The following is a 288,358-nucleotide window of genomic DNA, read 5'->3' on the forward strand; positions in this document are numbered from 1 at the left end:
GAATTTCATTTTATTTTTGTTTGTTTGTTTCTATGAAAAAAAACCCTATGCATCAGAGACTTGGATGGTATTGAAAGTTTAGAAGAAATATTTGTTAATCTCAGCTAGGTCACTTGGATTTTGTTGAGTCTAATCCTGCCACCATCCAGTGTGTTTTTAAAACCCTTAAGTTACTTTTCACCCTTTCCTTACATTTAGCTATGAACGATATAATAATGAATGTATTGAGGCAATTAACATATTGGCATACATTTGCAGATGAGCGAGTCTACTATGTTTCTTGTAAACCATAGGGACCATCAGTAGTACAGAACTTGTAGGATTTAAAGCACAGCTAAAGCTAATGGCTGCAAACTTTAATCTAATCTAACCCTTTCTTGGTCATAGATTCCCTCTCCTTTTTTTCTTTAAAACTTTGCTGTTGCGTCATAGATATACCATACCCTTTTGCTTTGTTACATATCCCTTTTTTATTTAGAGTTTTTCTTCCTACCCTTTAAACATATCTTCATTAGGGTTACTTTTACTTTTCAGCAATGTATATTCACTATTATAGGCTCGAGGTTCCTTTGTTTTCTCCCCAAAGAGGTAAAACCCTGGGGGATTTAAGTATCTACTTGATAGGCTCACACAATCTTAATCAGCCTATAATGGAGCTAATGGCTGTTTGTCATCCTTGGAGATATAAATTTCCTGGTGATGTCTACTGCAGTCAGTGCATGAAGTGTGCTCTGACTGCCAGCAAGGTCTAATAACCAGGAGAAGGGCAGCCAGCCTCATTAGAGAGAGGGAGACCGCACCGGCTGCTTTTCTGGGGAACTGTGCTCCTGAAAACTGAGGGGGGAAAATGGATAATGCTGGTAAGTGAAATGAAACAGATCTTCGTTCTTAGTGGAGCTACAGGGTTCGTTTGTATCCTGTCTCACTTGCTGCAGGAGACGTGTTTCTTTAGCCTTTGTGCCTTCTTCTGTTTAAATATCCTTTATTGAATCAAACGGCAATGTCTAAAATGTGGAACACTTAAGTTTTTAACCCTTTAATAGTCAGCTTTTTTCATTTTAAGTTTGTGTTTCCTGGAAATGTGAACCTAAACTGTAGTGTAAGGTCTGGCTTTTTAATGTTTTCAGTGTTGTTTCAGAATCTATACGCAGGAAATGTGGAAGGAAGGGAAAATGCATACACTTCAGTAGGCAAATATCTTTCACAGATTGCAATAGGTGTGCATAGGTAACTAATAAAGCTTACCAAAAGTGGAGAATACATATTTCATATCTTTATTGTTTTTAGATGTTTTTATTTTATATATATATAAAAAATACTTTGCTCTCTTATGTTTAGAATACATAATATTGAATAAGTTTGCACTTTTGATCGTTCCCTTTGCTCTTCCAACTTTAAATCATGCATTTTCCTGCCAAATAATGCACTTCATGGTTTCTAAGGATATGCACACAATACCAACATTGCATATTTGATTAAATGGATTGTTTGCCTTTCCCTGTTGGGTTACCTTATATCACTGATTAAAGCAAAATCAGAGCTCTTTGTGGTGGATATTTTGCATGTTGCTTTGACTGCTGTAAAACTTGAGCATGGCAATGTCCCACTGGTTAATTGGTACCAGTACAATACACAGTGGGATACAGAACTTGCAGTGGATTCAGTGCCTTTTGAAACCTGCTCAGATCATCACGTTTGTCTAATTTTGAACTTAAAACTGATGTTCACCTCTGCAGTGTGTGAAAAAACTATCCTACAGTACATTTCAAAGATGATAGTATGAGTGTAGAAGGGGTTGTTTTTTTTTTTTTTGTGGAGTTTTGGTTTGGGGCTTTTTTTAGTAATAGCAAAACTCTTGTTCATGTCTGCTAAGCTGTCCAGGTCAATCTCATCTCAAGTGTATTGCTGCTGACTTCTGTGAAGAACTGATTAAAGGGTCTTGCTGCTCTTATTTCTATAAAGTCCATGATGGAAAAAAAAAAGTTTCCCCAGAAATTAAAATGTTGGTATCATGGAGGATTATACTGGCAGTACGTGTAAGCTTAAAAGTTGCCAGGGGCCGAGTATACTGTCCATTTCTGTGAAATATAAGATCAGAAATATTCTTTGCATTTGGTACTTTGGCTAGCTTTTCAGTAGACTTAACATAAGAAATGATAGTGACACATGTTCGCTATCCCATGACTAGGCAGAATTTTCCAGGCAGAGTCAAGGTTTCCTTTTTTCCAGTACAGACTGCCTGTAGGCAAGAGATACCATGACAGGCAGAACTGCTAATTCCTCCAGGTTTTAAACTCGCCAGCGTCAACAATTAATACTATTGAAGCCTTGACAGAGCTATCACTTTAATCCAGCTACAAGAATCTGTTCTGGAATGAGTCACATTTATTTTAAAGGCCGGTTTGGGGTGGGGGGGAAGAGGGGGAAGCTAGTATCTGAAAACCATAGAAACAGATTTTCCTGTATATATTTATTTTTTGCCTTAGGAAGGTTCTAGTTTCCTCACTACCCGAAAAATTTGGGAGTTAAAATAAGTAAGGCTTTGCTGCCTGCGCAACTTCACCAACTACTTTCAAAGCGTCTTATAACACCAATTCATTGAATAACTCTAGAGGGTTCTTTTTTTTTTTTTTCATGTAGAAACAGTGATTAGTACTTTGCATTTTATTAAAAAACTATTTGTATTAAAAAACTATTTTTATACTGTTAAAATTAGTTAAAATAATCCCTTTGGGAGGAGAATTAAAAATGTGTTAACCCCCAACGACAACTAATTGAATGAAACATTAGCAAAACGCCACCATAAAGGGCAAGGCCATACTCTGGCAGCCGCTGGGGCTCCTAGCAAGCTTGTGCCGGCCGCTGTCAGGCTGACCCGAACCCCAGCGAGCTTCAGCCACGTGTGACATGGACACGGTCCTTTCTCTGGGGGGCTTTTCCGAGACTCTAGCTACTACCCCGTTTTGAACATTATGGAGAATATATCCATTTCCAAAGAGCCTGCAGGGAGCAAGGTAACGAGGGCCAGATCCGCAGAGGTATTTTTAGGCACCTCTCTTCTATTAAGGTACTTGATCCTTAACTGAAATCCAGTGGAGCTGGATACCTTTGCGGATGTGGCCTGTGCCCTCGGATTTTTATGGGGATTTGAGTGCATCTTTGAAAACCTGCGTGGTGCGATCTGGGCACCTCTGACAGTCAGTGATAGAATAGAAAGGGCCAGGATATTTGCAACAATAAAACTGACTGCCTAATTAATTTATTCTTTGGTAGTTCGTCAATTGAAATGTAAACATGCTAATTTATACCAACTGGATACCTGCCTAAATTCTTCCTAAAGAGATGCTATTTCTGGCAGTAGAGAACTGCAGAGTCTTAGCACAGCTGCTAGTTTTAACCACTGAGTGTTAGAAATAACAATTTGGTTATCAGTGTCAGTGAATCAGGCCTTTGTTATTAAATCCTTCATTCTGCCAGGGAGACTTTCACAGTCAGACCGTGGATAGTTGTTGGGCAAAACTCCATCCTCTGCTCTGCATAACACAAATATGTCTCTGTAATTCATCAGTCATATTTTGTGTCATCATTAAAATAATTTTCTGGCCCAAACTGTTTTTTTTTTTAAAATGAGTGCTGCTAATAGGTCAGCTGTATGCACCCTTTAGCTGTTTTGGTCCATGCTATTTTGTGCTTTTGAGAAACAATGTTTTTGTTTTTTTTTTTAAAAATCCTTGCATTTAAATATTAGATTGCTTATATTTTTAATCTGTGCCATTAAGACAGCTCCACATAACTGTTGTCTCGTGTGTTCTTTTAAAAGCCTTTCCTGGAATAACAATAAAATATTCATCAAACTGTGTATGGTGTGTCAGGGACAGTTCTACTAGCATTTGTTACCTATTTTGGCATCAGTTGATTCTACTAGAAAGGCTGCAGGTATTCACCAGTGAGAGCGTCTGAAACGACCAGCAGGCAAGCACACACAGCAGTCCCCGTCCTGCCTCTGCCAGCAAATCCTAGGCTCTGGCTTTGCTACACACATCTGCTTCCGTCCAGTCTGAAGGCGGCACCGGTGAAAGAAAACACAGCTTCAAAACCAAAGAAGGGCTGGGAATAACTCGTGAGAAGGAAAGAGAGCATCAAAGTAGCGAGAAACTGGTGGTGGCAGGAAGGGAGAAGCTACGGAAACAGATTTGCTCCCAAGTGGGTTTTTTGTTGTTTTTTTTTCTGAATTTCCTGTATGGAGGAGCGAGATCAGCCTCATCCCTTCCCTCTGAGCCCTCGGCCAGCTGTGCCAGCCCTGGCAGGCGTTCACTCACCTTAAGGTGGACGAGTCTCACCCAGGCCCTCACCAGGCTTTGCCGAGGTGCCAAGAGCTGGGGGACAGGGTTCGCTTGGGGGGAACGGCACTACAGCGTGACGCCCTGTGTCTGGTGCATTCAATATTTTTATTAAACAAAACTGGGAGGCCTTGTTTCATGTTTCTTGGGGATTTATGTGACTTCTTTGCACTTGGAATATTATTTTAGCACTAATGAGGTAGCTGTGGTTAATTGTTACCCTACATTATGTCAGTTCTATAGCTGTGGCTGCAGGCTATGCCTGCCAGTAAATAAACTGTTGTAAAGGGACTTAAAGTCTTGCATATTGGATATCCTATCTTTGAGGAATCTCTACTAGCACATCTGACTTCATACTTGACCAGCAGTGGAACTAAAATTTATCCATAGAAGAGAGACTATTTAATCTGAGATCTGAAATGGTGTGGGATGGGCGAATGCCAGGTGTCAATCTAGTCTTTCTCTGCATGCTATCCCTTGTGTCACAGGAAGATTAAGAGACACAGGAAGTGTTTGCTGACTGTAATTCCCTTGCTTTTGAAGTAGCTGGTCATTTTCATTTTCAATAAGTCAATATGACTTATTTAGCAACCTTGAAGGCTGCTGGGACTGAATGCTGGTTAAAGATTTCACCTTACAGACATCTTGTTATTTGCTACCTGAATCTGAGGCAAGCAGTGCACATCTTGTTAAAATGTAAGAAAGAAACACTTTCAGGTAGTTATAGCAGCAAGCTGGCAGCAACCTGGTTTTCTCCTCAGCTCCCTGGGTTCATAAACTTTTAATGTGGCCCAGCTTATCCAGTGCAGAATTAGCCTAATTGACAACCTCACAGTGTGTTGTGAGGTTCACCTGTTGTCCGTGAAGGGCTCTGAAATCCTTTGGCCATCTAAGGCTTGAGCATGGCTGAATTGTTCCTTTCTGTTCCTGTTGATTTGGAATCCTATTGAAACAAAATCACTTGCAATGGAGACAGTGGCAGTCAGGTTTACCAGCCCTTGAGACACTACGACAACTCCAAACTCCAGCAGCAAAGTCACTCATGTGTCCTGCTAGCAGCTTCTGTTTTGATCTGCAGTAGTACCTTGCCCAAATCACTTGTGCTTGCATGCCTGTTTTTTTTTTTTTCTCACATCCCTTTTTTTCCCCCCGACAGAGTAAAGACGTTTTCAAGAAGCTCAACAACATCTCCTTTCTCTCCATCCCACTCTTGTATACAAGTTCACTCACTGTCCTTACAAAATGTGGTTGTCAATGATGCCATGTTGATCGTTATTGGGATCATAGGCAGTTTTTTATGGACAATGAAACAGATGGCACCTGGACAATAAAATGCAAAGCAATGATCAACTCTTTCATATTACACTGGCTGTATATTTTTATTTGTCTCATGCTATTTCCACTCATGGCCTCAGTTGAAGCAGATGCCATAGTGTGTCACAGGTCACTGCCCGCTAGGAAATTGTATTTCTTCCTGTTGTAATTTTAGAATAATACTCATGGCTTCTGCCCCTTTACCCAGAAGCTGGAACAGGGTGTTTTTGAAGCCATGATCTTGGAAAATGTTTCTGTGAGGATTAAACGTCCTTGTGATGCTGCTGCTTCCAGTGATCTTTCCAAGTGTGTAGACATGTAACCTGGAATAACTGTACAGTAACTTGCACTAGAAGTAAACAAATGCTACGGAGGACCGAAATGATGGTGCATCTTCTAATGTAGTGGTGGTCTACCCTCCCTGCTTAAAATGGTTCTTGGCTAACTTTGTAGCTAGAAATGCTGTGGTTGCACAGCGCCGACACAAGCTCATCACACTTTAAACAACTCTTCCAGTCTCCGCAGTGCTTTTTATAAAGAAGCTCCATCAACTCTGGCTGGTGTGGGGAGATGGTATAATACAGACTTGGTTTTCCAGTCAGTTCTGACTCTATTTTCCAACCAAAACAAACAAGCATCATGCCATCAGGTGCTGCGTCTGTACCTTTTATTTTCATCTGTTGGCTGTGTGTTTTTCAGCAAAACGTCCTTAGACTACTGCTCTGAGCTCTGAATCATTACTGCCACCTGTTGTGAAGAATTAAGTGTTGTGTATGGAAGCAGAAATCCCAACCTGACATGTCTTGTTTCCTCATATATTTCTAGCAACCGCCAGCCCTTTGTTGTAGGAGGCAACCATTTTAGCAGCACAAGAATGCTATCAGAAGGAAGAGAGCTGATATTACCAGTGTCATTGGCTCGAAGCCTCCTGGGAAAAGCAGACTGCACTCCAGGGGCTTCTAAGACCTAAAATTGAGGGGGTTGGAAGTTATCCGCAAGGGGAAAAGCAAAATCATATGACCAAAGAGCAGGTGGCTGATAATAAGGAGCCAATCTGTAGCTGTTTAATCATCATTCATTGTCTCTAGCTGTGAATCTTTCAGGAAATTTGATGCTTAATTATGGAGTGACTTGCAGGGACATTGCTTTGGGCTCTAAAAGTAGACTGGATGGAATTTTACCAAAAAGTCTTTTTTTTGCTCTCTCACTATTTAACTATTTTTATATTTTCACATAAAAATTTTACGTGACTTCTTCCTAGACTATAATTGGAAACATGCAAGTAGCTTTGGACTATCTAGCAACCTTCTCCCTGTGGAGAGAGGTAAATCTTGAGTAAAGCAGCTGAGTTGCTTTCTAATAACTTCTTCTGGCAGGACTGGCTTGACAACGTCCTGTCAATGCCTTGCTTAGAGACTGCATGTAGGACAAAAGGGTAACCTGGCTTTGCTGTTCCAAAGCTGAGGCGCAGCGTATGCTTGCGTACAGCTCAGCATTATAAGGGATATCCCATTTGCTGTTGGAGATGTGGGAATAAAGAAGTAACCAGAAATGTTTGAACAGAACTGCAGCCTTTCTTCTCCCTGCTGCAATGGGCTACCTGAGGCCCTCTGCAGATACTGGGAGATAGAAGCTACTGTGGGTTGAAACCAGTATATAAGTATTATCTTTAAGGTCCTTGTGCGGTCGGTCCATGGTAGCAATAGTAAGATTTCTCATAAGGAAGGGAGTAGAAGAACGAAAGCCAGCATGAATGATGTTTACTGTCAGCTGCTTTCGTCCCAGAGGAGACAAACGTGACCCACACTTGTCAGCAATGGGTTATTTGAGTTGCTGGGAATACATGACTCAAATGACAGACTTGCGTGCAGAACTAGGTCCCTGATCACATCTGATTTTTAAGTAAGGCAAAGGAGAAGCTAAACTGGCTGAGGACAAATATTTGCTCATTCTTAGTTTGCTTAGCACTAACACCACTACCAAAAATTACTGCATTTGCTTATTTTCTGATTTCTTATATACTAAAATACCTCTAAACGTATTTCTGGATAGTAACGGGGGATATTTCATAATCACAGAGGATGACAGGAGACAATTGCAGAAATACTCTCTTCCTCTAAGACTTGACCTATGCTAAGAGCGGGCTTACATAATGCGATTCAAACACAGATATGACAGCAGCTGGTATTTCCACAGGAAACAAAAGTTGTAATTGATTCATCCTAGCTCCAGCTCCTGCTGACTCACAAGCCCCTTCTGTCTTTCTCACTGGCACTTGAGTCGCTCCAAAAAGCAATGGGTATTTGGTTATGGAGGCTTGTATGGAAACCACACGGAGAGATGAAAGGAAAATACAGCTATCTCAAGCCAGCAGAAAGTGCATGTTGCTGGAAGGTCAGCTTATGGTCATTTAGACCACAGCCCAACAACGCTTTGCTTTGCTGAGCCGTGGCCTTACTGTCGAGAGAAATTGCTTGCTCACATTGAAAGCCTACAAGATTTCTTCTGTGTGTGTATTGCAAAAATATGTTTTAGATATCTAGCATGTAGAGTTTAGTTATTTTGTTTGTAGCTGCGGTTGCTCTGTAAGTCTCCTTTTTCTTCTCTTTTCTCTGTTTCTGTTTTTGTTAGTTAATATTATTAAAATAACTGACATGACGCATTAGTCTTTTAATTTCAAGTGAAATTTGGCAACTACTAGCGGTGGGATAAGGTTTAATTGCTTTTGGCATTTTAAAAAGAAATGCAAATGACAAAGATATTAAACTGACAAATTATGACAGCTCACAAAATAATTTTTCAATGGATTTTTTCCATGCATTTTTAATGTCCAGAATAGTCAGCCTTAATACTACCATATTTACAATAAATCATTATTCTAATGGAGTCGTTCTGCTTTGTCAGGCAATACACAATCAGCAGTTTTGAATAACGAATCTGGAAACTGTTTAACATTAATCCTGTGATGCAAACTTATAAATGCTAGACAATTTAAAATTGGGGCCAATATGCTGCCCTTAAACTGGAATATTAAGAAATAATTAGAGCACAGTAAGGGCAGGCTGCCAAATGTAACTTTTACATTCCCTAGTTTGTATCACTTAGCTCCACATTCTGTAATATCCTACACAACAGTGCAAGGGTTTGAATGGTGCCTGCTAGAGGTAAAAATAGCTGTTTATTTTGGGATGTATGCCTTTAAGAGGCATAAAGCAGCACAGAATTTACGAGGAAGGATGATTCGTGGGTTAAAAAATGGAACAGGGAATCAGTGGAGAAGTCCACCTTTCCTACTTTTGTTACAGACCTCAGCTATGTTTTTTTTTCCTTCAGCAGGCCACTAAGGCGGTGTCTGCACTTTGTAATCATTGCCATGTCAAAAGGCCCTAAGCTAGCTCTAAGCAAGTTGGCACGTTTATACAAATAGTGCTCCCTGCGTGGCATACAGTAATCCGAACCTGTAAACAGTGTAGCCACATCAGCACAGTGCTGCACCCAGACTAGTCAGCCATGCTGGGTTAGATGCGATGCAGTGTCTTGCTGACACATCTATATTGCTTTCAGCTCAGGACATCGTTCTTCCAGTTCTAGCTTGGTTATCTTTGCACGCTGTTATGTTAATCAACATAGACAACCCTTCATAGCCCAGTGCTGCAAGGCTCTGGAGGTGCCATCCAAGATGATGCATTACCTGTCTCTTATTTAGAAAGTGCTGAAGGTTGCACAGTGCCTCATGAGGGTAATTTGGTAATTTACATGGTTAAGTAGTCTGGTTAAGCAGTCTCTTATTTATACCATAGGGATAATACTTTCTTACCTACATGTGGGAGATTCTGAGGCCAAATTAATTTTGAAGAAGTCTTCCAGTGCAGATTTTGAGGTGCATCAAGGTCAACCGCTTACTTTGCAACATCAGCAACATCTGAACATGATGCACATTATATTATTTTAATGACCTCTCATTCAAAATAATGTGGCATGTTGTAAAGTTCATTGTTTTAGCTCTATATGTTGTTTCTTCAACATGAATATTACAGGAGACGAAGTAGTTGTACGCATAGCTCTTCCTCTTCACACAAATATCTGTGACCTTTGCAAAATTTTAAAATTCTGTACGTGTCATGCACATTCTTTAATACTGTAGTTCAGGAAACTCGCCTGCAAAGTAGAGTGGGCAGGCATAATATTAGCAAAATAAACATGCTGCACAGCACCGTTTAGAGTCTAATTTTATAACACTCAAGGCAAAAGAATAGCCAGTGTTCTTTTTCCATCTTATCACCTAAAAATATTCATTTCCCCAAGGGAACAAAAAGAAAGAGGGTGGTGGAGTCCTCTTCCTATCTCTCAGGTGGTAGCCTGCGTCTGTCCGCCTTGTGCGGCAGAGGTGAAAACGCTAATGATATGCCCCCTTGAGTGAGGGGGCAGTGTGTAAGGCAACCGTTTAAAAGCAGTTTTCCAAAAGTAGTGTTTTTCTGTCACATTAGTAATGCTGTGCGTACATTAGTAAAGTCTGCTTCTCTCTGCAGTCCTGTTACCTGTTGTGAGTGAGAAATACGCAGTTAACCGTTGACCGCCTGGCATAATGGCTTGCTAATTCAGTGAAATGAAAAGCCTGACTGAGGTAAAGGTTTCCCTAAGATTAAGTTTCCTCATCACTGCTTGGAGTCACAACTAGATTGATTGATTGATTTCTTTTTTTTAATCTAAATGTAGAAGCTTGGCAAATTAAGCTTTTCTCCTCTATTAGTGCAGCGGGATCCCAAGTGGTGAAGCTCATGCACCTCCTCTGGGCGCAAATGGGTTGTGCAGCCATTTCAGAGCAGTACCCTAGGGGTGAAGGCAGAAGTCAGCTTCATTCCTATGATCAGTGTTTATCCCCGTTTTGGTGGCATCTCTGCTTCTTGTCCAGGATGTCCTTTTCCTTTGCTTTGCCTTTAAGCTTTTTCCCAGCCCAATAACTGGTGCCTCAAGTAGTAGATGAGAATGCTAACAAGAGAAGGTTGTCACTGCAGTAAAAGGCCACCGATATGTGCTTACCTGAAAGAGCAACAAAATAAACTTCTCAGCACAGTGTGGAGAGACCTGTGTGAGCTCAGTCTCTCTCGTTCTCACCCTGTGGCAGAACATGTTTGCCTTTTGCTCTTTGCCTTTTTATAGCTTATCAGGAAGAATGTAAGAGCCCAGAGGATGCAAAAAGGATGTTCAGAAGAATCCACACAGCAAAACATCTGTTACCTGTTGCTGTGTTGGACTGGCTCCACCTCCTGTGGTCCTGTCTACTTTCATGTTCCCATAGTGATCTGCAAGCTCAGTGTGAACCTGCATCACTGGGGGCTTCTTACTTTTTTTTTTTTTTTTCTCCTTACCCTTCCCCTCTGCCTGTTTTCACAGTCATAGTCCGCTATGGGCAGAACACAACAGGTAACCAAGTATTTTGAAAATATTAGTAGTTTAGAAATTGTGAAGCTTTTCCATGGCTTTGCAAAGGAATTTGGTGTGCTTTTCTTCTGTCCTTTCACTGATTTTCCTATGCAGCATGCACTAAGGCTCCGGTTGGGCAGGTGATGCCATGAAAGTAAGTTGCAGTGCTCAAATCCCGTGTTTACCTGTGCACTGTCCTCTGAGTTCGGTTTTAGCACTGGTAAAACTGTGCATGTGTTGGTGGTTTAGGCTCCTTCCATTATGGGTCACCCATTGGCCTCCTGACACTGCTTGGAAGGTGTTACCTTAAACACTATCTTAACACCAGATTGGTTAGTAGCAACACAGAATAAACACAATTGGTAAAAGAATACTTTGCTATTTCAAACTGGGTTTCTTTTCAGCTGAGAGAAAAAGTGAAGAAAGTTTTCATATGCTTCATGACTTCCCCCTTACAGTAAATTACCGCTTCATCAATCGAACACTTTCTTTCCTATACCAAACTCTTGAACAGTATTGTATTCTAGTCAGTAGGTAGTTGCACTTCTCTAGTATGTAAGATATTAGAACAAAGGCAGGTCAGAAAACAAGTTTTCCCCTCATCAAAAGTTTCATAGCTCTAACTTTTGATTTTTGTCCTGGAAAAGAAAGAAACTGAGCATTTCCAAAATTGTTTGGAAGAAGAAGGGATCTGTGAGGGAAGAAGGGAGACTTGAACTGGGGACTGCATTCCTCAGGCGAGAAGCCTGACCTCCTGGAATGGATATGTTTGTGCCTGACTTTCTGATTTCTGAAGTATCATAATCGAGGAGCTGAGAGAGCTCTCACCTGCACTTTCATTTGGGACTGATAAGCTTAAATGAAAATTTTAAGTTTCAATGAGCCTGGAAATTGCCACTAGTGAAAACTAGTCAAATTTGCTCATGAGTGTTGATCCCTAATTTTTTAATTTAAAAGCTTTAAAGGAATTAAAGAATTAGAAGAGACCTGTCTGACAGTTATCTCAGTTCTGCTACTGCAGACCTCCATGTCAGTAAACCATTTCACAAGCACTTTGATCTGCATCTTCAAGGTGACCACCTTGCCTGCTCTGACTAGCCTACCAAAAGGCTGTTCAGGCATTTGCTGCTCTGATGGCTAGAAACTTAATTTAAGACTACACAGTGGTATTTTCAGGAACAGCTCTTTCTTCTATCTGGTAATAAACTTCTCCTCTCTCCAAATGTACAGCAATTATATCCCTTCTCATCCATTTAGTCAGTAAGGTGAAACAAATCAGCTTCTTTTCAATCTTAGAAAAATGTAAACTCTCTGACCACATTGGCTAGGCCCTAGTGCTCGGAAACTGAAGATTCTTTACAACGCATCTGTTGACTGATATAAAAAGGACTTCCCATAACTGAGAAATGGCCCCTAAATTATCTTAGATTTTGCCGTGTCAAAGATGACTAGTCCAAGATTTTACCACCTTTAGAAAGCATATCAGCGCTTCTACTTCGCTCACAATTGTTTCCTCCCACTTCAGCGAGCACTACATTAAATCAAATTTTGTAACGTGTGCGTTCATAGAACAAGCTGCTTCTTCATAACAGTCGTATGTGGATGCGTCACATTCTGTATGCAGTTCTGGAGCTGCTGCGAACACACGGGGGCAAAAATGTTTCCCGGTCAAAACAGTGCACCACCCTTCAGCTCATGGTCGTGGGTGATACTCGGCCGCAGCACAGAGCCTGTAGGAAGTGAGGGCGCATGCTCTGCTTACGGCCGCTGCTCGAGACGGGGAAGGCGGCCGCGCAGACCTTTCCTGCATGTGGAGGAGGAACGCAAGTAGGGCGGAGAGGTCGCAGCTTGTTACGAGATATTTGAGTATGTGGAGGACCTGGTCTCGAGTTTTGTCCTGGATCTAGGAAGACTGCGGTGGCTTGTTTTAATGAAGTGGTAGGCAGTGTGGGTTTTCAGGGGAGGGCTCGGAGGGATCGTGCAAGGAGAGACTTTGAGTCCTCTGAATTTTTCGCAGTGGCCAGGGGAGAGCTCTGAACAAGCGGTAGGCAGTCAGCCACGTGAGAGCGCAGAGCTGCCGTTCGCTCGCTAGCCCAGAGACAGGGCTGGCAGGGCTCTGGGGCCTTCTGTTTGCAGGCTGGCAGGGTAAGGAGCTACCTGTGCTCAGGATCGTTTTCTTTTACGAGGCTAACCGCACAATGCAAACCTGTGCTCTCCTTTGTGAGAGAGTTGCGTGCTTCTAAAGAAATGATTATGAGTCTGTTTTATAACAGTCTTTAAAAGGAGTAAATGAGGTACGCTGGTAATCATTAGCTGGTGAGTCTGACAGCAGTCCCAAGCAAAAATATGGAACAGATGATACAGGGAGTGAGCCAGAAAGAACGAAGGGATTGAATACCAGTAATTCCAATTAACATGTGTTTGAGGAAAACAGGTCTGAGGAAATGGTTTCATATATCTTTCTTGCTGCAATAGAAGGTGTTTGGCTTGGTTCTGCTGTGCAGACCGTAGAATGATTCAAAATATGTACTGAATGGGTTATCAGATACCTGAATGCTGCACTTCAAAATATAAATGTCTGTTGGGAATCATTGCTCTCCATCTGGTGTTGATTCAGGGGGCAGCCCACAAGATTTGGTTCTTTGTTCCAGGCTGTATAGTGCTAGTAGTGACTAGAAACAATATATAAAACTCTTTTTGGGTGAGAACCCAATGCATTCCATATGAACAAATGAAGGGGCATAAAATCAGAGGGGAAATTAATTAGGTCATAATTACAGAATCGGAAGCTCTGTATTGAGAAGCAGCAATTTTGAAAGACACTTGCATAATAATAGCATTATGCTGGGAGCTCATGTTCAGCTGATTAGCTACAGCCTGAGCCAATGCATTCCATAAACGTATCTGCAGTATTGAAAGATATTATGTTACTCTGCTTTGAGCACTAGAGTGGCTGCTCCCGGATGGCACCTCATCTCTGGTGTCCCACATCTTTTTTGAAAACCACAAGACAATCATGAAAATCTAGAGGGTTCAGGAAAGAGCCTTGTAACAAAGGAACTTGAGTAACTGTAGAAAACTGACCAAAGCTGATCTCTTATTATTCTGAACCTCCGCTGCACCTCACCCTAAAATCTCTGTGCACCTCTCTACCTATAAGGATCCTGTGAAGAAAACTGGCTTAATAATATTTCTTAACAGAAAATATCAGTCTGGACCTACTCATTTATGACTAAATATCACTAAGATCTATCTGCAGGTGCACCTTGTTGGGAACTGTTATATATATATATCATGCAAATACTGCGAATGGGATGATTCTGACTATATTTCAAATTAGAAAAAGCAAGATAACTATTGAATACCATCAGGGAAAAGCAATATCGCACAAGTTAAAGCAGGGAGACTGCTAAAAATGCTGGAAGTCAGAGATCACAAGTGTTAGGAGGCCTCTAGCAGGATGTTTCGAAATCAAAGCTCACAATTCTTTCTTCCAGTTACAATAAAGCCTCTATTTACAGCGGAGCTAGCTGAATCTGCCTTAATTACTGCCTGTCGGACACTGCAGTGTGGTAACACTCATACATACAAGTCTTGGCTACCTCCTCAGCATGAGAGAAGCTTGTTGAAATAATGCCCATTATACTGTTTTGCAGTGCACATGTAGTTCAATGAAAGATGCTCAGTTCTTTTTCGGCATCATGGAGTCAGCCTCATCCGGGGTTCAAGCGCGATACGTTGTCTCATGTTTCTTTCACGTGATGAGTACTAACAACAAGCCCCACTTGGCTGATGGGGGTAAGCCAGAACCGGTTGAATCATTTATCTCCACTCGCTCCGACAGAGGGCAGATTCTGGCGTTATTTCAGTGTCTCTGAAATCAGGCAACATCCTCATTTCTCAATTTAGCTGTCAGCCTGACATAGTAGTTGCAATTCAAACTGGGCAGTAGTTAAAAATCACTTTGGTGGTTTGCCTATTAAGCAGTGTTCACTGGCTGCATCTGGCTGTTTAAGAGGCAAATTACTGGTGCTGCTCTCCATACAGCAAGGTACTATTTTAAAACCTCTGCACTCTGGCTACAGCTACTTTTCTTAAATCTTATTTCTCCAAAGAACATCAAGAGGAACTGGATTTAAGTCCTGTCCTTCGTCAAGTTTACGATGTCTTTCTTTTGGTGGCACCCACAAATCCCAAGCCCTTGGGCACCTAGTGCCAGGAGAGGTGTCCTCTGACAGAAAAGTGCTGGAGGCAGCAGAACAGCTTACAGCGATGGGGAAGGCTGTTGCCAGAGCATTCATCTGAGTTCTCTGCATTGCCCAAAATAATGAGCTATTCATTAGGCCCTAAACAGACTGTGTATAATAATGCACCCTACTGGTTAGGGCACTTACCTGTTCCACTCCAACACCTCCTCAAAATGCTGAAGCATTTTTTTTGGAAGGAAGACTGGACACAAGAACTCTGCCCGTGCCAGTGGGCTATACAGAATGGTGCTTAGACTGCTTTATTTTCTGTCCTAAAGAGTCCCCAGTGTCCCCCTAGCCCCAGCCAGAAGGAAGGAGCCTCCACCCTTGGTGCTTGCACTGTTGTTGGTTTGGCCATGGGGAGGTAGGGAAAGTGGGAATTAATCCCTTTGCACAGAAAAGGGAATTGAGTTGAGACTCCCCAAACTGTCCCGCATCCTGTCAAAGCTCCTGTGTGGATGGATAAAAAGGATTCCCCCCCAACTTAATACATGTCTTGTATGGGATTTGGGCTGGTCAGGGAGCCATGCGGATGTGGCAGTGGACAGAGGTGGTGAAACAGTTCAACTTCAGTTCAACTTACAGATGGCATCTCTAACAGGAAGGGTAATGGCAGGGCATCTCGCACCATGTCGTCTAGGCTCTTCTCTTGGGAACGGAGAGCTCTATGAAGGAGGATAAGTCGCATTATCCAAAGGCTTTTTTTTCCTGAACATGCATTCTTTTGATAGCCTGATACCATGTGAACACACGCATGCGGTTCAAAAAGCAGTGTCTTCAAGCTGCAACTTTTGCCCCTCTTTTAAAGGAATTGGGCACCTTTTATCCAACAGGGTATTAACTGTTAACAGAGCGTTACTGTGGCTCAGAGAGTTGTGGAGGTACCCATAAGCGGAAGTTTAGATACCAAGGATGTAAACTTCAATGCGCAAGGAATGCTGGTGCTTCTGTGTTTAGGTAGCAATGAAGGAAGGGGTTGAGGACAGTGGAACCGAGCTTTTGTGGATCTCACTGTATTTCTGTAAAAGGGAAATAATTTCTCTCACGTGGCTATCTTGGTATCCCCTGGGTCGTTCCTGTAGGAGATCTCTTTGCTGGGTACTCTGAGGTACTCAAACGTTGCCAGGATGGGGAGCCCCAGATTTGCTTTATGCTTGTTGTTAGTGAGCTCCCTTAGTTCACTTTGTTGCAGTTACGTTATGTATTCAGAATAAACGTGGCTCCTACACCTTGTTCTCTTCTGGCCTAACACAAATGGCACAGACTTTGAACATAATGGAATTAGCCTGACAGTTACTACATACAGCATGTGCTTTGCTCGTACCAAAGGGGATAGGAGTCAAGAAGGCAGGTCTAAGTGCAGACTGTTGTTCTGACCTCTTTCTTGCATTCGGAAACAATGCCCTATTGTTATGTTGCTTCCTGCAGATTATACGAATAACCAGTGAGTGGTGAAGCATGAAAATGTGTTCAGGTTTCTTAGATTGAATTCTAACGTAATAAAATGTGTCAGCTCTTTTAGGGCCAATGAAAAATGCAAGAGAAGGCAAACTGGATAAAATAGAGCCTGTATAAGTTTGCTGTAACTCTCAAAGCTTGAAAACTTCCTGGAAGAAATAGATTTTACACCTAACAACCCATGATACTTTATTTTCTTTCTTGTATTTCACTATTTGACAATTATATACATGAAATTCTTCTCTAAAAGGACATAGTCTAACACTGGTAGTAGAGCTTTCACAAAGGCTCGGTTGTAATTATAAGTGAGGGATGGGATTTTTTGTGTATAATGTGCTGCATCTGTACAGGGTATATGTATTTTCTCAACAGCATGTAGGAACTGTGTTTAGGAACATAATATTTAAAAAATCTAAAAATTATAGCCACAGGACACTTGAGCCTGTCTTTCTATATGGGGAAGATTTGGCAGAACGTTCCTGATAGTAGTATGTCTATCTGGAAAATGTCCTGCACGGTGGAATCCAGTTGGCTATTTTTGGCTGACAGGAACAGTTGGAGCTGCAAGGAAAGAAAGATGTGAGCGTTCGAGGTTGGTGCTGTAACCCAGAGCAGGCGTGTGCCACCTGCAGTTCGCCAAGGACACCTGAGAGCTGGGGATCTCCCTAGAGGCATACATTGGGGTGTGAACTACTGTAAATGCTGATGAAATGTCTCACCAGGGAAAATAGTGAGACCTAGAGCTTGTACATGGCTACATCACTGCTCACGTGCTGAAGTATTAGAGTTATTTACTGCACCAGTACGTTTGTAATATATTAGGTATAAAACTGACACTGCTGAAATACCTCAATGTGACTTACATGGAAGAGCACCAAAGACCAATTTAGCCTGCTTCAGCTATATTTTTAATGGCTGTCAGCATCCCAGAAAAATAAGATCTTAGAATCAAAAATATCTTGGATTAGGCATGATGTGTGCCTCCACTGGCAGTATACCAAAGTTCAGCTTTCATTTTTGTAATTCTGTAAGAGGCAATTAGTAGTAGAATAATGAGATACGCGTTTAAATGTTCTGTCCACAGAGAGGGTCACGTACAATCCTCATGCTGTGGGTTTCCTTTGTCCTGTAGACTTGTACGCTTTTAGTAAGCATTAACCTGGGAGGTACCAAATATCATGGCACTTTGAAGGGTTTGCAGTCAGAAAAGCCCCTGCAGCCAGACAAATGATGTTCAGAGTTAAAGTGACAAGCCTAAAATAACTCCATAAAGGGTATGGATTTTTCTTAATAAGGTGTTACAGTCCATTAGTTAACCAGTGTTACTAGAGAACGTATACAAACAGGAAGTCCCTTATATGAATTCTGGATCCAGATGCCTTACATTAGTTTAGTCAACTTGTTGGAGACAATTTTTTATAAAATCACACAGTATTTACTATATGCTAAGCAAATGCCAGATTCATATAAGCTGCCTGCTTCACAATTTTTTCACCTAATAGTTTAATAGCATACCTTAATAGTATAGTTTAATAATATACCTTAATAATAGTTTAATAGAATACCTTAAAAATTGGATATTTAATTTTCTATTAGACTGGTAAATGGATTTCTCTGATATGTTTTGCTTTCTATACCTTTTTCATTGCACAGATTTGACCTTCACCAAGTCTGTCTGCTGGAACTCCTGTAAAGCTCAGACTTCTAAAAACTCTATAGGATTAATAGTATGTTTTAACAGGACCATCCGTGCACCCAGAACTTTTTTGGCCACACTGGCTGTGCTAAAGGCTTGGACCTCTTTACGTAAGTCAATATTCAACTGGCTTGTATCAGTTTAGCATACCTGGATGTACACAAGCCTGCTTAAAAACGATTGTACCTAACTCATCCAGCCCTTCTGTATAGACAGGACCTACCTCGCAAGGCAAGAATTAGTAAAGTGCTGAGCAAAGGTTAAGTCTCTGTACCTGACAGAGCTGTGGAGATATGACTCCAGACAATGTAATGCAATTATAAACATGATTTGGCTTGAATTGAATGGAAATCTGCCTAGATCCAGATGTAATATTCCATATTGGGACATTTGGCTTTTGTGGAATTCAGTTCCATGAAATGAAGGTGGCCAAGTATCATTGTAAGGGCTGAATGTGGCCCTCTTTTGTCACTTAACGAAAAGGATGTCTTTCTAAAGGGCTGCTTTAGAAAGGGGCAAGTGTTTACTCTCTACCCATTTAAAAAAAAAACCTCTCCGTGCTTTCCTTAAATGCTAATGCTGCATACTGCACTCTCAATTTATTTTCAGCATGTCAGGGTAATGGGGATGGAAAACACAGTACATACTTCTCAGCCACATAAGTAAGTTGTAAAACATTCTGAAACATTTTGGCATGTCTCCAGCAATGGATCATTAAATAAGAGGAATAAACAAAGAAGGGACCGTCAACCTGACCTTCGCATAATGTACTTAATGACTGTCAGCTACATTCATAAATTTACAGGCGCTGGGTTTTATCACCATGTGTGAATCAAGGTCAAGTTCCATATTTACTGTGTAGTTCATGAGAAAATGAAGACTCTGACATCTTGCATTGTATTTTAGGAGTTTAAGTGAGTGAGTGCTTGAGAGTGCTTGGGAACTCCCCTGCCTGGTGCATCATATGATCTGTAGTCAGACTTTGTTATATAGACTCTTACATGCTATTGTGGTATAGAACAACTGTTTACTGTGGTACATAGCTAACAAACGCAAGGAACTCTCCCTGCTTTTCTGGAAAGAGTAACTGTTTTAAAAGGGAAATGGAGTGGGTCTTTGTGTTTTATTTAGGGTTTTGGGGTTTTAATTTTAATGCCATAAAGACCTATAAAATACGAAGGCCAGCATCTTAGTATCCCAGTGAAAGGAAAGCCCTATACCCTACAGCACAGTTCTCTACATTACCTTACAGAAAAGAGTGGGGCACAGTGCCAGACTGGATTTTGTTGATCCCAGCCCACAAGAGAAGGGATCTGTGTTGCAGCCAGGGAGTCCAGCGAATTGTGGCCCCGCGCGGCACAGGGCTGCTCCTCGCGTCTACGTGGGATTATGGAGGGGCTTCGGCATCCAGCCTGGGTCTTGATGATGCCAGGGATTGAGGAGGATGCAGTGAAGGCTCCCGAGCAGGTCATGTTTTTGGGAATGTTTATTTTCTTTTCTTCCTTTGGGAATGGGTTATTTTTTTTCCATACCCAAATATTTACAGTAAACATGGTAAAATTAAGTCACTTCTCTCCCAGTAAATAACATAACAGTAAAGATCTTATTACTGGGTCTCCCACATCAGCTTGGCAGCTTCTGTACAGGAATGTAATTCAGAGAGCCACAGAACCATGAAAACATCTGAAGTACTATTTTTTGACAATAGATTTCCATACCTACAAGTTATTTCTCTGGGCATTTTTTGAAGGCTTTGTCAGTCCTACTTAATTGGATTGTAGCTGAGAACAACAATATTACATTTACATTAGCTCTAAAAGTCTCTGTGTTTTCCCCTTGCAACGCATCTGATTCTAATGCACCTGCAGTTTAACATAATGAAACTTGCTCATTTTTACTAATTAAATGGGGTGTCATCTGCTATATTAAATAGGCAGTTAGAAAAACATGTAATACTGATGTTTAGTCTTGGTAAAGGTGCTTTTCACAACAAGAACTATACAGCATTCCTTCATTAGTTCATATTATTTTTGTAGCTTCCTTATGTGCGGGTTTTGTAACTGAAAGAACCTGAGATAAATATGGTCTAGTCCAGCACAAAAGGCCCCTGGACAAGCGTGATTAAAGCATGCTTGTTTCCCTAGCCAACAGCACACAAATGAATGACACACAACAATTTAAAAAGGCAAAATCAGACCCTCAAATTTTACACTTGATTTAAACAATTACCAGGTACAGACCAAATGTCAGGTGTGTGGGAAGAGCTCTTGGCAAATCTGGCCAGACGTTCTGACTCATTGAAAAGCCCTTCTCAAGGGACACATTAGCAGGTTTCTAGATCAGAATTCCCCTGCATCACATGTGAAAGGGTACAAGACCCGAACCTGTATCCCCTCCCAATCCACATTAATTCAGAGATTCAGTAATATGAACGTTAAATAGGAATGATAGATTTCCCAGCAGGAGGAATGGCTTTAGATAAGGATGGCAGAGTAAACTTAATAGAGGGAAAAATATGTCCAATTAGGAGAACCGTTGCTGTCAAAAATCCAGAAAGACAGTGGCTGATTTTGAAGACGAAGGGATTCAGAATAAAACCCCCAAACAATTGTTAGGCAGGGATTGAGCTAATTGGCGTGTATATAAGAATGGAATTTGATCTACTTATATCCATAAACCAGTTACACCTTTTCAACATTTACATCTAAAGCAGAGGGCCTGATAACCAAAGTCAATGATGTCCACTGAATGCACTTGTGACTGTGAAGGTTTTAACCTCTTGCTTTGTTTTTCTTCCCTGGCAGAGCTTTGTCCCTGCTTGCTTTGTCAGCCCTGTTTGTTTGCCCATCACCGCTACTTACTTGGCTTTCAGACTCCACAATCAATTTGAACCATTGGTCCTTGCAAACAGCCACAGCTTGGTTAAGTGCTGCAGAGGTATACAGCAAGGTTGGACCCTGCCATACTGCATCTGCAGCAGCCCCCAGGAATAAATCCTTGGCAGAGTGCGTATGAACTCTGCCAGGAGTGAATTTTGTCAGAAGCAGGGGCAAGAACTTTATTTCCACACGTACATTTTTGAGGAGAAAGCTCGTTGACCCGTTGCAAAGAGACCTAAGTCCTGAATTTTTCTCTTGTGTTTCCACCCTCCTCGTGGCAGTTGTTGTCCTTCCGCCCCAGTGCTGCAATCAGTGCTGTCGTTCCTGGCTGCGCCCCACATAGAGCACTACAAATCCTCCTTGGTCCGAGGAGTCGCAGACCCAGATCTGCAACCACATAATTTAGATGCAACCGCTCTTGTTGGAGAAACCATCTGTGTGAAGTGTGAGCTGTGCGAGCCTGAACGCAGAACCTTCTGCGTAAATAATGAGCCCAGCCAGCAGCGGAGATGGGTAAACACGCGTGGTCGTGACATTCCCACTGTGAGGGCCCGCGTGCAGGACGCAGCTCTGCCCTAAGCAGCCCAGGTCCTTGTCAGGCCCAGCAGGTCCAGCCCCATGCACCTACTTGGAAGACATCAGCTCTAGGTTTTAGCCTGTTTTCCCTAGGGAAACCTGTTTGAAAGATACCGCTCTGTGTGCGCGTGCCGGCCTCTAATAACGAATCTTGGGCGCTGTGGTGAATTTTCGGCAAATCTGGCAGAGGACAACTAGTCTGAATTAGTTCTCTGGAAGCGTTCCTGGAAATCTGCAGCCAGATAGAGGAGAAAGACCCTGACAGAGCCAGCAGGGAGGAGAAGTCACTTCCCTGTTAAGCCTCCAGAGAACTTAGATGGCAGCAAGCACCAGTTCTGGGGAAATTTTCTTTTCAGTGTTTGTAATTTATTGCTCAGGAATTGAGTAACAGAGACAAATCCACAGAAAAATCAGGCTGCGGGAAAGCAGAAGATTCATTTTACATCTGCATTTTGAACACTTCTACTGGTTGCGGGTCTTTCTAATAAATCAGCAAAGATGTAAGCCAAGTACCACAGCTGTAATTGTATAGGGAGCTGCACAAAGAGTATTTTCCATGATAGCCACAGGAGAGAACTGCCCAGGGCCAGGCCAACTGTCTTGAAACAGCTGGAATAAGAAAATAGCAGAAATAATCTGCCAAAAAGGAGCGTGCAGCCGAGCACCATGCCCTCACTTCTTTTGTAGCCAGCCAGACACCCCTGAGAAGTGTCAGGGATTTAGGTTTTTTTTTTCCCAGGATATTTTCTGGGTGGCCTGGCCTTGGTTGGTAGAGCAGATCTATCCCTTCGGGATATATATAAGCTAGCAGCAGTTTCCTCCTTCCCCACCCGCCCTTGTCCCTAAACACTCCGGATGAAGTGTGGAAATTTTACCGTGGGGATAATACTACTTCTCTAGGACCAGTGAGGGGTGCTCAAACACTGTAATAAAATATGCTATATAAGTGCTGCAGATGGAAAATGGATATTGGTTCAATATTTGTAAAAAGTGAATAGTAAGTCAAGACTAGCAGAAAGACCATTCAGGTAGCGTGTAGTGCAGGAAAGAACGAAACCCAAGGAAAGGAAAGCACCTCAATCACTGGCCTGTTAATTCTGCTACTATGCAGACACTAATGAATCAAGTGTATAGTGTCATACTGTGCAGAGTAAGTGGAGCAGACATAGGGAGATGTCTAGTTCTCATCTCTGACATATATTTTGAGGTGTATTTAATATTGTAGTGCTTCCGGATTCCACTAACATGCTAGGGATTTTGGCATCAAGTCAGTGTTTGCATCAGTACCATGTGTCTCTGGGACAGCAGAGTGCTTACTTTAGTGCTCGTTAGGAAAATAGTTTCCATTATAACTGCTTGTTTTCACATGCTTCTTACAATTTTTTTTTTGAAAATCCTCTCTTGAGCTGAAAATTTCCGTTCTATATCTTTGCCAAAAGGTGAACTTTTCTCTCATTATCTTGAACTTGGAGGTAGGATCTTTAAGACATTTTTGAGCCAAGGGGAGTGGGAAAAATGCATTTTCCGAGTAGGAAAAAAAAAAAAGAAAATTCTCATTTTAATGACAGTAAAAACAAGGGGGGGAAATGAAGCTGAAGGCTGAAATTTGTATTTTGGTCTAGGAATTCCTGTAGTAAAATGGCATCATAGAGAATGGCTCTGATTTAGCAAAGGCTGAGATGATTCTGATTTTTGGCATTTATTCAGGCCCAAGTCCAGGTTTCAGACTTAGCCAGCTTTCAGGATATTGTGTAAGGTAGCGCCTTTATAGGTGCTACTTTTAAAGAGGAAAGCGCTGGTCCTCTGTGATCTTCAGAGCTAATTATACTCCAGCAATACATTTAAATTCATGCTAAAATTTCATGGAATGGAGAGGAACTAGAGGAACAGTTCAGCCAACACTTTGTCTTCGTTATCAGTAAAGTCACCATGAGCAAATGGATGTGTTGAAATCATGAACAGGCTCAAACACTTCGAATCAAGACCAAAGTACGTGTCAAGGCATGTACACGTGACTGGCTCAAGCAACTGAGAAACTTCATTCAGTAGGTCTGCCAGCTTTTTGGTGGTGTCTTTTTCCCCCTTTACATACTCTAGGAAACATCTGTGCAAAAATCTATGCTATGTATAGTTACATCGAAAGGGTTAATAAACAGAAGAGGAGAGACAAGTGTAAGCATCTGACAGTCATGTCTAGTAGTGGTGTTGCACTCTTATACTGCTTTCTATTAATGTTTTTCCCAATAACAACTGTAGCTGATACAGTGTTGGTAAGTCCCTTAACATGTTCCATAAAAAAGACAAGACGTGCACAACGATTGGGCTAATGGTACTGTTGTGACCTTCAGATTTGCATTTTCTGGCTATTTTGCAAGTTTTAAATAAGCAGCATTAGCATTTCATTAAACGTTTTGCTTTTTATCATTCAAAACCTGCTCTAAGTGTATGTATGTTTGGCACAGACACCCAAAATGTGTTTATTTTGCTTTGGTGCCAAAAAGCAGTGATTCATTAAGAAGCTTGGAGCCATAGAGGGAAAGCTGCAGCCAGCAACCACCACATATGCCCTGAAGAACAGAAAGCTATGTTTTCTTAAGGAAAATGGTTAGTGCAGCTGGACGAGTGTCACGGCTGATTTCTCCGAAGCGAGAGATCCACTGCCAGACAGGCTAGAGAGTGCAGAAGTTCTCCAGGATCATTATGCTAAGCTGTAGCAGCCCGCAGCCAGCAGGTATAATGAAGATGCTCTTAAGCAGACGGGAGAGAGGAAAAAATGTTAAAGGGAAATCTATGCAACTGGTAGCAGGCACGAATTAGGGTGCCCCATTACTGTGAGCGCTTGTATGGTGAATGTGATGAAAAGCGTAACAGGCCTTGAGAGAAGACATGGGGGAAAAGTGCTTGTTTTGTTATTTCTTATAGAAAGTGGTGTGGAGTGGTGTCCCATAGGAAGAATAGACCTCCTGCCACTATAAGCTGCATTACTTCATTTTCCCAGCTGGGGATATGCCAATTTATATCAGCAGAGGGGCCTGTCTACTCTATTTACTGTAACTACTGATACGGAGTTGCAGTGGCTAAAGCCTCTGAAAACCTGGCAGAAACACGACTCTTGAGGAATTCTACAATCCACTATGTCATTTTTTCACCATCACTTTCTTCTTCCCCAGTGGCTTGAACTAGGACAGGCAGAATGCTATTTATAATTTTTAATGTAGTCCTTTTTGTCTTTCATCATAAATCTGGAACCATGGACAAAACTGATATCTGGTGATAGAAACACACTTGATTGATTGAAATATTTCTGTCATTTTCTGTTTGGAAAGAAAACGCTGTCTTATACTGTCATAGCGCTATCGCTGCACTGTGAAACTCAATGCAACAGGCAATTATTTGGCTCAAAGAGTTAGTAAAATGCACAAAGAAACTGAACATATGAATATGAATATTAACATATGAATAATAGGAATATCCAGAGTTCTTCTTATTAAAAATGTTAAAAAGTTTTTGAAATTTTAAAATTAAAATCCAAACTGTAGCATTTAAATTATTAAATGCTACAATGATACCTAATAGACTTTGGATAACATATCGTACCATATTCTGTGGGATTCTCCTTTGTTCAGGATTATCTGGTATAACGTTAGGGATACAATCTGATCCAGTATGTCAGGTCTCCTTTGTGCTTTAAACAAAGACAGAAGGTAGCTTATTTTCAGCATTAACTGCACAGTGCTTAGCACTCGTTAAAGGACGAAAAACAAGAACCACATTTCCCCTGGTATATTGCTTTGCAGTAAACTCAGAACCTGCTGAGAAAACCCTGCTGTTACTGTTGGAAGGGTCTGGTTAACCAGGGTCTGAATCTTTCATTTGCTCACCTTTCATAATCTTGAACAATCATGCAAAGAAATTCTCCAAAACCTGGATTACCCACTGCCGCTACTTAATGTCATAAGACTTGGGGCAGCCATTAATTCTTAACATAGCAGATATAAAAGTAATAATACCCCAAATAACTATTTAAATACTCTGGGTCTGTGAGTGAAGCACGGTTCCTCTGTAGGCTGGGTTTGCTGAAGCAAAACAGAGCAACTGGCTCCAGATACTTGCAAGAAAAATAAACAAACATTAGCAACAAATGTGGAATGGAAAAATGTCAAAGAGCTCAGAGGGATATAAAGTTTTAGAATTTGCCTTTAAGGAACTTTATGGAATGAAAACACTTTTAAAAGATATTGTGGAGTGCAAGTGGAGCAGAGAAAAAACATGCAGAAATTGAAATATTAGAAGAAAGCACAGTGGGAGAGTAGAGCAGTTTCTGAAGCTGAGGAGTACTGCATGTGCAGGAGATGGGTAGAACTGCTCTCCACGACTCCAGAAATGTTTGTGTTGGGACCATTCTTTTTCTATTTTCTGGCATTCAAGTACACACGTTATGTAACTTACTTTAAAAGCTCAGTGGGTACAGTACCAAAAGAAACTGCAAACTGTTATTAAAATAAAAATAGGGATTTTTCAGCAGGCTTGCAATGTGTGAATTCTGTAGAAGTCTTCCCTGGAACAACTTGTGAAGTAAAGATTTACTTAATACAGACAAGAGTTAAGGGTAAGTTAAAGGGTACAACAAAAGTTATCTATGAGGTGTTACAATCACGTGGATAGATCGACAAGCATATATCAACAACCACTTAAATCATATAGAGGCAGCTGTTGTGCAAGTTCCCTTTAGGTACTGGTAGCACCATCCAGTCAGAGAGCATAAACAGAGCCACATAGCAGAGGGCACCTTTCACACAGCCTGGAGAATAAATTATTGAGCTGCTGTTGCAATGAATTGTTTATGTGCTTTCCAGCATTTGAAATTTGCTTACAAACTGTTTGGTGAATAATTTAGAATAGCAAACAAATTTGTAAATGCATAGCCCTGTTTGCAGGTAATTTGTAAGCAGAAAGATGGACGCAGTGTGCCAATTTACCATGAGTGAATTTGCCTGGCTTTACTTGTTTCCTGCATATTATGGCTTAGAAGTAGTAAGGACTAAATAAGAATACACTGAAACAGGAGTCAAGACCTTGCTTCTAAGTTGCTCTCAGCCCCTCAGACCTTTCTCATAGGTAAGGGGAAAACTACTTGTATCCCAGTACAGTCTTACTTCTGAATAAGCAAGTCTCATCCAAGGAATATCTGCTATTTGTTTTAATCAAAATAGCTCTCGTTTGCATATTAATTGCTCTGGTTTAAGGATCTGAACGCCTAGCTTCCAAATTTAAAGACCAAATTACAGAAGTTCCTCTCAGGTAGTTATTCTCTATAGATGCCTGTCATTCTACAATATAGAAAGCGTGCATGGTGCTTTTTGTGGGGAGGGTGCAGCAGATTTGTGATGATCATGCACAGAGACTGTAGTCTCTTTTTTAACAGAGATTTCAAATGCTCTTTTGTGCTATACTTGTGCATAGGAAATGGGAGATGACAGTGACAAGATTGAATGAAATTTCTAAGCCAATTAAAACGAAAGTAAAAGGACACACATAACAAAAATATTTCAACATATTTCCAAATGAGAGAATTAAAGAAACAATCTGGGGTTATTACAAGAGCCCCCAGTTATTAGAAGGAAATGGCTCAAATTCCCAATACAGCTCCAGTGTAATTAATTAATATGCCCTGTGATTTTATTTTGACAGTGCCTGTTTAAGAGCTACATTCATTTTTCCAGAAAATAGAATTAGCTCTTTGCACAGCAGCAACCACTGTTCTAGTCTTGAACAAACAAACTGATTTTTTTGGTGCCTTCTCCATACTCTTCCCCTTTGTAACTGCAGGTTCTCTACAAGTAGGTACAAATTCAATGCCATTGCTATAATGCTTAGACTGAAGCATGACTAAAAAATTACTTAACCTCTTGCTCATGTCTGCTCATGTCATAACCTTTGCTTTGTTCATTTAATTGTACAGCTCTGAAGCCTGTATGACACAGTGACAGTGTGTCTACTAGCATCTCTACAAATTGACACAAGTTCTGCATGAGGTGTGGAAGGGTGGGAAGAGCACATAAGAAATTACCCATCTGGATAATTTCCATTCTGGACTCCGGGCTGTCGTCTTGGTTTATCTTGATAAGTTCCTAGGTATTTTTTTTTTCCCCTGTTATAAGGTTGAACACATTTGCCACTCCTGCATTATGAATACTGGGATTAAGCACGATGCTGCTCCTTATAATTTCTGTTATATTTAGTGCCATAAATTGACCTTGGAGATTGAAGGAAGAGTAATAAAATTTTACTTTCTGTGATCCTACAGAACTCGGAAGGCTGAGCAACAGCATCCTACATACTGTAGTTCATGTATTGCCATGAGTTGTCCCAGTATAGTAAGCACACTGAAACACAGCTGTCTCTGAAATTTTATTGATTGGATGGAATTTGCTCTTTGATGTGTGAGAAGGATTAAAAGCTGTGTATTACTTCATTCTGCCTTGGGAACAATTTTGAAACTGTGCATCATCTTCAGTGAAAAGATCTCATGCTAGCCATTTATGCAAGTGCAATATTCTCATTTTACAAACGCTTCTGTTCTTCCTCTTTTAGTGGAAGATTTCATCTCTTGAGAGAGAATAGAGTATCTGTTTAACAGTATTTCTCTGCAGTACCCAACACAATAACTTGTGACAAGAAGGGAAGAACTGTGCATGTAGCATGAGTCAATCAGATAGATAACCACAGTATCGCTACTGACACTGAAATCTAACTAGGGCACTGGGTCCAGTAAGCCTACTCATGCTAATGTGTCCGAATAATCTGGCACGACTTCCTGGCACCTGCTCTACCCATCAGCTGAACCTCTGCTTCCCCACCTAACTGGAATACATACGAAAGTTTTAACATCTTGTTACAGCATTTCCTTCAGAACAAGACTAGCCCTGGCTAAAATTATCATGGAAATTTTAAACCCGAAGTTCTCACTTTTACCTTCCCAGGCCCCTTTATCTTTGCTTGTATTTCTGGATTTCAAGAAACTCCAGAAGACTATAATATCTACAAATTGCTAGACAGTCCATTTGTGTCTCATCCTACTTGTTGTTTAAAGGCAAAGCAGAAAATACAGCAAAACAACTCTTAGAAAAGCCAGCTAAATCCTAAAAAAACCCCCTGTATCCTACAAAAATGTATTTTACCTATATAACTGCAGCTTCAAATCTGTGCTAGAACGAGTTAAAATAATCAATTTTTACCAAACATTATCATATTTTTAAACTTTTAATTGTCCTAAAAGCCAAGTACTAAAATGGCAAGAAATCTTAAATGTTCAGATTAAAATGTCTCTAACATATTGCAGAATAAAATTCCCCAGGCAATTGAATGCTAAATTTATGTATTTTGTGTGGCTGTTCATATGGGAATATCTGTAGGATGCTAGAATCTTTTGTGTGTGGAGGCAATTACACAAATATGGCTGTACATATGTGAGATGTAATATATCTTTAGCTTCAACAATGTAGTTACTCTCATGTGTCATATGATTGGTACAAGTATTTTCTTTTAATGTTGAGGATTCAGGGTTCATTCCATCTCATTGGTGTGTCATAATCTGAATCCTTTTTTTAAACCTAATGGCTAAAAAATCAGGGCCTAAGCATAAGAGGGCTAGTTTTGTCTAATTTGATGACTACTAATGACTGTGACTGGAGTAGCATGAGATGTACATATCGCCCCTTTACAGCGTTAGTAGGAGACGAAGCAGAGAAAGTCTGTGTAAGGTTTCCAAAAGAAATTCTACAATGACACAGAGAGAAACATCATTGTTCGATAGATGAGCACTATTTTATGTATTCAACTAAAATTCCTTGTTCGGGATTAAGAGAAAGCTACTGTTTACTATTGCCTGTTTTACAAAAGGCAAATAAAGAATCTATGGTGATAGTACTGGCCGATCCTTTATCTTGTCCATCATGAATGAAAATCTCCTTAAAAAGACCTTTAAAATGTTTAATGTAAATTATTTTGTGTTTAAATGTCGCTCTTCTGGGCAAACTTTTATAATCAAAAGCTTCATATTTCTATTCTATGTAATACAATGCCCACAAACCATTAGTGTAATAAATTAATATTTATCTTTCCTAAACTAAGACTGACATCTCATAATATCTAAAGCAGTAACCTTACCTGGCTAGTTCTGTAACATACTGCGAAGTATCACTAAGGTATGGAGACAGGATATAAAAGTGGCATAAAAGAAAGTCATCACCATCAGAAATTTATTTCTGAGAGAAATTAATTGCTAATTAATTCACCTGCACTGGAGGATGTGACAACTATGCCAATTTTATGATCTTATGAGTAGTCTTTTAGGAGGTTATCACTTTCACAGGAATCATTTCAGACAGATGATACATACTTTTGCATTGTAAACCAGGCTTTTAAATAGAGCGGAACACAAATTCCCTTGATAAAGTTAATTAGATTCACCAGCGGCAGACAGCAACACTTTTATGTTCCTGTTTACAAGTAACTCCAAAGAAGTAATTCAAGTTTGTCAAAATAAATCCTTTAAAAATTATTTTTTCAAGGTAAGAAAAATAAATATGGCAAATGATTGCAAACAACTCTTGTGCGAAGTAAGAGATACGAGTTGACTGCTTAAGAAGCCACCCTTCCAAAGGTGTCCCCTGAGTGTAAGACAGGATCATTAGACCTAGATCTAGTCTAACGTTTTTATGTAACTCAAGCTGCTTAATGCCAGCCAGCTTGCCCGTCCCAGGCCCAGTCACCAGTCTCCAGCTCAGTGCTTTGTACAGGTCTAGATCTCAAGGCACGAAGAAAAGAATCTCCCCCTTCCCGTGACTGTTTGAATTTTCAAGAGTGCTTTAATACTCGCTTCTCTCTCCTTGCAAAGGAACTTCTTTTGCATTAAAGTGGAATGCCTGTGTCACTCCTTCCCGTAGGGGATCCATGCAAATCTTTTTCAGGTCTTTGCTGGAGAGCACTTTCTCCACTTTTCATGTCAGTTTGTGGATCTCTTTTGAACTCTCTCCAATCTTTCAGCATGTTTTAAACAGGTGGACAATAACTCTGGACATGCTATAGCACTTTGTGTCTGATGATAAAGTGCACAATGATATAATTGTGATTTTACTTGCTGTTTTCCATATGCACATCCCTATGAGAATATTAACCTTCTTCTGTATCATCATGTTGAAGTACTTGACTGCTTTGAGCCCTACACGCAGCAGCTTTCTAAGATATGTTTCTTGATCCTGTAGGTTGTGTTGCTCGTCCTGCAAGTGTGGCTTTTTTTCTCCTTTGGCCCTATTAAAACTTCTGTTTTGAATAAACTGAGTTTATTAAACAATCCAGATAACTGTTACTGCCTTGTCCTCATTACCACTCTAATATTTACTCCATCTAAAGATGTTGCCAGGAGTGATTTATTCATTCTTTCGAAGCTGTTTGAAATACTTCTCTAGATTGCTGATGAAAACACTGAAGAGTATTCCTGTAGCTCCCCAACAGAAACATCCTCTTTAAATTATAGTGCTCCACAGATAATTACTCTTCATTTTGCTAGTTCTTACCTGTTTATGCTTTACGAATTTTGTGTTGTCCTCACTCTTATTTCTCCCTAAATCAAACACCTAACAGAGGTCTATTACATTTGGGCCAGTACTCTTGCCAATTTAATTTGCAGTCACATCAAACAACGAAGTAAAAGATTATTTTACCGAGACCTAGTTTCTGTAAAAATGTGATGGCTATTAGTTGTATTCTTGTCTACTCATCACGTATTAGTTGTCTGCGCTACCTCTTCCGCCTAGAACTGATGTGACGCTAACCGAACTGCAGTAACCTGCGTTACGCCATTTGCTTCCTGAATGCTGGCCCCACGCTAACATACTTTTACATCTCCTGAAATTTCATCACAACGCCAACACATATTAATAGCAGCAGGCCGGAAATCTCCTTAGCCAACCTTTCTAGGGTTTCCAGGTCACTCGTGAACTTGCTCATTTTACAATATGTCTCACTAGTGAATGTTCTTGAACGTGCCATGGGCTGGAAGAGCTTTGAGTATCCTCCTGTGACACATCTCCCTGCTTCTTTTGAGATACTGAACAGCAATAATTATTAGGCATTTGAGCATTTTGTTGCCTCATTGTGAACAGTTATCTGTTTAGGCTAGTACAGAGTCTACACCACTGCTTAGATTACCATTATACATTACATACAAAACGGCTTTTTTCCCTTTTGCCGTTGTGCCAGGCAGGATCTCTCCCCCTCCCCATTTAGTTATTATCCAGTGGATAAAAATTATGTCCTTTTTGGTCACTTTTTACAGTGAAGTGTTTTCTGGTTGCTAGCTGCTGTCTTAGACTATGAACCAGGAGTTCTTCTTCCTTTTGAAATCCAAAATGATTCAATTTCTTGATTACGCACTTGTGAGAGAGAGGCAAGGGTCAGGTACTTTTCCAGACCTCTGTCACAGTGAAACAAGTGACTGACTGATCACGATGCCCTGAGCTGGTCAGTCCCCGCATTCGCTTTCCACCTGTGCGGGTAGCAAAGTCTTGAAAACGGGTCCCGGCCATAAACCTCCTCTAAGCAGGGCAGCAGGGGCGACAGCATCAGCCCCTGCAGCTGTTATATGTTTTCCCTTGTAGGAAAAGGGGCAGGATCTAAGCATGGATTTGGGGTTTCAGAAGCCTGAGAGGGCCTCCTAATTAAGCGCTTTCCCAAAGCCCGCATAATTAAGTTAAAAGAGAGAGAGAGAGAGAGAAAAGACTTTTACGAGCCTCCCCATGACCCTGCCCGCCTGTAGCGAGAGGGCCGGCACAGACAGGAGCCCCGGGGCAGCAGCGGGGCGAGGGCTCTGCGGTGCAGGAGCCGCCCGGGCTGGGGCAGGCGGCGGGAGGGGGGTGGGTGCTGCGAGCACTGGCCCCGCCGCGGCCAGACGCCGGGCAGCCCGCGGCCGGGGTGGGCCGGGCCGGGCCGGGCCGGGCCGGGCCGGGCGCGGCGCTGCCGCCGCGGGCCCCGCGCCCACCTCTGCCCGCCCGCGGCGTGGCGGCATGACAGGCAGCCGCCGGGCCGTGGCCGCAGCCGCCGCGGCCGCAGCCGCCGCCCGCCCGCCGGCGGGAGGCGCGGCGGGGATCGCGGCCCCGGTGAAAAGTGACATGGCCCCCCGGAAACAGCCGCGGCGGAGACTGCGTGCCCGGAGGGCCGAGCGGGCTGTGTGATCGCGGGCCGCCTCTCGGCGAGGCAATGGGCCAGACGTCGGTCTCCACGCTGCCCGAGCCGGCCGGCGGTGAGTAGGGGGAGCGGCGGCGGCTCTGTCGGCGGGGCGGGGGGCTGCGGCGGCGGGGCCGAGCCCCGGCGAGGGGCAGTTAGCCGGGTCGCCGAGCAGCCGTCGCCGTTGCGCTCCCCAGCCCGGGCAGCGAGGGGGCAGCGCGGCGGCTCTTCTTGCCCGCGGGCGAGGGGCGCCGGCCGTTAGCGCCGCTCCCTAACGGCCGGCGGGCTGGGGGCGGGGGGGAGGTGAGCCCCCGTGTGATGGCGGCGCGGCGCCCTTCGCGCCCGCCGCCCTGCTCGTCGTCCCCCCCCCCCCCCAAACCCCGCGGGCCCTCGGGCTCTTCCCCCCCCCCCCCCAAGAAATACTGAAGAGTGGGGGGGAAAAGGGGGGAAGGAAAGAAACTCTGGCACCTCGCCCCGCAGCGCGGCTACTAACCCGCCCATCTGGTCGCTTTTGGCTCCGGCACGTCTTTATGTGTAAGCAGACTCTTGAAAATAAATAAATAGCATGTGAGTGCAACTTACAAGTATATATGTATATAGAGGGAGAGAGAGAGCAGTTCTAGTTGTTTGCGAATTAACTTTTTGAAGGTGGTATGAAGTACTTGGTGTTTTGGCTTGGAGGCATTTGGGGATAACTCAGTGGGTTTTAGTTACTGAAGAACGGACTGGGTCTCTTCTCACAATAACGGGATGTAGGATCTAAATTAATTCCAGCAAGGTTTGCAGTTTGCTAGAAAAATGCCACTGCACTCATGGTTTTTTTTCTCTCAAATTTCTCTTCTTTTAAAAAAAAAGGCCCTGTTGTAGACTTGAACTCTTTATATGCTGAACTTTATTCTTAATTTGCTTATTGCTGCTATTGTGGGACTATTTTGCCAAATGGGAGACAGTACAACAGACTTTTTTGCCCTTCATGGGGCAAATTCATGGGCACGTGGAATAATAGTTTTCATAATAACACCTCTGCTTTCAGAAAAGCTCTGTTATGTTGCAAAATGATACGACTTTCCAGAATCACACCAGTAAAAATATAACGTTGGGCAGGAGAAGAAATCATCCAATGTGAAAGAAATTTCCAATAAACTTTGCTATTGCGTTGAAGGTCTTGCCCAGCAGCCAGCACATTAGAATTGAATCAAGGTAGCTGTTAGGAAACGGATGTAAGGAAACAGATGTACCAGTTCAAAGTTTTTGTTAAACTTCCTGTACAAAAGTGTCCAAAATGTTAAGTGCGAAAGTGTATTTTGAGTGTGTTTTGGTTGGGAGGGGACCCACATCTTGAAAAAGGATAGCTGTGGTGCCTGTGTTTTCTTCACGGAGTGCTGACGGATGATAATTAGGCTGGATTTACAGTTTTAACTAAAAGGGGGGGGGAAGTCACCCTTGTTCGTTCTTATTTGAAAATACTTTCATTAAGGAGCAATAAGAGACAGCTGTCTGAAGATATAAGTTATGGTCATGCTACCTCAATGTTGCAGACAAATTGTGGTTGTCACTGTTTAGCTGATAAGCACAACAATTCCTGGTTATCCTCAGGACAATGGGTTTATCATGAGACACTGATACAGCCTTCAGGTTTCATAAAACGGCAGTCCCGCTGCAGTTTCAGCCCTACTGAAAATGTTGAGAGTGTATCCTCAAAGAGAAACCACTGGGGCATGTACTTCTATGGGTGGTACAGATTCATTTATTTTCTCTAGTTTGCTTTGCAGATCGTTTGGGAGGCCCAGTCTAGTGGTGATTAGGGCAGTGGGATAACTTTCATTGGTTTCAATGTGGACTGATTGCCCCTTAAGCAAGTAGTCCTAATACCTTCATTGATTTTGGTGTGCCAGCCAAATACAAGCCGTTTAAGTCTTTGACAGCTGCTAGAGATTAGTGTTGAAGGAGATCCCTGTCTTCTACATGCAGGGGCTACAAATCTGTTTTAGTGCTAAGGAATCAATAGTGCATTCAGGTCCCTTGCCAGCCAAACAAAAGCAGCTGTGAAAAGTTGCTTTCCTGTTGCCTCCGTCTTTTTCCTAAATATGCTAGCATTTAAGGGTCCTGATCCTGCCCTCTCATTCTCTAATGCGAGCCCTTGTGCCTGTGGAGAGTTCAGAGAGTCTATCTAATGGTTACAGAAGAGGGCAGTAATAGTAAATCACAGTGGGGCCTTTGGACTAATAAGGTGAAATTTTTATTTTGGTTTTCTACATCAGAACAGATTTTCCCTGAAAGTCAGAGTGTTAAAATAAATACTGAGTATTACATTACATAGTATATTGTATGGATGCAGTCCAATGTCCTGCCTTTTTTTTTTTTTTTTTTTAAGATTTACTTTAAATGAAAGATTTTACTCTTGGAAAGGGAAATATGTCCTGAAGTATTTAAGCAGACCAACGTCCTGATGCACTTTCCCCTTGGGTTAGCTGCTAAGAGGCCTAAACGTAAAATTAAAGCCCTTCTCAGCCGGGGAAAACTGGGCTGCATCCCAGCCAGTTCCTACACAGAGAGGAAGAATCCAATTTTCATGCCTATCTGTCTTCTAAAACCTCATCTTCCAAGAGTCCCCCATTTTTTTTTTTAACAAGCCTCTCTCACTGTAGTTTGGCATCGGACTTGGGTGGGAGGATCCTTAAATATTCTTGGACACCAAACTTAATACAAAGAATGCCTTAACTTCTTATGTGCCTATGATAGCAAAGCGCTATTGAGTGAACTGCTTGCATTTGGGTCCTTTTGACTTGGAAGCGCTTGCTAGGGGCGTGTTGTTCTTACTTTATCCTGATTCTAGAGAACTGGCTGGATTGCAGCCAGCCTTGCAGCTTACCTTTTTCTCGTTCACTGTATTTTGTTTCTGTCGTCTTGCTCTTGTACCTTTCCAGTGTCTGTCTTCCCTTCAGTCAGTTAATCTCTGCTTTGTTTCTGTTCTTACTTAATTTGATTCTTATACTCTGTTTCTTACCCAGGACTTGTTCAGAGTTGCAGTAGTTTCAGAGTGAAGGCTTTAACCCTGACTACCCATAATGATGATCCACTGGTGGACAGCAAAGCAGGTCTTGGCTGTCCGTATATGAACGCCCAGCAGGCAATATTTTGCAGCCTTCCTCAGTTCCTGTTTTTCAGTCGCATTTGGGTGCATTTTCCAAAGCTTGTTTGATATTTGTCGTGCTCTGCAAATGTGAACAAACCGGAGGATTGGGCAGTTATATATATAGTCAGTATAGGTATGTGGAAAATGACAAGTGCATACTGTTCTTCCGAATCTTCCTCCTTCTTGTATGATCTTCCCAGGCCTGGCAGGACTTGATGAAAGTGCTCTCTCTCCATTCTGTGGCTGAGGTTAAGCACTTTTCAGGGTTATCAGCTATCATGTGCAAAGATACCACTTCTGCTTTCTGATCAATAGCTTATCAAAAGATAAGAGTTGTGCACTGAAAAGAGACTTCCCCTCCCCCCCCCCCTCCTTTTGCATTTGTTCTTAGATGGTTCACTACCAGCCACAGTACAGGGAAACAAGGTAGTCCTCAAGTGGAAGCATGATCATCGTGTTGGGAAGGTAACACTTAAAGGCAGACCTAGTTAGGTGATGGAGGGTTTTTTTTGTTTCTGAATAGTGATGGTTTGTTGAAAATAAAACCCTTGGTAAAAATGCACTTACTAGTGTTACTAGGAAGAGGTCAATTAGTTCAGTGTGGAGTCAGTGGAGCATAGCAGGGACCATGTAGAGGGCAAGGAGCAAGCTGTAAAGGGAAGATCTAGAGAACTTCTTGCCTTGATGGTCCGGGTACTCAGCTGGGCCAACCTTGGACTGAAGTCAGATTCCTATTCTGATGTGCAAAGAACTGAGTATGTAATCCCAGAACCTGTTTACTCTGGGATGGGTGAGTTTCTTTAATCTTAAATACTTTCAGAAACAGAACACAAAGTGTCAGATGTGGGTTTCATCTTACTATAGACCAGAAGGAGTGTGTGTGTGTGTGTGTGTGTGTGTGTGTGTGTGTGTTGGTGGTGGTTTTTTTTCGTTGTTTTTTTTTTTTCCTCTCCCCCAAGGACATGAAAATGTGCATAAGCAGCACAGAAAAACCATTTCCCAGTCAGCTCAGCCCATGAGATGAAAGCAATACTGGTAGGATCCTGTTTAGGATCTCGTTGTTTGTTGACCTTGGCACTCAGTGAAATGATTATCATAGGTCAAAAGTTAACGTTTTTCTCAGACTGCTTTTTTTTTTTTTTTAAATCTCTTGGCATTATGGGACTTCCTGTTAATTGACAAGCAAACAGCATCTTCTCCTGTGTCTGTGTGAAGGAATTGTAACTGCCTTAACTGAGCAACCTTATTTTGATATTTGGAATGAAATGGAAAGCTGATGTTTGTTTCAGCTGTGCTAGGTGTCAGGAAGCAAACTAATAACTGGTTATTAGTATAGCATTTTCAGAACTTCTCTATGAGGAGAGGTTATTCCAGTAGAGCTCTTCAGTGATCGCTCTTTCTGAGCCATTCTGACAGTGCTATACTGAACAAGAACAAGGTCCTGTGGAATATGCCTTGGAGATACTCAGCAGTAGCCTTTAATTCGTATCCTGACTCAGTCTGTGGTGAATCTGAAAGTGCAGACAAGTCCTTACAGTGATAATTCTTACTGAGGAAAAAAATAAGGCTGCTTCTTTTCCTCCAGCTTCTATTCCTTTCAAAAGTGGAAGAACTCTGACGTTACTGCGCTTTGCAGCAAGACATCTCAGAGCATTTACAGCTGCGCTGAGCTACTCACAACACTTCCGTTATCACTCCAGTTATCTGTGCATCTTAAAGAGGGGGAAGCTGAGATAACTGAGCTGAAATGTCAAATGCCATTTAATGTCTAGCCCTAATGACTTGCCCACAGTTGCAAAGGAAGTCCTCGGCAGAGTTGGGAAAAGCTTTCAAGCGTGCTGACTCCCAGGTCTGCACCCATTGTGCTAGTCTTGAAGAACTGATTTTCCAGTCTTAGTGGTTTCTCTCAAATCCTAACACAGAGGTTCTTGACATAATTCAAATTGCGTTTCTTTTTTGGGACGTAGTGTCCCCAAAAGAAATGTGCCAGAATCCCTCCCTAACAGTGGCTATATTGAATTGGATCATACTGAAGGTCAGCTTAGGCCAGTATCTTGTCTCTGACAATGGCCAGCAAAGGGTGCCTTGGGCAGGATATAACACGGTAGGCGTGTTGTGGCATTCCCCTAGACTATCCTCCCAGCATCCAGATTTGCACTTCAGAGGCTTCACCAGCCTGGAGTTCTTTCCTGTTAACTCCGCACCATACCTTTTAAAGAAGGAGCAAGCGATAGAGAAAGAAAACCAAACAGACTAAACAAGACTTCTGGTAAGAACTGTCAATCCATAAATTCGGGCTTTAGTGAGCCCACAGGGAAAAGAAAATTTAGAGCTGGAGACCTCTCATTGAAAGTACCTTATTGCAAGGCAGAAGATTTCAGCTCAAGCATTTTGTTCAACTGCTACCTTTTTACCTGCAAATGGAGAGGTTAAGTTTCTGGGATAAATGAAACATAATCCAGTAGACTTCAGATGTTGAAATGAGCATCCATAAACAAATGGGATATACATATAGATCAGTGTGTATCAGATAATGCAGTGTGCTTTTCAGAGAGGCAGGAGAACCTTTTGCATGTGATGGTCATACATGGTATCGTGACATGCCACATGCTTCAAATTTGCACCTACGCCCCTGATCCCCAGCTCAGGATTTTATAATATTAGCAGCTACAGTCTTAAATGTTTTTTCTGGTAAGGGGAGAGAAAGTTTTGCAATGCTGTTTTGTAGCGTGTGGTTGTGTGGCTTTTTTGTGGTTGTTATGTGTATGTGTTGGTGTGTGTGTGTGGTTTTTTTTTTTTTTTTCTGTCCCCCCCTCTTCTCGAAAAACACAATTTATAGTATAGAAGCCTGGAGCTTGAGATAAGGTATCTGCACTGGCTTTTGAAATTACAATGACTACAACACAAGGGTTGTTTTTTTTTTTTTAATCATCAATTCTGATAATGTACCCTGATATACATATTCTGCTAAATGGATGGCAGATATCCAGACCTGTAATTCCAGATGTGGACTTTGCTGATTTGTTTTAAACGCTGACTAGTCATGTGAGCATGGTGGCATGTCTTGGTTAACACAGCAGTATGTCTCTCTTGTCTGGAAGAGATGGAGCTTGTAGCCTCAAAGCCTTAGGGGACGTGTAGCATGTTTGAAGGTTTCTAGAGGCTGCGGTGAAACAAGTATGTTCTGGAGTCACTGGGAGCCTGTGGGACAGAGGTGAGGTTCTAATTCTTGAGAAGAAATCTGAGGTCTGTGGAGGGCTTTGATGGTGCAGAAAGGTATAATTCTGAATGGAGGGGGAACAATGTAGAGGGAACTCTGTTTCCACTTTCTGCTAAATTTACACCCAGCCCTTTTTCACTTTGTCGATCTTGAGCACTGGTAAGATGATGAGCTCATCATCTTACCAGTGTTGTCAGATGGGGCTACAATTCTGACAGCCCAAAATTTGGTCTAAGTAAGTGCGTTTCTTGGATACCCACTTAAAGGCACAGAAAGCCCGTGTTTTCAGACAGAATGGGTAGCCGCAAATTCACCTGCTACTAGTAGGAGCTGAAAGCGCTCGAACCCTTTGAAGTGATGGTCTTTGTGTGTCTCAAGCTGAAATTCCAGAAGTAATAGCAACTACTGAAAAGGTAGGTCTCCGTACCCAGAACTATTCTTACTTGTGCTCTCAGTGGAGATCCAAGTATGAGCCTGTAAAGTGAACAGACTATAGAAAAACATTTGTATATATTTTTAAATATAAAATGTTTGTAAGTTATAAGACGTATTTGTTGCTCATGGGTGCTGCCGTACTCCGTGATCTTGCAGAGCTAAGCATTGCACCAGATGCCCTAACAGTTAGTGTCAGTTGATGTAGACCAAACTCCTCAGCCACAGGAACAAATCACTGCAAAGGAGGTTGCAGAGTGAGCCTTCACTATGGTGCGTGGTGGAGAGGAGAGATCCCATAAGGAAATGGAGGACCAGCCACGCCAAAGGAACTATATATGAACCACAGGAACACGAGTATGAGAAATGAAGGGCTAGGGTTCGTTAGATCCCAGGTCAATGTCATGTTTCTTCTTGCTCTGAGGCTGCTTCAAGGATGACCCTGAATATTCCTCGTTTTGTTGCTTATTTACTCCTGGCAGTGTATATGACCTTTGATTTCAGGCATGTTGACTGAGATGCCTTTGTACCCTTTATTTGGTAGTCACTGACTGCCTGCTTGCAGTGTTAATCATCAGCGTCCTCATCTGCTACAATTGGAATGAGACCTGGCCTTTAGGAAATCAGTCCTGGCAGGGCTGCAAAGCTCAGTGTGCTGCTTGGTTGGTGTAGAGTTGTGTTATCAGATGACCTCCCTGATACTTCACTCAGATGAAAAGGTCACAGGAGTTCTCATTTCCTCCTGAGCCCCGTTTGCTGAGCCTCACTGACAACCAAGTCTACTCCTGACCTGCGCTCAGTGGCCCGGCCACCCCTTGGATCACTTGTCCTTCCTTCCTAGGCCCTCTTCCTCAACTTTTTTATTGCTCTTGGATAATAATACCTTGTTCTTACATCATGGTTTTCATTATAGATTTCCAAACACTTTGCACATCTTATTATAATATCCTGTTATTTAAATGGGAAAACTGAGCACGAGGAGGCAGAAAACTTAACTTGTGGTTTCTCAGTGGGTCTAAGATGCAGTAAGGAGTAAAACGTAAGTCTCCCGAGTCCTCATCAGTGTTTGAGCCATATCACGGTGCTGCCTACTAGAAGTGGAGAAGACTTGGGCGTTGATATGTTTCTTTATGTTTTCCCCTGCTTAAAGTTTTCCTTTATTCATTTTGGACCCTTATGCTTTTCTGTATTTAAAAAATGAAGAAACGCTAATGTATTCTGGAAAATATTTCTGAATCAGTGTTGGTTTGGGATTTATTTTTCAGTTTGTCCTTTAGGATATGTTGATGATTTTTTTAAAAAGCGCACTTTATGATTTGCATGTTGCTGTGTTGTATTTAACTCATAACACAGTGCCTAGAGAAATATTTCTGATCCATAGAAATGCCCGAACCAGCTGACATTCTGGCCCACATAGAGAAGCAAGTTCTGAACTTTCTGTTAGCTGCCTTCTCTGATTGTTGTGAATGGGATTCCCGGCCCTGTTCTCTCTTTGATCAGAGTCATGACCATGTATGTGGCAGGGGAATTCCCATTCAAGTAGGTATGGGCAGGGCTAGTGCTAAGCATAGACAAAACCAGAGCTGGTAGTTGGCCAGTGACACTAAAATGGCTCTAGTAACAGGCAGTGATAGCTCTTTGGTCTGCTTTGCCTGTGTCAGATGCCTAGAGCGGGGTCAGCTGAAAGCTGAGGATGCAGAGAGCAGCCAGGGAGCAGATATGCGCAGGGGAAAGAAGCAGTTCGGTTTTTGTCTTTGCTCATGAGTTGACAGAATCCAGTTTTGTCAGTGCTGCTAAGAAGCCTTCCGTCAGATATGATTTCAAGCCACTGAAGGACGTTGGTGTTAAAAAATGTGAACAAAACTGAAGAGAGAGAAAATATGATTACAAACCATTAGAAAGGAAGGCAGGCAGACAGTGAGGGTATTTGATTCCCGACAAACAGTATTGGAACAAAAGAACCAGATCAGGTCATTTACATCCCTTCTTAGATGAAGTCTACAACCCTTAGGCTAGAGATTATCCAATGTATTTTTGGGTAAATCTAGAACTACGGCTGGGCTCTGGATTATGTAACTTCCTATAAGGTTGTTCTGTAGGAATGCTTCAGTAGGAACTAGATAGGAGGGTCACTGTGAATGTCAGATTGATACAGGATGTGAACGTGGCCTGTTCTGTCTTCTCACTCTCTCTGACCAGAATCACGTGGAGAATAGGGTCCTGTTTGGAGTTTTTGTTTGTTTTGGGCTAGGTTTTTCATATTAGGACATCTTAATCTATTTAATCTTACCTAGTTGCAATTGACACAGTTTTTTGAACTAACAGTCTGTGCAGACAGTGCAATTATCTCGGTCCATCGTGTGGAGGCTCATCATTAGGAAATTTGATTTGAGTTGCTCATAGGCATTATACAAGATCACTGCATAGGAATGAATTTTGCTTCTGTCCCTGGCTTGGTTTTGGGGCACTTGAAAATAAAGTCTCTGTCAAAAATGAGTCCTCTTTGCCTTTGTGTTTCCTCTCTGCTTAGAACAGCCATGATGATCAGTGTTAAGTGGAAAAAATGCTGTGGAGAGATGGGGATCTAGGTTGTTCCGTCATTGTATGGTAGGGGATATGCTGTCAGGTTGCGCATGAATAATATTTTTTTGTTGATAAAGCATTGACTAATTGTATACTGGACAGTACTCTTCTATATCATATAAAATTGTGATAACACTTTGTTACTTGACAGAGCTGAGTATTAAGACAAAATCCTGTGTCAATGATATCAAACTTAATCATTTTCACAAAGATATGAAAAATATGTAAACAGCAAAGGTTGTGTTGCCTTTTTCTTCTGTAATTCCTGCTTTGGTTACACATGAATTCAAGTGATGTTTTGCTGAGCAGAATTAGATTGTGACACAGCTGTCCTAGCATTTGAAACTCTGTTAGGAAAACCAGTTCTATTCCCAAAGATCAATTTTCATTCCCCACCCCGAGAATGTGAATTTTATTAGTGCTGAGAGATGTCTTCACCCTGACCAACTGTCCAAATGCTATCAGCCAATCCTAATCAATTAGTGGGATTATCCTTGTTTCAGTATTTAATACCTTTTTTTTCCCTAGATCTGAATGTTTTAGTGCATTGCTCAGTGAAGGTCCAAGAGTGCTGCAGAGGCCTTATATCTAGGTAAAAGACTTGGGCGCTTTACTGCTCTGCGCAAGTGAATCACGTAGTTCATAGTTTTTAAATATTCATTAAAGATAAGTGCAGTCTTTATTGCTTATTGTTTCTTAGCTGAATAATTTGCACAATTAGAATGTGTGACAGACCATGAAACTTGATGTTTTCACTGTGATCATATCGTTTACGCTTTCAGCTTAAAACATTCCTTAAAAAGCCTACGAGAGGCACACGGAGTCATTTTCAGGCTTAAGATTTTTTTTTTAAAATTAATGGTCATATCTTTAGCTCAGAAAAAGACCTCCTGCCCAGGATTTATTATCACTGGTAGTATTTCTGCGGTTTGCAACCCAAAACTTTGTTGTTGCATGACAAAATTCATTGTCATTTTGCTTGATCTGTTCTGCTGAAGAAAGGGCTCTTCTCTTTCCCTTCTGCCCTGTGTGGCTGTAGAGCAAGGTCTGGCAATAGAAAGCAATTTGGATCTGAACTTCTGTTTGGTAGCCAGCTGAGCTAAGTGGAAAAAAGCACTTTAAGAGTGCAACTGGGTCTGAATGCACAGGAAACCTCACAGGAGGGCAGCCTGTCACAAGAGGGCACCTAGAGTGGGTAGCAAGTTAAAAAATGAAAAAAGAAACCACAGAGGTTGGAAACAGGCTTTCCACTCCAGCTCAGCTCAGAGCAGCCCACTTCCCATCTGTTGCACCAGGTATCGCTCTCATTAAATGAGGAGCGGGGAACCAGCTCTGTGTGCCAGTGGCCTTGTTTGCATCTTCAACAAACTATTGCCTACATTGGTGCATATGAGGATCTGAGATTCATCAATATATGTTGTTGCATAGATGCTAAAAGGCAGAGCAGCTCATGGAACAGTTGCAGTGCTGTAGGCCTAAGTTATGCCTGTCTGTGCTCCAAGTCAGATTTTAAAGATGCTGTAGGGAGTGAGAGGCTGCAGGTAGCTCTCGGATACTTATTCCTGACCAACGCTTATCCAGGAGACTCCAGTTAACTTTCATGTGGCTTGTAGATCTCCAGCTTCTAAATATCTAATAGCTGCATAGAGACTTCTAATGTTTAGGAACCAAACAAGAGGAATTAACTAGTAGCTAACTGGAGGAGTAGTTAGCTCCAGTAGCATCTGGAGATGGTTTTTTTTTGCCAGGGATCGTGGGCAGCCTGTGTGCCACATTAAAAAATTTAGTTCGTGGTATGATTGTGAATAGTAAGGGACTGTGTCTGTTTTGTTACTTTGTCTCCTAGTTGCTTTCCTTGCTTAACCCCCAGAGATCAACTTACCTGAAGCATTCAAGTCATAATAAGTAATAGAGTAAAATCCAGGCTGAGAGCTAATTTTCTGTGAGCTTTTTTGCTTTTTATTTTTTTCCCCAAATCCTGGGTGAATCGACCAAAAAATGACACTTTTTGGTTTTCGTGAAACACACGAATTCAGTGGGATCTAATCAATACTTTGACCCCCGTAACCAATTAAGTTGTTAAAAGCTGATGAGGAAATGTAAACACTGCTGGTATCTAGAAATCAAGTAAAAAAGCCCTCAAAAACAAAGCAGTTCATTGCCAAGAAACTGGGCATATTTAAATTATACGTATATAATGTGTTATAATTTATTTCATTGGTAATCATTCAAAACGCTGTGCATTTCCTTTCCTGTAAATGCATTCAATGCGTCTGAAGATTACTGGTTTGTTTCTTGGAGTTTTACAGATTTATTACGTTTCTGAGTGGAAGAAAGTGTTGGTTTTGGCACAGGTACTAAGAATATCCTTGTTCTGAAAATGTGAAATAGTGTTCTAGCACACTACTAATTTGGCCTCTTTTATGTTGATACGAAGAGGGGTGTAGTGGTTTTTCTGCCCCATGCATTATACCACTAGGCATGGTTCTCCTTTTCGGATGAATTGTTCAAATGATTCATAAAAAGAACGAAAATATTAGTATTAAAAACCCATACTTGATTTAAATCAACTTCACTAATTGCAGCATAGTTCCTGTGCAGCACTTTAAAACTTTCTACTTCAAGTATTTTTTCGGAAGGCTGGTCAGACTCTCCAAAGAACACATCAGACTCAGGTTCTTGGGAAGAAGAAGCTATTGTTGTTTCTGACCTGAATATTGCCACTGTCGACACATGGAAATAGGAGATGGAAGACTATATCTGAGGCCTTGAACGTGAAAGGCTCTGTGTCTGTGCAAGAGAGCGAACAGTAAAATGGGCAACTTGAAGATTGCAGATAAAGCCAAGTTGTCAAGAGCTGGCCAAGTACCAAGCAGAAATGAAAAATGGCCTATACTTTACTTGGAAGAGAAAGTAATAGAGAGTAACAGAGCATGAGCCAGCAGGAAAAGAGGGAGATGCCAACTACAAGGCATTGCAGAAACCACGTGACCATGATGCTTGCCTTTAAAGCACGTTCAGCCCTTTTGTTTGACCGTACCATCGTGTTACTCTGTTACGTTGCAGAATGAATGTGATTCTGAAGGGAGGAAGAGAGGTGGTACTAGAAAAGTTCAGGGGAATTCAGAGATTTGAAACTGAAAAAGGAAATATCTTGGACACTTAGAGGGGAGTTTGGAGAGCTGTTGCTCTGGCACTGTTTCTCCTGCTTTTGTAGTTTCCCCCTCACTACTAGTATTTCTCAGGGGGGAGGGAGAAGGAGAGGTGGAGAGAATATTTTAATCGGACCCAGTAAGACATGACAAACAGTTTACTACTGACACATTTAATTGTACCTGGAAACTCTGTAGTTTAGTTTAGAATACATAATTTCATTAACAAATTCTGTGGAAGGGAAAAGAGCCTTCAACATGAAAAAGTGAATATCTATTTTAAGTTTAATAATACACTTCTACTGTCAGTATTTAATGTCAGTACTGGGTCTCTGGGTGTTTTTTTTTTCTCTTTGAAGAAGAAGAAGAAAAAAGAATACACTTTTCAAACTGTCTTTCCTGAAAGAAAAGGAGCTTGAAAATACAGAGCTAGGCCACTAGAAAACATCAAAAAGCAAAGCATTATTTTCAAACCCTTTTAACCCATTAACCTGGGGTTTAGGGTTTTGCATGTTTCACCAGTTAGCAAGAGAAGCTGGACGTAAAATTCAACTGTTGCATTACACCCTGTATTTAATGAATAGACTGAGTATTAGGTTGGACACAGCTGCAGTGGCTGAAGCTGTTAATAGCTTCCCCCCATTGTTGCTCGCCTTCCCTCAGACCGAAGTTACTTCCTCTCCACTCTGCCCCACTAACGTGCAAGCATTTCCTCATCTACTTCAGTGCAAAATAAGCAGGGCTAATTAAACCGTGGCTTAAGGTGATTTAAGCCTTTTCCGGTCATTTTGACCTGAAGTAGGTTAGGGAGCGTTCGCGTAAACTGTGGCCTTTATTCTTACATGTTAAAAGTTTATCATTTTAGGATGATCTATATGGGTTCATGTCTCTGCACCTTTAAAGGTCACACAGCTCTTCATAGTCTTCTGTGAGCATTATTCAGGCCTGAAAATAGTCTTGCGTGATAGTTAATTATTGTCATCCCCTCGCCCCTCTGCAAATGAAACATGCAAGACCTGACTAAATGAAAGCCACAGACCAAGTAAATGAGCAGAAATCATCAATGTCAGGCCATGGATTTTTGTCCATACCTTTCAACCAGCTGTCTTTAACTTACCCTTATTTTGCAGAGAAAATCTCTCTCAGTTGCTCGGTCTACAGAGCATTCAGGGTTTGTGTGACCACATCAGGAAAACTTTGTGAGAAACACAGATGAGATAAACCGCAATAAAAAAATAAAATCCGTCCTTAAGGGAGTTTATCATGGTGAAAGAATACAGCTGAAGATAGCCAGCAAGTTCATGCCGCGCTGTAGCTAACTAGTCCTTTAATTTTTAGATGGGAACAACCTCCTCAGCCCTGACTGCCTGTGGTTTAGCAGATAACATAATTATACTGTGACAATCCCTGGCTAGGAATGCTAATGTTTAGCATAATTGGCAACTTGTTTTTCCCCTAAGGACTGTTTTCAGGGGATAAAAGCCAGCAGGGCAGGACAGAGCCTCCAGTGTCTTTTTTGTCACCACAGAGGTGTCCGGTGGCACAGATCAGGTTTTTTAATTTCTGAGAACTGTTGCATTCTCTGTATAAATGGAGTTAGAGGTGTCCCTACTTCCTTCCTTTTTTTTTTCTTTTTCTTTTTTTTTTACTTTTTAATGCAGTAAACTCCACACAAGACTGAAGGGAGAGTAGAAGAAAAAACAAGGAGAGAGCTAATTAAATTTGCAGTTTCTTAAAAGCAAATAAATACCAGGCAGACATGGTTTAATCTCTTTAAAAAAAAAAAATAGTAGTTCACTTTTATTGGTTAAATAGTTGCATGCATGCACAGATGTCAATGAGGGGAAAATTTGCAAATCCAGAGAGGTTTCTTTTGTCTTACTCTGTTTATTTCTTTATAATTCAATCTTTGCTCCTACTTTTTTTAAATTGGCTAGCAGTGAGAGTCCCTCATGTTTTGAGACAAACCTAGAAAAGTCATTCTTGGAGGGGGGGGTGATTGAGGAGGGTGAGAGAGGTGGGAGAGAAGGAGGGGGAAGTTTGGATAATTTGCTGCAGACAGTGCACCAAGTGACCCTTCAAGAAGACAGGAGCAAAGTGGAAAATCTCTTGCAAAGACTTCCAGTAGCCTCTTTAGTCCAGCAGCTTGCTGTGAAGTTACGTGAGAAAGCCAATTGTAAATATGTCTCAACACAACTATTGTTGGAATAGTATTAATATGTTTTTTTTCTAACATATTGACAGGAACTTTCTAACCCAAGCAAGAGTTGTGGCTGTAATCCCACAGAGATATACACATGGGTGTACAGTTGTGTGTATTTGCAAAAGTTTCTAGCATCGGAGAACTCACCTTTAGGTGAGATCCTCTTTTTCCTACAATCTTTCTGTAAATTTCTGTGGCACAGTTTTCAAGCAAATTGTGATATTTTTCAAAATATATCCTGTCCATATCAGTTAAAATAGAGAAGCCAGAGCTCCAGTAGCAATAACAGGTTTTAAACACCAAGATCTGTTTGCAGTTCAAGAACAGATAAGTGAAGTCAGTGGACATTAGAGAGGATGACAGACTGAACAGCGTTCCCCAGAATAACCTTTGTAGTAGAATGGTTTAGGGTTGGACTAGCTTAAGAGCCTCCTAAAGAGCAGGGATTTGCTCGGGGTCTTCCTGATTCTGGGTAGGTGTCATAAGCTGTGGCATAAAAGCTAAATGGGTTCCTTCAGTTTTGTGGATAGAGCTCTCAATTTCCTCTGTTGTTTCTGTAATTGTCTGAAAGGGAAACCAGCCATATTAAAATGAATGTTAAATTTGATCTGAAATAAGTTGATGAGAATTTTCCATGCCCCAGAAAGTACAGCGATTTTTGTCCTTCCAGCATTTTCAGATTACTCACTTGTTCCTACTAGCAAGTAGTTTTGTGCTTATAAAAATAATGTCTAAATACACCCTCAGAAAGTACTTTGACTTCATACACCAGCTTGAATGAAGCACATAAAAGACATTCAGCCACTGTATATTTAGCTCTTTAGATTTAAGTTCTGTTCTCATGTTTTAACCAGGTGGGTTTGTGAAAATATTCCTTGGAGGTAAGTGTCCTTCCCAAAAGCCAGCACATAGGGCCGTGAACAGCGTAATGACAGTAACTAGAAGCATTCATCTGTGCTTATAGCAAGACCCAACTTGTATTTTATATTTCTGTTGCTCTGTGCTCCCCTGCCTCCGCAGCAAGCTGGCAGGCCTTTCGTGGTGCTGCCGCCGCAGATGGGGAAAGGAAGCTGCGCGGTTGTTCCTGTCACCTGTGAGCAGCAGACTCGGATTTGTTCTGTGGGCCTTCGTGGAGTGATGCATGGCTATTGACACGTGTCATTCCTCCTGCCCTTACATCAGCATTGATCTGCTTTAAAATGTGGAATATTAGTAATAAGTTGCAGTATTGCTAATACACGAGTAAATTAAGACATAATCCTTTATCTTGCCCTGAGCATTAAGAAAATAATTTTGTACGTGCTGTAGTAATATATTATTTTTTTTTTGTAATTTGTCTTGATGGTAAACTTTCCAAAAAGCGCAAGTGTACCTTAGAAGTTTGTATTAGAATGAAAGATAATTAAAACTTCATTCAAAGTTTTGATTTTTGAAGTCAGAAAAGACAGAAGTTTAAAATTAGCACATGTGTTGATTAGAGCAGGAAGCCAGTGTTCGTCATGGAGGCGACTAGGAAGGAAGCTGTTTGGACTGGGAGCTTCAGTGCGATAGGGTTGAGTTTCTAGTTTTTTTCCTCCCCGTTAAAGCTACTGTTGCTACAGAGAGAGTAAGAGAAACTCAGCCTATGAATTTCACTAAAGTCAGAGAAGCATAACGCTGGATCAGAAAAAGGGAATGGCAAGGGGGTGGGTGGGTGGGTGTGGTTTGTTTTTTTTGTTTTTTTTTTTTAAATCTGCATTTCCTCTGTTATTCTTCAGATCTGCCTTAAGTACAGGTTTTAAATGAAGTCTCCTGTTGATCAAAAAGGGAAGCAAAAATTCCCCTGAACTTGCTGGAATATTTTCCTTTCATTTTTGAAATTTGACTAGCTGCATACCAGGTAGTTGAAGGCTCAGTTTGGTTCTGAGGTGAATACCGACATTGCTTACTTTACGTGTCTACTTTGGATGCCTGAAATAGGATCCCGTTTTCCCTGGGATCCCTATGCAATCAGCGGAGCCTACTCTTGAGCAGGCTTTTGTACAGGGCAATTCAGGCACCTTGTTTTGGCCTCTGTGCTAATTCCCAACACGGAGGGACTTCTGGGCTGCCTGGGAGCCCAGGCATGGACTGTGCACCTGCAGTTAGATGATGGTTTGAAAGTGTCTTGTGCTGGCAGCAGCTTAAGGGGTTACACCTAAATGTTCCGGTGTAATTAGTAAGTGATTTTAGCCGATTAAGCATTGTGTTTAGTGCTGCTTGGAGTCTATAAGGGAAAAGTGGTTTCTCTTCGGAAAAGCTCGCCATGTAATGCTCTTCCAGCATACACTGCTCAGACCAGAGGATCTCTGTGGACCCACAAAGTGAGCAGCCACGTGATGGGGCAGGTGTCTGCTGCCAGAGACGCGCTTTTGGTTGTGGCAGACTTGTGCTGCAGAGAGGTACTGATGGAGGCTGGGTGTTGGGCCAGGCTTGCTTTCCTAATGCCTGGCCTGTGATTCAGTCAAAGATCACACAATTAATGAAGATTTGTCTTAGGCCAGGAGATCTGTGTTGCTGGAGCCTGGTCTCTGCTGACGTCCACGATCCCGTATGGAGATGCTTTAAGGATCTTTTGAGGCCCAGGGCACCTGTAGGCACGTGCTCAAGGGTCTCTCCAACATACGGAGCATAGAGTGCTCTATACTTGGGCGCGTTATCTACATGGTACGTGACCGTGAAGTCCAGTTTGTTTGATGCTGGAACACCAGTGTACTGGCAGCTATTAGTGCTCTTCAATCCTTACGGGTCAGCCTTTAAGATACCATGGTGACATACGGCCCTGTTAATATGGTCACTGCTAGTTGCTATGAGTTGTGGCATGGTAGTGTCCCCACACTACTGCCTACGCTATGCATTCAAAAGTTGTGGATCAAGCTACTTAGGCTATGGTACTTCAAAAATAATGATGCCTGCAGATCTTTTTTTTTTTTTCTGCTTTTTAAACACTTAGGGGTTGGTTTTTCCATCTGTCTTTCACAAACATGCAACTGAAAAGTTGGTTTATTTTTAAATGGAAGTGAAGATTCTTAGACAAAGAACCCAGAGGCTTGCTGTTCATGAAAACGTGAAACGTCATAGGATTTGCCAAGAAACCTTAAGAGTTAGTTACATCATGCATACCTCTGCTGTTCAAGTTCAGTATATTATTCCTGATCTTATACAGGGCTTTTTAAAAACAAACTCAGTTAATTTTTGGTTTTAATTTGATTTTATTCCTTCTAGAACAAGAAAATATTCAATGAAAGTTAATGATGGCTTTCTAGCGTGCTTTTTTTTTTTTTTTTTTTTTTAAAACCTGAATCAATCTGTACTGCTGTGCTTACTGGCATTGCTTGTGTTATATGCTTGTATATGGATGTATCCCCAGCAAAAGAAAAATACAGAAATCTTCAGTTTTACCTGTATGGCTTCTGTCTGTCTTGGTCATGGTTTCAGGTTTTCCCTGAAATACCTTAACTTCTTGGAGTACAGCTAATATGTCTTTTTGTACCTTCTATGTTTAAAGGGGGGAAAAAAAAAGTTTATTACATCGTGTTGCCATTGGTCTATAAAGTGCCTTTTCCCCGGGATACCACTTGAAAAGGCCTGTGTGGGTAATGTATGCACAGTGACAGAGCTGCGCAGTGTGAGCTACTGGTCTCCTTCTGGGTTTCCCCTGCAGTGAAAATTGCCGCCCACTTTTGGAGCTTACTAGCCAGTTAGGGTGTAGTGAAACAAAGTGAAAAGTGAGCACAAGAGTTTAAAAATGTTGAATACGCGTGCAGAGAACTTGACTGCTTATAAGAATAGGAGGGAGGTTAGGAGAAATTATAAACCTTTTTGAAGCCAAGAAAAGTGATTGAACCCTTTATCACCTCTTTTCACTTCCAAAATGTCACAACCACTCCCCCAAGCTCAGGAAAGTTGCAGTCATTTGTTTGTAAGCTGCTTGAAAGTGCTCCTTTAAAAAATAATTATTAGCCTCTTTTTCTTTCAAAACCTGCTTTTATACAAAGTGCGTGTAGCTGGAGATTAAGTTACGCGTCAGCTTTGTTCAATATGTCAAAGAGAATTTTTCAGAAGACTTTCCCTGATACCTGTTCAGAGGGAGTCAAATTGCAGTTGATTATTGGAGGGCCCTCTGCCACGCTCCTTCAGCAGGCTGTGAAGTGTGGAGCTGAATGGCCCTCAAACAACATAATAAAAGCAGCACTTGGAAGTTGACTGAAAAGACATTTTACCTTGCGAAAGGAATGGGGGACTAAATTCCAGTTCTTGTTGCGAGCCCAGAGCCACAGTGCTCCTTCTGCTCCCGTGAGAGGAAGGGCATGGGCTCCCTGGTTAGTTTGCTCTCCCTAGCTCTGCACAAACAATGCCATTTTAGGGGAGAAGAAGGAGGACTAGGGCACAGGAGGAGAACAGCCGGTCTTTATAGCCTGCTCCTCTTCTGAGCTGCATGTTTCCAAGCAGAAATTTGATGAGGATTTAATTTGTGCACTTGCTTTGCACAGCTGTGTTGGGTGTGATTCCCAGGGAGATTTGCAGTGCTGCCCTGCTCCTGAGGAGAGACTGCGGGGCTGCCGGCATGTATCTGGGGAAATCGTGGAGGAAGGACCCCACTGGCAACACCACGAATGAAAACTCAGTGTTTGCTCATTTCTTGGTGGAAGAATCTGTCTTTGTCTTTGTTCTGTGTAGAAGTGTGCTAAATCAGTTTCATACACTCATCGTCTCTTATGTAAAACAGTCAAGATAGTCAAAAACTGCAAACAGGAATTTTTGAAGTATTCCTGTGGGCTTTTCTGAGTGATGGCTCACTTTCCCAAGGACCTCTGGAAACAGACGTGTACTCTATCACATAATGTTCCCTCTCTAGGAAAACATTTGCTAGTAGTTTAAAAAAGAAAACTTCAGAGCTTAAATAAAGCCAAAGACGAATTTGCTAAACCCTGATGCCATACATATTTTACTTGGGACAATTTTGACTTCTAGTACTGTTTTGAGTTGCTAACAAAAGTTTCAGGGCCTTCCAGTGGTATTCTGGCTCTTTGCACCTTCTTTTTTTTTTTTTTTTTTTTTTTATCAAATCCTTATTAAGGCACTTTTAAGCACAGCTTTTGTGCTCTGTTCATCTACATCCACTTGGTTATAAGGTTCATAAAGAAGAATTCAAGCTTTGTCCTAAGCCTTACGCTTACACACGTGTGTGTGTGTGTATATATATGTGTGTGTGTGTGTATATATATGTGTGTGTGTGTATATATATATATAAATACACACAAACACAATTATTATTATTTTTTACTACCTAACCCTGTTGCCGCCTTGGCATAAAATTGTCTGAATTCATATATTAAACTCTTACAGTGCTACTTGTGTTGAATTCACTGTTAAGTGCATCACATTTCAAATACGAATCGGTCATTCTTTAACATAGTATTCTCGTAAGTCTGCAGGCAGCCTCGAGCAACTACTTGGAAGTGCTCCTGTTCTTTGCAGAGGGACTGAGTCTTCTCTGCAGATCATTTTTATAGAAATATCAGCTGCACTTCCTACATACTCAAAAACTTCAGCTGTTTCCAAGCCAACTATCAAAACCTGCAGCTTGTCACTTCTGCAGTGGCGGAGTTTTTTTTCCAAATCAGTAAACCACGCACGATACACTGAAAATGAAGTGTTAGGGCACCTTTGAGTTTGATTTTTAACATCAACAAAAATATCACGGTGAATGATAGTGGGGTTTAATCATTAACTTGCATAGCTATTTTTAGGTTGATTTTTATACTGTTTGTAGTGTCCACTACTTCTAGTCTTTTTGACAAAGGTAGCACAGAATTCAAGCAGTCACAGAATTTGTGAAGTCCTAAAAATTATTAGAATATATTCACATTCATTCAATTTTTAAAATAAACCATTTTGGTGTCTTCATATGTATTCTAGCTTGCAATTACTTAAGGGTCTTATAGCCAGGTTTACCTCTGCAGTCACAACAAATTGAGGGAAAAAAAAAAACCTTTTTAAATGAATGCTGAAATGTTTAGGGTTTAAAGAGTCTTCAAGAATCTAGGAAATACAGTGCGGTATGTCATTCCATACAGTGGGAGTGATATTTGGCAGCATTAGCAGGCTGAAAATAGACTAAATTATTCTTGAAGTCTGTATTTTGTACGACCTAAATCAATGTATTTTCTGATTTAGGACAAGCTTGAATACGACTTATTGGACAACTGGAAGATTGTAAGTTCTCACTGGAACATAATGACTGCTAACTTCTAACTGAATCTGGCTCAGTATGAAAATGACCCCCCCCAAAAAAAAAAAAAGCGTTACCAGTGGCAATGCAATGTTGTATGCCAAAATATCCCAGTGGTCTCAATTCCTCCATATTAGACAATCAAGTATCACTACTATTACTGTTCGAAGAAGATGGAGTCTTGCATTTCTTCTGTGGGTAGTTGCTTTTGGTCTTAAGGGAAGTTTGTCCTGTACCAGCTAAAACAATTAATTTTAAACTGGTGCACAGGAGTTCAAAATGGCATTTTATTTTGGCCTAAGATAACAAAGATTTATTATATGATTAGTCAGTGCTAATGCTCGAATGAGAGAGGTGTTAGAAAAGGACATGACGTAAACAAAATTATATGGACTTCTGGATATTTAAATAGCCTTAAAAATACAACAGCTGAGCAGGTGGCAATGAAAAATCAGAAATCTGTTGTTCAAGCTGTTCTCTTTCATTTTATAGTTAGATTTGGTACAAGAATGCTCTTTGTTTTGTGTTTGTTTAGCTCCTGCCGCTATGAGGTCCTCATCAATGACTAGCCCTCTTAAGCACTGTGATAATACAAATCATTCGGTGTTAAGAGAGAGCAGAGGACAAACCAGAACCTGAAATAACAGCATGGAACAAAGAAGAGGGGAACTGAACATATCAATTATATATTTGCCATGTGTATGACAATTTTACAAAGTAGTTGCTTTTCCATATGGGAAAATGGAAAAGTCCTACTGGAAGAGCTTGAGCATATTTTACCTTCTTTGAGAGCAGTAAGGATTCTTTCCATCCAAGGCCTCACCAAGTCACAGGACCCTCTTGTCAGTCTGGTCCCTGACTAAGCTGACCACCAGGAGTAGAAACCTGAAGAGGTGCCGGTAATGGCAGGGCCTGCTTCTACTCCCTCCTCTGCTCACTTCTCCAAGTGCAGGAGCCTGGGGCCAACTTGCAGGGCTGCTTCTGGGAGTGATGGATGCTGGTGGTGGTACTCTGTTTCATGTCCCTTTCCTGTGCCCTTGCAAACCAGGTTTGAGCCCCTGACCATTGCACCTTTCCCTTTCATTTAACTGGTTGTTCCCTGGAATTAGTGTCTGCTGACCATGTGTTTCTTTTTTCTTTATCCCTCTCTTCTCCTGGGAGGGCTTGATGCTTCGGTTAGGGCTGGGCTGGTGCCTAGCCCTAAGAGGAGAAGGACAGAAAATCCTGTGCAAGGTAAACAGAGCTTTGCATGGCTGCTGTACAAAGAGGAAAGAATTGTAGATTAGTCAGGTTCTTTTGAAGGGCATATATTAAAAATCCCCATTTAGTTACCGATGCCTTTGGAGAACCTTACTGATTCTCCTAAGAAGAGGTTGGATTTTGATTTTCAGCTGCGCATTCGTTAGTGTTGTGGCCCAGGAGCTTGTTAACTGCAAGCTGCTCTGCTGACACAAGACTGAGGTGCGCGGAATGAGAACAGTTTTCTCATTTGCAGTCAGTTCCAGCCAAAATGTGGTGTGTGGGGTGTGTGTTGTGGTTTTTTTTTTTTTTTAAATCAGTGACTTACTTCCTTAAGCACTGATTCCATAGAAAAATTAAAGTTTAAAATGCATATGAATACGATCTTCAAATCTACATAAAGTTTATACTATAATCCTACTGAGCATTTTGCTCTAGTGATTCCTGGTGCCACCAGCTGGCTATTTTTTGATTGTGTAAGAAAGTAATATACTGTTTTTTAAAAAATATAACTGAATTGTATCACAGCTGCGTATGGAACTGTCCTTTTACATAACCGTGCCCCTGAGCATCAGAGTTTAAATTGGTAAAGGAAGAGCAGCTGGGCTGACAAATATGTCAGCTTGTGTCTGATTTCCCCCACCCTGGCCCTAATAAAGAACAAGATACAGTGAATAAAACATCTGTTTGCTATGCAGCTAGGGTTGATGAGAGTAATGAAACATGATGCTGAATAGGAGTCAGCTGCAACTTGGTGACTCCCATTTCCTCATAGCAAATAAGATAACTTTAGCTTTATTCAACATCCTGATTATTATCCATACAGAAAAATATGAGCAGTTTGCACATGCTGTGGCTTTAGAATTGACAAACTGGCATTTTGACTGAGAGGAGCTGTGTTTAATCATTAACAGTTTCTGGTGAGTGTGTTGGAGTTTTCTTATTACTGTTTATTCAAGCTAGTATCTAGCAACAAAGAAATGTTTTAAAGGCAGCTGAAAAACTAAACTTAAAATAAACAGTTTTTTCTTCAAAGACTTCAGAGCTAACAGCCTCGATAAACATTTACAATGACAAGAACAGTCAGAAATTTGCTAGTGGGATTTAAGTGTCCTTGACCTCCTCTATGGGGTTCTGAAGCCAGCTGGGTCACAAAAAGAAGCTATTTGCTTCAGGTTTGGTTTGCACACATTTGGACAAGTGCAATCTGCCATTTCCTGTACTAGAAAATGGGTGTTGCAAGTAGTGCCAGTATGAAAGAAAATGTTTCTTTTGAAAGGCAGCACAGCAAGCTCCAGGCCGTCCTGTACAGGAGATTTAATTACATGACAGATCAAATTGCTCATAAGGTTGTTTAGTATGCAAATGTTCTGTTATTGGTAGATCTAGAGCTCTTTGTTATAGTAGGTAAGCATGATGGGGTGTGCGGAGGGGGGTGTGTTTTATTCTGTGCCCACAAAATCAAACCTGCTGTCAGATTTATAAGCATGTTATTTGTGAAAGATGTGATTGAAGATGTACTGAAAAGCACACATGTACTGTTTAGACTGCATTCTCTTTAGCAAGGATATTGGGTAGCCAGCAATGAGTTGGGATGGGATGAATGTGGGGAGAGGAAGAATGTGCAGCTACCTTCCCCAGCTGCCTTTTTATTGAAGAAGAAATAGTTAACAATGTAGACACGTAAGGCGATCGTCGCTTGACTGTTTGATTTGGTGGATGGGGCAGGGGATATTTCTGTAAGGAACTATTCTTCAGCTTCTCACACAGTCATATGAGAGCATAGTTCCACTTCACTCTCTTCCCAAACGAGCCTCCTGTACTGTCCTCCATCCCCTCCTGTCCTTTCCTGTGGCACACCATCCAACTCCCTTTTGTCAGCCAAACTGTTTGCCTGACCTTCCTACGATGCAGTAGGGAACTGTATAGGCTTTTAAAGCCTATACAAAAGGTTATTTTTCTTCTGGCTCAGTGTAATGATCTGGCTCAAAGTGCAGCCTCACAAATAGTCACCAACACGGTTGTTTGTTCAGCTGATATTTCCCCTGTGATGTGAAAACAGGCTGAGACAAATGATAACTGCTTGTGTGTGCATCATCGCTATAAAGCTGTATCTAAATACCGTCTTCACTGACAGGGTATGAGACTTCTGGAGACCCGTGCCATAGGTCTTAGCACCATGGTAAGCAGCGTAGTCCTTCAGCAGTGGTTTGTGAGAGGATGCTTCTGTCCTTCTAGCTGCACAGAGACTGTCATGGAAAGGCTTTGGGGGAGGCATCGGCAGTTGAGTCATTTAGCCCGTACTGCAGAGTAGATGAGTTACTAGCAAAGTGAAATCCACACTCTGACTTTAAACTCCAGGTGAACCAGCCGGCCAGATCTGAAGCAGCCCCAAGCTTGTGTTTGCTTATGTATGGAGAAGAGTGAAGCTAGAAGCAACCTTTAAGCTATTGAGAGTAATTTTGGCTGTGCTTTGACTGCTTCGTTAGTTTTTTGACTCAACTCTAATAAATGAGTAGCTAAGACGTCTGAGGATGTGCTAATTCGCACTCTGAAGGAAAACAGACTCCTAAGAGGAGTTTTAATTAAGCTTCTAAAACTGCATAGGATTTAGTAGTCTGACAAACAAGGATTGCTCAGCACAATTTGCACTGGACTAAAAGATTTGCATTTACCTTGGATTTTTGTTTGTTTGGGTTTTTTTTAATTTATTTTTAAAAATTCCTGCTTACTGGACTGCTCATCAAGTTTCTGGGAAGTCTGGGGCTAGGAAGTTCTTGTATGGCACACTACATAGTAATCCTATTACATGTCCTTTCTTGTCAGGACAAACCAGGACCAGGGAACGTATGGGTCTTGTCCTTCCCCTGTCTTTCCTTTCTTTAGTAATAGCTGCTGCTGCTAGGACAGACCTCGCAGAGGGCTTTTAGTCTGCTTTGGGTAGATGGAAAGTAAGTTTACAACTAGCTGGAGAAGTGGGAATAGGGCCAAAGGCGTCCATGTGACACACTTGGCCCACGTTTATCTCTGCACTGGTATTACAAACATATTAATTATTGCAAAAACATTTAATCTCTGTTTATTACCACACAGGAAGGGGCCTGTGTACTCACTGCAAGTTATTTTCGCCCCTTAGGCAGTGCCTGCTTGGAAGATTTATCACTTGCCTGTTGCTAAAAATATGTGTAGTAAACGTATGATAGCTAATTTTCTCCCCTGTATTAGGACTGTAGCAAGCAAAATTAGTCTGTATAAAATATTTTCCGTTCTGCAGTTTTATTTTTCAGATGTGGCATTTTAAAATTATCATTACAGAATTTACACAGTTTACTTTTAGGTTTTCAAAATTCTCCAACAAGTTTTTTTTAAACTATAAATAGAGATCTATACCGTTGTACTTCAGGGAGGTTTATCCATTGATACTCTGACACGAGAAACTAGTGTTCAGCCTTCAGCTTGATTTAGCTGTTATTTCGTGTACATTGTAGTTTTTTTCATTTCTCTCCTTGCACATCCTTGTTTTGGTCCCTGGAATTTTTTTGTCTGTTATTATGGAGAAGTCTTTTCGATCCAAAACTTGACCTATCCTGATGTTTCGTATATCTGGAAAACTTTGCTATCTGGAAATTTTCCCTTTGCTGCTTTTAACTCAACTTGTAGGTGGAGGAGGGAGAAATAAACAACCTGCATTCAACTTGTATTCACTATTCCTCTGGTCTGAGCCAGCTGAGTTCCAGTCAGAGAGCAGATATGAAGAGTGCTTTCAGGCAGATCAGTTTCAAGCCTTTATTAAAGGGATTACTAAGCATTTGCTTATTCCTTTCATAGGAAGCGAAAAGAATGCAAGTTAAACATTTGGTTGAAGAGGGAGTAAGTGTTGTACATACACGTTGCAGTAAGGACCTCATGATGCCAAAATGTAAATAACTGATTTGCCAAGGCATGTCTGTGGGCATACTGCAAACATAAAGTCTGGTCCGGAGGTCCTTATTTTTATTCAATCTTTAAGCAAACCCCTAGTGAGTTTTGACACAGGAAACGGGTGAGAACAAAGGCGACGTGATTGCAGAGGTATAACTGCTTTGCTCATTGCCCTGTAGAAACCCTGCTGCTATCTAAATGTAGTAGCCAAGAACTCTGCCCGGGTTACTGTATGAGAAGGGTAATTTAGTCAGGCTAGGTAGTCCTGCTTATCAGAGCTCTGTTGCCTTCTTGGACCTGCAGTATTTCGGGTATCCCTACACAGTGGCTTACACCCATAAGTTTGGATTTTACTGTAGAATTAACCCAATGGGAGTGAAAACTATACTGTGAAGAAACTATAGGTTGTACATTACGAGTGCATTATCTGCATTTAGGTTGCATTAGCAAGAGGCACATTCTGGTAACTAATGGGATAGCCTGTAACCTGACAAAACAACCAAGAGCACTGAGTTAGTGTGATTCTTGTGACCAGGAAAAAAAAACAAAAACAAGCACTGTTTAAGGTAACTCTAAAGCAAAGAGGTCCTTTGTGTTTTACCCTAGTATAATTTACACAGGAATTCTGATGGAGCAAGAAAGGGAAGCAGCCTCATGTTAACACTGTCCTGTTTACTGTTTCATATGCCAAGTAGTGGGAAGCCAAGACTAAGTCCCCTCCTTGCCTGCTGGGGACGAGCTGCTTGGGGGAAGGAGAGTTCCTAACCGTAGCTAGATACACAGATAGCTATACTAGCTCTTGCAAACGCTAAGCAAATTAATGCCAGGTGTACAGATGAAAGAGAGAACAGGAATAAATGCGTATGGGAGACAGCCCCATTGCTCAGACAAATCTAAAATGTGACTCTGCTCACGTTCCTCTCCTGTGCACTATAGAAGAGTATAGTGTGGCAGGTCAGTCCTCTGAGTCATGCGGCCTCTGCAGTAACATTTTGTTTCCCCCAAAGGAGTTAGAAGTGCACATGCATGTTTAGCACAGCGCTGGCTAGAGCCATGTGGAGTCTGCAGTAGGCCTTACTCAACTTTCAGGAGTCTCTGCTTCTTTTCTCAATGTAGGACTCGGAGCCCTGGGCACCCATGCTAATGCTTTCAAGGGAGCGTGGAGCTCCCTCTCTTCCTTTGTAACTACCTGTGCAGCACTTGCGCTTTTTGCAAAGCTAGGCAGAGGCTCGTTAAAGGGGTAGAATGTGGCCTTCTGTCTACAAACATACTAAAGTTGAATTTTCCACCTCCTGCTGTTTTTGACTTTCTGCAGCAAGGTTACGTTTTGCTTTTAGTGTGATGGGAGTTACATGGTCCAGCCTCATAAAGCCTTTTCTGAACTTTGGCACTGCAGGTCTTGTATGACGCTGACAACTCAAACAGTGTTTGTGTATATATATATATCCTTGTAAAAACCTGGAGCTATTCAGGCAGTCGTATCCATTCCTGCTGTGATTATCCCAGGAGGATCCACCCGCTATCCGCTTTGGCTGTGTTAAGGCAGCAGTCAGAATCCATCTGAAGTAGCCACTGCCCACCCTGTTTAGCTCATCGCCAGCAGGAGGTCCAATTAACATTTTGCAATATTGGCAGCTCCATATGGAAACTACCCTGCAGCCGCCCACATTCAAACTTCAGCTTTTTTCCTTTCATTTAATTAAAACACAATCAAGTCAATTAGCTCATGATAGAGTTTCCCCAAAGTTATACTCCAGATGTATGGCAAGGCAAAAGCCTTCAGATGCCAATTCATTGTGCTGCTCTGAGGTAGAGTGTAGCTCTCCCATTTGTTGGTTTGTCCACGGGGGATTAGTTGCATTTTTCCCTTACAAGTAGAAAACAAAAAGAAAGAAAAAAGACTTGTCTTTCTATTTGGTTTTGGTTAGGAAAATTGATATAATATTAGAGAATTTGAGAGGTTTATTTAAGATGACGTTGTTAGTGTCAGGATGACTTCTGTTTTTTAATGACTGCATCAAACATTTTACCATTCAGTGTCTTGATTTTTTTTTTCTTTAATTAGCTCCAGAAACAAGCAGCTTACCATACTCTATAGCAAGTCGATGGGTTATTGTTCTTGTCACTGAATTGGGATAACATGCAGCTGCATAAACATGCCGATTTTGCTGGCATAAAGGCCAGGACTTCAAACTCTGGTACCGTTTGGCAAGACTATATAGAAAATCGTAACACTATCAGAAAAGGATTTGATGTCTCAATAAACCAGGATGTCTCTGCAGGGCCGGTGGGTGCAGCGAGAGGAAGAAAAAAAACAACTGAACTAGCTAACTGATAGTTAATAAGAAATAATTCAGACCTAAATCCACACACAAAATAACTTTGAATTGAAGCCATTGCATCTTCTGTTGCATTTTACAATCCATTTATGATTAGATATAGCAAGACCTTGAGTCACCTGTACAACAACAAAAAAGTTATTCTCACAGACATTAAGACTGATGGATGATGTAGTGATACCGTGGGTAATACTGCAATTTAATGTGTGAGATATCTAGTGCTAGCAAAAGGTGCTGGTAGTGCTGTATTAGTGGAGCACTTCATTTTGTGCTTTACTCTTCCTCCCATTGCATCGCCTGCTTGTGCTGAGCCATTTCTCTGTTGTGTCTTTTCCTGCTTGGTCCTGTCCTCCCAGCAGTGGTGAGGAGAGGCTAGAGACACCATTTCTTCTTCAGGCTCCTGCCTTCCTTGCTTTTCTTGGCGAAGATCCAGAGCAGAGTTGCAATGCAGGTGAGTCAGTGGCAGTCTTGGGAGGTGAGTGGCTGAGAGAAGGGATTGCAATGTGGAGGAAGGTCCAACACCCAGACAGGTGGGGAAAGAAGAGAACTTGCAATGCTGCCAGCACCATCATGAACTTAGAGCCCCGATGTGAGAAAGAATCTCTTAAAGATATATCCCAGTGCTCCAGCAAGACTAGACCAGTTGTGGAGAGTAATGCTGGTGAGGGGGGCAGAGACAGAGGAAAGAAAAAAGCCTTCTGACTGCTCATTCAAAAGGTTTAATAGCGTCATGGTTCTCTAATACTTTTTCTTAGTGTCAGACGGTGATATCAAGTGATACTTTCCATTCTAGTTAAAAGTACAGTGACTGTTTTTCTTGTCAGAGGCCCGTACTCATCACATCGCCCATGTGTACGCGAATTCCTGTAGCTTTTTAAATAAATGAATTTAAGTACAGCATCACATTCCTCATGGTGTTCTCCCTTGCACTGGGCTCAGTGACTTCTGACTGGCTTTCTGCACAGGACCAGTGCTCCCACTCATGGTGAGGGGGGCCTACATACAGTAGAGAGGGACAGTAGGTTTTAACGCTCTGAGGCAGGGAAGGAGAAGGAACCTGAGTCTTCCACTTAACGCTGTAAATGCAAGCAAACGCATGCATGTTTTGTGGATTTATTCAGGTTCAGGCACATGGTAGGTGCTAGGCTGTTAAGCCCTGTCAAGTTTGTGGCTACAGCTTCATGGTATTCTGGCCACAGCTCTGAAGCTGTCGGGAGAAGTGCTCTGCTAGGCCAATACCAATGTAACTGTGATCAGATACGTTGTGAAATATTATCTGGAAATAATACTAAGAAGCTTGCTCATTAAGCTGCCCTATGCATTACAATTACAACCTCTCTTTGTTAGCATTGATTCTAGTATATTTGTTATCAGCATGGAGAGGTAATAGTCTCTGTAACACCGAATTAAAATGATTCACCTTTTTCATATCGTACATTGTTGTTGGTCACACGACTCAAAGCTCCATTCAAATTAATCTGAAATCACTACTTAAGGTTGTGAAGAGAAAACTATTAAAAATAGCAGTTTTTATAAGGCATTCCACACTAGATTACACCAAAGTCTTATCTAATCCTGTAAACTCTTCCTCACTGTGACTAAATATGAACGCAGACTAAATGCGGACTAATATGGGAAAGAGTCTTAAAACTATTGAGGTTCAGTAAAGGATTTTTCTTCCGTAGAAACATCTTTTGAGTATATTCCTACTGTGGCTAGCTGCTTAATTACTCAGACTTTACATGTTTTTTAAATCATCAGTGACTCAAAATACTAATAGTAAACTACAAGCAAGGAATTGTGGTCTGGTAACTATTAAATTAGGGTTCTACTAGGAAAAAACAGTGTAAGGACCTTACTGTTTTTTCCATATATCTGTATTACTCCCAGTATTCAATACTGCAGTGAGGTTGTCTTACTACTGACTTACTTTTTTCACTGAGAGAAGTAGAGCTCAGAGTAGTAGCTCAGAAGTAAAAGTACAGAGCAATTTATTGCATAAATATAGCTCTCTTTCTGTTCGTGAGTTATCTTCAAACCTTTAGAAATGGTCTCACTGCATTCCAGATCAAAACACTTGGAACCAATAGAATCATAGCTTTTTATTTCAGTGGACTTTATATTAACTTGCTTTGAAATGGTTTGATAGATTAGTTTTGTTGTATCACTTTGTAAAGTTAATTTTAGGGGGACATCTGAAGAAGGTATTTGGGTATTTCAGTGCTGACATGAACATCTCAGTGCTGAAATGCACCATGCTGTGGAAAAACTGTAAGGAATTCACACTCCTGCTTCAGCAGCACATCATCTCTGGAGTCCATTTGCAGCAGAAAAGCTTCTCCTAGGCAGCTACAGAGATGAAAGTCACTTACTGCAAGTAGCCTTTCTAGCATTGGACATTTTCAGGCATTTCTGTCTTTGGTCATTTATTGAAAGCCAGGGTCACCCGCAAACAGATCTAATCTTTGCTAGCGGTCCACAAGCTCAACGAGAGGCTGTCCTTTTTGTCCCCTGTGCCTAGCTCATGATATTTGCCAGTGTGCTTTGGCTCTGTGATGTTTCAGTTAGCGTTGTAGTTGGTCTTTTACTACCTGGCCTCTTGGAGATCTTGGTAAAATACTGAGATGACATCAGTATGGTGCGCTTTGAATGGTTAATATATTCAGAGGAGGATTTTGTTTATGACTTACTTCCCTTGCATCTTCTGCTACCTGGACTAATCGGTCCCTGGTGATTTTGATTTAAATGTTACTAAGAAAAATGGTCAGACAGATGCATCAAGCAGTATTGAAGGGTCAAAACCTTGCAAATTATTTGAGATGGAGCAATATTAGTACCAGTGCGTTATCTTAGTATATTCAGGATATGTGTACATTAGCAGGTATTGCAGTATGGTAGGAATGAATCTGTAGAGTAGAACAGTCACAGTTGAGGGCACAACATCCACACTGTGTTTTGAGGGTTTTATTGTGGTACCCTGGAGTGAATCCTCATCAGCGTTTGCAACACTTGAGATGCACTGCTGCATTACATCTCCCACTTTAGCCTCATTCTGAAATCATCTAATTTGTGCACTTCAAGACTACTTTACAATACAAACCAAAGCCCAGCAAGTAGGAAAAATCAGGAGGTTTCATTCAGAACAAAAGTCCTGATGCAAGCCAAAACACTAATCTGGGCACACTTTGTTAGTCAGGGTGAGCGTTCAGGGGATATCAGTGCAGAAGTCACTGAAGAACCAAGCCTAGAATACTAATATGTGAATGTATAGTGGCAACTCTTTTGTTTTTATTGTTTCTCAAGCCCTATTTTGTAACAGCCATAGTCCTGGAAATTGGTTCAGAAACGTATGATTGCTAAACCTAATTTTTTGTCCCTTAGAGCAAGAATGGCATTGCAGCACTGTTACTACATGCCATAAAGGAAGTACAGTGAAATATTGTACACATACTAAAATATGTCTAGTTAACCAACAATAAAAATATTTTCTTGTTTAAAATGAACTTCATTTAAATTAAAATGAAAATGAACTGCCTTTCATTTTCTCCAACATTCAGTAGAATCAGGCACTTCTTAACCTTCAGGTGTAAAATCACAGCTAGCGCAAAGGACTGAAATATGTCAGAATAAATCTATACAGGTTGTATTGTCAAAAGTTCTAATGTCAAAATTAATAATAACGTTGATTGAAGGCAATTGAATGACTCATTGGCTTTTTGAAGACAGTGAGAAGAAGGTGGGATTTCAAGACACTGTACGAATAAGAGTAACACAAGTGACCAAGCTCCTCTAATCTTAGAAAGCTAAGAAGTTTCCGTTCATCTCAGTGAATATGTATAATGCTTATAATGATTAATAGAAGGTACATAAGTTCTCCCAGGTGAAAAATACGCTCCTTTCTTCTTAAATAATACATGACCTATAAAGCAAAGAGTGTAAATTTTAAACATCAATTTCCTGCTGAGTGTTTCAAAGATGAGAAGTAATAGCTTTTGAAAAGATCTTTCCATAAATGTTCTGGAATGTCACCGCTGAAATTTTTTTTTTTCTAGGCAATTTATTAATAGGTAAAATGTGCTACTGTGTGGTGCTTTTGAATTTAAATAAATCCCTTTTCCTAGAAGTGTTACTTTATCTTAAATTCATTCCAAAACCAATGTGTGAGGTTTGATCATGCTTATCCCTTCCTTTTAGATATATATTTCCATGGCTTTCTAAATGAAAGGTCAGTTTTTCAGTAAATTCCCAGTTAATAGTACTTACAGAACTCATTAGATTAATGAACCCAAACTTCTATTGTCAGAAAGAGCTGATACTGAATTTTTTTTCAAAGCTGCAGTCAAAACTGCTATTTGTAAGCACTATTGTTTACAGAATCACAGAATGATTTAGGTTGGAAGGGACCTCTGGAGATCATCTAGTCCAACCTCCCTGCTCAAGCAGGGTCCTCTAGAGCATATTTCCCCGGGTCACATCCAGACGGGTTTTGAATATCTCCAGCGAAGGAGATTCCACTACCTCTCTGGGCAACCTGTGCCAGTGCTCAGTCACCCTCACAGGAAAGAAGTTTTTTCTCAGGTTCAGATGGAACTTCCTGTGTTTCAGTTTATGCCTGGTGCCTCTTGTCCTGTTACTGGGCACCACTGAGAACAGTCTGTCCTTGTCCTCTTGACACCCTCCCTTCAGATATTTATACACGTTGATCAGATCCCCCCTCAGTCTTCTCTTCTCCAGGCTGAACAGGCCCAGCTCTCTCAGCCTTTCCTCATAGGAGAGATGCTCCAGTCCCTTCATCATCTTTGTAGCCCTTCACTGGACCCATGGCTCCAGTAGTGCCATGTCTCTCTTGTACTGGGGAGCCCACAACTGGACACGGGACTCCAGGTGAGGCCTCACCACGGCTGAGGAGAGGGGCAGGATCACCTCCCTTGACCTGCTGGCAACACTCTGCCTCATGCACCCCAGGATCCCATTGGCCTTCTTGGCCACAAGGGCACATTGCTGACTCATGGTCAACTTGTTGCCCAGCAGGACCCCCAGGTCCTTCTCTGCAGAGCTGCTTTCCAGCAGGTCAGCCCCCAGCCTGCCCTGGTGCATGGGGTTATTCCTCCCCAGGTGCACGACCCTGCCTTTGCTTTTGCTGAATTTTCCTCTCTGCCCATCTCTCCAGCCTGTCCAGGTGCCTCTGAAGGGCAGCACAGCCCTCTGGGGTATCAGCCACTCCCCCCAGTTTTGTATCATCAGCAAACTTGCTGAGGAGGCACTCTGCCCCTTCATTGATGACTAAGTTAGTTAAACAATAGTGGACCCAGTAGTGACCCCTGGGGGACACCAGTAGCCACAGGCCTCCAACTAGACTCTGCGCTGCTGACCACAACCCTCTGAGCTCTGCTTAGCTTAGCTTTGTGTATTTAAAGTCTATCTGAATGTCTCCCTTCCATCTTCTCTCCATGTTATAGTCCACAAAGTACTCAAGGAAAACATTTAAATACAAGCTTTAAATTCTGATGCATCTGAATAACAGTAATTTATCCACGAAAAGTTTTCCTAAGCTATCAGTTCCATCTCTCTCACAATACAAAATTTATTACATTTTATAGCATAAATCACTCAGATTTGTTGATTTAAATGCTATCATTTGCGCAGAGTATTATTTCTGGTTTTAACTTCATAGACTTCAATGAAGTTACACAATGCTTCTTTTTTGCCAGTTGTTTATTTCAAAACATTGGGAATAAAGTTTCTTGGATGCTGATTGCATTACATCAGCTTTCTCACAGAAAAGTTTTTTTTTTTTAGCGTCCCAGATCAATTTAAAGACTAGGACAAATATAGCACTCATCAAATGCCATTTATCTGAGAAACAGAGTGATAAGATTGGCACCGTGATGTTATGTGTCTGAAGTTGTATCTTTTAGCAGCTAGGACACAGGACCAGGATTCAGGAAGTCATTTTGCAAACATAAAATTAAGCACTTAACTGTTCTGTGCCTCATATTTTCCATCCATAAAATGGAGACAGTCATAGCTCCTTCTTTTGAAAAGCACTTTCTTTAAATATCTATGATTATCATTATTACTGTTGACAGTGGTATCAACTCTGTTCTGAATGGGTTATAATTAGAATGTTTAGATGAATGAAAGTAATTGCAGAGCCCTTATGCTGCAAACATTTAAGCCTGTGATTAATTTTACGTACGTAAGTAATCTCTGACTGCAGTGAACCTACTCGCATAAATGAAGTTAAGCATATTTGAAGTGTTTGCAGGATCAGGACTGGAAGGCCCTCAGATACCTTAGTTCTTAAATAGAAATAAATAATAAGAGACTACTCAGGGAAATTTCTGGGAAAATTATTTTAACAGTATGCTACTGCATGTTGTAGAATGAGTCCTGATATGTTTCACAAAACTCAGTGTTACAGCCATTGATGATAAATACCGGCTTTGATATCATTCAGTTTATTTTTGTGGAAAAATAATCCTTCTTTGTATTTTGGCTACAGCCCAAAAGCTTATTGTTAAATACATTTTGTTAATAAGAAGCTTGACTCAGGGCAGACTCCACTGTGAGTGACTGATTATTAGGGATATCAAATCGACCTATTTCTGTGTGCCCATTCGACTGCCAGAAGAGCTATCATTAGAGCTTGTTGAAAAAATGGATTTGTTTTATTCAGAAGAAATAGTTTCTGTTTTTACATTGAATGGGTTTTGTTTTCTGTATGATGTTTAGCTAGCTACTGAGCTTTTCTCAACACGGGGGAAAAAGTCTTATGAACGTATACTGAAAAAAGTTTTTCAGTAGAAGTTAAAAACTACAAAACCATACATGCACGCCAGATATACTTTGTGAGTAGACTGTTCTAGCCTTGGTATGTGGGATATTGAACAGAAATGAAGTACAGATGAGGCCTGGCTTGTCAGTGCAGGATGCATGAAAATGTCCTTATCTGGATTCTGAAACAGAAAAAACATAGACCAACCGCAGTCTTCTGCATTCTGATAATGAAACTGTTTAGCTGTCATATACTATATAATTTTTCTCTCCTCCTTCCTTCAGTTACCTTTGATTTTCTTGTTTATACAGTTGATGGATTGGATAAGGCTTCAATTGCTAACTCGGATGGGCCAGCCCCAGGATCCCAAACTCCCCCCTTCAAGAGAAAGGGCAAACTCTCTACCATTGGCAAAATATTTAAGCCTTGGAAATGGCGGAAGAAGAAGACGAGTGAGAAATTCAGAGAAACATCAGCAGGTATGTGCATGGCCCTTTTCTGGCAAAGAGTAAAAAATAATGTAATGGCTTTGCAGAGTAATGCTTGAAAAGGTCCTGAACATAATTAGATGGGCAGGGATTTTTAGGTACAGTGTTTGACATAACCTAAAAACTGTTTGATCCTTGGCAAGGAAAAAACCTTACTCATCGTCTCTCCTGAACTTAGAACCAAAAAATATGCTTTTTATTTATTTATGATATATATTGTATATGATATTCTTTTGATGTTGACAGTACTCTTTTTTTCTTTATTAACTAAGAAACAGTAGGCTGTATGTTATGTATCCTCAGATATGTTGGAGGTGATTCTATGTTCTCCTAATAGTCAGTGACTTGAAACAAACGTTGCCTTCACGAGGACAGAAGTTTGCTGTGTTCGGAGGGGAGAAGCGGACATGGCCATGCCCGATGGAGTCTGATCAGAAGAACAAGGATCAGCTCTGTAGTCACGAGCTTCATACAGGCCGATGGGCTCCTGCGCTTCCTTGTTGGCAAGGCTTGAAGAACAGTCTGAAATAAAACGCTGTGACTGAATTACATTCCATCTGAAAAAGAGCAGATTTGAGGGCTGGGATTCAGTTGTCTAAACACAGGTGCTTTGTGCCATCTGAGATACTATGGGGTATCCCAACTGCTCTCTGGCTGCTTTTCCAGAAGGTGCTGCATCGTATTTGCCATCCCTGTGCAGGTGTCTCAGATACCCTCAGGCATCTCAAGTAGCTCTAGATGCTTATGTTTAGGAAACTGAAACCCAGTGTGTGTGTATATGTGTATATATATATATATAGCACATATATAGTAGATATAGATGTGCTGTATATAATATATATAGCATGTATATTCTCTCTCTATATGTGTGTGTGTGTGTGTGTGTGTGTAGTATATAGCCCACCCTGTACATATGTGTGTGTATCTGTGTGTCACAGCTCTGGCCAAGCTTTCTCTAGAAAAATCCCAAACGTCTGTTTTGGGATTCCAACATTTGTTCTTCTAAACTGAGTCTAATTCGAGAAGCACCTATGGGCTCCTCAGATTCATTACCACAGGGCAAGTTCTTTGAGCACTGTCTTCCACAGCTCTAGGCTGTAAAACCAGTACTAATATCCTTGAGTGCCCTCAGTTGGCTCTCCTGAACTCTCAAGAGTATGCTGCTTTACATTTTAACCCTACAGCAACCCTTAACAATTACAGCAAGAAGCTCTGTGATTTTGCAGTGCAAGTTCTAAAATACGTTTTATTTACAGAAAAAGCACATACCTACTGAAGTCCTGGACAGTCTTTCTGAGACCCCAAATCCTTTTCTTATTCTGCTCAGTCTCTTTTTTTTTTCCCCCCCTGCGTGACCAACAACAAACTCTCCACAATTTCGTTCATACTGCAATCAAAAAGTTCCCCTCAGTCAGATATCTCCCTCATTGCTTCCATCTTCCTTCAGCTTCACCGATATCTTTATTGTACAGATCCTATGCTAGGGCAAAATTATTTCCTGTTAATGACTCCTGAGTGACTGCTGTTTCTGCAGCTGCTTTTAGACAGGTATGTGATTTGATAGGCACTGAATTCATCAAACTAATCAGAAATCATATGCTGTATATACAGAGATTCCCCAAACTGTCGTAACACATTAGCATAAATTACATTGTTATGTCATTAGAAAATGATGTGTATGTCATTTTGCAGGGTCTTTTTTTACAAATTAATATTTGGTAAATTGATGTTAAATACAGTATTTGTTATCTTATACTGTCTTTCTTCAGTGGGCAGCAATCTTACAAGAATGGCACATCAAATCCCGTAACACCAAGACAAAATATGTGTTCATATTTCTTTTACAAAAGTAAAAAATTAAGCACAAAGAAATTAAGATCAACATTTACAGAGGTGTCTGCTTAGCTACTTGCTTTTACTTAGTTTACTATCTTGTTTATGATGGGCTAGTCCTTCAAGTCTTTTCAGGGCAATAGAGAACCCACAGTTCCCATTGGCACTCACTTCAAATGAAGGTATTCAGGATGAAGGTATCTCAAGTGGGCATCTGAAAAACTGACATGTCTTGAAGTAGATATAATGGACAGAAAACATTAGGTGATCTCAGAACTGTAATGAAGATCAAGCTTTAAAATTATTTTATAGGTATGAGTAGACAAACTTTCAGTCACAAAATAGCTTTTTCAGGTGCCGTAAAGCTACGCTCGCTGGTAAGAAAGAATGTTACCCCTCTCCCTGAACCTTGCTTCATTTATACACCTAGATTACAATCTACACCTAGATTACGTATCACCTAGGCTGCGATACGTGTATGAATAGTATTTTAGATTCTGCACCTCCAGTTTTGCCATTGTGTGTTCTCAATGCGTAGTTATATTTATTACTTCTAAGAAAGAGTTAATTACTGGAGGGCAGTGTCCATCTTAACTATCTTATAATTAATTTTCAAGTGATATTAATCTGAGGGGTAATTAAATTTTTTCATTTGACATCACTTTCCAGTTCCTGATCTGTGATGCTTCTGTTTTAGTCTTTGCTTTTTTAATGCCTTCCTGGTTCTGATTTAATCAAATATAAATGATACCCAGGACGTAATGATACCTGTCTACATAATGATTAGACTTATATGTAAAAGTGTGATCCCACAAGCAGGACAGTGTCAGAGCCTGAATGCTTGTTGTTTTGCGAGACCTTAAAGATTAATGACAGGACACTTTAGTGTCTACATATTTGATATGTCTACACTGTGTTGACTGAGTGTATTCCTACTGAAACACCATTTACTTCTGCTGATGTGAGACGTTTCGTTAGTGCTTTTCAAATCCAGTCCTGTAGGGCAGTGATGAAAAGCTGCTACCATTTGAAAGATTTTTCTTCTCATAATTTGTCTTAAAGTGGCAAATGGCATTAATATTTAAAAAGTTTAAAAATTGCGTATAACGAGTCGGGGAGCCCTGAGGTCTATTTTCGCCATAGGGAGAAGGTCTGTGGAAGAAAAGAATGGAGTGGTATAAAAGTTTAATAGGTTTCTGTAAAGGCTACTTTACAAACATATATAATTAAGCAGAGAACAATTACTTCATGAAAGCGTGTAGTTTATTCACTTAGACTGTGAATGATTAAATGATAAATATATATTTATAATTTTGCAGTATATTGTATGTTACTGTGCAAAAAGAAGTCCCAAACCCTAAAAATATATCAAATCAAAAATATATCATTGTATCTTAAATTCAGTAAGTCTGTGCCTAATTCCCACAGCGCTCATGAGGCTGCAGCTGGATTACTGTGTCCAGTTCGGGGCTCAGCAGTATCAAAAAAAAACCATTGACAAACTGGAAAGAGTGCGGTGGCAGGCCACTAAGATGGATGGGTGGTTAGAGCACCTGGCGTATGGAGGACTGAGGGACCTGGCTTAGGGAGCTGCATTTGTTTAGCCTGGAGAAGGCTAAAGGGTACCTACTTGTTTTTCTTAGATATGCATAAGGGCCAAGAGGCAATGGTCACAATTTGTGACATGGCAAATTTTGATTGGAAAAAAAGTATTTGAGCTGGAGGTGGTTGCCTAGAGAGGCTGTAGCGTCTCCATCCTTGGAGATATACAAAACTCAGCTGGGCAAAGGCCCTGAGCGCCTGACCTGATGTCAAAGCTCACCTTGCACTGAGCTAGAGTTTGAACCAGGTGAGCTGGAGAGGTCCCTTCCAGCCTATGCTGCGGTGCTGTGTTCTGCTTTTCACCTTCCAGCTACTGCAGTTCTGCATATTCTGCTCCTGGATAGAGGAAGCAGAAAGAAGATATTCACGGTGCAATTTGTCAGCTGGGTTAAGCCAATTTAAATCCATGCTGCTGCTGAAAGAATCCAGACTACCTCCCCTCCTCTCTTCCCCAGTTATCTCAGCTGTGTATGTTTCCTTCCACTGCCTCATGTGTACTGGCAGCAGTTTTGTGATGAGCAGATCACAAACCTGATTCAGCTGAAAATTAATACAGAAAAAATGTAAAAAGAAAAAGTAGTTTTTACTTCTCTATTAAGGCTGCCACACTGAAGTAGAGGGGGTACATGCAGCCACTTTTTTGGAGGACTTCTTCAAATTTTGACAACCTCCTCCTTCGTTTCAGCTGTGGTTTCACAGCACTGGCTTTCAGGTCTGGGTGGTAAACCAAGTAATAGAGACCTCCTTGTCTCTTTTGCCTGGTTAAAGTTCAGTTTTGTGATGAACTTTTTCTTCTTCAGAATGGAGAGCACCAGTGTGCAAACAGAACTCCATTGAAGTTAGGAGAATTTACACTACAAATTGGCAGCAGAGCAGCAGAGTTGATAGTGAAATTCCGTAGATCATGTAACTGGGAGCTATTTTGGTCAATTGTATACTTGATATTATATATTTGTGTATTGAAAAGTGGAAGTTTATTATCAGCACAAATGAAGTACCTCTGCCAATCATACAGGGCATGAGAAAATTTTGATGCAGGAGAAGGTAACGCTGTGTTAACTAACTGGACAGAAGCCCCGCTCTGAGTCCAGTCACAAGTCTTTGTATTTACTAGTTCTTTTGGCAAAAAAGCAACTAACACAATTGATTCTGCTAAGCGCCTAATGCGTCTTGTGGCAAGTATCATCTCCTATACAGGCTATAAAATTACCCTGAAAAACATTTCATTTTTTATTCTATTGTTTTGATAATGTCCTGCTAGCTTACCATATATTACATACTTAAGCTTTTGTAAAGCAAAGGCTGCTATGATATTTCATAATGTAAAAATCAGCTAATAAAACAAAGCTATTTTAATGCTCTAAGTTATATAAACTGCAGTATTTCAGTGCCTGTACAGTTTGTGAAGGGTAAATATATAAAATTAAATGCATATCTTGGTGAACAGAACCTAAAGGAAGCTTGGGAACGTCTGATGTTTTTTCATTATTCAGTAGATTGATTTTTTTTTTTTCCTCTAAGGGGTAGATAGGCTCTATTTTTAATAAGGTTCTAATTATCCATCCCGCTAAACCGTAAAATTTCATTTATCAGAGCGGAATTATACAAATACAGTGACATAGGGAATTAATTTTCAGATTTTCAAAGCTTTTGTATTCTTAGCATATTCAATATATTAACTTGTATTTATAAATCCCAGGTTACAACCATTTTGCCAACCATCACAGTATTTAGTGGTTTTTTTTACCTAAAAGGGACACTCTGGGAATCATGTAGTATCTGCACATCTCAACTTTCACCTAAAAAATAGCAAGTCTGGTTCTGAGATCAGGGTAGATGAGAAGAAAGTAAATCTGGGCAACATGAATTGTAAGAGTTTTAAAAATAAATGAAAGGTTCCCAAATTATTTTCCCAATAAATTTCATGCAAGAGTGTGACCCCTTAGGACTTTCTAAGATCTAAAATACAAATTCGAGCACTTGAGTAGACAGAACTGGTACAAGTACAGCTCCCAGAGTTTTATCTTGAGAAAGAAGAATGTAGCTAAGTATTGATGAACCTCCAAAGAGTCAAGATTTGGAGTACATCTTCAAGGCAAAGTCAGTTCATAGTTTTGCTTAGATGTTATTGTTGTTTACCCTCCAAAGCTTTTTTTTTTCCAAGTTGGGCTGTACTTTCCATCCTGTGATAGTGGCCTGTTCTGGGCTAGATATACTGTGTTCACGATGTAGTAGCAGTAGTAATAGTAGTGGGTAGTAGGAGTGGTCCAGAACAATTCATTTACCTGCTGACTGCTGGTGCCTTCCTATAATTCACCTTCTACCTTGGCCAGAAATACAGATTACCTCCCCACACAATTCCAAACAGAGAAAAGGCAGGGATAAGTCATACTATTCTGCAGCACTACATGTGAGGGGTTCTGATCCCAGAAAGCCCCAAAACAAACAAGATGCCAGCCCCAGAGGCACCATGAATAACCTTTACAGTGCAGATCAGGGTAACTTGTAGCGAAAGCCTGTCTTCACATGCTTGAAGAGTATTTCATTGTCAAGAAACCCCAGACCTATAGAAAAATACTCATTTGCTTTTAAACTCCGTATGTATGTAAGGTACAGAATCACTTACATCTATGTATCTGTTTTCAGTGAGGCTGCAATTTGAAATGAAAACCAATTTGGATTACATTTACTGTGCCTCAGATGGCTGTTTTAAGAAAAAAAGGGGAAAACAGCCATTCCTGTATTTTTAGGGCATGTAGACCCAGGACTAACAGAGGTTGAAAAGACACATTTACTTGGCAAGCTGCCCCTTGTTGCTTGCTAATTGTCACAGCAGAAGAAACTTGCTTTTCTAACTTGAGAAAGAAATAGAAAAATATCCATAAAAAATAGAAAACCTGCCGGAAATCATCTTCCTCAGACTACTGAGTCAGAGATGTATTTACATTACAGAATGTGGGGTGCGTGTGTGTGTGTGTGTGTATCTTATATGCAGGAAGTAAATCCTGGCCTTGAGAGCGTTTGAGACAATATGATGATCATTGTGGTTATTGCTTATTCTCTTAAAAAGGCTACAACTTGATAGATAAGTATGTGGGCGAAGGAGGAGTTTCTTCTCAATAAGATAGAATATAGGATATTAGAAAGAACTTGTATTGATTTAACTGGCTTGTGCTTAGGCTTTTTGAAATAGGTGCTTGTTACAGACTTAACAGAACTTTGCATGCAGTGCTTGGATGAAACTTCTTGTGACTGTATTGTGCTAGCAGCTGAAAGATACTCATTAACGGCAAATACCACAAACATCGAAAAAAGATGGAGGACTAGATATGGAAGTATTTGTGCCAACGTGGGAATGATGGTTGGAATTTTTTCCTTTAGCAACATATTTTCCATGCTGTATCTCATAAAATCTGTTCTCTGTGCACTGGTTATATACTCTCTGCCTAAAGGGCTTTCAAAGTAAAAACAAACAGAAAGTTGTATAATCTCAAGGGTTTTTTTTCCCCCTCTCTCACTGTCTTACTGTGAAGGAAAAGAAGGCAGCAGTTTATTTCTTGGCATGAAGTAGATGCCACTTCAAAGCCCCACAGCTGAAAGTGTATGCAGAAAGGGGACAGAATAACTCTTACTAGGTCAGAGAAAAACTAAAGGTCAGAATTCTCTTGAGTGTCTCTTGGAAGACCAAAACTAAAAATTGGAGAATATCCAGAATCTCAAATTCCTCTTTGAATAAGAGAATGGGTTTTTAAGACGCTTTGAGGTTTGTAGATGCTGAACGTCACTAAGTATTCTCTTTTGAGAGAGTGGCTAAGGAGGGAGCGAAACTGCCTTTTGAGGGAAACTGTTATTACGATTATTGTTATTTATATTGGGCTAAAAATACAATAGGGATCCATGGGACAAGTAAGATTTACTTAAGTAATAAGGGCTACAGGTCAAGACTACACACAGTATGGTAAATTCACATGCTTTCTGACAGGTACCTTTGAAGTCAGTGGAAGCTTTGTTGTTGACTGCAGTAGAGGAAGAATTTTGACTGAGGATTTTTTGAGTCTACTGGAGCAGGATGTCAGAGCTGAGCCTGCCTCACCTCAGCTTTTCTCAGCAAGCAAGGATTGATAACTGATTACACTCTCAGTCAGGGCTGACTTGTTTGCATAATCAGTATCGATATGCACATATATGGAGATAGAGAAAATGTTATTTCCATATCATCATAGTTTAATATTATAAACAGTGTTGCCATTAATATTGAAAGATTACATAAATGCATATGTTTGTATATACACACACATATATATGATATATATATGCACACACACACACACATACACATTTCCTGAGAGGGAAATAGGTAGTAATTTGTAAGAGCAGAGATTGCAAGAACAAAGGTCAGCAGGATTAGAGGTACAGAGGTGCGCTGATAGGAGAATCAAGCAAATGGTGTATTGTGACAAGTTCTACTAGAAGAAGAAGGGAGAGAAGAGAGTTAGGTCTGGAAGCGGAAGAGAAGAAATTTAAACTCTTTCATATGAAGGAGAAAGACCTAGCAGAACTCATCACAGAGGTGATGAGAGGAGGGAGCAAGTGGGACAATGTAGTTATGCTACCAGCCCAGAAATACAATGACTAAAATTAGATCTTCAATGATCTGATCACTGAGCGAGAGGTAGTCGTTATAATCAAGATAAGAAATGATCAGGAATATATGTTCTAACTGCTTCCGCTTTGGGCTGCTTTGCTATAATGAAAACTTTCTTATAATTACTCCTTCGGGTGACTGAGTGCTTCCTGCTGCTCTCCTGTGTGCTTTCCCAAGTACAAAAACCTCAGCATCTAGACAGCATCCAAGAGGATGGAGCAACCTGTGCTATCAGTAAAGAAATGGGGAATACACAGGGACGTAGAGAAATTCCAAGCAGAAGAGAGGGAGGAAGAGTTTGTAGAGCGGGCAGAAGATAGAAGGGTCAAAAAAAAAAAAAAAAACGAACGGGTGACTACAGGTAGAAGAAAGAGATAGAAGCAGCCAAAGCTGAGGTGATGGATAGAATTGCATGCCAGAAGTTAATGAGCATGGGCAAACAGCCTTGTGAGCACCAAACCACAGCCCCCTCCCTGTACTGAACTCGGGAGACCAAACTATTTCTGAGGTGACAAATAGTGATACCAGTTCCAGGTGGTGGTTCAGATAAATGATCACTGTTCTTACAGTTATTTGTACCGTGAGCTCAGCAACAGATGGCCTACACTCATGGGTTCGGTCCTGCTGATGAGACATTTTGAACCATAAATAAGCAATTCAGCTACAATTCCTATGGTGTTCAGGGTTTCTTTTGAATTATCATAACTTTAATGTGGGAAACTGCACCTGAAAAAGTACTTCAAACTTGACATCTGTCAATATGTTTGTTAATTTGACCTCAATCTCTCTATGCCGTAAACTGCCCATCCATAGAGTGATGATAACACTTTTGCATCTCACGTGGATATCGAGGAGACCATGCTGTCTTTGGAGCACTCAGATCTCTGGAGTGACAGTGCTGCTAGTCGGGAAAATTAATAATTTTCTGTTCAGGGTAAGGTTTGGGTTGTGTCCTGCAAATGAGATCTGGGCCACAGATTGAAAGGTGAGGTTAAAAATTTAGGCAAAGAAACCGTTCATTAAACATGATGTCGGTATCCTAAATGAGGCAGGGGTACCAAAGGAGAAATATGTAAGAACAAGCAAATAAAAGCTGTACCATCTGCACAGTCAGAGACTGAATGAAGATTGCACAGTCAACCTTCATTCGAGCATTTCCTAACTTCTGAAAGTTTGTCTTTGTAACATGAACATTATTTTAAAAGAGTTTATTGAGCATGACAGTAGTCTAATGTGAATGGCTCAAGTGAATAGTTTGGGGCCCTTAAAGCTCTGCGCGATTGAGCTGTGATAATCAAAGTACTAGACTGTGCAGTGAAATGTATTATACAGTCCAATGTCTACAATGCACAATAAGTTATAGTGATGAGTCCACCTTGGCTATATAGCATCCAGTACAGGTTCATAATTAGTCTGCTCTCTCATTGCGCTTATAAAGGTACATACTTTTGGTCACTTTCATTTAAATTAAAATGCAATCATTTTGTTTGTAAGAATTATGATATTCATAGTGAGCATTAACATAATTTCTGGTGTTCTTTCCATGAATCAAATAACATTTGTTAAAACTATCTGTACAAGCTGCACTAGCTGAGCTTAATCAGTTTCAATAAAAACAAAGCATTTGAGATGATTAAGGATTGGGGCTTAAGCCTCTTATCTGTTCATAAATTTTCTAGTCTGCAAAATGTGGATAGTTATGTGAAAGGGATGTTATGAAGCCTGTGTAACGTTAATAAAATGCTTCGAGGTCTTCCAGTGAAAGTGTAAGGAGTTAATGTCTTTTAATACCAAAGGACATTTTTCATTACTCTTCATTTTTTATTTCAATCTAGCTGTTAATTCAGTGTTGTAGAACTGAAAAAAAAGTATCATCCTGAGAAACAGGAGAGAGAGTGAAACAGAGAGGGGGTCTGATTAGATGTTATTGAACTTGACGAAGAGAACTAGAGAATCACTATTTTCAAGTGATATTGGATTAAGTCCCATAAAGAAATATATGAGAGGTTGTTTCATTTTACTCCCCCAAGAAAGCAAATGCAAAATGGAAGCAGAGGGCAAAAACAGTAAGAAGTAAACTATACTCTTGTATTGCCAGCAACAAAACAGGTATAAAGTGTGTCTCTAGCGTTCATCTTCGGGGTCTATGTGAAAGGAGATTTCACCCCGCTCATAAATAAACCCACTTTCCAGAATGATTAAGACCCCAGCCCTCCAGCAGCGCCTGTCCGCGTGGCCCTCTGACTTCACTGCACACCATTCTATTGAACAGAAGTCTTTGTAGGAGTTAGCGTTCACCATGAAACTCTTTGCAAGAATAGGGCACACCACTTTGTCTTGTTTTCCATGCCGATAACTTGTGTGACACCCAGTTTGAAGGTATATACCTTAAAAATTAACGGAGAAAAATTCCAAGAGCTACTATGTGATTTAGGATTGGGACCCAAGGCAGTATAAACTTACCTGAATACTGTGAGCAGTAATTCTGACAGCCGTCTGAATTCAGCCAGTGTCTGTTTGTGAGTCAGCAGCCAGTTACTTGCTGCTGGCACAGATATTTGTCAATTGTTACACATTAAGGATAAATTTCTCCAAAGTGTCATACTGCCTTGGTCTATGTCTTCACAGTAGCAGTCAGTTCACCATGTGAGTGTTAGCTCAAAATAGCGTAGCTCAAGTGAGACTGACAACACTTCTTGCAGCATTCAATCTGCATACAGCAATTAGACTTGCACTAAAGAGCAATTGGATTACCAAAGTGTTTGAATTAGTCAGTGAGATAACTAACTGTATCCCGTAGCATTAATAGTGCGAAGTCCAGCACTGCTGAAGCTTTGCCCCACGCTCTCAGCTTGACCTCCAAACATCACTTGGGTTTGGGTGTTTGCAGGTAGAATCAAGATGGGAGTTTAACTTTGGCTAAGAATGCAATGAAGACAGGATTTTGCAACAGTGATGTTCATATTTTTGGACCATGCGCAATGAATCCATAAACCATTACACTGGCTTGGGCTTTTGGGGGTGGGGTGAAGTGGGAACTTGCTCTATTTTGCCATCTCTAAATGCTTTTTCCTGTAAAACTCTTTAACATTTTTTCCCAGGGGAAATAAACATATTAATTAAGATGTTTCATGCCACAGTCTTTGTGTGTGTGTGTGTGTGTGTTGTATGCTGCTTTGTTTTTTTTAAACCTAAAAACAGGATGCTGCATTATTTTCCATGACAGCCAACCGGTCTGGATGAGGATGTCATTCCCCTTTATAAACAGAACTTACTAACTTCTGTTCAAGGTTATTTTTTCCTTTAAAATAGTTTGCACGTCACAAAGGCTACTCTGTGAGAGCTTTATGACTTGACTGAGGATATTGCTTGCTCTGAGCAGGATTTGTCTCTCCCAACTCAAAACATCTACAAAGTAGATGGAGATATCTCCAGGTGAGCTAGTCACCTTAGTCAGTGGGAAGGAAGAGGTGCTTTTATGTATTCAATGTTTATGCTAGGATGAATTAAATTACACTCTGGAAGTGCCTTTTCCCACTGACTGTAAATGGAGCCTTAATGGAGCCTAGCTCATCTGAGGGCATCAGATCAGATGAATTCTACCTTCTGTGCCTGAAATCATAGGAGAATATTTCAAGAGTGTAAGAGAAAAGCCCAGACCACTTCTCTTGCAAAATCAGAGGAAACAAGATTTCACAGGGTTTTTTTTTAATCTTTTTCTACATTTTCCACAAGTGTCCTCAGTACCAGAATAAATCAGTTCTTAACTGTGCTTTTTCTTTAGTGTTGGAAAGGAAGATTTCGACAAGACAAAGCAGAGAGGAGCTGATAAGAAGGGGAGTTCTGAAGGAGATACCTGAGCAAGGTGATAACAAATTACCTTGAATTTACCTGTTGAGCACTAAACATGGATGATAAAGCCCCGATTGTATTGTTTCCGTGTAGCGTAAATAGGTATAAGGACACAGCTTGGAGGTGTGAGAGGTAATTTGAGCCAATTGACGAGGTGGAGATGAGATTTGTGTTCTGTTCCTGCTTCTGATATATATATACACTATGTGACTTTTGGTCGCGTTGCTAAATATTTTTGATGCTCCCTGGAGAGTGCGAGTCCTGTGGTTGTTACTTATTGTTTGTCAGAAATTTTTGGAATTTGTCTTTAACCTGTTTTTTTGAGTCAAGGTCTGCTGTCTAAAGGAAATGGAAGATGACAGGGGAAATTTTGCCTGAAAAATTAAAGGGCTTGAGGCCCTGCCATCACCCTGTATGTTTCTCTGCTGTAAACCAAAGGAAGTAAATCAATAGCTGCAGTTTCAGATATCAAAAAGTACCGGTGTTGGGACTGATTATACAGATCCAACCACTGTCACACAGACCACATTCACAAGTAACTCAAACATAAAAGTCTGTGGGGAAGACGCCACTTATTTCAAAACATTTACAAGGTTTAAGAACTGACAGCCAGAATTATTTGTATTTGAAAAACCTAAGTAAACCATATTTAACACCTGTTTGGTACATCTGACTGTATTTCTGAAATACTGCTACTTGTTTTTTATTCCTTGTGGGCCTAGTGGCATTGTTTCTAGTGTTCTTGATCTTGTATAAATCTAGATTCAATAAAAATCAAGTAGTTAAAATAATTCTCTATAGCCTAAAATTAAGCCATTCATCATTCTATCAAGAAGTCTAATAAGATTTTGCCAGTAAAGAGAACTGACTGAGAACTTAGTGATTTCCAAAAACAGATTTCTCCTAGAAATTGTGTTACTCTGCCTGACCTGAAGAATTATGAAAGTGAACTCATGGATAGCTCAGTATTTAACATTCCTCATATGCACTGATATTTAGAAATAGAGGGCTTATTTGTTGACATGTGACGTCACTGGTCTTTACAGTATTTCTCTTATTATAAAACTATGGCATTCAGCATAGCTGGCTTCTGAACTTGCCTCTGCCATTGTCTTTGATTTAAAACAAGAAATGTAAGCTCTCCATACCTCAGTTTATCCATCTGTGAATTTCTTACATTTTTTGCTACGTGCTTCGCTGCAGAGCTGTATGACTTTGTTGACTGATGGTTATAAGTTGCATTTACACTCTTGAGACAGCTAACACAATGTATTAACATTTCAGGTGGGTTAAAACCGGTCTGACAATAAATACTGAAAATAATACATTTGTGTTAAAGATATGTATGCTTTGGTCTTTAGTATCGTTGACCCTCCACTTTGAATCCGTTACAGAAACTTGTAATCCCGTTGGCTCAGAACAAAGGGGGGAAAGGATGTAGAGCGGAATAGTTTTCTCCCCTTCCTCCCCTCTTAAGAAGGCCATCAGTCCAGTCTGTATTGCCTACATTACATGTGCTTCGTGTGTGGTGAATATTTTAAGTTTCAAGGAGCTGTTTGAACGAATACAGGGTTGATTTGAAGGTGCTAAAACAGGAGGGTAAGTGATATAGGAAAAGAAGGTGTGGAAGGTCGTTAGAAAAATGACCATGGAGACAAAAGCTCGATGATGAAATTATATAAAGTCTTGAAATGTGAGAGGCAAGAAATGTGAAGACGTGACAGTATTTTATGTGGAATGAAGAAGAGAGAAGTGGAAAGTGGCAAGTCCAGAGAGGAGATGTTTGTCAAGCCACGACATGAATAAGAGATGAGAAAGTTACCTGTGAGGCATAAAGGAAAGAATGGATTTGTGAATGTCTGGAAGAAGAAAGTTGAAGAAGTTGTATGTTGCAATAAGATAAGAACGAAGCCTGTGCGACCATCAGCTGTAGTTGGTGAGGAAGGGTTGAGAAGGCAGAACTTAGTTTTTGCACATTGACTTGAAGTTAGTGTTTGGATTAAACTGATCAGGTTAACCCATAGAGTAGCTCAAGGTGGTAAAAAAGGCTACGTAGCTGTACGGATATGGGGAAGTGGCCGAACATCCAGGACTGATAGCGCACAGCAAGGGAGAAGATGAGAAGAAGAGAGAGGAGTTTATCATGGTTAAAGAAGCAACGAGCGGAGGAAGCAGAGGAGACTCAAGATAAAGTTGTATTGTTTTTGGATGAAAGGTGAGAGAATCTAGTAGGAGGAAAGCAGTCATCTATGTGAGTTGCAGGTGGAGTGCAAGCAAGGTAAGGCAACAGGTTTTAGCAATAACCCGAGAAGAAAATTATCAGTGATCTTAGAATGTGTGGAATAGAGAACAGAACAAGTGAAATAAGGGAAGAGAGGAAACTGAGCCAGCAAGAGTGTGTAGCATTTTTCAAGAGTATAGAGACAAATAAGAAGGATAAAAGAGTTTTCTTCAGGAGAAAAGAAATATAGCTGAGGTCATCTGGGTAAGTGAAAAAAATATCAGTTCTAGGAAAGAATTTGGAATGCAAACTTCAAATAATGGTATCATGTGTGAAACAGGAAGACCTTACGTTGTTTCTCACAACTGGGTAATGACTCTGTGACCCATTTTATTCATTAACTGGCCACATATATTTTGAGAAATCCTGCCTGAATTCCTGGCTGATATATCTACTGGGGTACATCACAGTAGTCCTGCAATTCTGTCCCTAATAGTCCAGAGTTGAGGCCTACTGGAACAAGCTGCAGCTCCATTTTGGTCTGTGCACATGTTTCTTTGCTCTGTAAACCAAGATGCAGGGAGGAAGAGAATGGGATGCTAACGTGCATAGAGTTCACGTCCCCAGATGGATTCACAAAAGCTGGACCTGAAAACTCACATGCACTTCCAAGCCCGCTACAGAGATATCCACCCAAAGAACCTGGAAACCTATAGAGTTCCCTTACAGAATTACTTTTCAGAGCAGATCTACAGCCTGATCTTTTCCATTTCAGTAAGTCCTTCTGCTTTGTTTCCGTGGAAATTTAAAAGCAGATAGATGTTGTATGTTTCAGTAGGTGCTGTGCAAGCAGTTAAATTAGACAACAGCTTTTTGATTTTCATTTCAGATGGCGATGTAACAGTAAATTTTGAAACTTCAAATGGACACACCATAGCCATTGGTGAAGAAACCATACAGGAAGAAAACATTGTAAAAGCCAGTGGAGATAATGGTACTTTGTCAGAGAAAGACTTTGCATCGGAAGGAAAAGAAGAACATCCAAAAGGTAAACAAACACATTCTTCGCAACTTCTTTTCCACCTACTTAAAACATTAACATGTTCCTCCGTTAGCACCGATGCAGGCTGTGAATTCTGTTCTGCAGCAAGGCTGCCAGCAGAACCTGCCGAGAAGATACACTTGTGAAGCATGAGGTATTTCATCACTGGTAGGCATGCGTTTTACTGTGACTATAGAAAGGTCCTAAAGAGAAACATGGTCTTAGCATGAAAGTGTGTGCAGGGCTGTTTGGTTTCTAAATTCACGGTGAGCCTTTCCTTGTAACCATGAGCAAGCCTTGTTTCCAGGTTTTCCTTTTGTGAAATAAGACCGTAAATGTAAATGCGTAATGTAATGATACTGGAAGGTGATGACCTTCCAGTATCATTGCAGAAGTAGCTCAAGGGTTAAATGTGCAAAAGTGTTTAAACCACTTAAAAAACGTGTATAATTTTGAAAGTGACTTCAGCAGCTCATTCCCATTGATTTTCATTAAATCTTGATCAGCTGCAGTCCAGCTCTTCAGAAAAGTTCAAGAGGCAGGCTACTACTGCAAGCTGAACCTAGGTCATTTATAGAAAATGTACTTTATGACTGTGAGGTTTTCTGTAGCTGAAATGTAATAAATATTTAGTGGTATTTACTACATCTCAAATCCCAAAGTCCATATTAATTCTATTACCTTTATTCAGGTCCACGTTGGTAATAGGAGCTTGAATAACAAAAAGTAAAGACTAAGGTGGAATCACAGATTTGGGCCTGTTTTGTTTTCTTTCTCTAGCGTCTTGAATAATGCGTCCCTTCTTTTCCACTGTCAATAAAAAAGTTCTTAAATACGATTCCACTTATTGGATTTTCCTAGAGGAAAGTACAAGGGTACAGAAGTTCAAGTGCTTTATGACTGGCTGTTAGACTGAACAGTCTTTCCAGTATATTCTAGTAACCTCTACCTAGTGATGAATGAGCCTCTGGCGATTGAGAGGCCCCGGTCAGCTAACTCAAAAATTTGAATTCTTCTCTGAGCTATGTAAATTGCTTGAGTATGTAAAAAGTAGCTAGGAGTCTAAGAAGAACTGCCTTTCTTGTGAGATTTCTAGTACTTCCTGTCTCCCAACAAGCCAGAAATACAAGATTAGCCTTTTTCATGACATTTAAATATGTCTTATCATTTGGTGCCAGCTAGAATCAGACATGTATTGGGTCAGGAGAAAAAGAGTAATAAAAGCCGTGGAAAATTCCTGTAAAATGGTTCAGGGTAACTTTCGGATAGAAGATCAAATCAGTTATTATTTTATGCCTTTCCCTAAAGGAAAGGCACGACCTTCTACAACTGTCAGGTCTTGGGGGTTTTCCTAAGGAACCAGTTCTTTAGAAATATATATTGCCCACTGTGTTGGAATCCCATCTAGCTGACTCTGCAGAATGTAGAAATCTAATGAAAAGGAGAACATTCAGTATCTATTTCAAAAGCATTATTATCTTCTGCACTCCCTATATATTGTGTTGTCCTTACAGAGAGAAATTCAAAATTACTGCTGTACAGGAGTAGACTGAGTACAGAAGAATGTGTAACTGTCAAACTGCCGTCACTCAGCTCGCTCTCAGAAAATGAAATGTATATGGAGGAGAGAGGAAAAAAACAGGAAACGTGGGTTCTTGGTATTCTAGGCGTCATAAAACGTCGGTATGGCCATATTTAATAGGTAAAGCACTTTGAATATAGCTTTCCTCTTACATCTAAACATTAAGTTGTTCCAGATGTAAATATTTTGAGTTGCCTGAAAAAGATCAAGACTTATTCCAGAATAGGAGTCTACCTACAGAGGTGTTAAGGCATGATTCCATATATCAGCAGCCCTTTCACCCAGTGCAAATCCAGCATAACTCACTGCATGTTCTTTGTGAATTCACTTCAGTTACTGTTTACTTTATACGACATTAAGGGAGGTGAGCTGCTCTGTTGAACTTAGTTCTTAGAACTTAGAAGGGTAAGGTCCACCACATCACACAGATGCACCTCACTTACCAGATTAATCCTTAGTGCTCTTTTACAGCAGGTGCAGTAGGTATGCATTGCACTCATTGGCAGATCGAGAAACTAACCACCAAAGAGTGGTTAGCTAATCCTCACAGAGCATCAAAATCAGAGCTGAAACAGGAACGCAGGAGTACCTGGCTCACTGTGTTCTGCTCAGACCATAAAGCATGCTGGTGTCTCAGATCACAGCCTCTGTCTGTCATGAGAATTGAGGTAGGTGAGATGAGTCAGGACCATCAGGAGTAATGGATTCGGGGAGTTCATCTTTATGGAGGCTAATGTTAGGCTTCGTAGAGTCATAAACTGTTATGTGTAAATCTTAAAGGTAGCTCTATCTACCTTGCATGTTTGTAAGGCCTAAAGACATTAAACTTTTAACGAATAGTGGTGGTCTTAACCTGCTGTCTTGTTGAAGTGGGTCTTAAAATATAAACATGTTGATGACTGCTGGAGTTGGAAGTTCAGAAAGAGCAAGTATTACAAGCATCGTGATAAAATAGTGAGAGTTGGTAGCAATGAGTAATGGAATGTGCACAATGTTAGGAGTTAAAAGAAGTTAGAAGAGGAAAGTTGTTACAGCGTCATCCAGAGAGATACAGAACCGACAAGAAAAACAATAGGCTCAACCGTACAATGTAAAAATGAGTTAAGCAAAAGTGAGTGAAGAAAAAGAGCCCTGAAAGCTGTCCCCTGTGCTGCCAGACAGTTCTTTAAACTTTATACCCCATCTGCTGCTTGTCAGCTTACAGATGCTTTTCATATTTTGCGAAAAATTCCCTTTGGTAATTTAATAGCGTCACTGTTGCTGTTTGCCACAGTGGTGAGATGTCAGTCATCCAAGCGGGGTGTTTAAAAGGAAATTTCTCCTTTATGGTGGGGTAATAAAAGGCTGGTGACAGTTTTACATAAAACAGGTAATTGACTGATGAAGCTTTGCAGATGAGAAAGCATAGGCTGAATCTTGTTTCTAGATCACATTATGTGTGTGCTTGGTTGAGTTCTGAATTTTTATTTTATTTCTTTTTTCTTTTTTGGCTAAGAAAAGTTGCTAGCATCTCTTCCAGAATATGAAGAGCTAAACTGTAGCCGTTCTCTGTAAGTAGACTGGAAGGAGCACAGAGCACTGAGTAGACTGGCAGTTTATTGAAGCACTCTTGTTCTTGGGAGAGCAGACTGGAAGGTGGAGTTGTAACTGGGCTCCGCATCCATTGAAGGTATGTGCGGTAGCCACTGCTGACTGCAGCCTTCCGGAGTCCTGCCTGATAGGAAATGAACGTGGTAAAGGGCATCCAAGGAGTCTTCCTACCTCCTGCTCCCCAAAACAGTGTTGGAGAAGAGCAAAAGTCGTATGAGTAGAAAAGGTGTTAAAATAGTAGCTGTTTCGCTCCCTAGATGATTTCTCTCCCTGAAAACAGGCTTCCTGCACAACATAAAACCTTCTGGCACTGTGTCAGAGCCTTTTTTTCTCCTTTCCACCTTCCCAAGATGTCTCTGGCCTACAGACATACTTGAGCACCCTGAGTTTGTTCTGAATTCAGTTTGCAAAGCTAGGTCTTACTCATTTTTATCATAACAAGCTAAATCTTCTCGTGGTAGAGAATTTCACATTTTATTATTAGCTTGAGCTGGAAGAAATGAAAGGCTCAATAACCATTAGCAAGGCGTTGCCTGGAAAGAAGTAATAAGTTTCATTTTGCATACCAGCTGCTAGCCGTGTTTGATTGTTGGTCTGATAAATAATTGCATTGCTAGAAGCCAGAGCTGTGTTCTGGGTGCTGTGAAAGGGAGCGCAAGCTGCTGAAATGTTCCTATGCCATTCATAACAGAGTGGTCCTCTCAGGCTTTCTCTTGTCCTTCGTTGAAGGAAAGAATTTGTAGTCCTGTGTCTAGATGAATTCTTAGGATCCGTAGGTGTGTTATTTTTCGCCTACAAGATAACTCTAGTATGACAGCTGGCAAAGGGTCCTGGTCTTAGTATGTTGGGTTTGGAGGTTCTTTTGCCCGTACTTTTTCCCTTAAATCTGCTTTTAATTTTAATCTTTTATTTTTCTTACGAGTAGTTGAAAAAAGAGGGCTGGAGGCATGGGCTTTAGTCTTAGAAGCAGGCATGGTTGTTGACTAATGCTCTGGTTTGTGTACAAAGGAATGCTCTTACACTTGAAGTTTCTAGGTTCCTTTTCACGGAAGTCTTTGCTTTATTTCCCCAAAACAGAAAAAATACCTGCTGAACGTATGCTCCAGATGTTAACCCTCATCTTCAGGGTCTCATATAGAAGCCTGCTTAATCTCAGAAGACTAATTCTGCAAACCACTCACTGTGAGAGACAAGGCAGACTTAATTCCCTCTCGTCTGTCTAGCTGGCTTCCTATACTCCTGGGCTCTGTGGATCATCGACATTAGTATCGTACAGAAGAACTTGATTTTCGTATGACTCTCAAAGAATCTTATTGTAGGTCTCGCTCCAGCTGAATTGCTTGCTGGCTAAAGCCGTTTTTTTCTAAGAACAGTTTATCTTCTAGTCATCACCTGAACTAAATGAGGCTGAATCTAAATCTTCTTAAAAGAAAAGCTACACTCAATAGGGCTCTTTCTGGGCAGAACCCATTTGCTAAGTCGGCCAGGCTAGCTGAGGCCAGTAGGCTGATGTGAGAGGCAGTAGCTTTCACCCACAGAAGCTGAGTGGCAGAGTAAACTCCCAGTTTGTGAAGCTATTTTTTTTTTCTTTTATAGAAAAAATATCCTAATGTGGCTCCAGAAATAAGATTGTAGACAGGAATTTAACAGACTAACTATTGAATTGTTTGAGCATATCTATACAGGAAATTTAAGGGAATGTAGAAACCTACATGCCCTGTCACTTTCCACATCTTCCATAGACGAAGATTTGGTAAAAGTATGCAGCTGATCATGGAGATATTTGAGATATTCTACCTTGTGTTAATAGTTGAGTTTTTATGCAACAGTTTGGCAGTTAGCAATGTAAAATGACGGTCAGTATCTTTTCTTTTTTTATCTTGGAACTAGTGCAAAATATTTGAATGTCATTGCCTTAGTTCAGATGTTACACCTGTCCTTTTCTCTCCTCTGCTGTTTTTTCTACACTGTCTCTGTTGTAAGACCTCTTGCACATGGTACTGTTGACATTATGCAGTGAGAAAGATCTGGAAATCTGCAGATGTGCAGATCTGCTCATCCGTTTTCAAGAAAGACGAATTCAAAACTGGAATTAGTGCAGAGGGCTGCTAAGACCGCCATGAGACAGCTGTTCTTGTTCAGCCTAGCAAAACGGAGCCTGAGAGTCTTAACGTAACAAGTTGGTATACAGCCAGGAGAGAGCACAGCTAAAGGACAATGCTGGCACAAGTAGAAATGAGTAAATAGTGCCTTGAAATACATTTAAATGGGAAATCAAAGGAAGCCTTCTAAGAAGCAGAAGGGGTCTTTTCTTGAAAGATTTTTAGTAGCAATAACAGGAACAAAAAGATGGAGTTGGTTAAAACTGAAATTTATGAAAGAGATTGTATGAGGTGACCACCTGCATCAGCAGAAAAGAGAAACTAGTGTCAAAACTAGAGTCAAAAGACATTCTCTTCTCCTGTATTAGTCAAAACAAAGCTCTCTGCATAGTCTGGAAAAAGAAAAACTCATGATTCTCAGAACAGTTTCATTTTGCAGACTTATCCTGCAAAGGATACCAAATCGCGTGTTATTTTTAACTTCCATTTTACATAGCGTTACTCCAGTGAGTTATGCTAGTCTCCCAGAAGGAGAGTACTTTGAAATTGATCTAGTTTACATGCTCGAGTTGCAGCTGTATTGGTTCGCTGTTTGTAAGCTAGCTTTGTATCAGTACTCTAGCCGTAGAAACAAGAATTTCAGTACTGTATGACAAAATCCAGGGGTTGAAAAACTTAGGCCTTCAATTCCTTAGAAATTCGTAAGAGTAAAGAAAAAAATGCATGTATTGTACAACCTACTTGTGTATAGCTTCTGAAACTATGTCCAGGATTTTCATAGCTATTCGTAATTACCATTTGTTCCACAGTTCTTAAAAGATCCCACGTTTAGCTTCCAAAATAAGTCATCTAATTTCCCAGTGAATATGGCACGCTGGAATCTCTCTGAAACTCTTTGAGACTTGAAGAGTCCCCATGAGAGCTGCTGCATGCTGAGTATTTTTGTAATCCTGGCCATCATTTAGGTATTTACACGAGAACACAGATTTCTTGAAAGTCTGGCCCCGATCACAGTTTCTGGGAACAAGAAAATCTGGTCTCAAACTGAGCTTCCTTGAAAATCTGGCCTTTAGAAAATGTATTCTAAACATAAACATATTACTGAACCAAATGCTTTATGAGACATTAACATTTGCTTTGCTTTCCTTTTAAAAGAGTACTTTATAGGCAGATTGCTTTTACAGCAGATGTCTTAATCAAGGCAGCAGTGAATAAAATATATTCCGATCTGATGGTCTTTTGGAGACCTTTTGTTTAGGTCCAGTTCCTGAGGAACAGTTGTCTACATTAAGCAAAACAGCAGCAATAAAAATACATTGCAGCTGGTACTGAGGTACCATGGAGATGGGCTTGAACAAATAGATGGCCTGAACTGATTCAGATGGCTCCTTGATTTGGCAGTCACAGCTGAGATGCCAAAGAAAGAACAGGCATGAAGACCAAGGGCCCATATTCATGCAGAATCCTGTTAGGGAGGTACAATTACAGCATAATTATATCTTGAGCCATTTACAGACATCCGACCATCCCAGTCACTGTTTGTTCAAGAGCATGCTGCTGTTGCCATTATTATTATCAGTTATTCGTATTACTGCAGTGCTTATCTGTATACCAGAAATGTATTGTACAGTGTCTTACATAAACACAGAACAACACAAAATATGTTCCAGTGGACTTGCAGTCTGTGAGAGCACACTGCAGTTAGGTGCTGAAAAAGAAGAGGAGACCAGCCCAGGATAAGCACAATGCCAGCCGCCTAAAAATTGTCGGGTTTGGCATCATAGCGGAGGGGAATTTGAAGGAAGATAGGTAGCTTTGCGACTGCTAGGAGGGAGCTCCTTCCAGGCGTGAGGGGCAGCAAAGGAAAAGCAGTGAAAAGTTATCTGCTTCAAACACGGCTTGCAGGCACCAAAAGCTGGTATAATGGGCTGGTCAGATGGGAAATGGGAACCATTAACTTTAGGAGTAAATGAGAAACAGCAGCTTGGGCAAGATCAGACTGTGTGCGCACTAGACATTGAGGGTTATCAGTTCGTATATGATGAGATAAAAAAAGATGGAACTGGCAAAGGGACGCCAAGAGGGATGACGTGGTCGTAGCAAACACCTTTGCCACAGCTTCGCTTATAGATATGGGTGAGAAAAGATTCAACAGTCAAGGCCAAAAAAGGGCATTTAGATAATCAAGATGCAATCAAGATTCAGTGAGAGCTGTAACTATACGAGCAGACAGAAAATGTGGGTCTCGGTGCTGCTGTGCAGAAGGATTCTGCCAAACTGGGATATGATGTACATAACAGTACATCCTATCAGAAAGAGTTAAAGTTGATATCCAAGTGATGGCAAAGTACATCTGTTAAAATTGCTATTATAATAAATCGCTAGTTTTAATCAACAACTGAAATCTGCAAGCAAGAACCTTGATTAAAACTTTCTGTTCTATTTTTGTTTTTCCTTTACAGTTTTTAATTATTTTTCTAAAGAAAAGTTGAAAATCGTTCACTGGCAGTCGTTAAGATGTGTTTATTTCCAGCTGAGTTAAGCTTTGACCTTAGATGTTTGTGCTTTTTTGACTAATTTGGAATGTAAATTTTACTACACTTACCATTCAGTCATTTTGGTAGTTTAAAGTAAATTATTTGAGATTTTAAGTGATTGCATTGTATTACTTTAGAACACGTTGTATGGTGTATTTCTTTTTACTAGAGTATTATTCTCTTTTTAACACTTACTTTGTATTAATATGACTGGAAGCAGAAGTCAGTGATGGTGTACAGCAACTTTTCTTAAATTGTTTCCTATTAATAACTAAAACTTTAGCATGCTGGACTCGTGAAGAAAAAAATGTATCAAAGAATGGCTTACAGGTAAAAACTCTTCCTGATGATCATGTCCTTCAAGATCTTCAAAAGACAAAATCCTCTCTTGCTATGTTTAGCAGAATTAAAATTTTAAAATTCCCTGCTTTTTCAGAATATAATCATTTATTAACTTTGAATGAAGGTAGGTATATTTTCACAACAAGATACTTTTTGCTGTAAAAGAAGAAAGCAAAATGTAAGAAATGTATTTCTTTCTTCTTCAAAGTCTTTCTCTGGTCCAGAAGAAAGAGGTAGGAGAACAAAGAGATAGTCCAAGAACTGGTGCTTGAAATAATCTGTTTGATAACTGTAAAGGTTGCCATACAATAGTTCTTGCACAGTATTAGCAAAAACGTGCTAGTCTGTAATGTGATAATAAGGGCTGGAAATAAAGGAGGAAGATAGAGTTAGTGTTAAGAGTTAGTGTTAATTCCTTCAGTTCATGAAGAGAGTTATGTGTGCATGTTGCTTTTAATAACTGCAGGTGATGCATTAGATTCATGTTAACCAGCCTTAAACTAGAAGCTGAAGAGGCTTTTTTTTCTGACATAAAGATTGAAAAGGCTTTATTTCTGAGATAAAGATTGTCATTGTTGTCCAGTACATTTTGTTTTTCGTCTACTAGTCTTAAAACAAAAAGATGCTGCTTATCTCTTGGGAATCTTTTACATAGGGAGGAATAGAGCAGAAAAAAGGCAGGAGATTCAGGAATGGCCATTTAACGTATATAAGAGGAGGTGATAATATGACATAATGTAAGAAGTGAATTGGTTTCCTCTTCAGTGATAAAAGATGTATTTTTAGAAGTACTTTCAATATATCCTTGGCTCCTTTCTCTTCTCCAAGCACCATAGTTTTTACTAACAGGCGAGTAAAACCCTAATGATTTTGACAGTATGCTCGTGTTTTTATAAAACATTTTTTCTAAAAGATTTGGAAAGGTTATTTTGAGACTGAATGGGCACAGAGTTGGTATGATGGAATAAAGATTTCCATCTGGCTACCAGCTAGAGTCGAACAACCATAGAGATTATGTTGCAAAATTTTATGTTGACTATAAATTGTTTATCTAGACTATCATTGCAGTTTGCATCAGGAGTGCGCTTTCACAATGAATCTCCTGATCACCCCCACTTACGCTGCTTTGGTTTGCTGTGTACGAACTAGATTCCTTTTGGATGAAACCAAACCAAAAGATGCATTCAGTAACTCAATGAATGTGCTCCCACTGCTAATGGCATATAGTCTACAAGCCTAGTCTAGAACTAATCCAAAGTCAAATCTCCTGAAACGTGCAGAGTGTGGACGTTGAGTCCTCCGTGCCACCTGTTTCACTCTACACACCAAGTGCTATTGCGCTGCATAACACTATATGCTGAGGTAGACTTAGTAAAAAATCTCCATCGACTAAGGAATTATTGATTATTGAAACTGCAGTCTTGCGACAGAACCCGAAGAGCTTGCAGGAGGGAAGAGCAATCCCAAGGCAAATGGCATTCTATCTAATTTAACGTCATCTCTTTCTGAAGAGTAGAAATACCCTGGGGAAGATACCCAAAATAAAGTTACTGTTTCTATGAGCAAGCAGACTGCAGCTTCGGAGAATGGGTGGCTGTAGGGGAAAATTCCAGCTACGTAGCCATGTTTGAACCTCTGCCTGAGAGAATGGCCCTGTTCACATTCACATTCACATGAATCTGAGTTTTGTAGCCTGTTGATCTCAGAGAATTGGAAGGAACCCAAGGGAACTTGTTAGAGAAGTAGATGGCACTTCTCATGCTTAGTTTGCAGCTGGCGCTCTGGTTTTTGCTACTGAAAGTTAAGGATGATGCTTAGAACGCTAGAAGAGGTGGGACCGAGAGGCATGCAGGGCAAAAATGCATCATCTTGCAGGAGAAGGACTTGAATTGAGACAGGCAGTAACATTTTCCTGAAGTAATACTTCAGTATGAGGCAGAAGCTGAGGAAGTCCCTGCTGATTCCCAAGAGCTCAAGCAGCAAAAAGTTGTCGCTGTTGTCAAGCTTGCTGTTGAATGTATGTGGCATATGTCTGTCAGTTGGCTTCTGTTCACTTTCTTATCCGTAGAGAGCACTACTGATCACTGCCCAGAAATACCGGCATCCCATGCTCCACCGCTACCCAGGCCTAAGCCTAAAACTAAAAAAGCTCTGCTGCCACCAAAAAATGCTATTGCTGCTTCCACCACCACCAGCCATAAGAGTAATGAAGCACCTCATGCTAAAAAAAAGGGAAAGGCTCCTGCTAAGCAGCCTCCTCTCCCACCTCCCAAGCCAACAAGTCACAGTGCAAATCGAGATGCTGGTGAGTACTGCACAGGCAGTGCCCGTTATGGTTGGTGCATGTGCATGGGGGTGCTTGACTTGGTCTTATGATAACTTTTACTTTTGTAAATAACAGTGTACAAAAGAGCGTGCAACTGATGTGTTTTAATTCTCTCTCCATTGAGCTCTGGTTCTGCTGTCTGCAAACACCCTAAATAATGGACAGATCACTTGGCTATCTAAAAAAACGAACACACAAGACCAAGCACATTAGAGACTATATTGTATTCCCAGTTAAAGTGTAAATGCTGGCAATAAAATGCCCTAGAGAACTGTTGAAGAATCAGCAGGGAAAAAAAGGTGACTTCTAAAACCACACGTGTCTGGTTGCCCCAAAGTAAACCTGTTTTGGGGAGTGATATTGCTGTATGTTTCTGCTGGAAACATATACTCGTCCAGGAAATGCGACAAGATGTGCAAGATCTCGAAGAGGTGAAGGATAAAACTGTGAATGCATCTTTAAAGAATATGGAGTAGCTTTTGTTTTAGCTGCAGGAACAAATTATAACTCATTAGAAATGGCCAGGCTTCTGTGGGTTGACTGACGGCTCTCTATGATTCTAGACATGCACTGTAAATGGAAAATGTCCATCATCAGGTACGTAGCAAACATATTTATCACTACACTTTTCAACCAAAATTTAGCAATAATGCTAAATTAAGGAGATTATAGATAGCTATATTCAAGGTACTGATCTCCTCAAGTTTGAATGGTTATAATTTGGAAGATGACCAAAATGAGAACACTCAAATATAATTTAAACACAAGTGGTATTGTGATGAGTGGACCGCGCATATGCCTCGGCCAGCTTATACAAACCTTATGTTTTCAGTCCTCTTTCAGTCTTTCAGAGTCCTCAGTCCCTCCAGTTTTCTCTCCAACTATACTTCTTCATAGCTTGTACATTTTGGCAAGTTTTGTATTTGAAGCACACAGAAGAGGACTGTTTGAAAATATTACAGGACTGCTAAAGTTACAATAATAACTTTACCATAAAATGTCCATTAACTTTGGACCATTACATCATTACTACATCAGCAGACCACAAGAATAAACATTTTGAAAACCCAGAATTTGCTGCCTGTATTTCACATTAAGATGGAAAACTCAGTTATTCCAAGATGAGGGAACCATATAACAGTAAACCTTTTTGAAATAACCCCTTCTGATAAATAAAATGTTTAGGCCCATCGATGGAAACAAATTTGTAGGTATCTGAGTTGTTTAATTAAAATACATGTAAATTCCAGATTTGTGTTTTAGTAGCCTTGCTGAAATTTCATGGAATGCTTGAGACCATATGGGTGTAAAATATATCAATGTATCCTTTGTCTGAAATAGTACATATTCCAATAGTACTTTCTTTCAACGTTAAGTACGTCGTATTCATTTGAAAGAGGGCAATACTTAGTAAATGGAGCTGCTTGGAAAGCAGTAGTTAGTACAGGAGGTTTATCAGATCCCCATGAAAGTGAAGACCTGATGATCACAGCCAGTGATCCCATCCCATGAAGGAGGATAGGAATGTCAGTAACTGAACCATAGCTCTCATGAGGCATCACAGCAGGCTATTTCCACATTGAAACGGTAGATTTGGGAGCTCAAACAGAAACATGGACCTTTTCCGCAAGACAAATAATCATCACAAAAATTTTAATTTAATCAAAATTCTAATTTTCTGCTGAAAGAGAGATATGACAGAAAATTGTCAGCCAGCCCAGCCAAGAGCAGCAGTAACAATAGCTCTTTTGACCTAAGGGAAAGTGGGAGGAAATTTTCTCTAGGAAAATTCTTTCAGGTTTCTGTATCTGATGGCAAGTCCAAAAAGGTTCTGAGAATAATGCAAGTTTTTTTTTTTTTTTTTTCCCCAATGGAAACATCTGACATTTTCCCAGCGATAATTATAGTGTGGCTGTATGTTTGTATCATGCTGGAGTTCTTAAGTCGAAGCATGTAACTGGTTTCGTTGACTATGAGCCCGTGCTTAAGTGCTTTGCTGGATCAGAACCAGACCCCTTTGTTAGTACCACTGTCCTACTCAGTAAGGTTTCTGCTAAATAATACACAGCTTGGAGCCACCGTTTATTTCCACTGCAATTATGGACGGCTGTCTGTAACGTTTGTTTGTTTCCTTTTGATTTGCTGATTTGTTAGTCAGTGATTTGTAGTTGATTGGTAAGATTAGTGCAGTATCAGTAGATTTTATATTGTGCCCTTTACAGTTAGCACAAAGAGGGATAATGATTTGCCTGAAGTCATGAGTTTCTACAGATTTTTCCAGATGTACTGAAAGCCACGCGGCACTCCAAATGTTTATAAACCATAACGTACTGCTACAGCAGAGAACAGTATAATGTAGCTTTTCTATTATTTTCCGTCTTTGAGATTGAGAACAGTCTTAACTGTGGAAGCTATTTTTATGTTATGAGCTTACTATGGCCAGTATCTGTATTTTGGTTCTATCCTACTCTGCTGGGGTTTTGTTTTAATTTAAATGCTTATAAGTAAAATAGGCCTTTCAGCAGATTTTGATTATAGCTTTCCATTTTACTCAGAAAGCTTAGCCGCAAGGCTGCTGTGTAACTTTTTAATGGTTTCATTCGTTCTCTTGAGGTTAATGTATTTTTACTATGGCAGAAGTGTTTGAGTGGGATATATTTTGATGAAAAAAAATGAATTGTAAAATGGCTGTTGTTTGTATTGCTTTCTAAATGAATGTCAGAAGCCTGAGCTCCCGGTCCAGATGATGGGTGCATCATCACAGCAATCAAAAATGTGACTGGAATGCACATGCATACCAAGCTAGTTAAAATCTGCTGCCAGACTCGGCAGTGATTATAGTAAAGGTGCAACCATATCTGCTTCAGCATGGTAAACATCAGAAGTAAAAAGCAGCATTACTGGCGAACTTGTACAGCTGCTGTCAGAACCTCGTGTCACTATATTGTCGATTCTACTAGAGTTTGTCACAGGTTAGACAAACAGCTCCAGAACATATGGGAGGCCTTCAATGCCTCTCCCCTTATAGAGTTCATTTGTGCAGAGCAAGGTCAGTGGATTCTACTTCCATTGAATTGATATGCCCAACTGGACTTGCAAGTCCGTTTTGTTTTGTTTTGTTATCGCTCTACTTCCTACCCTTAACTGAGAGGACACCACCTGCAAGAATATTGCAAAATCACAGAATCACAGAACAGCTGGGTTTGGAAGGGACCTCTAGAGATCGTCTGGTCCAACCCCCTGCTCAAGCAGAGTCAGCTGGAGCAGGTTACTCAGGGCTGTGCCCAGTTGGATTTTGAGTATCTCCAAGGATGGAGATGCCACAACCTCTCTGAGCAACATGTTCAACTACCCTCACAGTGGAGAAGTGTTTTCTTATGGTCAGGTGGAATTTCTTGTGTTTCGGTTTGTGCCCGTTGCCTCTCATCCTGTCACTGAGCACCACTGAGAAGAGTCTGGCTCTATCTTCTTTATACTATCCCATCAGATATTTCTAAATGTCGATAACCCTGAGCCATCTCTTCTCCAGGCTCTCTCAGCCTCTCCTTGTGTGAGAGATGAGCCAGTCTTCGTGGCTCTTTGCTGGACTTGCTCTATTAAGTCCATATCTTTCTTGTGCAGGGGAGCCCAGCACTCTGCCTTAATGCTTGTTAAAATAGACTCCCATCCACTGGCATAATAGGAATTTAAGTGATGCAGGATCCCTAATCCTAGAAGGATACAGGTTGGAAGGGACCTCTGGAGATCACTTGAGCCAATTCCGGCCTCTAAATTCAAGATTCAGTTTCAAAGCTTTCTGCGCTGTCAGTGTAGAAAGGTAGAATCTTCTTGTAGAGTAGAAACCTAATTTGGGGGTCTCTGATTTCCCCCTCAGGAAGCCCTCATACTTGCCCTGAGTCTCATAGAAAGTCAGGAAAACTCATGTGTCTAGGAGGTTAGCTCAGTTAGGAAGGCAGACAGTTTTCTCTATCTAGTGGCAAATTATTTAACCCTGGCAATAAACACTTTGAAGAAAATTGCATTTTTTAGATGATATCCGGACAAGTTTTAAGGGTGCTAGAGTACTAAAATCAAGTTTTCGCTCCCCTCCACTGTTCCTGGGCAAGTATTCATCATTTCAGTTTTTCTGCCTCTAAAGCTGAAATTTGAACTGTAGTATTTACTTATCAAGTATATGGTGAAGGATTATGAAAGTACAAAGTGTAATTTTTTCATTTTTTGAAGTATCAGCACGCAAGTCAATTCAGGCAGAAATGGTGCAAAAAATGATGTAGCTGCAAGACTGTAAAATGCTTTTTCTTTTCATGTTTTAGCTAGTTCCTCTCATGCAAAAAAACCACCAGTCTCCAAGTCCTCTTCATCACCATCTCCTTCGTCCACATCATCTCATCCCAAAGCCTCTAAGGAGACTTCCAGCAAATCAGGCTCATCGGGGACCCCCAGGGGCAAGAAAAAACCTGGGAAACAGTCAGCCCCACGAACAGCACCAGATGGGGCTGCTTCTCCCCCTTCAGGTGCCACAGCCAACAGGTTGGAAGTGAAGGCAGAAAAATCTGAGTCTGAGCAACCTTCCATAGTAATTTCTGAAACGGAGGACATCACAGAGCAGCAGAGCAAGCTAGTTGTTCCCCCTCCTCCCACTGCTGCCCCTCCACCTCCTCCACCTCCACTTCCGCCTCCTTTTCCTGCTGCAGCCAGTCATTCCAGTGCCTCAGACACACAAGCTGTGTCAGACAGCTGTGGAGCAGGGCCATCTGTTGCTGGATCAGATTATAAACCTCTTCTCCAGACTGAACATGGCACAGATGAGAACCTGAGCAGTACAGCCCTAGACAGCAGTCCAGATGCTGGGGGAGAAGACACGGAAAGGTAAGGCTGTATTGCTGTCAGTGATGAGCAGTGATAAGCTCACTGCTAAGGAAGCCAGATTTCTAGTGTTACCTTGGTTTAAGGGATGCTAAAGGCACATGGGGATCGTTTATTTCTTTTGCTGGCTGGCCCTGAGAAGAAAATCTGTGTGCATTTCTTAGTGGATGAGGGCAGTGTTGCATCCCAGCACAGTCTGTTCCATGACAACATCTTTGTACCACTCACCTGTAATACCTAATGTTGCTCCAGAACGTCATTTGTCATAACCTGCCTCCTGCATGGTTGCCTGGCTTAATATGGCCGGTGCAGTCAACAGCTCAGCTAGGTAGCAGGTAACTCTTTTGTTTCTCTTTCATAAAAGCAAACAAGAATTGATGCTGAATTACAAGGGTTTTACTTTTTTTGTGGAAATCCTTAAAAATCTCGCTACTAAAGCTCTCAATTCAATAGCTGGATTTACTTGCCACCTCTCAAATGACATTTCCAGGCTTTGGTTAGTAGATGTTTGGTTTTCTAAGTCTGACATACCATAAAATCAAGTAAAGAGCAAGGTCGTAATTACAAATTTTAAACAAAATAGTTGGCAGCAAAAAAAGCAACTAGCTTCTTCATCTGTCTGTTCCTTGCCACAAGAACCAGTATCTTTCAAAATGCCCCAAGAAGGTTTAGTCTAGATGCCAGTGGCCTGGAGAATCTCTCTTGAGTAGAGAAACTTACTGGTACGGGTGTGCTAGTATTACATTCCTGTGCTGGCTTCTTCTCCCCGTGCTCTACCCTTCATTTACATAAAGGATTTTCCCAAGGTAGAGGACACGTTGGTGCTAATTTCCACGTTCTTCAGTGATGGAAATGAACATTTTGGACTCAGCAGCAATCAAATTGTGTTTGCAACAGAGTCACACTCACAGGATAGGGAAGTTTGTACTTCCTTCCACTCTGAGACTCAGTCCTCTTACCTCCAGCATTATTAGCTGCTCTTCTGTTCTTACTAGCTGCTATGTACTGTTGGTCCCATCCCTCAAGAAATAAATAAGAACAGTGATTTCTTTACATAACCTTCGCAGCTCATCATTTCAGACTGTTTGCATCTTCCTAACATATACATACATATATATGCACGCATACATTATATATGTTATATATGTGCACATTATTATATATATTTATGTTTTGAGAGAGAGAGAAGTCAGTTTGAATAATAGGGCTTTTATTTCATATTTGCTTATACGGTTTGTCTCCCTTTTGTGTTCTGTGCTGCTTCCATTACTGTGACATCCTGTTTGCTTACGAATTAACAGTTTGGCTACCACAGAAGAAAAAGAGGAGGATGCACCTAACCAAACACATGCTGAACCAGGGGAGGAAGCTTCTGAAGCTGCTGCCACTCCTGAGAGTGAAAGTAGCAGAGAGAGCCACAGCAGCGACTCGGACTCTGATGGGCCCATACTCTACACAGATGATGATGATGATGACGACGATGATAATGGAAGTGCTGAAAGTAAGCCTCTGACAAGAGGGGTGTACCAGGAAGGGTTGGCTGCCTTAGACTATATCTAATATACCTGTTTGAGCGGGGCTGGGTCAGAAGTCCTGCTAAGCTGCTGTGGTTGCATCCAGGCTGATAACTGGAGCTCTGTAGTTGTGTGTCGTTTAAAGACACCTACACCCAGCCAGCTTTTGTGCAGCTGTTCTGAAGTTGTAGCCCGAGGGGAAGAGAAGACTTTGGGATGGGATTGCTAGTAAGCACATCACTCTGCAGGTGACTGCGTTCCAGGATTTGGTTTTACTGCAGGGCTTCCTGAGGTGCAGTTGCAGACTACCTATTGCACGTTGCAGTATGTGAGCATGCCTGGCCCATGTTAGCGCAGGGTAAAGAGAAGGATACGGTTGCATGAGATAACTTTAGATGAATTAATATTTTACCACGACTGAGAAGTGAGTGTCCTGCTTCTCCCTTCCTAGACAATTGCGGTTAGAAACCGGCTGGGACGAATGCAATGGTGGGAGCAGATCAAGCACTGCGTGGGTGGGAGTAGAGGCTGCAGGAGCAGGTTCAGGAAAAAAGAGGATGGAACAAGGCCTCCACATTTGGGCGTCAGTGAGCTATTAATTCGGTTCATCCATGCTCGACCCTTAAAGCACCTCTGCTTTTACACGTTTGAACTGAATTGTGCTAGAGATTACAGGGTTTCTTGTGGGAGTGAGGTGAATGAGGAAGTTGTTTTGCAGCAGCTCTCCTCTGTCAGTTGAAATGGCTGAGCTCAGAGTCTCCCAGTCGCTTGGTGTCACGTAGCCACCATCCAGGCTGCAGGTTACGTTCCTCCAGGAGGACTAGCTCTCACTGCGCACCAATCCCAGCAACTTCTGTGAGCCCGTGCAGGAGCCCCAGGGCAAGGTTCAAGGGTGTAATAGTGTGAGCACAGGTTGTGGTGGACAACACAGGAAACCCATCAATCAGCTGCCGACTTCCCTGTCTGAAAGTCATTTGTTCCTTTTGATTAGAAAGCTTTAAGCATTATAGCACCTTTGCAGAAAGAGCAGATCGCAGGGGACTACATCAAAGCTTATAGTTTAGAAATTTCAGCTGCGTTCATGGCTGTGTCACCACCCTAATTTCGCAGACATCCTTGCTGCTGCTGGAGGGGGTTGTCCTGCCTAATTCCTGCTCCCAGCTATTCATTCTTCTCTTAGGCCAGCACTCATGCTTATTTTTTTGATGGTGGCTGTTGCTGAGCTGGTTTTCAGCTGAAACTGTTCCCTGATCCACCTCCCCAGCAGCCGCACCAACACTAACACTGGAGCAAAGGAAGTGGCAGCAACAAGTAGTTATGGGGCAGAAAGAAGGGCAACTCTACCCCTACCACCTGCTGTGTGGCCTTATGCCAGAGTAAAATGAGAGTCGACCCATGGCTTGACAGTCTTGCCCACAGACATTCAGGAGGAAGTGGCTTACTGTGCTTAGGTAAGAAGGCTTGAACGCAAAAGTGCCGTGTCTGATTTCTGTACGCAGAAATGATGATGAGGGATGAGGGAGAATGAACATTTCATTCGTTTGGCCACTGGTCTGGCTGAAGATGAAGAGCCGTGTAGCTCAAGAGACTGAAGTCTTCTGCGGTTCTGCCTTTGGTTTGAATACGAACCGAAAATTAGTGTATTCAGACAGCTGCACAGCATCTTATGAAAAGTGAGTTCGGAGCCTCTGGTATTACCAAACTGTCTTACATCATAAAAAGCCTGCTTACGGAGAGCATATGCAGTACCCTCAGTCAGAATATCAAGAGACAAGGGAAGGACATATTTGCTTCCATAGCTGGCTGAAGGGAATGCTGGGAAAATTGGCTGTTGTCTCCACTGTATCTGTTTTGTGGATAAACAGATTGCTTCAATGGCTGGGGGTTCCTGCCTGGAATATTTTACAAGCCCTAAGAGCACTTTCTAAAAGGTACCTTTTAATTTATGAATTAGTCAATGCTAAAGATGAAAAGTATTGCACAAGAACTAAGTGATGTTAACTTGAAAAAAAAAAGAAAAGAGAAGGCTTAAGGAAAAGATGAGAGAATGAGAATAAACCATATAAGGTTTAGGAGAAAAAGCAGTAGTTTACTAACAATGTAAAATAGGCGAATAAACCAACCTGTAATGTATCAGATTTCAAAGACACTTAAGCACAGATTTGTCATTTTTATCCTATGACAGCACAGATGACAAGCGATGCTTGTAAAACTACTCTGTAATTTTGGTTGCTAGCTTTTTCGTGTAGGTCTTTCAGCTTTTTATTGTTGTGAACTGAGCTGAAGCTACTTTTCTTCTGATGTTAATTAAAATTCCTCTCCAGCATGTGGGAACAAAGCTGCTTTAGGGATATACTAAAGTCCTTACTCAGAATTTGTGTCTGTAACCTAAGCATGAATGAACTAAGTGTACCCTCCTCCTCCTCTCCTCAGGCTCTCTGGCAAGTAAAATTCGTCGCAGGGACACTCTTGCTATCAAACTTGGCAACAGACCATCTAAGAAAGAATTGGAAGACAAAAACATCTTGCAGCGTACATCTGAAGAGGAGAGGCAGGAAATCAGACATCAGATTGGAACGAAGCTAGTGAGGTATCTGTTGCAGCGTAAACGTGTTTTCACTAAGAGGAGGTGAGGCAAGAGACTCAAGAACATTGGGATCACATTTTAAATTCGGCCTGATACATGCTGCAGGATCTTCATGGTAGAACTTGCTGGAGAACAATATTTTTATTTCTCACAAAGTTTTTGTTCTTTATGAAATAAAACTTAGAGCTTCTGAAATGTTAAGAAAAGAGGAAGAGAATAAGACTTAGTCCAGAACAACCAATACGATGGTTCAAGCTTCTCCTCAAAACTGGCTGCTTGGGGCTTGAACTTGTATATCCCCATCTCAGATGAGAGCTGTAGTTCCTGGCATATAGAGTCTCTCTTTGTATCTTCTTTTCTTCTGTCCCTCCCCATCCTCCTCCTGCTCTTTAAATGTTTAATTATTCATATACTGGTTCCAACAAAAGAAACTAACAGAGACTGACTTTGTAGACCTGGGTTTAGTGTGCTCATCTCTGAGCCATGTCATGCTCTTAACCGCTATAGGATATGCGCTACGCTCTCTTTCCGGACTGGAGAACGTTTCATGAAAACCAGCTAGTTTTGACTTGTATTTTCCAAGAATTTTGTTAAAAATTTCTTCACCAATATTAATTTGGGCTCTCATAATTCCTTGAGAATAGACTACAGTATCTCTACATTTTCCCAGACCTGCCCTTTTCTCTTGTGCCCAGAAATATTGTCCAGACAGATTTGGAGGATGTCCTGTGTTTGTTAGGGATTTCCACATATTTGGTAGTCCGGTCAGTACTATTGCAGTACAGAAGTACAGAAGCCCTATATCAGCGCTTAGAACATCATTCTGTGAATTGCATAGCTCGCTAAATAATTTTATTTAATTTCTTAACATGCATCTATTGTGTAGAATCCATGGGCCATTTTTCCTCTACTAATAAAGCAGCATGGTTGTTATCACTGATTTCCTGACCAAATTCCAGCTCTGGTAATCACATCCTGCTTATCTGTCTTTCTTTCTGTGGCTTAAACTGAACAAACTGTTCTTTGATTCCTGTCTTAAACTGTCTTGTGTAACATTGCTGGTTCTGCAAGCGAGCTGGCACATTCACCACATCATAGTAGTATTTGGATGACGGGCAGTAATATACCTGGGTCAACTTCAGGACCCCCCTCACAGAGTTTATGATGTGAGTTACAATTTCCGAATTGTGTTCATGTCTGAAATCACAACCAAGTTTAGTGCATGTTCTTTTAAAACTCATAATGTTGTAGTCAGCACCTGGCAGCATAAAGATCTGATTCAAAACTTACTGAAACTAATGGAAATCTTTCCCATAGTTCAGTTAGTGTGGGATCAGGTCTTAATTTTGGAATTTCCTACAATGTGGGATTGACCACTTGTTTTATACCTGCCTGTCTTTTCTTCAAAATCTAAAAATCACAAGTATACAATGGAAGCTTTGTACATAATTTGATCTGGTGTTCGAGCTGTTTTTAAAAGACAGTCCAGTGTTACAGCAGTTCTTTGCCAGAACTCCCCCACAGCGTGACTGAAAACCACTCTCTCCATAGCTGTGTTTTCCTCACCTGCTTTCCTCTCTAGAAAGTCCACGCTTCAAAGCTCAGCTCCCTAGTCCCATTTCATGGCCTGCCACCCTGTCTCCTCTGCTGGCACCCATGCCACCTGCATCTTCCCCTTTGTCTCTGAAGGTCACAGACATGCTAAGGGTTCTCAGAGCGTGGCTTGAATTGGATGGGTTTCATGAGGCCAAAGATAACCTGTAGTTAATCGTGCGAAGTTGCACTGGATGGAGAGGCTGCCTTTTGGGACTTTCAGCTCTAAGACAGGTGCAAAATTAATTTTACTGGTGTAATTCCTTCTTGCTCCTTTTCAGCCCCAGATGAACTTGCTTAGTAAACATAAAGCCAAAACTAGCCATGTTCTCCACTATACAAATAACTAAAAAAAGGAAGTTTTGATTAAAACTCCACAATTTTAATGTGTGTAGCAGCTGGTAAGGAAAATGCATCTGTTGATTGTTTTTAAAAAAACAGACCCAAAATGAATAGGATTTACATTCAGAATATCAGCTGTGTTTGCACAGCTTATTATAATTATAATGCATAGGGAAAAAAAGTTTTATGAGCTCTTCCATAAAATTATATTTGTAAGTGGGGAGTTAAAATTTGCTGGCACTGTTTCTGTGGTATTACGCAAGTGTCAATCACTTTTGTGTTCAAATGGCAATAGTACAGGTATTAAAACGAATGCCCACTCAGTACTGAGGTTACATGTACACACACACAACTGTGTCTGGAAATTACCTGTGTAATTGAATACCTCTGTTGGAAAAGAATAGCATGGCTACATGAGAAACACCATTTAAGCTGTATTACAAATCATAAGATTTTATTTGGTTTAATTGGTCTGGTTTTAAATTAGTTGCTTGCTCTGTTCTCACAGGAGACTTAGCCAGAGGCCTACAACTGAAGAGCTAGAGCAAAGAAATATCCTAAAGCGTAAGTGTTTTATGCAAATTTAAACTACTGTTTACTTAGAAAGAGAGCACAAGATATGTTGGATTCATCTGGAAGCCTGATCATTGTTACTCTACTGTTAGTTTCATAATGGGGCAGAAATGATGCTCTAGAAAATAACACATCAACGCTAGACCTATGTGTTAACTTGTAATGGCAGCTATGAGGACTGCATATATTCAAGGTGCTAAATTTTCCTGGTCACAATCCCAATTCTTGGAGCTGGTTGCATAGACTAGGAATGAATTAGATACTCCTTAGAAGTAGTTCTAGGCCGTTTAAAGTTCCACTAATTGTTACGAGGGGGAAGAAGGAGTATCAGGAGGAGGTGGGATACAAGGGATGGTGAAGTAGAAAGCGGAAAGATGAAGTGTTCGCAGAGAGTGAATAGGTATGTGCCAGCTACTTGAGTATGTTGGCCTTCATATAGCCTCTTCACATAAATGTGTTTGTCTTCTTCCTTACTGAAACCTGCACAGGATATCCTCACTGAGCATCTTCCTACTGGTGAAAGAAATCCTTCCTCAATGTCGTTGATGAAAAAGTTGAACCCGTAATTCAAATAGTCAGGGGCAGAGGAATGGAGAACATTGGATGTAAACCTACTATACCTACTCGCCAATTTATTTACATTGCTTTTGTTCTTAGGCTGGCAAACTCTTTAGAACAGGCGTTTTTTGTCTTCCTTTATGAATGTGTCCATAATATGTATGTTACCTAAAAACGTTCTTTAAAAACTGTCATGGCCAGGTCCTTCTGTCCCTATGTCTTTTCTGCAAGGGTGGCTAGTAGTTGATGCTTAGGTAGAAATATAAGAAATAAATGATAATAGTATTTACAAGGAAGCAAATCCACGTGGAAGCCTTTCACACATAGCAGCCAATCCAAAATAGCACGTATTCTTAAAGTATAAGAACTTTTCACATTGATGTAGTTGAAAGAGCTGTAACATTGTCATTTCTGGCAATTGTTCAGTAAAGATGGAGTTCATTCCGTTGTGCACAGCATACTGATGGAGGAGACGGAAATGGGTTGTTTACCTGGCAAAATCCATGGACTGATGACAACAGCATCACCTGCTCAGAATAGCAAATCAAGGAGAAATAACAGTTATTGGCTTTCAGGCAACCATTCCTGCTAATTACATCCTGTTGCTGTTGTCTGAGCTCTCAAAAGCCAAATAACGCCACGTTTTAGCTGAAAAGGGGAAGCTACAGTTTTGGCACTATGGTGCGTGGGAGAGGGTTTAAGGAACTCCTGTCCAATACATAACCTGAATAGACTTTTTAAGGGCGTAATTTCAAAAGCTATATATCACATAGTTGTAATAAAGATACAGTGTGAAACACAAATGTATTTTATATGATAAACAGCACATGCTGGACCACGTGACAGTGGTAATTCCAAGACACGTTTGGTGGTCATGGCTACCGCCACTGAGCTGGGAACACCAGCTGGGCTTCCCTGCCACAATCTCTAGATAGCTAAGCTCTAGACAGCTAATCTAGCAACACACCTGTAATCTATTTAAAATCACCTTTGCTATTTACTACTTTTGCAATGAGTAGCTCAAAATTTGGAAGCAGTTAATAGATTTCTTCTCCTGTTTCAGCTTGTTTACTTTATGCTTTTGGCAACACTTTGCGGTCAGTATCTCTTCACTGTTCTTCTTGTCTGTAGCTGCTGCGTCGGTGAGTCTGTCTTAAAGGAGCAAGGGAGAATTAAAAATAACTGTGGGAAAGCAGAATTATTATAAATTACAAAAAATAGCAGAATAATTGACGAGACCATGTAGAATCCCCAACTGCTTTTTGCTTATTACTGTCATATAGAACATTTCAAGTTAAGAGCCATCCTAAAATAACAAAGCAAAACAAGCCACTGTTTTTGGTGACAGTCTAACTCAGAGCCCTTTGACATTGCAGGTTCTCTCAGCTCTTAAAGCATTTGTGTATTTAGCACAATTATTACATTCCCTTCCTGTGGATCATTTGAAAATGTTTACGTCTTCTAAATGCCTGCGTTGCTGTAGGCAACTTTTGTGAATAAGTTGGGATTCATTTCATGAAGCTTCGTTCCTTCTATTTTTAATCAGTGGATGGGGAGAAGGGATTATATTACTGCATATATGTAAACTACAACTAAGGGAAATTAGTGTTCTGATAATATTTATCAGACTTTGAGGATAAACTAAGCGACAGAGATCTAAATGTTTATTTCAGAATTAAGTCCAGCCCAAATCTTCTAGGAGGTTCAGAAAAAGTCACTATTTTTTTCTTTTTTTTCCTCTTTTTTTTTTTTTTGCATTTCCAGTTAAAGTGAGGAAATACGTGTTACAAGAATCTTATTTTGATAATATTTCCAGATAAACCACCAGTTACTGAAAATCCTGTGACTGAGTTTAATCACTAGGCTGATTTCTATAAAAACAATTTGGGATAAAAGCATCCAAGACTTCTGATTCTTTCCACACAAAAACAAAGAAGTTAGGATAACTCAGTAGTCACTTGAAGGAATAGATAAAGTCCCAGGTTTTACACAGACAGATTTCTTGTGTACTGCCTTTGAGCTAATAGTATTTATAGTATTGTATTATGACAGAGAAACTTTATACTCTTCTGGGAATTTCAGATTAAGGTAACTGTATTTTTTCCTGTATCTCTTAAGGACAGTGAACTTCTTGGACTGTACACCTGCATGCTTGCCAATACTAGCTTAGCAGAAAACATGGTTTAGCTCTTGGTGCTAGTTAAGGAATATTAATGATTATCTTTGTTTGTAAAATGAAGAAAGAGAAACTGCTTTTTGCGTTCCATAGCATTCCAAGAGGCAAGTACTTTGTTTGTCTTTTCTTTTTCTTTCCCTAGCAAGCCTACAGAGAAGTCTAAACATAGTTAATCCCCATAGGGACGCAGTGGAAAGTTCACTTTTATGCTCCTGGAGTACTTTCTGGTAAAAAACAGAATAGTCCTAAGGCAGAGCAGTTTCCCTTTTCTCTTTCTCCCCTTCTGTTATGAAACAAGTGTCCAACAGAAGTAGAAGAGGACCATATTTAATATGGCAAAACTTGCAGCAGCAATAAAGGTATAGGTGCCAGGGGAAGCTATTTGTTCCGCTTTGGTTGTTGGATTTTTTAACTCCAAGGACGTGATAAGTGATACTAAATAAAACTCTTTTAGTTAGGAGCCAAATCCTGGTTCGACCTGTGTGCTCATGCAGCTCTTAGGACTCTTGTAAGCAAAAGGAGATTGCTCAGCTGGTCCTTTGCCAGTATAGCAGCAGCAGGACATCTGAGGAGGGGACTTGCAGCTGAAAATGCTACGCTCTTATTTTCTTTCTCCACATCATACAGATTAGATCTGCTTTTAAGGCGGAAAGCAGTCAGAAATGTGTTTCTGTGCATTAATGTTTTTCTGTTTCAGCAAGTCAGTTCATACCTGCAGCTAATATTTGGCACTTTAGGCGGGATTTTCCACAATACCCAAAGGAACAAGGAGCACCAGAACCATTATTTTTAGCAGCACACATATTCTTAAATCACTACAGCAACTTTCAGAACTTTCACCTTAAAGGAACAAAAATACCTGATAGGTATTATTGTTGGTAAGAATTTGCGTCAGGGCAGCGTTTCTGTAACCAGCTTAAAACACCATTCTACTCAGCAGTAGAGAGCAGTTTGGAGATTTGAAATAGGTGTTCTAGGTATGAGGGAAGAGTGGCCAGGGCCATAAGTGAGGGGCCAGTCTGCCACATTCAGGTTAAGAATATTAGCAGTGAGAATATTGCCAAGTTCAGATTCAGAACATTAGCAGCAACCACCAGATTTCAGTCCCTTTTCTTTAACTCTTGAGTTTTATTTCTCAAAATAAAAAAAATTCAATATATAAACCATGTCCTTTGCCCTGACCTCTCATGCAGAGGACTCACTTTTCCCCACGGGTTTAATCCCCACCTTGTCTGCCTGGAAGTGAAGGAAGTTGCTGCTGCCTTCAGTGGGAGCTTTCCTCTGCAAAACTGGCTTCCAGTCTTCCTTGCCAGCTTCCTCTGGGCTATGTGTGCCCACACCCACTGCCCAGCTGCTAAGATGACTTTCTTGCTCATCATCTCTTTCCACCTCTTTTCCTGAATCCAGCCTTCCCATAGCTCAATAATGGAATGCTGGGTTTGCAACTTAACAGTGGTGTAACTTCACAACTTGGGATAGGCAGCTAATCTTCAGCCTTCTTAAATGACCAGATCAACTTTTTTGAGTTATTTATTCTCCCAAAACACTAGAGAAATAGTATTTCAGGTGTGCCAAGCTGTTAACAGGTGTTTCTTATGATACAAATTAAGCACTGTGGGCTACTGTTTCTTACCTCAAGCTTCTTATTGCTGCTTCTTAGGAGATGCAGTGATTTAGATAGCAAAGAAATGTCAAGATAGGACTAGTCAAGAGTATATTTTACAAGCAAAATTAAAGAAAATTCTGTACAGTGATGTGTGTATTCAGTTACATTTTTTTCTGTTGTGTCTGCTACTGGAGAATTTCTGAGAGGTGGGACTTAAGAGACCCTGTTCATGGAAAGGACAGAATTTTTTTTACGTGAAACAAATCCCATGTGAATGGAGACTGAATGAACAGGTTGTATTAATTACCTCAGATACTACGTTTATTGATTGCGAAGACAGCATATTTAAAGAAAAGTCAGTATCCTACAGATTATTGTAACTGTCCTAAAACAGCTAGAGAGCTTATGGTTTGGTTACGTAAAAATGCCATGTAAAGAGTTCTCACTTAAAGTCGTAAGTGCCCAAGTATGGCCAACTTGTTTATTGATAGAAGTATTAGTACAAATTAAAAAAAAAATTAGATTAATCTTTAATTCTCCATTCTTTCTGTTTTATTCAGTTTATGGTTTCTCTGGAAGAAATAGATTATCTGTTTCTTCAGGATTTAAGAGAAAAGACCATAAATAATAGACCATAAATTACATTCACATTTCAGTATCTCAGTAAAATCAGCATCGACAATAGATCCAACCTGGCAGCAAGTCTACAAGATTGGACCTTGCCAATGGAAATCTGAAGCTGATGTTAAAATCTTGTGGGGCAGCGCTTGCACTGGCATTAGCTTTTTCTTACTGTAACTTTCCTCTCTTTGTTATTATGTTGTTATATCAATCGTTCCTCTTCCCTTTTCCCTCATGTTCCTCTTGCAGGAATGACTGTGGGTCATGAAAGGAAATCTGCAAGTACCGTGGGGGGATCTGTCTTCAGTGTTACCTCTGTATCTATGGAGGAGACAGAAATAGAGTGTAACAGTCATGAGTTCAAGGCTGAAGCTACCTTCAGACTCCTTTTGGCCAAGCTGCGTGTACTAACACAGCAGGTTGGCCATAGCAGACAGGGCAAATAATATTAGACTGGGATTTAATACTGCCTTTTCATCTGTACAATTTGGCCATGCCCACAATAGACAAATGAAGTCCCTTTATGTTTATAGTTGGCCTTGAACCACAGCTTGGAATCCATAGCCTCCAACCTTGAAGAAAACAGGCTCAGAATTTTACAAACAGTTCTAGGTGGTGTGTTTCAGCCACAACAAAGTTAAACTTAGACATGAGCATCAGAGGTGGACTGATAAGGCAAATAATATTCTTCAAAGCATACATCAATTTGAGAAAATGCTGAGTCCATATGACTGTGCCTTTGTAAGTTTACTTTTCACTGACACTCAAGAAATCAAATTTGGTTAGCCCAGAAATTTATAAAGGTTGCAGCTGCATGCCCTAATACTTGCGGAAAATGCACATGTAATTATTTGCCTTATCTTTTCAGGGCACAGAAATTGTACGTGGCATTTCATCTAGTTAGTCGCCCTCAACTAAGAGGACCTGAGTACTGAATACTTCAGTTCATATACTTGCATTAAAAAATCAGAAATAAAAAAATCTAAAGTGACAGAAACATAGAAACATTTTGCACTAAAATCTGACTGCAAAAATTTGTTTCATTGTATTCTGTAGCAGTAGAGGACACCAGGCTGATTCAGATACTCAGAGCAAACATTTTTTTCTCAGCACTTGCAAGCGCTGTTAGACTCTTAGTCTAAAGTCAATAAATGGCATGCTGGAAGTGACTGTGATGTCAGGACAAGTAACTGAAATGTTAGATAGCTCTTTCAGGGTACTTCTTAATTGTTGTTATACAGGAAGGAAATGACAGCAGCTTTCTTTTTGCTATGTTCCTGGCCATGGGGGTGACTCTAGATGTCTATAGAACTGGGGGAAATGAGGATAGGGAAAAGAAATGAGAGCACGCAAAATCCAAAAAGGAGGGATTACATTCAGCATAGCCCAGAAACGTGACCGAACATAGGCCGTGACTTTAAGACCTGAAGCTTTCAGCCAAGAGAAATACAGTGTGTGCAGTTACAGTGCTTAAACGTTCATTCCTTTGTATCTCTTCTAAAAACAGAGAAGAATGAAGAAGAGGAACAGGAAGCCAAAAGAGAAATAAAACGGAAACTCAGTAGAAAGGTGATGATGTGTTTTTTGTGTTGTATATTTGTGTACATAGTAAAACACTAAGATTATTTTTTATGAGATTCTAAAATTCAGTGTATATGTATTACTGCAAATCTCCATCAGTCATATTTCAAAGGCGGTGCAAGACAAATCGTCCTTGGGGGAAACTCCAGTCCAGTTTCCCACACTTGAGAAAACATAGGGGAGTCTGGCCATGCTTACCTTTTGTCTGTGTGAGCAGGAGAAAGAAATGACAGGCTAGTTTCTTCTCTGAGCATGACCACTGCTGTCATATATGTTTGGGGGCAGTCAAACGCATAGATCCAGTCTTCCCTAGAACACCAGATTTCCCGGCAACGGAGAGGACCAAAAAGCAGTGTGTCCCTAAAGAAATCCCTTCACCGTTCTCCTAGCCACAAGTCAGTAGGCTTGGCTGCTCCCAGGGAGATTACATGCCTCATTCTGCCTATAAATAAAGCAGCGGATATGCTGCTCTGACTTTTGGGGGCAGTTCTGGGATAATATCGTATGGGGGATAATATCGTTAAGTCTTCCTAGTCTGCCCTTCTCTGCAAAAATACATTGGCAGTATCTTGTTTGCGTAATATGATGGTCCTTAGTTAATTAAAGTGAATGTTGTTTGAGGTGACTGAAAACATGTAGTTGGGCATCCTAATCCTAAAGATAGACTCTCAGTTATTCCCCCCACAAAATCTGTTTTTCAGTTAGACGTACCCTTCCAAATGCTGACTATTTTCTGTATTATAATTGAACACAGCAGACTGTGTAATTGTTGACACAAATAGATCTATTGTCTACTGGGGTAAATAGTATGACGGTTGCAAAGTCACAATTAATATTCCAGGGATAACTGTCAAGATTCTTTATGACCTGCCTGATAAAGACTATTTTTATAACTGAAGAAATTAGGTTGTGCTGCTTCCCCATTCCTGTGCTGCACTCCCAGGTTGGTGCCTTTTTTTAGACACCTGAAAGTGACCTTATTTAGAAATACCATTGAAGTTCTCTTGAGATTGTATCATTTCCTCAGCTTTTATTTTATTTTATTTTGTCTTATTAAACTCACTATTTTCTGCCTCCCACTTACAGCTCAGCCTGAGGCCTACAGTGGCTGAACTTCAGGCAAGAAGAATCCTACGATTTAATGAATACGTGGAGGTCACGGATTCTCCAGATTATGACCGTCGTGCAGACAAGCCTTGGGCCAGGTTAACTCCCGCAGACAAGGCAAGGGACAGATGTAGATTATAAGAAAGTTCTTACATCTTTCATTTTCAGGAGGGTTTCCTCCGATTTGCATTCTCTCGATGTGGGCATCATGAATGACATCTGCTGGAGGCAGTGAGATTGTCATGGAACGGTGCATTTATTGCCTGCAGCTAAGAGAAACCACTCATATCTATTAAGAGTGTATTTGCCAGGACCGTTACAGCAAAAAAAAAGAAAGCTGTAGGATTTCTATATCAGAAAGTGCTGGCCCTTTAACTACTGGTTTTGACCCAGATTTTATGGAAATCCTGTGACATGTTCTTGGCATGGAAAGTGATATGTGCAAGAACCCATTGTCTTTTAGCTGAGGACTGTGAAGCACTGATTTTATTTCCACTTGTATTTTAGTATTAATGCCAGTTAACATTTGACGATCAGAGAACAACGCCATGTCAAGTCAAGACGGAGACATTAAAAATGTTCCCAGTGTTATTGCTGGGTTTCAGCTCTGGGAGGGGCCGAGGACTCTCTAGTCCTCACGTAGTTAAGTGGGAGGTCAGGGCACCTGGCACCTCACCCTTTGACCTACGTTGATCTTTCCAAAGCTAGGTTGATCTTTCCAGAAACCAGCACAAACTGCACTAGAACAAGCAGTGGAGCTGCCTATCTAGTTTAGGAGTGGCAGTTTTTATTCTCAGACAGTTTTGTAATGATCAGGTGTCCCAGATTGCTTCTGATCCCCATGCCTGTTGGTCTCAGCAGAAAGCCAAAGGTTGCCTAGAAACTCCATTGTCTATTTTTTTCCCAAGGAGATAAATTTTTCTAGTTCTAATGGGAGCAGAAAACTCTACTGTAATAATGTTATGGAGTGGGAGCTCTGGTGTCTTTGCTGCTGATACTCCCTTCAAGAACAACTCTCTCTTTTGTAGCTGTTACAGTAGCTTTGTGCACGCATGCTGTTGTGGCTAAACAGAACCATACCCTGCTTAAAATGAAGTTTCTGATTTATGAGACTTCAGTCTGGTGATGCTGTAATTTTATCATGCTGCGCATCTATTCTACATTGAACGGAATGCACACCAGATGAGATTTATTTAAGGATTAATGAAATGATACCACTTTTATTTAAAATGATGAAAGAAGAAAGGGGAGTGAGAAAGAATAAATTGGCATTTCATTAACAGTGAAGGTAGCAAGGCATATGTCATAGAAAGCAAAAGCTCTTCTACTATATTAAAATTTTTCAGAAATTACATCTTTTACCTGATGAAGTAAATTGATTATCGCTCTTTTAACATGAGCAACAAAGACTGACTTTTACAAAGTGCACTGAATTTCTGCTGTTCTTTAGTATCTGCCAATTGAAAACACAAGCTTGAAATATCCAAATATTTCATGTCATTTTACGTAAAACTGATCAAACAAAGTGACTAATTCCCACTTGAAAAGTGGTATTCAGCTTGCATTCCTGAAGTCCTGTCTCCACTCAGGAGATACAAGGATCCTGCTGTTTGTCCAATTACTATGCAAGAAATGTGACTCACTGGCCCCTTTGGGGCTGTGCATGGAGATAATCCCCTTGCAGATGCATACTGAACAGGTGACTGTCAAGGTAACAGAATGCCTTTCCCTATTTTGTCTGTAGCTAAAGTGCCATATTTCAGTGGGAGAGGAGGGGTTCATCCAAGCCAGTTAAGTTTTGTTTTTCTCTGTTTATTGTTGTCTGATGCTTTGGGTTTCTTTCTAATGTATTACTGCTTCAAATAACTGTAATTTTAAAAAGCCATTCAATGTGTATGATCAGAAGTGTGTGAGAACGGTGGACTACATTGAGGGTGACTGGAAAACAGTAACTACAGGGGGATCTGCAAGAGTAGGCTCAGGCTCCTCTCAGATTCTTTAATTTCCTAAAGATTCATATTCCTTACGGTTGTGTATATCATTACTGTTTATTAGGCAGCAATACGGAAAGAGCTAAACGAATTTAAAAGCACAGAAATGGAAGTACATGAGGAAAGCCGGCAATTTACCAGGTGGGTGAATCCATTTTTTTTGAGTAAGTCAGAGCGTGACAACTACGCTCTGCCTTTCTTGCACATCCTCTGCAGTTGTGTTGTGATTCCCTGAACTGATTCCTGCTTTGAATCCCCCGAATCCTTGAATCCCACCACTGACTGTGGCGGGATTCCCAGTGCTGCTGATGTGATCCCTAAAACTGGGTAGTTGATACAGTAGTGAAGGTGACTTCCGTGGATCTCTTGCTAAATGGAAAAAGATTGTTTATGAAATCTAAAAAATAATCCTTTCAGTGAACTTGGCATTTCTCCCAGATGAAATTAACAGTCCTCAAGCACAGAATGGGATGTCATGCTCCTGCAAAACTCCCTTGCTAATGAAGATATACATTTTTGTCATTGCATTTGGTAAGTGAAATCTAAATGATGTACGGAGCTTCAGAAAAGCTCATCGCTATTCTGGCTGCTTCCTAACATTCCCCTAGACTCCTGGCAGCAGTTTCTGGGGAATGTGACAAATTCTAATATTCTTTGTTTGACTCTTGTAGTATTTTAGTCTGGATTTGTTTCGCTGTCTGAACACAAAGGTGTTGTTCAAAGCATTATTATTTTTTAAGAGCTCTAAAGTTTCCACAGTTCCACAGTAGCAGGACTTCAGTATTTGGAAGGGTTGCTCCTAGGAGGTGCTTTCTGCCATGCCCATGAAATTTGTTCATACCCATTAAAGTTACAAAGGCCAAAAATTGCCACTAGCAAGCAGAACTTGCTGTTAGAATCAGCCAGCATTGCATACATCGTATTATGGTCTTCACATCTGCACAGAATTAAATCTTCAGATAAGTCAGATACCAGAAATTGCTCTAGACTAGGTCCCTTTATGTTCTTGCTACTGTTTCAGTCAAAATTATGGTCCCAGCCGGTGAGTAGTTGTAATTAAAGACAGTGTTATAGTGCAAATTCACACGTGGATTTGGTGATCTCTGGTGTTTCCTAATTCAGTGCTTGATCTCATAACTCTGACAATGTTTTTTTTCCCAAAACATGTATTCTTGATAATGACATATACCCACTTCAGGGAAGTTGTAACACGAATAAATTAATTCTCAAAAAATCAAACCAGTTTCACAGATGGAAAATTGAGCTAGGGAATAGAACAGGAGGCATAATTTTAATCTAGTGTTGCATTCTAACTACTAGAAAATGTCCTTTTCAAATATGGATTTGCATGTTTTCATTTGGCTTCTGTTGTCATTTTCTCTTCAGGGTAGGTAATATATCTTCTTTGGGACATAAAAAATATTCTTTTAAAAAAATGGGCTACACAAGAGAGGGAAGGAAATGTAACAGAGAGAGATTTCTGTCTGAGAGAGATGGAATGCATCCCCTTGCCTAAGTTAAGGTTTTTGAGTTGCATTGCAATATAGGATCATAAATGCATACAGACATGAGTCATACAAAAATAACTAGTTTTTTTGTTTTCACTAGAACTGAAAAAGTTGAAACTGATTACAGTTGGATTCTTGAAAGATGAACCAAAAGTCTCAGGTGTCCAACTGAATGATAAACCAGTTAAAAAGTGAAAACTTTTTTTGAGGAAGGGCTTGGGAAATAGGCTCAAAAATGGGCATAGCCAGGTTGAGATAAATACAGGTGATGCTATTAAAGGATCCTGGAGGAATTTCAACTTGAGGAAAATGGGACTCCCTCTGTTCCCTCCCACCCTTTTTTTCACTGGCCATGTTGTGGAACCACTGCACAGAGGTCAGTAGAGTGACACTAGAGAAAGCCCATTAAGGGTATAATTAGATGCAGATGTTTTAAGTCAGTCACAATTTTGAAAATAAAAGGAGGGATTCTCTTTCCTAGTGGTGAACTAGTTCACCGCTACAACAGAAGTACGAGTTGTTTTAAGGAAACAATAGAAAAAAGTCTGTGGCCAGAGGATGAATTACTCGTTACTCAAAATTTGTTAAGAGGGATCACCGAGGTAATACATACTGAAAGGCCGCTGCCCTGGCAGCTGGTTATAAAAGGTTTATTCATGAAGTTCTGTGATAGAATGAGACAATAAGGAAGCTGCTTATTAAACAAAAACAGCTTATAACATAGTTTATTAGATTAGATAATTATATAATAACCAATATAAGAAGCTCTATTATTATAAACTGTTTTTACAGTACCTTTGAATTTTTCAAATTGGATATTAAACTTTGGAAAGAAAAAACACTGGTTTTCATCATTCATTGTTTACTGTAATGACTATTAGATGAACTGTTTTTCTCCTCCTCGTAATTTAGATTTATTTGTTCTGTTATTTCATAACAGAATCCAAGAAACTGAGTTTCTAAAAACAAATACAAGTTCGGGGAAAGGATATTAGTAGATGTTAATAAAGTGCTTCTAGTGGAAATGCTATATATAGTCAAATACAATGTTGTTCTACACAAATAAAAATACACGAGTCTTTGTTGCAATGTACTGTACCCTTACTCATCAGTCCAGCTGCCTACTTGTAAATAGCAGCTTTTGCATACACCTCCTTTGTTTACTTGAAAAGTGCACCTTCGTATTGTACTGTACCGCACTAGTGCGGTAACGTGTGGCTCGTTTTCTTTCCTCTTCTCTGGAACTATTAAGAGAAAATGTGTCAAACAAAAACTTACAGAATCCTACTGAGACAGGTGCATCATTACCCATTACCCATGTTTTAAAGTTGCTGCATCTTTTACTCCTTCATGGCTGCATGTACTTTTAAAACCATATAAACAGAGATTTAGAAGTTGGGTGATATATGATCACCTGATGCTGGTGCTCACCTTACTCTCTTGCTTAGATTCACTATTTAAGCTGAGTCAGAATTTCAGTTGCTCTAGGCTCCTACCTCATCCTAGAAAAGGTTGATGACACCCTTTGGAGCAACCTACCCCCCTCTCTCTGTTGATCCATTAGGGAGTCTGGAGTGATGTATATGCCTTACCTAAAAAATGGCAAAACGTATTTGGGTCTTCATTTGTCACAGTTGGCTGCTGCTAATAAGAAGGAAAGCATCTGCAGTTCTTTAAAACTTTTCACTTGAAGACCTAAAAAGAATTTTGTTTGCAGAAAGATTAAAAACCAGCAAGTTAAGTTTCATTGCTTAGCAAAGCTTTCCTGATTCCCAGAGAGTGGTGCCAAATAGTAGGCACAACGTAGCTAAATCCAAATTCATAAACAAAAGAGACTGGAGAGTCTCCTCCAGTCCAACAGGCCTGGAACAGCTTGACAGTTAACCTCTTCCTCCTCCCCCCAGAACAGGGGGACCACCGCCATCACCACCACCACTCCATATCCGGTCTGCCTATTGGCCTGTGCTAATCCCAGCTGTGCGCAGGCAGTGTCTGTCTGGAAGAGTGCTGGTTGACCTAAGCAAACTGCTAGGGACCATGCTAGGGTTCAATGGGAGGGACAGTCATATACCCATGCCTGAGCTATACCATAGCCCTATTTGGTTTACTAGTAGAGAGAAAAAGGCAGAGAGGGATACTAGGGCTGACTCTGATCCCACTTACACCAGGAAAATCAGGCCACAAAAGTAAACAGCTATGAGAGCAGAATCAGGATCAGTGTCATTATCAGTTGAAATAATATAATTTTACATTTTTAAATGATTTATCATTTCAGGTTTCATCGTCCATAATTTTTGACCACATCCCATATTTCATATAACAATTTTCTTTGGGGAAATCATTGCGTCCTGAAGACCGGAGATTGCACTGGAACTTGACTGAGTGTGAGTGTGTGTTGCAGCTTACCCTGAGGTTAATGAAGGATGTGGCCCTCATCTTTTATCAGTGAACAAAAGATTTGACCAGAAGGTGAAACCATGTGACGTGTTCATTTTAACTAAGAAATATCCCAGTGTTAAGAAAGACCATGGTTCTGTTGCTAGCCCATAAAGACAAGTTGATGGTCTTTTTCATCGGCGTTTGACAAGTCAGGAAGAGCTGAAGACAATCGTTTGAGAGCCTGTTACCAGGAACTCATCAGACTTTATAGCATTGTGATTGAGGGTAACTGAGTGGGGGAAGAGTAAAAAGGACTGAGAGAGTGCAGGATGAGAGACTTCACTTGTCAGTCAAGAGAAAAAAGTGGAATGGATGGAACTGTTACTGATATATGTGGCCAGTGGGAGGAATTTTTTTTTTTTTTTTGTTAAATCTGAGAGTATGAGCAACTGTGCATGTATGTTTTTAGTGGCCGCAGCCTGTCTTAGCAAGATAGCAAGCCACAAGTCCTCATATCATCAGTACTTTAGCGAAGAACTGTAATTTTCTCTGTTGCCAGTAAACCCAGTTGCCAGAAATTAGTCCTAGTATAACTCAGATGTCTTTTTTTTTTAAATTCTGATGAGCATGCTTCAAGAAAAGACATTGAACATTCATACAGAACAAGTACTTTTCCTTTTCTTTAATGTTGGATACTTTGGATTCTCAGAAATACATAAATAGGATTTGAAGAACAAATAATGTGACAATATGAATGCAATGGAAGAATCCATGTTTAGGAACGCTCCTTTCTGTCACTTGCCATCAAACCAGAGGGATCATTATCCTTCTGACCTATGGCAGGCACTAGTGGCAACTTTGACACCATTCTAGTTTGAATCAAAAATCAGAATTGAAACTGTGCATAAATGTCCTTACTAGTAGGTTTGAGCAGTGATTAATAATGTGACTTTTTAAGTTTAAGAACTGTATTAGATGAGTCTCTTGGACTGCTTTTAGGAAGAACTCAGAGATGCATCAATATGTCTTCAACCAATGGTCTTGTAAAAATTAACAGAAAATCCTTAGAGTGTCTATGGCCTGTTTTTGTTGTGTCTGAAGAATGCTTATTAGAATCATATTTTTTTTATACTATCTTGAAATTGTATATGTGAATACAGTACTATTAAAGTTAAGTGATATGGAGTGTGAAAGGCAATACATGCTTTTTCTAAGTTGGCCCAAAGGCCTATTAAAAAGCCTGTGGCGTTGTTTACACTAAGAAATTCTCTGTCTTGTATTAGCACTTATTTATCCTTTGAATTAATGTACACAACATTTTGGGGGTCCTGGAAATCACATATGCATACATTTAATGCAGTATTACAATATATGTGCTATTTATCCTTTCTAATGTGTGTACATACTACAATTTATTTTTGTCTCTTATGATGTGGCCTGTTTAGTTTTTAATTATGCAGTGTAAGTATTTCTTTTTCAGACAATAAAAGTCTGTGTAGATGTGATTTTTTACCTCAGAACCTGCAATAGATTTTTGTGGAATGTTTTTAGTTTATAAAATTAAAGATTGTTGTCTCAGATGTCAGCCTAAAGGCAGGAAGGCAATTTGGTGGCTAAAATCAGATCTCCCTCTTTACTGATATATCCAGCAACACCAGATTTGCAAGAATTTGGTGGATTATTTCAGTAAAGAGCACTTCAAGTAACAGGAGAGTGCTTTCCAACAGCTGGCATTCTATTTATTTTTAAATAGGTTGACAAACCTTTTTTTTAAGAAGATAAGTTTATATGACTATTAGGATCACTTACATTTTAGTAAAAATCCAATGACGTGAAGACCCAAAAATATCAATAACCAAATAAAATACCACCTACATGCTTGTAGCAAAGAAAAAGAACTAGCATCTTCCTCTTTTAATGGAATCAATAAGAGACATTAAGATTGCTTTTGCAGAAAACAATTTAGGTTCTATAATGTCATCATTTTATAAATATAGAAACACCACTTTTACATTAAGGAAGTAATGAAAATGTATACTTTGGCACTAAATTGTACAGAAGTGATCAGGCCATTAGAGTTATGATTTGTCAGGAATTCTGGCAGAATCCTATTTTTTTATTTTTAGGATTTGAAGAGCAAACTTAAAAACTTATACTAGCACTTAATAAATAGTTCTTCTGCTTAAACTTTTACTTTTTGTTGTTGCCAAATTGAGAAATATTTGTTCAAAATCCTATAAAGGTCAACTATGTGGACTTTGAAGTATAAAACACAGTATTTCACTTCAAAGGAAACAAGTGGAACAATTAAAATAGACCTCAGCGTTGCCTTAATCTCTTTTAAAAATTTGAAAGTAGCCAAGATACTGCAGGTGGAAAAGTAGCTGTTGCAAAGGCAGAATAACAACTTTGACAAAGGTTTTTCTTAGACTCTTAGAGTTCAGTTACTGGGTTGACTTTGCAAGTAGACATTCCTCTGTACTGGGTCTGGAACGTGGATGGCAGGAAACGTGCCAGCTTCTCATATAGGAATTAAAATGCAAAGATGAGAATGCAACTTCTGGCTCTGACTTCTTCAAGCTGCACTTTGCCATAAGACATGAGGGTACACTGGTGAAGAATCACTTACACTTTCCCTATACTCTCCTCCTGTTTTTTAGGGTGGCGTAGATTTTTTTTTTTTGGAAGTATCCACTACCATCCACTGCTAGAGGCAAAACGAGCCTGGATAGAGATGCTGAGCTACTCTTTTATTTTTTATGGACAAGGGTTTTTCCATGATAAATAATCAGATGTATTCTTTGGTCAGCAATTGAGCAAATTACCTAACCAAATTTACCTAACTGGACAAGAAGAGTTTCCTTTATTGAGACTTAGGTAAAAACAATATATTTCCAGAATTGGAACTATCAACTATCCATTGTATCCATGCACACACCTAGAATTGTATATACTATTTTTATACTGTAAATAGCAACTGGCAAGAGAACAGCAGCTGTAAAGTGCTATCCACGCAATAAAAAAGTAATGAGGTTTTGGTATGTCACTATGTTCAATGAAGCAAGCTTGAGCTGCCTGCAGTCGGGTTTCCACTGTATCTCCTGGTCCTCAGTACTGACTATTTCAAATATCTTTTTCAAGTTGCTACAAGAGCTAATTGGAAAGAATATGTCGTGAACCTCACCCTCCATGGTGCTGCACACCTGTTAGCAGGGAAAAATCAGAAGTCCTGAGAAAGTCCTGACTGAGCAATTCTTGAGAAGGAAAAAAAAAAAAAAAAAGTTGTAAAAAGAGGCAAGAAAAAATAACACTTTCCATGCAACACCTAATACAATCCAGCTGACAAAAAAAATGGATCAATGTGCTAATTTTTATCGAGTTGGACAATTCATTTAAAACTCTTCTGGAACATGTGACATAGCTTACACATATACCTATGTTCCACAAAGTTACACGTCAACTCAGATGTCTATACCCACACAAAGAGAAAATGAGTATTGCCTGAAGTGGTTGCTAATACGTCACATTTTATTAGCATGATCATGCCCTGCAGCATATTGCTGTAGATGCCAATGAATTGTTCCTTAAACAAATACTAATTCTTCTTTACAAAACAAATTGAAAGAGTTTCAGAATGGCTCTCTGTTCTTTCAGGTAGTACCTATATAGGTCCTTATAATTGAAATTGGATGTTGCAAAAGAAAAAATAATTATTTGAAATTCCTCAAATTGTGATATATGTCTAGACTCAGAAAGTACAAAAAATATTTATGCTCAACACCAGTGATTCAAAATGATGTAGGACCAGGAACAGCATCTCTTCAAAAATCACTGAAAGTCTTCACAGCCATTTGTAGGCCTACAAGATTGTATGTACTTGCTGGATATAGCATTGACCTAGAGATCTGTGTGTCCCTTGCTGTGGCTGACTTTGCTGACCTCTGAAGCGGTGCAGCGCAGTACAGCTCCACCTTCTGCTTTGGTGACACTTTCATCAGCTCTTAGAGAAGCACCACAACCTCAGCTGTTAGCATGTGAAAAACCATATCTGATGACTGCTTTTTTCCTTTTTCCTTTTCCTTGAAAACCAATGAAAGCCATGAAACAGTGAGGAAAAAGTATCTGAAATTACAGAAATTAGACCCCTCCTTCCAGGTGAGATTCTGATTTCTGTTTATGAGTGCTTTGTTTCCCAAGGAGTTGCTTCAAACCCAGATCTCGTGAACAGTAATGTCGCAGCTGTGCCAGAGAACTTGTTTCTAAACAGTTCTCACTTAACCTGATTATAGATATGGTCTGGACCAGTTTTATATCATCAGAAAACGGAAGTAGGATACAGCCAACAGAGATTTAAAACCTGGATCCAATCTGGAGGCCTGGGAACTGACAGAAACCTGGTCATCAACTGCAATCAACGCTGGGTCAAAGCCCATGTTTGTAACCGGATCAGGGACAAATGCACCGTAACCCGGGTATGAGGCAGACGGTACCAGCCGTACAGATCTGGCTGAACACTGCTGGCATTTTAAGCAGCGATTGGAATATGAGCCCATGTCTTAATGTATGTGTTAATGCTTCAATGAGAAAATAAATCGAGTTAAAAGCCTACATTTGCATTAAATTGTCAAGCATAGCAAAACGGCATCATTTCACGCTTTCATGTCCTCTGTTTTTATTTGTATCTCGAGTTAAGACTTGTGCCACTGCTGTAAATTAAAATGAAGATATACTCAGGGTGAAAAACAGGATAAACTTGCCTCCTGCCTTCAAGAGCTCCCGGATTTAGCTCCGTTATTGTTGTTATTTTTATCGTACAATGCTCAGTGCAATACTCGCTGCTGGGACCTAGCTTTTGACGGACAAAAAAAGCAATACTGAAATTTGGTGTTAGGTTGACATTAAAATATTCTGAGGATCAAATAAAAAGAAAAATAACCCCCTGGAATAGCTTAAAGCTTCTATTTGGAAACAGTCATCTGAAAAAAATTATGGAAGTGTTATCTATATAGAGAAAAGGAGAGATGGAGTTAAAAATAACATTTCACTGTAATATTTGGACAGAATTCTATTTATTAACTTTAGTGATTAATAAGGTCTTGTTTTATTTTGTCAGTGTTCCCATCTTGTTTCAGGATTTTAATGAAAATAGAGTTCATATGAACTAGGTTTAGCATTTCACCAGTATTCCATTATTTTCTAGAAGCTAAATATTGCATTGGGTAGGAACAAAGAAATGGCATTCTCTGTATCCCCTTGTTCAATCATTAATTCTTTATATAAAAAGTCTTGCAATACTATGTCAAATTTAACCATATTTGAGCATTGTTATAGTACAGTAGAACGTTGCTGAACATACATACCTTCTCTTCCTTTCACGACTTTGTGTGGTGGTATATTAATTTGTAAACTTGTATAAATTTTGGAATTAAAGAAAAACTGTGGTTTGGACAATTATTTCAGCTGGTATGATTTCAAATTAAAAAAAAAGATCTCAATGGATTGTTTGAATGGGCATCTAAATATATGAGTAGGGGCAAGAAGGGTGCAGAGGTGGCCTATTCTAATTACCTGTCACCATTAAAATAGCTCTTAAGATATTTTTTCTAAAAGAGAAGCTGAATTCAATTTACAACAGAATTGTAAATGTAGGAGAGGTATTCGAGCACTGTAGATGACATTTCTGTACATTTGGGAACCGATAGGTTTGTGTCCCTTTCCAGGTCTGTGCAGAACAATTGCTCTAACAGTAAATCATAGCAGTATTAATATGCCGTATTTTATAGATCCAACTGTACCTTAAACACTGGACTTCAAAGAACATGTATTTTCTGTGGCAGAGCTGAAATACACCATGGGTGCTCAGTACTAAGAATCCTTGGGCACATGACTCCTCCCACTCAAGTCTGCAAGGACACCTCTGAGATGACTCCAGTAAGGAGGGCTTGATGATCCAACCACCACAGGTTCCTGGTGCTTAAACTCCAGTGGGATTTTATTAGGGTGCAGTAAAGTCAAGAGGTGCTTATGCACTGAATTTGTTAAAAGAAGGATTGGGGCCATAGTCACCTGAAATTAAATTTTGGTCTTTCTGCCTTTGTAACTTGGATTCATTGGAATTATTTTGCAGTATATAATGAAGTGTCAGCTATCAATAGGCACTGGGCCAGTTCCTGGACTTTTATCGTTTTTATTAATTTGGTAAAAAATAGAAACAAATTGTGCTCAAAGTATCCTGCTTGAATTTCAATAAACGTTCATATTTACGAGTAAAATAAAGTAAACAAAGCTTATGACTTGATTCCCCACTGCCCATCATGCTAGATAGTTACTGATAACTGTAACAAATGGAGGTGAAATGTTACCAGCTTAGAATTGCTGGCGTTTATAAAGCTCACTTTCCACATGCATAAATGACTTTCAAAAGATGTGAGGCTTTGGGGAATCAATACCCTCAACTTTTCAGTTTATGCAGTGTTTATTTTGCATAATAATTATAAAATGAATGCCTCTACTTGTATCTTAGTAACTTGACTTAGAGTGACTGAATACGATAACTTTAAAGAAGCGACTGATCTGATACTGCATTCTACACAGGATATCTGTGAATGTAAATTACAGTAATTGTTACAAATTAATGAGATAAAAACCCAAGAAGCAGCTATCTGCACTGTGGTATATACTTATACACACACACACACAAGTATATTTCAGTATTGTCATCTGAAAAAGAACATGCATTATCTTTTTTATGCAGTACACACATTATGCTTGTGTTTTATGTTTTTACTTAACAAGCAAAACATGTGCACTGCCTAGTTGTACAGTACCGTAGGATACTCTGCTGTGCACAATTCCAAGTGCCTTAGAAAACTGTTTAGCTTTTTGAATTACAGATATGAATGAATATATACAAATATAAAATGAAGAAAATTACCTCAATAAAATTGTTCAGAAAATCTTTACAGAAAACATTTCCTTCTTGAATCTGTAGCAAGTACATGGGTGTGTATGATGGAGTAAACTGCAGAGAGCAGTTATTTGTTGGAAGGTGGTCTCCAAAGATTGAATTCAAAGTCACTGCATGCAAATGAAATGAAGGAAGGATCCTGAAACCTTCCTTTTCATCTTGGGAGCCCTTCACACACACCTAGTAGCTCTCTTGGGGGTGGTCTTATTCATGCAGAGGTGTGTTGAAGTGCTGATAGGTTAAAAATACGTAGTGTACTAGCTCAATAGTGCAGAGACCTAGTTTATGCTCCCAACTTCACAAGTTCTGTATTAGTAAATCAAGCAGTTGTTTTCACTAGCTTCAGCAGAATAACGTGATTGACATGAGAACTGAATTAGAATTACACCTACTGCATTTACATGGACAAGACTGATCCGCGCAGCTCAGGGTTCGAACTAGTCTGCAGAATGTCTGCCCATCTTTTAACGTGACAAAGTAACTGGCAATAACTTTCGCTTTGTAGTTATGTAACCAACCATACCTCCTGTTATTGCAAGAACTAATAGCAAAAATATTTAGCATAAGGTTCCTCAAAAGGAAGGCAGATTGTTGATAATGTTAAAGAAATTTAGGCTTCCTGGCCAGATTCTAATCTCTTTTAAACTGAAGTAAATCCAGAGAGAATGAAGTCCAGAAAGTCTACTACATTTACTCAAGGATAATTTAAATTGCAACATAAGCTAGGGTTATTGATATGTCATTTATTCTACATTACTAAACACTTTTCTGGAAAGAACAGTAATATATTTGAACAAAAGCTTGCCTTCTTTTCCTGCTTATTTAGTATTGAAGTATAAATGTTAAGCTTTGGCTTTTAAACCAAATGCCTTCTGAACATCTATTTGGTAATTAAGGCAGCTAAACGTACAAATAATTTCTGTGGATTGCTCCAGTATACTATTGTGTATACAGTATACTCCCTCTGCGGTGGGACCATTCTGATACTGAGCATTCTTCTTCCATAAACGAAATAGAAGTGGTTAGTGAGCTGACCCCCTTTTCTCCCCACCCTCTGTAAATGCTCTTTGTTGACTTGAAACTGCAAGGCATCTCAGCAGAGAACACAGTGAGAGAGTACACCAGTACAGATGACCTTGTAGGGCTTAGATGAGACTAGAAGTTTAAGTGGAGTCTCCATCTGAGAGACTCCTGCATACATATTTCACATGCAGGTGATACTAAACTCTGAATTTTGAAAGATCAGACATCAGTTGGAAGTAGATGAATCACCCTTAGGTATCAAAAAAGGAGGTACATCAAACACCAGGAAGATGTTTATTACTGCTAATCTCACAATTTTAAAACTAATATCTAGATGTATTACGGTTGAGATGCAGAATCAGTCTTCTGAGATAAGGGAGCCTCTTCCTGTAGTCACAGGGCAAACATATAGCCAAGGTTATTCCCCTTAAACACGTGGAATCGAAAAAGGAAAGACACAGTGTGGAAATGAGTTAAGACAGAAAACCTTGACTTGTAAAACACTGAAGAGGTAAATTTAATTTGCCCCAAATGAAACAGATGATTAGCAAGGAAGCTAAGAGCAAAAGCTAGTTCTTCCAACTTGCAGGCTGACCAATACTCCTAGACCGGATTTTAAATATAGGGTATGAAAGTATTGTTACTGTTGGGTAGGAGGCTGTCCAATTCTCAGTACGAGGGGCAATCCTCTTACCGAGTCAAGGGACGAGTACTTTGCACCATGCAGCGTTCTGCAGGGATACTAGAGTTAGCTCAGGAACCTGGAAGCAATAAGGACTAATTTACTTTGTAACCCGGCAGAGAAATGCTGAGCACTATGTTTTTAACAGTTTGACTATTCCACTCCCATTATCCAAGTTGCCTAGTTAAAAGCTAGCTCAGCTCTATCACTGGTTTTGCACCATGGACATACTATAGGATGGGAGTTAGTCCTGTTCAGTGCAATCCTGAAAAATCTATTCATAGCATGCAACCAAAGGGTTGCTAACCCTCCAGACTGAGAGGCGTGAATCAAAGTTTCATGTGGCTGAACGCCACAAGATGACCACCATATATTTTTAAGACGCAAGAGAAAAGGAGTCTCTAGGCTTTTCTCAGAAATAAGCAGGGATAATTTGAATCCCCCGAGTACAGAAGTCATTCATGGAGCGGATCAGATTAGCTCATCCATTTCCGTGAGATTAACGTGGTGAACCTCATCTTAAAGCTTCAAGACTTCAGAAAACAATAGCAGGAAAGCGAAAATCTGTAGTCTTTTGGAGCTTTAGTGACACCTAGTGAAAAATACTGACATTCACTGAAACATGATTCAAGCTCATTATTATTTTAAGGTATACATACACATTTATTTGGGTGTTCAGATATACAACCATAATATGTGGAACGGTTATTTTAAAAATAATTATTTCTTAGATATCAATAACAATTCTTTCAATAGCTTTTTTTAATTTTTGTAATTGCCTATACACACATAGAAGAAATTCCTCCCGTTTTGTAGCTTACAATTTCTTCTGAAATGCAACAAAACAATTTTACCTAATATGTCTAAACTGCCAAGCATATTTTTTCGTAGCGAGGAGTGTGCGTCTGTGCCCGCACTTGTTTGTGCACAAGTGTGCCCGCGGGCATGCTATATGGCACAGATAGTTTATCTAGTGACATAAGGAGAAAGGACACTGATAATATAAATACATAAATTATACGTATAGCTCTTATTTACACCTCACCCTTCAAATTCGGCCTGAATATAAACTAGCTTGGAGCAATACTGGAAAACTGTGTGGCAGGGACCTCTGAAGCACCGCTAGCTGAAGACCCCCTTTCTGCTGGGCAGGAAGGCAAGTCCTGCCTGTGCCTTCTGCTTAACATAGCTTCTTTATAAAGGTTTATGGTAGTTCCTGAGCGCTCGCCACTTAGTGACGGGAGTGAAATGACTTCAGTTTTTCATACCCTTTCTGTTCTCTCACCTCCTTCACGTGGACAGGGCAGGTATGCCAAGCAGCCAGTCTCCTTTTCACAGGATTCATCGGGGGATTTTGTTCGTGGGCGGGGGCGGGGGAAGGATTCGCTATTGCCGTTGGGGGGGAGACGGGCGGAGCAGAAGATGACCAGCAGGACAGCGCAGTGCCAGCCGCCCCGCACGCCCCGGAGGAGCCCAGGCGACACCGGCGGGACGGAACCGCCGCTGGCGGCCACGCAGGGGGCAGAGCCCCACACACGGCTGAAACGGCCCCCTCCTGCCCCGCGCCGGCCACGCCCCTAACGGCCACCCCGCCGCCGCCGGGGAGGGGGGCACGCGCCTCCCTGCCAGCTAGCTCCGCCCCCCCGCCCTCCCCCTTCCGGTGCGCGGGGTCGGCGGCTGCGCACGCACCTTGCCCTTTGGCCCGACCGAAGCGTTCCGCCGTTGCGGTCCCCTGGCGGGCGGAACCATTCTCCACAAATTGGGGAGGGGGAGAGGGAAGAAAACGCGGATGCGGAGGAGCTCCTTCTGCGCGTTCAGAAAGCCTCTTTTTCACTCTGAAAGTTATTTAGCCCGAGAAAACTCCTGCTGTTCTCGTGATTGCGAAAAAACAACCCGCCCGGCGTGGCAGCCTGTCGGCTTACCCCCCCCTCCCCCCATGGTCCCTGCTTTATCCCAACGCGGAGGCGGCAGCCGCGGCCGTGGTGACGCCGCGGCGGTTCCCGGCCGGGCCGTGTGGTAGCAGCGCCCAGCACCGCCGGCGGGCAGCGCCGGCCGCCCTCGCGCCATGGTGAGCTGCAGCCGTTGCGGGGGAGGGGGGGCTTGTGTCGGTCGCCCCTGCGGCGGGGAGCCGGGCGCTGCCTGTCCCTGATGGGGGGGGGGGGCAGAAGAGGGCGCCTGCAGCCGGTAACCGTCACCCACTCTCCCTTACCCCACTTTCACCCCCTCCCCCCCCAATGGTTTTGGGTTGAAATTGGGGGTTTGGAGGCCTGGTGAACCGTCTCACTTGCTGGGCTGGGCTGGGCTGTGCGGAAGCTTTTTCCTCGGCCCTGTAAGGGTTCAGGGCGCCCCGGAGCTCCGGACCTGCGGGAGGGGCGGGTGCGGCGGCCCCCGGAGTGGTGTTGAAGAGGAGGTGGGCGGGGGTGGAGGGGGCAGCGTGCCGCGGCCTGTGCCGCCTGCCTAGGAATGGTTGAGGCCTGCACGAGGCGAGCACATGCTCCTGGAATGATTTCTGGGTTTGCCATAGGCCAATATTAAGAGGTGGTGTCTAGTTTTCCTGCTTGATGTCCTGCAACGTCAGTGTTTTATAAGCACTTCACTTGTATCACCAGTCAGCAGAAAGTTTGTTCGTAGGGGTAATATGTTGTCTGCTTCCCAGAGCTGATTACATCTCATTTTATGATTATCCTAAGATTTTAAGATATAGGATATTTTTCTTTAACTAGAGATACGTTTTGGCAGTTGATATGCTCAGGACCTTGATGTTAAATGGTGTGTAAGGTTTTATATGTTAAAAGAAGATTAGGTTACATCAGTAAGATAGTCTTCAGGTTACATATATTTTCTATCAATACATGCTAGTAGGTAAACAAAGCTATAAATTTTGATAAAAGTATTTCTTTCAGTTAGATGTGCTGACTTGTAGGAGGGGCTTTTACCCACGTAAGAAAACTGCAGATTTTTGTTGATCCAGAACGTGAATGTATTTGTGGTGTTCAGGTTACATCTGCATAGTGGTGTAGTTGATAATTGTTGGGGTCGATGGTGAATACGTAGAAATTGCATTGAAACATCTATCTGAACAATTTGCAAGAGGCTGTGTTTGTCTAGATGAATTTGCGCCTATCGGTTTCCTGTGTTTCTGTGATGAAGTTTGTTTCAGATATGCCCCAGTGTTTAGAAAGCAGTTACATCTTAGCATACAGTCCTGCAAAGGGATTTTTTAAGTATGTGCCATAATCAAATACTTGTTTCATATTCGTATATTGCCGTTTTACAGCTGAATACGGTTGCATGTGCTATTGGAACACATGAAGTAACTTCATGCTCTTCTGCGTGTGGGCGGAAGAGTTGAGCGAAATACAGCTAGTCTCTTGCTTTGTCTCTAAGTATACGTTTTAAGACTTTATGTTAATAGAGCATGTTTCAGGCAAAAGATCCTTTTTGGATGCATTTTATATTTTGTTTTTTATTAACGATTAACATAACCAAATGTTTTTTGCAGCCTCACAGGAGGAAGAAGCCCTTCATAGAGAAGAAGAAAGCTGTAACATTTCACTTAGTGCACAGAAGTCAGAGGGATCCACTTGCTGCTGATGATACTGCACCCCAGAGAGTTCTGCTGCCTGCGCAGAAAGTAAATACTTGCTTTTACTATTGAGGTTCGGATAGGAAATGCTGCACTGGAGAAAGATGGGTATGGAGTCTTACAGTTGAAGTACATGAGAGAAGATGGTTAAATGCCGGTGTTCAGCTGTAACTTGTTTGTAATTTTTGCCTGATACCCTAAGGAGGTGAAACGTGAATATTATCTTTCTGACCTGTTTGTGTATTTGGTCTCCCTGTATATACTATACGCATCTTTGAAATGGTTCAGAAGCATCCTGAGAGAGGAGCAGAAGTTCTGAAAGTGTTTTGTTACAAAGCTTTCAGAAAAATCAGTTGTGTGGAGAGCTAAAACTCTGAAGATGGATAGAGATAGAACATCTCTCTGTTCTTTTTGCTAGCCAGTTAACATACACTTCTGAACAAGCTTTTGTACTCTGGGAATGTGGAAGTGGGTAGTGAAATAGGAGACAACAGAGAAATAGGAGCAAAGATTATTAAAAGGAAGGCCATGCGAGATTGTGGGAAGGTATAACTGGGACAGAAAAAGGGGACGTTGTAGGGGATTTGATAGTTGTGAATTACTGCCTAATGGATGGAGGGATGGCTAATTGGCAGTAGGGATACAAATATATTAAAAACAACCACAACAAAAAATCATCTCACCCACCCTGAAAAAACAGGCTTTGTCAATTGTGCTGCTTATGAAAAAAGTTGCTTAAATTCCTGCTCAGACAGCGTCTAAACGCTTTACTAAGCGGTTTCAACATTCTAGTTGGTTGTGTGTTAGGATGATGTGTGGAGAGAGGACTGTAGGGACTGCTGTGGAGTCAATATAATCTGAACCAATGTAAAGCGATTCACTGCAGAGAATTCTTTCAATAGCTTATTCTTTCAATACTGAGGATTGTAAAAATTGTGGTTCAAGTGCTTTCCTGGAAAAGTGTGGAGCACTGTGCTAGTGGTCCAGTTAACTTAAGTACTAGTTCTTGCTTCTAAAGTACACTTTTTTTCATGTAAATGAACTTATCCAGTGGTGTTTTAATCAAGGATTTCCTTTTCAGTACGTTTTCACCCTACCCCGAACCTAACTTTGTTATTATCTTTTCTATTAATTTCTTTCCTTTTTTTAAAAAGAATTTAGGCATTCTAATTGCTTTGTTGCTTTTTTTCTTTCTAATAAGTTTTAAATAGGCTAACTTTTGCAATTTTATTTTATTTTATTTACAATTTCAAGGGGCATGAAGAGCAGAGAAAGGAAGAGCAGCGGAAGTATGGAGTGTTCTTTGATGATGACTATGACTATTTGCAGCATCTGAAAGAAGCATCTGGTCCTTCTGAGCTTGTCCCTTCTGTGCATGGTCAACAGAACAGAATTGTGGTGACAAGCGAGGGGCATATAGCGGAGGAGATTCAACAAATTCCAGTAAGCATGGTGGTTTTGTTACTTATCTTATACTTCTGAGATTAGCATCCTGTAGACACATTAGCCCTATTCCACAAGTATTACAGTGGTTGTAATCTATATACAAAGGATCCCTTTGACCCATGATCAAAGACTTTCCTAGAAATAGAAAGAAAAGTTGTCAAGCCAAAGTCTGTTAATGACCAAATTTTCATTAGCCAGTGCAGTGTTAAAACACTTTGTGTGCACATGACAAGCTTTTCTTCACAGATAGGACTTCCAAAGGTATTTGTCTGAACAAGTTGTGTGTTTTCTGCTATTGGCATTTATTTTTAAGAAGCTCAAAACTTTTCATTGCTCTAGGATTTTTCAATGTGTCAGGATATGTTACCAGGGAGTAGAAATGAGCTTCTTAATTGCTGGCCTAACTTGTGGAATTTCCTGATGCTCGATCATGTTGGACTGGACAGTCATTAAGTATTTTCAAGCAATGAAATACTCAGTTGTCAATCAGTCACTTTGAATTGAGGAACTTTGGTTTTACAAAATATTGCAGTTTTGATTAGAACTGATGTTCTTAGAAATACCTTTCAAGTGTGGTTTGGTGACCTCATGTAAGACCTAAAATTATTTTAGGTGCATGTGTTTGTAAGCTTCTAATAAGCCTTTCAGTAAAGGGATAATTTCAAATACGTGTTAAGAAAATTATGAATTTCACTTTTCAGACAACAGTTGTACAGAAGGTAAAGCTTCAGAGATGAAAAAATACTGTTGCTCTAAGTGCAGAATATTCACATGGGGATAAATTCTGCCAACGCTCTAGTTGCTTTGTAACTTTGCTACTCTAGTAACTTTGGAAATTTGCACCAATAATATAGCACTTGTCTTACTGTATAAGTAGCGCTTACAGAGTTTCTTTCAGTCATATGATTTTCCTGCACGTTTTGTTAATATGAGCTCAAGTGAAAAACTGAGAACAGCTTTTTTGATTTCCCCCCCCCCTTTTTTTTTTTTTTTAAATAGGCCCCATCTATTAAGTTACCTTCCTCAGTATTTGCCACAGAGTTTGAAGAGGATGTGGGCTTGTTAAATAAAGCTGCTCCTGTTTCAGGTATCATTAAATCTTTTACCTTCTGTAAGTGAATTGCCATCTAGATAGTAGATGGTAATTATGGCTTTGATTACAGTGTCACATTAGTTTTTATTTGGAACAGGTTCTTACGGTGTTACTATTGATTTAGTACTTGATTAGTGTGAATCCAAGTGCAGACCTTGATTTTTTTCACTCTCAAAATATCTCTTCCCTTGGACTGCTGAATGGTAGTTTTCCTTCACTAGTAAGATTTCAGTGTTTCATGCTTTAAGTATACTTTTGCTATGTACCTGTGTTTTCACTAAACATTCACTTTACAGCTCTCATAATTTCTTATAATAGGGATCAAACACCATAGCTCTCCCTGTCCTAAAAGCAGGCTGCTAAAAAAAGATCTGTGACTTGCAGTAGAGGAACATTTTTCTGACCTGTTGTGATGTAGGGAATTTTGGGGGGTGGGAGGTAGAGTTGCCAGTTGATCTTGTAGTACTCTAGCTTGGATAATTTTTCTTCTATAATATTCGCAGTAAAAGATAGTTTTTTGACAACTTACGACCTCTGGGGGATGTTCTTTTCTGAATGAGGAACATTGACAAGAGGCTGGTGATTTGTCCTGGTGTGTATCAGAACTACAAATATTCATGAGGAATTTTGTGCTTTTTAGGTTTAATTTCTCCTTAGTGCAAATTAACAGTCCAGTTGGATTGTTGGGCTTTTTTTTGTCCTGGAAAGTACCTTTGTGATGTCACAGCAACTTATATATATATATTTTTAACTTTTTAGGGCCACGACTAGATTTTGACCCTGATATTGTTGCAGCTCTTGATGATGATTTTGACTTTGACGATCCAGAAAATATTCTGGAAGATGATTTTGTTCTACAAGCAAATGAACCAAAAAAAGGGTACATGGAGCTTTATAGAACTGTTTATATCAGAACTAAATAGGAATGATGCTGTTTGTTATTTTACACGCTGTTGGAAGCAAAAGTGCACTTCAGATTTCAAACTGAATACGCGTGTGTTAAAGAAAAAAGTATTACCTTGTGTTACATGGGAGATAATTTTGAAAAAATCGAATTTTCCTGTGTTATCCAAGGTAAAAGATAAGGTTTGCTTGTTACCATATTCATATTTGTAATGTATGCAACACATAGGATTCCTAAACTACTTAAAGCATTACCATCTGTCACACTGAAAGAAATTCTGGATTATTGACCAAGACTAATGTGTTTTTACAACACTTTTAGAAATGCTTCATGTGATACCTCACTGAACACTGTTTTTTTTAGACTTTTGTAGCGTTCTCATTTTAAGAGCAATGAGAAATGTTGCATCTTTTAATACTCGGGATGTGACTGGGGGGGTGGTGGTTGTTGTTGTTCTCCCCCCCACACACACACTTTGACATGGGTAAGTGAATGTAAATATAGCTGTTGGTTCACATATCTGATGACCAAAAGTGAGGTTATCAGAAGCACTTTCAGCTTTCAGACAAAACTAGTGTTATGCTGACTTTGGCAGAGTTGTTATTGCTAAACTTATTTATCTTTTTTACTGGCTTGAGAATGATAATTGTTAACTTTGCTACTCAAAACTTAAATCTCTTATTGCCAAATTGTGTCAGATAACTCAGCATTGCACAGAACTTTAGAAAGGCCAATGTCATTACCCTAAAACTTCTGTCCAGTGGCTCAGATGCTGAGGATGAAGATGAATGGGAAGATGTGGAGGAGGATGGTGACGAAAAGGACAGTTGCAGTAGTGATGAAGATCATGATTCAGAAGGTCCTTTATCAGAAGATGGAGTTAATGGACAGTTGAAAGAATTTCTCTTCATGCAAGAAGAAACCAGGAGTCGTTTCACAGAATATTCTATGACATCTTCAGTAATGCGAAGGAATGAACAGTTAACCCTGTTGGATGACAGATTTGAGAAGGTGAGGCAGCTCAGGAGTGTGAATGTAAACTTAAATTTAAGGATGTGAAATACCGTTCTTTGCCTTTTGGGTGCTTTTCTTACAAGCTGATGTCCTGTATGCTTGTGCAAATTCTTATTGCCTTCCGTTCTCAGGGCATCAAACAGTTGTTCTTTGCAAATATTTCATGTTTTATATGTTGTGTACTAACTGGCTTGTATTTAATAGGCTATTATATTAATTGATATTGAAGGGCCTAACACTGATATAGTTACAATATCCTGCTAATTATTCCAGTGACTGTAGTGTGCATTCATAGTCAGTGTTCCACTTCCTTCTGAGGGGCTCAGTTCTATGCAATAAATCAAGTACAGGTTTCTGGTGGAGATTCACTTTAACCATGTCTCACCACTGTGCCTCGTGTAACATTTATGAAATGAAGTAAGAACAGTGGAAGCACAACTTTTGTCTTGAACAGTGACAGACTTTTTAAAGTCCACGTTGAAATAGTGCATCAAAATAAGAAACATCTTCCAAAAACTGATTTATATCTTGCTAAAAGATAAATTTGTGGCTCCCATGCTGAAAGAATACTGCCGGTAAGGAGTAAATCTCCTACTGCAGATTTGTTTTTTGTTGGCGGTCGTTTAGTGAACGAGAGGGGAAAGGAAAAAGGGACAAGCAAAGAAATATGTAGATCTTGCTTAAGCTATCCAGAAGTTGCACGACAAATGCAATCTAATTATAAATATCCATTTTATTTTAGTTTTTTGAACAATTTGACGAAGATGAAATTGGAGCTTTGGATAATGTGGAATTAGAAGGCTATATTAACACAGACAACGCTCGGTTACAGGAAGTCCTGAATGATTACTACAAAGAGAAAGCAAAAAAGTATGTGCTCAGAAGTGCTGCTTCACATAACTACTTATGTAATCATATTTTTATATTAAAATCTTGAGTATATTATTTCCAGTTCATCTACCTGCAGATTACATCTTTCAAGAAAATAACATTACATTGAGGTGTTATCCGTTTTATCATTTCAAATGAAAGCCAATTCTGCGTTTTGAAGTGATTAAGTGGAGGCATTTTGTTGGTGAGGTTGTGTTGGTTTTGTATAATTTTATTATATTCAACGTAAGCTGTACAACAAGGACGTTATTTACATCTTTCCTTATCCCTTAACAGCTGTTGCCAGCATACAACTGTTTGGAGCACTGCAAGAAATGAGTGCTTGTAAAGCAACCAACTACCAATGTGAGGTTGCAATTCTACAATATGTTCACTTTGTCTTAAAGTTGGTAATATTATCTTCAAGTTAAACAGCTAAATGTTCACAAGTCAGTTTTGTATTTCCTGAGAGGCAGAGTAACGTATACCTTCTAGTGAAGGTTGACTGGTTAGTAGTGGAGTAGGTAATCACCTGTGCAGCTGCTTTGCTTACAGGTTTCTAGGCTAAAAAGTGTATCTTCTTCCCTTACTGCCCTGCAGTCACAAACGCTATGTTCCCGATGCTTTTGAAATGCAGATATATTTGTCTTGATATCTGTCCCTCTTGTTTAAATGATTATTTTGGAGGTGCTTACCTAAGGAGAAGTATTTTTGTCTCAAGTGGATATTAGGGCTAGCTTGTTTTGTTTAGGGTTTTATTGAGGGGAGACTGGTTTTACAAAATTATGAATTTTTAATAAAAGATAAGCCTTAATTTTTTTTTTCCCCCCCTGGCGTCAGACTAATTTGATCTTCTTCCTTTATTTGCCTCTGTTCTTCTCTGGACTTCTTCAAAGCTGTGTGAAACTGGATGTTCTCGAACCCTGTGAAGATTTAGACTCTCCTGTTAATGAAGAAAGTGAAGAAGAAAAAGAAGAAATAGTAGCTCTGGTTATTGAGGAATCCAAAGAAAAGTGGGATTGTGAATCAATTTTGAGTAAGTATTTTGGAGTTTTCATATCTGTTCCCAGATCTCAAAGTAAATGAGAGCTGACATCAGGACTTTTGCTTCTAAGTAAAATGGTTTATGCTTCTGGTGGAAACAACAGAAATTCTTACTAAATAAAATTACTGCTTCTATGTAGGTATCTTAATTCGTGCAATTTTATATTTTCAAAAGTTTAGTAGCAGTACAGTTTGTAATAAACTTGATTTCTATTTGCAAGCCTTTGACTTTTTTTTTTTTTTTTTGGTGACCGTAGGTACATATTCAAACTTGTATAATCATCCAAAGCTTATTGAGGAGCCATCGAAGGTAAAATCATTAAACTTATTCTGAGTAACAGCCAAGCTTGAGAATAGTTGAGACGAAAGTGATTATTTTCTCAACAGATGCCTGCTTCTGAAGTCATTATGTGAAGGAAGGAGGGAGCAGAAAAGATGGTTAGATAATATTAACATCTAGTATTATTTCTTTGCTGAAGGATTTGGATAACATTTTTCTATTAACTATTAAAAGGAAAATTGAGGAAGGTCTGTTTGATTTAATTTGTAATTCAGAACTTCTGCAATAGGCAAGCAGAAACTTATAGAGAGAGCAGGGAACTTGCTTTCTTGTTATTCGTGATATGACTTTGTAGTGTATGTCTCATAACCATATATTAGGGTTTGAAGATATGGAGATATGCTTTGAAGATATGTTTTTGCTTCCTTTTTGAACTTTCAGAGAAACTATTCTAGTTCTTTGGCCTTCCCAGAATTTCTGTCATCAAAATTAGAGCACAGCTTGATGTTTCAGATGTGTGACTTTAAAGGCGACTTTCTTCTTGAAACCTTATCACGAAGCATTACTTACATGTTTTAAGTCCTTTTTCAGTAATATTTATATAAAAAGGAGAAAACATTTTTTAATTCTAGATTCTGCCCACAGGTGTGTTTGATCTCTTACCTTGGGTTTAACATCCATTTCTCTAAGGGAAGAGCATAGTATGAGGAACCCTATACGTTAATTACTGTCAAATCTGAACTATAAGTCATGTTCTTATATTGTACGGGTAAGGCAATGTGATCTGTAATTCTTGGAGAGAAAGCTAGGGACCGTTCATATATGAACTTTCTATTTTAGCCCAAACCAATCAAAATTTCCCAGAAGACTGGAATTCCTCTACACATCTTACCTCAGAAAGGTCTTACGGCTAAACAGATTGAACGCATGCAAATGATAAATGGCAGTGACTTGCCAAGAGCATCAACACAGCCGCGTTCCAAAAATGAAAGCAAAGAGGATCGCAAAGCTAGAAAGCAGGCAATAAAAGAAGAGCGAAAGGTAAAATGTACTCCTTACTTAAGTAAACCCCTGCAAAAATGAGTTATACTATCTGAATTCTGTTCGATGAACTTTTTTTAAAGCCCGTTTGGTTTGTGTCTGGAAATCAGTGGGGAAAACCTGCTGTTCTCAAAGGCTAATTATTTTTCAAAAATCAGTAATTATCTATTTGAAAGTTAACTTGGTAATTTTGTCGGTCTGTTTTTCCTATATGGAAATTTGGAGCCTTTTATTCTAGCTACTATTACATAGGTAACAAGGAAATGCAAGAGCTTCTTCCAGCATTATCTAGGGAAGTAAGGAAAATAACATTTCAGATAACACACAGTGGAAAGCCTTTGAAATAAAGGGAGGAAAATCTGTTTGGCCATGATGATATGCTAGTGTTTTTATTCAGGAACAGAAATTGTCAGCATGTTCAGTCATGCTTCAGTTAATTAGAGATGATAATCCTGGAGGTACACAGATAAATTTGACTACTGTTAATCAGTGGCCATAAATAAGGCTGTTGTACAAATCCCTGCTGTTTTCATGATCTGTTTTCATGATTTGAATGATTTCTCTTTGCGTATTATGTCTGTTTTGTAAATTTGTCATTATTTGTTTGCACAGGAACGCAGAATGGAGAAGAAAGCCAACAAACTAGCCTTCAAGTTGGAGAAAACAAGGCAGGAAAAAGAGTTGCTCAATCTGAAACGGAATGTTCAAGGACTGAAGCTGTCTTAACGAAACTGGGGAACTTTCATTGTGGGAGTGTCCTTGCGTTTTTATCTGTATTAAGAAGGGAACTGCTGACTCATCGCTTTGCCAGTCATGCACAAACAAGGTGTTGAGATATTTCTGTGACAAGATCCAGTATACTTGTCGTTCTCTCCGAACTGAAGCTATACATTAACAATGTATTAGTAATGTTGCATTGTCGTGAATGACATGACAACTGTTGAGAACTTGCATTATACTAGATACGTATAATAAAAAATATTTTTCTAAGTAGCTGTCACTGGACAAAATTTTACATATTTGTTGAATATACTCAGCAAATCAGCAGAATTTTGCCGATTTGACAATTTTATGAAGGCTCTTCTATGAAGTTATTTGTCTGAGTTTGTACAGAGCAATATGACTGTTTGTCTTCCTTCCCCTATACTGATGCTTAAATGTAGTGCCTTGATATAGTAGTCTTGTAATTCAAGGAGCTTTCATCCCGTTCTTTGTGTTTCTGTAGTCAGCTATTTATTATTTAGGTAGTATTATAAAAGATGTAAAATGGCCTTTTGTGAAGAGAGGTGTCTGAAAAGCTTTTGTGTAGCTGGACAACCCTCTTATCTAACCTGAGTTTTACCTTTCTTAGTTTAAAAAAAAAAAAAAAAAGAATTGTTGCAGCAAGCATAGGCAATGACCATTCATATTGCCTTTGAAAGTAACCTTATTGCAAGTACTCAGTCTGAATATTTTACGGCAAAGAGAGTGTAATAAACAGCAGCTATTTGGTACAAAAAAACTAGAAAAATACTATCTGTTGCAGATAGCAATTATCTTGATTTCCCTGAAGCGTCTTGCATTTTGGTTTCACTGAAATACAAATTTATGACCCAACACAATTGGTAGCAAAGACAGCTTTCTGAAAGTGGGTAGGGAACCAGTATATTAGACTTGATTTGATCTTAAGTTTTATAGAGTGTGTGTATGAGTAATTGTAGTAGTGACCAGTCCATACATTTGAATGAAATGAGTAGGATTTATTTTCAGTCCCTATGAGCCCTCTGCATTCCTGAGACCCTCACCTCCAGGTCTAAGACTATAGAGTGAGCATTCTTCTGCCTTTGGGTGAAAAGTTAACTGTCTTTCTAATATGGAACACTACTCAATACATTAGTAGAGTGAATTGACTACTAATAAATTCGAAGTATCTTGGATATTCACAAAAGAGGAATATTGAATAGATACAAGCTATTAGAAGGGCTGATGAGGCCTTTTAATGTACAGAAACAAAGCAAAGTATCATTTTCTTAAATGGAGGAAGGCTTCTAGAGCCTATTTTTGAATTGATAAAGTGAAACAATTTTGAAGAACAGGTGAATATTTAACTCCGCAAGTCTCTTGATTTATTGCAAAGAAAACTGATTTGTCAATACAGTATTCACGTGTAGATTAACCTTCCATTTTATCAGAAATGATCAAGATTCAGTCTTAACCAAATCAATTGAAATCGACTGTGATATTAGGGAGGGAGAGCTTGGGGGTTTTCATTTAGCTCGTGAGTATGCTAGTTCTCGTGTGTTTCACAGGCTGAAGCAGGGTTGGTGTATGTCATAATTGTTGATTATTTGCTTACTGATACATGGTAACTCAAGCTGTTGTAAGCTGCCAACTTTTGAGTGGTGAAGACACACCACCTAGTATTCATGACTCCTGACAACAGTGCTCAAGAGGAAATTTGAGAAACCAGCGTACTGAGATGAGTCAGTTACCAGGAAAGGAGTTAAGTGGAACAAGTGAGTAACAGATGCTGTTTAGTGTTTTGGGTGGAATGTGATTTTATGATTTACTGAAAAAAAAAAAAAAACCCACCCTGAAAACAGTGCCCATGTGCTCTTACTCATATGCTTTTGTGTAGGTCTAAAGTCACTAATCCTCTGTAGTAGATTACCCTTTTTCCTGACTTTGCGTTGCTGATTCAGTGGTACTATGTTTATACCTAAATCTCTTTGCCAAAAATAAGCTGTATCAGTCAAAACCTTGAGGGGATCGGAGCAGAATAAAACATACGTGAGCGACAGAGGAAGACACTTCAAAGGAAAAGTTGAGTCAAGACTAAGCGTAGACACACAAAAGGATGTTGCTTGGGAACAAAAGGGGAATGAAACTTAAACTGAGGTGGTAGTCAAAAAGGCTGGGGAATTGCTTTGTTCCTCTATTGTTTTAATTAATGGAACTCTGTAGTAACCCTATGTGCCTGGGAGTTCGGTAAAATCTTGAGGAAGAGGTAAGAAACAAAAGCAGTTATACATCTGCTTCTGCTCAGCAAAACAAAGATTTCTTTTGTTTCAATAAGGATTTTAGCCCTTTTGGAATTTTTCAGTTCAGTAAAAGCATGGAACTGAGAAAAACAGTCACCCACTTTTTAAAAAAATACCAGCAGTTACATCTTCACATTTGATTTGGGATAGTATGACTTAATGGGCATGCACGTGCTGTTCATGTGTGCTTAAATACATCCAGACTAGTAATTTTGTAGGGTTTGGGGACTGGATAATAGCTTATAGGCCTTTACCATGCAGCTTTTTTGTTTGGGAACAGTCTGGTTCATTATGAAGCACTTCCAAAATTTGTGAAAACACTGTTCTGCAAGTCACTACTTTTTTTTGTTTGTTTGCTTTGTTTTGTTTTTACTATATGTCTTTACAGAAGGTATTAAAGTGTTTAGCCATTGGCAGATGGTTAGTGTATGGAGTAGATGATGTATGGACCCTTCTTAGATTGGATGTCTATTTGTGTGGATGTTTTGTGGTTACGAAGGACAGGACTAAGTTAACCAGGTCTTTCTTCTCAGTTGGTATTTAGGAACACGGGACTAAATTTTACATCTACAAAGTAAGATCTTGGGACACTGTTTAACTCATCATTGAAATGTTCTGTGTTAAGAATGAAGATCATGACACGCATAGTGTGATACCTACTCATTTCTGGCGTAGTAAAGACTGTACCTTCCCTGGGGACCCTAACTCTGTGACTTACAAATGAAGAGGAATAAATCTGAGTGCAAATAGTCTGCTCTTCCTTTTCAGCCCATCTCCCAGAATTTCTGCGAGAGTGCCTTTAGGAATGCTCTTCTGCCAGCCTTCTCTCCTGACTGTGAGGTCATGGCGAAATGCCATACCTACCCCTTCAGGGAGAAACCAAAGTTGGGTCAGGTTTCGATAACGTTACTCGTTGCTGGTTGAAGCTACGGGATGTAACTGAAGCTGCATCCATCTGTGAGGCTGTATATGAAATTACATATAATGCTATTTAAAACATCTAGCTTGCCATAAGTGGGGAGGGAACGCGCCCACTATACATTCTGGGAGACTTAGAGATTGCCAGCTGTCACTAAGATTACTGATGTGTTTGGTTTACAAAGAATTAGGTATGATTAGGTTGTAAAACTTTAACCTAAGCTGCTGTTAAAATCTACATCCTTACTGACAGTAATCAAAGCTTTCTGTAATTATCCTAAGTTGAACTACAAATTTATCCTTCCTGGAGCCCACTGTGCATCAGCAAACCCTATGCTTGGTGCTGCTTCTGCTACTTTGTCCCTGCAGCCATAGTTTCTAGGGCTTCCAGGCTACTGACTCCTGCCATAAAGCATATTATAAGGACTGTAAAAGTCTTAACTAACATCTTCACTCACCTGGGGTAAAGAAAGATGGAAGCTAAAGAGCTTACGGTTTGTTTACTCCTTGTACTGTCAAAGATGGGAAAAAGTAAGTAGGGACACAGACAGTAAAAGCTGCCCTCTGACAAAAGAGGGATGGGAGGAGAAGTTCAGAGCCTTTCTGTGCAAGTGAAGGAGGCAGAACGCAGAAAGAGTTGGAAATGCTGCTAGGTCACCAAAAACTTACCTTTGAGGGCAAATTGTCTACTATCCAGAGTTAGTATGTTACACCTCATGACTTTTTTCTTTTATTTGGGATGCACACGTGCAGTGAAGGTTGATTGGCAACAATTTCTGAAAAAAAGCTCTCAATCAAATTAAAAGGAAGTTTGTGCTTCATAGTAGCAAGAAAAGTAGAGCAAGCAGTTTGCAAAGGGAGCCCTGCCATGTGGCTACAGAGGTTCCTTTCTCACAACCAAACAATTGGTTTCAGCAAGCAGGGCCCGGTGTGCACTTGGATTCTAGTTCTGTGTAACCAAGACTTTACTGTTTTCAATTTTGTATAGCTGCTGGAAGTCAAGATTTGGTTCCTTGTGAAATCTGTGGAAGACATTTTGCACGAGATGTTCTGGTAAAACAAAACTTTGTCTATCTGTCTTTCTTTCTAACGTGGATATGTTTAGCTGAAAGGAGTGGTATGCACTGGGGAAGGAGGTGGTGGCCCGTAAGTGGAGAAATGGGATGAGCACGTGTTTAAAGATGCAGATTATCTTAACAGGTGCTTTCATGAGGAGCCTGGATTAAAGACTCAGTCAGCATTCATAAAAATATTGTGACTTAATCTAAAGCTTTGCATGATGTTAATCTACCTGCTTGTCCCAAAACTGATGTTTACTGTATATCCTTTTAAAAAAACATACTGTCTATCGGTGAGATGTAAATTACTGGCTTGACACTTCCTTTGCGTTCCAGGTTTCTAGACAGAATTTGTCATTTTAGGCTCCTGGAGAAAAATAGACCAATAAACCAGCTGATAAGTAATTGCTTTGACAGCATAGTGTTGGCACCGGGCTCTGTTCCGAAGTGTGCTGAAGCGAATAAAAAGATTCTTATTGACCTCACTGATCCCCAGATTACAAATAAATTGGGGGGGGGGGGGAGCTTCACAATTTGCCTGAAACAACTTAACTGCAGGGTTTTTCTAAAGGGTATGTGGGAGGGAAGGGGCTCTGCACGCACTCCTCTCCCCTTAAGGTTTGCATTAGTGATCTTGTGGCAGTGCGGTAAATCAGATTAGCCCCACTGTATAACTGAAAAGCGACGAATGGGGGGAGGAACAAAAGCAAGTCCGAGTAACTGTGACTGCTGAGACAAAGGTGGAGCTACCCCCTTGTAGTAATTGCACCTGTGGTATTTTAAGTCAGATACATGAAGAAGATGATGGCTTAATCTAGTATTTTTGTTGGAGAAGACAGCTATTTATGGTTTGGGGAGGAGGGGGGGGTTTCTTGGCACTGTGACCAGTGTGAGAAATAAGCCCGTAATGCCTCTCAGTGCCTGAGTGACACGGGCCCGGCGTGCTCACGGCAGTGATATCTGCTGCCCGCTTTGTCCCGCGGAGGAATCCGTTTGACTTCACTGTCAAAAATGTTTCAGAGCACATGATAACGACATGAGTAGCAAGCTTCAAAGGGAAATGAGAATTTAGAAATGCATGTTATGGTGAAAGGATGTGCTTCTGGGCTCAGCTGAGCTGTAGCGGAGATGGTTTTCCCAGGCAGTTGCTTAAGTCTGGGGAAGAGAATGGTGGGAGAGCGGACAGCATAACAAATGTAATGAGAAAGTTCAGATGAATACCTGAGACCCAGGGTGGGGGTAAGCAAAGGGCGATAGGAGTGGGGTCTTTAATTGACTACCTGCAGGTGGGCTTGAATGAACGCAATCCCCATCATGAGAGAAAGGATGTGCTCTGTGCTCTTCCTGAAGAGAAAACTGGCCATGCTGCTCAGAAGAGTAAGGTTAACGCTAAAAATCTGTGCTATTGCTGAATCTTAAAACCTCCTTTGGGGCGAGGTATGGCTCTTCCCCACGTTTGGCACTGGATATCCATCTGCCTACGTTTTCCTTTTGCTTTCAGCTGTATGTGGTATTCTTACTTGTCGTTCTGAATCGTCAGGTCACTGTGTGCTGTTAAAGCAGCTGCTCCGTTTCATCCTGAGACCGTCACTGGTTTAGTGGTGTTGATGGGATGAACAGTGCTGCTGTTTGACAGAGCAGCCCTGAGTCTGGAATACTTATCTAAACTCAAAGAACTAATAATGTAAATATCAGCTCTTTGAACAGGATCAGTCTGTTCTCTTAACCAAGAAAGAAAGAAAACTGAGTTGGGGTGGGGGGGAAGAGTCCAATGGGACTGATTCCTTTTCACAGTCCCAATCTGTTGTCCTCTGCAAGCAGTTATTTGTGCTGTCCTCCAGCTTGTCTCTTCAGAGTGAAAACTGGAAATGGGCTCTAGTTCTTTTTTCTTCAAACTGGAGCTGTACTTGGACAGTTTTTTAAAAAGTTTTGTTGAACTCCTTCAGGAGCAAAGCTGAACCTAAAAAAAAAAAAAAAATCTTCAGCTCCATGTTCCTGAATAGAAATAAAAGTGATTTTAAAGCCTTCATAAAGAAATACCATTAATAGAGCATGACTTCAGCCCATAAATGTTTGTTTTTTTTTTTTTTGCATCTCAGCTGAGGCATGGTCCAATATGCAAGAAAGTCTTCAATAAGAAGCGCAAGCCCTTCAGTTCTTTGAAACAGAGACTGCAGGGAACGGAAATTGCCACTGTGAAGAAGCAGCCCCCACGAAAGGTATAGTTAAAACTGAAGCTTGTGCATTATCTCCGTGTGAAGTCTTTCATTCAGTAACGCTATTGTTTTCTCCAGAGACAAGGCCTGGATGCTGTGGGCGGGTCTCACGTATGCACTTGACTCAGTGCCAAATTCTTTCTTTCCTCCCCCTTCTCTGTGCTGCTAGCATTTGAGAATATTTCTCAGGTCAGAAGCCAAAGTAAAGTACTATGACTACTATGGGCACACAGGTGTTTCTGTTCTAGAAAATGTTCATTTATATATTTTAAAGAATATGCAGGTCTCTGACAGAGTCCTCTTTGCTGAAATCTGGGAGAGAGCGTGATCCAAGCTGGTTTGGTGAAAGAATATCCCAGGTTGAATCTGTGAGCTATCAGTGGCCTCAGATCTTCTTCAGATAAAGCTACAGCGATTCAATGCTATGGAACTCAAGGGTTTAAAAATGTATTTTAATTTAATTTATTTACAGAGTTGGAGGGGAGGAGGCTTAAGATCTTACTGGAACAAGATTTTCTTCATGCATAGTTGGCGGAGGAGGTGAATACACCTGTACATATGTGCGCATAATTTGACCCAGAGATGTCAAACTACTGCTGATTTGGTATCCACGCAGGCTGCCATTGTAAAATGTCCTTGAAAGGTAGCTGAGGAAAAAGACAAAAGTGCACAAAGGTTGAAAATAAAAGGAACTAAAGAGTGGGGGCAGAAGGGAGGGCATTGGTTACGTTACCTTTTCTATTTCCTTTTAAACAACCTGTGGTCTGCCATGACCAGACTGGTTTTGTTGGAGGCATTATTCTTTTTTCCATCTTCTGGTGATGGCAACAGATGCTAAAGGGCTAAATCAGCTTTCCTAAGCCTTTCAGCAGGTTTCTACTGTTTGTAACCTTTTTTCCTCTCTCGAAATTCCATTTACTGGAAGAACCCTCACTCTAACACTCTTCTCTGTCCCTCGCGAGGGGGAAATCTAGTTTGTGTCTTCATTTATTTCCTTTACAGAACCAACTGGAGAGGAAATCTAACTGGAGACAACACCATGAGGATTTTATTAATGCTATTCAATCAGCCAAACAAGTCACAAAAGCTATGAAAGAGGGCCACCCTCTTCCCCCTCCTCCCCCACCAAGTGTCAATCCAGGTTTGTAGTCTAGTTTCTCTTATTATTGATCTTGTGCTGATCTTTAGTCAAATAGTGAGCTTTTATTATTCACAGCTGGGCTTCAGTTTTGCACTCTCCTGCACAACCCATTTTGAACATTAACTCCCTCCATACTCTCTTTTTTTCAGCTGTATTTCTTGGATTAAACTGCGTAGGAGTGCAGTGAAGAGGTGGCTGGGGGGAGGAAAAAACTAATTGCACATTTTAAGCTTAAAGACAGAAAGTCTTGGGTCTGGTATTAGACAGTGTTTTGGGAGGAGAGTTGGAATGCCTGTGTTCTAGCACAGATTGTACCATGGTATAACAAGGGTGAGATGTATCTCCTGACCATTCAAAATAGCTAGCACACAAACGCTTCCCTGCTCCCACCTGGTAGCCGTTCCACTACCCGCTTCTCACCCCAAGTGTGCAGTTAGGGGAAGTCATTTAGAAAAAGACAGTTCTGTTTTATTACTAATGCCAGGTGTTGTCTCTGCACTGAGCTCTCTGTGTTAGAAGTTATGAATCCAAAAAGATATGTATGCAGCAAATATTTCTCATGATTTATGGAATGTGGGAACAATCTTGGAAAGGGTCTCAGTGGAGTTATAAAGGCAAAGGAAGGAGGGTTCTCTTGGCTCATTTACAGAGCAAGAATTCGTAACTGATGCCAAAACCAGCTGCGATGACTCTAGTCTTTCCCCTCTTCTATATGACAACAATGTAACATAAGCAGCAGGATGTGTCTTCCTTCCTTGATTGGGGTCAGGCCCCTCTCTGAATTTCTACTCCTGAATTCTTTAATTACTGTGTTGCTTCTTGTATGATTCTCCCAGGTATAACTCATACATAAGTCTCCTGCTTTTACAGTACCCTGGCTCTGTGATGTGCCTCAGCTGGCTGGGTGCAGCTTCTTTAGTAGTATTTTTCCAATGTCCAAAGGAAATGAATTTAGTGAAAACAAATAACAAATCTTAATGGCCAGTCTTCTAAACTAGTCTTAAAATCATTGGTTTTGACTACTCAAGGGGAACTTGCTTTTAAATATTGCTTTTTCTGCCCATTTGTTCAAGTGTGGGGGAAGGTGCTGGAGAAGGGGGATAAGACAAAGATAATGAAATCTTCTGCCTTTATTAATGCCCAGGGATGTATTTCTGAAAGCAGTTGTTTGCAGTGTTAATACCTTGAGCGCATATTCTAGGATTCCAACTGCTTTTCCAGAGGAGATTTTTTTAATTCTCCTAAGTTTGCAGTTTGGGATACTGAAGCGCCAAGAACTAATTTGATCTCGCCAGGATCACCCACTGAGAAGCCAGGTTTGGAACTGTGTCTTGAGTGTCAAGGTGCAGTGCTCCTCCTGCCAACCTGCGCTACCGCCAGTAAAGAAGGGCAATCCTTCCCTAGTACGCTATGAACTGTGACACAGCTTGTTCCTTTCTTGTGATCAGACTATATTCAGTGTCCATACTGCTTGAGAAGATTTAATGAGGCTGCAGCACAGAGGCACATGAAGTTTTGCGAAGAACAAGCTGCTCGCCGTGCCTTTGCAGCAGGCCCAAAGACCACCAGACAGGCTTCAGTAAGCAAACACATTCATGCTTGTATTTTCTAGAAGGCGGATCTCCCAAATAGTGTTTTGTGATCCCTGAAGTCCTATATTCACATATAACTTAAGATTCTAGGGAAGCTGGGAAAACCTTAAGACAAAGTACAAACTGAGTATTTGAGAGGAGTTCCCTGAAGCTGGAGCCCTTTGTCTGATATAAAAAAAATGACAGAATACAATAGTATGAAAAAGAGAATAATTTGGGTTCTTCTATGATCAGATTCCAGGGAAACAGTTGGAAGGAGACAGAAACCTGGGCAGCTTTTGCAAAATCTAGAGAAAGCTCCTCCTGTTCACGAGGTTTCTTCAGCTGTTCCCTGAGATCCGATAGCTGATTTGCTCCCCGGATGCTAGACATAAGGCCAAAGGGCTGAGCTCTTTGGAGAGCCAGGAAAGTGGAGCTAATCAGTAGTGTCTTAAATGTAAGCTCCTATTTTATCATAGCAAAAAAAATTATAAAGTAAACCATTACATTAAGAGAGCAGTGATTTAAAAAAAAAAGTTAGAAAATCTTGTTATTCTTTTATCTATTTTAGTAGGAGGGTTAGCGTCCTAGTTGGGGGAGGGGGGGGGAGTGCACCTTCTTTCTGGCCCTTCCTGGTGCTGCTTCATCAGTGATTTGGAGAGCTGTCATTAGGCTCCAGAAACTCTTTGCTAGAGCTGAGTGTGCATTGTGCTATCTTATTCTCTTACTAGGGCAAGCAACCAGTGACTCAGAAAAAAAACCCAACCTTAACAGGTGCTGTGTTATCATTGCTTCAGAAGAGAGCACAAGAAGCTGCCAGTAAAAATGAATCTAGATCCGGTAAGGAGTAGCGGTCAGCCATATTTAAATTTGTCTAATAACAGATTCTGATGTATTTTAAAAATGCCTTCCGCATCTCAAACAGAACTTGGACTTTGAAATCCTGTTTCCTGATAGGAGAATTAAGTGGGTTTTTTTTGTTTATCTGTTTTTTTTTTTTAACAAGTCCAGGCCTTGATGTGAAACCTTAGACTCATTTCCCTACAGTGTTTTAAAATTAGAAGGGTCAAAAATTTCCAGGTGGATGTTGTTGATATTGAAGGGCTTTACAAGTCATGATTCTGATCCATTATGCTGCATGTGTACACATAGGGTTTAATCTACATTCTAAGAAGGGACATCTTAACCTGTTCAGATAGAGGTTCTCAAGCAGAAGTTCCTATATAAACCTAAAATATGAGATACAGCTAGCATGCAGTCTGGGTGTCAGGTTTGCTCTGTCCCACAAAGGATTCCCTAGTTTTTAATCTTCATCATTGTGATTTATTCCATCTTCTTTACCTTTTCATATAATTGAGCTTGAAATCCATTTAGATTAAGCATCGAGCTTTCTGAGATAAGTTGTTCACTTGCACATGAACAGAAGCCGACCATGAAGATTTCCATGCAAAACAGAAGTAATTAGAATTACAGCAGCCAAGACCTTTTTTATTCCAGTGGCAAGGTGGGAGATGAGAAATTAGTGCTGCTTTGTATTTATATGTTGTGGGCTTGATATGACTTTCTCCTTGTTGATTCAGCCCTAAAATTGATAACACAAACCACATCCCTAAAATTGTTCCCTCTAAATAGGATTCTGTATGTTTGCTAGCATCCATTGCTACCAGTAATTGTAACCAGTACTCAGTTTGTTTAAAAGATTTTTAAGTTATTTTAATGGCTATTTATAGTATAACATGTGCATGATAGTGTATACCACTGTCTGCTACTCAGAGAATCAACATCTTTGTTATATGTTGAATTCACTTACGTAGTAATTTCTTATGGCCCATAAAATTTTTAAATAATTATTTGCAGAGGCCTCTCCTGGGATGCTACAAAAAAACAGGAAATCGTTGGGTGTATCTGTTGGAAAAAAGTCCTCAGGAGATGTTGGGTAAGGAATACTCTTTACTTCAACTGATTAACATAAAAGGACCTCATCTGCTTCTGTGTATATACAGTATCCTGTTGCTGTGTTTACGACATCAACGTTTTTGTGGTAATTAAAGCAATTCATTGCACAGAAAAGTTGTTGCAGAGCTCCTCATGTCCCCACTACAGGCTGCTGAGAGGAGTTATTTTGGTGCTAAATGCTCTTTGGCTTGGAGCAACTTCATCTCAGGCAGTAGACAGTGGCTGCGTTTTGCATTAACAGCCACCTCAAGAGTATTTGGTTCTTGACAGTGCAAACCTCTCTAGCAGGCCTCATGCCTTCCTGCTGGTGCTCACATTGTCCAGCTGAGGAAGATGTCAGCATCCATCCAGCAGTCACTACGTTAGGGTGATAGTGTGGAGGCTCTTCCTTCTCCTTACTGTTTACTTCCCCAGACCGTGATGCTTGGTGCTTCTGCTCTTCAGACCCTGCAGTTAGAGGTTTTTCTATCTTGGGCCATGCAGAGCCATGTCAGAGCAGCAACGAGGGCCTCTAGCCCCTGCCAAAGACAGTTGTAGTGCTGTGTTCAAGGGGATGGCTTGATGGCTTGATGATCAGGTTCTTGGCACCCCTGCCAGAAGCCGACCACATCAGAAAATGAGATCCAGGCACGGGATGTGGCCGAGACAGTTTTCCTGTAGCTGACAGGGTATTCTGAGCCTGGGAGATGAAATTGTAAGAGTGTTTTCTCCTTGGACCCCAAGATGACCAGTAATGTGCACCAAACTTTCTGGTGCAGCGGGGCCCTGAGGGATCCCAGGAGGAATGAAAGCTGCAGCTTCATGCCCAGCCCCCTCACTGCCTTTTGCCAGCAACCAAGTCACACAAATCTGGGGTTGTTAGTTTGAAGAGGTCTGGGCCAGCCAGTGCCTCAAGCAGGTCCATGAGCCAGAGACAGCCGCACTAGCATCCAGAATACAGACTAGAGTACCCAAAAACCTCTAGGGATAACAAAAATGACTAAATGCAACTTATTTCTCCTGCCCTCTGTTGGCAAAGTGTATCTGCCTTCTGACGTTCCTTTCTGCTTGTCACATCGTGGGCCTCTCCTTCCACCTCCCCATGGCAGTTATTAGCCAAGTGCACAGGCTATTCTTCTTCTGTCTCTTCTAAATGGCTTATTAGTGACTAACAGACCAAAGTCTCAGGCAAATAGTGCCTTTAAGGTGTGAAGTTGTGCAGGCTGTAAAACGGCATAATGCAAAGTAGGGAAATGTCCAGGCTGTTAAGTTGCTATATGGTTATGATAACCTGAATGAGGACAGTAATGGAAAATACATGTTGCAAAAGAAAATAAAAAGATCACACCCCAATCTTTCTTCACTTTTAAGTTAAGGATAAGCCATGGTCAGTAGCAAGCTCGTAGCTGGCCCAGTACGTCATGTTAAAGTGTGCCAATGTGGTGGTTGGGGATCTCGATGGTTTAAGAAGGTGTAGATGGCATGGTCCCCTGCAATGTCCTGTCATCTATGTCACTGCCCAGAACCTGGACCAGAGTGAGCTGGAGCCCTGGCTCCTCTCTGCCAGTCCTGAGTGGGTGAATCCATGGGCAGAGCTCCAGGGAAGCTGTGGGAAAAGTGAACAGCTCCATAATGTTCTTCCTCCCAAAGATTGCTTCCAGATCATCGTAGTGAGGACAGGTCTACTGGGCATCTCCAGCAGGAGCGGTCCCTGCTTTTCAGGAACACTACCTTTATTTTGGGGCATTTAGAGTGCTTTGAAGCTGGTGCTGCGAGTGCTGGCAACAAACCCCTCCGCCAGCACAGGAGGATCGTTATTTATGACTGTCTCCTTCAGGCCTTGGGCGGCACCTCTGTAGAACTGACCTAGGTGAGCTTGAGGAGAGACAGGTGCAAATCCAGGAGGCCGCGCTGAAAGGAGAGGAATGAAGGGATAGTAGGTTGCGCTCTGGCCTTTATAACACCCTGCTGAAGAAGTCTTACAGACTGGGAGGGCTTCCCAGGGTGCATGCCATGTTCAGTACCTGCCGGGGGACTCATGCGAAGGGGGAAGAGAGGCTTGTTCCACTTCGTGTCTTCACACACAGGGCCCAAAGGGGGATATCTGCTTTGCAGTGTCATCGTTTTGTCTGGAACAGAGCTGGGTTGTTGCTGCTCCAAAACTACTTTAAGAACTATCATAGCATGAGAGCGTTCTGGTACCAATTGCTGATGAAGGCTTAGCCAATGCGTAGGAAATAAGTTGTAACCAGAGACGCTGGAAATCAGCATAGGCAGTTTCCCTGCAGTCTGGGAATGAAGGATCTACTCATGGGCTGCTGGAAATCGCTGCGTTTTCTGTAGCATTTGAGCTTTGCCAGGTGCTGGATGGAGTCCAGGCTAGTACGAGGTCAGTTTAAGCATGGACCAAGAGTGCTTTTTAGCTGAGAAAGCTGCCGTGAGAAATGATGGCTTTGAGCAGTGCGAATCTCTCTAAGGGATATTAAATCTGAAAAGCAGTAACAGAAACAACCAGTTGCCAGATTTGCCTAATTCTTGTGGTCTGTTTGAAAGGTAACTGAGTAAGATTAACTTTTCCATAAACTTAATTTCACTAATTTAAAGTGTTACAAGTGTAACCTTTTGTACAATGATTTTAGGGAGGTAAAAGGTGAAGCAAATATCTGAAGACAGTCTAGAAGACCTCTGGAGAGAATTATGTAGGGTCACCATAAAAAGTTAAATGCCAAACATTTTACAAAAGTTTTTAATAAAGATTTTCACTTTTCTGAAAGATCTTAACACTTGTCTAAATTAATATTTTAAAAGTAAGCTTTTTCATACATAAATGCCTTGGTTTAATCTTCTTAGGTAAAATGAAGTAAAATATAAATGCTGTTTCTCTACCCATAAGTAAATGGCTTGTTGCTACTTACAGGCTGCAAATGCACAACCGAAAATAAAGTGGCTGATCGCCATGGACCGAGAGGTTTTCCTCTGAAGTGTTGCCGAAGACCTAGGAATGCAATTCTCCAACACCTCTTCCTCTCCGAGTGTTACAGCTTAATACATTGAAGATAACAGTAATAACAAAACGTTACCATATGCAATAATGGTAACAATAAAGTAAGCAATCTTAAGTTCCCTGTCCTACGTCCTGTGTTGTTTTGTGTTTTTGGGGTTTTTTTGGTTTTTTTGTTTGTGTTTTTTGCTAGGCTACAAGTTTATTTTTACAAAAGCTTCTAAAGTCTAGTTGTGAGATTTTTTTTTTTAATTATTTTTTATCAGTTCCTTGAATTGAACTGATTGATTGCCTAAAAGAGGATGTTACCAGTGGTTTAGACAAAATAGGTAGGAAGATCTAGTATCATGCAATTTTTCCTAATACTTTGCTTTGACCAATTGAACAAGATAGATGAGAGCTGCGGAACTTCATGTACAAACTTCGTAGACTATCCCAGTAAAATGGATGAATGGTAGGACTGGCTGAGTGCGCTGTGCGTTAGAAGAACCTCAAGTTCTGACTAATTAAAACCAATTTTCATTCTCCCATTAAAAGTTTTAATTGCTATGAGAAATTGATTGGTAAGACAGAAATATGGAGGGGGCACGCTCCCCCTTTTCTTCTTTGGCCACTTTATTTATTACTGGCCTTAGATCACCCTGCATAACTTTAATTTTTGCAATGTTTGTTTTAGCCCAGCAACTCCCAATATGGCTGTTAATTAAAAAATCCAAAAGGAATTTTCTTGCCTATGAAATATTTATAAAGCAAATGAAGATTAAAGAATCTAGTTAGTAGTGTGATTGGATAAATATACGAAGGATGAAAACTGAAAGAAGTGTAACTAGCTGCTATAGCTAGACTAAATTTGGAAACCTACAACAGGTACATATATTAAAGCAGTGCTTCTTCACCTTTTTTTAATCCAGGAAGTACAAAACACATGGGAAACCAGCAAGAAGTACACACACATACCCCAAGATATCCTAGCACAGTTGTTTTCCTTTGCAGCCAAATAAGTGAACGCTCAAAAGTTAGTCCGAGTTTTATTGTGTCTGTTCTCTCCTCCACCTACGTTTTCTGTACGCGTTTTGGTAATGATTCCACAGATCGCTTTCCAGTGCCTTACAGCGAACTCAGCTACAGGGACAGGAGCGCTGCTTTGAAGAACAGTACTTAAATTCTATTAAGCAGGAAATGAATCAATCAATATACGAAACTCACCATCACATTTCAGATGGGCTTTAGAAAACTCTTGAGAATTAGCAGCAATTAATTGGTTATGAAAATGGAGAGTCCGGACAGGAACAATCAAAAAAATAAAACCAAAGAAAAAAGATATGAATGTTTTCTTGTATAGAGTGGGGAATGAGCACTAGAAATAGGTGTGCGTATGTTCACAGGGGCTTAATGCAGATTCTTTGTTTCCAAGTAACACATCAGCTTCTTAACGTTGTTTTGCCAGGTTCACATTGCTTCCATCGTTTTTCTTTTTTTTTTTAATAAGAGTACTTTTTTGTATCAGAGCAATTGTTTACTAAGTTTTGTCCATTTTACAGTATCATACAATCATGTTAATCCTGTTGTTTAGCTGCTGCAACATGTTACTTTGCTTCTACAGATTTCCAGGTGCTGTTAGATAAAGGTAGTGTGTTTATCTATGTATGTTCTAAGTTAGCTAAAATATGCTGATAAAGATCTCCCAAAGGGTCACGGCTAGAACTGGATCAGGTCTTTCTGTTCTGCAGATCACTGCTCAACTGGGCCATGTGTCTTCTCAAGCTTTTTCTTCCAGAAGTGTGCACAGAATGTGGTGTTTGTAAGAATGCATTTCTTGGAGGATGATGATAACACTTTTCCAGAAGAGAAAGAAGAAGTGTACTGTGTTCTGCCTTACTTGAGTGCAGGGATCTGCTCCTGCTCACACTGATTTCAGTCACAAAGCTCTTGCTGATCTCAGTGTGAGCAGAACTTGGAGCATGTTTGCTTATAGAGTCTGTGAAGTTGTAAGCACAAGGCAAACAACCACTGAAACTTCACCTTTCTGTGTTTACTCTTTGAGAATTTTTGCTTATGCTTACAGCAATATATTATGGCCATAATACTGTACCATATAAAGAATGCAAAAAGTAGCATGGGAAAATGCAGTAGCAAAATTATATTAGGAAACAGTCATTGAGACAGCTTGGAATTTATGCTGAGGTAGTTTAACGTGATTAAACCATTTTGTAACGAATGCAGCCTGGGTACAATAATCTTTTCTAAAGCATCTGCCTGATGGTGCTAGGATACAGTTATAACATGATCAGCATCTTCATTTAAGGAAGAGAAAGATGAAGAGGATATTAGGTACTCAGAGTTACAATCATGCAAAACCAAATAGAGCTATATTTGGGTTCTGCAATTTGGCTACAGGCATTTTGTGTTGGTATAGAGTAAGCCGTATTTTGATGCAGACTTACAATTTTGTAATGCATTAAAAAAAGCATATGCTGAAGTGATGACAGCTAATCTGGAAAAAAAATTCTTTTCATATGCAGCACACTAGGGTATTTCTACTAGATGCTATATAAGGAGTACTGCTGAGCACCTTAGTATTGCACTCCAGTTTTAAATATGTGTGGCTCAGGCAAAACTGTAGGAAAGAGTAATTTTCCCTATTTTACAGATTAGAAAACTGCATCTGGTGAGATCAAGTAGCTCGAATCAGTAATCGGAGAGCTGTGGTTTCCCTACCTGATCGGCATTGCTGACCACCAGCGTTTCCTAAATATTTCAGCTGGGTTTCTCAGCTGCTGTCCCACATCCCATCCTAAGTTCCCCCTGCCGGGTCTCTGCTCTTGCACCTCCTCTCCCGCCAGGAGGAGGCTTGGGCCTGTGTTGGGGGGCAAGAGGGCGGGAGCACCGGCCACTGGTGGAGCTGCCTTTTTCCCCCAGTGTGTCCCAGCACAGAGGTGAGAGGCGATGCCATCAGGCCGGCCCTCCGCAGCTCCCGTGGGCTTCCTCGCTGCCACTGCTGCTTGCGACTTTCAGGTTGGTTTTTGTTTTGCTTTGCTTTGTTTTTTAACACACTCTGAAACAAACCAGTCGTGAGTCTCAATTACTAACGGCGTCTCAAGCACGCTGACAAAAAACTCTCCCCAACAAAAGCTATGTGAAATTCTATCCTTATTTATCATATGAATCATGGGTATCGCTTGAGACCTGAGAATTTTTAAATAAAACAATTTTTTTTTCCTGTAACCATGACCTTCTGCAATAACGTTAATATTCCATTACAAAAGAAGGCAAGTTATCAGCTTTCTCTACATTTAAGATGATGAGAAAACAAATTCGAATGGATCGATGGGATTAAAGCAACAGTATTACATATTTACGGTTTTGCTTTTCTGTTTAACTTTTAAACACCATTACAGTATGCGTTCTTAAACAAAAAAAGAAAAAGGTTCTGTTTTTTTTTTGTTTGGGTTTCTTTTGTTTGGGTTTTTTTTTTTTTTTCACTTGAATGAGACTCACATTTTAACCTGTAGTTATATCTCCCTAAAGTGCCTTTCTAGATTTCAGAATGGCTTGAGATCCGGGAATGACAAGGCTTTGGACAGCTCAGACCGCTGTCAGCTGGCCCGCTGTTCAGTAGAGCAGCTCCAAGAATATGGTCATGAATCCAGCTCAATATTTGCATTTCTTTTTAACATAAACTTTTAATTCAAGGACAAATATTGCAATAATTAGTTACACCTCTTATAGAAGTACAAACCAACATAACAAAATGATCAGACAGTGCTATGAGCATCTGTGTGTGTTTTTTTTTAAAGCACATAATCTTGGATGAAGCCAAGTGAATACAATTTACATGAACAGGAAGAACAATGTAGTAAATGACTATACACATGCCTTTAAAAGTCTGGATTAAAAATGTAATAGACTAGTAAAATGTGCATATAATGTTGTTTCCAACTTTTCACTGTTGTGGAGTTCATAAATGAAACCCCCTGCTAACTGAACAATAATATGCAGCTATCCACTGCTGTTGCTAGTATAAGACTCATTTTACAATTCCTTTGTTCTGTCTTATGCCAAAACCTCGTTTTATCATAAAAAAAACCCTCAACAGTGTATTTGAAGTATATATGCTTGAAACAAAGGCAGTAATGCAAACTTTCCTTAATCCAAATGCTGATAAACTTGTACAAATATTCAGATCTGTCACTGTAGTTCATTAATATGAAAACAGCAATCATTTTTAGAACACTATTATTTGAAGCTGTCCAGAAATATTCCTGTGATTAATGAGCAAGAAGAGAAAACATGCTTATTCCACGATATTCCTGTACTGATCATTAGGTACTATTAACTCTCTTTGGGTTTAACGGAAAAGTAGACCTCAGATTATGAGACTGTTTATTCAGATTCAGGAATTCTTCATGTTTTAGCTGCAACAGAATATATTTGCAATGGCACCATACACCAAAAACAAGATTTTTTTTTTTTTTTAATAATATGGGTTAGGCAAGAAAGTAAAATCTGAAGTTTTCCTTTTTTTTCCTTTCTTTTTTTTTTTTTAACAATGTTTACTGGGAGATGTCTAGTTCATGTGTCAGGGTAATGGACTGTGACACCAATACCCTTTCAGCTGGAGATATATGTGGACAACCTACCAAAAGAAACAAACAAAATCCCCATGTCCTGGCTCGGAAGAAACAAAGGCAAAGGGTAACTCTCCAAAATTATTGAGGAAAACCCACAGAATTAAAATGACTGTGACCATTATCATTCCTGCTCATTTCAGTGACAATTTTGAGGTAGGTTCACATCCCGTGGCTTTGAATAGTGCCCAGGGCGAGGTGGGTGAGGTGACCACCACCACCCTTGGGCACATGGGATGGACATCATTGGCTCAACAGAAGCTCAGCTCGGCTGGAGGCTCCCCTGTGCAGGCTGCCTTGCCAGGGCTGGCGATCTGTCAAAGAATCCAAGTTTCAGATGGCTATAATTAATAATAATTTTCCAGACTAAACAGAGGCCATTTTTATCAACAGAAGGTGACCTAAGGGCTCCTTAGTTAGGAAGTTCTATTTTTACTGAGTGTTAAATCAAGCAAGGTGTTGAGCCAACACAGGCTTAAATTTAAGCAATTACTTAAGTGCTCTACTAGAGTGAGACCAGTGTCTAATATCTCACCAGATCAAGTTCTAAATAGAAATGATACGTTTTGTTGTAACCTTTGAGACAGTTCACTTCCCCTTCTGAAAGCGCCATGTATACTAGGCATCTGTTCTTATATAATCAGGCAGCAGTGGTAGGAATAATGCAGGAAATGCACACAGCTGAAGTGCATTTCAGAAAATGAAATCTAGTTAACCATAATCACAAGAGTGATTTACTTCTTTTTAAAAAAGCTAAACAAGGAGATAATATTTCCTCCTGGAATGATTATGAATTTTTAATTTAAATCAAAAAGTTCACTATTAAGTAAGTGCTTTACACTGAAATCTGTGTGTTCATAAATTGTTCGTATTAACAATTTGTTTTATGTATAAATTTACAGTGATTTATGGCTCATTACAGTCATGTTTTTCTGTGATTTTTTTTTTTTCTCCCCTTCTTCCCATTCACCCTAACCCCCTCTCTCCTACCATAGCAGCCATAATTTTACTGTGCCTGTGATGGATGCTTTGAATTTCTATTGAAGATATTTATTCAGTTGTTCAGTTGAAATGTAAGAAACAAAAACATGGAGAGTGTTGAGGGAAATATGTTAGTCTTACTCTTGGCATATGCTAAAAACTAATCGTAGTATGAAAATAGAGCGTCTTGTATTAACATTCTGAATTTATCTATCTATCTACTGTGTTTATAATGCACTTTGAAAACATTTGGGGCAGTTTTTTTAATGAGAAAACAAAAAACAAACCCCAAAACTTTCCTAACAGATTTAAGAAGCACAGTCTAAAAAGAAAATCCCAAACAACCAACCAACCTCCCTCCCCTCCCCTCAAAAAGCTGGTAGTTATTTAAAGGCATGGTGAAAATGAGGCAATGTTACAGAATTTGTAGTGGACGGAAAGGAGCGAGGAACATGATGCAGCTGGTTTATGGCCATGCCACCAGTAGCGAGCTGTGGACCTTGCTGCTGGCCAAGGCCATTCAGCCTGTGTGATGGTTCTTCTGGACTGAATGCCATTGTGATGTCCCCAGTAGCACTCTGGTTGTCGCACGGTGGGTGCTGCCAGAAACTCATTATGTGAGTGAGATCCATGAAAGGCATGCTGGTAGCTTCAGCTGCAGTCTCTGTCTCCTTGTGCACTGGGTACTTACTAGTATCACCTGCAGGCCCTGAGGAAGCTTCTTCCAGATGGATTTTGTGAAGCGACTGAGGTTCTGATGACGGCAGGTCCTCAACAAGATGCACATTGTAACCTTTAACATCCACTTTGATTGGCAGATTCTTGAGGGATCCTGCTGCAAATGAGGTAGAACTAAGGTCGTACTTATTAGGCTGATGAAGGTTCAGGTTGGCAGGAATGGTTGTCGGGCATGGTGTAGCATGAACAGCTGGAAGGCTGTCTACGCAGCCCATCCTTTGTAAATGAGGAGCAGGTTCAAGAGGAAGAGCAGCTGGTAAGTTTGGCTGGGAGTGAAGATGAGAACAGTTGTATTCCTCTGGTTCTGAGCTACTCAGAACCCCATTCTGCATAGAGACCCTGTCAGGAAAAGAGGACAGTAGGCTGGCATCTTCCTTCAGTCTGAATGGAAGAAGCTGGTCAAGGAGACCCAAGGAGTCACCATTCTGCAACCTGCTCTTCAGCAGCTCTTGTGGATGAGTCTTCCTAGTATGACGAGTCAAGTGGTCCTTCCGCCCAAACCTCTGGGCACAAAACTGACATAGAAAGTCCTTGCAGCCTGTGTGAACTACCATGTGTCGCCGCACATCTTTACGGGTATAGAAGTGACGCTCACAATGGTCACACTTGTGTTTCTTTTCCTTGGTATTGCCAGTTGGTTTTCCTGCGTGACTTTTAAGGTGTTCCAACAACACTTCGGTACCACCAAACTCTTGGGCACATACCCTGCAGGTAAGGTCCCCGCTGGTGGCTGCATGAAGAGCCAAGTGTCTCTTATAGCCTAGCTTGGTGTTGTACTTCTTGCCACACTCTTCACACTTGAAGGCCATCTTGTTAGGGTCATGAGTTTGAAGGTGATTCTTCAGATGGTCTTTCCTGTGAAACGTCTTTTCACAATAGCCACACTGGTGAGATTTCTGGGGAGAATGAGTGGCTGAGTGCCTAAGACCAAAAAAAAAAAAAAAAAGTTATTTGCATTTACATAACTCTAGCACAAAACTGAGATGCAGTTTCAAGACTTGAAAGCCCTGGCACTCTTGCAGGAAGAACTTTTTACACATTTTTCAGACGATTAGTAATAGCCTAACTCTTATAACCTAACTCTTTTTTTGGGGGTGGGGTGGGGAGGTGTTAATCATCTAGCATGGAGCAGGTTAAAAAAATACTGCAACACAATCTTTCTGAGTAGCAACTCCAATTGAGGGGGACTAGTTTCCTCAAATTCTCCCAACACAGGGAAATGCAAATTGGAACTTGGGGATGAACTGTCACTAGGACACTCCAGAGGAAAAAGATGTCCTTGTTTTTCCCCACGCACCCACCAGAAAAGGTGTGCCTTCAGAGTTGTACCTGAGCAGTTTATATTTGGAAATGAAGGCTTTTGTGCATCCGTGCTGTGAACACTTGTAGGGGTGCTCCCCTTTGTGCGCGTAAGTGTGGACTGTGAGCTTTTCAATGGAATCAAATATCTTCCCACAGAGTCGGCAAGGGTAATTGTCTGGCTGCTTCACTTCTCTTCCCTTCAACAGTGAAGACCGGCCATTTCTCCATTTAGGTATAAACCTCACAAGAGCATCACAAGTGCTTCCTGAGCTGGCACAGCTAAGCTTTGCAGCAGAGGAACAGGAAATGGTCCCATAGCACTGTGCGATGCTTTTGCCTAATGCCGTTCCTCTCAGTTTCCCTTTGAGTTTGCTTTTTGCTTTTACAGGTCCCAATTTATTTGGTGGTCTGAACCTGGTGGTAAGGACTCGATCTTTATTGATGCACTGGTGAGATTCCAGCAGAGCAAAAGTTGCAAAAGCGTTTCTACAGCTGGAGCATATCCAAGGGTCTACGGGCTCTTTCTGCAATGAGAACAGAAACAGATCTTTCTTATTAGCCATTCAAAGGAAAGGTCATATTCGTCTCGCTGACCCTGCACCTTCTCCTGGGCTTTCCCGAGACCCCTGTTGTTGTCATTTATGACATTTACTTCAGTGCACTGCCACACAGCTGTTCAGCTGGAAATGGGCTAACTCTAGGAGTCTACAAGCTAGAAAGGAAAAAAAAATGGCTGGCTAAATACCGATTTCTGTGTTTTGCTTTAGCATTTACTGCTCTCGAGTCCTTCACCTTTGTTTCTCTCTGCATACCCAATTTCAAAATCTTTATACTTGTTCTTATTATGGAATTACTCATAAAAGCAGTTGAGAATCGCAGTTTAAGCTTAGACTGAGAGCATTTATCTGCTATTGCAGCCATACAAAAAGCCCAGAGCTGGGGACTAACTGGGTGTTTTTCTGCACAGAAATGTAGTTTAGCAATACAAGATTTCCCCTTTTGGGTGGGCTCTGCACTGCTTGCCGCTTTACTGGATGGCAATGGTTAATGCTTTCAGGGGAGACTTCTTCACCTAGCCTGGTATGTGGCATTTGACTTTCTTAAGCTCAGTAAGAAACACCTTTAGGTTTGGGAATCTCAAGTCGACCCTGGCTTAAAGGCACCAGAACAGTTTTTCAGTAGGAATGCGTTATTTGGAATTATCTCTGGGGAAATAAGAGCTCTACAGATCTACTGAATTCACTTTAAATATTGAAATTTTAAAAATTCAAACGAGAAACAACTACAAAAAGAAAGTTACCAAGGCAATGTACTTCCAGATTATGCATGACCACATCCTTCCTTAGCTGTCTCCACATTTTACCTAAGCATCCCCTCAACTGTCCTTTCTTTCCCTTGCTCTTGGGTTAGCAGGCTCTAGGGAACATCCTGAGGCTATGATGTCCAGTGTCCTTCTCTACAGATGGAGCCCTCTCCTCTTTTCTCTGTGTCTTACACTGTGGCTCCTCATCCTTCCTTTCTGGATTACGCGCTTAAAACCCTTTATGTGACCGCAGTAAGCAGGATACTTCCCCTCCTGCAGTACTGCTGAATTCGTGATTTGATTGCATTCCCTGTTTAGTGCTTCCTTCTAGCTTAGGTTTCTGTCTCTTGACATTCCCTTTTCCGACCATTCCAAACTTTTTGTAGCAGTCTAAGGATTCCTACTATTGTACAAAGGGGGAAAGTACTGGGATTAGAACAGAAGCGTTACGACAGGGAAGACCGAAGCAGCCAGTGCTTGTATACTGTGCTGGGCAGAGCATGACATGTGGGAACCATGAAGTGGTGAGAGAAGAGCTCTGAGGTGGGACAGTTCAGTTATCCAAAAATTAATGCCAAATTCAGTCTTTCTAAAGCATCCCACTGATTCCACTACTGCTGCCTCTGTTACATTACAAACACAGGAGCGCAAGAGTGGCCTTTCTCTGGATAGCTGTTTGATTAACATCGCTCTGGGCTTTTTGTTAGCCAACTCCTCTAAGATTTTATTCTAGTATTACCAAAGTTATAAAGTATGTAAACAAGTTGTAATTTGCTATGTCCAGTGATGGCTTGAATGCAGGTTAGGGATACTTACTGTTGTTACTGGAGACAAAGGGCAGACGTCAGACTCTTCTTTAATGAAGACTGCAGAAGCTTCCATAAATTTGGCATAATCGGCAGCATACCATACTTTTAATTCTGTCTGGGGTTCAATTGGCTGTGAATGCAAGTAGCTCATGTTTACTTGTGCCACATTTCCTATAGAAAATAATACTGTATTCAAAACTGAGAGGGGTGCAACTTATCTTTACTTGTGTTTTCTGAATCTGTTTAAATCACTGCTAACTTAGTTTCAAGATTCAAGCACTTTCTGAGCATTACCATCTAGTATCCTTTGACACTTCTGCACTTTCTAAAAGCAGAAATGTGTATGCACAGGCAGAGATTTTGCGGTAGGAAGTAGAAAGGAGGGGTGCTTCAGCCCTCATGACCACTACTCAGTGAGTTGTATTTGTCTGTAATTTCCAGACATCCAGCAGTCTTTCCAAGCAATAGCCCACGTTGATGCTTTGATACCTAGAAGCCCACTAGACATGACGTTTAACTATAGGGTAGAGAGGCAAGAGAAAAATGCATGGTGCATGCATAACAGCTTGGATGCCTCCCAGATGTGTCACACTCACTGAGCATTGGTGTAGAGTTGATCAGTGCGTGGACTCCGAGTTAAACTTGCATATTTCCATGCGCTGGCACTAATGTGTCAGATTCACTACGCACGCGCTATATTGTATGTATGTCTGCCCCTCTTTCACTGAAGCCTTCCCACACATAAGAGAGTCTTTGAGCTGCAGTTCTCCCATCCAGTCATGCCTGCACAAATCTTCTCTTGGACAGGACTATGATCTCCTTTGACAAATAATTTCAGTCAATAATACAACAAACAGAAAGATAGGTGTGATTATACTCACTGGCTAAAGATCCCTTAGGTATTTGGGTCAAAGGAAAAAAGTAACCTTGGGGTCAGGATTTACATGACTTCCTACCACCCCCATACAGCATTTTATTAATCTGTAATCAAAACACCACTGTTGTGATGGGTGCACAGACAATCTGCATTGTATGTGTAGAATTATTTAAATTAAACTAAACTTGTGCCACTATAAAGAGTAAATTAGCTTTGAAGGACAGCAGTTGAGTCTTATTCCACAAAATGTGACCTCTTAAAACGTACTTAGTTTATAACATCAGAGTTGCATAAGTAAGTGTGGAAGGTGAAAAATAACTTGGACTGTGAACGTTGACAAGTGGCAGATAATCATGTATGTGTAATGTCCAAAACTGAACTTTTGAACTCTCAAGCACAAGCCTGCTTGCTAGCTGCAACCGTATGGGCCAGCTGTACATTTTGATAACATCTGGACTAAACAAAAGTGATATGTGCTGAATCCTCCAATTAATAAAGAGACATGAGGCAGAAACAGGAGGCTGATCACACGCTGTGCTACTGCCTATAGACTGTTTAGATGGAGAAAACCAGACCTGTGAGAGGAAGATCCTGGAAAGGGGGGGGAGATCTCTAGAAGCAAATGCCTGAGGTTGCCCTTGGCTGATGACACCTGAGAATGGTAACCACAAGCAGCTGCATAGTATGACAGCAAGACAACTTTCTGCCCAACCTCCTGGACCAGCAGCGATCTCCCCACTGGGGAGGAAAGTTGAGACCAAGTCAGTGTGACTTTTGAGGGGGAGCAAGTGAGCGAGTGTGTGAAATGTATGAAGTAATCAAGCAGGGCAAAAGCTCTAATCTTGGCTCTTAAATAAGCTCCTGTATCCAAGTCTACTGTGAGCTGATGTTTACTCTGTCTCGCCCAGGACAATGAGTGAAAGCTCTGACAGCACCCACATGAGATTCTCCTGTGATCAGGCAGACAACAGGCTCGGATGATTTTTTCTTCCTCATAATTCTATACTTTTAAAAAACACTGATTTATGGGGACTGCACTCATTAGGTCGGCCCTTACTCTAACAACAGTGTTAGTATGCCACTGGCCTGTATGCACCCATGTATGCTTTTGTAGCTGTAGTTTCACAGTACTGAGGCTTTTTCTACCTGCATTCCAAATTCATACTCCATCTCTTTACAAAAACAGTGCGGAGAGGAGCCAATACTTCTACTCCAAGCTTAAAAGAGTTTATTCAAAATACCTTGAGAAAGTATCTTCATAACCAGACCCCAGGCTGCCTCACAACGTGACCAGCAGGGTGTGCCTAAGCATAGCAAAAGGCTGTAATTTTCACTGACAAAATCTGCAGGATTCCACAAAACGGTGAATCATACTAGGGACTGAAGAGTGGGAAAACCAAAGCAACTCCCTATGATGCATAGCATAGTTAAGGTTCGAAAGCACATTACTCAGCCTAAGATACTCCTCATTTTAGTAAACAGGATGCAATTCTCCATTACTGCAAATGAGCAGCGTTTTGTTGAAGCCAGCGGATCATTGCTCTTTTTGCGCCAGCAGAGAGCTGGCTCAGTAGTATTCAAATTGCCAGTTAAGTTGCCAATTCACAGCTACAATTTCTTAGAGAAGCACTTGTTCATGCTTCTCAAATATAGTACTATTAAACACGACAGTTCTAAATGTCTAGCACACATTTTTAAAAGAGTACATTAAATCTCAAAGGGTACAGAGCGCATCAGAATTTTGAACATACCTTGAGCATTGCCTCAGATTAGCATCTACTGTTCTGCGCTGGTTTTCTATTTTACATCATTCAAATGCAACTATATTTATCACTGTTATAAAGATGTAAAGTGCTATCGATCCCCATTACCTTATCCTCAAACCATGACTGTATGGTGGAAAAATGAAAGTGGAGGAATGAAAGTAAATACCACTATCCCACACAAACGTATGCCAAACTTGAAAATGAAACCGAAATGCTAGGTTTTGATCCCACAGTAACTTCTCTCACTAGCTTCTCTCAATAAATTCTTCTTCACAATGATATAGAAGCATTAAATTTAAAAAAACATTAAAAAAGGGAAAATAAGAGATGTTCAACATATAAATTCCATTATAAGAAAACCTTCAGTTTCATAAGCGTCCAAAAGAGTAAGTTCTCACTGATAAAAGTAAACTTTGTCCTGTTCAAGTGGCCAAAACAACATATGAGAGAAAAGCCAAAAAAATCAAGTCTGTATATTCCAATGTTGTTTATAAATACAGAGCACTTTGTTCTCTTCCCTCAGGCACAGTAACAGTCCCGAAACTCTAACACAAACCGATAATTTCGGCACAACATCACAGTATTGGAAGTTCTGCGATTAAGTCTCCAGATTTAATGAGAGTGGAAAATAGTACCTAAAGATTCTACTTAATATCCTGTTTCTGAGCACCTGGTGTCCAAAAACGTAATAAAGGAAAGGAGTGTGTTTGTTCTTTCCAGCATGAAGCACTGTTTGCTGTAACACTGCTTGACAGTCTCACCACAGGTCTATTCAGAACTGAAGAAAGGTAAGACTTTATTCATGTTTAAACACAGTTATGATTTTTGTTTTTTTTTAACCTCTGCTCCATTTGCTCACTACCCAGAACTATAACCACACGCTGACTTTTACTGGAAAACCCCACGCACTGCTTGCTTTACTATGGATTAAGTGATATAAAAGCTGGTATGTAAAAAAGAAGCAGTTGTTTGAATATAATCAATCTTTCATCTGTAAAAGGGTTAGTCTTTCACAATCTTTGTCTATGAATTATCATTTAAACAACAGGTGAAGCAGGGTGGGTTTAACTACCTTAACAGTTGTGAAGTAGACTTCTCCGCAGTGCTGATAAGCCACCAGAGTCTGTTCTTCTTGGTTCCGGGCTAACCGGACAAACATCATCCAGTTTCCACAGTCCTCATTGGGAGTGTCCAGAAAGTACTTCCCTCCATCTTTCAATACCTGAAATAAAGTGGGAGGATGGGAGAAAGAATAAGATAAAACCAAGTCCTGTAGAGAGACGCATTGATTTTACTTTCTTTAATCATGGCTCCCAGTTATTCACCTTCTCCCCCCAGTGATATGTCCTTTGAAATCACGGTTGTTTTAAAATAGATCACTCTTAAAGAATGCCGAGTGCAAAAGAAAGTGAAGAGTGAACACCTTCCAAGGCACTCAGCTACTAAAATAACTGTAGGCCTTTGTATGTATTTCCAGTTTATATTTCATCATTTTATGTTATGTAAAGATAGTGTTACAAGGACTAAGTGCAGGCAGGTAGAAAGATAAGCTTTATGCCTTAATGTATTTCCTGGGTACTCGATAATCTCAAACTTTAGAGCTGTATTAATACTAAGTTTTGCATGGAACAATTATACAACTCGTGTAATAAGTCCAATGAGGTATTGTACAATATAATGGCATTTTAATAGTCATCTCTTTTTCCCTTTAACGATACAAAAGTAAATACAAATGAACAATTGTGCCAGAAAGATCTTTCTTGCTGCTTAACTTCATTCTTTTTATCTTTCTTTTCAACAGAATGCCTATATGAGGCAAAATACTCCAGCTGCAGTGCAAGAAGGTTGCTTCTCTGCAGTGTGTCCTGGAAGAAGGACAGCTGAAGCTGCACAACAGATGTCAGTACTGAAAGTATCTGCTCTGCTAACCATTTAAAAGCTTTTGAGAGTTAACAATTAATTGCAAAGCAAGTGTCATCTCCAGTGCTTTGGGGAACTGTTTTACCTAACTTTGTCACGTTTCCAAGGAAAATACATGCCTGTTGGATGAGCCCTGGTTTGGTCACATATTCAGAATTCTGACAGGGAGAAGTCAAGGCACCTGCTACTCTCTCTTGTCAGAAACGTGAGAAAAGAAACAGCCCATTCATCAGGCAGAGCTACGCGTATCTGAATATACTTTTAAACAAACTGGGCTGATAGAGGATAGGGTGTGGTTTACAACGGCTTGGTGAAGAGGAAGAAACTGGCTTAGGCCATCCACGCTCACGAGCTTATTAGAGATAGGCATTCTCTGTATTTGTAAGTATTAAAGTGTCTCATAAGGACTGAAGAAATTTAGTCATGGGGAAGGACAAATGCTCTTTGGTGCCAAAATCTCTTGAAAATCCCTCAGAAGGATAGCGTTGCTTTGCTGGCAGACCATTCATATGACCTCCACGAGCAAAGGCTGTCTAAAGTGACTACTGAATCTACTACTTTTGTTCTCAATCAAAATTAACAGGAGTCGTCGGTCTCTCCGCCTGCCTTCTTCCACAACAGACAGCCTTTCCCAGGCCCCAACTCCTGCAGAAAACGTGAGTGAAGACATTCAGTGTGGGCTCTGCGAGGACTGAGAATTGCCGGGGACTCCTGCAGGGAGCTTTGGCTGGACTATGGACTCAGTAAGACAGAGTCCAGGCACAAGCGGGCATCCCTTCAGTGATGTTTCCTTTTGATCACAGACATGCTCAGGAGGGATGGACTTCCTTGGCCCAGCTGAAGGGACGAACGTAACCAGACAACCAGACCCATGCAGCAGCGCACACAGGCCAGGGTTTGGTGGATTACAAGAAACTGTCACTCCCAAGAAACTCCTGTGGGAAAGGATGCACATGCAGACATACCTAAGCTAGGCTGGTCCTGAAAGAGGTCTTTATTTGTATTAGATGAAGAACAAATAACAGTGCCATGGCTCAGATGGGACTATCAGTATCTGAACAGGCAGCAAAGAATAGTACCAGTCCTAAATAACAACCTGTCTGAAAAAATTCAGTACTAAGTAACAATCTGTCAGAATAAATTGAGTTCGTACACTGTATGTCAAAGTTTATATATAATCACATTATTGAGAAATGTTTCTTCATCCCTACACTGTTCTTCCCTACTAAGCAGGTACCTTAGTGAATATTTATTTCTGTCACTATTGTTAACTCAGTGCACAAACTTAACCCTTCCACCAGGAAGGGAGTTAAGCCAAAATCCTTTTGTTTTATTTGTGAAGATAGTACCACACTTAGATAGCCATGCCCTGTGAAAAGTTTATCAAGATCTGTTAGACCAATAGGTAAATCACCCTGGAAGTAGTAAAACATTTCTCCTAGAAAGTAAATAGGCAAACTTCTAAAAACACAGCATTGAGGGACATTTTGGCGCTTTAGCGTATGCTGGGCAACCTAATAACATGACTTATTTCATTATATACGTACAGATCAGAAGTATAATTAATTAACTAGATTAGAAGGCAAATGCCCAGTTAAATATGCAATGTTAAAGACACATAGTTAGTCACAGGGTTTTTACATAGAAAACTTGGGCAGAAGAAGAAAGTCACTCGTGCTCCTTAGTAAATAAATAAAATGAAAAATATAGCACTGCTCTTCTGATGTAGTTTGAAAGCCAACAAAAAAGTCCTCTGACGCTCAGCAGAGTTTCTGAGTTAGTTACCTGCAGGACTAGCCTGCTCTCATCATAGCGGGTCAGTTTTGTAGACAGTTGACCAACATAAGGACCAAACTGTGTTCTCTTCTGTATTACTTTCTTTGCAAATACTCCAAGGACTGCAAATAGAAAAAGATCAGTCTAAAATTAATATGTACATCATGAATTATGTATTTCCTATATATTTCCAGCTATGAAAACGGACAATAGTCCCAAACACGTGAATATTTCTTCTATACAAATAAACCAGGAAAATAATTCTAATGGCAAGAGTCTGAAAAGGATGTAAATCTTTAAAGAGGCTTTTAAAAAGGGGCGCTTGGATTGAGCATAGCTTGCAAAAATGCCTAAATCCATGACAGGATAATAAAGTGAGAGATGACATGCAACACTCAAAACTGCTGATAAGTCTTCAATGTACAAGCCGATGTTATAGTGCTCTGCTTGTTGACATAATGACAAGGTTGTCCTCTCCCAAACTGAGTGGAGACGACCTATAGAAACACAAAATAAGCTGTCTTACTCATTCTAATTATTCCCCTAGATAATATCAGCGGTACAACACAACAGGCCTATCGCCATTCTCTTTCTGAAATGTGATCTAGGCAGAAGCCAGTTTTACATAGGTAGCTGTGGAAAATCTGCACGCTAAGGGCGTAGCTTCTGTGCTCAAATTTGAGAATTCAAACTGTCCTGCCACCAGAAGGAAGCAACAAAGTCTTTCTACAATGTTACCTGAAGATGCTGCAAAAGGTAAATTAATCCCCTATGTTCTCTGGAGTTTGCAGGGGGATAGGAAGAATGGAGCAGGGAGGTTAGTTGCCATTCTGTTTCTAGACTTTTATCAAATACCGTTTCCTGCCAGTCAAATGTCACACCATCTCTGGGTAATGTCCTGCCATCAGTCTATGCATTGACATTACTGAAAATCAGTCATAAAAAAGAGTGGCTGAATGTAAGCTTTAATTGTGCTCAGCTCAAAATAAAGTAGTCTTCGTACTGGTTACGCCCAATGATACGTCTTAAGCTATTCGTGAGAACAAGCCAGCCTTAGTACTTTTGCCTCCTTTTTTTTTCAAACATGAGAGAAAGAGCTAAAATACTTACTTTGCTGGTTTCCAGCTCGTAGCTCCAACACTCGCAAAGTGAGGTAATGAGGTAGGGTAAGACGGGCTCGGCTAGGAATAACCCTATCTTTAGCCCTGATGAGCGGTCCATGGAGCTTGCATTCTCCTATAAGGCTTTTACCGCAGTCCTCACACCCTACAAACCCAGAATATAGAATCCAGTTACAAAAGATGATATACTGTTCTCCAATTTAGTATTTTCTAATTTTGTCACCTGAGGACATATCTTGAATTACCCATGCTTTTCTTTATAGCACTTCTCTACATAAAGTAGTAGAGAGGTTATCTCTGTTTTGATCTGGTGAGCCAAAACTGAAATATGAAGGTTTGAAATAGAGCCTCCAGTTTTTGCTCTTTCTCCTGTGTGAATTGATAGGTCCTGAAATCCAAAGATTTATACATGTAATTATTCGGAGGCACTGCAAATAATGCCACTGGAAACTAGGACTGCAGCAAAATTGAAGCTCACAGTTTGCACACCTAAAATCAAGGTGTATATGCTCATATATAAACGAGAAGGGCAAAGTTACTAGTAAAAATCAAAGTAACTTGCAGAGATTCAGCGAATCCAAAAAAGATCACTGCAACTGCAAGTGCACACAGCGTTCTCAGTAGAAGACCAGACCCTCGGGGTACCATGAGAAATGAGTTTCCCAGGTCTTAGAGTCACAACTCATGTGGCAATCACGTCAAGGACTGCCTCCTCATACAGCATGCTGCCTATGGAAATAACCAAAAGGAACACACTCTGCGTTTTCTGATCGTCGTTTCACAGTCACGACATTTGCGGGCTGAACACATGACTCATCCAAAGAGGTCATTAATGAGGAACGTACGTCTGCAAATTTTGACTTGCCCCAGCACACCATGACATTTTTGATTGAATCTATCTCAAACCGGTTGCCAGGGAAATGCATATTGAGTAGTGACGCAAATTAGCAGTGATACCCTTTAATAAAAGTCATCCGGACACTGGTGTTACATAGGGTGATGTGAAAAACACGCACAGCAGGTCTTGCACAAAATCTTTTTATAGACTGTAGAAATCAAACTAGTGAGCCAACAGCTCCTTATGACTGAGCTAAAAGGAAAAGCTGATAGCGGTCATCCATGACTACCTTGTCTTGTTTCACTTCTGAAAAGGCTGTTGAGTAAGTTTATTCAGTAACTTACAATAAGCAAAAAAAGAGAAAAGTCAGAAAAGCCAAAAGAGTTCAAGAGAGCCGCAAAAAGCTGTAGCAATGACTGGGGTAGGGGAGATGAGGCTTCCCAACAGATAGGGACCAGCAGCTAAAAACTGGTCAAGGGAAGCCTAAGGGGTCAGCAGGCACCACCCGGAGAGATGTCAGGGAAGAAGGTCTTTGAGAAAGGGCAGTAGCATCATAAATGCACTATTCGGAGCAGCTCCAAAAGATGTAGTTCCAGCCTGTAAACACAGTTGAGCTCTCGATTAAATTACAGGCCTCAAGAGTCCAGCCACCAACCCCCCAAGCAAGTCTGAAGTATTCCTCCTGGGTTCTCTGGGCTCTTTATCAACTGTAACTGAGGAGGCAGGCTTACATGCTGGTCAGGCTACAGACAGCTATATGCAAGGAAAAGCAGAAAGGACTGGTCACAACCAATTTCTAAGAGGTAACATCATTCGCTCTCATCAGTCTTCATTCTAAGAGGCAAAGTACTTTCAGCAAATGAGAAAAATAATTAGAGACTGCAATAGTCCATGCTTTTCACAGATGTTGGGATCGCGCAATAATTTTCTTTTGTCATGGCTCCTGGACCGCACACCTGCACTACCAATAGCCAAAATCTGGGATTCTTTTTTGCTAGTGCCACTGATAAAGAGCACGCTGCTCCAGAGCCATTATATGTTTAGCTCGCTTAAGATACACAAAAAAATACAGCTGCAGAACAATTTTTTCTTGTTACACACTGTTTTATGAGCCTGAAAGTCCTTTATAGCTAGCCTTCTAGGAAAAAAAAAATTCTTGGTGATTTAACTTAACAGGCTTTTAAACAAATTGCCAAAAAACTATGTCTTCTGAGGGCAACAAAGCTATTAGGGGTCCTCCACTGGCTCCCTGAGCTTACCTAGAATAATGGTGACTTTGTTTCAAAGTTGAACACTCCTGCTTGGAGAGTTGCTGCATGCAAACTGCTGAAAAACATTGCCAAAAGCAAAATGGAGACAAAGAACTGCTGTTATAGGGAGGATGTATCTAATCATAAAGTACACGACCTTATCAATCCATGCCATGCCTCTGTGATTCATCACAACTGTGAGCTCCTGAGCCAACCTTTTAGCCGTCCGGGGGCAGTGCCCGCCGAGGAGGCCCCACGGTGGCAGCAGGCTGCTTGCGACACGCGGGAAGGCAGGGCGGGGCTGCTGGAAACTGGGAAAAACGGGCCAAATCTGTCTCTCCTGAGTACGCCCCCAAAATTCAGCCCCAGCACCCCAAGCAGGCACCCTGCTGCCACTCCAGCAACTGATTTTGTTATAAGTTGCAAGCAAGCATGGCACGGCTAAAAGGCTCGCGACCGAATGTCTCTCAGCACAGCGTGTTCAACCGTCACATTGCCACTGCGATTTGCGATAGCCAGCTGATCCAACTCGGCTGACAGGTGGTAGTACCATCCCCACTCGGCGATCCAGTCACTCAGTCATTTGCAACCATGTGAACCTGCCTTTACAAACACAGCTGTAAACTCCGCACCGGTGTCTACACAGGAGGGCGACTTGATTTTGGACTAACAGAAACTTAGCACTCTTGGGGGACAATTAAAAACATGGAAGATGCTGGCTGCAACTGAAAATTATGCTAACACAAAAGAAATCTGTTGACAGAAAGGTGTCTAAATGAGACCTGAAGTCTAAGGATGTCAACCTAGAGGACTTGATAAAGCAACAGGCAATTTCATCATCTTTAACTCATATCTTTTATATTTGAAATGAACGAGTCTCTATATACTTATTATAGCATTAGTCTAGCTATGCTTTAACTTTACTACGATTTTATTTGGCTGTTACTTTTAGTCCTGCAGGTTGTTTTTTTTTTCCTCCTATGAGAGACGTTGAATCCGTAGCCGAAGTTGACAGAAGACAAACACGGCGACACGTTCCCAAAAGAAAGAACCTGTCCCCTACGATCAAGATGTAAGATCTGAAACAATTCCCACGGCACGGGCACTGGGAAGGCACTCCTCCAAAACCAGGGATTGCTTTAAATCAGCATGGGTACTGAACAAGCCATAAAGCTTATGGACCGCAGGGACAGGGGGCTGCACAGATGGCATGCATAAACTGCATGACGAATCCGCTAGCTAGCGCTGAACGAAATTAGCTCCAGAACTGGAAGTAGCTCCAAATTAGGACAGTGCTCATAGTTAATTAGCTTTTCCACCCACTTGGTTGGTATTCTGGCGGCTCAGTACATCTTGATTTACGTGTTTTCAAAGCACCTTGCTAGTAAGGCTTGTGATTCTGCTCTGGTGCAGCACGCTGCATATCCAGAACTAGCTAATGGGATTTTCTGTATTTTATTACATGGAATATGAAAAATTAGTAGATAATTTAACAATTCAACAGGCAACCCGGAATTACATTTACTATGCAGCGCTTCTGACCGCACGCCAGCATGCTACTAGCCTGACTCTGAATTTATTGCACACTAAAAATTGCGGGGTGTACCAGAGACATAGGACTGGTCACTATAAGAAAATCATAACTGCATCCACTGTTTTAGGAATTACCTTGGGGAACGGGGATCTTTGTAATTTTTTTTCCCCAGGAAACTAACAACGCAAAAGCCATCAAGTTCCCTTTCTTCCTTGGAGATAACTACACAACAACTCATGCCCCTTTGCATTTGAATTCTACAGCACAGATGCTGTTACACGAGGAATGTATACATTATTATAGCCCCAGTACGGCACCAGTTTGCACAGCTCACATGCGTTTTATGCCTCCTTCTACCTTGGCTACTTCAGTTAAAAGTAACGATTTCAGCAACAGTCTCAGAACACGCCCTAAGCTGTTCGGAAATACGGAACATTGTTCTGGAAACAACACACGCCTTGCAGTACTAGCACTACGAACGAAATAAGTCTGACAGAAAAATCACTTTGTGATGAAAATTTTTTCCTGCTTCCTCTTAGGAAGTTTAGTATATCACAGTTTCCCCACTCCCTTAAATGATATTTATACAAACAAAATTAATGGATTCCACGTCATGTTTACAGGACAATGTGCAAGCATGCAAGAAAAAAACAGAACTGCCTCTGTTCTTCTGCTTTGCTGCCATTTAAATGAGGAGGAGGCAGCAGAAAGAAATAAAATAGACTCAACACGAATTACAAGCTGTAAAAGAAGCAACATCATGGCATTTCCTGTATCCTTAGAGCACCAGTGCTATACTATACATAAAGATATATATAAGTACAATAGGTACCTGCAGGATATTTGTACATACGTAGCTGCAGGATATTTGTTTGGCCACGTGAGCCTGGCCAAAACGCTGACAGCTCCCTTCCCGGGGTAGGGGAGCCGGCCGGGAGGATCGCTCACCTGCACTGCTCCCCTTGGGCCAGGTCTAGGCGAAAGCTGGCCTCTGCGAGCACCCCACAGGCCACCGCCAGGCCACCTCTGCGGCCACCGCGACTTTCTGCGGCTGGCGCCGGGGCTGCCTACGCTGCTCCTCCGGCCAGCGGCGGCCGCGCCGGGACGGCAGCACGCGTGAGCGGGGCTCGAGCGCCGCGAGCAAACTCTGGTTCCCAAAACAGCGTGCCAGCCCCGCAGACATAAGCCCAGCCTCAGGGGAGAGCTCATTAGCGTGGGCAAGGCGCCACGCGCTGCGGCTGCACAAAGTCCAGGCCCGGAGATAATGGGAGCTATACATAGCTATACAGCAGCGGCAATTGCTGCCACAAGAGCGTGAACATACCACCACTTCTTCAACCAATCAGCTTCAGAACCTCTTTTTCTAAAACCGATTTGCCAAAACCTAGACCCCTATTAGGCAACCTTTCTATATTTTCTCCAACGTCGACTTCGAGGGACTTTACAAAACTTCAGTATTTTAGTGGCTCACAGGCTGTCTACGGCACGACTTACGTGCACTTTGCCTCCAGAAGCAAACCGTTCCTTTAAAATGGCCATTTGTAGTGAAGGTATCCTGAGAGAAACGGTCATTCAGCTGCGCAGTGCTTAAAGTTTGCTGCGCTGTTTTGCGGTATTAGAATTAGCTCTAGCGAGCAAGGGGAACAAAGACCAGCGTACGCAGTAGTCCAAATCCAAGTCTAATTACAATCATAAGATTTGCATAGCAAACAATAGTAATTTATCCCAAAGTTAAACTGCACTGCTCTACTCTCCTTGTTTAGCTTTTATGTGGAGGAACGCTACAGAAACATCTTGTTGAAATATGCTGTGCAATATATATTGCGCTTGCAGTATACGAGTCTTGATTCTTCTTACATAAGAGGACATGAGGTTTTCCTGCTCTGCGGTTTGTTCCCAAGCACTCACTGCTGGAAAAGCTTGAAAAGCTTGTTTCAGAATATAATTTATTTGGCAAAAATTCAAAGTACTCAATTAGCAAACAGTTAATCCCAAGTAGTTTTCCCATTATTGTGGGCCACTGCCACACATTTCCTCTGTAAAAAAATGTTTATGAAAGAAGCCTTACACGTCCTGAGTTTGATGTGGATGTGTAAAGTGCATTTACAAAGGCGTTGAAGCTCCTAGCTAATTAATAATTCTACAATTTATATTTTTGAAAGCTTGAACTCCAGCCATTTAGCAGAATTCAGAGGCTAAGAATTGTATTCAAATCGCATTAACTTATTTGTGATACTTTGTTATGATAAATATTCTACTGATTGATTTTCAGTTTTTAACTGTAATAATTGATCCCTAGTCAAAAATGAAAATAGATGAACATGTCTTCAGTTTCTCCTTTCGGTGTCTCCTCTGTCTCTCAGATAACAAAACCTTGTATTATAAAGAATTAGAACTGTTCAGTTATGCATGAGAAAAGAAAAAAAAAATCAGGAAACCACACTAAGTGGTTTGTGGCTGAGTTTGCAGTCGTAACTGCTCACCCGAGCAAAGACTGCAAACCTGCATATTCATCAATCAGAGCATTATTTGAGAAATATTAATGCATTTTCCATAATCCTACATCCAAAACAACGTCTCAGAAGAGATTTACTTCTAAGCACTTGAAAGCTCAGAGAGCCTTCAGCAGGTTTCACACAGCTAGTTCAAATGTCTTTGACACAAGGGGACCCCACGGCTTCTACCTAGCACACCACCACAGAAACCCTGGGAAACGTGGGCTGAGGGCAGCGCCGGCTCCTCATTAACGCCCTGCGTTGCCAGTTGCCAGCCCAGAGCTGGCAGATGAGCAGGCAAGGGCATCTCAGGTCTTGGGGGAGGTGAGGGGGAAGGAGGAAGAGCCCCGATCTTGCGCAACCGCGAGAACCAACGCCTAAGGCCATTTTGGGGACCCCCACTCCCTGGGGGAGAGCATGCTGGGGGGGGTTGCAAACACCCCCGCAATCGTGCTTAACATAAAGCACATTTATAGTAGCATGGCCTCATTCTACTAAAATGTAAAACTTAAAAAATGAGTTACTATATTTGGAGATAGAAACAGGGAAATAAAACAGTAATGTGCTTTGTTGCTATCCCTTACATTTAGCCACACTGGCAAGCAAGCTAATTCCCAGGAACTAGGATCCAGGACTTCAGATGAGCCCAGTCCTTTGGCACCGTCTTCCAGAAATAGATACTGACCTGGATCAACACTTTTGCTTACAGATCCTCTGCCCTCCTCCTCCGCCCCCACCTGCTTTCCCAGGAAGAAAGACAGTTCTTAGGGAACGCACATCCTTGGGCTTCCTGCAGTCTCCAGCACTGATAATTAATGAAGGCATCCGCTCCTACCTGTCCAAAACATGTCCTGTTTTTACGAAAGGATGCCTTTAGAAAGGACCCAGAGAGGCTTAGCACTTAGCTGGCTATAAAGAAATCTAGGAAAAAATCTTCTTAGAAGACTAAAGGGGGATCTGATCAACGTCTATAAGTATCTGAAGGGAGGGTGTCAAGAGGACGGGGCCAGACTCTTCTCCGTGGTGCCCAGGGACAGGACGAGAGGCACCAGGCATAAACTGAACCACAGGCAGTTCCGTCTGAATCTGAGGAAAAACTTCTTTCCTGTGAGGGTGACTGAGCACTGGCACAGGTTGCCCAGAGAGGTTGTGGAGTGTCCTTCCCTGGAGATAGTCAGAAGCCACCTGGACACGATCCTGGGCAACATGCTCTAGGTGACCCTGCTTGAGCAGGGGGGTTGGACTAGATGATCTCCAGAGGTCCCTTCCAACCTCAACCATTCTGTGATTCTGTGATTCTAACACAAAGCAAACATGCATTTTCCTGACAGGCATGAGTTTAAGTATGTAAACTTTTCAGCACTCCAAAACTATTTGTTATACAAACATATATATGATAACAATGACTATGATTCATTACTAGTTCTTAATAAGGAGTAATCATGACGACAGTCAAGCACATCTGGGAACAATAAAAGCTTTTGGAATGGTGGCCACAAAGTACTATGACAGGCACAGTCAGAAAGAATTCAGCCAGCTTCCCTCCCATCAGCCCCTATGAGGCTTTCGACTGTGGTCTTTCTGCCTTGCAAATTTTACAAGCAAAACAATCTAGAGAATATGCAAGGAGCACACTCAGGCTGTGAAACTCAGAGATGATGCTGCATAGAGCAGCTTCACTAGCTGCCGGTGAAATCTGTGCAGCAAAAGGCACCCCGCTACTCTGGTGTTTCTTGCAGACTTCGCAGCTAGGATTAAAAAAGTTACCTTCCCGTTTTGAACTCCTAAAAGGACAGTAGCTTATAGGACTTCTCTTTAAACTTAAAGGAAAAAAAAACAGCAGGGAAAGTATAGAGGTGTATTTATCACAGTTTAACTTCACTCTACAGTCAGAGCAACTAGTTTATCAAAGTCCTTGTTAGATTCATTTATCTGAAAATGACTTGAGATCAAAGCATTGGTTGACTGAAAGCTATGTAAAAAAATAATCTCTTTCTGGTTATTTTCAGGACTAAAATGCACGTGTCACATTTCTGGTACACCACATGGTTTTTGGTTGCTATCAGAATCCATATACATAATGGGTACAATTCAGATGAAGTCACTTCCTGTAGTTTACATGTAATAGTTTCTAATCAGCATGAACAAAGAGACTTCTCTCATTGCTGAAAGCTGAATACTTTTCAAACAATCAAATTGAAAAATGCAGTTTGATTTTTCAGGTTTTTTTTCCTTCTCTCCCCCTCCCTCTACTGGCTTGGCATGAAGTCATATAAAATTAGTTCCAGAAACAGGGAAGGAGGCTAACAGCAAATTCACAGAAACAACTGCCATTTTTTATGAGAAACAGTCTCAGTTAGCATAGCCTGGTCCCACAAAATGCACAGCAAAAGCCAAACCTTCCTGTTGCACTCTCTCTCTCTCTCTCTCCCCCATATCAGTCAGCAGCAGCTGTTACTGGTGCAAGATGGCATCTCCCAGGTGCAACACCTTCTTCCGTTAGTTCTTCACTAGCACCGTCCAAATTGTACTGCTTTAGTACAGCAGACAGCAAAACTAAAATCCCATGGGCCATAGAAATTCAGGCGATCATCAAGAGAGTCATATTCAAACTGCTTGTAAGCAGCATGTGGCCCATGGGCCACATTTTGGTCCCCCTAATCTACACCTCTGACAGCAGATGTTTTACCTCGTGCAGCAGAAAATGTTTTAATCGGTGGCAAGCATGTTTTCTTTGGGGGAGATTTTTGGCAGGCTGGTTGATTTATTTTACTGTCAGATTTTTAATGGCTAATGCTTACGCTACCGTTGTAATTTAACAGAGACACCACTGGCCAAAAAATATGTGCATATGTCTTCCTGAATGCATGTACATATAAATATACATGCACACATCCACATACACTGTAACAAGAGTGTTGATACTGCTGACAATTTTATTTATGGCTGCTCAACACTGTGGGCTCAGTCCTGATAAATGACACGCAGAGCTTCTAATGGCTAATGCTTAGTATTAATTAGTTGAAATAGTTCCAGCAATTGCAACAATTCCTTAAAAGGAAACCTCAGACTGGGTCTCTCTGTCCTTTACTCAGACACATACTGTCATGAAACGTTTCACTGAACTTGGTCGATATTGGCCACCAAGTTCAGATCTCATCTGGAGGAGACTGACGAACAGCTTGGCCATAAAGCTTTCTCTCCTTCGGAAACCAGCCCAAACTGATTCTTGTTTTCACATTTGTCCTGAAACTTTCAATATCAACTTGCAGGAATTTTCACATCAAAGATGCTAGTGACTGGAACATACTTCCAGTTGATCATTGACAGTAATCCTCCAGTATCTAATACATTTTTATATAAAGCTAAATACCTCCATGGACACTTTGGAGAAGGAAAAACTGGTTTACCGCAAAATATAACAAGGAGGTTTGGCACAAGAGAGTGAAGGGAAGCTGTACTTATCCTGCCGTTGGACAACTTCTACTTTCCCACTTAACAATTCAGATCTCCCATCAGTGTTCCAGTGTACTCAAAAGAAGGAAAAAAAGGTTAATGCTGTTTTGAGCTAATGAATCCTAAAGCATCTATTTACAACACTGAAATATATTATAAGGGTCCTCTATAAAAGCACTACTTTTCTAAACGGAAGGTCATTAACAGCTTAGCAGAACAGCTTTAGCCTTTACTACAAATCTCTTCAATAACAGAGGGCACAGCCAACAATTTCAGTTATGGCATTAAATGTCCACTTGTCTGATTTCTAGAACATGAAGGATGCTTGATTTTCCAGTTTTTATTCAGGCTTAGTTCCCATTAAATGACTGTGAGTATCTTTTCAGGACTGGCCTCTAAAGTCTCAGTCCTACAACTGGTCCTAGGTATCCACACATTCACTTCTCCACGTGAACTTCCTTTATTCATAATGTGACTACTCACACAGCCAAAGAGCTAAGTGTACAGACAGGTATCAGCAGAATTGGGTCCCATGTGTTTTACACTGCGCTTCTACTCCCAAAAGCTTTAGCCTGTTCCATTTAACTGCAGCTGCTTCTAAAGGCTCCAACCTACTTGCAGAGCGAGAAGCGAAAACGTGAGCATATTTTAAGTTAAACTCCTCACCCTCTAGAGGCAGAAAATACAATGTCTTTGCAGATGCTGTAGCTTGAAACGTACAAGCAAAAAGGTGGACTCCGATCTACAAATTAAGATGTCTGATTTGTACAGCCTTAATTTAGATTCAGATTTTTCCCCATGAAAAAATGGGAGCACTCTAAACTCCATCTAAAATATTTTCATGAACCACCAGCAGAGAATGCACTTCATTTGTACTAAATATTTGAGAAAAAATGCCCTAAATTGATATTAAAGATCAATACAATTTGAAAACAAAATGTAAAGCTACTTTGGGAGGAAAATGGAGGAGACCTTCATTCTTAGTCTTTATGATCCTGTTAATATTGTCCTCTTTTAAGGCATGACGTAATTTCTTGAAAAAACACAGACCTTGGGAAGCTCCACATCTGGACAGACACAAAAAAGTATGTAAGTGAAAAAAACATTCACACATAGAAGCGTCACACCCGCCAGTCTGCTGTGTTTCCATTTTCCTGTTCTCTTTTTCCCAGGATCTAACCTACACTTTTTTCTACTTTAAAGACTTTCAGTGGGAAACATAAGTTAATTTTCTAATATCCTGACTGATACAGTACTCAAGAAATTATGTCCACCTGAGCTTTTTTTTTTTTTTTTTTTTAAATAGACTCATAAAGGATAATAGAAATAACAACAGACTCAGCTGTAGTATAGGACATTTCCCTTACAATAACTATTCTCCTCTGGTGCAAGAGCTGCCTTGAGGTGTACTTCTCTGAAGAGGAGAATTACATATTGCATGAATAGAGAGTTACTGGAGAACTACATTTGAGTTGCAAAAATTTGTGGCTTTAGAGAAGATCGCAGATTTTTTTCTGCGGATAGAGCATTCTAAACTCATATCACAATATATCTCCATAAAGCCCTAAAATCCAAAGACTTTTTCTACATTTGTTTCTGATTAATTTGCAAAATTTCTTTAAAACTATTTCAAAAAGTCATAAAAACGTAAAATAGAAATCATAGTAGTCTCTATTACTAAAATACACTTCTACTAAGAAACACAGCCTCACAAAGCAAAAGTGTAAGCAATTTGATTCAGTTTTCATACTTTCCTAGCTCAAAGAACAAGATGATCAGCAGATGTTAAAGGCATCGTCTTGGGAGAAATGGACTATTTGTCAGACATCTATTTGTATAACCCTAATAATTTAATACTTACTTAGAGCTATATATGCTCACGTAACCCGCAGTATATTTGGTGTATCTTATGCTGTCGGTTAGACGCCAATTACTTTATACTACTTTTACTTCCAACATCACCAGGAGACCACAGTGACCACAGTTACCAAGATCCTTGATGTCAGAAGAGCCCCTGGTCCAACCCCCCCATGTCAAAACATCCTCATATACTTCCTCACACACCTGTGGCTAAAGACATTCCAATCCACTAAATTAAACATAACACTCTTTCTTGCCTTATCACCCAATTAACAGAAAATAAATGCTACCTTTTGTCACAGGCAAAGATTCTACTTTCTTTTCCACTATACTAACAAAAAAAGCCCTGGTTCAGCTGAGCTTTCCATGGCTGTAATTCTTCTTTATTTACACCATTACAACCACCCAGAAACCCTCTGTTGGTCAACATCTAGATTATAGCATTAAAATGATCTAAACCTATATATCTTCCCAGCCTCAATTTTAGCTGCTTCCAATGCCTATCAAGTGTAACTATAAATACAGCTAAATCAGCTAACACTACTGAGATATTCGTATAACAGTAATAATACCGCTCACAAACACCTCAACGCTCACATCAAATCTCCTTGCTTGAGATCAAGGCTTTTACATCTCTGTCAAAATCATAAATGCACTTGTCTTTCCCTCTGAAAATCTTGGAAACTGAAAGGCAGAACTCACAAGCAAAAAAATGTTGATACTTTACAACTAAACAGAATATTTTCATTTTCAGGATCCCAAAGTACTCTACAGAAAGCATGTTTGTATACGAGGCCCCAGTGCTTCCAAGAAAAACAGATAACTTATCTGTCACAGAGAAGAGCAAACCAAGACAAAACTAATAAGATTACTAGCTCAAAGTCACTCAAATTAAAAATGCCAAACTGAGGAACACAAATTACTCCAGTAAAACATAAACCTTCCCAAACAATTCCACTGAAATTATGGGATTATTCAAGAGTTTTAAAGCAACTGCACACACACACAAATACTTTGAATCCGGTTCACAACACAAAAACAATAACTGCCTCGTACAAAAAAGGCAGCATGACAACTAGTATTCCATTCGGAGCTTCACTTTACACTTAAACTGATACACGGACAAGTGACACCACATCGCCTTTCTCCTTCAGTGATAAGTTTGCCACACCTGAAAGTAGTAGCGTTCAGGAGCTCAGAAACTTTTTCTTCAGTCACCACAGAAACTCATAGGAACTCTGGGGATTTGTTCTCCTGTTTTAAGCAGGACATTTACATATGAATTACACACCAAATTCCTTTGCTCTCATAAACTGTTCGGGACTTGCATGAAGAAAATGCTGCTTCTTCGCTATCATCCTCATCTTGCTATTCTTTGTTGTCTCAACAAAAAGAGCTGTATCTCTAAAAGCATCAAGCGTAATGGCAAATCCATCTCTTGCTTTTGAGTCTTCACATAGAAATAAGTGTTTGGAAATATAAACTTACATTTCAAGGGATTCTGTATTCCTAGATTTTCTGTCAGGCAGGGCTGCTTATTAGCCAGTTGCCATATTTGAGTATTAACACAGTGATATGCACTGGTCAAAAAAACATCTGATGCAATTCAGCGGATTCTCAAAGACATAAAGCACTGCATATAAAAGCCTACATAAGTGACCGGTGTTAAGGACCTGACTGTAAGACCCAAATACCAAATTATTTCCTATTACTTTTCGTATCCATTAATCACCATCAGTTAAAAAACAAATAAACATATACCGAGGCTAAAAACAACAGCAGAGTCACTTAGGTGTTTCCCATGACAGAATACAATGCAAACATTGTTACCGCATTCGGGAACACAAATGCAAACATTTCACAATCGTACTATATTTAGGAAATCAAAACAATCCTTACCTTACTTACATTTGTGTTTTCAGTAAAAAAAAAAAAAAAAAAAAAAAAAGTCACACTATTCCAGCCCAAGGTGGCAGGAAACGTGCCATCTTCGTTCAGCACAGTTTTCCAAATACCCCAGTGTTCAACTAAGTCTAACTCTAGCTCTGTTTTGTTTTCACAAGAGGACCCATTCAGCACCATGTGCTCCTTTTCAGCTGTCAACAAACAGAAGCGGTGAATTCCCCAGGGCTTCACAAAGCTAGTTAGGCACAGCCATTCATTTCTCCAGGAAAACAGGGCATTGATTTCAGAGAATTCCCAGGGAGCAGCTCCAACAAAGAGATCAAAGACCCACCTCCTCTCCTGCTTTGCTTTCGGCCCGCCTGGCCGGGATGAACAGCGACAGGTTGCCCCAGGACGGGGCTCGAGCCCCCGGACCACCTCGTGCTCCTTTCACGCTCATCTGCTTCCTACACCCCAGGGACAGCCCCTGGCGCGAACCATGACAAACCCCTGCATTCAGGCAGCATAATATACTGCACGCTAGTTCATCTGAGGATAGAAAGAAAAACAAGCTCTGAGGGAAGTCCGTTGCTTCCCTCCTCGGTGGAGCCTCAACAAGTGCCAGACGTTTTATAAACTTCTCTCTTTTTTTTTTTTTTCTTAGCTTCTCCATCAAAAATGGAGAAACACCGGCTGTCACAAATTCATCAGGCAGAAACTTCACTGGGATGTTGGCTTTTTCAATTTACTTCCGCAGGCTTGAAGAGATAGCTACTGCAGTCTGAGGTCCAGCCAGGGCAGCCCTTGTATTGTGTAGCCGTGAAATTCTCTTTGTGTAATTCACGCTAGACTACAGCTCTTTTTTTCTACATATCTAGGGTTCTTGTTCTGTTTAGGATATTTTTTTTTCTTTTTTAATTGTACATCTAGTCCTCATTAGTTTGATCTGGAGCAACATTTCTAATCCTAGAATTTGACCTTACACTGAACCAAGCATTAGTGAAAGATGGTGCTGTGGTTAAGGTTAGGGACTGAGTATTTAGGCTACACTACCAAATAACGTGGCCCAGAAACTGTTTACTGTCACTGACACCACCACGTCCACATGTCTCAACAATCCTCCCCCTTCTTCCCTCTTCCCCCGCAAATAGGTTGGTTACGTCCATATTCCTTACTTGGAACAGACCCTGGCACATATTATCCCCAAAACATGCCTTCGTGTTGCCCATTAGCACAGGAAAATATTAGCCCATGGCCAGGCTCTGTTATTTACTATTATAAACACAGACATAAAGGTCATGGTCAATTCCTGTCCTATCCGAATTTCTCATGTTACTCTTCTCCTGGCCACTGACATTTTTCAAAGGCACTACCTGGTTGTCACGAACCCACATGCACCTGTGTTTCCACCAGCAGGAATGTGGAAAGTCCCCTGGGCACTGGTGCTGCCTTGCAATTACTCATACGTCTTCGAGTCAGAAGAAGAATATCTATCCTACTGGTAGGCCTGAGTATTGCAATAGTTGCCACAGCACAGGCAGCACACACTCAGAAGACCAGAGACGGGCTGCCACAAAGTAGTAGGGACAACTAACCATTGCACCAAAGACAGCTGAGAACACAAGGAAATATAGAATCACAGAAAAACCTAGGTCAGAAGGGACTTCTGGAGATCGTCTGGTCCAACCTTCTGTGAAAGCAGGGCCTTAAATTAGGTTATCGAGAGCCCGGTCAAGCCAAGCCTTGAATATATCCAGAAAGGGAGATTCTACCGCTTCTCTGGGCAGCCTATGCCTATGTTTAGCTGACCTCACAGTGAAGAATTTTTTCTTATATCCGGACAGAATTTCCCCTGAAGCAACTTGTGGCCATTGCCTGCTGTCCTGTCACTGTGCATCCTGGCAAAGGAAGACTTCCACTCTCTCTGTAACTGCCATTTAGGGTTTGGAAGAGTGTGATTAGATCCCCACAGTAGCCTTCTTTTCTTCAGGCTGAACAAACCCAGTTCCTTCAATCTTTCTTCGCATCAAGTTCACTAACCCGCTAATTGTAAGGGAAAGTGTGAGAAAGATGTTGACATTGAGCTGAAGAGAGGAAAATGAAACAGTGCTAGGGCATAAATTAGCTAAAACAGTTGACCTAGCTTAAAAGCCTGAGCAGAGTTGAGGAGTGGTAACTGATTTTGACCAGGACAACCGTGCAGTCACCTTACTCTCTCTCCTTTCCTTAGTATTTCACTCCTGGCAGCAGTTTTCCCTGATGACACGGTCAGGCATGTTGCATTCCTTATGAATCTTTTTTAGAATTCTCCCTCTAGCTTCATGGCACTTGAACATCCCCTCAAATTGCCAGTAGGTAAATAAAAATAGAAAAATGTACTTTCTTAAGTAACTTGGTGTTGAAGTAGGTATATGGCCTCCACAAATAGCTGTTATTTGCCAGTCAGCCACTAACCTTTTTATTATCTGATTACAGTTATTGACAAAAAAAAATTTTTCCTTTGTTTCTCTGAGGACATATTAGAGACTAATAATATAGGTTTCCAAAATTCCCCTCTTATACTGCACAGTGTGCAGTTAGGCAGCCTGGGAAGGCAATGATAAAAAGTGGAAACTGAGACACTAGACAGATTCCAAAAGAAAGCATTTAGATTAGATCTGTAAGCATAGAAAATGCACTTGATGCTGCAGTTATCACAGGCTGGAGCAAGAAAATGTGAGTATCAGGGATGCCATAAAGGCAGTTTTTTGCAATAGCTGTGACAGCAAATAATAATATATGCTGTTTGTATATTCTTTGTTCTTGAAAAAAAAAGGATGGATAGTAATAATGAGGCATGAGATTTGGCTGTGGCTTGGATAATGGTGCCTTGGTAACACAATAGTTAAATTCACAAAGGGATTAAAAAAAAAAAAACCACGCACAAAAATTCACTCAGTAATAATCCTGGATGTTATTTGTGCCAAAGATAGTTAAAACATTTTAGACAGAATTGTGATTTTTAAAGTCTCAATGACTCAGTTTGTTCTTACACTATTCATGGGCCAGATTTTTACAATCTTACTCATATTAAGTCATGCCCTACTCCAAGAATAATTCCATTGATTATAATGGTAATATTGTTCCACAGATGTCTCCGAAGAAAAGCAAATGTAAAAGCAGACTTTATATTTAAGATAAAAGACATCAATCTTGAGCACATCTGGGAATTTGATAAAAACACATGGTCCAAAAAAATCACTGTGGGATGATGGCAATGTACTTACATAGCAGGTCTGTGGACATGTTTACAGATCAGGCAAAGGAAACCTACATAAAATAAATGAAAAAGAATGATCAGTTTTCTGAACTTAGACTATTCACATTTAAACCTCAAGCTAGTTATCATACACACATCTTTTCAGTTCTTTAAATGGAGAGAACGTATCTAGGGAAATCTAAAAAGAAAGCAGTGCATTTTTTGCGGAGGAAAAGAGTAAATCCATCTATTTTTTTATTTAGGGTGAAATATTGACCCTCACGATTGTTAGCAAGCTATTTCGAAATTAGTTGGTTTTGGCTGGAAAAACTGTGGGAGGAGGAGACTGGAAGAAGGCAACGAAGATGACAGGAAAAATAGACGGCAAAGAAGAACGTGAACCGAGGAGGAAATAGCCTCAAGGGGAGTAAAGAAGTGGTAACATACGAGTGCATAGCAGGACGGGGTGCAGAGCAGACCGTCGGTTAGAATATGCCATGAAAAAAGCCGTGACTTTGCTGGATAGTCCGTAAGTGAGATGAGGAAGCTGCGACTCTGCCATCTGCTGCCATTTAGGGACAGGCTGAAATGCCCATTTCAAGTTTGAGAAGATGAAACTCCTGGTGACCCAGTAAAAGCGTCTAAGTTGGGGCCTTAGCTTGAGGATGTGCAATTTGTCCCTTGACATAAGAGCAGCCTTGATAAGCATTTCCCCCACCATTTACTCAGCAATGATGTAAATACAGATAATCACTGAGCAAGATAACAAGTACGATGATTACATGTATCTATTTATCAACTGATAAATATTTGTATTTCCATCTGTAAGTGCTCATAGGCCTCATCCCAAGTCCATGACACGCTTGCTAATATAGCAAGCGTGATTTACTACGTGTGTAATCACAATATAACCAAATCCCCGTGGATGCAAATACAGTCAATCTGAGCATAAAAGATATTATGCAAAGAAAATATACCTTATAGATGCTTCAAATTTTAGAAGTTGGAGAGTTTTGGCATCAAAATATAAAGAGCTGCCTAGTCTTTCCTTCCCATGTGCTTAAAATATTTCTTTCAAACTTATGTTGCCTTCACTAAAGAGCAGACAAGTGCATGCTGCTTTACATTTTAAAGAGTAACTGGTGGGGGGGACAGTGAGGGGCAGTTGACAGGTATGCTGTAGTCTTTATTCCAGAAACTTCAGACTTTCAATACAAAACCAAAAAGATTCCCCCCGCGTTTGGGCTGCACAGATTCCCTGACATCCAGGGGATGAAACCGACAGTGAGCAGCTCCTCAGAGACCTTCAGCAGGTCACTACAAGCAGACACTACAAGCAAAGACACTTCAATTGCCCACACATGCTTATCTAGTGCTCTTGAGATGCCCTAGGGCATCTGAAGCATCCACATGAGGCCAACGCATGTAACACTGGTTGTACAGGAAAACGGCTGCCTCCTGGACCAGGACCTGGAAGTGAGGCAGAACTACCCAGGGCATCTCAGATGGCACTAGAAGCCTATGTTTAAGTAAATGAATCAAGTCCTACAGTATTGCACTTTGGGTCTGTTTTTATAAGAAGCCAGGCAGAGGACACCCAGGATGCTAGTACGTTGTTTCTGTCTGAGATCAAGGGCACAGCTGAACGTGAGGAGCTAAACAGAAGTGCCAGCACGTAAACTTGTCTTCTGTAACCACTGTCCACTGCCAAAACAGTGAACATACAGCTTAGTATAAACTAGATTTTGTCTCAGACTGGGAACGTGCGTACTTGTGTGACAGAAGCAGTAAAGGGGCACGCACACTGAAAAGACAGAAATAGGCCCTTTTTCCCAGATGAAAACAGCCATGCTGAGAGCAGGCTTTCTAAACAGCAAGTTTCCTAGCCTGGTATCAGCCAGAAAACACTTTCACGTTGCAAAAAACTACTTTGCAGTTTGACTCCGTTCTGGCCAAGAGTGAGGCACTTGTTTGTGGTATTTATTTCTATGAACTTGTGGAGTCTTGTGGAGGGAACAGTGGACTTTAATGGCATCCATATGGGGCTGCACACACGCCAAGCCTTCTCACTCCCAAACACAGCAGGCCACATGTTGTCACTGTCAAAGCAGTGTCATGAACTACTAGAGATTTCATCCCTCCCCTAAATTACTAGGCAAAATGATTTGATTTGCAAGCGTTCAGTTTGTAGAGCAATTACCTGGTAAAGCATCACACACAAGCTCTCCCCTTCCATATGGTTTGTGTCAGCAGTTTATCTACATCCTACTGCACCTCAGCCCATCCCCTCCCCATCCTTCAAGCATCTGCCATCCAGCCACATTCCAGTAACTTTGTGGACCATGCATTTAACCCATTTAAGGTTTAGTTGAATCATTCTGTGGCGTCACTTTGATGGTAGTGGAGGGGGCAGGGAGAAGAAAGAGGGGGGAAGGAAGAAGGAGGAGGAGCACATACATCCCGTGGGACTGCAGACCATTCCTCTCGGCACAAGGACAGCCACAGCTCAGAATGGCATCAGAGGGGCTCTGAGCAGTGTCCTCTATTTACCACCACCTGAGGTGCCATAGGTGGTGTTTCTACCAGAGCAGAGCCCGTACCATTCCACATGGACCTAACAGTCCTCCTAAGAGATGGTCAAAGGAACAAGACTCTGCTGCAAAAAAAGGTGTCCCAGAGAATGAGGGCACTATGAAGAGGACAACCATAAATCATCAGGTTGTGTTTCTCCATGGGCCCTCAAACACCGAGAGACTTTCTTTTTTCTTCCCTGTAGGGGAAGATGAAGAAACATTCACAGCAGCAACCCCATAATGCCTATATCCAGCCCTCGGACTACAGACCAAAGGGGAACGTGTCCTTGAGGACATCCAGATCACTGCAACACAAGCCACAGAAGCCACTTGCAGAACAACAGAGCAACAGATGCACCAGCACAAGGAACTACTCTTTTAGCACTCAGTCAGGGTGTCATCTTTGACAGGCAGAGAACAATCACAGCAAGGGTGTATTTGCAGAGGCAAGGGAGTGTAAGCAGAGCTAAGAGCTCTTTCATAAGTTGTTCCAGTTCCTCCCTGCAATTACCTTCAGCATGGACCGAGAACCTCCCATCCTTCTAGCTGCAGAAAACCACCACCATATGCACTGTCCTGCTTCCAGGTCAGCCTTCCGGCAAATAGAGGCAGCTGTTGCACAGTGCATTGCCCCCTGTCTAAGAGGGAATGCAAGCACATGCAGAGTCATGGCAGCCATTTAAGCTGTGCCAACTAGGCACTGTGCCTGGTGGTTTCTGGCCACACTGACCACTTATCAATCTAAAATTAGGTGGTTGGCCACTGGCCATGTTGGTCTCAGTTTAACAGCCCCATTGGCTTCTGTGTTTTTCTGTGTTTTCACTTCTTGTACACCACATTGGTCTTTATATGAAGCGTTGCAGGTATATTGGTCAAAGTTGCTATGCTACACACACAGCCAAATGAAGTTGATTATGTTTGCTCTTAAATACCGTTCTTTCTCATCAGTGGATAGGCAGAGGAGGAGGAGGAGGAGGAGAGCGGGGATGTTTCCCACAAATGGAAACTGCAGCCCTGACAATTAATTTGAGGCAACGACTTTTGGGATCACATCAGGCTTTCAGATATCAGGAAATTAGCTTATGTATTTAGGACGAATAGCACCTGATAGAATAAGTATACCAGCTGGTTAACAGCATTTATAGATAGTAAGACAGTGATTACAGGCATTCATTGAATGAGGAAAAGTTCAGTGCCTTGTGGTGAGAAAGGGTTCTGCATTGCCTATCAAGCAGAGAGGGATGCTGCAGACTATGTTTGTGTAGGAGCTAGGTGAGAGGATTTTAGGTTTGGGGGTTTCTTGCTTAGTTGTTTCACCATTCCCACAGATGTAGATACTATGCATATTGTGTTTTAGAAGTCACTGTAGTGGGCATACTGAGGACGTGTGTGGCTTGGGGTGGGTACATACTGCGACTGTGGAAGAGCCCTGGGATTTCCAGAGTCTCCAGTGGGAAAGGGAATGCCTGCTATCCCTTTTGTTCTGAGGCAGATGATACATAAGTTAGGAAATCAGCCAGTAAGTTTCTGGTAATGGTCCTTGAGGCCCTACCTGTGGACAGGGGTGCATGCTGCAGCAGAGGGAAGGTGACCCCCACAAATGAAAGCACAGCAGGGGAGACCAGCCTGCACAGGACCTCTGAGACAGCTCACGATGCATGCAAGACACGTCTGTGAAGGCTGCTAATGATGGCCTTGATGACTACCTTGCTAACCATGGATATCCTCATTCCCAAATGGCTGAACACTGACCAGCAGTACGAGGGGCAGCAAAGGCTCCCCACTCTACTCCTCTTGTGCCTACAACAGCATCTGGCTGAGGTTTCTGAAGGCAGGTCTCATCCAAAACCCTGTACCCACTGCAGGTTACTGCAGATTTCTAAAAGGATGATGCAATCTTACCACTCAGCACTTGCTTCTCTAGCCCTGAACCTCCTCTTGAGGAAAGAGCAGCCTGACTGCAAGGCAGGCTAAGAAGCAGCTCCACAAGGAACCTTCACAATATCTGCAATGTAAGGCTACAGTTAGCTAGTCCTGCCTGCAATGCAACAGCATTCTCACACCGATATCCGTGTCAGGGCTCTTCCTTTGACCTGACGCTCTTCCAGAGGACATACAACTACTTTCCCTGGCACCATTGTCCAGAAAGCAAGAGGAAAAGCAAACATAGATGTGGAAAGAGATAACGAGCAGCAACAGGAAAAGCTTGCATATTATCACCCTTATGCTGTTGTTATTTGCATGGTGATGTCATCTGCCTAAGACAAATGACAGGAGGACATGCTATCTGTAGAAGAGACCTATGTCGTGCAGAGACGAAGACCTGGAATATAACTTTTGAATTATCCTTCCACTCTGAGCAGAAAGACGGTTGTTGTGACCGAGAGAGCACCTACAACAGAACGGCCCCCTACGAATCCTCAGTGGATGTTGCCAAGTTCCTTACATAACCTCCAGCACAATGGTGGGCTGCAAAAACCAATGCAGATGTCCAGCACAGGCATACCCTTTGTAATGATCTGACACCATATGGCTCAAGAAGGCATCTCAGTATCTTACTGTATGCCAGAGAGATGCACTAGTTAATCAGCTGCTGGAAGTGTCTTCTCCTGACGCTGTGAAGCCATTTCTCCACCTTACTCATGCAGCTGAAAAGGGGACACTGTGTTATACTTCAGATACCATGAAGAACGTGCTGGACAAACAGGACACTAGTATCTTTGTCTATAGATTCACACACCCTCAGGTAGAAACGACTTATTGTTATCTAAGTACCTTTTATCACGTTTTAACTGCGTAAAGGTAAAATGCAAGCAAAAGCACTTTTTCAAAACATATAAACTAAGTAACGTAGCTGCAGGTGTCCTTAAAATACACAAGCAAAGACACGACAGGAAAACCACACTTAACCTACTTACACTGAGATTAAATCAGGAAGAACTCTCTTCCCCCTTATAGAAATTGGTTGCCAGGGTTTCTCTCTCAGCATGCCTTATGCCTCAGGTTGTACCCAAGAGAAAGCACACCTTCGGCAGACAAGGCAGCTATTATACAGCGCTAGAATCCCATTAGCGTTTCCTCCTTGTTCCATCTTGGCTGTCACTAGCACTTGTGTACTAGGCCAGCTGTATTTCTGCTTCCACAGTTTCTGTTCTCCTGAACTGATGAAAGGGAAGGAAAATCATTTCTATTTCATTGTGATTTAAGTACTAATAGAGGAAAAATAATATGCAAGGCCAAACCCTCCTTTCAGAAACACCTATATAGATTCTGTGAACCTTCTCTGAATTTTTTTTTTAGTCGCACACGTGCATTCGCAGTCAGGATTTGGTCCATGCTAAGTACAACTCATCAAATATCTGCCAGTGAAATTTTGTGTATTTTGTATCTACTGTATGTAGCAGCCCTTAATGGACTAAATATGAAATATGGAATTATAAATCACTTTATAATATAATAGTATATACCTATACATTCATAAAATTATAATTGCTTCAAATTATATAATCATACTATGATTTTAAAACAATGTAGCTCTTTTACCACTGCAATACTTTACTGTATTTCCTTTACTAAACAAAGAACTTCAGCGTAACAACGCTGAAACATTTGCATCCCAGTTTTAGCAGTTCGTCTCACTGATATTGCAGAAGTGGCTTCACATGGAAGTCTTATTTGTAAATGTAAAAACTAGTGAAAACTGTAAGATATAGATGGAACATCTCTCTTTTACAAAGGACTATGCAAATGTAAAAGAACTGCGCACAAAAATCACACGGGAGACAACGTGGGTGGAAAGTAATGCACTTAAGGATGTGGTTTTTCTAATGAGTTTACTAAGAATATTTTATAGCTTCTTGATATTGTTTTAAAGTGTGCAAATATATACATACACACACATACAAATACATAAATATAGTCTTGCTGCTGAAGGATACTTTATAACTTTATAAGCGTTTCTAAAAATTCAGTGGCTTGATACTGAAGCAACCAAGAGCCTTATCAACTTCCAGTGACTTCAAGAGCTCAGGCATCCCACTGACTTCAATAACTTTTGGATCAATGTGCTTTTATTTTGCCAAAGTTATACTAATCAATAAATTTGGACAGAATGCACAAAAAAGTCTCGTTTTTCGTTTGCCTGCACTAACCGATCAATTCTAATCTGGTTACAATCACCTCCGCATACAGCACCATCGAATATGGTCCACACATGAGCCTAATCCATACTAGTCTATTTCCATTTTTTTAAAAATTAATGTTAATTAAAAGCAAATCTTGCTTGCAAAAGCACTGGATATCCTATGTCTTATATAAAACACAAAGACAAAAAATCCCTCTCTTTGTTTGTAGGCAAGTAAGTTTGTCCTGTTCTGAAATACGGCACTGCCTCTCATCATAATTTTCGTAGCCTCACGTCACTTGATGTTGGTCTACTTTGATCAGCAAAAGACCAACGGCCCATAAAACATCAAGGAGGGTCCTTGCCCATTTCCAGTGCACTGATGACAGAAGAAATCCTAGTAAGCAATATTTTAATAAGGAGAGAGTAAAAAAACCAGATAAACTCCAAGCATGTCCAGGAGAATCTCAGTGTAAAATCTTAATCCAATGCTCAGAAAGAAAGGAAACTGCATATATTTGATTTTACACAGTTACTTTTTGCTGCTTGATCATTCCCATGTCGGCTTGAAGCATGAGTGCTCAGAGGCCCACAAACATCCTACTTTAAGCAAAGAAAAGTCCTGAAGCCCAGCTTTTCTTCGGAAGAAAACGCAAGAGAGGCCATGGGGGGAAGCAGCGCACCTGAAGGGGCTACTCGAGCTCCAGAACTGGAAACTCCAGCAGCCGGGTGTGGTGGGGCACCCATTGGCCCCACAAAGCCCCAGGGAAGGGTCCCAAAAGCCTTACTCCTCCTCACCAAGGGCTGCCCTGCAGCCTGGCTTTGCAAAGCACTCAGCTCTCTGATCTTGACCCAGCAAGGCTTTTCTACTTTTTGCCCGTATCCTGCCACCATTGATTTGAAGGGAACCATTTGTACATGCACAGACAAAGTACCCTTCATTATTTTGCTGGGTCAAGATCAAGGCACCAAACATCTTTCTGGATGCTTGTTTTGTTATGAGAATCAGTTAAAAGAAGCTAAAAAAAAAAAATCTTAAAAGTGTGAGTTTTAAAAAGCCTAAAGACCCAGGAACATTCCTAAAATAGCTTGCATTCCAAAGTAGAGGACAAAAACATTTCCATTTCAATGAGTCTGTAGAGAGGATGCTGGTCTACTTGTTGAAACTCAGAACTAAACTGGAACAAAGCAAACACAAAACCCGCTTCTACGAAATCATGCGAAAAAGCATTTTTCCTGTGAAATGTTCTTCCTCAACACGTTGCCTAAACTATTTTCATCATTTTAGACTGGAATCTGAATATTCCTTTTAAGAACAGGCGTTCACTTTAGGGGAGGGCAGTCATTTCCAACTCACTCGGTTGGATAGAGCGACAGGCAGATTTCTTTTCCTTGTCTCTATGCACAACTGCATTCTCTTCAGGCAACCTACCACAAAAACTCAACAAGTCTCCAGGAGCTAAACAAGGTGGTATGAAAAACCTGGCTTTAACAGTATCTTCTTTCATAAGCTCACTACAAATAAAACATATTAGTAGCTGCCAGCTTTCCAACATGACAAATCAAACCCACAGCAGAGAGACGGACAGACCAACCAGCCACTAAGCCCACATCCTGCAACAATCCCACCTGGGACCAAAAAGAGGGAATACTGACATATTTAGTAACTACTTCAGCAACATGACTGAATTTCAGGAAATCACAAAAATAGATTTGTCACGTGGAAGCCAACCTCTTAATTATACATCTTGCTTAGATTACAGTATTTTAAAATTTCCCAGGTTCAGATACTCACAAACATTGCACATACCTAAAACATCATCCGCATGTGAGTATCCAACCCCTTTCTATTTTACTGTAGTGTTGCTGCTATATTATGTAAATACTAATACACAAATTATTTGGTCAAATTCCACTTTCAGAGTCTCAGCATAGATTCTTTAGCAGCTTTAAAGATTCAATGCTATGAAACGATCGTTTACTTACTGTGGAAGTTTTACCTGAAAAAGGACTTAAGGTTCAAAACGTTGGTAATTTTACAAGTTATCTGCATGTATTTTTTAGATTCGTCATACAATCTCAATGGTGTTCTTACCAGGTTTAGTAGTTTTGTCTCTTTAGCTGCTTTATAAAAGTCGTATGTCTATATATGTAAATAATACATAAAGGCATAAATAATGCTATTCCAAAAGATGCCCCATTATTTCTTAATGGCATCCTGGCTACTACAAATGTTTTCTTTCCCGTATCCACTCTGAAAGGCCTCAGACTTAGCAGTGTTGAGTGGTCTGAAGGAAGCAATGATAACACTAACATAACCTCAAAACTGCAGTGTACGCAGAGATTTTTAGCAAGGTAAGAATTTAATATCTGAGGTATAAAGATAACCGTTACTGACTTTTTTTTTTTTTTTTTAAATTAAATGCCACAAGCCTTGCACTGGATAACAGCTATCTGTCATTTCCCTCACGTTTTTCTTTTCCCACCTGTACACTCTCTCTGAGATTTTCTATCAACTACAGTCAGACTTGCCAAGGGCAAATGCAGCAGTAAAAACACCTAAGTACTCTCGCCTGTATGTGAAAGTATATGTATATGTGTGTATTTATGTGTATATGTGTGTGTGTATATATATATATATATATATACACACACACACACATATTTTCCTTGTGTAGCACACATTGCCGATTTTTGGAATCATCATATCGCTGCACAATCAAAGTGTGGCTCACAGATTACTGCTGAATAAATGTAGATATAGATGCATGTTCAATACAGTCAATTAGCCTTCTTATTCAGCACAACAGTCTCTTTCTCAGGTGAAGGCGAGAGAAAAAGTTGCTCCTCAATGACCACTAAAGATCAGCTGAATCTCTTGTGTTTCCAAACGGAAAGCTTGTAACATAACATTAAAATTAGACCCCTTCCCTTCAGAGGTCTGGTTTGGAAGCCTTCTCAGTTACAAACTTTGCTGGGATCCTGTGCCACTTCCTGCACGTTACTCAAACAAGAAGCCAAAAAATGCAGCATTAAATGTACAATGTTCATGCTTGTTTAAAATTGCAGCCTTGCAATTTCATCCTGCACAGTAACATACTCTACTCTTTTTCTGGGGCAAAATTGAAACTGGAATAAATTAAAGGAGACTGGCTCTTGTCTATGCAAGCTTCTTTTTTCAATGCTAGAGAATGCGGAAGGAATTACCAAGTCAGAACAACATCACCAATGCTGAAGAGCCCTGTAGAGACTGAAAGAAAGAATTCAGCAACTATCTCCACAGAATGAGAAAAACATTTAAAAATAAGTGACCATTAACTTCCACATCAATACTAAACTAGAAATTTGGTGCACCATGGATTAATAAATGGCAAGTACAGGGAGATATAAAACATACTCACTATTTCAGTAGTTTTATTATAGCCACTTATCCGTATGCCATTTTTTTCCAGAAACAATCTTGGAATCTCTTTAATATCTTCAAGGGCTCCAGCCGCAAAGGGAAAGAAGACCATTTATCAAGTTAAACGTTATTCCTGATATAGAAAAGTTTGTAGCAATAATCTAGAAAAAATCCTGTGATCTTTAACCTTTCGTTAAAAGTTCAGCAAGAGGTCATTGGTCCTTATTTCTTCACTCAGTTACGTGACCTCTTCAACTCCCAACTTTGACATTTTAAACATTCATTCAGTATGGTTCAGTAAGTTAATGGAAAGTAACCCAAAACAACCTAGATATTTGACATTTGTACCCCAGGTTACCAAAAGGTCATTTGAATAATTTCTAAAATCTATATAAACATATTCTGTGAGATGATCATACAGGACGTGAGGTCTGCAGGTAAGAGAAATTAGGGTAATTTAAAAGCATCCACTATATAGTCTACTTAGAGTGTCAGTAAAATTATTAGCGTGTATTTCACTTGTTGCACCATGACAGTCTAGTCTCCAACATCTGCTACAATGTTAAAAAAAACCCCAGGATTTCTAACACATGGTCACTGATGACATGGTAACCAGATCAGCATTGGGAGAATCATTATCCTTCAGAATCAATGCTCTGCTGGGACAAGCTGAAGGCAGAGTTCTCACTTTTCCCAAAGACGTTGTTTTAAGCTGTCCTGCAAACTCCATGGGTTCATCTTTTGAAGATCATTCTTCAAAATAAAAAATATCATTTATTGCAGTTTAAGAGCCTAAAACCCAATTATGCTATTAGAAGTCTGATAGCAACTTTAGAACTTATATCGATCCATGGTATTTCTTGCTGTCAGATTGGAATTTACAATAATCCGTAGTCAGATTGTTCTTTTTTATGTTAAATTAGATGATTAATGAAGTAGTCAGTGTAAATCACCAACCACAAAGACAGATTCAGAGAGATTTAAATATTTGCAGAAATTAGAGAGCTTGACAAGTAAAAAGCGTTATATTAATATATCCTAATATTTTCCAGATCTAAAAATGCACTAATTTTACATTTTCTTCAAATGTTTTGTGAACTTTTTTACTGAGTTAGTTACAAAATATTATCTCAAATAATGGAGTTTTTATGCACTAAAATCTGTTTTTATACACTCAAAATCTGTTTTCAATTAGTTTTAAAAGTCAGTAATCATTTCTTTAATGTCCTATTTTAAATTACTTTTAAATGCCAACTATTTTAAAAGCTGATAAAAGATGTGAAAAATTAGCAAAAATTTGACAAACCATTTTGTAATAAAGACCCACACTGATGGGTCTTTGATGAATCACTCTGATGACCTCTAATACACTCTCACATGCTCTGTAACTCAATATTTTTGCTAGAGGTTCAGAGACGAAAAGTTGCTTTTTACAGACACCTGTAAATATTTGTCTGCATGGGCACTGATGCTTGCAAAGACCAAAGAGTTCTGGAATTCAAGCCTTAATGTAGACAAATCACAGAAATTGTAAGAACAGCTTACAGAAAAAAAAAAAAAAAACAGCTGCAGTCTTCTCTCTTCTTTTAGAATAAGATAAAGAGGGAAAAATCAAGTTAGTCTCCCATTTATTCTTGTTTTCTTTTCTTCCTTGTTTGTACTTCTCTTTTGGTCAAGGCAGCATGTCTTCATTTGGCTAGATAGATATCTGATAGATACCTAGTGCACATTCTCACTAATCAAAAAACTCCACACACCTTAGGAGACTCAGTGAAAAATCTGTACATCAAACTTCTGATTTTGAAAATAAGGAGAAAAGAACTTTTGTAAACGGAGGAAAATGATTCTTTCTACCATTCTTGCTAAGAATATTTTAGAGAGAAGAACAGTGTGTAAACGTGCCCAGGTCAAGTAAAGATGATTTCCAAGTGTGAAAATTATTCTTGTCACTGGCAGCTGTTGTGAGGGGAAGTAATAAGACCCGGAAACCCTGCTGGGCAGGAGCACTGATAAGAATATCATTAAGGTCCATCTGCAACTTCCAAGATACCTAAAGCTCCTCTGGAATCTTTTGTTGCAAGCAGAAGCAAAAATCCAAAGCGACATGTTTCCAAAACAGGACACTGTGAGTGTCCTGTATAGCGGTAGGAAACTTTTCAACCCCCCTTGTCCCCCAGCCATGGGTTCACAGAAGGGAAAGCACAGAGTATTTTCTACAACTCCACAATGCCAATCAAGATCTTTATATCTTTTACATTAAACATTGTGTTAGCTTTGCCCACTCGCTTGCTTGTTTGTGTGGAAAGGACTGCTAGGTTTGTAAAAACAGATGAGTCATGAGCCAGTCAGAATATTTCCAGTAAAACATATTTTTGTCCAAATACACTAAGTTACTGAAACCAAAGCAGTTTTCAGAAATGCATCAGTTTCAGCGAATTTGTATCGAAGCAGTGCTATAGGCTGAGTTACCATTGACTGAAATTCTTTAGTTTCAACCAGCCTCCGTTATCTGGGATATAACAGGCCCCCCATCGACTTTGGAAATCCTCACCTGACATGATTTTCCTCAATTTCATCAGCACCTGCCACTGAGGACTGAAAGTGAATAGCCATCTCTCTTTCGACCTTGGCACCACCAAAACTGGGAAGAACTATTTTGGCTGCCAGGTTTACAAGAAGCAAACGATGCCTTCGCTCTGGATACATGATGTACTAGTTTTAAAATTTCTTTTCCAAAGGCAGTGCTCTGACAGCAGGGTGGGGAGGCACAGCTTCATCCCTGTGTGTGTGTGTACTCACTCTGGCCAGCAGCCCAGGACTCCTCTTGGATGAACACTGAGGATACAGCAAGGTCGTATTTCAACAGGCAAATCACCTGATTTCAACAAGCAAATCACCTGCTGCTGTTTCACGGTGAGAAGCTGGGGTGTGCTGTGGTATTAAGTCACCTGTTTAATTAACACGGGTGACTGCTGATATCTCTAAGGGCAGCTGAAGTAGGAAAGAGTTACGTTGGCTCTCACTAGCTCCTTGTCTAATGGCTTAAAAACACGAGTCCCCTTGGAAAAGGGGTAACGGATTCTGCTTCCTCAATGATGCAGGTGAGCCATGACTCCCACCAAGATAAAAGAAAAAAAGAGGCCTGAAAGCAGCCTGGTCAGTGTTTGTAGAGTTTTTTGCTTTCTAGAACATTAAAGAGCTTCCCAAAGACCTCCTCACACAGAAAGCTGAGCTGATTATTAAGACTAACCAAACACTGGATTCAAGTGGAACTTCTTATGTTAACAAAGCACATCTCTGGGGCTTGTACTGTTTTTCCACCTAGCAGTTTCTCTTCTGTTCCTTCAATCCAGCTTCAGTTACGTTTATAGTAACTTCTTTCCTTTAGCTAATACTTTCCGGTGTTTCATTATCTTTCCTCTGCCTTTTGCTCACTGCCTTATTCCAGATCTGTGCTTGGCATTGCTGCTTCCCTTTCTTTTACACCAGCCTTGACTCTGCACGTACACTCAACACACCGCATATGCGGAGATGACTCTCTTTCCCTTCCTGATATAGAGTGAACATTCACCTCTCCGGGGACAAAATACACTTTGAACTAGTTATGTTTTTAAAACGTGTTTCACTGGTCCTTCAAGTGTTTATTATTGCAAGGCAATATAATGCTTAGATACTCAGTGTCTTTTCTGGGCGGGAAGACAATCTGTCAAGGCACTGGAGAAACAGAATTTTACGCTTTATAAATCACTTGTTTATTGCTCAGCCTTGCAGCACTTTCTTCATTTTAATCTTTAATAAAAGCCACCTCAGCTCAAATGTTACTTATTTCTGTAGGATAGGACAGGATAGGACAGACAGGACAAAACAAATGGTGTCAATCACGTTATAGAGCTGTGGCGATTAAAATAATATTCTAGCCAAAGTAAGCTAACAAAGTTAAAATGACAGCTAATGACCAAAAAAGCAGGTGGGACTTTTGCTGTTGCAGTTCTCTCTGGAAGATGTAGTGTAATTCTACTTCGGACCTTGAAAAAAAGCAGAGCAGGTCTATACTGGCCTTCTTATCTGTGCCATGGTACAAGAGGTGGAGCAAACAGTGTATCATGGCTATGTCTGCTCTAGGTGTCGGATGGGCTGCACAGGGCACAACAGCGGTCTCCTTGCTCTCTGTGCACCTAGCCTACAGGCTCCTTTAGCCCACCTATATCATGCTTGGGACTTGTATGCCCCTTGCACAGGGCTGACCACGCTGGTGGCCACATCCTATGTGTCCTAGTAGCTGCTGCTCAGCATTTGGTGCAGACGCATATTTCTTGCTGCAGTTCTTTAGACAATTTTTTGAGGGGCAATGGCATCAGGAGGCTGATATGGGGGATGATGCCTCCCAACAGGATGAGCCCAGAAAAGTTATTAATCTGTGGATGAACCTCACCATTCTGGAGTGAGTAGCATTCCTGAACTGGCCACCCAGATCACACACAGCTTTGCCCAGGGTGGCTGGTATCACTGCAAGGACGAAACATGCTGCCTTCTGCGCAATGACTGGGGTGAGCCGTTTCACATGGGGATCGTCTGCAATAGGACTGGTCTGGCAGGTCATCTGCAAGGCCCATCCATGCACATAGTTCACAGTTAGTGCTAAAACATCTCTATATGCAATATATGGGTCTGGAGAGCCACCAGCTGAACTACTTTACCTCTGCCCACAAGTTCCCCTCTGTCAGAGGCCCCACTGCACCATATGAGACAAAAAGAATAGTGTCAATCTATACGCGTGAGATATTAACACTCTCCCATTATATGTCAATATACAAAAGAAACGACTTCCCTGCTTCTCGCCAAGATACACATAAAACAGGCATGAACAAGCATCCTCCTAGGACAGTCCCACTCGGTGGTCCCTCAGAGAAGGGGCTGTAGGAGGAAGCGACAGGGAATCCATCCGTGTGGCACTGGACTGACTCCTGGCAATTGAGCTGTGGACGAGGGTTAGCACTTATTCTCTGACCTCCATGGGAAAGACAAGGCTGAGGGGTCGTCTTCCCCAACACTTGACCATTGGTGAGTCAGGACTAGGTGCCACTCGCCGTAGACCGTGTGTCCCTGTGACTCCCCTAAACCTTCTCCTATATTCCACTAGCAGCAGCTGAGTTAAGATGAATGAGGTGAAATGTATGCAGTTCCCCCTCCTCACAGCTACTTTTTCAGGCTCTTCACTGACACAGACAAGCACTAGTGTTTTCATTTACATTTGTTTAATGTCTTCAAGGATTTAGTAGCAACTCAAAGAGCCAAACCTTTTTCTTCACTTCAAAGTTGAGGTTCTCCAAAGAAAAAATGTCAACTATGAAAAAATAAGTATGACGCTGAGTTACCAACCCAGCATGATTACGTTGACCTTGAACCCTCTTATGACCCGACACCAAGGCTAGAAATGCACGTTTTATCGTTCCACATTTTATTCCCACTGATGTTCTGGGGGGGTTTAGCAAGGGAACATCCATGTCAATGAGCCCAGGGATGTACTTTTAAAATCAAAGAAACTGAGTGGGAGAAAACATAGGGAGGTAATCAGCACGATGGAACGCACGTAATCCTCCAGTGCATCAGAATTATAAATCAATGCCTTATAATACAATTTACAGACTTGGAATTATGAGTGGTAATGCTATTCAAAAGATAAAAATTTCCCTATCAAGTTGCTTAGGAAACAGCTTCTACTAAAATAGTGTTCTAGGAGCAGGAAGGAGAAGTTAAAAGTAGACTTACTCTTCCCTCCAATACAGAATTAGTTAGTTTACCAAGGTATCCTTGGTACTGATTTAGCACTGCAATTCATGTCATTTTACAGAGTGAGGTGAATCTGTACAGTACTGGCACAAAAACCAGGGAAAAGGAGCAAATACCAGAAGCGTAGGGACAAAGGCATTGTCTCTTTAGGATCTTCACTTTAGGGAACAGCTGGAACCTGAAACACTCTTTCAAAGTGAATGCCAAATAGTCTATATTCAGAAGAACGCAATGAAGAAAGAAATAAGTCAGCAATAAAATAAAGCTAGAAGTAAAATATTTATTTGATTACCCTTGGGATATGTGTGGAGTTAAACTTCATAATCAACTTTCAGGATTTTCCTATACAGCATGCAAGGAGACTGACCTTCTCTCTGTCCTAACCTTTGTTATTTCCTGCTAGTTATCATAAAATAGCAGTATCCTTGGCATCATTTTAAAGAGATTTCCTACTTCTTTCCACACATGCAGGAAAAGAACAAACAGTTTCTTCTGGTTTTAGTGACTATTAAACGGTGTGGCTAGTTGTACAGTGGCACGTGCTTAAGTAGCACTGTGTGACTGCTGTCCCCTTGGCACTGGGAACAGTCTCTTTTGATTCATGCTTATCTTTCAAAGCAGGAACATCTTAAAATAAAACTTAAGTGGAGCCAGTAGGGAACTAGCTGGCCACGTGTATTTTAAATATGCCCTGGTTCTGCAAACATCTTGTGAGCAGGATTACTCTCATCGAAGTGGAGAAGACTATTTATGTCTGTGAAGTTAGGTATAAGTGTCAAATGCTCAAACAAATGAAACTTACACCAAACGCTAGCACAGACTGTCTTATGTACCCTGCTTGTATTCATCTATGGGTGGCGACGTGTAGCGGAGTGGGGGTGGGGGTTCGATTTTTTCTCTTTTTTTAAGCATCAACTAAGAAGTTGAATGCGTGAGGGAAAGAAACAAGGAGCAGAGGCCCAGGTCCTGGCTCCTGTAACACACTGCAGAAAAAAACGTGTCGTAACAGTCTGGGGGGAATTATCTTAACGCTGCTTCACCTCCACGGAGTCCTGGCAGAGGGTCAGGCAGTGGAAGAAGAAATGTGTGTGCTCACAGAGCTTGACAACAAGGAGGTTCTGATCGCAGAGCGGATTATGGAAGTGAAAGGAAATAGAAGTTATTGTCTTTAGTTGTGGAGCATGAATCTGTGACCTGCTGGCTTAGTGTCTGTTTGTAAAACGAATGCAAAACACGTGTCCATGTTAAAAAAAAAAAAAAAAAAAGGTTTATCTGCAAGCAATGTACTCAAAATGGTTTAACTCTCCATTTTTATCTTAAGAGACTCAGTGCAATTTCAAATAAATTTGAACATGCCAATCTAAGGCTTCAACCTGGTTAAACTTGGAGATTTAAGTATGTGACTTAGTAGCCCCTTCTGCCTTAAAAAATAATTACTTGTTTTATTTGTTTGCTTTCTTGTACAGAGCTCTTCAAGCCTTCCCCTACTGCTCTCAATCTGAGGCACGGGTCTGAAGGCAACAGCACACTTATGATCTTATTTCTAGTTTGTATCTCCACTCATCACAGCTTCCACTTTTTACATAAATTACCCCATTATCAATATGCAGCATCTGGCATAAATTCTGAACAATCAGGTCCTGTTTAAACATCACAGATACACCTTGAGACCCTTCAAAAATTTGAAGTACTGCGGCAATCAGCCTACTACACAGTTATACTATTCCAGGAGCTACACAGGCTCCCATTAGGTTTGCAAATGAGATTTTAACTGCTTTGACTTACAATGCAAGGCAACTAAGCGCGCACTAATGGTGGAAAATATCCTGAACGCATAGCATCACCATGGCAGCAAACACATGCAATATCAAATAATAATCACACAATTTGTCACTGATCCTGTCACTGTATCTGCATTCACATTTAGCGCAACTGCTCATGTTCCACCCTGAACCACCTGCCTGGTGCAGCCCTGTTTTGTGTTTTACAGTATTACTGTTGCCTATTCATAGAGGTGGACCGGTGCTGCACGGAGGGGCAGCAAATGTGAATTCCTGATGACAGCATTTTTATTTCTTCCCAGTGAAGGGCCAGAGCACAACAGAGGTGCTGCACGTGCAGAATCAGTAAAACACTACAAACCTTGCAAGAAAAATAAAGGGAAGTTTTCTCGCAGGAAAAGTATGCCATACCCAACGTGTGGGAGAAGAAAAGGCATTTCAGTACCATAGCGCTACAGGCTCCAGCACACAACCACCCCAAAAGACAGCAGTCAGCCCCTTAAAGAGATCAACTGGGGATCAAGGGAGTCAGTGAGGGAAGAGAAAGTGAGACCTCTTCTTTGAAACCCTACTGACCTCTTGATCAAAAAATTGAATGGTACCATGATACCATTTCACACTAATGATTTCCCAAAAGTACCACTCCCCACTACTGACTTCAGCGCAAAGCGAGCAAGAAAAGTTCAAGCCAGAACAGCAGCACCTGACACCTTGCACTGCTGCAAGCGCTTAGACAAAAGACTTAAAACTTGTCAGACTTTTTGCTAACCATCGGGACAACTAAGAATCAGATCCCAGGTGGTGGTGTTAACTTGACAACTGCAATATCGAGAGGGCTGATTACTTTAAAAAGTACTTCTGGAGCACGAGGCTACCACAACAAAGGCTCTTAAACCAGACCTTCATGACGGTTGAGCGAAAGACAGCAGCGCCGTGAGGGCTTTACCTTTTTGGAACCTCTTCCTTGCTTTTTCTGTCAGATTTGTTAATCTCTTGGCAATAATGCAACGCACATCCACTCCAATCACTTCTTGGAAAGAGGATGTACACATTTGTATTTACTAACAAACATACTTGTCATCAAGATGATATGAATAGTCCTGTATGTTGGACAAAGTGCTTTATGTACCCAAAACATAGCATGGATTTTGTCCTATAAAGTCCTTTCAAAATTACAAGGAAAAAAAAAAATAGCTGAGGAGGGAAGATTATATTTCAACTCCCATTTTAAAGACAGTTAATACTACTTAGGGCTCTTATCCAAATAACTTAAATCTGTTCTATGATGTTCTACACAAGCGGTTAGCAACATTGGCCCTGTTTTGTAAGGAGGACATCTCGTTAGGCCTAAGTCACACAAGAAAAGGAACAGCACTTAGAGAAAAGTTTGGCTGTCCTGACTTCATCTTTCAAGAAACTGTCACTTGCCTGTGGGATTCAGACTTTCAACGGAAAAAAATCCAAAAGTTAAAACTTAACTTTTAAGTCAAGTTGGGTACCTTTTCTAAAAATATAAACCTTATCACGAGGTAAAATCCTTTCCCCCCAGGAAAAAAAATCATGTCTCCTGTAGGAGTTAATGACAGCTAAAAGACCTGACCGCAGTAAGCTGTCTTCTAGCTGAAGGCAGATGAAATACTGATGCAAACTGCCCTGCAGCTGCTTCTGATGGCAGGAATTTTGATGCAAGTGCTGAGAGCCCTTTGCGAGCGGTGAGGATATATTCGGGCCCACAGCTGCTTCTAATAAGGAACTAAACCTCCCAGGTCAAAACACAGTTTCAGGCTGCAGGGGTGCTACTACAGGGCATGTGTCAAAATACAGTTAACCATTGCACATCCGCTTTTCAGAAGCGCCATATATTCAGCGTGACAGAATGTAAACACCGCAGAAAGCGGCGCGGCCGAAGCGAGCCGTGCCCTCGCCTTCACCCACCCGCTTCTCAGGCCTTTTTACTCCTGAAGCCAGCCCGGGGCCCAAACGCCTTAGCCCACCCGGAGGCTTTTGCAAAAGGTGAAGAAGACAAGCGGGGCGGGGGCGGGGGGGGACCAAAACCCCTGGCTGGCGGCGGGACTCGCTTTCCCGCCGGGGGCAGAGGCTGAGGCTTGTAAGAAAAGTTTAGCGGAAAATTAAATAAATAAATAAATAAATAAATAAGTAGATAAATAAAGCAAGCAGGCTCCCGAGGGCGGATACGTGTGGCGCAACTCGCTCTCCCCGCCGCGCACGGGCAGCTTCCCCGTGCTCGGCAGCACCCCCCCCCTCCGCCGCCCCCGCTCACCTGCCGCCCCCCGCGCCGCGGTGCCGCTCACCTCATGGCCCGGCTCCGCGGAGCCGCCCGCGCCCGGCCGAGCAGCAGCAGCAGCAGCGGCGGCGGCGGCGGCGGCGGCTCTTCCCGGCAGCGCGGCGGTGCCCGGCCCCGGGGCAGACGCGGCCCCGGAGCGGCGGCGGCGGCGGCTCCGCGGGGCAGCGCGCACTGGCGAGCGGCGGCGCGCAGCGGGCTCGGGGCTGCGCGCAGGCGAGCGGCGGGGCGGGGACAGCTCTCCCGCAGGGCTGCAGCGGCACCGGACGGGCCGAGGCGGATCCGCAGCTGCCGCCGCCGCCAGCAGCGCCCTCCGCCTCCGCCCCGCGCGCAGCGCGGCGGTAGCGGGCGGGCTGCGCGTGCCGCTTCCCCCACCGCCACGCGCGACTCGCTGGGGAAACTCCTGGGGTTTGGACAAGCGGGTAACGCGGAGCCTTAGCTCTGGTTCTGGTTGCTGGAGCCTGTTCCTCGCAGCTGTGGTGCCTGGAAGCTTTCGGGAGGAAGTCGAAAATTCACGTCTTTAACACCGTCAAAACTGTAGTCGTGACAGCACTGAGTTGTCGTTACTTCTAAGGATCTGCAGAAATGTCCTCACTTGCATTGGCGAGAGTTAATGACTTTAAGGGAAGGCACCTTACAGCATTAAAAATTTCCTGAACACGTACTTATTATGCTTCCTTATTTTAGGTCTTTGTTACAGATTTGGACCTTGGCAAACTGAGGGGCGTCATCACACATTCACTGACCAGAGTACATGTATGCACATATCCAGGTGGAGTTTCCCCTGAAGGGACTTGTGCCCGTTGCCTCTTGTCCTGTCCCTGTGCATCCCTGTGAAGAGAGCACCCCCACCTTGTCTATAACTACCGCTTAGCTATGGGGAGACCGTGATTAGATCCCCGCCTCTCCCACCTTCTCTTCTTTAGGCAGAACAGACCAAATTTCATCAACCTTTCTCCATGTGCCATGTTCTCCAACTGCGACAATCTCTGTGGCCCTCTCCAGTTTCTCCATGTCCCTCTTCAACCTGGGCACTGCCCTCCCAGTGGGGCCCCAGCAAGCAGAGCGAAGTCATGGCCCCCCTGGGTCTGTTGGCTGTACCCTTGCTGGTGCAGTGCCGGTGGCAGCTTGCCTCCCTGGGTGCAGGGGTGCGCTGCTGAGCCTGCTGGCCACCATGAGCCCCAGAGCAATTTGGGCATTGCCACACCTCAGCCAGTCACACCCCAGCTCTTGCTTCTGCTCGGAATTAAGAAAAATGTTCTTCACTGTGAAAACAAACACAGGAAGAGGCTGCCCAGGGAAATGGTGGAATCTCCCTCTCCGGAAATATTCACGACTTGGCTTGACAGGGCTCTGGATAACCTAGTCTAAGGCCCTGCTGTCAAAAGAAAGTTGAACCAGATGGTTTCCAGAAGTCCCTTTCAGTCTAGATTTTTCTATGATTCTCTGCTTCATTGTGTGGCATTTCAGAGAATGGTAAATACCTTGAGTATTATGTAAACTGTCTTTGAAGCAAACGTATTCAGTAATTAAAATGGCAATGTTTGGCCTGTTCATAATTGCATACTGAGCAATCTTTTATATATACTTTGTAACCCATCATATTCTATACGCGTACTTTCTAACATGACCATCTTTCAAAAGTTATGTTTAAAGTGGATATACTTTCAATTTTCAAAGCATGATTCAATCATGAGTCCTATTGAGTCAAATTTCATTGTTAGATCACTTTTTATAGTATATATTGTCTCCAGGTAGGGCTCTGACAGGTGGAAGTAATCTTTCTGGGGCAATTTCAGGCATTATTTTACCAGCTTCTCAGCCAGACTTTTTGCCAGAAATTATGACCCTCGTGGCAGTGAGCAGCACAGGATATGTGTCTATGCTCTGGGCCCTAAGCTAGCCTGGCTTCCCTTTTGTGCCTGTAGAGTTACCCTAGTAGTGAGCAACCACACTGAAATAGCTTCACAAGTGCTTCTGATGATGGTTGTACTGATCTAAAGTGTCTCCTGTGAGAGGGCAGGACAGGAATCATTACGGTCTTGTAGATAGCCTTATACTGCTATCATTTCATGCAATACAGCTTCTGTGGGTTACCAAGGCTGTACCCACTGAAGATGGATAAGGTGAGGTATGTGTTTAACATATACATATAAACAAGCCAGAAAAAACTTTCACCTGTGTTCTTTTTATCCATTTTCCTTCCAGCTCTTTGAAACCCACGTTTCCCACCAGCATCAAACCAGCCATGAGTGTTAGTCTCAGCAAAATGTTCTCAGTCTGTCACTGTGCAATGGAGAGATGTAGAGACTCCAGTTTGGTCCATCAGTATAAAGAGGATTCCCGACTGAATCAGGGACAGGCAGTAAGTCTTGGTGTCTTTACCACTTCTCAAGTGGATGCTGAAGTAAACATGGGGCTAAGCTGGTTATTGGTGTAATGCTTTGACTCTTTACACAGAATTCAGTAGATGGAAACCACATGGACACAGTGAGATTGTAACCAACTGCTTTTAATAATGCGTAGAAAGGTAGAAAGCTTCGCTGTGCATACATGCTACTGTTTTGGGCTTTTTCTACTCATGCCCACTCTGCGTATCAGCCAGAAAATGCACCAGCTCCTGAAAATAGTTGTACCTATTTTCTGTACGCTACAAGTGGCCCTTTTGACATAGTTTAATGCCAAAATTTACTCTGTGTCTGGTTTCTGAAGGTGCTAGAAAAGGTGGCCAAAAGCCTGCATCCTAGCTCCAGTGTGCAAAGATGTTAAAAGCTGCTTATCAAGTTGCTTATCATCTGAAAAGGTAGTTGCATATCTCTCCCAGAGACCTCCCAGTCCTATGGCCCAAGCCAGTCTTGGCTTAACTATGATATGATGCAACAGAGAAGGCTCACAAAGCCATACGGAGAGAGCATTTTCTTTGTCTGTGAGCCTTCCCCATTCAAGACATTTTGAATAAAAATGCCTTTTTTATCACCAGAAGGTTGTTTCCATGCCATAATGTCCCATCAGTCATGAAATATTGTGATCTCGGGGCAAACATCCAGAAGTGCTGCCTACAGAAAGCTTCTGTACCTATAGTCCTATAGAATACCTATAGAATAGAAAATTCTCCATTACACTTAATGGCAGCAAAATTTTCACAAATCAGAGAACAAATTACCTTCATAAAGCCGTCACATTTCAGGATTCAGAACAATCACAGTTGATAAGGTGGATCCTCCCCTGAATCATCAGGGGATACATCACATCAGCAAAAATTGATATGTCTGAAGGGGACAATTCTCACTGCAGTGCCTTACTCTGCTCCCTTTGAGGTATGTAAAGGTTTGGACATTACCCCTCATGGGAACATAACGGAAACCAGGTAGAAAGTCCACCTGCGTTTCTTAACCCTCCATGAAAGACAGCACAGACTGGGATGTAGGATCTCACGTTAAACCCAATTGATTAAAGGTTGGAGGATCTCCTAGCCTGCACTTCCAAAGTTGTGCTGTACATGAGGGCTGGACACGGGAGGGCCACAAAGCAACAGATCTGAACTTGCTGGATCAGGTACCAATCATTAGTCTGTACCTATGTAGAGAGCAGTCTCATTCTGTTGCACATTATTACATTCAACTCATTTAGTTTACAGTCACTTTAAACTCATTAAGTTTACTTCTGACTGCTTTCCCAAGAGCAGAGCTCTAGGCACTAACCCCAACACCACTTGTACCCCAAGCCCTGCTAGGTAGCCACCTACTTTAAGCACTAACTTTTTCTCCTCAAGGAGACCCGTAGGGAGCACTCGCAAATGTTTAGCTGTTAGTTAGGTTAGGTACTTATAGTAAAGTTTTGAAACAGCTAACATCTGGCTGGGCCTTGGGCAGAAAACAGCCAAGCCTGGCAGCTCTGCAGAAGAGCCCCTGGAGCTAGAAGAATTGCACCTTTGCTTTCCAGGGAGGTGCTATGCAGAAGAGCACTGTGGCACTTCTGGGCTTGGAAATCTATGACTCTGGGGATTAGAGGCCTAAAGGCCACGTTGCTTCCACCCAAGGATCCTGCTGCCTTTCTCTGCCTCCGGACCATGGGCCTGGAGGCTTTTGCAAGCAGCTCTCTCCACTCAGGGCTGGGGGCATGACCAAGATACAGACACAGCTCTTCTCCAGAGCGTACAAGCCCTTCAAGATACAGCTCCTGAACAGTCACTGTGAAACCTCTTGGCATGTGCAGATCCATGGCAGTTGCAGTGCTTACACACAGCAGCTCAGGAGATGGTCCTTGAGCTATTGCCCACTTTGCTAGCTAACATGATCAGAAACGCCTCTCCGGGGTGACTGAACACTAGGATTGAAGATCAACTGCCGGAGAGTCCCTCAGGGACAACTGATTGACTGAACACGGCCAAATGCAGGGTTTCCTCACCGACACTGCACTCTGCTGGCCATCAACGCCGCAGGCATCATTTCTCTGAGGCACAAAGCTTTTGTGGGACCCAGCACAAGAACAAGAACCAGGTGTTTTCTGTTGCTAAATCTCTTCCCAAATAGAGACCTGCTGGGCTGTGCACATGCGTGTGCAACACACACACACACACACACACACAGACCTGATCTCACATGTTACATAGGAGACCCATTCACGCCAGGGTCTCTGCCAAGGGATCAGCAGATGATGTTTCCCTGCCATGTCATTCCTCTGTCATCCACTGAGTTTCAAAGAGCAAACACCACACAAGTGAGAGCGCGCGCGCACACACACACACTTAAACACATATGCATGCACATGCACATACGATGACCCCTTGGTGGCTGTGGAAGCAAAGTGCTGAACAGCGATGCAGAGGGCCAGAGCCCAGCTCTGTTTGTGGCGAAGACCCGTCCGGGCCCCCAGCAAAATCCTTTGGCTCCCAACAGCACCACCAGCAGGAGCCTGAACGTGCACTAGGATTATGATCACTGTTGTGAAAACAGAGCTGCTCTCTCCAGAAGGGCAGGTGCTTCTGGGCACTTTTTCCAGCACCCTCAGAACGGGGCACTTGTTCATTCAGGCATTGCGCTGTGTCCAAAGGAGCGCTTGTAGCACAGAGGAATTAAGTGCAACTTGCTTTCAGGAGCTGGGACTTCTTCAAGTCATGCCGACTCGGGGTATCTCTCACAAGAAGCCCCCACAAGTACCAGGCGTGCACAGCGAGCCTCCCTAGCTTTGTGTGTTTTTCTCCCCTGTGTCCATGTGCTTCCCCACGTATTGATCTCTGTGTCAAGACTTAGAAGTACAACACCAACTACCAGCTCAGCCACTGGGTGCAGCTGTTGCGCACAGGGTGCTGAGACAGGTTCGTACGCCCAAGAGTTTATTTGTGGGGTGTGCAGTTGGTGGCATACAGCAACTCTTGCAGGGAAAGTTACTTTGGGGAGAAAAGTAAGACAAAGGAGCAAGACAACAAAGAGAGGGAAAGAGAAAACTGCTCTCTGCAGAGGCCTGCCAGGAAGAAAAGAGGCAGCAGCCTGCAGGTGAGTATGCTCCCCAGGCAGCCTCTCCAGGGCAGCAGGTGCTCCTCCCACACCACTCTGAGAAGGGACAAAGAAAAAAGCTCCCCCTTTTCATCTGTCCCACGAGCGGGGCCTGCCAAGCGTGAGCATTGGCCATGAGCGTGACTTTGAGCAGCTGCGGGGCTGCTGTACCCGTCTCTGTACAGCTCCTCCCAGGCAGCTGAACCTGTGCAGGCTTCCACAGTGCGCAGGCTCTGGCTGCAGGGACTCTGTGTGCCCACTCACATCACCCACAGCACAGTGAAGGGGAAACAGGAGGTTAAGGCCAGTAGGTCCCTGCCAGCAGAGCTTTGCACTGGGACAGTCAGGTGAAACCCTTTGAAGTCTTTGAGGGCTCAAGACACCAGGAAGAGCAAGGGGGAAACATCTAGAAGAAAAGGCCTTAATTAAACTTTGCACTGAAGAGTGCTGAGTGGCAGAAGGGACATCCTAAACGACAGAGATTCTGCGACTACGGGACAGTCTATCACATGGAGTGGTGGACAATCAGGATCAACGGAAAGCCGAGCGGGAACAACTTTGCCTCGGGAAGAACACCGCCAGCTAATAGCTCTCCTTCCCCAGCCTCTGTGGTTCTGTGAGATGCAACTTGAAAGGACTATAAGGCTGCGTAGTTGGTCTGGGGGAAGAGACACTGCTGAGAACAGCCAGAAATATGACTTCTTAGAGGAGTGTTAAGGACTGGTGTCTTCACTCCCCCATGGCAGTAATGGACACGTATCATGGGAGATCAGTCCACCCCTGCAGCAGAGGTGAGCATGAGACATTCCCGTGAAGTCAGGGACCACTCAAGAGCCCCTGGCTCAGAAGAAACCACTGCAGACTGGTTTACTAAACTGCAGTGCTCAGGCTTGTAGGATTTGAAGCAAAGCGTTTCTTTCCTAGCACTTTTTCAAAGGCTGTTTTGAAACTGATCTCTGAAAAAGAACCAAAAAAACTTTTCAAAAGCAAACTCCCTTCCCCCTCAGCAGTTGTAATTTCACACTCACATTAGTAGACTATACTTCAGGAGTTTTTTCTCACTTTTATTACCACAGACTTGGTCATCAATGCAAAGCATGTGGTTATGGAGTTTCCTGTTCAGAGGCTGTTATCAGTGAAAAAAGTAGAGGAATAAAGTCTACCATGTTTGCTACATTCACATTCCTCCTCCTTTCCTCCATTAATTTGAACTATGTTGCCACTGAAAAATGGTTTCAGAGATTCAAAGCCAAGTGCTTTCTGGCCAAGAGCCTCCTGGAAGGATGCACACTTGCCCCTCAACTCATGGAAGTTTTGGGGAGGGCGGGATGTTTGCTCAGGCCCCCAATCCTGTAGACACATACACAATTAATATATTAAAGATAGCATTCCCATCAAAGAAGTACAACTTTCTTTTTCCTTTTCATCCTTTCCTTTTATCTCCTTTCACTACGTGAAAGATTAGGATGGATCATCAGAGGTCACAGACTGCAGAGAAAGACTATATTAAAATGCTATTTAAAAAGCAACATTTTATTTTCCCAAAAGTACAATTACACTATAATGTGTAATTTACACATTATATTTACAGGGTTGGGTTGTATTCATAAATTCTAATGAACTAGAAATGCAGTGCATGCAATTCATTAATTCTTTTTACAATAATTTAAGAATGTAATTTTATATTCTTCTCATTATTTAATGCCACAATCTATTTAAATAGAATAATTCAACACTAAGCTAATTGCTAAATTTTCTAGCAATAAAACACAAAGTAGAAGTGACAAATATGAAAATATTCCAGATGACCACTTCCCCTCTTGTAACATTTTAAAAGCAAATATTCAGGTCAGCATTTGTTTGCTTGATTTTCTTCAGAAATGATCCATGGCAGTCCTCTAGGCTACGGTACGTCTCCTGTAAAGATATGACAAAACATCCCCTTTCAGTAATGAGGAATCCTTAAAACTGACATACAATATCCCATGAAAGAAGCTGAAACATTTACAATTCTCATGAACTATGTCTCAATGCTTTTTTATTTATTTATATCTAGATAACATTAGCCAGGAGAGTGATTCACCTGAAGTCTTTACAGAATTCTCTGTCACGGGAACAAAAACAGTGTGAGATGTTGGTCCCACTGAAATTAAGGAAAACCTCCCACTGACTTCAATGTCTAAACCAGATTTTCACTTCAAGCCTTCAGTTTCAATCTTCTGTGTCAGATAAATAAATTCTTCTTAGAAATTCACAGACAAATTTACAGAGCCGTGATTATATTAATTTCAGGCACATAACATTTACTGCTGGATGCTTTGAGAAATCAATGATAAATGAAAAACTTAGCACAATAAATTGAAGTACTGAGAACACAGGAAACAGAGGAGGAGCTCAGAAGGATATTCCATTTTTAGGAAGTAATTATGAGTCAACTTAGCTACAGTCTGTACTATGAGTACAAACACTCAGGTTAACACGTTCAAATCTGCTGTTGCTCAAACCACTTAGCAGATTTGTTGTTAGTGACATTACTTCTGATTTTCAGCTGTCTAAAGAGACAGGTAAATACATGACACCTTCCAAGGGAGCTTTTCCACATAAGCAGTAGCTGCACTGGTTTTCATCAGCTGTCCTAGCTCAGGATGAAGGAAAGGTCAGATGTACAAGTGGACCAGGAAAAAATCTGGACATTCCTTTTTAGAACATGAGATGCGGAGCAACTACCTCTTCATAGGTCTTTTCTGAAATCTCACTTTCAGAGTTGGACCTGGCTTACCAGCTTAGTACAGGTCTCCTCTGCACTGCTGAGAGGAGGCAGCAGAAGGCAGTTTTTATGGGTGGGACTCTTTCCCCCGCTTTAGTTAGTAAAGGGAACAATGTTGCCAAAATGGGGCACAGATGTAGTTTTATGAGTTTCCTCCACTTGGAAAGCTGGCCAGCAAATAACCAGGTCCGTGTGGCAGCGTGGGGGCATTTTGCCAGTCGTGCCTGGTACCTTTGCAGCGGATCAGCAGGAAAGCAGGATTTGAAGCAAAACTGAGGCTGGACTTAGCATGTGGCTTGAACCCCTCAGCAGTGTTGTGGGGTCAGCAGGATGAGGACTTTGTACCCAGAGAAATTCCCAGTGGCATGTAACTCTGGAAACTGGAAGAGCTTTGGGAACAATAGGCTTTTGTCCCTTGCCTGCCGAGAAGCCCAGCCAAGTTTGTCAGGAGAGCAGAGACTAACATGAGTAGAAAGAAACTGGTACCTTTCTGGTACCTGAAACATCAAAGTGCCATAATAATTACCTTTCAAATTAGGCTAAATAAGGAAATCGCTGTTCTGAAAACGTGATCAAAGCACTTGCAAACGTTATTAGGATGCTCTCAACGTCCTTTTCATATCCTTCTAGCATGGGGTGTGGCACAGTATTACTTTTCAACTGTAAAGGACCCAGGTTTGAATGGACTGTGTGGAAGGGGATAGAATTTCAGCGTAGTTTGTTACACTGATAACCTCTCTCAATTCTCATTGCCTGAAATCAGCAACATCAGCATTTGGAAAACATGCTTTAATGCTCAACTATTGTTTGGGTTCACCCTTTAGCATGGCTAGGGCACAATACTTGTAAATAGAAAGGAATTAATCTCTTTCTTTGGCTAAGCTATTAATCTGCATTTATCTGATGACTGGATGACTTACCTTCTTGTTCCTCAGTTTCAAAATCATCCATTTCTGCTTGATCCGATTCCTCTAACTGAAGAGAGATGTGAGGCAAAAATTGTTCTTCAACAACAGGTTGGTCAGTCAGCTCTTTCTGTGCAGCTGGTTGGCCAGCATCTTCTGTCAGACCAGCCAGCTGCGGGGCTGTGTCTGTTGACCTGGGCTCTTCAGCAGGTCCCTCTGTCTGATCAGACAGTTGTTTATGGCTAAAGGCATCTAAGCGTTTTCCAACCACTGTACGAATCAAGGCTGAAACAGAGAAAGTCATCATTAACAAATATGAAGAAAAAGTTGTAATTTAAAAAGATGTTATGTATTATTATTTTTCAAACAAGAAAACAAACTGAAATAACACTAAAAATGAAAGAATACTTGAGGAGCAAAACATTTCCTGTAGGCTGTAGCCTATAGTTTCAACCAAATGAGCTCTTTGACCTGAAAGGAGGGATTCAAACGGGTTCACTTGGACTGTTTGGTTCTTCTCCTTTCCCAGTTCTTTGGTCATTGCTTGAGTGAGTCACCCTGCCAGGAACAAGGACTAGCCAGTCTGCACATGGCGTGACATTTATGGCAGTGGGAAATACTGGAACTACAGGCATCATCAAAAGATTCTGCCATTCTGAAAAGCAGTTGTAAAGCAGCTGTTCTTTATTTTTGCTGTTTATCCTTTGTAACTTTTTTTACATGTTATACCACTTGCGTATCACTGAACAAAGCAATAATTCAACTATCACTTTGAAATACATCAATTAAATATTACATATGACACAAAGGCCACGAATGAATGAAGAAAGGTTTAATATAGAAAATGGGACAATGCAGAGGTGCTAAAAAAGCTTCATTGTTAATTCACAGGTTGAGTTTTGTATGTAAAAGAAGAAACGGTCATCTGTGGGAGGAAAAACATAGCCTCCTTAGACTGTGAAGCTTTCACTTTTCACCAGTTCACAGCTCTTTTGGATAGTGACAAAATAAATCCCTCAACATTCTACATTCAAATACCTTCTGCATTCAAAAAGGTTAAAAATGGATCCTCCAAGACTTTTTCTATGCTTTTGCGTAAGGAGAGAAGAAACTACAAACAAGTTCAGCTAAGGCAGCATCTGCCTCTATAAAACCTATGGAAGAATGCAATTTGCAGTTCCTGTTGCTGAGATGGTGTTTAATCAACAGTGGGGGAGTGGGAATAAGCCTACAGGAAACATGGAGGGTGAATTGCAGAACAGGGCCATCTAGTGTTATTTGTTAGCATGCTCCTCCAGTTGCTCTGTGCATCTTGGAAGTGGTGCAAGGCCGGGGTATCTGGTTGTAAAAATTAAAAGAAAAGATTTAAAAGGAATACTATGTATGTTCTCATCAATATTCAGTAGTTGGATACAACAGTTTTTAAGGAAAAGAGAGAGAATCCCCCTGTCTCTCTCCCTGCCTCCCCAGAAGAAATACATTCAGAAGTTATCCGGGAGTGTACATACCAGCACATATATCAGGGCACAGAATACCTAACAGACCAGTTATAATTATCCAAATTATAAATCAATTCAGGAAATTCATCGTCATGGTTAAACTGAAAATAAACCCTAAGCTAATGAACACACAAGTACAATTTTAATTCTAGTTGTAACCCAAAAATCACAACAGGAGGAAAAGCAGAGGAATGAAGATGTAATGCAAGTGTAAGAAGTGTTTTCATCTAGGGCCACCAAGGTGGACATGCATTTTGTGGTTTCTATACTAGATAGATATCAGACTGTTTGGGTGGATCAGTTGCAGCTCTGAAAGACTCACTAATAAAAGAACCCAAATGCTTCTCTTGAATTGGCCCGCAAGAAAGCAGACTGATGTTTTAATCTCTTTCAAAAGCAAGGTCATGATTATTGACCACTGAGGAGGTAAGCCCTTACTGAGGAAAAGCATCGCTCACCTCATTGTTCAGCCAAACATGGCTGCTTCTCCTTTCCTTGGGGAGGAACATATTACTCTGTAGCTCAGGTAGCTTACAGCAATGAGTTAAAAGATTTTTATGGTATACAAGTGGCTGTAGATAGTATCAACTTTTGTATTCCCACAACATGGGCACAGGCACAACTGGGAACACTAAGGAAAAGAGCACCGCAGCGTTGGCTACATAACGAGAGGAATAAAAGTTACTAGAGTCGGGAAAACAATTTGCATTCTGTAACCATTTTACTTCTGCCACATGTGTTGCCTCCTCCACCAACAATACATTTCAGAAACAATATACTACCAGTTGGAAGAGACCAGTGCAATATGCCTGACATTTCTACTATTTCAGCTGAGAATCCATTATCTAAGTATATGTAGTGGTGATTTATCAGTATTAAAAACATTTTTAAAAAAGGTAAAACCACAAAAAGCTGTGGGCACCTGAAGTTCTTGTTAAAATGACACCTGCTGCCTTAGCCCACAGTGACTTTGTAAATGTTACAGTTGTTCTGACCAGGGAGAAACAATTACGAATATCAAGGAGCTCAGATTATATTCCAGGATTTTGTAACTTACAGTCAAGCACTGTCCTCCCCAGAACCTTCTTCTGCAATGCTTCTTCCACTTCTGTCATCAACCAGGGAAGGAATTCTGTCTCAATATCTGTAAGAATTTGACAGGAAGAGGATTTTTTTTTTGTACTAAGGATGAACGAGAGGTTCTTGGGAGCTGTTTTTCATTTGCTGCAATCATTAAGGGATGAACATCATTGCTAGAAGGTGCTCGCTTTGTAAGAGCCAGATGAAATCTGTCAGAAGACATTGGATGTCTTAACTTCTCTCTCTTTTATTTAGGTTCCTTGCCTTTATGGGTTTGGGCCACAGTCCTCTCAGCTTCAGTGGTTTTCAAGAGGGTTTGCCATCCTCAAAGGGCAGGCACAAGCGAGATGCACAGTGATGTTCCATTTGGGTGAAAATAGCTATTCTGAGCAATTGAGGAGAATAACATTTCTCACTTTTCTTTCCAATGACATCTGGCCTCTGGCCTGCCAAATCTGTTTGGTCCCCTCTGACTAAAGAGTTCTTTGTACATAATGATCCTAAATTATGCTCCATTTGCAAGATATGCCCAGTTTCTGCATTTGCCCCCATGACTCCTGTAGGAGGGAGCAGCTGTTTTCTGGCTATGGTCTGGGCACTAATGTGGGGCCCTAGGAAGTGGTGTGCAGACCCATATTAACCATGGGGATTTATGAACTTGCCAGTCAAATGTTTGATGACATAGCGGCAAGGTAACCCATGATAAATGGTGTTGATCTAAAAGCTTGGAAATCACTGATGTGAAAACTCAGAAATTATTTTCAGGGCCTAATTTTAATTCTAACTGACTAACTTTTCCCTTGCTTTGATAATCATTAATGAAGATTCAAAATAACACACAAAAAAGTGACTTCTTTGCCTGTCCTATCAGAATATATTTACTACAATTTGGATCTCCTTCTCTATGTTCTACCAATCCTAACTATCCATATATTTCACAACAATTCAGAAGCCTCATGACAGGTGAAACTGTCAGCTCTCACTTACTCGTACAGATGGCCAATGTTTGCTCTTAAAAACAATCTGAGTTTGAAAACAATCTGTTCAGCCACAAGTGTAAATGATTAAATAAATGAAGTCTATTACATTGTACTAAATTATAGAATTGTAAGCTGTGTTTTGTGGTTGTTTTGGCTTTATATTATTCAGTTCACATATTAAAAAAAAAATACAAACCTCTTTCTATAGGGTCATAGAAATACCCACTCTCACGAAGATTGCTGAAGACTGATGGAATGAGATCAGCCAAGTAACGCTGAGCAAATGCCCGAGCTGCAATTTTCTCTGTGGTCTCTTTCTGTTTCTGCAGCACTTGCATCTGCTGGCGTTTGCGACGTTCCTGACAAGAGAATATTGTGTGTAAAACTTTCAGGTCTTTACTTGTTACTCCCTTGATCTGGATCTTGAAGAATGATCACAACATAAAACCCATAAAGTAAAGATATAATAGGTAATAAATATAGGTACCACACAGTATTTATGGCCTCCACCCAGTATTTGTGGCCTCTACTTTGGCAGAAAACTCTTCATATGAAAGAACATTTGAAAGCAGGCTTGTATTCAATCTATGGATTGCCAAAATTCACAGCGACTAGAGGGAAACACATTTCTTCAGTATTACTTTCCTGGTTTGGTAAGTCAGTAAAGTAATGGTTTTGCAACTAGCCAACAAAACCCTTCTCTGCTCTCTTACCATGCACTGATCTCATGACACATTGCTTTGTTATTCCAGATAAAGCTAATGGTTAGCTTTGGACTGAGGTGAGGTTGGTTCAGGATTTCCTGAACTTTCCACCATTCTAGCTTTATATCCTATTCGGTGTAAGAAAAGATTAAAACTGAGTTTGGTGCACGAAAACATTAAAACCCAAATATATAAGTCTGATGGGATAGCAAATAATAAAGACTTGCCCTTTCTGTTTACTATTCACTGGGTCCAACTCATACAGTTCCTCGCTTACTTGAAGATCTTGAGAGCTATGTGCGCGTATTCGGTACTGCATGCACTAAAGGCTAGGGAGGCGCCTTTCTTATTTTTGAGCACTGTGACTATTCATTTAACAGCTATCGTTAATGAAAATGGCTAAACTAGTTGCTTAACTGACAGTGGCACTGCGTGCAGAAGGAAACTGCTTTCAGGTTTGGCCTCTTGAGCCCATGTCCCTGGAGCATACCTGCTCCAAAGAGACAGAACAGCGTCATGCTGCTGCAGGAGAGCTACCTGCAGCGGGCAGCCAGATGGCACCAGATTGCTTTGAGGTGTGTCCAACCTGACAGTGCCACCTAGGGCAAATTCAACTTATTCCACAGCTTGGCTTTCACTCCTGGAAATGGTTTTCTCTCTTCCCATGAGCATTCAGATAGGCCCATTTTGCTCTTAGTTGCTCCTACCTTTTCCTCTCTGTATCGCCTCTCCTGCTCTTCCAGGCGCTGTACCTCAGCCAGCTCTGCATTACGCAGTTCTCCATACGCACGCTGATGTGCCCATAGGTTGGCCAGCTCTTCTTCCTCCATGACTTCCAGCAAAGCTTGCTCAATAGTCTTTCCAATCAACACTTCCAGCATTGGCTTGACTTCCACGTCAAAGTCAAACAGCTGAAGATGGCAGTCAGGGAAACACAGACAAATGATCCTTGATCACAATCACTCGTAATATCATAGCAGGAAAGGCGGATGAGCAAAGCGCTTGTGCTCAAGGCAGTGCTGAGATGTGCAGGTAGGGGCACCTTGACAGCTCTGGCAGGAAGCACAAACACAGCCGGGGACTAAATGACGAGTGGGCCGGCATGAGACTGGGCCTGTCGCATGGACCTGGCAACACCACAGCCCTCCTCATAGCCACTTTGGGGGCTGCCAGGGAGAGGCAGAGTGCTCTCCTGGACCCTATTTCTGCTCACCTCCCTGTTCCCACCTCTCTCGGGCCTGGATGCTATTTCTACAGAGGAGAACATTTCTCAGCATGCTAGTTCTTAGCTGAAAGCAGCAGAACAGTAAGCACCTTCCCTAACTTTGCAGTTAACCTGCAGCAGATAATGGAGACATTTTTTAAAAAAATATGCTCTGTCAGTAGAAATTCCTGTACTGGCTGCCCCAATTCTGCATAGGAAACTTGTTTCATAGGGGAAACATCTTCTGACTCTTCTTGTGGCTGGGATTTTGCCTCATACCTCTCCTTCTTCTATTTGCGTGGCCACATCTCTTCCTGTTTTGGCTGGTATGAAGAGGGGAGTGGGTGGTCTGTCCAGAAATGCATCTGTTTGACACTCCATGTCAACTTCTACTATCCGGTCACTAATCTCTTCCAAATATAGCTCTAGTAAGCAAAATCATGACAAATGCTGTAAGTTGGATTCTGTTTAGTTTAACTCACAACTATTCCTGAGGACTGTATAAGGTATACAAAAGAGTCAAGAGTGTACAGTAAAAAGACTTCTACAAAGTAAAAAAATAAAAACTAACTTAAAACATGCATCCGTCTTCCTTATAGGCCCTGTGATGCCATGTTCTCTGTAATGTCTGCTGTACCTCTTGGAAATGGCTCCTGAAAGGACATCTCACTCATGTTTCAAAAGTCTGAGCCTAGACCATTATGGTCCACCTTGCAGAATAAACAGTTTGTGGTAAAAGTCAGCTGGGATAAGATAAGTGCAAAAATGGACACTGATTGTATTTCTATTAGCCAGCTACATTGCAAACATGTATTTTCTGTTGTATGTGGCAAAAGAGTGGCCTTGAGTTAACCACACATCTGCAGTGGCATGTGCTTGATTTGAATAGTACCTGTGTCTGTCTCCTGCTGTAGGGATAGATAGCCTGGCTCAGAAAATAAGGGCTATGGAGTGTATAAGATTACCAGCATTAGTCAGTGGGAAGAGACCAGAACCAGAGACCAGAAGAGTAAGAGACCAGAACTTCCACGCTAGGCAACCTTCTTCTGCGTCCAATGGTATTTCAATGGTAAAGGTAGGAAGTGAGGAAGAAGCTGTGCCACAATAGTTTTCCCAGTTTTGAAGTCAGTCCAATCTGAACTGATTTTCAGAGGGGCATAGCACAACATTACAATCACCTCATGATTACCTCACTGCCAAATTTCATCCTTTTCCTACAAATACATGAGGGTTAGTTTCCTTTTCTAAATTAGTGGTGTTTTTTTTTTTTGTAATTTGTTAGTAGCAGTCTTATTCTTAAACATGACTGCATCCTTAGGCAAAAATTACAACAAAAAAAACCTTAATTTAAGGTATACACCAAACAGCTCTGATGATATAGGTAAAGGAAAGAGTAAATAAAGAAGTCTTAGCATGTGTTCAAAAATGTACACTTAAAACTGAAAAAAAAACCACTCTGGAAAAATCTCACTCTAATTAGCAAAGTTTATTGATATTAAAGGAAATTAACAATAAAAGATTATAAGTAAAAGGATAAGAGAACCTTAACTCTAGGTGATGCTACCAACTGCATCATGAATTTAGTAGGTGAATATGGATCAGCACATTTTTGCTTTCAGATGAAAATTAAACCTCTTCAGCCTTTACCTGTCTGCACATGAACATGCTCTCTGCCTTCCACAGGTTCAGGGGTTCTTGGCTGCATCTGCTCTTTTGCTCGTTTTCTGAACAGTGCTCTTCTCCGTGCTTCTCTCTGCCTTTGAATTTCAAGAGGATCTGGTTGGGTACTCTGGGCAGGGAATGGAGTGGGGAGTGAATACACTTCACATGTAGAAATGTTACCAATTTCTCTTACAGGTAAATGTAAGACTGTTTTTTTTCTAATCCTACAAATCTGCTATTTCAGAATTACTTTTCAGGGTCCTGAGTCTAAAATGTCACTTACCTTGAGGACTATAGGGCATGAAACTAACATAGTACACTGCCTGCAGGCATATAATAACAGGATTTCACACTAAAAGCAATCACTTGCTATTCGGAAATAGATGTTACATACAGAACTCTACTTGCAAGATAAAGTATGTTAAGATGGCATGTTCTTGCTCACATATGAGTTGAGTTTTTCAAGGTGAAGTTTTTAAAATGTCAAATGGACTTAAGTCCAATTTTCATATTATCAACTAAATTGTCTGCAAGACCAAAATTTACAGAATCTTTCTTGCTGATGAAGGATTAAGCAAAAGATACCCAGACTAACTTTTAAATTCCATTCTGTGTTTGTGGATTGAAAGGAAAATCACTTTTAAACTTTTTAAACAGAAAAAATGTCAAATTCACAGTAAGAAACAGCTACAGAACACAATGGCATTCCCACAACATTGCTTTTTATAATACAGAACTGTTTTCAATTCTTATATGATCAATTTATCTGTCAAGAAACATTCTCTGAAAATAAATATCACTAAAACATTTTCTGTGCCATGAGAAATAAAATGCCTTTGCCTCACACAAGCAGCTTTTGCATACAGCTGGCCCTATGATCTATAGGTCTCTGCTTCTTCAGTAGGCCAAGCGCAACTTTAGCCAAAAACTTAATTTCCCCGAGAGCTGACATCCTCACTGATGACATCTGTGAGTAAACATGGCAGCAAATGATGCAGTGATGACCTGAGCTCAGTAAAGAAATGGAAAAAAAATTAATCACTTGAAGAGAGAAGAAGAGAGAAAAAAAATCCCAAAACTAGTAAAGGTCATGGGGAAGTTAGTCCTTTAAACACAAGCGGGGAACAACTGCGTGATAATTTAAGTGGAGAGCCTGTGACTGGGTGAAATATTTTTCACAAACTCACAGCATCAATAGTTAAAGCTATTAACCGGCAATAGCTTTCCTGCCCAACTTCTTACTTTTCCAGGAGGCTGTAGTACCATCCACATAAGAAAACATACCGCAGGTAAGACCTGAAGGGCGTAAGTGTTGCCACGCACCACTCTCCTGTCATACATGAGGTTTGCGTAACGAACAGGCTCCTTCTCCCTGCAACATCAAGAACCGATAGCTGGCGGTTACAGACCCGCAGCCTAAACATTAACATCTCGGCGAACGACAGACAACGCGGCTGAAGGGGCACCGGAGCGGGGGCCCGGCGGTGAGGCAGAGCAGGACGACCCGGCTGCCTCATCGCCCCGGGCCGGGCCGGGGCAGTGCGCGCTGCCGCCGCGGCCGACGCGGCCCGCCCGGTGCCGGCACTCACTGCTCGGCGGCGTCCGGTGGCGCTCGGTACTTCGGCCGGGCGGGCAAGGCGCGGGGTGGGCTGCAGTAGCTGTAGGGGGTCGCCTCCGGGCCGCGGGCGGGCAGCATGGTGAAGGCGGCGGGGGCCCTCCTGCCGCCGGCGGCCGTTGGCGCGGCAACGGTCTCCAGGGGCGGCGCGAGCGGCCCCGCCCCGCCCGGCGGGGGGAGGAGCGCGGTAGCGGCCGCCGTTGCGGGGCGGGGCGGGGCGGGCGGCAGCCGTTAAGGGGATGCGGGGGGCCGTTGGCGGCCGGCCGCGACATGCTGGGGGGCGGCGGGCTCGGGTAGCCGCATCTGCTGTCATTCCGGCACGGGCAGGTGGCAGAGTCAGTGCAGGAACGGGAGCTGGGTCACCGCGCGTTTAAGGGCAGGGCAAGGAGCCGAGGGGTGGAGGAGCACAGGGCAGGTGTTGCTGGGGAGGGATGGGAGGGCAGTCCTGGAGTATTTGCTGGTGTCTGGGCATGCGACGGTGCCGACTGAGCATCTGGAGCCTGGGGAGGAGCCGGGAATTGTGCCTCACTTAGCAGCCGTCGCCCGACCACTGTGGCCCTTCCGCTTGGGAAAAGGGGCAAAGCTGGCCGGAAGCAATAGAGCCCCTGGTTTTGGGGAGAGGTTGCCAGGGTGTGAGGGACATGGTGTATTGTGTTCCCAGGAAAAGCAGCCCCTGCAGAGCCTCCAAAGACTTTGGCCTGTACGTGCCCAGTAAGGAAAGCTGCGAGTGTACTTGGTCAATCTGCTAGTCGTCCGGCTGGACTGGACAGGACAGGGTAGGGAGCCGGAGAGAGGGGCACCTGTAACCACTGGAGTAAGGACTGCCAAAGAGCTGCCTGTTACGCGCCTGTTGTCCACAGACCGTGTGAAGACGAAGGCGTTGCACTGGAGATGAATTCTGTTACTCTGGCCCCGGCCGCATGTCTCAGCCACTGGGTGGTCTCCAAAAACAAACTGTGGTGGCAATCTCTGCGTGAGGACACGGTCTCTTGCAGAGCCTGGAGCTGGCCCCAGGAGTTCTGGGTCTGGACGTACTGTGGCTGCCAGCCAGGGGCCTTCACACCTCCCTAGTACCTGATCCGCTGCTGCTGCTGCTAGAGTTGGAGCTCTGTGTCACTTCCTGGTGATGACCTATCTTTTATTGTTCCGGTTTTATTTTGCTTGGGGTTAGTTAAAATGTCTGTGCTCTACCAACAAGAGGGATGGAAAGCTAAGCCCTCAGAAAAGAGGAAATCTCCAAGTTCTTGTCGTAGTCGTAGGCAGAGGGAATATTAGTACTTTTCACTTCGCTTAAACCTCTGTGGGCGTGTTATTGAGCGTGGGCTGGTGTGTGGGGAGAGGTAGTATCTTTTCCTACACCAGCATATATAGTACCAAGTCCAAAGCAGAAGTAGCAGACCGTATGTTGCAGATGAACTCTGTCTGCTCGTGGGGTGGAGCTCCACAGTTTGCTGGCTTTTGTTGTGACGCTTCAGAAGAAAACTGTCTACTTCCCCGCCCCTTCTTTTTCCTGTCCCTGCGCCTCTGTTTGTAACCACCTCAGTTACTTTAATGCTCCTGTTCATGGAACTGTGCTCTAAATTGCTGAAGTGACCCGGGAGAAAGAAAACCAGATCTTGTCCTCCAAGAGTTTTGAGCCAGAATTGTTTCTTTGATTTGGTTTACAGGCAGGAACTGCAGTGGAACTGAAAATCCAGTGGAAAAGACAAACACCAAGCTGGCCTAAGCCTGAAACATTTTGTGTGGCTTCACTACTGTTTTAGCTTTGAGTCCCCCCTGGCTCGGGCTAGACACTGAAGTGGGCCCATGCAGATTTGCAACGCACTCTCCCAGCTCAAAGGCAGCAGAACTTACCTTCAAGACCACTGCCAACAGATGCACAGATTTGCTCTCCAGATCAACCTGCCTGCCTTTGTTCAGGTCCTTCTTCAGCTCCTTGCGGGCTTTCTTGTTGGCCGCTTTTCTGAAGATCCCCTCAGTAGAAGGGCCTTCCCTGTACAAGATAGACTGAGGCAGAAAGTCAGGCTATCTTGTGCATGAGCAACTTCCTTGTATCCATAGGAAACCAATGTTGGTGGCCTGGACTTAGCCTCCTACCTCTCCTTGGACTCCTGTGACCTGGAGAGGCTTGCGTGGTTACATCTCCTCCTGTTGCTGCTTCGGTGGAGGAGTGGACAGCGAGCTCTGGCCAGAGATGCACCTTGCTGACCCTCCACAGGCATCCCTACTGTATGCTCAGGAGCCTATTTCTGCATGCAGCTCTGGGGAGCTTCCAAAAGCAGTTTGGCAGTTTGAGTGTGTTCAGTTTAACACAGGAATGTCCCTGAGGAGTGGATAGGCTGAATTCTGCCCCAAGTGTCTGCAGTAAACGGACTTCTGTGAAGTAAAGAAAGAAGAAACCTGAGGTATGTTTGAAGGGGGGTTTTGTGCTGGCCGTCTGCTGCTGCAGGGTTCTCGCTATTGCCTGCTGTCCTTGAAAGGGAGTGCTGGCAGGGCACTGCCCCTGCTCAGCAGGTTTCACAAGTGAGAGTCGAGACCGTTTCAGCCCAGTGGTCCTTCTTCAGTGCGGAAGGAGCACCTCTTGCTAGGGTCAGCCTGGAAAAGGAAGTGCCAAAAGGGACACTCGCTGTACGTCTGTGCTCCAGCTGCGTTGAAAGCAGGCATTTTTCTTCCAGCTGCCTGTCTCCTCCTGGAGACAATTGGCCGTGTGCAGGAAGTCCGGGTTGCAGCATACATCAGGTTATCACCACTAGTCAGTGGGAAGGGCAAGAGACCAAAACTTCCACAGCAGCCCCCCTCCTTCTGTGCCCAGTGGTATTTCGGTGGTGAAAAGCCGCTGCGCGTGTCAGAAGTGGCACAGGCAGCTCAGTGGGGCCACAGGAGAGGGACCGCTCAGAAACCCCAGACCACGTCTGACTAGTGTGTGCTGCAGCAGTTTTCCCGGTTTGTAAATCCATCCACCTTGAAATTATTTTGGGATTCCAGAAAATGGCCAATGTCTTTTGCACCTTGCACCGGGATCCTGTCAGTTGGCTTCCTTGGCAGGAGTGTGCCCCTGCTCCCCCGGGCCAGTGGAGGGGGCATGTTCTCTAGTTGCAGCCTGCCAGGATGCTCCTTCTCCCAGGCACTGCTCCTCTCGGGCCAGGTCTTCTGCCCCTTTCCTTGGTGTCCTGGGAAGAGCTGCACCCGGGAAACATCACACCTGTGATGCCTCTGTGCTCCTTTTCTAGGAAGCCACCTCTGGAGCAGTAGCATCTCTTTGTAAGGTCTCTCCCCACCGGCTGGTAACTGCTGGTCCCTGGGGCTGTGCCTTGATTCCCCGAGAGAGAGGCATTTCTTCCCCAGAGCTAGCTTTCAGGCTCTAACAACAGCAACTGTGGTGATGCTGCTGCTCAAGTCCTTCCCCTCCTGCTACGTAGGTAGGTCAGCTCATTCAGATAGCCCTGCCGTATGTGTAGAGGCATGTACGTGTTGGGATAGTACATGTAGTGCCCGAGTGTTTTAAAGAGAGAGAAGGAGCAGTCACAGAGTCATGCCAAAAAGTGCTTTATTGTAGTGAAATTCCATGGGAGCCAAAAAAACTCTCCCTGCTCCTGGCTCAAGGCTACACTGAGCCATAAACAGGGAGTTAAGTCCTAACGAAAGACGAGTTCCTATATGTACACACACATTGCACTTTCAGTAATTTTTACAAGGTTATAAGGATGCTGCCAACACTTTTTTATCATTTTACGAATGAGGTGCAGGTTTAGCTCTTGAAAACTGGAACACAGACTGTTTCCTTAGAGGATTTAATTCCTTTTTGCTCGTAAAAACAAACCTGAAGATACTAATTCTTTCACCTCAGCCTGTCCAATTTTTTAGACTAAAAGCACCTCAGGCCGGGTGACTCTTACTTGATACTTGCCCGAACTGACCTTGTAGGGCTGTAATGACTCTAGATCCCGGTTCAGGATGCGATACTAATGCTGGTTAGTAGTCAGATTGTTCTCATGACTAGTAAGCAGGAAGAGGTAATGGCAGAAGGTCCAAGAGTGTGGAAGAGTATGGAAGAGTGTGGAGATGGCCTTGATGACAAAATAGCATTGCATCAGATAGACACACACACATACAAAAAATGGCATGGAGTCTGTAGCCCTATAGAAAAGAAAAGGAAGGTGGGACAGGTTTAGAACATGCTAATCTGGAAATCGTCCTGTAGGGATACAAATGCATTGCTGTTTATCAACTAATGGCTAGATTTCTCACGTAACAGGTTATATACAGCATATTCACAGTATTTTTACATAACAATACATGGGTCTGTCCACCCTACCTCTTCTGGTGGAAAAATGTAACATGTCAAGCTGACAACAGTTTCAGGGGAGTCCCCCAATAAAAAATGCTCATGCAGAGCTAGCTTATTTTTTATCCCTTGGAAGTAAAATCTTACATAGAATGAGCAAGACGTCTATTTTACAATATTTACTTTGTAGAGTGAAAAGAGGAGAGACAGGCTATTTAAACATAGGACTCTTTCGCATACTGGATCTGGTCTACCTCAAAAATGGGCTGACTGCATCGCCGAGTCATGTACTCATGTTTGTTCTTTTGATAGGATTCGGACATGGCTCTCAGCCGATAAACTCCAGGAGTCACGGGTAGACTCACACGGGAGTTGACTCCAAGAGCAACATTGTGGGTTGCAGTTTCTCCCTCGGAATCCTTCCCTGCAGAACTTGCGTCACTGAGGAGAGCCCTGGGAGCCATATATGCTATGTTCTGTGCACAGCTGGTGCATGGATAGGGTGGCAAAGCATCCTCCTTTGACATCGTTGATCGCATAGTTTGAACTGTAAGACTGTAGGATGGAACTTGAGTGGACAGGCAGTTTTTTGTAGCCTCTTCATAAGAGGGTGGGCTTCCAGGATTCCTCTGGTCCACCTCTCTAAACACTTCATCAGCTGACCTGAAACGGGGCCTTTGCTGATACCCCACAGGCAATGGCTTGTTCTCATCAGGCATGTTTCCCCGGACAATTCTGCAGGAGAACTGATTTCCTTTCATTGTGAAGCTGTCTGTCGGAAAACCTATGTTTTTTCCAGGCCCCCAGCTCTGGGTTTTTGTTAGTGTTTTCCTTCGATTTGCAAAAGAGAAGGACATAGAGTGCTTTTTGATCTCTCTGCTAGGTGTGCTGCTGTCCTCCACGGGCTTGTTGGAAAATGACTGGGGCCTATTTAAAAAGATTTTTTGGGGACTGGTTGGTGAATCTAACGGGGAGCTGATGAAAACTGAGCCTTCAGAACCAGAAAAGGAGCTCTCCAGGGAGCAACTGGAAGATGGTTTGGGTAGCGAGTCATTTAATAATTGTGAAAGCAAGACTGAAAACCGTTTTTTCAATGCTTTGTTCTCCAACCTGAGCCGTTCCTGCCGAACAGGAAAATTGTCCTCACTTTTGGTTAGCTTCTGGTCCTTTATCGTGCCTTCCAAGCAGTTGTGGAAGGACAAGTCTGGCTCTGAGTACCTCCTGTCCATCATGCTGACAGCATTTGTAAAGTGAGGCAGTGAAGGGGCGGAGACATGTGCTGGATATCTTCCACTCACACTGGTGCTTCTGCCTTTGGGCTGCTCCCTCTCAGGGGTACAAGGGCCGCATTCAGCTTCAGGCTCTGGGCTATCATAGGCCGAACCGTTCTGCGGAGTAGCCTGTGGGTGTTCTGTGGCAAGAAAGAGCCATTAGATAGTTTTTACTGGCCACCTGAAGGGAAAAGGGAACTTTCCTGGGGGGACCGTGCACGCCGGGCGGGTGCCAAGGTGCAACCTTAGTACCTGTGGACTTGTGGAGAAGTTAGGGAAACACAAGTGCCACCAAGGGCAATATCCTGGGAGAGTGCCGTTCTAGTGCATAGCGAGCAACTCTGTGAAGAGCAGAGGTTTTGCAGATGTTTAACATCTGGCCTGCATTTTGTTTGAGGAGGGCTGTCATTTGGAGCTTCTGGGAAGTGTTCCAGCAGCCAGACCCTGCCATAACGTAGGGTTGAACCCTCTGCACCTCTCTGCATTTCCACAAGTGTCTTCTGGTACCCACTCCAAGAATTGGAACCAGTAGCCCTGGTCCATGACAATCCTCAGTCCATCCTCTTACCTGTGGAGCTGCCTGTGTGCTTGGGGGGCTCCTTGTCCGAAGGGCTGAAAGGCAAGGCCATGTCTTCCCCAAACACTGCTGTGCAGTTGTCTATGAGGAACTCCACCAACGTTGTCACCTGCACACAGAAAAGCCTTTCTTTCAGGCCGAGATGCTGAAAATATCTGGAACAGTCTTTCCTGCTCCTGACTGCTGTTTCTGTACTGACATCTGTAGCTGTGTGGCAGCTGCTCCACACAAGCTCAGGAGCTGAGGCAGCGAGGTGCCTTTGGCTGCAGCTGTGCTTTGTGGTGAAGGGCAGCAGAGGGCAGGGCGACTTGTGCCAGGACACCAGCAGAAAGTCAGAGCAGGGGTCTGCTCTGGGGCGTGAGGCCTGACGCTGCAGACAGGCTCATCAGGCTTGGCACAACCAACATGGCATTAACCACAGCTGTGTCTGTGCCATGGAGGGGGCAGGCGGGTAGCCATGCCCACAGCATGTCCCTTGCTGTCTCTGCATGTGCAGCTCTCAGAAGCTGTGATGTGAGGCGGGAGACTGCAGGGCAAGTGCTGCTCTTGCTTAGAGGGTGTGATAGGAGAGATTTGTCTGCCACGTTGCAGATAGCCCAGCTGAGGGCCACCACCAATGCACAGGGGTGCTGTTTTGTTTAGCTTTTGCAATGGCCGTGGGATCTGAGTGGGTGGCTTGGATGTGCCCTGAAGAGAGTAGCTAGCTGCCAAGTTCAACGTACCTTGTCATTCAGCTCTTTCTGCACTTCCAGCGGGAGCGTGTTGTCCGTGTCTGGGCTCAGCATGTTTGGCCCGACGCAGATGGCAAGGTTGCTGGAGTCCATCCTGTTGGTCTCTGCGTTTTGGCTGATGTGGTGGAGCACAGCAAGCAAGTGCTTGAGCAAGAGGAGATTTGGCCTGGGCAGTTTGTCAGCCACCCTGAGTGAACGCAAATGAAACGTAACGTGAATCCAGGGTGCAGGGGCTGCTACCTCTTTCTGTGAGCAAGTTGAACTCGCCCAAATGAGGCTTCCTCCTAGAAGAGGACCCCATGTGCTTTTTTGCACTACTTCCCACAAGTACTCTTCAGAAATCCCTGACTGCAGCTGAGCACGTGGTTACTTAAAAGATCTTGAATGACAAGACCTTGACTGAAAAGCGAGCGTTACAGCACAGTCCACGTTTTTCAGCAGATCAGCAGCTCTAATAGAGGAGACGTTGTCAGGAGCAATCATTGGAGGCTTTCCGAAGGCACGTGAAAGCCTGTGGTTACTTTGTGCAGCTTTCAAGGCATCCTAAGTCAGCCTCCAAATCTGCTGCTTCTGAAGAACGAAACGTGGTGGTGGTGTCCAAACATCTGGCCTCCCAGGCACTGAAAGGAAGGTTTGTTGTTGATGGCTGACCCTCCCCCCAGCAGAGTGACTACATTAGCTGAGATACAGCAACCTCCATCCTGTTCTTACCCTAGGTGTTTTTAGAGCAATCTCAAACACCCTGTGGAAGTGTTATTGCTAGAGAAGTGCTTTTCTGTGCCGCTTCCCCACTAAATCAACCCGCACAGGAGCACTAGCAAGCTGATAGAAATGACAGGTTTTTCTGTGAGACTCCCCATTTCCAGAGAAGTCCCTGGCCTCTCCATAACCCTGGGACTGGCTACAAAACTTACTCTTTCAAGCCTTCAATTTTTTCCTGCTTGCTTGGCTTCTCCAGAGCTAGCATCCACTTCTCGTACAGGTCGGCTGACAGGAGTTTGGAGGGGATATTTCGGAGGAAGTCCTGCAAGGCCAAGATACTCAGATGAGGCTTTGGCCAGTACCCCTGAGCCCAGAGGGAGCATCACCGGGGTCTGGGCTCCCTAGGAGGCAGGTTTGAGCGAGGTGCTCCTGACCCCTGACAGAGCAGTGGGCTGTGCGAGTACATGCCAAGTTAGACTGGTGTTAGTGCAAAAGCAGGGCCTAGTGCCTATCAGCCTTCTGTGCACCGCGAAATCTGCCTATCAGCCTTCTGTGCACTGCGAAATCTCAGGATTCCTCCTTGAGGAGGATGTGGAGGAGGAAAAGTGAGTTGCCCATGGGCATGCAGGAAATCAGTGGCAGAAAAATCGGGTGGAAAAGACAAACACCAAGCTGGCCTAAGCCTGAAACATTTCGTATGGCTTCACTACTGTTTTAGCTTTGAGTCCCTCCTAGGCCCTTGAGTGGTCCCATGCAGATTTGCAACGCACTCTCCCAGCTCAAAGGCAGCAGAACTTACCTTCAAGACCACTGGCCACGGGGGCACAGGTCTGATTTGCTCATCAGCCCTGGGGCTTGTCTCAGTGCTGGGAAATGGCCTTGCAGCCTAGGCTGAGCGGCAGGCAGGGTCTGCCCTGGACACAACTGATCCTAAGGGGGAGAGGGTGGGAAAAGAGACTCTCTGAGAAGGTGATGAAGGGCTCAGAGGCACACTGTTAAAGCAGGGCTGTGAGGGCCAGTGCTAGATGAACACGGGGACAGGAAAGGAAACATGAGAGGGCCAGGGACATGCTCTCCCAAAAGCCGTTGGGCTGCCACTCCTAAAAGCCACCTGCCAAAGCGATTCAGGCTCTCAAGATGCTTTAGAAGAAGAGACTCCCGTGTTTCTGATTCTCTGACCCAGACGGCCAATAGCTGAGGAGACACGAAGTTGAGGGAAGGCAGTCGGGAATGGTCTGGGCCTCTGGAGGTGCTGCAGTTCTCTGGCGCGTGGGAGCTGGCACATGGCAGCTATCCGCACTGGCGTCTGGAGAGCTGGGCTTTGGGGTCTGCAGGGCACCTGGCTGATGTAGAAGATGATGACTGCTATTTTTTGAGCACAAAGAGTAAATGCAGTTGTGTGATGGATATTTTGACAGGAAACAATTTTGCCTTTGTGCTTGTAAGAAACCTTCCATCCCTGCACGGCTGAAGCACTATGGGTGATCTCCCCACATCCCTGCCGGGACTCCTTCCTAACCAGCTTCCCCTCCATATCCCTTTTCCCCAGTCTATGTACCGAGGCAGGTGCTGTCTCTGGCAAGCTGGTAAGGCCATGGGGCAGCTGGCTCTGCATTTGGGTAGCGTGGGAAGCCCCCAGAGGTTGCCAACTCCTGGTCCTGCTCAGAGGCATGGGAGCATGACTATAGTGAGTGCGTGATAGGGGAGGGCTTAGGGAGATGGCACTGCTGTCATGAAAGGGCAGGACAGGCTGCAGCAACCTTGTGGCAAAGAAATGTAGGAAGATACTCATGTTGCCTATCACAAATTGTACATACTACGTTGACACCTGTATGGAGTTTCCTCCTATGCTAAACCACAAAGATGCTGAGCTTTTTCAAAGTTTAGCCTTATTTTTTAATGAGAGGAGCCAACAGCAATACCTTTCACTTAAGGTCATCCAACAGTCAACGCTAAGGGTATCAGTGCTTTGTAACTACAGCTGCTGAGCATTTCCATGCTGTGACTCAACCCTGGGCTGATAAGTAACTCTTGTGACTCCAGTAGGTCCTGGTAAGTAACTCTCTCACCTCTTTGCTGTGGACTCAGAATTCAGTGTTTTAGCTTTGCTCCAGCAGGATGAGGTGCCTCAGCTGAGTGAGGGAAATGGTGCAGCACAGCTCCAGCACACGTAGTGTGAGTGAAGCGGAGGCTATAATGAACACATAACTAGGATCCTGCCTTTCTCTGCCTCTGGACCATGGGCCTGGAGGCTTTTGCAAGCAGCTCTCTCCACTCAGGGCTGGGGGCATGGCCAAGATACAGACACAGCTCTTCTCCAGAGCGTACAAGCCCTTCAAGATACAGCTCCTGAACAGTCACTGTGAAACCTCTTGGCATGTGCAGATCCATGGCAGTTGCAGTGCTTACACACAGCAGCTCAGGAGATGGTCCTTGAGCTATTGACCACTTTGCTAGCTAACATGATCAGAAACGCCTCTCCGGGGTGACTGAACACTAGGATTGAAGATCAACTGCCGGAGAGTCCCTCAGGGACAACTGATTAGACTGAACACGGCCAAATGCAGGGTTTCCTCACCGACACTGCACTCTGCTGGCCATCAACGCCGCAGGCATCATTTCTCTGAGGCACAAAGCTTTTGTGGGACCCAGCACAAGAACAAGAACCAGGTGTTTTCTGTTGCTAAATCTCTTCCCAAATAGAGACCTGCTGGGCTGTGCACATGCGTGTGCAACACACACACACACACACACACACACACACACACACACACACACACACACACACACACACACACACACACACACACAGACCTGATCTCACATGTTACATAGGAGACCCATTCACGCCAGGGTCTCTGCCAAGGGATCAGCAGATGATGTTTCCCTGCCATGTCATTCCTCTGTCATCCACTGAGTTTCAAAGAGCAAACACCACACAAGTGAGAGCGCGCGCACACACACACACACACACACACACACACTTAAACACATATGCATGCACATGCACATACGATGACCCCTTGGTGGCTGTGGAAGCAAAGTGCTGAACAGCGATGCAGAGGGCCAGAGCCCAGCTCTGTTTGTGGCGAAGACCCGTCCGGGCCCCCAGCAAAATCCTTTGGCTCCCAACAGCACCACCAGCAGGAGCCTGAACGTGCACTAGGATTATGATCACTGTTGTGAAAACAGAGCTGCTCTCTCCAGAAGGGCAGGTGCTTCTGGGCACTTTTTCCAGCACCCTCAGAACGGGGCACTTGTTCATTCAGGCATTGCGCTGTGTCCAAAGGAGCGCTTGTAGCACAGAGGAATTAAGTGCAACTTGCTTTCAGGAGCTGGGACTTCTTCAAGTCATGCCGACTCGGGGTATCTGTCAGAAGAAGCCCCCACAAGTACCACGCGTGCACAGCGAGCCTCCCTAGCTTTGTGTGTTTTTCTCCCTGTGTCCATGTGCTTCCCCACGTATTGATCTCTGTGTCAAGACTTAGAAGTACAACACCAACTACCAGCTCAGCCACTGGGTGCAGCTGTTGCGCACAGGGTGCTGAGACAGGTTCGTACGCCCAAGAGTTTATTTGTGGGGTGTGCAGTTGGTGGCATACAGCAACTCTTGCAGGGAAAGTTACTTTGGGGAGAAAAGTAAGACAAAGGAGCAAGACAACAAAGAGAGGGAAAGAGAAAACTGCTCTCTGCAGAGGCCTGCCAGGAAGAAAAGAGGCAGCAGCCTGCAGGTGAGTATGCTCCCCAGGCAGCCTCTCCAGGGCAGCAGGTGCTCCTCCCACACCACTCTGAGAAGGGACAAAGAAAAACGTTCCCCCTTTTCATCTGTCCCACGAGCGGGGCCTGCCAAGCGTGAGCATTGGCCATGAGCATGACTTTGAGCAGCTGCGGGGCTGCTGTACCCGTCTCTGTACAGCTCCTCCCAGGCAGCTGAACCTGTGCAGGCTTCCACAGTGCGCAGGCTCTGGCTGCAGGGACTCTGTGTGCCCACTCACATCACCCACAGCACAGTGAAGGGGAAACAGGAGGTTAAGGCCAGCAGGTCCCTGCCAGCAGAGCTTTGCACTGGGACAGTCAGGTGAAACCCTTTGAAGTCTTTGAGGGCTCAAGACACCAGGAAGAGCAAGGGGGAAACACCTAGAAGAAAAGGCCTTAATTAAACTTTGCACTGAAGAGTGCTGAGTGGCAGAAGGGACATCCTAAACGACAGAGATTCTGCGACTACGGGACAGTCTATCACATGGAGTGGTGGACAATCAGGATCAACGGAAAGCCGAGCGGGAACAACTTTGCCTCGGGAAGAACACCGCCAGCTAATAGCTCTCCTTCCCCAGCCTCTGTGGTTCTGTGAGATGCAACTTGAAAGGACTATAAGGCTGCGTAGTTGGTCTGGGGGAAGAGACACTGCTGAGAACAGCCAGAAATATGACTTCTTAGAGGAGTGTTAAGGACTGGTGTCTTCACTCCCCCATGGCAGTAATGGACACGTATCATGGGAGATCAGTCCACCCCTGCAGCAGAGGTGAGCATGAGACATTCCCGTGAAGTCAGGGACCACTCAAGAGCCCCTGGCTCAGAAGAAACCACTGCAGACTGGTTTACTAAACTGCAGTGCTCAGGCTTGTAGGATTTGAAGCAAAGCGTTTCTTTCCTAGCACTTTTTCAAAGGCTGAATATTTTGAATTAAACTGTATTAAAGAAGAAAACCAAAAACTTTTCAAAAGCAAATTCCCTTTCCCCTCAGCTGTTATATTTTTAACATTCTGGATTGGTAGACATTATTCTTGGGCAGTTTTTCTCACCCTTACTGAGCCAACCATGAGAAGCAATGCTCTTTTGTACTGCACTACAGTTTGATTTAGAAACATTCTCCCTTTTGCATGCACATATGCACACTTGTGCTCACAGGCTTATGCATATATTTATATCCCTGTACACACATATGTACTCTTCTGAGCCTATTCACTTAATAAAAGTAGGCAAAGAAGACCTAGTCACCTTTACAGGTGGTGTTTTTGCCCTCTTGAAATAAACTTCAGATTAAAGTATTGCTATCAATTCCTTGAACTAATTATTATTATTCCTGTATTGCACAGAGCTGCCATGGAGCTAAGAGAAAGCAGTGTTGACTCAGTGTCAGTAAAAGGCTGTCCCTGCCCCAAGGGATACAGAGGCACAGGAGCAGATCCTGCACTGCTCCTTGCACTGAATGAATAACTCGTGAAGAGTGGTCTGAGCGGTGCTGTTAGGGATACCTGAGGAGGAAGGTAATTGTCGCCATAAGTAATGGTAGCAAAATCTGGATCTCAGTGTGTACAAGACGTGGCAGATGGAGTGCAAAAGCAAATGGGCTGGCTGACAGCAGGCACTTCAGTAATGAACCATCATATGAGCTAGCAGACTCATCTCTGATTTTACTGGGCTGTGTTCCAGATTGAGTTTTCACTTTTTTTTCCCTTAAGTATCTGCAAATGAAAGCCTGCTAAGCTCTTGGATAAGATAACTGTCTCTCCAACTTCTCAGTCTCTTATGAATTTCAAGTAGCAATTTTTTATTATCTAAGTTGGTAACTGCCTATTTTAACTAGGCATCACAGTTAATCTTACCCCACTGACATTTATGAGGCTTTGTACGGAGCAAAACAGTCTTTTTTTTTAGCATGAGCACAAAAAAAACGTGAATTGTGAGAAATAAGATGACCATGTTTGCCATTCTGATTTTCATTTTCTTCCTTTCACTCTGGTCTTCAGTTGCCACCTTCTGAAATTCTCAAATATTTTATATGCAAATAGGTCCTGGGAAAGACCTCATGGGAGCTAAAAAAAATTTCTTACCTTCCTCAATGATCCAGAAAGCATTTCTGATCTAAACAACAGTAGGCAAAAGCAATGGTCTATTTCTCTTCCCTGAAAGTCACAAGCCATAATTTTATTTGCTAAACTTTAGTTAATATGAAGAAATAAATAAATATGTAAATATAAAAATAAATCACTCCTGCCCCTGTTGTCTGGGCACAAATTGCAACTTCCACAAAATGTGGCCTACATTAATGTCCCGGGGGGCTTAAATGAGCCTTCACAATAGTTGTATTGATGATGCCAAAGCTGGTGTAACATCCCCATCAATTTTTGAGGGTTGCCAGGGAGTGTCAAGGAAGGAACTCAGCACCTTGGAAATAGGTTTTATTTATATTTTAAACAATGGACCTACTCAGCATTAAAACTGAAAGAATAGCAGGGAAAAAAAACCCTGAACTCCACAGATCAAACAAAGTCAAAACTGGAGGGTAATGCTGAGAAAGCTAGAACTGCTTTGCAGTGGCAAATTATACAGAAACAAGTGCATCCTTTAAAAGGGTCTGGCTAATTTTGAAAAGTGTATGCATTTTGCTATTTCTCGTTGAAGGAGTCCAGAACTGTGGACAGTCTGTGACAAGATAATTCATCTGTCCCTCTCCATAAGGTCAAGCTGGATCTTTTTTAGCTAGCTGACATTTAAGAGGGTAATTACTTGTCCTTCTTATGGGAAAGAACCGTTCCTATGCTTTTTCCTAGGTAAAATATCATCTGGACCACAAGAGGATGTGTTCTCTCTAGAGAATTTATCATTGTCTGAAACAAAACAAAGTTAACTATCATTGCTTGAAACAAAAAAGTTATAAAGCACTCTGAACTGGCTAAAAGTCCTCTGCGCTTGCATCACTCAGGTATTAATGAGAACCTGAAGTGTGTACGGCAGTAGAAAGTCAAGCCCTTTGGGCTTTCCTCGCAATGAATAGTGGTTTAAGAGCCCTGTACGATGCTCAGTACAGTTAATGGGGCTATTCCCCAAAGCTGGGCCTTCAAGGTTGCTCAGGCTGAGCTGAATGCCTGTAGGAGGAACAGCAAGTGCATTACAGAACCTTCACCTCCAAGCCAGTGACATGACAGACCCCAGTCCCTAATGTCCTTTGACCTGTCCGTCATTCCTGCACACTTGATAGACTCAAATTTGGGCTGTATGGTCCTCAAAGCTGGTGCTTGTTACTTCTGACATCTTATGATGTACTACTTTTACCTGTCACACTGTCTGTAATAATCCCCATGGTGAGGTCTTGGCTGTATCACCAATTAAGCAAGCACCCACCGAGGATCTTTTCTTTGTCAGTGCCCACAAGCACCACACTTTCCACTGCATTTCTCCCAGCCTGTTGAGTTTTGAACCCTCTTCTCTGGCGAGAGGGCACCAAGTCCAGCCAGCCCGCAGCCCTGCTCCTACAAGAGCCCTCAGCTCAGGGGGCTTCAAGCCGGTGGGGCAGCTACCACAGACCCTGCCAGCCAGCCACGTCTGGCTCTCTGGCTCGGCATCCTTGTGGGACCCCCGGGTTGTGCTGCTGGTGGAGAAGGAGACTCCTCCCTCCACGGGGAGGAGGCGAGGGGGAGCCGGGGACACTCGTATGCTGAGCAGCAGCATCTCTTGGTCGGCAGCACGGACTGCACACCCTCACTCAGTGCTGTCCCTCGGCCCCAGACCCACTGTGCACCTGCGAGTGTGGTGCCTGCCCTGGGGACGTTGCCAGAGCCATGGCTGGGCCGCGGGCACAGAGGGACCTGCGGCGGGGAAGCTACGACAACGGCGCATCCCCAAAAAATCTGGTGAGTGGGGAGAGCCTGCACTGAGACCGCGGCAGCACGGGAGCGTTTGTGCAGGAGGACTCACAGATGAGCTCAAGGTGGAGGCTGAGGGCACAAGAGAAATGTATGTAAGGCAGCGCATTCCTAGCAGAAGCAAGAAAGCAGTGCTCTTTCTGTGAGTTTTAAAAATGGTCATAGTTGTTGCAGATTCTTTGAGAATGGAAACTATTGAGGAACACATGGTTCTTTAAATGTGATCTTGAATTGTTTGTTTTTGATAAAGTGCAATGTCTAAGACATCTATTACATAACTCTAGAAAGACACTTTCTAATACTCTTGGCTAATTTTGTATTATTGGGCTCAGCAGGTTTATGCTTTCAGCACCATACCAGAAAGCCTTCTTTCTTCTAGGAAAGAATGCCACAGAAGTTAGGTATTAGCAGAATCTGCTAATGTAGCTGTACAATCCCCCTCCTCCTGCCAGAGGATCAGCGGTTTAGTGCATACAGTCTGGAGGGACTACTTAATAGTATTACTGCATGTCCAAAATGCTAATACACCAGTTTAGGGAAGCAGAATCCTGAAAAACAGAACAAAATAAAATAAAAGCCTCAGCCACTAGTACATGGATATTAGTTAAAATAAAATCAACGGTTTTGGGCGGGGGTGCATGGAGCGGGAGAAGTGTTGGATATTTTATATTGCTCTTCTTGTTATGGTTTAACATCACTCCAAGAAGCATGTTTCACATTAGGGCGTGCTGTGAGCTGTCCCGCAGCACCTGGTAGCCTGGTCTGAGATCAGGACCAGAGCGAGGTCTCCCAGGGGGAGTCCCAGCTGCAGCATTCGCTGTCCTGGCAGCGGGGGAGAGAGCCCAGCTACACAGGCATCGATCGCCGGGCCAGACGGGACCTCACATCACGTAGTCTGACCTCAGATAGGAGCCAGAGGCTTGTTGGGACACAAAAAGAAAATTGCCAGGGACTAAATCTGTGCACCAAAATGCAGCATTTCATCGGAGCTCAGCATCACATGCTGACAACATTGTCAGCCTTGACAAGTGTACTCTGTCTTTTCCACAGAAATGAGATTAGTGGCAGTGTCTATCTGCATGAATCTTTTACACGGAGAGGCACTTATCATAAGCAGAAGCCCCAGAGTTTTCAGTTATAAAAATAAAGACTGGAAGTGTATTTTACATGCCAACTGATCTGGCTTTCGATTGTTATTCCTGCTCTTGATAAATAAGGCTGCCAGCAGAAGTGAGGTATTTTCCAGTAAGAAGAGCTGGCTGAAAAAAAAAGTTAAAAAGTTAAAAAGAAAGAAAATAATGGTTTATTTTATTCAAAATTGTCGGTGGAATTACTGGAAAAACTGAAAAAATACCAGATTTCAGTTAAGTGTAATTTTTTTCTACCTCTCATTTCTTTCTTTTTAACCTCTCTTTATTTTTCCACTTCTGGTGAGAAAATAGGAAATAAAAAAAAAAAGAAAAAGTAGGGAAAGCATAAGTAGAGAAAGTTTGGATGCCAACTCTTTCCAGATCAATTTATTTTATTATCAACTTTTTTCTAAAAATAACTCTTTAGTATACAGTCAAAATTGCCATTTAGTTTGGTCATAACACTTTTTAAAGAAAAAAAATCAGCTAGTTTTAACAAGAAGCTGGAGTTATAATAAAGCATCAGCTTTCACAAAATACCCCTGGCAAATGAGGAGAGGCCACATGACAGTGAGGGACCCCTGGGTGCCTCTGCCCTAACCCTCTGCTCAGCCTCTGTGCTGATGAGATTTGCCACTATTTCAGTAAGATATTCCCTGAGGAAGGCTGGCTTAGGCAGTCCCACAGTGTATATGTGCAGCCCGTTTGAGCTTTATGCACTGTCTGTATCTCACACTGGATCATTAGTATTTATGCACTGGAGTCCAATGGGACAGCAGTGTGCCAGGTGGACCTGGTGCAGCACCAAGCGGCTACATGCGGCAATCCCTGCCCCAAGGAGCCCACAGCTGCAATGCTCACATACCTCCTGCTCTGAAAATAGAGCAACACAGGAGTGAATAAGGCCCCTCAGCTTGCATCCTTCTTTCTCCAGTATTAACAACTTGCATAAGAGCCCTTGCTACAACAGGGACATGAGGTGTTACAGAGGGGTCAGGCTGTGTGAGGATATGATCTTAAGAGCCAAGGAGAGTGAATCATGTCTCCAGGCCCATGCACACACCAGCTGAGCACACTGGCTGCCATAGACCCCTGGATCTTCCCTGGAGCTTGAGAAATATTTATCTACTGCAGATACAGCCGTAAGCATCCAGTGTGCATGATGTGGCAAGAAAGTGGAAGACAGTGTTTGCAGATAACCAAGTCCAGCTCAAAGCTGCATCCTGCAGTAATTTATTACCTTGGGAAGCAAAAATGTGATGCGGAGCAAATAACTGGCCCCAGGGGAGGGCAGGAAAATGGGAAGGCAGGACCAGGAGGGTGGGAAGAGGAGGAGGAGGAGGGGGAGGAGGAACCTGCCACCACCACCTCCTGGGGGGCACAGCACTGCCGAGCAGAGCTTGCAAGGGTCAATTGGTCAGGGCTGTGTCTAGTAGATAGCCTGCGGCAGGGCCCTGGAAGAGGCTCTAAATCATGCTGATTGCACAGTCAATAAAGAATATGTCTCACCAGTCCACATAACCAGACCAGTGGCTTTTAAAGCTCCTTGGATAACATCTGCTTCTTGCTGTGGTGTTAGAAGTTCAGAGTAACTCCATTGACTTCTGCAATATTAGTAGCACAATGTAGCTTTGGGAAAGAGTTTTAATACAGACCAGTTCTGGGCAAATTATGGTCTGATTTCTTCCATATAGACCTGGAGCCACGGCAGTGATCTTGGGAAGGCTAGCTTAAATTGAAAGTAATGCGACTTGTTTCAGAAGAACCACTCTCTGTCCACACTGATATAATTCATATCAGAAATCCTCCCCCTGAATATATTTATAAACTCCTTCCCAGTCCACCAGATGGAGGCAAATGGAGCAGTCCATATCCAGGGTATTGAACAGCACTGGACAGTCCTTGCAGGCGCTGCAACACAGTCACCTATAAACCTTACAGATTGCAGTACTAGAAATAAACTGCTCGAATAGCCTTTCGACCAGGAATCGCTGGGTAAAGCCAGCTCTCCAGTGCAGATGCGGGCTGAGCTGCCCCAGCGAGGTTTTCTGGCAGGTTTGCTTGGCAGCAGCCCCATGCTGCAGCCCCAGCACAAGCTCACCTCCTGGGAGAGCCTGTCCCTCCTCACCTGGTGTGGCGGGGAACTAAGGTGGGGGACACCCACGCTGCACCAGCTTGGGGTCATGCTAAAAAGAGGCTTCATCCTAGAAGATTTTAGATCTAGCCTTTTACGTTTCTAGGCATTTCCAAAGTTATGAAAAACAAAAGGCCAAGATTTTAAAAAGCGATTTAGTTTCCAGATTGTGCTGGTCCTTGGCTTTGGAGAAATTCAACTGTTTAAAAGTCTTTCAAGATGGCAAAAATCACATCCCTAGGTATCTCTGAAGGAGATAAAACTTTGAAGGGCTTTCCAAATGAGTAAAAAGACGTGATGTGTTTGTGCCTACAAAACATAGCTAGGCATAGCTAGTCTAAACCCTGTTTTCAGTTTTCTGGTGGTAAGTGCTGTCAGGTGAAAAAGGAGTTTTGACTTCCCTGCCACTTTGAAAAAACTAGTCATTTGGTCACAGACTTGCTAAGCATTTTCAGAACACTTTCCCATTGCAATGTGCAGAGCAGCTGGGATTTTATCAAGCTTTCCCCCACCATGTTCCTAATTATGGTCCACTTCATGCAGGAAATTCATGCAGCTCTCCTTGTGGAATTTAGCCCTTGTATGGTGCATGCAGGTGATTTCATTAAATAAATTACTCCCAGTGAGTGAAGCTGAAATTCTGAAATCTGCAAACGTGATTCTTTGTTCCCTGTATTATCTGTTGCTGTGTCTCAGAATGAGAGTGGGTTATAAGCTAGAGTAAAAAGGGCAGGAGTTTAATTTGCTACAGACACCGCAATATCTGCCATGGAGCAAGAAAAGGTTTCTAATGAGTGGAGGAAAAACCCTGAGGCAAGAAAGTATGGAGCAATTGATAATATGTACTGATATACATGGATTCAAATTCTCCTAGCTGTTGGACCACAGGACAAACTTAATTCAGCATCTCTGTGCCAGCTACAGCCTTTCATTAAAATCACATGTAATTTTCTTCCCCCGAAGTAGTGGTAACACTTGGGAATAACGTTTGTCTTCACAGTGTGATATTGTTCAGTTCAATAAATCAAATTCAAAATGACCTTCCTCTCCTTTTTAAAAGAAAGACCAAATACAAAAGTCAAACAGGTATAAAGCTGTCCAGGTCCAATTTTGGCACTGTCAACCTGAGTGCAGCATCACCCACCTTCAGTGGTTTCCAAAAGGAGCTCCAGAGGCACCAGGTGCCGCTGACAAGTCCAGGGAGCACAAGGGCGTAGGTGAGGGTGCAGTGTCCCGGTAAGGACATTTAGGAGCAGCAAGGAAGCGCCAAGGCTGGGGACATCGGCTCATGGTGCTGCAGGCCACACTTCTGCAGTCCGGGGAGCACTGCCAGGACAGCGGCTCACGGGCTCTTCTTGCACCAAAGAAGGTCTAGGCCAGAAGGGAAAACTTTTAAGTTATGTCATTTAACAAGGTGTTAATTTTAAAAAACAAAATAAAAAACAAATGGGTTTTCCATTTGGAAATAGCAAGTTCCTCCCCCCTGGACCTTGACAGAGCAGTTCTTTACTTTCATCCAAAACATGTTGCATGGACTGGATTGATTCCCTGCATCCCAGTATCTCCCACTCTCGAGATTTATTCCTTTGCTACTGAATCACGGTAGGAAACCTCTGACCCTGTCCAGGTAGGATTTGTTTGCAAATTATGGAGGGCAGAGACCATCAGCTAGGGAAGTAATGGAAGGAGTAAGTTAGAAGTAGAAGGACTTATTCTCCAGTGGCCAGCGTGCTCCTTCTGCAGGTGACCAAAGCTGGGTCAGCCCTTACCCGGAGCTGGGTCTGCTGAAGCACCTCACCCAGCTGGAAAGCACAAGGGCTTCTACAGGACCCACTGTGGCTCTGACCACTGTGTGGAAGTCACCCTTGGGTGCATGCCTTAACCTCTCTAGAGACCCTCCAACATCACAGCTCAGAGCCAGGTCTGACTTTCCCTCATATTTCAGAGTGAGAGGAGGAACATCAGGTCTGGTATTTTGACTGGTGTGAAAATGTGTGTGTATGTGTGTACATATGTTATTTGAAACATATTGCTGTATGTTTTTTGGTAGATGAAAATGTGGAGACTCTAGAATAATAGGAATAATAGTAACGGGAATTATTAGCTTTGTACTGATTCAAGGAGAGGAACAAATCTTCTTCTCAACAGTGAGGTGCCCCTTTGTTGCCCTTCTGCTGCCAGATTGCTCCAGGCACCCCAGGTCAAACCAGCACAACTCCCACCAGCGCCTACCCTGCTTGCCCCACGTGACAGTAGGGAAGGTCGTGTTTCCCCAAGCAGACCTCAGAGACCGTTTTGCAGAGAGCAGCCACCCAGGTTTCCCTAGACAGCTTCAGAAATATTTCCTGGTCTGTCTCTCGGTGCTGACAGCCAGCAGATATTGCCTCAGACTAAGACTGTGGTGCCTTGCCATGCACAGAGGGTTTGGCAGCTGGACTGTGAAGTCCTTATGGATTTAAACAGAGGTGGGACGATATCATGGCAGAAAATGTTGACAGTTTGTGAGCTCATATAGGGCTAGTCAGAGCTCATGACGTGGAGGAAAAAAAACAGGGAGAAAACAGCTCGCTGCTTGGGTCAGGATGCTTTCTGACTTCTCCTGCTGGTTGTGGCTATTTCAATCACTTTGCTAGACTGGTGATTTATCCTGCAAACCCAGTGATGGACAGATCTTGTCCCACATATGGATCGCATTGCAAACTGCAAGTGGTTTTCAAAGGCTTTGTCGGAAAGGTCTCCCCTTGGTGGGATTTCAGACCTGCACCACTTCACACCTGCCCTGCGCTCCCTGGGCAATGCCACTTCACTTTCTGGGTATCTGGGAAGCCATGTCAGTGCAAACTGAGCTGCTCCCTGCGCCCAGCCCACAAGCTACTGGGCTCGTGCGTGAGGATGGTGCCTTAAGTGTCTGCAGATAATAAACCTTGCCCAAAACATGCCTCTGTGCCCTCTGCAGCAGCCACTGTGAGAGCAGCGTTGCCTTGGCCATGTACTGTACTGTAAGGCAAGCAGCTGACTGCAGAGAAGCTTCTGGTAATAATGAGTCAATGTTTACCAAAGAAAAAACCCTACTGTTCTGATAACAGAAACATGTACGTAACGAGCGATCTCAATATTTATATTCATTTCTTTGACTTCCGATCGTGTATTTGAAGTTAGTCAACAAACACAGGCAGCAAAAAGGGTCATGTTAAGACAAACATGGGAGCAGCCATTACGTTCAGAAACATTACAAGTCCGCACCAGGTAGAAAGCAGGGGTCACCTACTGCAGTCACACAAGCTCACTCGTGCAGGGTTAGATATACCAACGTCATCCCTGGCGTTTTGAGTCCTCCCTGCAGAGACAGAGATACCACAGTATGCCCACTCCCATGTGTCGCTGCTCGCATGTGTCACAGAGGAAGGGCTTTTCTAACATCTTACTGCTATGTTACTGCAACTTCATGGAAATGTGTGCCAGTGCATATACCTTCAGTGAGAGCCAAGTTGCTTCTCCAACTACTGCTTTACACTGCTAACATAGCCAGAAGCATCATTTTTCTGCACTGTGAAACTGCATTTGCTTTGGTTACACAGGCCAGAGTGCCATGTGCTCACGGCCTCAGCCACCTTGACTCCCCACCACCTTGCACCATGCTCAGTCCCTCACAGGTAGCTAAATGCTTCCAGCTCAGCCTCCGCTTTGCACAGATAAATGGCTTTGCATTTGGCTGTTTTCACTGCTGTTAGGAGCTCTTTGTGATTTCTGCCCGCTATGAAATTATTCAGTTCCTCATCTCACCTACAGCAGTGCTTGCTAATTTCAGCCACCATCATATATCGCTCACAGCCAGTGTGAAATGGTCTTTTACAGAGCTCTCTAGACTTGCTACCCAGCATGCCTGTGAAGGCACACACACAAATATACACACATACACACACACACACACTCAACACTCACACTCACACTCACCATCTTCTCTGTGACTCAGTAGGCCACTGCAGCCACTTTTCCAGTTTTCCTAGGACAGATGATCTGCAGACACAGACACTGGTTTTTGTGTGCCACTTGTAAAATGAAGGGAGTGGTATACTGTTAACGACCTTCAGGGGTAAAAATTGAGAGTTAGGTGAAAGCTGCCAAAATTTGCATGAATTTGAGACAAATTTTCAATAAAAACAGGATGGCATTTTTAGTAACTTTTTTTTCCACTCACTAAATGGGGCCAAATGTTCACAAAGTTGTCTGTGAATGTGTCACCCTGTTTTTCAACCGTCTCAAAAAATACTGAAAATATGACTTTAATAACGCAAGCATCCCCAAAGGGCCGTAACCTCCCCTTTAGCAGCCTCAAGTTGACACTTGGCAATAACAAGCCGCTTCTTACTTTTGATGCTCCTTTGCGGTGTCAGTTGTTCCTGAAATAGCTGCTCTCTCTGGTGTAGGTGCTAATGTTCAGATGGCGGGCGGCCACTTAGAGCTTGCTGTCCCAAAGCACAGATTGGAGGGACTGGAGCTCTTTAGGAGGCAGGCAGCTCTTCAGTGGATTTCCAGGACACAGTTTACCCACGTCTGATGAAAGCCAGCTTAGGTGCCTCTGCATAATATTGGGCTTGCAGCAGGGAGTCTAGCAAAACTCACCAAGAGAGGGGTTCATCTCAATCTGGTTACAGAGTTAAAGTGTAGGTATCTGTATCCATCCCGGTTGCTCCAGGGGCCTATTATAGTCAATTTAGAGAAATGGCCACTTTCAGGAAAGGACATTGTTCCTCTTATGCCTAAGCAGGCTGTAAAAACTAGGAAAGAGAAAAGGTGCCCTCTGAGCACCCATTTCTCTGCATTGCCCATACAAGGAAGGCAGGGCAAATAGCTCAGAAGCAGACGCTGGGGCTGCAGCTGCCCCAGTTTGCACTGAAACCCATCCTGGCACCCGCGCAGACAGCCCTCAGGCTTTCCTTTCGCAAATCCTACCGTGCACCTGGCATCATCTCAGGCAGCGGACTCGCAGCCTCTCCTGTTCAGCAGTAGTCAGATAGCTGTCGTGCCAAATGCTGACCGCTAAGAGGCTCTAAGCCCCTGTTTTTTAAGAGACTCCATTTCAGCAGACTTCCTATTTTACAACTAGACCTATTTCTTGAGGAAAACTGTGCCATGGCTCTCCCACTTGAAATCTGAGCCAAGCAGTCCCCTGGAGTCACAGGTCTCCCAGAAACACAACGTACCTGCTCCGAGTGGGCAATCCTGGCTGGCAGCCACCACGTACAAGCAAAGCATTTCTTAGATTTGGGCAGTCCTCAGCATTTTAGCCCGTATTTGTGCAAATCAGATAAGCACCAGGAGAAGGTAGGCTTGCCTGGACCTATATTCTTCCAAATAGAGCCTCAAGTTTAGCAGCATCTGAGAGTCGGGAGGCCAAACAGAGACTTTTTTATCCGTCTCCTAGGCATGCAGTGTAGGGATGGCTCCTTTAAGCGACCAAATCCCTCACCTGCAGGGGAGCTTTGTCAGAGGATGAAAACTGATAACAAACTCATCGCTCTTTGCAGGCCCTCGGGAACGGTCCTCCCCGCCGAGGCTCAGTGCCGTCACTGGTCTTCAGCAGAGCTTTAAGCAAGCCATGGTGGTCTGCAGCCAGGTACGTACATCGTGTGCCATATACACACTATCCGCACAGGTAACCTGATGCCCGGGACCAAGGCAGCATGCCTGGCTTGCTGGGAACTGGGCTGCAGGGCATTGCCCACAGCGGCTCTTCTCGCCCTCCCCAGGCGAGCCCAGCACATTGGGGCTGGGCCCCTTCCTGCCCATCTCTCCCCTCCCATGGCGAGGGCCTGACTACTGCTGGCTCCTTGTTCACATTCATTTCTGCCCAGGCTATTGAAAAGCCTCTGTATGCAGTTTCCCCTTCAGAGCATTTTGATTCTTTGCTTTTCTACTATTTTTCTTCCTTTTGGGTAGCAGAGCTGTTAAAACAGGGAGAGGAGTTTGCTGTGATAGCATTTTCTCCCCTAGTTTTGCTGCAGGTCTGATGGCTCACCTGGCAAAACCAATGGGAAATTTTACCGACTTCCGTGGCAGGTTTTTCATTAACCTAATTTCAAAAAAGCAGAGGAACTCTATCATTTGGACTGCAACTATTGCATTACAATGCATTAACTTTCCTTCTACCCTGTTATAAATCCAGTTCACTGGAAGTTAACTAAACTGCACTGCTAACTGGGCCTGTTGTTACAAGCAGGCTGCTTACATGCAAAAGAAAGAAGTTACACAATTAAGGCAGAAGGGCAGCAGTATCTGGGAGTTTCAGGTAGCAGAAGTCTGAGCTTTTGAGCGATCCTCGCTTGGGGATTAGGTATGTTGTGCTGTAGGAGCACTTGCAGTTAATTATGTCTCTTTTCAGAGTGAGCACATTTTTTTGCATTCATTTCTTGACATGAACATCAGGAGCTGTCAGACAATGAGAGAGGTTTAGCTTAACACATTTTTCCTTTCACTGGAAACATTCCTAATTGAAGTCTGCACAGCAGGCTCTGTTCGACACCTCCTGGCTTGCCATACGGCACCATTTCAGAGCCCAGAATCATCCTACAGGCGGGAGGGACAGGTATAGTTTAAATACTGAATAAATGCTCATGAGTCCTTTCTCTGTTTTCTTTCATGCAGTAATTTACTAAGTGATACGAGCAAAGAATAACACGTTTGTCCTGCCCCCAGTCCTGCAAACTCCAGGAGTAGCGCACAGGGGGACTCTGCTCCTGCAGGGAAAGGGGGTTGGGGATGTCCATGCAGGGAGGGGAGCAGCAGAGCTCACTGGCGATGGGTGAACTGCCAGAGGAGCAGTCATCTACCACCTCCAGCCCTGAGCTGCTGCCTCCTCCAGGCTCAGGCTTTGTCTTTCAGACTTTGGCATCTGCTACAACAGACCTGCAGGCTAGGCAGGGGCTTGTGTCACCATCATCGTCATCATCCCAGCGCCTCAGATCCCCCTCATTCACATACAGGGCCTTTCTCTCTTTTCTGCAAGAGATGCCCTTTATCATGAGTACATTGCATGCTCAGTGATGTAATCCGTGCTTATTGGTGTCACCAGTCAATCTGCAGATAGTACCAGCCTCTGGCCAGTGCATATGGACTCGGGGGGCATGCTCTGGGGGTCTCCCCCATTTTACCACCCCTCTGGTTGCTTCCATGCCTACTGTCACTGAAACAGTGTGAACCTGGGGCAGTGCTCCCAGAAGTGCTGCCTGTAGTTATGCACTGAAGCCTCTGCATCTGTGGAAGCACAAATGGAAAATTCTCTGTTATGCTTAATGGCAGCAAAATTGTCACAAATCAGAGCACAACCTACCTTCGTAAAGCAGTCACCTTTCAAGATTCAGAACAATCACGGTTAAGAAGATGGATTATCTCCTGAATTTTTCTGTGATGCTAGATTTTATTGAAGGTGGAAGGCTGAGAAAATGGTCAGCCTTCGACTGTGTCAGCCCAAGTACTTGAGGAGCTGCAGTATGAGGCTCCACACAGGGCTTATCTTCAGCCTAGGAAAGACCCTCCAGAAATGGTAGTACAAGCACCACACAGACTTGAGTCCCAGCTTCTCCACCATGTGAATGAGGAATGATAGTAACGGTGGCCTGAATGAGTGAATATCCTTTCTCTAATATTCCTGTACAGGCTAGAAAGCTATCTAAATACTACAGAGCACTTACTGGAGCATGACACTTCAGAGCCAGTTTCCAGCTAGGAAGAATTTCAAGTGTAGGTGACAGCCGCTATGATCTCTTTGCCAAACCTACGAACCATCCAGTTTAGGTTCTCAGCCTAAATGATGATTTTCCCCTTTCCTCACACAGATTCACATCCTACCCAGCTGGGTAAAGGCAGGTGGTTGTAATAACTGAACCATACGTCACTGCTGGAAAATTGACAAGTTTATTCATCTTGCAGGTTAAACAACCTAGGGACTAATTTCTTTCAGTGCTCAAACAATTCCTGGCTGCAGTAGTGTGCAGGACGCACACTAACCAACTAGTGCCAGTCCAGCCGTTAACTGAGTTGGTTCAGAGGAAAAATTCACTGCAGTGTCTGCTTTCTGCCACCCGCCATGACATGGACCTGATGAGCAGCAGCATTAGGATAAGATAATGTAAGCATATTCCCATGACTACTTTCTGATTATTAACCAATATGCCAATCAGAAATCATTCAGATTTATGTTGGAAATGTATGAATAATAAACTTGGAGAACTTTTTCCCTGAAGGAACTTATTCCTTGGGATGTTTGTGCATGTAACAGGCCTCTGTGCCTCTGAGGTTGAATGAGCACGTTGCACATTAGGTGGTAATTCCATTCACACTCTTGGCACAGGCAGACATTAAACAAGACACGCTCCTTAAACATTTAGGGGGACAGGTTTCCTATCCCAAAGTTTTCCAGATTTTCCACTGCGAGATTTACCACTGCACTGAAGCATGGGTGCTGTGAACTCACACAGTGCTGGAGATGTCAGTGGACTTAGACCAGCTAGGGATCTCTTGCCATGACTGCAAATGCTGTAACAGAAGATGAGAGGAGCAGTGGACTGAAGATGGCACTGAACTGGGTTTTCAAAAGTCAGGCAGGCCTGATTTACAGGTTTCTTGTGAGATATTGGGAAAGTCATTTACTTAATGACTGTCTTGGTTCCCAGTCTGGCAGTGAACCTAGCACTGCCTTTCCTTGCAGAGGAAAGCATCTGTTAATGTGGTCTTCACACTGACAGAATAAGCAATGGGGAGAACGTGGTCTCTGTGTGATCTTATCTGTGTAGTATTAGTATATGCCCTCACTCTGTAAAAGTGAATTGAAAATGTTCCTTTCTCTCCCTTCCTCCTGCCTAGGCAACCAGGTCTAGGCAGGGAGGCACAGCATTTATCTCCTGCAGAGATGCTAGATTGCATCTCACCACTGACAATCTGATTCCTATAATCATTCAGCCACATTTAGTTGCTTAATTTTTTTAAATTTTTTTTTAATGTAGTGACAGCCTTGCCCTACCAGGTGAGAAAACTTGGGGAAATAGCTGTATAGATGCAAAGGGGATGAGTCACTCAGAGCCTGGGGGCTTGGCTGACAGCAAAGACCCTTGTGTGGAAGGCTGTGGTTAAACATGGTGGGAGGGTTTCTCGCTGGCCACAGGCCTGCAGTGGGCAGGTGTAGATGAGTCAAGTAAAGGTTGCTGCAAAACAAGATTTCTGAACGTAATAGCAGGGAGGTTACTGGTAGCACTAGGGACTTTTATGGGTCAGCTCAGCCCTTCAATTTCCTTTCTATACCCTCCTCCGCCTTCTTCTTGATAACCGTGCTTTCTTCTGCCCTTCACTTTTTTTTCTCTTGCTCTCTTCTTCCACTTTGTGCACTTATACTAGCTAAATATTTTAACTCCTGTGTTTAATCAGCTGATGATAGTGCTGTGAGTTTGCTTTCATAGGCTGACTGATGGGAAAATAATGAGTAAAAGAGATAATACTATTATAACATCAACTGTATGGAAGCAGGATACTGCCTTGCAGTGGAAGAGTAGATCTCAGTACCTGGCCTGGTTCAGTGTGCTTGTATCACCTCCAGCATGACGTTTTCCTTCTCTGCACCACAAGTCCCCATCTATAATATGGGGTTAACAATACTGCCTTTTCTCATAGGGATACAGTGAGGAAAAGAATACTTAACATCAGGAGACACTCAATACAGTAAGGGGGCTTATTGTCATAAGACTATTGAGATGCACAGACCCAAAAGATGAGGCTTTCTGGGTAAGACCTGTCCTTTCATTAACTGTTAGCATAACAGGATTCTGATCTGTGAGGCGATCCCTATTTTTTATAATAAAAATAATAAATAACATTAATTCATATTAATTGGGAGCAGTTAACTTGAGAAATAGCTTTGTGAAAACAGGCCTGTTTGTAAGCACCTCTCCATAGAAGTACCATATACAGCTCCTTTTGAGGGCTGGTTCAAAATAGTTCATAGAAACTACTCTGATAAGAAACTCAGAGTCTGGCTGACTTTATTATATAAAGTGTCTGCTCTCTTTGGAAATACTACCTTTTTGTTGAAAAACAACACTAAAAAAAATCACCCAAAGTAAAAAGCTTTCCAGTGGAAAAAAAAAAGTTATCATCCTTGGTAGGGGCCTTAAAACTTTCATGCTATCTATTTTCCAACCATTACTCAAGCTCTAGAAACTTGGCCCTGTGTGACTCCCCTTTGTGCTTCTGAGAAATTACAGGTCTCACAAAAGGTGCACTCCAAATTCATTCAATGAGCACCAAAAATATGTTTTAACATCAGTAAAACTAAGCACATTTTAAAGTAGCATTACACTGCCGCTGTTGGGTGTTACCACACACGTGTGACTCAAAAATCAGTCACTGGGACCTATGACCTGATTAATCTGATGGGGTGAATTTGGTGGGCTCAGCCCTGGCACCTCCTGTACAGGGGGCTAGCCACCAGCGGGACAGCCTGCAGGGCCCATGCTGCCAAGGTGCAGGAGGTGTGCAGGTACCTCGACGCCAGGGACCAGCCATTGGGGCTTACACATAGCTCTCTCTGAAAGGGCTGGAAGGACTTCAGATGGTACTGACCCTTCGCTGCTTGCCACCATCCTCTTTCTAGAGGTTATAGCTATTCTCCATCTCAGCAAAGTTCATGAGTGGGAGCTCACAGCTCTGGTATAAAGTCTGCTCTTGCTCTGTTAAGGTCTCAGTGACTGGCTTTTGAGCTAAGCTGGATGTTTTCCACTAGACAAAATTGGGGAGTGCTCACTCGTTCCCTTTTACCCACAGACCTGTGGGAGCAGCACATTCATCTGGTGGGCAGTAATAAGCAGTATGCAGCTACTTGGAAACATCTGCCATCTTCTCAGATGATGGGAGGCTGATGGCTACCAAAGGCCTGGCCACTTTTCACTGTGGTATAATGATTCAAGGAAGAGATGTGATTTTTATGTTGGTAAAGTTGACTGCTTAACACCCTAGGACACTTTACGGGCTATGGCAACTTGTATTATGCATCCAAGCTTCAGCTGTAACCAGATTATTTCTAACCAGCTAATCATTTAATTTCCTTTCCAAATGAAACTCTCAGGTAAGCCAGAAAAGGCTTTTCAGAACTTTCTACATTCACACAACTATCCGCATGTATGTACCACAGGAAACATGCAGAGTAGTACATGTACTGCCAGACACATCTGGGACTTAGCTGAACCCTGCTTCAGACATCTGGACAAGCATATCTTTATCCAAAAATGGCCAGCACTCCACGACATTCAAAGGCTGCTTTTAGAAAACAGGATTCCATGTTTTTTTGAAAAGCCACATACCTAGAAAAGAAAGCTTGTAAAAGGCCTCATAGGAGTGGGGGCTTCAGTGCTGTGGCTCTGTCAAAAGACTGGTCTGAGAAAAAATAGCCTCAAATCAAGAGGTACACTGACAAAAATCAGGAGCATCACATTACAGATCTTAATGAAGGCTAATGAACACCCATAACTACTTACATCCGGTCTACTAGTGTAAAGGAAACATCTAGTGGGCGTTCCAAGACTGACATTCACGGCGGGCATTTCCCCTGAGCTGCCACAACCGAGCGTGTAACACAAACCAGCAGCATGTCTGTGCACGAGCTGTTTGCACCTCCAGGCTGAGGGGCAGAGCTGGCAGACAGCATTGGGCTGTCCTGGGAAGAAGGCTGTGACTGAGAGGTTTGGGAGAGCCAAGACCATCCTGCTCGGCAGGCAGAGGGAGCAGCTCCTCTCGGGAGGCTGCTTGGAGGGACTCCTGCTGACGCTTCCCCCCAGATAACCACTGTCTTCCTGACCACACTGGGTTTCCCTTGGCTTTTGCTGCTGCACTGCTCTGTTATTACCGGGCAGTTAAATCTTCAAAAGGATTAGGAGTGCCCACCTCCTTAACAAGCAACAGCACTGGTGCTCCTGACTCTGTCGGGAGCTCTGCTAGCCCCAGCCATTGCCAGCAGGGCAAGAACAGCCTCTCTGAGCCTCCAGCAAGGACCCGGCCACACTGAGCTGCATACACCAGCCTACGGACGTTTTGGGCTGGCATAGCCCTGGGCACGCGTGGCTTGCCAGGGCAACAGGTCTGCTGCCAAACTGAGTGGATCTGGGGACCTTTCCTGGTCACTGCCATGAGATCGTCCCCATTGGGAAAGTGCACAGGTGTTCCCAGACCAGCTCTGCCCAGGCTCACGAGCCCTTGCCAATAGCTCCCCAGCACCATCTGGAAACTGGCACAAGCCGGCTGTTCCCGACAAGCAGCTTGGACGAGGTCTCTGCGCTTGGCAGGAGGAGGGCGTTTAGCAGCACAGACGTGGCCTGCTCTATGCCAGCTACCCTCGTGCCAGGCCTGCATAAGGTACCAGTGCTGTCACAGCCTGCGCTTGGCAGCTCCCCAGCACCATTAGCCAGATGAGGACAGTACAAAGCACCACCCTCTATCTTGGGCCCAGGGTGTGAGCAGAACCAAGCCATGCTGCTGGCACAGTCCCAGTCTCTGTAGCTCCCTTCCCCACACAGCAAATCCACTTTTCCCCTCTACCCTGCTTATTCCATAGGCTGTGAGACCCAGACATGAGATTCTCTGGTGCTACGAGAGCGTTTTGGAGGCTCTGTCCTCAGTAATACCACCATCTACCTATTGTGCCCAGGGCCGTGCTATACAGCACCTCAGCTTTTCAACTGAGCTTTTCAAGTCTCGCAGGACTGCTCCTCAGGCGGCCGTGGCAAACCACTGCCTTCAGGGCACGTAGCACAATGCCAGCTTCTCCATGGATGCTAAAGACTCCCCACACTTTCATCTTCACCACCCATGGGGATCTGCCCTGTTGAGGCAGCAGGTTTCTTACCAAACACAGAGACATAACTGTTTCCTTTCAGAAGACCCATCACAGACTGCATGTTCCCTTTGTGCTCGAAAAACAGCAGTCGTCTCTCCCTGCAGCAGCCAGGCATCCTGCTCTGCCAGCTGCACAACACTGCGTGCTATTTCCTACTCCCTGAGAAAACTGGAGCCCCATGTTAGGAGCTGGGCTGGTGGCAAATCAGGCTCCACTCTGCCGGCACACATGGCTGTAGGTGCCATCACCTATGCTGGCCCATGGAGAAAAGAGCAGGGGAAAGTGTTGGATATGAAAGAGAAGAAACCAGGCAGAAGGAATGGAAACAAGTGCGAAAACATACACCCTCCTTGGCCCAGCAGGAGTTTCCCTTGCCAGCTTCTAGCCTGCCTGGAGGCAGGCAGAGCAGAGCAAGTTAATGGGATGCAGCCTCGGGCCTGGATCCCAGAGGAGTCTCCCTGCTGGAGAGGATGAGCCTGAAGGGGGGAACCTGTCTTGGCTCCTTGAGCATGCTGTGAAGGACAAGATGGGCCCTGGTGGGCCCCAGATCCCCCTCCCAGCCCTCTAGCCACCCTCTTCTCACTCTTGAAGCCAGAGCTGGAGCAGGGTGTGTGCTCTAGTGGTGGCCACACAAACGCTCACAGACACGCAACCCTGAGCCAATGCGGCTGCAGCTGCCCTGAGCTCGCCTTAGGTTGTCATCACAGCCGGGACAGCAAGGGGACAGCTAACACCAAGGACACAAACTGCTTGTCCAGCCAAGGGAGCATTTGAAAGCTACAAGTCACATCTGGAAAAACACCATCAAGAAGCAGTAATAAAGCACATGCCTCTGTCCCAGCAACCCCCCAGTAATTTCCTATGAGACCCCTCAGGATCACATAGGAAAATTCTATTAACCAGGTGGAGAACCTGAGGTGAAGATGGGAGAGATGGTTTATCTGAAAGTTTTGCACTAGCCACGGCAGCGGCTGGACCCCAAAGCCCAGCTCTCCAGACGCCAGTGCGGATAGCTGCCATGTGCCAGCTCCCACGCGCCAGAGAACTGCAGCACCTCCAGAGGCCCAGACCATTCCCGACTGCCTTCCCTCAACTTCGTGTCTCCTCAGCTATTGGCCATCTGGGTCAGAGAATCAGAAACACAGGAGTCTCTTCTTCTAAAGCATCTTGAGAGCCTGAATCGCTTTGGCAGGTGGCTTTTAGGAGTGGCAGCCCAACGGCTTTTGGGAGAGCATGTCCCTGGCCCTCTCATGTTTCCTTTCCTGTCCCCGTGTTCATCTAGCACTGGCCCTCACAGCCCTGCTTTAACAGTGTGCCTCTGAGCCCTTCATCACCTTCTCAGAGAGTCTCTTTTCCCACCCTCTCCCCCTTAGGATCAGTTGTGTCCAGGGCAGACCCTGCCTGCCGCTCAGCCTAGGCTGCAAGGCCATTTCCCAGCACTGAGACAAGCCCCAGGGCTGATGAGCAAATCAGACCTGTGCCCCTGTGGCCAGTGGTCTTGAAGGTAAGTTCTGCTGCCTTTGAGCTGGGAGAGTGCGTTGCAAATCTGCATGGGACCACTCAAGGGCCTAGGAGGGACTCAAAGCTAAAACAGTAGTGAAGCCATACAAAATGTTTCAGGCTTAGGCCAGCTTTGTCTTTTCCACCTGATTTTCTGTTCGACTTGTTCTGCCACTGATTTCCTGCACACCCACAGGAAACTCACTTCATTCTCCTCAGCATCCTCCTCAGGGAGGAATCCTGAGATTTATGAGTGAATCCAGCACAAATAAGAGCTAGTCCTGCTATTACATTAATGCAAGCGCACTTGGCATGTACTCATGAAGCCCACTGCTGTCAGTGGTGATAGCGCTTTCGACAGTAGTAGGGCCTGGAGGGCTGTAGGGCCTTCTCCCAGTGCTGTGTTAATCCCCAGGGCTGAGCTGAGCTAAGTGACTATCCTCCTCTCCCTCTGGGCAGGCTGTGCCTTGGGCAGTGCTTGTTCCCAGAGAGGAGCCTGCAACACTCATTGAAGCCAGGAGACTCGTGCAAGTCTCAGCTCAGCAGGGTGAGATGCCTTCAGGCTTGTTTGGTTGGGAGAACAGCTTGAAACACTGCCAAGATGTCAGCCCACACAGACAAAGGTAACAAGAAAATCAGGAAATTGAGACACCAGCCTCAAACATCCATGCAATGTTGGGGAAGTTGGCAGGACAGCTGGGGCACAGTGTGTATGCTTATGTTGTCCATTACACCAGCCCGGCTCTCTCTTCCCATGCTGCTTCTATGAGCCCAGCTCAGTGCTGCTTTGCAGGTTGAACCATCGTTTTCAGCTACAAAATCAGAACCTAACTATGAGAGGTGCAAATCCAGAGGAGTTAGGAAGGGGATGGAGTTCCCCTCCTGGAATTTGGCAAGTCTCCTCCCCCTTGCCAGGAGGAGAGGAAGTCTGGCTTGCACAGGAGCAAGACAGCTGTCCCCTGCTTGGGTGAGACTGCTGAGCGGCAGCGCAAGAGGCTCAGGACTGGCACAAAGGATAAGCAGGGCTCCTCATGGGCTTTATTTGCCACTCAGTGCTGCATCCACCCCAGTATCAAAGGGGCAGAACAGCCCCTGGCAGAGTTCAGAGCAGCCTCCAGCTCCTGGAGACAGCCGCGGCATTGAGGGTAGGGTGCTGCCAGCTGACAATGGAGCTTGACACTGCCTTGTCCAGTTGGACACTCAGCACCAGGCCAACACTCCCTGGGCTGCCTTGCTGGTCTGCTTTACCTCTCTCCAGGCGGGCATTAATTACTACAGAGGAACCCACTGCCAGCCCTGCAAAGGAGCAGGTCCCTCCAGTTTACAGCTGGGGTGAGGGAGAGCTGGGAGGTTATTTCAGCTGTTAGCATGAATGGAGCCGAAAGGTTTCCACTCATTCAGTTTCTGTGCTCTCATGTTTGTCAGACTTTCAAGCCCAGTCATATATTTATCCATTGCTTTCATCGCTAGACAGTTTCCTGCTGGCCAGGTCCAGGAGTACGTACCGTCTGAATTCAGCCAAGCTCAGCCACTTTCAGCCTTGAATGGCTGTGAGGGACCCAGAAGGGATCAGTCCATAAGAAAATCAAGGTTGAAATAGGTAAATGTGATCAAACAGTTCTTACTGCATGACACCTACTACTCCTACTCTTTCTCCCCTCCACCAGTCACCTCCCAAAACCTTTTACTTCAGTCTCCACAAAACTGGTTAACAGGTAAATCTCAGCCAAAGCAGCAAAACCTTTGCAAATTCACAATGGCCTCAAGCTCCCTGGTGCTATGCAGCCTACATGGCAAGTTCAGGAGGAGGCAGCACATGTCGTATACGTGGGTGTGCTGCTCTCACTGCACGAGATGAGGGTGATTACTAGTATTACTTGTATATCTAACTCAACATATGACCCTGTCACCTGCTCTGCAGAAGAAAAAAAAGTGGCAAATTGTGAGCAAGATGGGGAACAAGCAAATGAAGTTCAGGCTTCTGACACAGACAACCTTTTATACATCTGCAAGGGACAATTCTTTCTGCATTGCTCTGACTCTCCACTCTTTGAGGTCCCTGAAGATTTGAGTGTTATCTGTCACAGGTAACACAATGAGGTAGAAAGTCCACCCACACTTCTTAACTGTCCACAAAAGACAGCAGAGACTGGGAAATGTAGGATCCCAAGTTAAGCTGAGTCGACTGAAGGCTGGAGGATCTCCTAGCTTGTGCTTCCAGACCTGTGCTGTACATGCGGGCTGAACGCTGGAGGGCAAACAAGGAACAGAGAAGTGACTTCAGTTGCCAAGCTATCTGTGAACTCACTAGATCAAGTACCAGTCATTTTTCTCACCATCAAGCAAGAAGTTCAGCCCAGAGGGATTTATCCTGCACCTCTGGCAGGGTTTGCAGCCCAAGCTGTGCCAGGCTGCTGCAGTCAGAGACCCCCAGCCCCTTGGTACTGCCTCTGAGCCAGTTGAGAGCGCTGGTACTGTGCTGCAGCTCAACAGTGATCACAGATGTACCTGCAGTTTGCTAGGATCTAAAGTTGTCTTTACTGACTTTTCAGATAGCCACCTTTTTGTGCTCCAAAGCAAATGTTTCCAGGCCCCCTAAGTCAATAGAGGATGCTGGATTAGTGTGGATAGACCTGTGCAATAGAGTAAATCCAAAGTTGTGGCACTGAATTATTTCAAATGAATTAGTGGATTAATGAGAGGAGACCTGAGTGCAGAAGTAAGTCCCCTACAGCTGCAACTTGAGGCAACGCTGCTGTTTTTGGATATGAAAACAATTGCAGTCACCAGGATTTTATCTAGCAGAAAGACTCTGAGGGGCTCCCATTGGAGCATGAAGTACCTCTAGGTGCTGCCTGCACAGCACCTGTCCCTCAGTGGACGTGCTACTTCATTTTAATTCAGGTATAGCTATAAAAGCAAAATGCCTTTTGTTTTCATGTCAAGAACAAGTCCAACTGAGTTGCCGACAATTGGGCAGGAGAAGGAATTTTAGCCACTTATTGCATCTGCTTCTTGCTGGACAACATAACTCATACAAATAATATAAATAACATCAAATGTTGTTTTCCTAAGCCTCTAGTATCTAACCCCCCGCCAAAAACTCATCCGAAAGGGGGCCTTATCCCTGTTCTCACTGTGTATTGAATACATACAAGCCCTTTGCTTCTTAGAAGTACCCTTGATCCAAATTATCCTTGTCTCCTATGTATGTGCATCTCTATACTGTATATGTGTATATAGGAAATTTAACAACAGCTCAGTTCTGTTTGGGTGTCTTTGAGTTTGGGTTTCCTGGAGACTGCAGCCTGGAAGCTGCTGTGGGGTCTGGTGTCCCCAGAGCCGAGGGACAACTCTCCTGCAGCCATATATGGCAGCTGCACAGAGGTCCCTGGGCTTATGGACAGCCCCATCCATTGCCAGCTGCGCAGCCCCAGGCATCCGGCTTCCAGCACTGTCCGGCTGGCGATGCTGCACTTTCCCCCTTTCTAGTCGGCGCCTTGCAGGCACAATCTCACTTTAATTTGGGCAGATCTAAGAATCAGAGCACAGGCTACTTATTTTAAAGCCTCTTTCAGCTCTTGGTAAGCAAGGCAACCACTTGTAAGGGAAGCTTCCTTTAATTTTACTGTGGTCAGTGGATGTGCAGCCTACAAATATCAAATACTGGGAACCAACCAGTCTTATTGACTACTGTTCCTTAATGAACTCGTAGGGCTGTAGTTGGTGAACTGTGCTTGGTTCCTCTTCTGTCAAAAAGACCTTCTCTCAGACAGCGTGAACCTGTCCTAAATATGGATGTGTGTAATGGATTTATGGGCCATGGCAAACAAACTAAATTGTTGCAATGTGATGCAATGGCAAAAAAGCCTAATGTGACCTTTGGATATATAAAAATGATTAGCAGAAGTAAGGAGATTAATTTTACCTCAGAATACAGTGTTTGAAAGACTGGCACCGAAATACTGCGGACACTCTGGTGTCTACATTTTTTTAAAGAGTTTGGAAACTTGACAAAAGTGCAGAAAGATCCTATCAGTTTCATCAAAGTGTTGTTTGCATTATCCTGCAAGGCCAAGACCAGAATTTACTCTTTGCTATTTTGCTGGCCCAGAATATGATACTGACACTCCACTTTCACTTCTTCCTTGCAAAAATAAGGACACGATTGCAAGATAGTGAAAAGGATAAGCATCTAAAACGGACCAAACACATCCAGTGGTGTCTTAAAAGACAAACCCACAGTCTCTTGTGCAAGGAGCAGTATTTAACTTCTCTCAATGACACTTTGCTCATAACTACAGTTGTAAGGTTCGTCCTTGAAAAGGCCCCAGATCTCAGCCTTCCCAAAACCTGGTGACAAGTAACTGTGTCTCTCTGGCTAACAGGAATAACACTGCTTCTACATAACAAAATGTGTACACTGTTTATGTCTCACGAGCATCAAGTCAAATGGATTTCCTTACTTCGTATGCTTCTTTTTTTCATATAATATATCTAAAAATAATCGCTGAAACCCCCTACCTTAAGTGTTAAAAAAAAAAAGAAACAAACAAAAAAAACATGAAACTCTCCAGTCAGTTATAAACAGACAATGGGAAAATCCTGCTCTTAACTAATTGTAGTACTGTGGCCTGGTTGTGTCTTGGGGGATTTCTCAAAAGTTCAGCTTCTGCACGAGTGAGTTAAGAGCTAAACTGAAAGTGAGAATCTGGTTCTGTTTGGAGCCGTGCTGCTGCGTGAACCACAGGTGAGCTGGGTAAATCTGCGACTCCACTTTTACTGACATAAACCAAGCAAAACAAATAGGTCTGTGTGGTACTGGCTTGAAGAAGAAACTTGAAAAGAGTTTGGATTTCTTAAGAATAGCGGCCCAGAATTTCATTTTTGGCAGGCTGCTGGGGATTTTTATGCTGAAAATGGAAGAAGTGCAAGAATTTGAATCACGTTTCAAATAGCTGGCTTTCAGCTGAGGAAGCCTTAATTTTTTTCAGTGAAAAGACTGTATTTTCAGTTAAGCTTCTCATAATGCAAAAATCATTTCTGAAAAATGTTTTAGATTTCATTTTGTAAAGAGGTGAATCCAATGCATTTTTTTCTTTGACATGTTTATCACTGGGCTGAGGAAGCTGCACAGCCAAGAGGCCACACCTGCATCACTGGCACTGTGTTCAGTAACCCAGACGATGCAAATGGGCTTATCGCTGTCCCCCATCCCCACCTTGGGCAAATGCACTCCCTCCTAACTTCAGCAAGTCCATTCATTATAGGCATCTCACAAACTTATGTTCAGGTCACGAAAATATTTCCCAGGACAGTGGTAGCAGAATCTTCTGATTCAAAAGGACTACCAAATTCATCCAGATCTGTAACTTTCTCCTGCATGGACCAAGGGTGCCTCCTGCATCCCGGCTGTAACCTGCCCCACCAGGGACCATCTGCTGTGCCCTGTTTGACCTGTGGAGACCTGATTTGGTTGGGCCCCAAGTACTGCACTACAATAATCAAGGTTTCTAATAATAATAATAATAATGACGATGATGACTAGATCAACAACAACGTCAGAGTTGATCAAGCGTGCCCACCCTCAGACCCCAAAGCTGGTCTCTCTCTATATATAACGTACTGACCACGGCAACTTTGCTTTAGCATAGCAGGCGAGTGACTGTGTAATCTAGTGTTTGAGAGCATTCATCACTGGCTTTCAAATCAGCCATGTGATGCTCCCCAATTTGTACACAAAAGGCTTTCGCTTCAGCAGAGAGATTGGTAACAAGTCTGTGCTCACCTTGAGGAAGTAATTTGTATCCACACCTCCTGCACATCCAGCCACAAACAGCTCTGCGCTGCCTCCAGCTCCACTTTTCTATTTGGACTTATCCGTTTAGACTCCCGTAACATAGCCTGTAGTCCAAGTGTTGTCAAATGAGGCAGATCCTTCCAAACAAACGCACATGAGAGAGCCAGCAATTCTGCTTATTTTAAAGAAATGTTGAAACGTAATCATTAAAGAGGATACTTAAGGCAGAAAGGGAATTTCCCTGGACAGACTTTGTCTCAGAGGGGGCTGCTAACACAGCTCCAGAGGAGTCCACAACACAGAAAAAGTTACGTCCAAACTTGAAATAGATTTCATTTGCTCCACAGATCATAAACGTTCCTGTAGAGCCTTTGATGTGTAAAGAGCTCATTTCAGGATCCCAGTTCTTTTTATAAGCTTTACAATTGGAGGAAAATGAAGGAAGACAAGGACATCAAGGGAAGCTATGCTTCTTAAGCCCTTTATCCTCATAAACATGCATCAAGAGTATAGAACAATGTGTAGGCTGTTATTCAGAAAACAAGTGCCTGCTGGATTTGTTGTAATCTATATAAATAGAGTTAGTTAGGAACTTTTAGCAACGTATTTGCCCAGCAGGTCAGGACTGGTCTTTAGTAGCAATTGAAGAAAAGGTTTTCCGAACTCCACCAGAGACAGCATGGGTTATGAGATACGGTGTTCCCTGGTAACTCTGGTTTTTGTTTTTATTTTTTGTAACTGCTCCTTAGACTCACGTCTAAACTCAGTGTGGCTCTTATATCTAGTAGAAATGATCACATCCTCTTTCTGTCTCCTGTCCACATATTTGCAGATGCACTACAAATCAGGCTAATCCTGTTCCTGGCAGCGCTGGAAGAATGGGACTCTGATTGTGTCCCAAGGCCCAAACTGTCTCCCCCCAAAAGGGAGGATGGAAGAATCAACTCTGACATTCAGAACAGGACTCATCTCAGAAAACTTAAATATTTACAGTATAGACTTCTTCACCTGGGCTATTTACCTCAGCTGCCTTTATACTCCATAGATAGCAAGAACTAGACACAGTTCTTCGGACCAGTTTTAGACCACTGTTAGGATGACATGACCCGAAAATGCATTGGGTGCATTTTGTCAGATGGGTCCAGCCCTCAAATGCCTATGCATATACCTGCACCCACACATAGCCTCACATCTGTTCACTCACCACACCTACAGCAGCTGCCCCAGGGCCTGAGTTATACACCTTAAAGAAGATTTTAACTTCCTACAGAGCTCTCCTAAATTCTGTCCCCTTCATTCTTTTTGTCTGTTCATTTTTTGGGAGGGGGAGTTTGCCTTTGTTCTGACAAAGACCCTCTCCTGAGGTAAAATTATCAGCTGCACTCTAAATCCCGGGCAGAAATAACAAACCAGGTTTACCCAAAGAATGTCTGCCATACTTTGAACTGCAGACCCTCCTGAATGGCCTTTCTCTTCACAGAGGCAAAATATTCACCCTCCTTACAGGGCGGCTGGCCCAGCGCAGCCCTGTGACTTTTCGCCATCCTCCTACATTCTAACAAGTCGATGCTTCTTCACAAAGCCTGCACTTCTTAAATTACTCAGGGGAGCCTTATTTGTCCATCTGAAGGTCTGGGAAATAACAGCTGCTACACCTTCTGATTCAACCCCAATTGCAGTATTTTCCTTACTAATAGGCAAAGTGCATCTTGCGTTTCCCATCAAAACGATTCATTTCTGCTGAGAAGTGGCTTACCAGAGAGAGCTGACTGAGAAAGAACAGGAAAAGCTAAAATATATTCCTTGCTAATTTCTTCTTAGAGTCTGTTGAGAGGCTGTTTTTCATTTCCATTGTTTGGGGTAACTAAAAAGTTTCAGTTATTGTATTAGGTACACTTCCCATCAGAAATTCCCCTAGATGATACCTATAAGCAGAATTCTTAAAATTGATTTGCACTGTCACTTTAGCAATATTATTATTTGGGTTTGGGCTTTTTCTCTGCTTAGAAGCACAGGGAAGAGCAATAGGAGTTCCTGGTTCTTTGGGGTGTTGTTGGTGCGTTTTTTTTTTCCTGGTAGAACCATCAGCAGTGGTAAATCTTGTCCTTGTTTCTCTTGGTGTCTTCTTGAGTCAGAGGAAAGCTGAATGGGAACAGAGCTGGCGCTTAAACAAAGGAGAAGAAAGGCTGAGCCTTTAATGTAAACATTTTCATCTACCTTCTCATAGCAGATAGTATTTAAAAAGAAGAATTTTAAAGAGTCTCTAAGGAAAAAAAGTGGTTAACACCAGAATTTCTGATATAGGCCCATTTAAGCATTTTTCAAGTCTTACTTAGGTTGCATAAATAAACTAGAGCAATTGCAGGACATATTAATTCACTTTGTTAGTCTTTAAGATTACGGGCACTCTTTTCTATATGCTGTTCTACAAAGAACAACCGCGATCAGAGTCTCTCTGGATATGACTGAACTGAGTGTTGCAGAAAGTGTTGGCTGCTGCAGAGAGAAAGGCTTGCCTACCTTCAAGGACAGCAAACTCAGAGGTGGACTCTTAGTTTATTGTGTCTTAGGGACAGAAGATGTCGCAGAAGAATGCTGAGGGTCCCTACCAGCAATCTTTCCTTTGAATCTTGTGCTCTTTTGCCCACAGGGACAGACACTGATGGACCGGTGAAACTGAAATGATTACCAGTGCATTATGATCCCTACTTTTTTTGGGCAACAGTTTATAATGAAGTAAGAATCTAAATCAACCTTCTCCCATACTCCAACATCACTTTTTTCAAGATTAAATTGAATGCACATACTAGGGTATTGGAATAAAATGCTTTTTATAAAGGCATTATAATTGCAACTATCTGTGATGCAAGCAGCAACCGTTGCCATTAAAGTAGAATCCTGGATTAGGTGGCTCACCAGCCATATCTGACCTGCTAATTCCTACATTCCTATGTTCTACGTACACTTTTCCCCGCAATGAGATGGCCCAAGCTGTAAAATTCAGCAGGTTTCAAGCCTTCCAAGAGCTGGTGAATATTTCAATACAGAGGTTAGCTGTGGTCACACGTAGGGGCTTTCCGCCACCACACTCTTGCACAGACCTTAGTTTCAATTGCAGTTACAAGCAGAAGTTCCATTATAGCACAAAAAAGGATGTTCCTCCAAATGTTTCTGAAATCAGGAAATAGATGAAAGCTGCTAAGAGCTCTGGAGCTAATACAAATGCCGCCTCATTCACAAGATACGCAGTCTTGCTGAATGCTTCTGCCACTCAGATTTTCAGGCTTCCCCATTCTTGAGTATTTTTTTGTTTTGCATATAATGTAAGGGGACTGCACTCGGCTGTTCAAGGAACTACAGACTCCTTGGCACCAGCATACATTAGAGAAGCCTTCAGGCCATTTGAATACGGTGCTGCTTGGGGATTAGCTCTGTGCACACTCACAACAATCAGCATTGAGAAAGGTCAGGTAATCCCCTTAAATGAGCACTGTATGGCTCAGAACTGCTACGTATATGAATTATAAATGTGGTCTGCAAATCTGCCCTGGATGTCTATATTGTTCTTCCGAGTAAAAATGCTAGAAATGTCTAGATACACAAATGCTGCCTCTCTGCATATATGGATGTCTGTATATGTAATTATGCATTGTGATGGAATGGATTTCGTTGCTTTTCCTTTAGACAACAGAGTTTTATGAAGACACAAAGATAACAATGCTCAGATAGCTGTATTTTAGGCCAATCTCCCCAAAATTCAAGCTTTTTCCTTGATTTAGAATGACTAGCTGGAATGAAAATAGCTTGTTTTGTGAAATATGCTTACCATGCCCAAAACAGAGTTCTGCTATATCATCATCAGCTCAGAATAGCAGTCAGGAGATTGTCTGTTAAAATGGCTGTGTACCCAGTGTCTTCTGGTAGCCCTGGAAGCACTTGCCTGTTATGTTTCATACTCTAGAAATAAGATTTGCTTGGCTGGCCTCCTCCGCTCCCCCTTCGAGGCCGTCCCGCTCACCTGACCCTGTGCTGTTCTCATCTCATAGGGCAGAGATGAGAACCGACAGGTCTGCTAGCTGGCTGGCAGTGGTACCCAGCAGCCAGCCAGGGCTTGCAGAGACTTGGAGAAGCATGCTGCTACCTTGGGCATGCCTTCTTCTCACCTCGCACCTCTCACCCTCTCTTTTGTCCTGGAGGTGGGGAGAATGGCAGAGGAGCTGCTGTGCTAGGCATGCAACCACCCAAGGCTCTCATCTGAGTGGAGGCTGAGGCACTTCAGGAACGTGGCAGGAGAGCGTGTGCTCAGTGACTCAAGCTGATAAATTCAAACCATGGTCAGTATATTTGAAATGCAGCCCACGTGACTGTAAGCAGTAAGTTGCAGAAAACAGTTGCAGCTGTTTGTATTTGGGCTGATAGATACAGGTGATCAAAAGTCCTCTGGTTTCTTCAGGTCTGCAGAGGCTTGAAGTCACTTGTGAAAGGTTATCACCTCAAGTGAAAAATGTAAGCAAATACCTTGAAGTCACTCAAGGCTGGTGTTAGCAACTAACAGCTTCTCAAGGATGCAAAAGAATATATTTTACCTCAGTTTGTATTGGCTGAATGCTGTCTGATGAAGCATGAATTTGACAACTGAAGGTCTTTCTCTGAGTTACCAGATTATCTGAAAACCCATCTCTGGGTTTTTCAAATATCATGATTTGTAATCACTAGCTAAGTAGTCTGCTACCATAATTTTCAGACTGTTCTCATGCTAGTATTCCCCAATCCCAATGTGCAAGGTCAGGCTGGCATGTGCTCCTGCTACTGCTTCCTGTCTGCATGTAACAAGAAGCATGACAAGCAGCAAACACACAGTCCAGAGTCTATGTGAAGTCCCTGAATGCACAGGACTCCCTAATACTGTCCTGAATGCTGAGGGTCACTGGCATACTCTCAGGTAGCGAATACCCTGAATTCCCTACTATAAATGAATTGCAGTGAAGCTGATCTCGGGCTGCAATTTTGTGAAGCCCTCTTCTTCTTCCTTCCACCTGCCCACATAATAACAGTTACACTTTGCTCGTAAATCACTCTCTTTAGCAGTAGCTTTCACTCTGCTTTTTTATGCACTGAGGTGCATCTTGGTTGCCTTTCTCAGAATCAGCAGAAAGGGTCAGTGCCATTTTCACTGATCCCCTGGGACAAAGGAAACCCAGGATTCCCATGTCTGATTTTTCATGACATAGCTGTTATGGTATAACAGCTGCTGGGGAATAAAATGATGGGAAAGCTGCAGCAGGCTTGCTGCAGTGCACACCACCAGTCTTTCCTGCTAACATCTGGGTTTGGTAGAAGCTATGGACTTTCTGGCAGGTTGGTGTAAAGTCCAGTGTCCAGCTCTTCTAACCTTGGCTTGGCCAGGGCTCTGCAGGCTCCTAGCTTTGTTCAGTGCTCAGTCACATGGGCTAGTGTCAGCTCCTGCTGCGCCTCACTTGGATGGGTGCTGAAGAGCAGAGCTACCCTGCCACTGTCCCTGAAGCAAGAGGAAGAAGAGGAACCAACATCCCCCTCCTTCTCATTGTCCCTGTACTACCTGCTCTGGGTCATCAGAGCAAGTCCTGCTGGCAGCCCCTGGGGAATGGCCCAGCAGCTGCCACCAGCCAGAGGCCAACTCTGTCCTAGGCTCTCACTTCAGTGACAGCTTTGAGAAAGAAAGGAGCTGGGGAGTATCTTTGTGTCAAGGGTAATTCCCAAGGGTGGTGTTAACTGCTTTAGGCCCCCTTCATGCCATTAGAGATCCTCTATGCTGGGTCCTCTCTGCTTTGCCCAGGGCAAAGGTGTACAGCTGTGATCACACACGCCAGCAAGGCTGTCCCCTGAAGGCTGTATGAGTGGTGTCAGCGAGAGGACGTTCTGGCCCTCTGTGCATTCAAAAAGCACTTGCTGGTGACATTTCCTTACAACCTCCTCCTCAGGGAGAAATTGGTGGGTTCTAAAGTGTTGCACTTTTTGTTTGCATGTGAGAGGCTGATAAACGAGACGAGGATTTGCTTCCTCTAGCTAAACTAAGTAAGTAGGTTGGGAAAAAATAATCCCATTAATTTTACCAGGTGTATACATTTTTGGTCTTGTATGAATGTTAAATTGGATTTCAAAAAAGTAAGTTTGCCAGCTACTACCTCACAGAGGTCCTTTGCCCATCTTGCTCTTTACCCTGTTGAGGACTCTTGTGAATAGGGGTTTAGAAATACAGAATGCTACAAAATGAGAACGATAACCTTCCGCAAGGGCCACGAAGGCTACATTTGCTCAGTAACCTGTCTGAAAGGCACATCAGAGGGATTTTCTCTGTAAAACCGGTTCATGTGACTGACAGCATCATATGATCCATGGCAGCTGGTTGGTGTCTTGCCTCACTACCTAGTGACTTGTTGCGAAAGCATAGAAGTTTTCTAAAACTCAGACAAGCACAGTTTATTTTAAATGAGCTCCTCATTTTGTCTCCAGTAAAATGACTCAGCCTGGCTTGTGTTATCCTTTTGAAAGTGACTTAGTGACTTTCACTGCTGGAGAAACTTGCTGAATTGTTCATCCCCATGACCAGAACGAACTCTCCATTTGCTTGAATAGGTTGGCATCTTTGTGGAGAGGACAGATGACTCACTCAGAAGTAAATGTATCAGTCTAGACAGAGAAGATACCCTCTGTGTGTTATGCCCATTATGTCTGGACTGACAAGTAAGGTCTCATTGCTTCCTTGTGATGCCCCATTGGATTGATTGTGTCCGCTCATGGTCTCAGCCTTTGACTGCATCATCTTTGCAGGGGAGCTGTTATTTTGTGCTATTTGAAAACAGCCCTTGAGCAGTAAGGCTTCTAGTCCATGCTTCTTCAGTGAACCCTTAAGCGATGCCACATAAAAAAATATATGATTCTGTTCATCATCCCACCACATGAAAGTATGTGTGTCTCATGCTTCTATGATTTCAGTGTTGGACTCTGATGCCACTGTAAATGGTAGCCTGGAAGGAAAAAATAGAGGCGTATGTCATAGGTCAGAAACCATGGCAGTACCAGTCTGTCTGGTGTGTCTTCACAGCAGTGACTGTTGCTGATTTCGGCCTTCAGGGACTCTGAGCCTCCATTCCCAAGGCTCTGTCCCAGTGAAATGACTCTGCCATGGACTATCCTCATGGTTGCCCCGCAGGAAGGGAGCCTGGTAGTTAGTCCCTGCTGCTCTCCTCTGCAGATGCATAGCAACCTTCTGCCTGTCTCAGCAAGCTGTGGGTGGTGTGCAGGGAGAAGGCAGTGTCCAGGTGTGAAGAAGAGGAGGAGGTATTTCCCCTCAAGTGCAGGAATTCCCTTATCCTCATCTGGTCTCCTGGCTTCTGTGTTGCCACTTTGTGGTGAATTTTGGTGACAAGTGACACAGGTGTTTTGAGTTGTATGGCATAATATTTGTGTCCCATACTCTCTGGGCCATCTCAGGCTCATGTCAGAATGTGGGAAGTGAAAGCAGAGTCACCGTTTTGTATTTAAACCGTAACCACATTATTTTTCAATTGACCATCTCCCCTCTGTAAACAGCCTGTGCAGTAAGTGTGTAGCATTGCAACAGCAAGGCTAGGTTTGCAGGTGGGAGTAGGGCTGAGAGGTGTGCACGTGTAGACAGCTGGAACAAGATGGGCAAGATGTGCAGGAGGGCGTTTTGTGTACTCCATACCAGATTAAAAGTGATCGCTTTTGATCACAGGAAAACACAGATTTTCTTTCACTTGGGAGCTGTCTAAAGCCAGTTAAACTCCAGTCAGCATTGTACCTCTTGAACTGCAGACAGTTATAGCTCCAGAAGAACTGAGCTGCCTGCATAAAATCTAGAGAATCACAGTGCTCTCCACTAAATGCGTATCGTAAGAGGCAGAGATCCAGGCTCCCAAAAAACTACTGGAATGACTTCCTTTGGCTTCATAAAGCTTTGTGTGAGACAGACCGTTAGTCATTTTGTGCCTCTTGGTACTTCATCCACCAAATGAGAGCAGGAACCATTCCCTCCTTCCACCCTACCTCATTTGTTTCTTGCAGCCTGTGAGCTCCTGGGGTCAATAGCAGCTTCTTGTTAGAAAGACCCAAGAGCAATGGAGAGCTCCTTTTGGGGCATTTTGGTACCCCTGGAATGTGATCATGGTCCTGGCCTCCAGCCTCCCTTTCTGCATGATAAGGGAGATAACCCCTTGTTGTGTCCCCCATTTGCTTCATAATACACAGGGGGAGTGTGGCCTCATCTATCTCTGAAGCATGGTGAGATCCAGGCGGAAGAAAGTGCTCTACAGGCGCATGGCAACTCAGGCCTTGACCTACTCTTTAGCCAGCAGCAAACTCAGGAGATTCCCTCTGTGGAATTATTTTTGGCTCTAAGAGCAGGGCCCAGGTGATGAAATAGCTGTCGCCTGGTGGCCGAACTGTTTTCACTGACAAAGGCCCAACAGCGCAGGATATGGTGAGGTGCTGGCATGTCAGATCCTGTTACAACCTTGTATAGTCTCAGCCAGAGCAAAGAGAGGAGAGAACTGCTATGGAAAAGCTTTTGTGACCCTCCCCGCCTAAACATTACCATGACCTGCATTAGATATATCTAAAGAACAATCCTGCCACTGCAGCCTTGGCAGTAATTATGTGGGTTCAGAGAGACTTTAGACTAACAGCAGCGCTATATTCAGCACAGGTGAGAATGGAAAACTGGAAGGGAAAAAGGCCTGTTTTGTAGATTCTCCCTATAAGGGCTGTGCTCCCTCATCCTGGGATGGGACTGAGCTGATGCAGACACATGCAGCACTAAGTGGCTGCTCCAGCAGAAACCTACAATCTATGACTCCAAGATTAGATCTGAAGGAAAGGTGGGAATTCAGATTTGCTAACCCTTGGTGACTGACATCCAGACCCAAACCTCCCTGGCCTCCTGGATCCCCCTTGAGTGAGAAATCTCTGATCTTTTCAGATATGTGCTGAAGAGTGAGAAGTGCTTTACCCATCCCATGATAGTCTCTAAGTCTTAAAATTTTTCAGAAGAAAATTATGTTCAGATTAGACAAAACTCAGATCTCCTAACATATTTTCCAAGAAACTAGAAAGGGATATTAAAGAGCTGCACTCAGACAGCAGTGGGAGAATCAGGCTTGGCGGATTAATGTCAGACTTAATGTCAGTCTTTTGCTTTGCTCATGAGCATGTGATATAGTCTCTATGATACACATTTTCCTATTTATACACAGTAGAATAGCAATTACTAGCCCTCACATTTAGAGAAAAACCATCATGACTATCCTAGCGATCAGGAGAATCCTCTGAGATGGAGCAACTCTGGCTTAAAGTTAGGTTGCTAGATCATATAAGAATCACCCTATGGATTTTTTGCTTTCTAGATTTTTCCAAGGGGTTTGCAGGTGGAACTTTCCACATTGAAAATCTGTCAAAATTAGTCACATTTCTGTGAAAACAATTTGATGTTTTCTAATTTAATATCAGTGTATCTAATCATTCAGATGATAAGATCAGAATTTTTATTTCGGTAGATGTTTTTCCCTGGACATGGAGCAAAGGTTGCATACCCTTGTTCATTTTTTTTATCTCCACTGTAGCACAGGACTACTGATATTGGGCCACTTTCCTGTCTTTTGTTGCAAATTAGTAAAACGAAAGTTAAATTCAGTGGGTGGCATTTTAATTGCAACATCATTCTCCGTGATGTCAGTTCATGGATATTTGTTATATTGAGCCTCTTAGAAAAACATCTCCATAAACTAGGGTAACTGCTGAATGGCCTGTCTCGTGAAACACATTTCGGGAAATCGTGAGGGAAACAATATGTCTAGTGAGGAATGCATTTCCAGGAAATAATTCAGGCCCAAAGGCAAGAGAAACTATCTTCAGGGGGAAAAAACAAACCGAACAGCATGGTAGCTCAATGCACAAACAAAAATATCTTAGAAAATCTCACATGGGTTGCAGTGAGATGTAGTCAAAAGTTTTGCAGTAGGAAAATTAAGAACACAGTTCCCGCTTACCTTAAGTCTACCCCTTGTGCATTCATTACAAATACAAAATGAGACCGGGATCTTACCGGAAAACATCTATGTAGTCGCGTAATTAGAGACATTATCAGATTGCACCCAGACAAGGCAGCTAACATAGTTTTGCCCAGGTAACTATTACATGGACACTTCCCAGTTTGATTTGGCAATAAAGATGCCTTTCTTTTTTGAATGTAATTTCCTAGGTCTTTATTAGAGGGAAACCGGAGATATCTTTATTCCTTGTTTTCTCTTGCAGGCACACATCCTTTCACTTCAGGTTCTGTTATTTGTGAGCCGGAGTTTGAAAGCTGGGGCTCCCAAGCCACTTGCAAGAACTGGCTATCTTTATAAATCTGAATGGAAGAAAAGCGGCAACACAGCTTAAGCCAAGTTCAAGGAGACAGACATAACTGCATTCCTCCTCCTCCCAAAGTCACAAACTTGTTTCTCATTCCCATTCTGTTTGGGATAAAATGTCCACAAACAGTAGAAAAAAAGAAACAATAAGAATTAATAGAAAGATCCTACAGATATGGCTCAGGAGACCCTGTTGCTCCTCGTCCTTATTCTGAGCAGGCGTGATGTATAGTTTTTTCTCACAGACTTCAGGTGGCTCTATAGAAACCCTGCAAACCCTTTGCAGCCTATCTATCTCCCTTCCTCACAGCCTCTGCTGTGGCTTTGGATCTGACTCCCAAAGGAAAAGCAAAAGGAGAAATGTATAAATCAAAACAGAAGGGGCAGCTGAGCAGCTGGAGGACAGATTCTTCCTGCTTGTCACTCTTCCTGCCTTACCTTTCACAGGAGGTCTCTGAACTCCATCCTACCACTATTTTCAACTATGGGCGCTGCACTAGCTGGATAATACTGTGGTGACAAGAACTGCTTGCTCCTCATTGACCTCTTTCTTCCATGTAGTTCATTTCTGCATATCAGTGTGTGCAACTTTCACTAGTATCTGCATTTCTTACTCCACCCAACTGTCTAAAAATAGAAAAATGAGAGAGAAAAAGAGAAAAATATCATATTTGTACAGATATAAAATAATTATTTCTCTTTGCTAATAATTACTTGGTGTGTTTGTTGCCCTGAAGATGTCATCCAAATGCCCTTCCCACAAGGCCTGTCACTGTGCACCAGCTGCAGAGCTTGAACCCTTTAGCATTGTAAGGGTAGAGCTAAAGGACAACTCCTGGCGCCTTGCACCAAGTGAGGCCTGCTGTCTCAAAGATAAAGAGTGCATCTGAAGAGTCAGCCAGCTCCTCACCTGGCATCTCTGTCAATGGCTGCCTCCTCATCTCATGGGCCTGGGGGCAATGTGTGCCACAGTACAGGTGGAAGCTATTCAACTGACTAAGCCATCTCTCTCCTTCCTACTCTGCTGCAGCTGTTTTGACAGCTGTCAGATGTTCTCAGCACAGCGGCTGCTGCTGTTGCTGAATTAGTGCCAATGGTAGCTTGGCCTTAAATGTTCATTTAGTCGTTAGTTGGACAGGCTAACAAAGTGTTTCCAGGCTTGGGAAGGTCCTTGGCAGTGTTTGGCACTTTGTTTCTCCCCCAAAGCTGCGCAGACTTCAACAAAATAAAGCAAAGGTGTTTCTGTCACTCTGTGGCTTTCCATCTGCTAAATAGCAAAGGCACAGAGAAAGTCTGTGGGCATCTCAGATGAAAGATTGTAAGATTCATGTATAGGAAAGAGAGGGATCACGTATCAACTCCTCCTTCAAACATCTTTAGCCCCCTCCTAAAGAGGGCTGCAGTCAGAGGGTACATTGAAGATTTGTTACTAGCTGCTTTTAAGTTGAAATGTATGTACTCCTTGAGGTGTTCAGAGAAGTGTGAGTGCACACTCCCTCCCACACAGGCCATCTGGTTAACAGGTATCAGGTTAGCCAATATTAATGGAGTGAGGCCCAGTGATGACTGGGAAGACTGCAGTACAGACTAACGGTGACATATACGAGTGCTGTTACACAAAATGAGCCAGTGCAGTTGGATGATCTCTTGTTTTTCTGTATACTTCTGCTATTGTTGCATATTTTATAGGCAAATCCAAGCACCTTCTGAATTCCCACCAGACTTTAGCAGGCCTCTTGTTTTACCCTTTGCATTGTGACACTACTCAGTAAAAAAAATACTGCCTTGTGCATTTTCCTGGGATCAGGCATGTTACTTTTACTGCATCGAGATTCTGGAGAAGAAATGGCTTCTGTCTGTGTACAGCATTACTAACACGACAATGTCCAGTTAAAAGTTTATACCATGTGGCACCATGGCAGGGACATTACACCCATGGCAGGGACATTACACCTATCCTCTCGAATTATTAGATGTGGGCCAGGTCCTGCTTTCACTATCTGTTTTCTGTAGAAATAATTTGGGGTCTCTGTCACGTAGACTCTCCATACCTCCTTTCAGTTATACTGAAAATAAAAGAGATCACAACCAGGAAGCACTGGTCAAGCACAGATTAGCTTTATCTCAGCCATGCTCAGTCCACAGTGGTCATGAAGAAGAGCAAACGGAAAGGTGTACAGCTCCCCTTGTGGGAGCCTGCCCGCCCTCTTCCTGACTGTGATCTGGTCTCAAGCTTGCAAAGACAGTTGTGTTCCTAACTTCTATTTAAAATCAGGGTGGCTAGGTGCTTAAAAAGAAGATAGGTTCCGAAATGCCTTTGAGGATCTGATCCTTGACTCCACTTCCTCACCAGGGCCCTTACTGGTAATTCCACAGCGCAATACTGCCCACAGCTGCCAAAGCCAACTGCAGTCCTCCTCCTGCTGAAATGGCACACAAGTCACGGCAAAGGGGATAAAATCCCACAAGTGGGCAAATTCTGTTTCCATCTCCTTTTCTCCTATAAGAACAGAGACTTATGAGGTACCTTGAGTGTATAAAGTGGAGTCCTCATGCACACATATCATTGTGAAAGAGTCTGTGGTTTCTAATGGAAATTCCGCATTTTGAAGACAGAAATTTTTACCGTAAGTGGTAGAATATTTGAAGATGGCAGACTCTTTTATGGATGTCCTCTCATTAGGGCACGATCTTATACCAAAAGCTTGATTCTTTCGGCATTTCTGTTGTCACTTATTTAAAATGAATTTTGAACATTACCTAAAAGAAAATGGTTGCTTTTTATACCTGGGGTGCATGAAGAGCAAAGCTGTGAGAATCTGGTTCTTTTCAGTTATATCCAGATGTATACAGAAACAGCAGCAGAAACCATGGTGAGGGAAGGCATTTTTGGCGGGAAAATTCATTCTACAAAACTTCCAACTGTAAATAACTAACAGTGTCTTACGCATAGAGAAAAAGAGAACCAACTGAAATTCATTTTGAGGAACTAAAACTAAGGTCCCTAAGCAATATTGAAGAAGATAAAAAAGAGAAGGAAGAAAAAGCCCAATGTCTGGTTGTAATTTCCTTTTGGAGGATTAACTCTGTGTGAGAACTTAGGCAATTACCTTCAAGCTAATGGAAGTTTCTTTCAATTAGTACTAAATAATTTAGCATTTAGAAACTAAACTAGAAATTACTGGCCTCTTTTTCTTAGTTTCGTTAAAATCTCTTTATCTGCATAGAATGCTGGCCAAACGCTAGCCAGAACTGTCTAAGTTAAGCTAAGTGAAAAATCACTCCTGGACCAGAAGTAGTATATGGTTCTCATTACAGGAGTTATTGGATTCTTCTCTCACTGTTAAGAAAAGTAATCTTTGGGGTATTAAATGGACCTTTGTCTCTTGGCCAGGTACCTCTGCGTATTGAAAATGGAAGTGGGGATTTTCAAGCTCTGAAATGATACAGAAGCCCAAATCCCACTGATTTTCATTTTATTATGATGACAGTAGAGAAGGGATAGAGGTATTAGTTGCTAGAATAAAGTAGTGCTTTCTGTCTAGGGACCAAATGTGTTCAGTTCATACTCCAGCTCAGTAGGCCGTGAAAATGTTCAACAAAGCAGTCATGTATGGTCTTTGCTGAAAGTGATAAACTGAGTCAAGAGCTTTGATACACTCTAAACAGCTGTCTGTGCTCACATAGAGTGTCTCCCTGGGCTGAAAGGGATCTCCTCTGAGTCATCATTAGGCTAGTAACTGAGAAGTTTAACTCCATCCATCCATCCTTTCAGTCACTATCCCAGTGTCTTTTAGAGGATTAAATGCAAAGTTTGCAAAGATCAGCAGCTGCCTCTCACCTTCAGCACTTCTTGTATGTTGAACATCCAAGAAGTTCTTGTATATTCTGATAGACCTCTGGCTATGGATTTGATAATGGAGGCACACCTTGGCACAGGCCTTGCTGATAAGTATAACGGGCTGTGCACAGGCAGCCGTCTTCCATGTCTCACCCTCTGTTTCCTCATCTCTGTAGCTCAAAACCTGAACACAGCTACTGAATCTCTACCTGCAAATCTGAATGCCAGATATGAAACACGCTATTCTAGGAACACTGGAACTAAAGATGTCTTGTTTCCTATGGACTTGTGTCCTTTATGCCCTGATCCATACCTCTGCAAGCACCTTGATCTCCCCCATGTTTTTATGCCATCTCTACCACACACACAGCACTATAAGCAACAGCTAGTCCAGAGCTACGGGTGCAATGACTGAGTTGCCGTGATGTACATGTTGATTAGCTATCCAAGGCTGTTTAATGATGTTTTCTCAGTGAAAAAAGGTTTTTTACCCTACCCAGCCACTAATTCTCAAAAAGGTTGTAGGAAATTCACCGCCTTGGGAAAAAGTAGCTCACTTGCCTATTGTAACTGAAATTAACCAAGAGGCTAAAAAATATTGGAGAATGACAAAGGGGCAAAAAAATCACCTGGAAAAACACTGCAGTCACATAAGCCTTGCTTGTGAGGCTAGAAGCCCAAGCTTAAAAGCATACGAAGGAGTAAATCCAGTTAAGCCTGGTAGAAGTTTAGTCTGGCTAAAGATAGAGGATTTGAAAGAGGAGAGTAAAAATTGGAGGCCAAAGTATATGAAACCGAATGCCAGAAGTTTGGCACCGATGTCTTAGAGGGGGTAGCTATGATCTGAGGGTTTCTGAGCAGCTGCCACTGAGGCGCCCCAACCCCCTGCAGAACTGGACCCTTGTTGCTGAAGAGCTGCCTTAGGAGCTCCAAGGCACAGTGAGGTAGCAACGACTGCAGTGCCCTGTGGACCTTCCCAAGCTAATTTTGAAGGAAGCAGCTCCAATATTAGCAGCCAAAGAGCATGCAGACAATCACATCCCACTACCCAACTTATTTTTAAATATTGTCTCTGCCATGGTTGTGCAAGAGCCTTCATGTTAGATCTCTTGCCAAGGACCAGGCAAAGAGAAGGGAGTTCATGCTTAGAAGCATTTTTATTACAAAATCCAGATAAAACGGTTAGCTCAGGCACCATGCGGAATGGTCATTTCATTGCCGTAAGTTGTATGCTTAAAATATGCAAGCATTTCATCTGGCTAGAAGGTGAGTGTTGCATTCTGATGTGGTAAATAGAACCACAAAGACCTCAAGGGACACAGGCCTGAGGCTAATGCCCGGGAAGTAACATACTACCCTCATAGATGATGCATTTAATATGTCTTTATTTGTCAAGGATTTCTCAGTAAAGTTAAAATACAGGCCTTCTGTGCACTCTGGAGCACATAGGAGACAGAACAGGCAACAGCTGCTGAAGTGTTCAGTGGGTTCTGCTACATGGACCACTTTTCACCTTGAGATGTCAAAAAGCCTTATGCAGTACAATGACCTTTTACTTCCTCTGTGTTATCCATGAGTAAACTGAAGCAGAAGGAAGGCAAGTTACCATTCAGATGCTGCACAGGAAATCAAAGAGTGAAACTGAGCATCTCCTGACGCTCGCTCACAAAACCCTAATACATGGATACAATTACAGATTTGGGTTAGTTTAAAAACGCTATGGCAGGAGAATTACTGGATTCTGTATGCTTGATGAGTAATCCTGTTTAATTGTTGTAGGAACTACTTTTTCCATTCCTGTGATGTTCTGTATGATTTTTCCTTTAAGGTCAGTATAGAAACATTATCTGCATTGTTTATTCATGTCAGTCTCACAGTTATGACAGGTTTACATTGCAGTACACTCTCATGCAACGAAAACTCTGGGAATGTGTGGTTCTGGAAGTAAATAGGACTGCTGCGAGGAGAAGCTGGAACCCAGGGAGGAGGGACAGCTCTCAGGACATAAGGCAGGCCTCTGAAACTCTTCTTCTAGCGCGTCTGACTCTCGCAAAATAGCACAGACAGGAGTCAGTTACACCAATATGTTGTATTTCTGTGCCTCAATTTAGCAAACATATTAGCTGCATATGATTTTGGAGATCACTAACCTAGTGCTATAATGATTCTAGGCCATTATGGTTGAAAGATACATTTTCGACCATACACTTTTTATGATTTTGCCCATTATACTTTGGGCATATGCATTTAACACAGCAAACATGCTTTCCATTGTTAGCTACTAAACGAAAGTAAGACTGCCTTATAAATGTGACAGCATCTTAGGTTTGACATAGCTTATATAAAAATGAATATTTATTTTTATCCTCTGAATAGTAAGTTTAATTAAATTACACAAGGGCTGGATAAGTTTGTGCCGTTGCACAAGCAATACTAAAGCTCTCTGTAGCAATATGGTCTTCAGTTTGCAGAAATATTTCAGCAGTTGCTAGACTCTGTATCTTCTGGCATAACATCTTTATAAGACTGCTTTTTTTTATGGTTCCTAAAGGTAGGAGGATTCTATCTCTGAAAAGACCCTTCCTGAGTTACTTCTGGAGGATCCACCTTATTTCAATAAGTGCCCATCAAATTGATTAATGGTAACCTAGTAAGATTCAGACCATTTCTTCTCAACCTATCTTTACATTCAAAATTAGCACTTCCTTTGAAGAAGGGTTTCACACCTGTGTCAGTTGGTCTAGTAAAAGAGACATCCTCCCTTTCAAACTTCCTTGCTGATACTAAATAAAGCTGTTCATGACTGAAAGACCACACACAGAAGTTGTTTTCAGAGTAAAAAATCCCAGAGAAACTTATTCACCTGATAAATAAGAGAAAAGGTAAAGCTCAAACAAACCTTTGAAAGTAAGTGAGAAGGGAGGAAAGGACTTCTGTTTTTCTTACAAATCTCAGCACCACTTACTGAACTGGGAAAGGGACAAGGTGGCATGCAGCTACGTTTTCCACACACTCCTTATTATCTTATCTGTGCAGTGATTGCAGGTCTCAAACCAGAGGCGGGGTTCAGAACAGCCACACATGAGCGCAATAAGCCATTACAGCTATAATAGCACCTGCTCAGTATGGTAGCCACAATAAGAAAAAAATACCTTTGCAGCAACGCAAGCCTGAGCAGAAATCCTGGGCCATCAAGCTGAGCCCTCTCAAGCAATGCATCGATATAGCTGAACTTAATTTCAAAAGCATCTTTTTGCCCCCCGCTGCTCTCACTGGAAGGCAATCCCAGATCCTGCTTGCTCTGGAAGTTAGGAATTCCCCTCTTATTCCTGGCCTGAAAGAGTCATCATGCTTCCCTCAACATGGAGACTAGGAAGCCAGCTCTCCTAGTGTACCACGGAGCAGCCCTTGCTGCCCCTGCCAGCCGGGGCTGGTGCCTGGGGCCAGTTTACGTAGCCCCATAATTGCTACAGTGCAGGGCACGTCTGCCCTCCGCGTAACCCCTCTGTGAGACAGCAGCAGCCCCGTTTGCCCAGGGCCCTCTTGGTGCCCTGCGGTAGGCGTCAGAATCCGTTCCATAAAAAGCCTTTGCTTTGTAAAATCCACATAAGGTAGTCCCGCTCTAAAATGGGATAGCAACACAAACGTGCAGTGTTTATAAAAAACAGTAACACTGCAGCTGTTGCTAGTAGTAACATTATGGCAATCACCGGCTAATATGGAGATGTTTGTTTCTAATTTATCATCTTGATTTTGATGGGTGGCCAACGTTTTGCAGAAGAACATCTTATTTTGCTCCCTGTGTGGATGTGCATACACAAGGACAGGGTGCATGACAGCAAATAACTCTCCCAAAGCGCAGGGCCAAATATGCTCGGGGAGGGGGGGCGGGGGGGGTTCAACTCCAGCCAGTGGAGTTACGCTTGGAAAGCTTTGCCTTGCCTGACATTGCGTTTGTCTGGAGGATGGAGTCCAGGAGTACGGTCGTAAATGCCTCCATTCATGGTTAATTTAGTGGTGATAAGGATTTGATTATAGTCAGTTCTGTTTGTTACCCTGGAAGTAGGTACAACACAGGAATCAACGGGGCACATTCCCCTAATTCATCTAACCCTGCATTAGAGAGAGCTTCACCGAGCTCTTGCAGTAGTATCTGACTGCCCCTAAAGTGGATAAAAAGGCTACACCACTTCTCCTCTGGTGAAAGAAGAGAAGGAGAGGAGCTGGAGCTGGGGAGGTGGGCTGACAACCCCTCATACCCAATTAAGGCAGGGCCAAAGCAGTCCATCTGATGACTGCCTCAGTGCAGTTGTTTTCTGCAGTCCCTCCTATGACAAAATCATGTGGGCATCATGAGGACGGTTTTGGGGATCTTGTCAGATCATTGGGACTTGCAGAAAACCAATCGGAGGCTAACTCTGGGGAAATTATGGCTACTTCTGGCTATTCCTCATGGGTGTGTATGATAGCAGCCACATTCAAAGCAATTGGTGGTTGTTATGCCTGGAGTAATTCCCACTCTAATAATGGAGTAGTAAGATCTTGCCACTTCTGAGGCTTGGCTTTCTTTTCTAATTTTTATTTGATCTATGTGACATAAACACAATGAAACTCAAATTATGCAGAAGCCGAGTTTTCTTATGGTCTTATTCCAGATTGATTTCTAGGCCACTGGCTATTTGCAGATGCCAAAGTGAGATGATTTATGCCTGCAAATTGCATGCAAGTTGGAATTTGATGTGAAATCCAGGTTATCTCTGGTTTCCATGGATTCTCATTTTGGAATTTGTGATTAATTGGATACTGAAATTCAAAGCAAAACACAAGGTGCAGTGGCAGGAGAGAGAGATAAGCCTACAGCCACCAAACTCTAAAAGGAAACATTTGTATTAATCCTGAAAAGCAAAACCAAGATTCACATTTCTCTGGTTTCAATAAGTAATGCAATCTGTCCCAGAAAGCAAATGACCTTGGCAGAAAAGTTTCATCTCAGTTTCTGATTCCTGAATGGACCATGCATAGAAGCAAAATGAATAAGAAACCTGTTAGTATAGCAGAAAAGTGCTTAGCATCTCACTTACTGCTTTTGATCCTTTTAAAGTACCTTCAATCAGCAATTTTGTGCTGGCCATCTTGGATTCTGAGGAATGAGTTATTCCCAGACACTCTGAGATACAAAAGCAACCTGAATTCAGGCACAACTGAAAACCAGCACAGACCCTCTGGAAAAAATGGTCTATGCGAGCCAGTCCCTCCACATCTAAAAAAGATGCCATTGAAACTAGTCAGCTGATGGAGAGTAAAAACCTTAGGGCAACTGACTTGGGACGGAGGCACATCCATGAAACAATTAACAAACAATACCACAAGTGAAATGCAAACACAAAAGGTGCCATGAGAAGGGCACAGAAGGCACCTTGGGCTGTATTTGCAATATTGTTTTTGATTTGTAACTTCTTCCTGTGCAACAGTGTGCAGAAGGGTGGTACACCCACATTGCAGTCTGACCATGATATCTGGTTAAGGACACAAATCAACACAGCACAGCTGGGAAAAACTGAAAGTGGGTTTTATTTTCCAAAAGCGGGGTTAGTAACAGCCCAGGTCCCACATGAGTAAAACTGTAGTTGTTCAGCACCAGTTGGGTTAATGGATCCAGTTCTAAACTATTTCAGAGAGCACGTAGGGACTGCTCTGATTAAAGCTCACACCACCTCCTTTTCTGTGACCAAGCCTTGCGTTATAGGTGACTCTACAACCCTTTCTTGAGAGCGGTAGAAAATTAGAGCTAAATTCAGAAGATGTGTAGAAGTGTGACCTGTCCTCAGCAACCCACCTGACCACTCTGTTCTTCAACTCTGTGGACAGATCACGCAGAGCTTTCCCTTAAAAAAAAAACTCCCCAACAACTCAGACTTCTTGGACTTTGGTACAATTGCTTTCCTTATTGTGGAAGATGTTTCTATTGTCTCCTGGGAGTCAGCAATTGTGCCAGTGAAGACAAAACTGGAATACAATCAGTATTCCACATTGAGAGGCACTAATGCAGCACTTGGCTTTTTCTGCCAGATTATATAGTGGCTTGAAAGAGTCACTGCTCCAGATGCATCCTGCTGTATGCTTGTCACAGCTAAACCTCTGCAGCTTTCTTTCTAGTAAGACAACAGAACAAAGGCAGGTCTCAGGATTCATTCACACACTCCCTCATTTCTAAGAGCTATCAAATCAAGCGTTTGTGAAAGTAGTGTTGAAATAAACAAAAGTGAGCAATGGTTGGGATTTTCCCATTAGCGGTTTGATAAGGAGAGAAGAAAAACAGACACTTTCCAGCAACAGCAGACTACTCACATTTCTGCCTTTTTGTTTACTACTTCTCCTCCCAGCTGATGCTGCCTCTTCATTGTTATGCTCTGGGGTCCTTCACTGAGCTACAGTGTAAGAGAGTTGCAGGAAGGGGACAATGCTTAGAAAACAGCTAAAAAGAGGAGGAAATTACCATTTGGTCTGTGTCAGCAGCAAACCCTCTGTTCTGGGACTTCTAAAACTGGCTTAACAAAATACCTGGGTGTGCACCACCAAAACAGCTGTGTCCTGGCAGGGGAAAGGGGCTGCCTTGGATGGGGAGGAAGCAAAGGCATCACTCTGAGTCTTGTCTCCTGTGAGGAAAATGCTTCACAACTTGAGTAGCAAACACAAGGAAAGGCATGCATTTTCCTGAGGTCAGCTGCTCTGCAGGAACCCTGGAGCTCCTGCTTTCCCTCCAGGGAATGCAAAGCTATGTGTCTTTAACAGAAGTGAGGGGAAGAAATTTGATTTACAGGAGGTGAAGAGCTCATACACAGGCTAATCCCCCAAAGCCCTTTAAAATCCATCCCCTCTCCCATGCCCATTTGTGTGCCCATATCTCCAAAGGACAGCACACTCACTTAGCCAGGGATAGCTTGGGAGAAAAACATCACCCACAGACAGTTCCAGGCATGCACAAGCTGTCTGCCATGGACTCTGCTCACCCTAGGGCAACTGATGCAGTACAAAAAATACGTTGGTCTGGTGTAGATTTGTATCAGACATGGGAGTAGATCACAGCAAAGGCTCTAAGTTTTTGAACTGTATCTGGTTGGTAGAAAGGGAATTAGTCTCTTCAGTGAAAATACAAGGAGACTTTCATTTGTAAACATCCCATGTGACAGGACATTTTAATGTGGGTATCAACTTAGGGGGCTACATCTGTGTTACCCTTTGCACACTGGGAGAGAAAGTTGTGAAACTTCTCTGGCTGGTAGGTGTGAGGACAGCTCACCTCGTTCTGTCCATCCTGTCTTCATGCACCTCACACTGCCTGAAAGCTGATCCCCACAGTGAATTTTCTGGTCTCAGGACCATGCATGCAGATCTGTGGTGCTTGACAGGAGCCAGGACACGGTAACTTACTTCTGCCTTTTCATAAATACAGTCAAGCTTCATTGTATGTGGCCATAAAACAACTTACTTCATGGACTCATCACTGTTTAGGATGCCCGCTGTTCAGAAGCGGGATGTTTGTCTGCAATGAAATAAGCTGTTCTAAAATCATTTTGACATGAATTGTTTGTGATACAAACCATATGAAAGCTCTAAAAAATAAATGATACAGTGAGGGTAAAAAAAAATACCATGTATGCAGGCAGGCCTATACATGTACCTTCCTCATACAATGGCCAAAATATCTCAAAGTTCATTAATAAATGGGAACTAATTAGATAGAGATACAGCAATGAGTGCCAGCTAACAGACTAGCAATGTGCTCTCAGTGCACCACTCATTACAATACCTTTTTCCTCCTGGGAAATTCAAAGTGTTATGCCCCAAGCACAGCTGTGTGTCCTGTTTTTAATCTAAGCTTCTGGTTCAGCTAAACACCACCCATTAAACTCCCATTTTCTGCACTGGACTCACACACTTTCCGGATCAAGCCCTGTGTCTCAAGCACAAAATAGATTGAGGTCAGCAATACGTCTATATACAGTGCTGCAGGAGAGCACAGATCACCTCATGCTGGTTTAGTCTATTACTATTACTTTTAAGAGCTGAATTACACAGGTCTCGTAAGTGTCCTAGATTTTTAATGGACGTAGGTTTAAATGCACATTTAACAAACACGTACTAAAAAATATGCGCTTCCTATCACAGAATATCTGCTGGGACTATTAACAGGGGTGCTGCGGCTACCAGGGAGCCCCAGAAGAAATTCTTCAATAATGCAATGCAGTATGGCAATATTTCTTTGCTAATGTAAATCAGTCTATGGAATTTAGCAGGGAAATGACATATGTGCTTTAAAACCTCATAGGACCGTTAATTAAAAAGAAATCAATTACAGCAAAGATCAGTGTTAAATGCACAGGGCTGTAGAGTTATTCATTTAGATTCCTGGAAGTTTTGTCTCTAAACAAGTCTATAAAAATTACAGGCCTCAAAAGAACCTGAAAGGTTATCTAAACCATGTCCCCACACAAAAGCAGATCAGCTCTCCTTTTACCCTTCTGAATCCATTTCAGTGTCATCAGAAGGGAATTTTCTACCTTGGATTTCTGCCAAACAGAACTGAGCTGACACCACGTGTCCATTTCTTATAATAAGCCAAGGCCAATACTACATAGGCCAGATTTGATATGGTTAAGCAAAAAATAGTTTTCAGGATGAATTCAGCAGCGGATGTAAACACAGTCTACTTTTGCAAAGAGTGCTGCTGTGACACAGCCTCCTCCCCTGCACACATAAAACAGAGCATCCATCGAGAGTACTAGCTGAGAGATGTAGTCTCCTTTCCTACTATAATCCACTCCTGACATGTAGTCGAGCAAAGGGGGCAGGAGACCTGCATGGATGAACAAGGGCCTCCCAACAAAACTCAAACATAAGCGGGAGGTGTATAGGAGGTGCAAGCAGGGACAGGCCACTTGGGGTGAATATAGGGACGTTGTCAGAGTATGCAGAAATGCGACAAAGAAGGCCAAGGCCCATTTGGAATTAAATCTGGCAAGGGATGTCAAGGACAACAAGAAGGGCTTCTTCAAATACATCATTACAAAAGGGAGACTAGGGAAAATGTGGGCCCACTACTGAATGGGGCAGGGACCTTGGTGACAGAGGACAGAGAGAAGGCAGAGATACGGAATGCCTTCTTTGCTTCAGTTTTCACTGCTAAAGCTAGCCCCTCAGGAATCCCAGGCCCTGGAAACCAGGGAGAAAGTCTGGAGAAAGGAAGACTTTCCCTCGGTGGAGGAGGATCAGCTTAGAGATCATTTGGGCAAACTTGACACCCACAAGTCCATGGGCCCTGATGGGATGCACCCACGAGTGCTGAGGGAGGACATCATTACTAGGCCACTCTCGATCATCTTTGAAAGGTCATGGCGATCAG

The 288,358-nt window shown here is 42.2% G+C and overlaps 6 protein-coding genes across 34 annotated transcripts; 3 read left to right on the top strand and 3 right to left on the bottom strand.

The window, feature by feature from the left end:
* The first annotated feature begins 493 nt into the window (after window positions 1-493).
* On the top strand, window positions 494-126,492 carry PHACTR2 (phosphatase and actin regulator 2). 19 transcript variants are annotated; one of them, XM_009673590.2, is made up of 13 exons: window positions 494-860; window positions 68,728-68,895; window positions 80,769-80,849; window positions 83,947-84,105; window positions 94,321-94,557; window positions 98,892-99,447; window positions 100,746-100,945; window positions 103,392-103,548; window positions 105,989-106,044; window positions 112,522-112,583; window positions 113,682-113,819; window positions 115,758-115,834; window positions 123,870-126,488. In XM_009673590.2, exons 1-13 carry the CDS (start codon window positions 848-850, stop codon window positions 123,910-123,912), a joined length of 1,947 nt encoding a protein of 648 aa, XP_009671885.2. In that variant the 5' UTR covers window positions 494-847; the 3' UTR covers window positions 123,913-126,488. The 19 variants fall into 19 exon arrangements, with proteins under 19 accessions (XP_009671885.2, XP_068794655.1, XP_068794645.1 ...); XM_068938544.1 differs by lacking the exons at window positions 494-860; window positions 123,870-126,488 and adding exons at window positions 33,018-33,236; window positions 119,477-121,085; XM_068938542.1 differs by lacking the exon at window positions 494-860 and adding an exon at window positions 33,035-33,236.
* Window positions 126,493-129,669: 3,177 nt separating this feature from the next.
* On the top strand, window positions 129,670-140,520 carry LTV1 (LTV1 ribosome biogenesis factor). Its single transcript, XM_068938559.1, has 11 exons — window positions 129,670-130,320; window positions 131,755-131,886; window positions 133,093-133,281; window positions 134,284-134,371; window positions 135,137-135,257; window positions 136,043-136,292; window positions 137,038-137,165; window positions 138,062-138,201; window positions 138,467-138,519; window positions 139,330-139,530; window positions 140,143-140,520. The coding sequence occupies exons 1-11, from the start codon at window positions 130,318-130,320 to the stop codon at window positions 140,254-140,256; spliced, it is 1,419 nt and encodes a 472-aa protein (XP_068794660.1). The 5' UTR covers window positions 129,670-130,317; the 3' UTR covers window positions 140,257-140,520.
* Window positions 140,521-143,401: 2,881 nt separating this feature from the next.
* Window positions 143,402-167,860, top strand: ZC2HC1B (zinc finger C2HC-type containing 1B). Its single transcript, XM_068936497.1, has 8 exons — window positions 143,402-143,485; window positions 146,626-146,745; window positions 147,745-147,883; window positions 149,332-149,462; window positions 150,186-150,294; window positions 151,312-151,390; window positions 154,307-154,494; window positions 167,318-167,860. Exons 1-7 carry the CDS (start codon window positions 143,402-143,404, stop codon window positions 154,329-154,331), a joined length of 687 nt encoding a protein of 228 aa, XP_068792598.1. The 3' UTR covers window positions 154,332-154,494; window positions 167,318-167,860.
* PLAGL1 (PLAG1 like zinc finger 1) lies at window positions 158,923-208,324 on the bottom strand. Of its 10 annotated transcripts, XM_068938534.1 has the most exons (9): window positions 208,149-208,311; window positions 188,195-188,237; window positions 185,281-185,477; window positions 171,601-171,756; window positions 170,500-170,612; window positions 167,867-168,016; window positions 164,159-164,281; window positions 162,067-162,563; window positions 158,923-161,658 (listed from the first exon to the last, which is right to left on the bottom strand). In XM_068938534.1, exons 6-9 carry the CDS (start codon window positions 167,954-167,956, stop codon window positions 160,383-160,385), a joined length of 1,986 nt encoding a protein of 661 aa, XP_068794635.1. In that variant the 5' UTR covers window positions 167,957-168,016; window positions 170,500-170,612; window positions 171,601-171,756; window positions 185,281-185,477; window positions 188,195-188,237; window positions 208,149-208,311; the 3' UTR covers window positions 158,923-160,382. The 10 variants fall into 10 exon arrangements, with proteins under 10 accessions (XP_068794635.1, XP_068794631.1, XP_068794639.1 ...); XM_068938530.1 differs by lacking the exon at window positions 185,281-185,477 and having other exon boundaries at window positions 208,149-208,324; XM_068938538.1 differs by lacking the exon at window positions 185,281-185,477 and having other exon boundaries at window positions 162,454-162,563; window positions 208,149-208,287.
* Window positions 208,325-215,132: 6,808 nt separating this feature from the next.
* RSPH3 (radial spoke head 3) lies at window positions 215,133-226,212 on the bottom strand. 2 transcript variants are annotated; one of them, XM_068938573.1, is made up of 9 exons: window positions 226,024-226,212; window positions 225,719-225,806; window positions 224,420-224,561; window positions 223,052-223,197; window positions 222,276-222,479; window positions 221,061-221,223; window positions 219,862-219,948; window positions 217,321-217,590; window positions 215,133-215,550 (listed from the first exon to the last, which is right to left on the bottom strand). In XM_068938573.1, exons 1-9 carry the CDS (start codon window positions 226,128-226,130, stop codon window positions 215,537-215,539), a joined length of 1,221 nt encoding a protein of 406 aa, XP_068794674.1. In that variant the 5' UTR covers window positions 226,131-226,212; the 3' UTR covers window positions 215,133-215,536. The 2 variants fall into 2 exon arrangements, with proteins under 2 accessions (XP_068794674.1, XP_068794673.1); XM_068938572.1 differs by having other exon boundaries at window positions 225,677-225,806; window positions 226,024-226,169.
* Window positions 226,213-230,088: 3,876 nt separating this feature from the next.
* Window positions 230,089-234,010, bottom strand: LOC138066760 (T-cell activation Rho GTPase-activating protein-like). The gene is made up of 4 exons (XM_068938574.1): window positions 233,828-234,010; window positions 232,905-233,100; window positions 232,174-232,291; window positions 230,089-231,745 (listed from the first exon to the last, which is right to left on the bottom strand). Exons 1-4 carry the CDS (start codon window positions 233,878-233,880, stop codon window positions 230,550-230,552), a joined length of 1,563 nt encoding a protein of 520 aa, XP_068794675.1. The 5' UTR covers window positions 233,881-234,010; the 3' UTR covers window positions 230,089-230,549.
* Between the last annotated feature and the right edge of the window lie 54,348 nt (window positions 234,011-288,358).

The sequence above is a fragment of the Struthio camelus genome, chromosome 3, assembly GCF_040807025.1.
Source record: "Struthio camelus isolate bStrCam1 chromosome 3, bStrCam1.hap1, whole genome shotgun sequence".
Taxonomy (NCBI): domain Eukaryota; kingdom Metazoa; phylum Chordata; class Aves; order Struthioniformes; family Struthionidae; genus Struthio; species Struthio camelus.

Bases quoted from the DNA above. Each gene is read 5' to 3' on its own strand.
- LTV1 (XM_068938559.1), top strand. The intron at 135,258-136,042 runs GTACATGGAGCT...ACTTCTGTCCAG, and splicing joins GCAAATGAACCAAAAAAAGG to TGGCTCAGATGCTGAGGATG. The intron at 136,293-137,037 runs GTGAGGCAGCTC...ATTTTATTTTAG, and splicing joins TGGATGACAGATTTGAGAAG to TTTTTTGAACAATTTGACGA.
- PLAGL1 (XM_068938530.1), bottom strand. The intron at 170,613-171,600 runs GTAAGTATTTTA...TTCTATTTGCAG, and splicing joins ACGAGCTGGAAACCAGCAAA to TCCTTGGAGTATTTGCAAAG. The intron at 161,659-162,066 runs GTACAACTCTGA...TTTTGGTCTTAG, and splicing joins TCCAAATATAAACTGCTCAG to GCACTCAGCCACTCATTCTC.
- LOC138066760 (XM_068938574.1), bottom strand. From the start codon at position 233,880: ATGCTAGCTCTGGAGAAGCCAAGCAAGCAGGAAAAAATTGAAGGCTTG. The intron at 232,292-232,904 runs GTACGTTGAACT...TTCTGTGTGCAG, and splicing joins AGAAAGAGCTGAATGACAAG to GTGACAACGTTGGTGGAGTT. The intron at 231,746-232,173 runs GTAAGAGGATGG...TTCTTGCCACAG, and splicing joins GCACACAGGCAGCTCCACAG to AACACCCACAGGCTACTCCG.
- RSPH3 (XM_068938572.1), bottom strand. From the start codon at position 226,130: ATGCTGCCCGCCCGCGGCCCGGAGGCGACCCCCTACAGCTACTGCAGC. The intron at 222,480-223,051 runs GTATGAGGCAAA...TGCCATCTTCAG, and splicing joins CGCAAATAGAAGAAGGAGAG to CTGTTTGACTTTGACGTGGA. The intron at 217,591-219,861 runs GTAAGTTACAAA...TCTCTGTTTCAG, and splicing joins GGGGAGGACAGTGCTTGACT to CCTTGATTCGTACAGTGGTT.
- ZC2HC1B (XM_068936497.1), top strand. From the start codon at position 143,402: ATGCCATACCTACCCCTTCAGGGAGAAACCAAAGTTGGGTCAGGTTTC. The intron at 150,295-151,311 runs GTAAGGAGTAGC...AATTATTTGCAG, and splicing joins TAAAAATGAATCTAGATCCG to AGGCCTCTCCTGGGATGCTA. The intron at 151,391-154,306 runs GTAAGGAATACT...TGCTACTTACAG, and splicing joins AAGTCCTCAGGAGATGTTGG to GCTGCAAATGCACAACCGAA.
- PHACTR2 (XM_068938539.1), top strand. From the start codon at position 55,261: ATGTGTTTCTTTTTTCTTTATCCCTCTCTTCTCCTGGGAGGGCTTGAT. The intron at 84,106-94,320 runs GTAAACAAACAC...TCTTATCCGTAG, and splicing joins AAAAGAAGAACATCCAAAAG to AGAGCACTACTGATCACTGC. The intron at 100,946-103,391 runs GTAAGCCTCTGA...TCCTCTCCTCAG, and splicing joins TGATAATGGAAGTGCTGAAA to GCTCTCTGGCAAGTAAAATT.